The following is a 203,223-nucleotide window of genomic DNA, read 5'->3' as shown; positions in this document are numbered from 1 at the left end:
TCATACACTGAGTGCCGGCCTTATTCAGTCAAAGCGGGTACCGCATTCAAAAAGCAAAGAACCTGTCCAACATTGCAACATTAAGAAAAACAAGTTCACATATCTGGCAAGAAAAGGTGTATTTTTCATTTGTTATGCTGATATGGTAAATTGGATTTAACAGTTTCTCCTACTTTCTCTCTCTCTCTCACTGCGCAATCAAAGTAGCTCCCCCCCCCCCCCCCCCCCCTTTTTTAGCAGTTTGGTTCGTCTGGCAAAAACAGATCCTCGCTGAATGCTAGTGAAGAGTAAACACACCAAATTAGACACCGATTACATCATATTTTTTAAAATGGGGGCTACAATGGCATCGTGTGAAGTTTTATGAATGCTGTCAGTTGCCTTAGGAAAAAAAACAGTCACCATGACAATTATGTTTACTTTAAGAAAACATTTCGCTGTTAAATGCACAATTCCTTAAGTGCTTAGCAACTCTGCACAGATGCTTGTACTGTAAACATAGTGAGTATTAGAATGGCATGAACCCAGATATGAAGAAAGGTCTGCAGCCACTTACCACCTACACTACTTTGCTTTTTTTATTTGTAGTATCTAAGATTTACAGTGAAGCTAATTTTGCTCCATTTTAATGTGTTCCCCTTGGCAGATTTGACATACACCATATGTTCCCCGATTGAAAGATAGATATATGCAGCATTTCTTGTATTGCATGGCGACACAGGCAGGCATGATGGAGACATAGGCTTGGAGTGATAGCATCTCTGAAAGGCAGCTCCCCTGCGTTAATGGGGGAGTTATCCTATTAGAGCCCCTCCTGTGCTCCACTCCTTTTCTGCAGGAGAGCACCCATCACTGCCTGGTCTGTCCTGCACAGGGGAAGAGGCTAATGGCCTCAGCTGCACACAGTGCTGCCCTCTCCTCCCTCTCTTTATCAGCCTCTGTCTCTCTCATTGTTTCTTCATCTCTTCTTCCTCACTCATAATTCCCAGGATCAATAACTCTCGACCGGTGCCCTTACACTTCCCTCTCAACATGTTGGTCCATAAATCACCCCTCGCTCTTCTCCGGCAGGAAGGATGCCTCGGCTAGAAAGCATCTCAGGCAAGCTCGGGTCAGGTGAAGAGGTGAGGACAGCTTAACGGACTGTCCCCAATAACACGCCGTCTTCTATTGTTTTCACAAAAGAGTTTTTTTTCCCCATTTGGTCCTGAGCCACAGGATGGGTGGGGAAATAAATTAGGACGCCATACTAAGGTGTTACCCAAGACTTTGAACACATACTGACTTTTCACAGAAAGACATGTGAGCTATTTGTGCAGCTTTAATGCACGCTTCAGACATAAACAGCCTGAAGTAAAACTGATGTGGGTTATTTTTTAATAAGGTATGTTGATTTTTTGTTGTACAAAAAGAAAATTTACCTTAATGACCTGAGAAAATAATTAATTAAAATGTAATTTTTTTAAAAAAAAAACTGTATGCAGCAGCTACAGTGTTGTAAAAAAAAAAAATTTGCCCCTTTCTTGATTCTTTGCAAATTTAGATCATCAAACAAATTTGATATTAGACAAAGATAACCTGCTAAAATACAAAACACAGTTTTTAAATGATGATTTTATTTATTAAGTGAAACAAGCTATCCAAATCTACCTGGTCCTGTGTGGAAAAAGTAATTGCACCCTAAGCATAATAACTGGTTGTGCCACCCTTGGCAGCGAGAACTGCAATCAAGCATTTCCAGTAAATGGCAATGAGTCTTTCACATCACTGTGGAGGAATTTTGGCCCCCTCCTCTGTGCAGAATTGTTTTAATTCAGATACATTGGAGGGTTTTCGAGCATGGACGGACTGTTTAAGGTCATCCCAGAGGATTTAATTTGGGTTTAAGTCCATTCTTTGACTAGGCCACTCCAAAAACTCTCGTTTTGTTTTTTATTGGCCATTCAGAGATGGACTTGCTGGTGGTCCTGCTGCATAACCCGGGTGTGCTTGAGCTTTACCATCAATTACAACAAGTCGTCCAAATCCTGAAGCAGCAAAACAGCCCCAGATCATCATATTACCAACACCATGTTTGATTGCTGGTATGCGCTCTTTATGAAATGTTCTGTTAGTTGTGTGCCAGATGGGACTCAAACGCTCCACAAAATACAACATTTGTCTAATCAGTCCACAGAATGTTTTTCCAGAAGTCTTGGGGATCATCAGGACTTAATTTATAGCAAATAAAATCTCTTTTGTATTGTTGAATCATGAACTCTGACCCTAAACTGACACAAGTGAAGCCTGCAGTTCTTTAGGTAATGCTCTGAGTTATTTTGTGACCTCCTGGATGAGATGTTTCTGCACTCTTGGAGAACCTTTGGTGGGCTGGCCATTCCTGGGAAGGTTCTCTGCTGTTAAAATATCCTCCATTTGTGGATAATGGCTGTCAGTGTGGTTCACTGGAGTCCCAAAGCTTTAGAAATGGCTATGTGATCCTTTCCAGACTAATACATGTCAAATACTTTGATTCTCTGCTGTTTCTTTAGATTGTAGCATGATGTGTTGCTTTTTGAGATCTTTTAGCCCACTTCACTTTGTAAGACAGGTTCTATTTAAGCGATTTCTTGATTCAACTGGCCTGGCAGTAATCAGGCCTCTGTGGCTTGTAAAAGTGTTCCAAAGAATCTGGTAAATCACCCTTAATTCATGATTTATCAAGAGTGGCAATCACTTTTTCACACAGAGCCAGGCAGGTTTAGATATCTTTTTTCACTTAATAAATGAAATTATCTTGTAAAACCTGCAAAACACGGGTTAACTTTGTCTAATATTAACATTTATTTGATCTACAAAAATGCAAGTGTAAAAAATATGAAATAAAAAACAAAACAAAACTAAGCAATCAGGCAGAGGCAATTACTTTTGCAGCTGTTCCCTTACTCACAAGAAGCTGCCACAGCAGGTAGCTCCACATGGCACGGCAGGGTTTTTACACTAGTTGCCCTTCCTGATGCAACCCCAAAGGGATTTGTGGCTCCATCTAGAACTGAAGCAGAGTTCTTTCATCTATTAGGTGAACATGGAAACCACTACTCTATGGAGCTTTGTGTATATAGCTCTGCTTATAAATACACATTTTGTGGTGACACACATGATTAATAGAGGATCAACGACTTTCGGTACCACCTCGTAAGGGGCAACCTCCACTATGGGTTTAAATACCTGGGACCCTCCACCATTTGGTTTTAGAACTGAAGCTTCTTCTTCAATGGTAGATAAATCATAATCAAAATAAATAAATAAATACAAAAACAAAACTTGTAGAAGTCTGGTCACCTTCTTTTCAAGCTCTTTAAACATTAGTACACGAAAAGCAGCTTCTATGGAGACTGTGATAAGAAACAACAAAACTGCCCTACTTTAAAATCACCTCTTGTGCTTTCCATGAGATATATACACAAACATAACGATCATTTAAACATTACCGTGGTTTAAAGGTAAAATATTCTCACCGTGCTCTTTTTTTAAAAGTGAAAATCAAAGGAAAAAAATAAATCTTTAAAAATGTCAGGAGTCTGCATCTTTGCTCCTCAGACTATTCACTTCCTTTAGCAGAGCTGCCTGCTGTTTTTTTTTTTTTTTCTTCTTCCCCGAAAGGCAGCAGAAAGACATTGACCTGGGCCTCTCTTATAAGCCCCTTGTTGCCCATCTAGTCTTTTAGGGTACATCTTCAACATAATTGAGGACTGAGGCGCATGACATTTTTATGCAATTGAGGCATATCAGCGGGGGTACCCTGAGATATTACGGAAGTGCAGGGGGAAAAAAGAAAACATAAAAACATAGAGCGCGATCAACTGGGGCCTGCCTGAGGCTGCGCCAAAGCTTGGTTCAACAGTGATTACAAATTGTACTCCAGTATCTCATGACATCAAAGGGGAGGGGTGTGGGGAAGGTGACACAAGCTCAGTGGGAAAGGTTGATGATATATGGTGTGAGAAGACAGGCAGTATGAGCCTCATTGAGGGGCTCATGCGGAAACATTTTGGACAAACTCTCGCTGGAATGTGTTTGCCCTTGTGACCCATATGTTCCAAGCAACATTCAGTCAAGAAAGAAAGAAAGATGTTGTTGCTTTTCCTCACAAAAGATGCTCAGAAGCTGTAGTCGGAACAAAGTCAGGAAATAGCAGTGGGCTTAGTTTATGCTGTAACCATGAGGGATTAAAAAAAGAAAAAAGAGACAGAGATCACATTCATCTTTAAGTCTTTCACTGTTTTTACCACATGTTTAAAAAGTTAGTATGTTCAATGGGCCGTTGCACGAGTTCTTGGGTCTCAAATCAACCTCTGTGCTTCTTTTGTTTCTATAGGAGCTGAATGGTGGCAGAGTGGAGCCAAAAATACACAAACAGTTCAAAGAAAGTAAAGTTTGATGGGCTTTTTGTGCCAACAATTTATGATTTTAAGTCAAAGGTATTTCTAGAAGAGGCCAATGTTTTTTCCTACCAGACTATAACTGCGCTGATTTACACCAGCAGCTACAGACACATTAAATTTCACCTCCTCCCTTTTGCACTAAACTTTGTCCTTTACCGCAGCACAGGTAGACCATTATTCCCTTTGCATTACGATAAAGAATAGATAAGTGGAGACTCATAGCAGACAAAGGCTTTTCTATTGCAAGTGTGGGTAATCGTCTTGGGGAAGGAGGCACAGTGTTTTGGCAAATTGCACCAGATTCATCTGGCTATAGGCATCCCCTTTCCTGCTCTCTCCTCAGGTTTCCTCCACCCCATCACAGTGCGAGGGCCTTATCACACTGCCCACTCTCAATAGGCAGGGCCGACACTAAGATTTCAGATGCAAGCCAACCTCTCTGAGGAAACAGGTGTCCCCTCTGTCTGCCTGCGGTTGAGGTCCTGCGGTGGAAGCATGGGAAAGGGCAGCCACCGCAGAGGTTCTACCCCAGCGGACAGGTAACAGTGCGCCTTTCAATTCAGCCCGATTTCAGCTAAATTGGCATCCTTTTAGGAACTTGGGGAAGCAGTTGGAAGTAGAAAATAAAGAGCGGAAATTCGCCCAGTGATTCCCAGCTGACTTGAGGAGTACGGTGTTCTCACAATGGGAAAGGAAAGAAACTATTTTGATGTGTAAATGAGATAAGAAATAGAGGAGGACTTAGCAGGGATTGTTTTACTTTGTTGCATACTGTGGAAGAGACCTGGCTAATTAATGTATTCATTGCATTCAAAAACAAAAAACATTTTTGATTCATGTGTGGTCTCTGTGTGGGCAAATTAGTGAACAGAGATTTCATCACTGAGTGTCATTTCCCGAGGACAAACTCTTATTTTTAGGCCAACGTGAGTCAAGAGGGCTTTCTAACCTTGTGGTGAGCAGGTCATTTTGAAGAGATCAAAAGAGCTGCAGCAAGAGCAGCCCTGAAGCATCCAGCTCATCACCCTGACCTTTGAGCAACGATGCAGGTGTGCAAATTTAACTGATGTTTTTATTACCACTTCAATTCTTCTTCTTCTTCTTCTGCTTAAGATTATTATTACTATTAGACCACAATCTAATTAGCTATTTAAAAAAAACCCTAATATATTATTACTCAGTAATTAAGGGAAATCACATTGCTAATGTTTACCCTCACTGACAGCCACACTCACACATCACTCATAAATTTAGCATGCCATAAACAGTTAGATCATCAAAGTCAAGCCTAGCCTCAAGCACCATCTGGGGTTGAAGGTACAAAGACATTTGCACATGTCATTTAAGGACCTATACGCCCAAATTGTGCAGAGTGATAATATATCGATGGGAACGCCATTAAAAACAGTTTCAGGCTCCTCCTGGATTCATTTGCACTGACCCAGAATGCAGTATTTTCTTAACACAAGCAGCAGGCTGCTTTGATGTTATCTCCCTATCCAAACAGTGGAGGGCCGGCTGCCCCTGCCCCGCCTGTGGCAGCGAAGGACGGCCTCGATTAATCACGGTGAAGCCTGCGAGAGCGCGCTCATAAATCGCCTCGGCGCTCCTTAAACAGGAGAGTCCCAGGGCGCCGCGCCGTCATTTATCAACACTCTCCCCTCCGGATGAGGAGTAAATAAAACTCTGAATATGTAACGGAGGGGAAATGGAGGGAAGAAGAAGTGGGGAGGGTTACCCGGGATGTTGAGCATACGTATTGGTGTAATGGTAAATAAAGAAGTAGCTAAACTATGACCTCACAGCAGTCATCAGTTTATTTTGTTTATTTGTTGAGTGTTTGCTCCTAAATCACGTCCTTCCTGGTTACTTTTACGTGACTGTATGGTAAATTAACGTCATTCTTTTGCCACTTCAATAAAGCCCATACTGTGTGACGGCCCTGATCAAAGAGGTACATGAGAGAACTAACAATCGTTTGACTGGTTTTAATGGCTTTCTGGGGCCCATTTCAATACATTTCTTACAAACAACATTTTTTTGTATTTTTTGTAGTTGAAATGTGACTAGTTCACCTGTCAGCTATTAAATGATTAATAAATAAATGAATTTGTTAACTGAGATAATAATTGCCAGACAAACCAGAATTGCTTCATATAAAACTTTACAAAGCTCTTTCCTCTTCACCTGGGTTTTTATTCTGTGGTGTTATGTAGAGAGAGAGAGAGAAAAAAATAGGCGCCAAGGCTGAATCATGTTTCTCTCAGTTGGAAATTAAGAAAATTGCATTATCCTGGTAAAGCACATTACAGCTTGTGTTTCTGATGCTGTGTTATTTTAGTACCTGTATACAAGTGTTATGGAAAGGCAATGGCTTAGAAAGCTTGTGAGGCAGAGCTTGATTTTGTTTTTTTACTTTCTTAAAAGAGAAAAACTCACAGAAACCAGATTAGGCCATCTTAACAAGTAAAATGCCATCTAATGATACTTACTGTATAAAGCCTGAGGTGACCCAAAATCAACTTTAATCCATTATTTAAAATCTAAATGTGCAAACTTGTGAATCCATCCTTTGGATGAACGTCAGCATTTAGACTTATCCCTTACAACATTAGAAGATTGAAGACAATTCAGACACTTTCCCAGGATTTCTCTTTGGTCCTGGCTGGGAGTGTACACATAGCTCCTTGTGTCCAGCAACACTGGAGTCCTGGGAGAATCTGGGAGAAGCAGCAGCAGAAAGAACTATCTCCATCATCGGAGCTCACCAGGCCTGTCCTCACACTGGCAAGCCCACAAAGCCTGCCCGGAGACAGATGACAGGGCCACAAAGACAACACAGGTGGCTGGCTGCAGACCACCTGGAGCAGGAAGGCCCAGCCACGCTAAGAACTCTGGGAGACACCACAGAGGGGGGAGTGTGGAAACAGGGGAAAGAGAAAATACTGAGGGAGACTTTGCAGAGTGAGAGATGAAGAAGTCCATTACTCTGAATGAGATAAAAGGAGTAGACACAACTGGCGGGTGACACTAAACGATTTCACCTTTTCCTATTGTGGGCTTTTAAAATACTCAGCACATTTTTGTACCATTTACTTGCTTGAGCGTCCTCTCAAGACTTGATAAGAGAAATAAAACCAGGTAGCCGCCAGTTGGCTAAGATTAGTAGAAAGAGATAAACCACTAACGTTATTTGAAGGCAGCAAATTCTCCCAGCAGCAGGTATCACAACCTCTTTGAATCACAGTAGCTGTATACATCGTTTTATATGGAATAAAACAGTGTGAGTGCTGAAACAAACAACTTTGGCCAGAGCTAAGTAACACCCTTTGTCGCCTTTTCAGTCTTTGTGCTGAGCTATAAATCAGTTGGTGGACTGTGAGAAAATGTGAGAGTGATGTTAATTCTCTCATTTAACTCTCAGCAACTCCTTTCAGGTAAATTGCACACAATCATAGATAAAGACAAAAAGAAATAAGTTGTGTGCCAAAATGTTTAATTGTTATGGCGTATTGAGGGAAATCCCGCTATAATAAAATAGCAATATTGACCTAAAAAATGTTTTTAGACCTTTCATCTCACCCTTTTAGAAAGCAATATCACATAAATTATATAAAATACCTCCTTCCCCCCAAATGACATCAACTTTCATGTTGTTTTTTCTAATGATTGATAGGCTCATCAAAGCTAAACCTAAATCTATCACCAGCATCTGTGACGGGCTCGTATCAAATGTCACAATAAAGTGACTTACATCAAAATTGACCCCTTTCTCCTATTTCCTTTAACAATACCGTTTAATAACGATATGGTCCGTCACGCCCCATAGTGCAATTACATGCCCTGCTTTCAAGAGGTTTTCTCCTAACCAAGATGAATCTCTCTCCTGGACTCTCGTTCACGCGCACCTTTGAACTGAAGGAGATACTTTAATGCCATGACCTCAATCCATCCCCCCCTTGGAGAGCACGGGGAACTTTTATCCAGACAGCACAATCCCCTCGATTAAAACCTTCACCATGCTGGAGAGTTTGTTGGGCCATCATTCCTTCAAAGCAACGCTGGGTTTCCAGAGCGTTAGAGTGGACTTTGTAGCCTTTTTTAAGCATATTAAGGGTGGACGTGCCAGAGATAGAAAGGGAAAATAAGGGACAGCATAAAAAAATCAATCCCAGAGCAAGCAGGGTTGATTAGAAACAAGCACTGAATTCATTTTAAAATTGTGACCTGCCGATGTTGTTAGTTTTAAATGGTGGGAATAGCACACTACTTAGACTTTACTGGCTGCTGAAAGAGCAGTTTTGTAAGTTCATCTCAACAGATTGATAAGCCTCAATTATGTTGGTGCATTGAAAGCCAAAAGGAAGTTAGAAAGGAGGTTTTCTTTAAATAAATACCAAGCCAAAGGTCTGCTATTCTTCTAAAATCTATATTGGCTTTGGAAAATAACAGTAACCCTACCATGTATACTAATGTCTTTGAAATCCTACTTATATTATCTTAATATCTTCTTAATATCTTCCTATCTGTCTTTGCTATGTTTTCTACCACTTGTGAGCTTTAATCTTCCGCCTCTCAGACTTCATTTTCAGCCTCTTTATCTCAATACTCTCCTGCTTTTTATGCTCCACTCTCACTTCATCAGTAGCGCTTCGCTGTGTGCAGCCTCCTGTGTATCTGCATGTCTTACATCTGGGTCCAAGCCTCCATGCCGGGAGCCCTTCACCTCCAGCGTAAGGGCCTGCCTGTCTGCAAGTCTCCTCAACAGCTGTCATGAAAACCAAACAGACACTCTTAATTGGTGTTCCAGACTCAAGGAAACTGGACTAAAATATTTGCATAATTTTGCTGCGAATGGAGGAAATTGTTAAAACGTGTGAGTCAAGGCCCTGGTTGTTGCAATCCTACCCCTCGGGCCGAGCAGCTCTTGGGTGCCACCCAGCGCCAGTGGTGCCAAGAGGGAATGGAGCGAGGGGGGGGGGGGGATGAGGAGAGGAGAGGAGTGAAAAGGTCATTCGAGCTGATCCTATCAGAGTGTCTCAACTTCTCGCACTGCTCAGAGCCAGAGAATCCTGACCCAGTCCGCCCGCAGTATCACATGAACACAGCTCTGGCTAGTTTTTGTACGGGCAAATTATATTATTTTATACAATGTTGAATTATGGGAATAACCTCTTGGAATAACCCAAGATTAAATTTAAACTCGGTCAAATCAGAATTTATATCTCGTTGCTGGTCACAAGGCAAAGCTTTTTATTACTGCACATCACTGAAGATGAGTATTAACAAATAAACAGTTAAAAAAAGTAAAAAATGTTTTCATGTTGGGGTGAAAAGATCTAAAAAAGAATAAGTACCCTGTGCGCATCTCTGCCAACAGTAAAACTTACATATTTAGATCATAGTGACACCCCCCCCCCCCCCCCCCCCCCCCAATTGTAGTGGGCTGTAGAGTGTCAGATTTTGTTATGGGGCTGGGAGAATTCATGAATGGCATAGTTGTCGTTTTTCTTTTTTTGTGGGAGAATCAAGAATAAGAGTGGGAACTTCTTTTGAAGTATAGTTAAAACATAGAGTGATTTAATGTAACTCAGTAAGAACTGTTTAAATCAATAATAATACTAGAATAATAATTATATTAGAAGATAAAAATCTAAGTACTTGTCCATCAAGGTGCCAATGGAAGAGATATAAAGGGGGGGGACGACCCTGTAAAGTGTCTTAGTAAAGTGTTGAGCCACCTTCACATTGATTCTCGGAGTCTCTGGAAGTCTGCTGGGGAGAAGTCTGCTCACTTCTCTTGCTGTGAAGGCTGTACTAAATTATCTACGTCATTTTTAAGCTCATCAAATTATCCAGTAACCCCTTGTGATCTCCAGATTGCAACACTGGCATGCCACAAGAGAGCACTCCCTTGAGGATAGAAATCATCCCATGTGTTGGTTTTTTTGTGTTGGTTGTGCAGTTATTGTTTCATCAAACAGAACAAGTGGAAAAAATGCCCCCCAAAGACCATAGCCACAGCCACCGGATTCCTTCATTGCAGTGATCAACTTGTGGATTTCCTTTTATTAGTCACCTGTTTTAGTGTGCACACTATATGCCTGTATGTTAACGTACTATATCACTGTATTATATACAGACCCTGTCCACCTCCGTTCTAGTTCCCACACAGTCAGACAGAGGGGTGGGCGTGCAACAGTTACAGCTGAGGCAAAGCTGAGTAATTAAACTAGTCTGGGCCATGTGGAAAAGACATAGAGCTTTAAATGCCCTCGCTGGAGATAACATGAGCACCGTGCAGATAGATCGCATGGGAGCTCCCTGTTAACTGGAGATGCCAGCTGCACAGAGACACTGCAGCGAGCTTTGTCACCTTGTAAATGAAAAAGGAGAGACAGAGAAGCGCGAGGGAGTCGGCGAGCGGCGTTGCGGTGTGTCTTTTTGTTGCACACCAGAGGGTGAGGAAACCGGGAGGGGAACACGGTGATCTGAAATTGCAGGGTGCTTAATAAAAACGTGGAGGAGGCTGGTTTGAGACGCATGGAGTAGCTCAAACAAGCATCAGGTGTCTCTGGGATTTCAAAGGAAATTTCATGCTACAAAACTGTATTTTATGGTCCTCAGCTATGAGAGATTGTGAAATTCAAGCCTATGATTGTTGACATTAGATATTATTAAGTTTTCTCATTTGCAATATAGATGCAAATGAGCCATCACTGTTTGTACATTTCAATGCGTAAAAAAGGCCAATTACAAATCCACCAGAGCCGCAAGTAATTATTATTAAAAAAACAAAACAAAAGAACTACTCTCTGTTTCTGAGGTGTTATTAGATCTAATCAAGTGAGGATGAAGTGAGTAAACACATCATTAAACATTCAGTCCTTATGAATACAACATAATTATTAAATGATTATGGTGATTACACACCCACCAGGGTTTGTGACGTGTCGTCATTATCGCACAGATTAATCAAAGCCACGGGCTGAGGCAGCAGGCCTTTTGCTTGGCTTTCTTTCCAAAATATCAGCATTCAGTCATAAATAATAATGTATTAGTTTAGATACAGCATAATCACTTTCAGGGAACTGTGTTTTAATATTGCTGAGCTGCATCTACACTCTGAGCTTTGATATAAATGAGAGAATTAAAATATGACACATCAGAAAATGATAAAAACAGGTTCCCTAATATTAGCTGTGTGTCTGTTATTAGGCACCAATTAATCAGAGTGACAGGCCCAGAATATAAAGAAAGACGCCTACATGTGCAAAGAGAAAGCTGAGATACAGAATGTGCGTGAGCGTCTGAGTGGGTGTCTTTCCGTTGTTGCGAGGGAGGAAGAGATAGTGAGAGAAACACTGATTGTGTGTCTTTTCAAGTCTGCGACTATGTCTCTATATGACGACAGAACAAACGGGCTCCTCTGTCATGCATGGCCTTGAAAAACCTCTATGGATTTAGGGCTCCATCAGTCTGTCCTTGAAGCTGCCTGTTTGCCTCTTTCCACACCACCGACTAGCCAAACAGCAGGATCCTCCACCTCTCCCACGGGTCAGGTCCCTCTCAACTCCCGGGGTCTTTGATCTGACCGACAGAAGAAGGGGGTCTGAGAGGGCTTTGGGAACTATAAGCTCTGTCTATGAGTGTGATGGGGTAGTAGACTGAAAGCCAGGGGGATGGTTAGGGTCAGGTGGGGTCAAAGGCCAGTGCCCATCTCCACTGTCCTCCTGTTTGTTGGCTGTGGACTGCTCTCGCACACACTCAAGCGCACAGACAAACACGTGCTTACAAATATGTAAAGACAAACAAGTATTTTTGATCAATAATTTTTATAATTTTTTAGATTTATGCTGAAAAAACATAGAAAGAACGATCACCTGTTTCCAGGTGCTCTCCACAGCATCTTTCAAATTGCTACTTTGGTTTTCCAGCCTTTAATTGTGTTAATTTATACCGTTATCATCATATTTACCCACAGAAGCCCATCTCTAAAGCACTCTCAAACAAACTCAGTGTCTACCTGGTGAATATAGCAGAGTGTTTAAAATTTACACATTGCATGTATTCTTTATTGGTAGGTGTGGCAACCAAAACACATTTAAAAGCAGAATAATTCACTTTTGATCCAAAATTAGTTGGGTAGTAGAGGAAGTACTACAAATAACAATTGCTGATGTTCAGATGTGTAAAGAGCTGCCACTTTACACGTCATATGTGCCAGCACAAGCTGTATTGCATACATTTCTGAAACTGCCACCACTCAATTCAATTTCCAAAAGACACAACATAGCGGGGAGAGAAAGAGTGGCAGTTTTTCACATCTGTCTTCTCATTATGATAACCTCACTGCTCACCTGTGCAAGCACTCACCCATCTGTGTGATCCGGGGGGATACACATGTAGATCTCCACATGTGCCCCTCATCTCTACACCTTTTCCCTACAGGCAGCCTCTCCTGACCACCGCACAGCCATCAGTCCTCTACTCACTTCTACCCAGGACAGCCCCCTTTTGAAGGCTGAGTAATTAACGTGCCATCTGATACACCATCCGGCCATAGAGGCTCTCTTGGGGAGGGAGGGGGTTTGCAGACACGCACGCATTCACATAGACACACGTGCATCTCATACACTCACAGACAACCCTGCATGCGCACTTGCAAGCCTACAGGTAATCAATCACACAGTGTTAACTGGCCAAGTGTCACTGTCAGCTGTGTCTTATGTATGACGGTGACCCCAGGGTTCGCCCAAAGAGATCATTTTGTGCAGTAATGATAATCCCCACTCCAGCAATTTGGCTCTGGATGTATCATAAAAAATGATCCCAAATGTATGGTGATGATGAAGATCTCTGGCACTTATACAATGTGAATAATTTGGTTACAGGGAACTATTTGACGTTCCAGTTCAGAGTCAAACTGAGTTTCCTTTGAAAAACTTTCCAATTTGAATCAATTTTCAAGTTAAAAAATGAAAAGACGCTATTATTTTGAAAAAAAAAAAAAAGCTTCAGCAAAATTTAAATGAGTGTAAAAACTTTTTAAAAAATCCCTCAAAACTGAGTAACACTTGGCTGATGATGGGAAACAATTTGACCAACATTTAAAGTACAAAGCGAGACAACTTTATCACTGCTCTGTGTTAATGTACTTCTACTGTAACACAAAATTCAGATATTAATCTCTCTCTAAAAAAAAACTAAAACTTTTGTGTTGCACCTGTGCAGACTAAGCCCTCCTCAGAGGCATTAAGGAAGAAAATATTACAATAAATGTTTCTCTTCCACTTTTTTTTTTTTTTTAAGACATCACGTTCCACATGATAACCGTGCAAACGCTTTGATTTCTGATGTGGTCATGGAAAGTTCAAGGCTCTTAGGAAAAAAGGTTGGATTTGGGATTTAGTTGCTGGGATGTGGCAGTCAGAGACCCTTGACAGAATATTTTCTCCTTAAGGTTAAAGGTGATGCAGGGATGTCAAAATAAGACTGATGCCTGAAAAAGATAGCCTTCCTGACATTTATTTGATCTTGTGAAAACACTCAGGGCACGTAAATGATTTCATTAGAGCAATTTTGTGAAACAATATAAATGATTTCAAAAATTGTATAGATACGTATCTTCCAAAATATTTATTTTCTCTTTTTGAAATTGCACTTTAAAACCTCTGCCTGTATTCCCCACTATTCCTTCGTGAATTAAGGATTTTGGGGGTTGTTTTTTTGGCATCTTAAAGATGCCTTTTGATGTGGACAGCACAGCCACGGGCAAAGTGCCCGGAAAGAAGAAAAAAAGAAAGAAAAGACAAGAGAAAACAAGAGGAGAAGAATGTGGAAAAAAGTTCTAATCCACAGTTGCAGGTGTGTTACATTTTTGTTGCCCCAGCAAAGGTTCACAACAGAGTTGATGACAAAGGGTCGGGCCCCATGCAGCCTATTGTGGCCTCGAGAACAATATGGAGGCTGTGAATGGCTAATCCCTCTGGACCGCTGACAGGTTAGCCCTTTAAGCAACCTGGGGACTCATTTCTCCACTGGGCTGGGCTGCTGTCTGACAGGGATGGGAAAACCCGGGCTACTTACTGAGCCCTCGCCCTGAGCAGATAGTGGGAGCCATTGTAAAGGAAAATATTATCTCCATTGTCAGGTTGTGGCCATCTTTGTAACATCAGAAGATGAACTCAGGGAGAATATGCCACCGGAGGGCGAACTGGAATGACGATGGTACCAGCTTAGAAAGTGTGAAAGCTATTCGGTCTAGTGGCGAGGATTTTAGTGTAAATCCTTGTTTTAAATAAAAAAAATTCTGACCTCATTAGGGTTATGTGTTAATGCCAAAGGAGTCATCTTTTTAAAACATGTTTTTGTGTCATTTATATTCCATTTAATAATGAATTTATGGATTTTCTTTTCAACCTAAAAAGAGTGTTTCGGTAAAACTTTGCATTTGGGATTTCTTTCATTCTTTTTTTAATGTGCACCTACTACTGGGCACAAATGGCGTGATTCATAGCTTGTTTATTGCAACACAGTAATTTACATATCTGCAGAACCAAAACCAGCAGGAACTCAGAGACAATGGGTGAAAATGTGCAGTCAGTGTGAACATAAAGCAAGCATAGTGGGGGGAAAAAACCTGTTGGTGTGAATCTCTTTGTGAGAGAGAAAGAAAGGTGAGGACAAGATAATAAGCCCGAGGGGCACCGCCCAATCCTTGTAAACATGGCTTGGACTGTTTCACATGCCCTGAGAGCAAACGCAAATATCTGTTTCTTCTCTGGCTCCTGTTTGCAGGAACACTGGAACCAGGACGCCACCCAAGAAGCTCAGCAGCTTACCCAGTCAACAGACAGCCGTGCAAGGCTGATACTCCTGTCCTGTCCTGTCACCCAGTTAGGGAGACAATGGCAAATGAGGCCAAGCAAGGGCCTGGAGGCTTGCGTGGATGTTGTTTTTATTTTTTGTCAATCCGCCTCACCTTCAGCTCTCTTCGCCCCTCCTTGTTTGTGCATCTTCTCTGCCATGTTCTTCTGCTCTTTTATTATTCACTTGCGTCTGCCTTCCCTTTCAGCGCGTCCACCTCGTCTTGCCACAAAGAGCCTGAATCCTCTCCTGAGAGGAGTCTACCAGCCCTGCGCTGTAACCCAATCATCTGACAGAAGAGTGTGTCATCTCCACAGAGTAACAGGAAGTCTTGTGCACCAGACAGATCGCCTCGCTGCGTCTGCCCCTATCTCTCACACTCACGCACCAGAGAAAACAGATACACTTTTTTTCTCCCTCACTTTAGAGACTACCTTAAAAAAGGAAGTTGCTGAGATCACATCCGTATTCATAGAGATGTAGGCACATATAGGCATACCATCAAAGCTAATGAGAATACAGCAAGTTATCTTAAGAACTAATTACCGATAATACAAAATACTACTTTTATTTTTTTTTATTACAGAAATCACCTCAACTAATCAATTGTAGGTTTGTTTTTTAAATTAAGCTTGGACACAGGAGGGGAACTAATCTCCCCATGGAGAAGCAGGTACATTAGCATGATTTAAACAGTTGGGGATTAGCATATGCCTTTTCTCATTAGCAGTATTGGCGTACTTGATTCTGAACAACAAACATGCTGACTGTGGTTATGAAAAGGTCAAAGCATGTAGGCTGGATTCCTGCAGTCTGCAGGCCTAAAGTCAGTGTTTTTGGGGTAGTTACAACGGCAGCCTTCCTGAACCCCCCGATGTTGGCTTTGGACCTACACTTCCTTCCTGTTCATGGAAATTCTTCTACAAATAATAAAAAAAAAATTTCAGATGTACAAAAAAAAGGGAAAAAAAGAAGAAAAAAACTCGATGGTGCTGAGCCTTGATGGCTGATTAGGTAATTTTATATCAAAACAGCGTGTTCATTCTAAAGAATTATAAATTAAATAAAAAATATATATAAGACAAAGAAGAAATACATATTTCAGTGTAGAATGGAAACGAGAACCAAGAGAGGAAATGAGCTGCTGGTGTATTCTCATTTAAATTATTGTTAAAAATAAATAAATAAATAACCAATAAAGGAAAAATCACTGAAAATCAATGTAATATCAATTTAACATCATTCTAAATACGCTGTACAATTTTAGGAGGGTAGTCAGACTTTCAGTCTGGCCTTACCCTGATGACTTACGTGAAGATGTGCTGACCTCTGCTGGTGATAAATATTCAAACATTTTGTTTACAATAAATGCATTTAAAAGTCTCTGATTGACAGTAGACTCATTTCATTTCTGATTCAGCTGACCTTACAGCTCAACATTTGGATTTTTAACCCTTTATCAGATGAGGAACCGTTTAGGGTTTCCTGCTTTGCAATAAGAAAAGAAAAGAAACGACTGAAAAAAAAAAAAACTATAAAAGCAAAGGACTTCCGAGAACACTCTAGGATTGAAAGTATTGTCACTTTAACTGTTTCTAGGATGTTTTATTAAATTAGGGGTGATTGAAATTGAGGTCTTTTTTTGTTGTTTTTTGTTTTTTTAATTGACTTCTACACACTTGGATTTAGTACAAACAAGTACAAACTACCTCTTCTAACTTCTTCTTCTGACTCCATTAGAATAGATAGAACAGAATTGATTCAGTATTAACTGTGGCTTTTTAAAGCCCAAGTGCCCACATGAACACAACGCAGAGGCAGCTAAAGCCAGTCACTATTGTTATAACTGACAGCTCTAGTTTTACACCAAAAAATGTTCCCTGATGTCTCTGCTTTTGTTACCTGGACCCAGTGCAGGTGGTGGGAGACAGAAGGACTCTGGCCAAAATAACGTCTCTGATAGACAGTCTCCCACCCCATGCATGTAAATGCTGCTGAACTGCAGAGCTCCTTCAGTGACAAACTGCTGCATCCTCGATGCATGAAGGAGCGTTTCCGCAGGTCCTTCCTTCCTGCAGCTGTCAGACTGTACAATCAAAACTGCTCCCAACAAACATACATGTTTACATCAGCACTGTAACTTGCACTATTTTATCAACCGATTCACACTACAACCTGGGTTTGCCTCTTATCTGTATTAAATTTTTATTAATTTTAATAACTGTACAGTACTCTGTTTTTGGTAACTAATTTCCTTGATGTAAATATGTAATATTGTGTATGTTTCTGTTCTGTGTCCTGTTTGTTTGTATATGTGTTTTTCTTGCTGCTGTTACAACCAAATTTCCCCTTGTGGGACAATTAAAGGATTATTCTATTCTATTCTATTCTATTCTATTCTATTCTATTCTCCAATACTAGATGACATGGCTTTAATAAAGAGTTGCTTTTCTTAAAATACGTACAAATCCTGTATGCTGAGATGAAATCATTTCACTTCTTTTAACAATATTAAACCAGAAGAAGCAAACTGACATTGTCCATTTACTTAGAAATGACTGTCACTGTGTGCGTGTATGGTTGTAAATTTAAATCAACAATAGAAGAAGCATTTTTACCTGGAAACTGTGGACTTTCTTTTTCTAAAAGAGTCTTTCATACCCAATCTACAAAGTTATGGAAATTTAAATATACATTTAAATATTTTTCTTCTCATAAATGCGATTAAATTAAACGTCTGCGTGTTTTGTTCACAGTCCTCACCACTAGATGCCACTCATGCAACATTTACAAAATGCATGAGCTCTAAAACACAGCTTAAGTCTCATTAGGCGTCTTCATTTGCTCTGGCCAGTGTTGACATAAACCGAGACAAATTGTTTGGTTTGTGAAAAAACACACAAAAAAACCCAAAAAACCTTCAGTCCTTCAGGAACTTCAGGAAAGGAATCAGCTCACTGCCCAAATATCATCATTCTGTTGACGTGCCACGCTTTGATTAATGGCACCTCATTTGCAGTGTAGTCAAGTTGCACATCAGACATTTACAAGATGCTGTCCCTCAGTGCCACATTTTTAAGTAGATGGTACGACAACAGGCGGAGTGAGTGTGAGAAGGCAGCTCATTAGCTGTCCGGGTCCAAGAGAGTGGCCAGTTTCTCCCAGGAGAGCAGTTCAGAGTTCTGGGAAACTCACCAACGCAGCAACAGCTGCAGCTCTACATGAACCTGATGAAAACTCATCCTCTCCCCTCTCTCTTTCTCTTTCATTTAAACCGTTTTGTCAGTCTGTCCCACCAGACTGCCCGGGCTTGGATCTCAGCCCATCTGTACTCACATCATTTTGGGGGGTTTAACTGGATAAAATGACTCCCAGATCAAGAGATCACCGTTATCCATTCTCTCTGCCAACTAAGCATGGAGTTGGATGAGTCTGTGTGCTCCCGCAAGAGGGATATGCAATGTACGGAGGGGTGCAGAAGGTTACTGAGGAATTCTACCAGTGACCTTTGATTTTTTTCGCTGAACTTTTCACCACTCTTATATGAATGTGAATATTATCACTGTGTGGTGTGGTGTTCAAGATTTCCAACCTCCTGCTGCCAAAAATGAGAAGTCATGTGTGGCAGCTCCAAGCAGCTGATATGAGGACTTAGAAGAATTTCTTTAACCTTGTGACCACCACAAATTTAGCATTTTGATTTGGTTGAGCCACTTATTTGGGCCTTTTGTGACAACGCTGGAGATTTTGTCACATTTAGAGTTCATTACAGAGCCTGTATGTGTGTGACGGGTCCAATATTTGCCCTGGCTTTATAGTTTCAGTGCATCTATCAAGAATGTGTACACACTGATAATTAAAATGTTTTCATGTCTTTCTAAAACATGTTTTGTTTACGCAAGTAGCACAGATATTCAACATTTCTAATTTGCTTTTTATCGTGTGAGCGCTTTCTGATGTTCATCTCCTGCAGATGTGCCGAATTATCCAGCAGTTCTCAATGCATGGATACATGCATATGGCTAAATGGTGAACTTCTATGGAAACAATAAATGCAGACAGATTCTCACATTGTCTCAAATGCAAAGACTTTAAAACACAAATACAATAAATAGATCTACAATACAGGTGAATTATTGTGGTTACTGTCATAGTGTCAAGCCAAACTAGCAAAAAGCAGAAAGTATTTTAAGTTGTGAGGTCTTTTGTTTTTTTTAAAAATTCGCTCATAGAGCAGAATGAAAGAATCAAACTGCAACTGGACATCATGCACAGGCCGAGCTGCCGAAACTGTTTAATGTATCAAAAGTGTGTTCAGCCATATAACAGTTTATGCTGTGCACAGACTGATGGGGTGAAAGATATTAAAGACGTTTGCTAAATCCAAATTTTACACACAAAAAAAATCAAGCATAAATGAAGATTAGATGTTACACTCAGTGTAAATGTGACATAATACTGATTTCAGCAAACATGCACACAGTAAAACATAATAGTTTTAAATTCACAGTCATTGTTTAGGGCATGTGGTTAAAACGGGGTCAAACTGATGCCCCTCCTTTTTGTTTTTATTGTTGTTGTTGTTTTCAGGTTTTAGCCGAAGAGCTTGAGCTTGGTGGGTGAAGACGTGTCGCCTAAGCTGTTGCTCCACAAAGTCTCATAGATGATGAGATGTCTTCCTCTGACCTTCCTGTCATCATAAATGGCCAGGTCTGTTGGAGAAGAATACAAATTCATTTGCTCAGAATGACAATGGTTAATTCAGAATTGCTTTCATTTTGGAAAAATCGTGCATTCTGTCATGTCAGCAAAGATGACAATAGGGTTCATACTGAAAGCCAGAAGCAGAGGACAGTTAGTTTTATAGTTGCTGAAGCAATGTGTAAAAGTATAAAAGCAAAAGTTGATTTCTGTCATGGCTGTAAAAGTTTGGCATTCATACCAGACTGACAGGGTGTGCAAATCTGCTCTCGAATCGGTCATCCTGCAGAAGCTGCCTAAGGTGGGAAATGTAGCTAGAAGCGAGACGAAGGGTGTCCAGTTTGGAAAGTTTGGTGTCCGCTGGGACCCAGGGCAGGCTGGTTTTCAGTCTGGAGAAAGCTTTGCTCAGCACTCTCATCCTCGCCCTCTCCCTGGCGTTAGCCGCGTTCCTCTGCGACTGTCGCGTTTCCCTCTGGTGCGCTTTGGAAAGTCTGTGCTCCTGCTTGATCCTCCCCTCAACACCTTCGTCTTCCAACTCCTCCTCCGAGTACCGGCTGGGATTATAGCAGGTGACTTTCCGCGCGGTGGCCTCCAAGGCAGCGGTAGTCCTTTTGTGGCGTGTCTCGTCGTCCTCGGCATCACTTGCAGCAGAGCCAGTGGACATGGCTGCTCCACCTGCGCCTGGGGAAACAGACCGGAGTGGCACTGTGGACGACAGACAACAGTGAAGTAAATGACGAGAGGCTGCAAGTCAGCACCTCCTTTTTAAGTTTCCATTTGGTAACCCTGGAACTTATTTCCCACAGAAGCGCTAAAACGTCAACCCTTGATTCACTACAGTACCATCTGCACGAACTAAAGACAGCTCTGTCTAAAGAGACATGGCCTAGCTATCCCTCTAATTTAAGTGTCACGGACTTGGCATCTGCACAGTTTTTTTGCTGAGCATTTCTCCTCCCCCTTTTTTGTCCGAGCGACCATGACCTCAGTGGGACCACAACTCCATCTCGTTGTGTAAACTGTTAAAGACACATGTTGCTCATTTGCATCTTAATTTTTTTTTAAAAAAGTTAAGTCCTGTCAACTATTTGCCCTCAGAGATAGTTAAAGCAAAAGATGCAATGAAGTTCATCCAAAGCTGTTTGTGCAATAATTTTACCCTTTTTTCTTTTTTTTTTGCAAATTCCTTAAACATTCTAAATTTATTGGAGAGCATGAATTCCCTGATTTAGGTTCAGTCCATTGCAACAATTACAACTACATTATATTCAGTAAAAAGTCCTCCGGTTTGTGGTCTCACAGATGTGTTTTGGTCTCGAGGACCTTATCAAAAGTGTTTAATCCTTCGCTGCGTTCACAGAGGGATTGGGTTTCTGCAGATGGAGCAGCGCTTCACACGCAGCCTGTGTGTACCAGCCCCAGCTGTTATTGGTTCCCATGACATCTGGAGCGTTGGCATGACATGGGTGTGACAGAGGCAAGGAGGCACCATCTTCATTCTTGTAGTATCACAAATATTTTTACTGGGTGTCTCGGCCATATTTGCATTTCTTTTGTGCTTTGGTTTGGTGGTTTAACCAGTGATATGAGGACTGAGCTGTAGAGCAGAGGGGAAGAGGGACAGAAGTGTCTCTGCTGAGATCCCATGGGAAGCTGACTTTTGTGCAACACTAAGAAGACCACTCGTGTTCCAGTGTGATGCCAACACTTTTCAAAAATGCAAACAAATATTTGGAAGAAACTTGAATGGCCACACTTTCTCTTCAAGTTTTGATTCATACTTTCTCTGCTCGCGCCGTCTCTTTGTCTGTCAAGAAAGATATTCCCAGAAAATCCCAGGTCCCTGTTTGCTATTACGCCACGCAATATGTGTGAAATTTTATATTTTTTATGACAATAGCCAGGCATTGCCAAGGATTACTTAACAGCAGCTGAGATGTATGCTTGATTTTGGCCAAGCATACATCTCAGCCCCTGCAGCCACGCAGGGGCCATGAGAGAAAATAAGGAAATTACTGTATGGCACTGGGCCCGATGCCGCCTTGTACCCCGACAGTTAAGCTTTATTCCAGCATGTTGACTTCAAGTCACACCTTTCTGAACAACTAAAAACCTCAATTGTAATATGATTGATTGTTACCAGTTCCAACAATTTTCCTCTGTCATAGAAGAAGAATAATGCAAGAATGTTTCCTTAATCCAAGGACACATTCCTCTGCTTCCTGTAATCCTGCTTTTCCAAGCAATTTTCACAAAAGCAGAGCTCAGCTGCTGCTTTGAGGGATCCCTCTGCTCAGCACACCCTTGGATATGTCACGACTCTGAAATATTAGGTTCTACTTGTGCTGGTAAGACAGTCAGAGCTTCAGGCATGCTGCCAACTCGTCCTCCATCACTGCATCCGTCAGCAAGGTGAGTGACACTCTTGAAGGTGCGAGTTATAGGATCCTGCTGACTGATTTAATTTTCTTTTTACAGTGTTTCTCTTTAAAAAAAAAAAAAAAAAAACTAACAGTGAAAGATATTGGCTGTATGACACATATTTCACATTGCTGCTTCATTCACTGTCACCGAGAAACAGGTTGAGATAAAACTTTGCTCGTTTGTCATTTTGTGCATATTGTGCTTCAATAAAAAGAAAGAAAGCGAGAAGAAGAAGAAGAAGAAGAAGAACATATTGTCCAAAAAATAAGTGGCTACATGGTTATTGTATTTGCCTTGGGAATAATTAGATTCAGGGCCAGCGATAATAAATAACACTGAAAACTTGACTTGAAGGGAGAGCAAGCATCTGTCCGTCAGCAAAGACTTTCAGGGGTCTTGACCTCTATCACAGCCCTAAGCTGGGAAAACCAGAGAGACAGGTGCGGGCTCATGATGTCACAGGCCTGACTCAGTTTCCCTCCCAGCCACTTATGATTCCCATGATTGCCTTTGAAGAAGCCTGCAGCACATTAAGCTGCTGAGTGAAAAGCGCACAAATCAGAGACTACAACCATCAACTTCTATAACCTTTTTAATTTATGTATTTATTATTGTTTTATGCTATTTAGTAAGTTGTGCCCAACAGTGTGCTGGAATTTTATGACAAAATATACGATGTAGGCTTCTGTTGATGTCATGATGTTTATTTGTGTACCATTTTACAAGAGCAGATGTGACAAAGCGCATCATAATAATGACAGAAACAAGCCAAAGAAGATGGCGCAACAGCACACATTTCAGATGGACGATACATAGATGCAAACGCACTGTTATTGTAGCTACAAATTCTATGTTTATTATGTCAATCTAATGAAAAACTAGATTTAAATTAGGTTTGATGAACCTTCTTATCTATAGAGTAAAAGAACAGGAGTTGGACTTCAAGCCACTTTACAAAAAGTGTGTAATAGAAATATGCCAGTACTGCTTGCACACTATAAAAATCATTTATCAGTAGCTCACTGGTATAACTTAAAAGTAGCCTACAGGACAAGAAATGTTATTTTTTTACCCAACAATGAAGGATTTTGCAATAATACCATTAATATTATCGTTTTAAGTATTTAATGTCTCAAGAACCACATATAAGTTAGGACAAGTCTATTAATAACAATATAATTAACTGTTATTACTGTTACAACATGGAAATAGTGAACGCTGCTGTTAAATTGGAATATAAGTGATTACATTTATACCTATTTAATATCTTTTTATGCCATATAGATCTAGTCTTTTGAGACAATTCACTTTGCAGTGAGTTTAGTTGTCACTTTGTGTTGTTTCATCGTCTTCATTTTCGCCTGGCCTCGATGGCCTTCATCAGTGGGACCCACCGAGATGTAGTCTCTCTGCTTGGTTTAGCCTGACCTAAAGCGGGCCACATGCTCCCTCTGACGTTCACGGGGCCGTCATATTCGTCAGCCTCAGAGGCGATCTCCATTTTCTGGATGATGAGCTTTACGAGGCAGTGCTGCTTCTCTAGCAGGCATGACATCTCTTTCATTCTGCAGGGAAAAAGAAAAACAAAGACAAAACAATCAATTCATGTCACTTAGTGACAGACTTCATTCGCTCTTGCCTAGATTTATAATGAGACTGCTGGAAGGTCAGACTCCTGGGTGACTTGATGCGCTTACTATAGAAACAGAGATACAGAGTGGGATCTGTAGGGGTCGCTCATGCATCAAAAACTACTTTTCCTTAATTCCCACTTTAGCTTTCAGCATGCACAGTCTAGATCATTGTACCTGTAATACTCATCCATTACCTCAATAATAAGCTTGCACACTTTTATGATTTTAGAAACATGAAAACTGACTTTCATGAGCATGCATTACCTGGTCTTCTGCTTTTTGAGCTCATTCTCGATCAAAGTGCATGTCTTTGATTTGGCTTGCAGATGATTCCAGACTTCATTGGTTTCCTCTTCACCATAGAAAAATTTCTTCAGAAAGTGCTGCAATCAAAAATGTGAAGGTTTAATAAAGGAGAAAACTTTTGCTGCTATAAGTTATAGACATAAATCATCATGTTGCACATCATCTGTTTCTTCTTCTTTTTTTAGCTTACCCTGGAACACCTGTGATTGGGATAGATGGTAATGGAGTTTTTGTCAACTCGTTTCATAAACCAATAAGGGAGCTTATCTTCCAGAGCGGTGTGCAGATCAATCTGGGGTCAGAAGGGCTGGTATTTAGTCAAAGGTTCGATTTTGGGCGAGGAATATATCATTGATATCATATATATCATCTTGTTATGTGTCAGTGCTCCATGCATTTTGTTAAAATGGCTCAAGAGCAAAACACCACAACATCAAAAAAAGAACAAGGCAAATTAAAAAAAAAAATCCAAAGTATTTTTTATGCTAAAAAAAAATAACCTGGTTTAATACAAACCTGCATGGCTATCCGTTTCAGCGCAGCATTTCTTTGAACTTCAGCAATGTCTCCAACTGCTAAACCAATCTACAACACAATCAAAGAATCTTTGGTTAGGACCTTTGAAAATACAAAGCTTATGACAAGAGCATGATTAGATAAAATTGCTGTCAAAGCACTAGAACAGAAATTATTATAGTAACATACAAGCCAAATGTATAGCCACATAAACTACTTTAAGATGCAGCTGGGGATCAGGGTGTGCTTACCATCAGGTTCACGAGCAGGATTGGCATGAACAGAACAAAGACCACAAAAATGAAGTATGTCAGGATACCAAAAGGTAGTCGATGATTCAGATACTCATCCAGGAAGTTGTTCTGGTAGTTCAGTTCCCCGACCATCATCACAAAGGTTTGTACCACAGAGAGCGGCACGCTGTTAAACTCCCTCTAATGATACAAAAAGAACGTGTGATTGCATGTTAGCAACAAACACTTTATTATAACAGACATCCAGATGGCCTAGGTTTTAATCATCTCTGTACCCAGCGTGGACACTAAAGAATTGTTCTATCCCCACAAGTGTTTTGTGCAGGCCTAAACTTTGAACAACAGTGAAGTTTTAAAGTTAGGTGACTTTAGCAGCCATGTCAATAAAATATGCAGTGGTGCATGAACACAGCGTTCTGGTGGCTTTCTAAGGTGTGTGTGATGGTACAAGAAAGGGTGAGGGGAATGTTCTTACAAAAATTGTGACCTGATGTTATTAAAAAGGTCTGCGTGTTACTGAAGGAATCCTCTGGAGATCATTGATATACATGCAAAATTTTGAAAATCTGATGATACCCTTTCATCCTGCAGGAATTGTATGGTTATATGCATCACTGCGTTCTTTTAATACCTGATTGAGCATCAGGGCATGGAAGGCCAAACTGAAAGCCAACATCAGGTAGAAGAACAGCAATACAATACGGACCAGTGTCTTCATAATCTCCCCGAACATCACAACATAGATGCCAACTCCCTCAAACCTGAGGAAACAGGAGAATAAATAGGTTGGTGACCTCAACTTTATGAGAAAGTGGAGGATTTAAGTCAGAGTGAATAGTACCTCTGGAGATAAAGGAGAAATCCAACCCAGGAATTTAAAACTGCTATGGCCCCCGCTTGCCAGTGTAAAGAACCCTCTGCATTGATGATGAGGGGGACGACGAACAGTATAGAGAAGATGGCTGAAATCCAGTCGCTCTGGTTGGAGTAATCCGTGAAGTATTTCCAGCGCTTTGAAGCAACGAGATGAATAAAGTCAGGGTTTTTTTTTTTTTTTCAAATTTAACAGCTAAGCTTAAGCATGGAGGTGACATTCTGACTTTTTGCTATTCAGTAGGGGCTGTAAATCTAAATCTGGGGGCACGCATTCATCACACTTGATTGCCTGTGTGTCCACACAGACCTGGTGCTGCACAGATTTATGGGCACATGTTTTATGTGAGGTAATGACACTTCCATAAGAGGACAGTACCTGCTGTGATATCTGCACCACTTCCTTTCCTATCGAGTAGATATTCATAACCAAGACCATCACCATGCAGAAGGACAAGGACACACATTGCTGTGAAACAAATGTTGAGACGTACTTTGAATGGCACATTTGTAAAGATGCATTTTTCTAGTAATTTGAACGACAGATCATTTGTTTTCAATCACAATTTCCTCATAGTGCTGTCAGAGTCATTATTACTCATCACAACAGCCATTAGTACCTCTGTGAAAGATACGGGAACCATGATGATATTGTGCTCGCCCGTGTCACTAGTGTTCACGGAGGGTCTCAGAGTCACTATAAGGTGAGTTAAGGGCAGCAAGCCCAACAGATAGAGAAACATGTTGAGCACGTGAGCTATGCTCCCATAAGCAACCCTGTGGACAAAACAGAGGACACCATGGACCAACGTTCAAGGTAAAATGTTAACTGGAGCTGGACTAGGGTGAATAAATCTGTAAAAATAAATATGGGTCATGGGTCAAGTCCTCCTGAATACTCACCACTTCATTGCCAGATACTTTTTGCAGACGGGATGGTTGAGGAGCTCGATGCGGTTGTACTGCACCATCGCCTGCAGGAGGTGTAACAGAATAATGACCCACAGTCAGTACACACAGCACATTTTGCACAAGCAGTGGTACTCACTGCAGAACCAAAGGGGTTGCGCTGGAAATAGTCCAGCTTCACCGCTCTGTTGTTTGGGTTTAGGGCGGAGACAGTGAGAAACTCGACTCTTGACCCTGACTGTTCTTTATTGACAACAAGTTATCGACGGCCTAACAAACGATAACATCAGCAGGAGTAAACTGGTGCTGTATTTTTTTAAAACATTTACAGAAAGATGTTGTAATTTTCCAAATAGTGCGAAGCTATCGAGAAAAGAAGGGGTGGCTGCTGTGCGGAGGACTGGAGGAAAGATTGCACAATGTATCTTGGCCTCAGTGATTTGCCACAAGCTGTTATTAGGTCTCGGTAGACTTGGCCACTCACCAAATTTGTGAACATTTGCATGCAGATTAAACCCCGCTTGAACTACCCTCTGCTGGCAATTTAGGTAGCACAACGAGCTGAAATTGATGCAGATGTAACACTGTAATAATATGTCCAACCTTTATGGAGGTGGCAATTTTCTGTTTCCTGATGAAAATGTTTTGCAGAGGTGAACTGTTTTTTGGCCATTTTAGAGGCTACAGCTAGTGTTTCTCTTGACCTGTTCTCTTGTAACATACTCAAAAGCTTTTAGTTCACAATATTTATATCGATAAGGGTGGGCTGAATGTCTGTAACGGTGAAACCATGTAAACAACACATGGAGGTTGTAGCAAGAACAGAGGAGAAGCCTATTATTTGTTTGCCAACAACCAATCAGACAAGTTTGATTCCTGATGAGTGCTAAGGGCAGAGTGCTGGTGGCAGGAAGAGAGTGGGAAAAAAGGCACAATGAACGTCGTTATAAAAGTGTCATCGTCACTAAACTATGTAGAGAAATTAAAAACATTTCTGAATAGGCCACACACTGCGACTATGCTGTTGTCATTGTCACTTTCCAATAATTAATAGAGGAAGTGTCATCACTGCCCCTGAGGAGGGACAGGCCAATCCTGATCCCATAAGTTATCCAGGCAAGCGGTGAAGTCTACAGAGCCTCATTAGATGCTGATGCATGACAGAAATAGAGCTTGAGTGCTTGTGAATCATGTGGAAGTACAACATTTGGATTCTGAAGCTGTTAAAAGAGTAAAAAAAAGGTTTGCTTACGTTGAGAGCGGCCAGTGGCTGAACCTTATTCCCATTGTAAATCTGCCCTTTCACTTCAATCGGAGCTTGGAGCCATTTGAAGTCATATTCAATCTAGGCCACAAAAAGAGTTGTTTAATCTTTTTCCCGATCAGTGTTTCAAACAATATGTTTAATGCGTGTTTTGTGTGATTACGTGGTAATCGGGGCTGTTGTGGTCATCATCAGATTCCCTCACACTGCGGTCCAAAAGATGCTGTTGACAGAAGCGGCACAGTGACGAGGAATTAAATCTTTAGTAAGTAACAACAGACCACACAATACAAAAATGCTGAAAGATGTGAGTTATGATGACCGTATACAGTGATTTATGACATGGATTTTATTTTATTTTATTATTTCTTTATTTTGCCAGCAGCAAACCTTGTAAGTTTCAGGCAGAAACTCAATCATGTCTAGTATGGGGCATCGCTGACTACTTTCGGGATTGAACAGACTTACAGCTTCAGCACACCTGCAAGAAAAAATAATAAGATTACAGACACGACTATAACCACTGGATTGTAGAGTCACTTTAATATTTCTCAGTGGCACATTGCAGGCAGCTGCAGATAGCAATTCACACTACTACCCACATTTTATTGTGTGGCATGGCATGACTCCTAATAGTGATTGATGATTGTGAGTTTGTCACTTGAGGATTAAATGCTCCCTTATAGCTTGAGAAATCTATCCTACCTCTTTCACTAATTAGATTGGGCTATCTGAAAAAATTCATTGTCACAAACCCACTAATCAGTAGCTGACATTTGGGAGATTCATAGTTTTTACAGATCCAAGAAAGAGCTAAATATTGCACGGATAAATTAAAAAATTATTTAAGCTTTTTGCTCTTTAATATGCTCTGTTTGTTTTTTTATTGACAAAATACCTTTCACAGTCAATTACAGCATTGACCACGTCTTTTCTCCCATTTTGCAAAGCCTCGTGGAGGAATGAAGTGTGGTTCTTGTTTAAGATGATCTCCGCCCCCCTGGCCAGCAACAGCCTGACCGCAGCCACGTGTCCACCTCTCGCTGCGATGTGGAGTGCCGAGTTCTGTCAGTACAACAGAACACACCTTCTCAGATTCATTACAGTGTGGGGCGGATGACTTATTCGGAATGTATCACAGATCACAGTGAAATTTTTTTGGAGTAACAAGAAGCAATACCCCATCCTCATCTGTTTTATCCAGCAGCTTGAGATTGGCTGCCAGTAGGATATCCATCGTTTGTGTGTATCCTTCAGAAGCAGCGTGGTGCAGACAAGTCCAGCCCTTGTAATCACTGTCAACAGGACATTTCTCTACAGGTTAGTATACTGTAAAAAACGATCACTCAAACCATCACGTTCCTTTAATGTTTTTGAGCAGTGTACTTTTTATGCTTGCACGTGTACATGTTTCTGTGCACACGACGTGTGTTTGGCTTTACCTGTGGAAGAGAGCTCCTTTGCGCAGCAACAGTTGCACCACTTTTGTGTGTCCCTCTTTTGAGGCCAGATGGAGTGGAGTCAGGCCACGCTCATCGCCTTCATTTAGCAGACGAGAGTCAGTAATGGACTCTAATAATCGGTGACATGTATTGATGCGGCCATACCTTTAAAAAAAAGAGTAAAATCATTGTATTGTCGAGAAATGGTAGAGCTCCATACCTCTAGACAATTTTATTGTAAGACACCCATGGCAACTGTTGCAGGTTTGAATCTGTAGGCTGTAGGCTAGGTAGCAATAAAGGCTTAAAATGCTAGGAGCGGTAAGAAGAACAAAGTAGAAGTGACATATTTAGTTGGGAGATTATGTTTTGTTGTCTCTGAACCTTTTAAGCAGGTCAGCAGTATTGTCTGTACAGTAGAGAATGAGGCTTCTGTAAGAGTTAAGGTATGATATCATAGCATGGCCTTCATCTGCCCTCTAGTTCTAATGAAATGGGTGTTCATGATAGAAAAATCTATAATAATAATGTTGAAAATCCACCCATTAAACACTGTGAGTAACATTTTGTTCACATGTGCCTCACTAATTAAATGCTGTTCCTGTGACAGCTCCTTTGGGTCACTACATAATATTTAAGGTATGTTACTTGAATTAATCTTCTAAAAGCTTTTAGGGGCATGAATGCATTGAGGTTTTATACAGCTGAACAGTAAGGAATGATGTTTTATTATCCGTCTGTCCATTTGATTGACTACAAATCAAATGGACATACAGTACAGTGCCAACAAGAATTTCCATCCTTCCAAATTTCTTAGTTTTTTTGCTTATTTTTAGTTCCAGATCATAAGACAAATGTAAATATTAGAGAATGATAACCTGAATAAATACAAAATGCACTTTTTAAATGATAATTTCAATTATTAGGTGGGGGGGGAGTTATCCAAACCAAACTGGCCCTGTGTGGAAAGAGTAATTGTCCTAACTACACACAGGAGGACTGATTATTGCCAGAACTACTGAATCAAATCATCACTTAAAGAGAGCCTGTCTGACAAAGTGATCTCAAAAAGCAACACATCATGCTACGATCCAAGGAAACTCAAGAACAGACAAGAAACAAAGTCACTGACTTCTTCAGTTTGGAAAGGAATACAAAGCCAATCAAATGGAGAAAACCTGGAACACTGGGTGATCTTCCCAGGAGTGCCTAGCCTAATAGAATTACTCCAAGGGTGCACTGATTACTCATCCAGGAGGTCAGATAAGAATCCAAAACAACAACTAAAGAACTGAAGATCTCACTTGCCTAAGTTAGGGTCAGAGTTCATGATTCAACAATAAGATTGAGCAAAAGGTTTCAAAGGTGAAAACCACTGCTAACCAAAAATAACACAAACGCTCGTCTCACATTTGCCAAAAAACATCTTGGTGATCCCCCAGACTTTTGGGAAATATTCGAGGACTGACGAGAGAGAAGATGAACTTCTTGGAAAGTTTTTGTCCCATATGTAAAATGAACACTGCACTTCATAAAAAGAACATCATACCTACAGTTAAACGAGGCGCTGGTAGTGTCCAATGCGACTGAATTAAAAAAGGTCTGTAAAAAAGAGTGATCCAAAATTCCTCCACAGTGATGTGAAAGACAGTTCTTGCAGTTCTTGCACATCCAGTTATTAGTCAAAGGAGCTTGCAAAGAAAAGCGTCTGGACTTCTTTAAGTTGCTTGAAGACGTTTCACCTCTCATCCGAGAAGCTTCTTCAGTTCTAAGGTCAAATGGTGGGGAGTCCCAGATTTAAACCTAGTGGGAGTATCCACCCCCCCCAACATTGGCATCCTCGAAAGAGTGACCTTTGTCCTTTAGATGCAGATGGACTGCTGAGTCTTGTCCTGTGGAGGTGGCTCTTCTATGTTGTGCCATGCGCTTGTGAAGTGGCTGAAGAAGCTTCTCGGATGAGAGGTGAAACGTCTTCAAGCAACTTAAAGAAGTCCAGACGCTTTTCTTTGCAAGCTCCTTTGACTACGATGACCTGGATGACTGAGAACCTTCACAGACATCCAGTTATTAGGTTTCAAGGAAAATTACTTTTTCACAGCACAGGTTTGGATACCTTTTTTCTTTCCCTTAATAAAAAAATCATTATTTAAAAACTGCATTTTGTATTTACTCAAATGATCTTTGTCTAGTATTAAAATTTGCTTGATGACCTGAAACATGTAAGCGTGACAAATATGCAAAACACTAAGAAAGCAAGAAAGAGGCAAATACTTGTTTATACATGCATGGACGGATGGATGGATAGCTACCTTTGAAATTCTGTGTGGATGTAACAGCTACATATAGTGTTTTACAATAACACTGGAGTTACACTGGCACACAGCACTAGGTGATATTACAGCTAAAAATTGTACTTGAAATTAACAAACAGAAACGATTTATATGCTACACATCATCCATCATACAGTGGTCAATATCATCTGATTAATTTCAACAACCATGACTTTGCATTTGTTTGAACAAATCCATTTCCAAAGTTTGTGTAACTGAGTGAAAATCTATGCTATGTTAAGTCTTACTGAGCAGCGAAGTGCAGGGCAGACTTCTTGTCCTTGGACTTGCATGCGAGGCCAAGTTGCCCCGAGAGGCCCAGCATGTTCTTCACTGAGTCGTGGATTCCCAGTCTGCAGGCGTAGTGGAGTGGGGTGCAGCCATCATTATCCTCACAGCTTAAAAGTGCCTTCACACTGTTGAGCTAAAATCCAATGCATTATGAACACATCTACTTCATTCTTACTGTACAATCACAGGCGACCACTTAGGTACACCTGTTCAACTGCTTATTATTCGACATATCTAATCAGCCAACCACATAGCAACAACTCAGCGCATTCAGTCATGTAGACATGACCAAGGTAACCTGCTGAAGTTCAAACTAAGCATCAGAAATGGGGAAGAAATGTGATTTAAGTGATTTTGAATGAGTTTTTCGGTGCCAGGCGGGCTGGTTTGAGTGTTTCAGAGACAGATGAACTACTGGGATTTTCCCCGCACAAGCATCTCTAGGTTTTACAGAGAAGAGAGAAAATATCTGGTGAATGACAGTTCTCTGAGAGAAAATGCCATGTTGATGGCAGAGGTCAGAGGAAAATAGCTAGACTGCTTTGAGATGATAGGAAGGTGACAATAACTCAAATAATCATTTGTTACAAGTGAGGTATGTTTGTGTTGAGCCTTCAAGCAGGTGAGCTACAGCAGCAGAGGACCACATCGGGTCCTACTCCTGTCAGCTAAGCACAGGAAACTGAGGATATAATTTACACAGGCTCAACAAAAATTGGACAAGAGAAGAGTGAAAAAACATCTAATGAATATCAATTTCTTCTGCAGTATTTTGATGGTAGAGTCGAGAATTTGTGAGAGGAAGGGAGCAGATCTGCGGAAACTGTGTAATGCTGTCATGTCAATATGGACCCAAATCTCTGACGAATGTTTCCAGCACCTTGTTGAATCTAGAAACTGTACCTAACAAAGTGGCCAACAAGTGCATACTAAGCAATGCAAAAAATTGAAATGCTATATTTTATGCACATGACAAAATTGACAGTTATCCATACTCGAACAGAAACTACAAAATTATTGTGATCTGCTATTCTCACACTGTCTGTCTTTGTGTATCATTTTGAAAGCTGTAACAGTGATGTAGCTTCAGTAAAAAGCTCACAGTGTATATAGGACTATATGGCTTTGGCGAGAGTGTAATGAACTTCGATCAGCTGGCTTTGAAAGCACGCAACTTTTGAAGGCTCCAGGCAAGCTGATCAAGGACAGTGCAGTAATTAGATTCCAGCCACTTAATGACATTTTTGTTTAAGCAGCATTCAGTGCATTTAATAAGCTACCGACTGTTTGGCAGTACCTGCAGTACTTCTTCCCGGAGGTTTTTCAGGCCCTTTGGCTGCAGAATGGCCAGGTGGAGAAAGTTACAGCCACATTTGTCTCTCACGTTAACGTTGGCTCCTAAAAAAATCATTAACATTTGCATAAGTGTTTACAACCTGTATTATCAGGCAAATTATATGAGCACTACTGGTGGAGAAGTCATTTACTTTAGCTCACCTTTTGACAGCAGCAGAGCCACAGTTTTCCATGCTCCACAGCTCGTAGCCAGCAGCAAAGGAGAGTTTCCCTTGCAGTCGGTGCTGTTAATGTCTGCACCCTGAAGATAGAATGCATTACAGCTTTAAAGTTACCTCTTTAATGTTAGCACACAAATGAAAAGCATTGTGTGCACATTAGCAATGAATACACCTCCACAGTATTCTCAGTTTTAAGAGGATCAGCGAACACATTTAAAAGTCCTTTTAAACAAATTTCATTAACTTAGCTTCACCAAATCAGACCAACAGGTGATATTTTGTAATGATAGCAGAAGAAGTAAACAGTGGGGAAACAATTTGATCCCATGCTGAATTTTAAGTGAACTAAATTACAAAGAAATGATGGTAGTCTCATTTTAATGGAGAGAGGCAAACTATCAATCAAAACTCAAGAACAAACAAGTAACATAAAAGATATAAATTGATTTGAATCTAACTGAGTGAAATAAGATTGGCTGTGTGCCACCCATCTGGCACAAAAACAACAATAAATCAATCCAGCAATCCAACAATTACGGATACTCCTGAATATGTTATGTATATAGAGCACAACTCTCCACAGAATTACTTTCTTCCATTTCAGCTTCTCCACCAACATAGACAAGACCAAACAGCTGCCAAAGGACATCAGGGACAAGATTGTAGACCTGCACAAGGCTGAATGGGCCACAAAACCATCAGTGAGAACTGGTGCAATTATTCAGAAAAGGGAGAAATATACAGTGGGGCAAAAAAGTATTTAGTCAGCCACCGATTGTGCAAGTTCCCCCACCTAAAATGATGACAGAGGTCAGTAATTTGCACCAGAGGTACACTTCAACTGTGAGAGACAGAATGTGAAAAAAAAAATCCATGAATCCACATGGTAGGATTTGTAAAGAATTTATTCGTGAATCAGGGTAGAAAATAAGTATTTGGTCAATAACAAAAATACAACTCAATACTTTGTAACATAACCTTTGTTGGCAATAACAGAGGTCAAACATTTACTATAGGTCTTTACCAGGTTTGCACACACAGTAGCTGGTATTTTGGCCCATTCCTCCATGCAGATCTTCTCGAGAGCAGTGATGTTTTGGGGCTGTCGCCGAGCAACACGGACTTTCAACTCCCGCCACAGATTTTCTATGGGGTTGAGGTCTGGAGACTGGCTAGGCCAGTCCAGGACTTTCAAATGCTTCTTATGGAGCCACTCCTTTGTTGCCCGGGCGGTGTGTTTTGGATCATTGTCATGTTGGAAGACCCAGCCTCGTTTCATCTTCAAAGGTCTCACTGATGGAAGGAGGTTTTGGCTCAAAATCTCACGATACATGGCCCCATTCATTCTGTCCTTAACACGGATCAGTCGTCCTGTCCCCTTGGCAGAAAAACAGCCCCATAGCATGATGTTTCCACCCCCATGCTTCACAGTAGGTATGGTGTTCTTGGGATGCAACTCAGTATTCTTCGTCCTCCAAACACGACGAGTTGAGTTTATACCAAAAAGTTCTACTTTGGTTTCATCTGACCACATGACATTCTCCCAACCCTCTGCTGTATCATCCATGTGCTCTCTGGCAAACTTCAGACGGGCCTGGACATGCACTGGCTTCAGCAGCGGAACACGTCTGGCACTGCGGGATTTGATTCCCTGCCGTTGTAGTGTGTTACTGATGGTGACCTTTGTTACTTTGGTCCCAGCTCTCTGCAGGTCATTCACCAGGTCCCCCCGTGTGGTTCTGGGATCTTTGCTCACCGTTCTCATGATCATTTTGACCCCACGGGATGAGATCTTGCGTGGAGCCCCAGATCGTGGGAGATTATCAGTGGTCTTGTATGTCTTCCATTTTCTGATGATTGCTCCCACAGTTGATTTTTTCACACCAAGCTGCTTGCCTATTGTAGATTCACTCTTCCCAGTCTGGTGCAGGTCTACAATACTTTTCCTGGTGTCCTTCGAAAGCTCTTTGGTCTTGGCCATGGCGGAGTTTGGAGTCTGACTGTTTGAGGCTGTGGACAGGTGTCTTTTATACAGATGATGAGTTCAAACAGGTGCCATTCATACAGGTAACGAGTGGGGGACAGAAAAGCGTCTTACAGAAGACGTTACAGGTCTGTGAGAGCCAGAGATTTTCCTTGTTTGAGGTGACCAAATACTTATTTTCCACCCTAATTTACGAATAAATTCTTTACAAATCCTACCATGTGAATTCATGGATTTTTTTTTCACATTCTGTCTCTCACAGTTGAAGTGTACCTCTGGTGCAAATTACTGACCTCTGTCATCATTTTAAGTGGGGGAACTTGCACAATCGGTGGCTGACTAAAAACTTTTTTGCCCCACTGTAAAATAACCATCAGTCACCCTTGGTCTGTAACTGCATGCAAGATCTTGCCTTGTGGGGTGAGGATGATCACGAGAAAGGTGCTGGATCAGGGACTGGTTAATGATCTAAAGGGAGCTGGGACCACAGTCACCAAAAACATCATCGGTAACACACTACCTGCAAGGCCCCCTGCTCGAGAAGCTACATGAATGGCCTCGTTTTAAGTTTTCTAGTGATTGAAAGTGGTGTTGTCAGATGAAAACAAATTCGAGCTCTATGCCATCAACTATAAACGCCATGTTTGGAGGAGGAGAAATGCTGAGCATGACCCAAAGAACATCACAGTCAAGCACGGAGGTGGAAGCATTATGCTTTGGTTTTTCTGCTAAGGGTACAGGACAATTTAACTGCATTGACGGACAAATGGACCGGGCCATGAACCTCCGTCCCTCAGCCAGAACACCAAAGATGGATTGATGATAGGTCATCAACCCATCAAACAAACGACCAAACAACAAAGGAGTGGCTTAAGAAGAATAAGGCCATGGAGAGTTTCTATAAAGAGGAGTGGGCCAAAATGCCTCCTGAGATGTGTGCAAACCTGGCAGCCAGTCTTTCCATACTATGTCATGTTTTGTTTGGCGGTCAATGCTGACATCCAAATCAGTTCATAACGTTTATGTAATGTGTGTTTTGGATTTCTGGCTGATACTAGTAGTATCATTCCAGAGTAGAATGAAACTACCATAAAAATTAGACATGGTTCATTTCTTTGGAAGTGAGCAAACTTACAAATTGAGCAGGGCTCTATAGTTAGGGTAAACACGAGAACCTGCTTTTGCACACCTCTATCTGAGATTTCCACAAATATATGCACATGTGCCATAGCGAGAAGAACGTTTTTAGACGGGGAACTAAAATAGCACCTAAACGAAATAAACATTTCATGAACCACACATCTTTGTGTTAAGATTTGATGTTCTCCTGGCACCTGCAAGGTGAAATCACCCCGTGCAGACCACTGTTTTATAGTTTTATAGTTTTTGAGATAAACACACTCAGGTTCATCTACTGCTTGCCGCATCTAAAAGAGTAGACTTGAAATAAACTTGGACTACGCTTCCTACCTAGCAACACCATTCTATTAGAACCATCAAAGTGCTTTTTTTTTTTTCATTTTTCCTTTTTTTTTTTTTTTTTTTTTTTTTTTTCTGCTCATTCTGTTGGTTTTTGTCTTTTGCCCTTCTCCCCCGTCCCTCTTCTCAGCTGTTTCTCTTTCCCTCTTTCTTTCTCCCCTTCTTTCCCCCAGTCAAGTCTGTCCCGTATTCAGTAAGTGAAAATAAAATAAACAATAAAAGGTGAATCAAATGGACCATTACGGCAAGGCTGGGATGGTCAATTTGGTAAAGTAAATCCGTTGGGCATCTTTCTTTGCCTTTAGACAACAATTCTGATGGCAAAAGAGCCAAACGGGACAGTCACAAAAAAAAAAAAAAAAAAAAAAAAAAAAAAAAAGAACCATCAAAGTGCAACAGATGGTGACAGGTGGTCCACAAGCAATGGGCAGCACCTGTAATATTTACTCAGGAGTGTATTTAAAATAGCAAATATTGTTTGATTGTAGCAATGGGAACAAACATAGTCGAGTGGAAGATTTTACTAATTGAAATCCAACCTGCAGTGAATAGAGATTCATATCAGAGATTCACAGTTTATTTGCCTTTTAGATTTCAGCATATGTGGGGGGGGACTGCTGTTTTTATAATGTTTGTGTCGGTTTGATGCATCGAAGGATAAAAAATCAATCAGAAAATATCTGATAATAAAACCGGACATGTCATGTGTATAACAGCTGCGTGACGTTTGTGTGTATTCATGTGTGTCTTATTTACCAGAGAAATTAGGTACTCCGCCAGCTCCGTGTGATCAAATATTGTCGCCCTGGAAAAGTAAACACAGTTGTTGTAAACCAGCCGTTCAGCGCACTACTTTGTGAGTCAAGGTCTTACTCATGCTGTCAGATAAGCAGTGAGGATGATTTAGTTCTCATTCGGCAACATAATAGCCAGATTTCCCTTTATTGTCACACTTTTATCTTCAGGGTTGTACGGCTTCCCTTTGTTGACACACTTTAATGGCTTAGTGTTTGTGTTCTCCATTAAGAAAGAGACTTATGTGGATGATTTCCCCCACAACTAAATGATGGACTGAAGTATACTTGATCATCCAGATACCAGACGACATATTTCTATTGTGCTTAAAAGGCCTTTTGTGGTATTTTTTCACTCCACATCACAGCAATGGCGTCCAAATAAGAATGAAAACACAGAGGGAGGACCTTTGTCCTTTGTTCTGCTACTGTCAGTGCCAACACAAATAGCTTTTAGATAAAATCTATGTGGATGGGAAGCAAATCTTTATTATGTAATTATATCATTATTGCTTTCCTCAGGCTCGTCATTGCCAAGCATAAGGAGTTTATATCTAATTATCTTGTTTGCAGATGTGTTTTACTGTTGATATGATGCAGATAAAGTGGTCTTTATATAGCATGAGCAAGCAAACTAGTAGCAATTGCAATATTGCATATCTACACAACTTCATTGGTATCGCAACAAAGATCATTTTAATTAAAACAATGTCCACCAATAAAATTATGAACTAGAGTTAGGAAATAGTGGAAACTTGCCCTTTTGTGCTCTCGTTCACTGACTGTTCATCACAAGGAACAGAATATATATGTGCTCTTGTCTATGAAGATTAATTTAAAATTGGATGCTGAGATACAGTTAATAAGATATTGTTTATTTTCCATTCTGGAGTCTCAGCAACTCTCTGCTCTCTCACGGGTCAGCATGGTCAGGGTGCTTTGCATTTTGTCAACAATGAAATCTGCATTTCAAAAAGGCACCAATTTTAAATTCTACAGAAAAGCAATTTGCAAAGAAGTTGCTGTCACAGTCTTCTGGCCGAGCGCCTTTGGTTTCTCCCCCTCACTTATGACCAAAACCATGATAGAGAAGCTTATATGCTCCAGGTTTCAAAACAAGACTATAAACCACTGAGTGTGGTTATGATGCCTATGCCCATCTTTGACAGTTTGTGATGGCTACTATCAGCCTACAAAGTCTACATAACCACATGCAGCTGCATTATTAAGTTTTATCAACACACTCAAAAAATATTTATGCCCCAAATGCTGACTTTAAATAATCTGAATCGATTTAAGTGTTCTATGTAATTTTGTTACATAAGTACAATGTAAAACATTAGACTTAAAGAATCTGGTCAAATGAAATTTACTTGATCAGTATTGATTTAGTTTATACTGAGTATATTCTCCTTAATGATTAATTATTTGATTAAATACACTGGGTTTTGTTGTTTTTTTTGGGGGGGGGGTTGATCCGTGCACTAATTTCCGCATCGGAAATGAATGACAAGGAGAGACCCACCTGTGTAGAGGGGTCTGACATGCACCATCAGTGAGATTGATGATATCTTCAACTCGCTCAACAGAAGACAGCATCAGTTTGATGACCTCAAGAGCACCCTGGGTGCAGGCCAAATGAAGCGGTGTAGACCTGTCGTTCTAGAGTCACATGGATACATTACAAGTGATGAATGCGGAATATGATGCAAATTTACAAGTTCATCACACACAGTTATGTCTGCTGCATACAGAAAGCCTGTGGAGATTTTTATAAACCTGCAGCGATGTAAACTGGCACAAACAGAATATGAATAAGTATACTCATGCGTGATTCACACAAAGAAATCCTGCAAGTTTCCTCTGTGTAACATTAGCAAAGTAAGTCCCAGACTTCTTGGCTGAACACTGGGGACTGTAACACAAACCTTTAATGAGATAACCAGGACTGGCAGGAGGAGGCCAGTGATCACTCCACTCAGCTTCACAGTGTAAGTGGATGTAATTTGTATCAATTTGGCCAACCGAAGCTATTACTGTACTCGCTACTGCTGATGTAGCTCTGGCCACTAGCCCAGGGCAAGACATAACGATCACTCCCAGATGGGTGTGATAAGACTGACGGGTTCTAACAGTACAAAGAAGGCGACCCACTGGTGACAACGTGTTTTACAAGTGTTGGAATCCAGGTTTGTTTAAAAAGAAATGCAAATCTGGCAGAGTAGGGGTGAAAACCAAAATGTGTGATCTGGCTATGGCATTCTGAGTAGTAGGTAAAAACAGTGGTGAAAATCAAATGAATGTATGCCCAGTCTTTTTGAGACGGTTTATGAAAAGGCCACGTAGTGATTTACATCTTGTTGTCTTTTATAATAGAAGTACCTGTTGCTGGTCAACTTTGGCTCCAGTAGCAATGCAGAGGCGGATGGTCTCGATATTCCCACCACGTACAGCCAGATGCAGGGGGCTGCTCTTGGTCTTGTCTAAATAGTTCATGTGGCACACAGCCGAGTGGCCTAACTCCTCTCCTGTCAGGACAGAATTCAATAAATTGTTTTTATATCTTGAACGTGAAATGCAGTGAAAATGTCCATAATGGCAGTTTCTTATGACCATCTCCGTCTTTGACTTTTAGTGGCTTTCTTGTTTTGTTTTTAGCAGGCAGATGTAATGAGTAATGTGTATATTTAACATGGGCTGTGCAAAAAAAAAAAAAAGACAGCACACAAATGTCCTAAATATTTTAAGGTCTTACTAAACTTTGTCCAAAAGCACCAAAGTTACCAAACAGACCTCCCACTGTGGATAAACATACTATCATTTGTGATGTCTAGCCTACAGAAAATACCCCAAGTGCTTATCTGGAAGGGGGGGGGGGGGGGGGGGGTAATCTACCAGCTTAATATGCTGCTTGGCCTTGTAAAAAACATTTTCATTGCTGTCAGCACTTTGAGTTTTTGATGATAGCATTTTTCTTTCATCATACCAGCCTTGAGAATGACTTCCATGGCTTTCTTCGCACCTGCGAAGGCAGCAGCGTGCATGGCGAAATGGCCAAGCTTGTTCTGTTGGCAAAGCTTCGCTCCATGCTTTAACTTTGATGGATATATGAATGGATGAGAAGGCAAAACAAAGAGACATGGTCTTTTGTCAGAAGCAAAGCTGCAGCAAAAGGAAGCTACATGATGAGTTCACAGTTATCATTTGCAGTAAGGTGTAGGTACGCGGTACAACGTGGAGCCTCGTACATACCAACATGCTAAGAGCCTCACAGTTATTAAGGGAACAAGCCAGCATCAGTGGGGTGTTTCCAAGGTCTCCCTTTAGATTGCAGTCTGTACTGCTGTAGGACAACAGCACCTTCATGAAAGAGATATAAAATCAGTAACTAATTTTAAGTACAGCATAAGTAAAAACGGGCAATTGAATAATAGAAAATCCATCAAGCACATCAACGTAATAAAGATTAAATAAAGACACAAAAAGACAAGGTTTAGCCATTCCACAATGCCCCAAAAAGTACAGTACATACGATGTAATGTGGGAAAATATTGTTTGTTATTTGACTAAATTACCAGCTAATTTTTTTTTAATTTGTTTATACTGTAATTAAAATTGTCACACTATTTAAATTTACTTTAATTCCTGCAAAAAAACAACAAAAAATTGTTTTTTTTTACCATTTATTGTAGTTTACCTACCTTTAACTATTTGCATCTAAATATAATAACATACACAGAAATTACATTTAATCACATCACAGGGGATTTACACCCTTAGTTGAGTGCTGTATAATAAAGTGCTAGAATGCTCTGCGTTGACCTTGTTAACTACAGGAATTCAAGAGAAAAACACACTTCCTGTCCTTTAAATTATTACATCAACTGTGCCGTATCAGCCTTCTCACCCCCACCAGGTTGCTGTGTCCATGGCTGACAGCCAAGTGCAGGGGGGACAGGAGGGCAGTGTTGAGGATGTTGGGGTTAGCCCCCAGGTCCAAAAGAGCCTTGCAGCTCTCTGCCTTGTTCCTCTCCACTGCCCAGTGAAGGGGCACATTGCCCTGCTCATCACAGCTGTTCAGGACTAAGAGACGATACAAGAGCATATGCAGAAAGGTTCGTATGCGTATGTATCAGATATAATATGCAAAAATAATGTCCCTCTTCCATGCAGTAACTTTAGAAATGGAATTACGCCGAGTCACAAAACATGTTGCGTTGCGTCTTGTGATCGATGACTTAGGTGCACTTACCCTGTGCATCTGTGACAGTGGAGATGAATTGAATGAGGGTGATGTGTCCCCCTGCGGCAGCGTGATGAAGGGGACTGGCTCCACATTCATCTTTTTCACTGAGGACCTCTGGGCTCTTCTTCACTAGGTTCTCCAGGAGAGCTAGGTCACCCTTCTCAGCCAACTAGATGATATTATATAGAGTAATATAACACAAAGAATACAGAATAGAATTTTTCTGCTTTCCAGTTTGTTCAAAGTGTGTTTTACCAAAGAACACACTATGCTAGAAGGCATTTCAAACTATTCTTGTGTGCCTTCTGATATAATCACTGGAGTATGATATAACGGCCATTTGTTAGTTTTGTATAAAAACAGACTTTACAATCCAATTCGTTGAAAACTCATGTAATATTATTATTATGTAATACTAGAATTGTTTAGGCCTCCTTAACCTCCTCCTTAAGGATACACTGGGCTGGGATTAATCCGAGTTACATAAACCTTCTCATATTGTGAATACTTGTGGCAGAAATAAGTAAGTTTTTGAAAACGTTTTTTACAGACATGCATATTTTTTTCAGTAAGTTTTTTGCCCTCACCTCAAATATATTTTGATTTGCCAGGCCCGGATCGTCATCCTCTATCACATATGTATAACAACTGTTTTGCCGTGCCACATCCCTGCTGAAGTTCATCACTTAGCTGAGACTCTGTGGACATGAGCCCTAATAAAAACAAAGAAAGCAGTGACATGTGTGCATGTGAACCCCAGCGCTCACACCTGAGCAAACTGATGCACATGACAGCAGCAGATTGAAAACACAGATAGAAAGATGCCATCATTTCAATCAAGTCACAGATGAGCAAGCCTACTTAGCAAGCTAGAAGAACTTAGAGCGTAATGTGATAGATAGCGCAAATAAAACCTTAATGCACAGGCTTCTAATGTTTAGAGGGGACATGGGCACAGGACATTGTCTTTACCCAGAAGGGCATTCACATCCGTTGAGTCTTTGTGGCGGGGGTTGAAGCCCTGCACTTGAAGAAAGCAATTATGTCCTCCGCAGCTGCAGGTCAGCTTGTTTGAGCCAGTCCCAGGTGTCCTTGCGTGGTCCTGGGTAAGTGAGATTGAGATAGACCTTGTAATTTTATTGCCTTCAGTCCCATCGAAAGGCCAAACAATAAATGGCATTTTTTTTTCTGGTGAGCAAACTACTATTGAGAATCTTCACTGCAAATCTCCTTCACCTACGTTATTTGCCGTACGCTGATGTTGTTCCTCGGGTCAGAGCAGCAGCTACGTTTTACTGTTTGATTTGCACATTTTGTTGATGTTTTATACACACTGACTAATGCTCAGTCAGTAACAACCTGATCCAAAAGTTTAAGCACTAAAACATAAAGACACCACTTCAAATATCAGCAAGTCAAAAATGATCACTGAGTTAATTTTTATAGGTTATTTATAGGGTTTAATTTAATTTACAGCTTTTAGTTAGTATAGTTTGGTACACTAATAATGCCCTTAGTATGCTATTGATATATCATTAGAGCAATATAATAATAAATAAACACTTAAATCGCGTAGGCCTGTGATGGACTGGCCTCTTGCCCTTTGGCCGCTGGGATAGCTTCAAGCCGGACTAATGGGTGGATGAAAGGATGAGTGTCTAAGATGCTGTACTTAAGACACACTTAGCATATGTATGCATATTTAATCATATTTAATAATATGGTCTTCTATTCGTTACTTGCATTTGTTTTGTTTTTTTTATTATTCAAATATTTTTTAAAAAGCATGCATTCCAAAGCGCAAGCATATTTACATCACGGTAAAGGTTTAGTTTAAATTCTTTACATACATAAAAGTACTGTAAGTGCAACTGTTTCTGGAAAACATGTCACACCACCTGTGATGATTTTTTAAAACATGAGTATAATTTGTGTTTAACTAAAGCATAAATTAACATCGCATGCACTTAATCAATAAAAGATGCTACTAACATACTAAACTAGTCTCTTTATGAAAATGAAGGCTAATGAAGACTTTTTATTCTGGGGGTTGTAAAGTAATGCTCGAAACATCCAACACTTGGATTTGCATTTATTGGCAGATTTGCAGTTTGCATTATGAGTCATGATCGCCCATCAATATTTCAGCACTACCTTCACTGATCTGAATACTTGAGTCCATTACCTCTACCATACAAGTCATTGATATTTCATGTCTTGTGGTCTGTGGTCCTGATAAAACATCATATTACAGTTCAAGACGGCGTCACCTCATTTCCTTCTAATTTGGCGAATTAGATAACGACCCCACTGCATATCCCCCTCCCTGTCATTACCAGGCAACTGCGGTAAATAAGTGCCATTGGTTTCTCTAATTGATTTGCTTATTTAGTTTGCAGATGGTTTTCAGGAAGTGCACTAATAGGCACTGGTAAACACATTTTCCAAACAATCCGGAAACAAGCGGGAGGTATATTTAATTTTAACAAGGAGATCCTTGCATGAGTGCACATTGTTCACATTTAAACTGAATAGACTAGCATTCCCCTCACAAATTGTGTTTACTTCAGAGGGTGAATTTTTAACACCATCTTAAAAAATAACGAGTAGATTGGAGAGTGGAGAAATAACAAGTGGATTAAAAACAGCTTCTGTATGTTGCAGTATTAATTGTTACATAAATAATGAACTCTAATGGATGAAGAACATAATGAAGTGTGCAGGCTTGTGGGAAAGCTGACATTTCCATATCCGCTGCTAATAAAACCAGAGATCAAATATATATAGTCATATATTTAATCAACTGAAACAGCACTCTACATACTTTCCACAGAGTAAAATATTCCATATCTAATCGTCATTAAATGTTAAATTCGTCCCCACACAAACTCAAAACCTTAAAGACAACATCAAAGACATTACTTACTGTAACTGTGAGATACTGCTACTGAGCTGAGCAATCTGGACGTTCTCCTCACTACTGCCTGTGAAAGGGCTTTAAATAGTGTGGTGAGCTGGCTATTTCCCTGTCTATCTCCCAGTCTAATGCAGGCAAAATGCTGCCCCTTGTGACCGAATGGCTCGCGTGCTGTTTTCACAGAAGAGAAGAAAAGCCCGTGGTGTAACGTGATAGGATATTTAACTGGCAGCATTACATTAAACAGCAAACATGATACTTCACTCTCCTTCACAATAGGGTTTAATTAATGTGTCTAGATGTGAGTTGCTGATGCGTTTACGGATTTTGTCGTCTCTCTCGTCTTTTCCCACAAAAGTGATGACGAACTGAAGAAACCAAAGCTCGTGCTCATCTTTAAAACGGGGTTGAAAGTATGTAGGATTCTGCCTATTAGTAGCATCTGAAAGTCAAGGCTCCCCTCAGATGAAACTTGACCACCCAGCTCCACATGGCCCACCGTATACCATTTATCCAATCAGTGATTAGAATGGAAACAATAGCCTTTTATGTTTGTTTGTTTTTTGTGAAAGTCTTGTGCTTCTGCTCTGAAGTGACTCAGCAAGTGACTAAAGATGACCTTAAAGACCTCCTTGTTGAGGATTACTGAGTATTCCCAAGTGAATCTTTATCAGGCAGGATTATCAGATAAGGTGTATCATTAACTAAGGATTATACCAGCATTTCTATTCCACATTAATCAAGAGACTAAGTGTAGAGTTGTTCAGATCAATATGAAATGTGTATTAAAGTTTTGCTTGATGTTCCAATTATGGAATTAAGTTGGATATCATGTAAAAGAAAATCCTTTAACAACATCAAAAGAAACTGAAAACAGGCAAGCCATTCTTTTAAAAACTAATAGAATAAAAGGAAACTTAAAGACATTTTAGCCATTTCTTAAGCTCCAAGGGTTGCAATCTTCGCCTGCTGGGTGCTTGGATTACGACTTCCAAAAATATCCCAAAATAATACCTATTAAACAAATTACAAGGGAAACAAAGAGAGATTCATTTCACCAGTGTATGAATCATAACGACTTTTTAGATCATATTACTTATCGTCTAGTTCCGCTTCTCTTCTATCATATAAAAATGTCAGCGTCTGGAAACAACAACAGTTGTGTAGCACGGTTGAGGTTTCCTGACTTTTCCTCTAATGCCACCTTGTGGCATTTTTAAGTGAAGTGTCTCAACCACTGATGGATGGACTGCCATGCAATTTGGTGCAGATATTTATGAACTAACAACTGGTGTTATTAGATTAAAATTTCAGTTTGTCTAAGACAGAATCAGTGGAGAACGTGCAGTTTAAAACTGGCAGCCAGAAAACTTTTATGGCCCAATCAGTGACGATTTTGTCCTAGCGAGCAAATATTAAAAACACAAGCTATAGTTATGAAAGAACTGTTAAATATAGTTAGAGTTACCTCTTGAAACATCACCATTTTTCTGTGTATTTAGAAGTGTCTTAATATATGAATATCTGTATTATTATTATTATTATTATTATTGTAGCTGAAAACACACCTTTTCCTGAGTTCATTCATGACAATATACATGCAAAACTGATGGTATTTCACTCCTTCACTGCTGCACTTCTCGCATGGATGGATTAATAGGCCCAGATGCAGTGTAAGCCACTCAGACTTGCAGGTAATTTACCCCCAGTCACTGCTTGTGCTGCTACAATAAAAAGAAATCTCATGTACTTAAAAAAGTATTTTCCCCATGACAGGACATGTCCAGCCACAGAAAAGGTCAACTACTACTCTTTCTGCATGCATTTTTAATCCGTGGAAGTCTATATTTGTAAAAACGGTGTGCAGTGGGGTGCACAACGCACAAGTAAAACCAGCAGCCAGAAAACCTTCATGGCCTAACCAGTGACAATTCTGTCCTAGTGAGCAAATATTAACAACTAAAAAGATTAAAAAAGAACTGTAAAATATAGCTAGAGTTTCCTCTTGAAACATCACCATGTTTCTGTTTCTTTAGAAGCATTTTAATATATGGATATCTCTATTACTTTAGCTGAAAACAGCTGAACAGAAATGCCTAGATGTTTGAAATCTGTCTTTAAGAATGTGCAAAAACTTTATGAAACAACCAAATATTTATTGCAAACATCATGAAACTCTGAAAATGAGCTGTAATTCAAAACCTGACACAGCTTTGATTTATAGGCACCATTTTGTGATTTATGAAACAATTTAATGACAAAACATTTTTATTAGTTAATTAAAGATCCTTAAGGTCTGTTTTGCTGCACACCAACAAATAACAAACCGGTGTATTAAATGTCAGCAGGTATATTTTAACCACATCCTCCTCCTATAAGCCTCACAGAGCAAAACTAATATTTGTCCGGTTATTGTTCTTGCGAGGTTATCTTTGAAGTGTGTCGTTGTCCAAGGGGAAAGCCACACATGCAGCAGATGTGGAGTCACAAAGCATGTATTATCTCTCCAGCTGAGATTGATGACTTTCTAGGCTCACGTTGAATGCAGTATGTACAGTAAACACTATTGCGCAGCAATAAGTCCGTGTTTGTCTTGGAAATTTGCGGTGGGCGCGAGCGCACAAGTGATGAGGATGTGTGTGTTTTGACTAAGTTTGCTTTAGGAACAGCATTCACAAGTGTCCCTGTATGTGTGATGGTTATTTAATGGCAAACTAATTTGAATAGTATTTAGATGACAGGCAGGTGTATTTAGAGCGCAGCAACTTCTAAATGGCGAAGTTGGACTGTGTGCATCATATGACTTCAGGACAGGTGATGAGTCACACACTGGGCTCTAGTGCTGGAAGGGCACCTGTGGGCAGAATTGCTTCAGGGCATGCCAAGGGTGGAAAAATCGCCATTAAAAAAAACAAAAATTCATTTCATACATGTTTCCACATGCACAGTTATTTGATATCGCTATATTATTAAAACACTGAGAAGTTTATTAGCAATTTTGCACATCTGCATGGTTTTGTTAACTGTGATGCATGTGAAGGAGGTGTTTAAATTGCCACGGTTGCAGAACGAAAACCTCTTAGTTTACAAAGTGTAAAAAGGGAACGTTAACGTGGCTGAGAGCAGAGATATGCTGAGTGCATTAGCGCAGAGCCGTCCATCAGAAATTTGCAGTGTTGTTTGCGTGCGTCTTTATATGCGTGTGCAACTGTGTTGGTGTTTCCATCACTTATAAATGAGGTTACCTCTTAAGTGTGGCGGTGACCTCGGGCAGCAGACCTACGGCTGCCAGTCTGACTCCTGCTGAAAACCTATTGAGCGTGTCTGGTTTTTCGTGTGCCACCAGTGAGTGATCTGCAGTGAAAACAAATAGTCATTTCCCCATCCATTAAATCAACAGCGCAAACAAAACATTTTATGATGTTTCCAGTGATTTTCCTCTCTGAGAATGACTGGCTTGTCAGCCATTGTAAACGACTCTGAAATGAGGATGCAAATTTCAATAAAAATATGTTTGCACAGGAAATCTCTTTAGTCATACTGGGGATTAGATTCTTTCTAAGCATATAATTAAGAGCTCAAAGGATGCTTTTCAGGCTTAACTGAGATATGAAATTATGCCATGGAGACATATTGTTATACAGTCTGCTTTTGGAAGGAAGAAATGTATGGTGCTTGCATTGTCAGTGGCATTAAGGTGGAATACAACAGTGTTACGAAGGTTTTGGTGATCAGTATCATTGAAGCTGTGTGGAAAGCAGGTCTCTGTTGTAATTGAGACATTGAGTATTATTGGGACTACTGTATAAATAAAGGTTAAATTGATAAAATAAGCTGTTGTAGAGCTTTGTTAAAATACTAGTGTAGTTATTTTGAGTCTACATTGGGATATCTAGTTTGTAGTGTTAGTGAACTGTAGTACATTCAGTTGACTTGTGACGAGTCCTCAGTTGTTTTGTCATCTTTTTCTGCATCAGTGAGGGTAAATTCAATGCTGGAAAACTCTCTGTTATATTACCCTATATATTTTATTTCAATTTCTTTAGTTAAGTATATGAAAAATACCAAAAATAACACAGTTTGGCAATAATATTTTATCCCAACAAGGTGATTCCCAAAGAGCTATTAGTCAATAACTTGGCATATCTCATTCTGGTCTTGAGCCTTAAAATATCTGAGGAAATTGGACAAGTGGTGGCCACAAGAAAAAGCCAATAGTCTAAAAAACTGAGAGATGAAGCTGGCCTTTCAGTTGATCCATCTACTGTTCACTGAAACCTCATCAGAGATGGTCTCTGTGGAAGTGTGGCCATCAAGAAGCCATTCTTTGGGAAGGCAAACAGGGAGAAAATGAGTGGGAACAGTCTTGTGCGATCGTGGCTCAAGAGTTGGGAGTTCGCCTTGTAATCGGAAGGTTGCCGGTTCGAGCCCCGGCTTGGACAGTCTCGGTCGTTGTGTCCTTGGGCAAGACACTTCACCCGTTGCCTACTGGTGGTGGTCAGAGGGCCTGGTGGCGCCAGTGTCCGGCAGCCTCGCCTCTGTCAGTGCGCCCCAGGGTGGCTGTGGCTACAATGTAGCTTGCCATCACCAGTGTGTGAATGGGTGCATGACTGGATGTGTAAAGCGCTTTGGGGTCCTTAGGGACTAGTAAAGCACTATACATTGACCATTTACCATGGTCAGGAGATAGGTACCATAGTGAGTGTCTGCAGCCACCACAACCATGCAGATCTACTGGAAAGTGTCTCGCCGACAGCAGCTTCATTTTTCAGCATACTATTAGTCATGGATTGGCCTCCTCAGAGCCCCAACCCAACACTATTGAAGCAGTGGGAGTAGCTGGAGTTTTAACAATAAGTGCTTTTAATAGGGGCATTGTTTGGTAATTTTGCAGCCTGTTGTAGTTTGCCTCTGCTCTGTCAGCAATTCAAAAACATGTTAAAGTTATAGTGAATGGGAATCTGTGCAAGAGCAACTGAATCCCTTACAGCAGGCAACATGGAACTGCTGCAGTTCTCTTACTTCTATTGTCTTTCTTTTCTTTCACATCAAACCCCAGCTGCTCTGAGATGAGCTGAGGTGAGCTCAACTGCACTGTCTTGAGACTGCTGTGAGCATTATGAGTGCTGGAACCCCCTTGAGGTCTAAATCCTTGATCCTGGTGCTCGTGATTATCTGTGTTGATTCGCACCAGTCAAATTGGAAAAACAATCATGAGCTACACAGACTGCTGCTGTTGCTTGTCAAAAAAAGTATCATATTATTCCATCCAAGCTACACCATCTGTTCAGTTTGTAAGGCCTTGCCCTCACACACTTGGAGGGGAGTATTGTGTTTGGTGGCGGTCCCTTTTTGTTTCGTTTTCATTTTTTGGTTCAATTTCTTTTCTTTCTTTTTTTATTATTTGTATTACAGACGTACAGTTGATGACATTCTTTCCACATATCATCTGTGATTAAATACATTTATGCAAGAGATTATAGTAAAAATTGTCTCTCACCAAACAGACAGATCCACAACAAGACCAGATTAGGACTGAAGAAGAGAAGAATGTGTATTGCAGCTGTTTCTCTGCTGCACCCCGAGGACCACTTCTCCTGAGTCAACCTTTAATCCTCTTTAACAGTATTCTTCCATCTGTCATTGCTGTGTCCTGTGCATGTTGTTAACACTACAGTCGCACTTGAGTGACTGACCTGAAGAATCATTGCACCAACACAGGCAGCGACTGGAAACATTAGCTTCAATAACGAAAGGATACTCATGAAACTATATGCATCAAAGAACAGAAAATATGAACAATCTGAGAATGTAGTACCAACCATCATACAGTCCAGTAAAGTCACACTACATAGATTCAACAACTATTTTATTAAATATGCCTGTTCAGCTCCTTGTTAAGGCAAATACCTGTTTTATGTCAGCAACTCAAAGCATTTAGACGTGTAGGCATGGTGTAGCTCAGTGTTTCCCAACCTTTTGGAGCCACGGCACATTTTTCACATTAGAAAAATCACAAAAACAAAACAAAAATGTCACAAAAAGCATATTGATAACTTCTCCCTGCCCACCAGGCATAGCAGAATAGGTTTGGTTTGTCCCCAGTATACCTTTCTTGCTTTCTTCTGACCTCTACTCAAGCTAGGGCCTTCATCTGGGTCGGAATTTTCTCCAGGACCCAGGTCAGATTGACTACTTTTTCTTTTCAAATATTTGCCTATTGCTATTACACAATGCATGACTATTATGTAATTTCTTCTTTGTCTTCTTCTGTTTTACTGGCAGTTGGCAACCCATTTAATTAGAGCAGGTAGTTGTACTGCCCTCTAGTGGAAGAGAATGTAATTACTTAATTGTTACTAACGCCGGTCACTTAGAGTACTAATGAGGTGGAACCAGATCATCTTCCACGGCACGCCTGATCATTTCTCAGTGTTTGGGAAAGACTGGTGTAGCTGACCTGCTGAAGTTTAAACTGAGCATCAGAATTGGGAAGAAAGGTGGTGCCAGATTTGCTGGTCTGAGTATTTCAGAAACTGCTGATCTACTGGGATTTTCCCCACACAAACATGTCTGGGGTTTACAGAGAATGATCTGAAAAAAGAAGAAAATATCCAGTGAGCAGCAGATCGCTGGGTCAAAACGCCTTGTTGATGTCAGAGGTCAGAGGGGAATGGTCAGACTGCTTGTTACAATCAAGGTCTTCTTCAGTTTCTTTCTAGGCTTGACTTCAGTGGTTTTCCTGCTGTTTATGTTGGGGTGGTGTAGTTTTGGGTGTGTTTCTGCCTCATTTCATTCACTGCAGGGGTGACACACTCCTAACCTCAATGGTTGACTTTGTTTGTCAACTCTCGATTTAATCCACTGAATAATACATAAAGCCCGGCTTCAGATTCTCCTCCCATTGCTTTCACCTCATCTTCCACAACAATTTGCTTTTCTCTTTTTTTGCCTTATGGCCATTGCTCATTAAACTATCAACTAAACGTATTTAAGGGTGTATAAGCTACAAATGAGATGCTTCTACTTTTTTAGTGTCAGCAACATAAAAGGATCAAACTGTAGAATTATTCCAGATGAAAAATGTTTTTTGGGTGAATATAGCTGAGCTGAAGATGTTAAGATTTTCACTGGGAGTGACCAGAATAGACAGGATCAGAAATCAGTGCATCAGCAGGACATCTAAGGTTAAGTGGTTTGGAGACGAAGTTAGAGAGGCAAGGCAGAGAAGGTTTGGACATGTGCAGAGGAGGGATGGTGGAAATATTAGACAAAGGATGTTGACAAGGAAGGTGCCAGGCAGGAGGAGAAGAGGACGACTACAGAGAATATTCATGGATGTAGTCAAGGAGGACATGCAGAGGGTTGGTGCGACAGAAGAGGATGCTAGGGACAGGAGGAGATGGAGGCAGATGATTCTCTGTTGTGACCCCTGAAGGGAGCAAGAAGAAGAAAAAGAAGAAGAAAAGTTTCACATGTATTGTACACGTCTACCTTGCTTTTCTCGGTGACACTGTGTAAATTTCAAATGAATCCTTCACATTTCATTTTTGCATCTGAACACTTTATAAACATACATAGGCCTACATTTTTGTAGTACCTCAGTACTCAGGACTCTCCAAAACTAATAAGGTTTTAATAAAAGTACAAAGTGTCTGTCTTGAAATGGTAGTAAAGGGGTTTTTATTTATTGATTACAGAGTTGAAATGATGGACTGACTTGACATATGTGAAAAAGGTTTTGATTCTTTACTATTTTTTGCACACTTGAGTATGTGTTATAAGAAATACCTTTACTGTTTTGAGACAAGCATTGAGGGGGGTGAAAATTACACTCCTGGTATAAGGAAATAGACCAAAATGACTGAGAAAACTGCAAGTGTATCCTGTATCCACTGTCCATGAATTAGGGCAGCAGTTTCATATAAGTCATATAATGTATTTCTTTCATTAATTGTTGCTAGGGCTTTGTTGCTAGGCCGAACATACTATATACTTCCACCTCTTCAGCATATAACGATCAGATTTTCAGTATAAAAATGGCCAAAATCCTAGTAACATCTTCCGATTTGTGCCGGAGTTCATATAACCACAGAGATGTAGGCTGACAAACATTTAAAGCTCAGCTCATTCTTGCAAACTACAAATGCTGGTTGTGAATCAGTAAGCTGATCATGACTCATTGTTGAGTCTTACCTACTTGACACACGCAATGCTTGTTAACCCTGATGCCAAAGGGGGTTGTGCTTAAGTAACTTTAGCTGTGATCCTAGCTGGCCACTGGGGCAATGTGCCACTGGTAACAAAAGGGGATTACTCTAATTGCATTGCGTAATTAGCTAACATTTGCTTCTGCAAAAGTGCATGGAATTAGAAGGAAAAAAATACTCTTTAAGCTTTTCTTTTTCAAGTTTTGAGTACAACTGTGAGTCTGAATTGTTTTGGTTGGAAGGACGGCGAGAAACAGACACGAGAGTGAGCGCACCGCTCCAGGATGCTCTTATTTTCTTGCCCTTATTTCGTGACTACGGATGTGTGAGCTGGAAGACTGGCAGGCATTGTGGGTAATGAACTGCATCCACACCACTGCAACTATTATTTTTGAAGGTCAGTGCACGGGTCAAGGCAGCTACACCCTCCAAATTGTGGTAATGAGTGTTTGGCTTCACTGTCTCACTTTACTGAACTGCTCTCAGCGATGAAATGGTTTGCACAGACCCGCTTGGCATTTCACACTGCAGGATAACAAGGGCCCCACACAGACGGTTTTAACTGACTGTAATAAACAAAATAAATAAGCATGCATCAGAGTTAACTGCGGGCTTGATTTACACGGCTTTCCATTATTTCTATCAGATAGATTTGGGAATGGAAGCAGTAGCATCGCTCATGTGACATATCCACATCAGTGCAGGAGTCAGACTAGCTGACACAATGAGCTGCAACAGTGAGCTAATGAGCATGACACCACCTTGTGGAGACAACACAGATTAATGATTGGAACACTTATGCTGAGAGACAAATGGAAGGAGGTGTTTCTATATTTCAAACACGCCCTTCATAAATATTATGTGGTGCTTAAACACGCAGCCTGTGCCCTTTTTTTAACTGGAAAGGAAATGCTTATCTGACAAATGTGCAAATATGGCTTTGGAGTGCAGCACCGTCCACGAGAGCACGGCACCTGTGGCTGTTGTTTTTTTAATATTTTTTCCAGAACCGCTGCATGAAGGACATTACTTTTGAAAAGTGTTCCACTTTGCTGTTTAGGAGGCAACACCGAATCAAACAGATTCCTCGATTTTTTTTCTCCACCGCCAAAATCCAATCACGACTGATGAATTTTGAATTGATGGCAAATCTTTAGGCCCAGGCACTTACTCGAGTGATGCGGCTCCCTGGAAAATGAGAAATGGGCGGAAGAAGCATCGGAAGGAGAAACAGCAAGGTGGAGACGGCTCAAAGAGAGAGAGATGGAGAGAGGCGAGTGAGGATACAGTGGTAGATTTATGACTTCTTGTTTAGAGCATACTGCTGAAACAGACTCATAAATGTTTTTGATGGTCCACAAATAAATTATTCCCAGCATGTCGGCTCAGCACACAATAAATAATTCTAAAAAAAAAATTAAAAAAAATTTAATCATTCTCTAACCTTTCGATTTATTTTGGAGAAATTTATATGAGGCCATATATACTGTAAAATACATACAGCCAAGGCAGGGTCTTAAAATATGCTTCTTCTTACCTCATGTATCACCTTTAGATGTGTAAGATTTTTAATGAAGTTGTACATTAAAGTAAAAATGTTGTGCCAGCATTATTGTGAGAAAGCCCCAATGTGGAAATTTTAAAAAAGAGTTTTGTTATATTGAATGTAAAATTCTATCGGCTGCCTCCTTTGTGCAGTAATGTAAGAGTATTTGCTGGGAACCATTTTCACCCTTTAACCACCTCTTCTCTCACAGCAAACAGCTTCCCACATACACAGGTCAAGAGGCTTACTGTAAAGGTGCCCTTTGTATAACTCGATACTCATTATAACACACTGTTCTCTGAAGTTTTTGTTTTGTTTGGGGGGGGGGCACAAATGCATGCATGTGTACAAAAGTAGACAGAACTTGATGCAAGTGCGCGCGCCCGCTCTCATAAGATGCATTCCTGTGTAGGAAGATGTGAAATGTGTTGGTGGGGGTGCCTGCTATTGACCAGTGTGTGGGACTAGATTTAAAGTGTGTGTTTGTGGGTGAACTCATGTGAGTTGGCGGAGGTTTCCCTGGAGAAGGAGGGCAACAGAGCTGACCTTGCAGTTTAAAAAAAAAAAGGCAGATAATTTATTCATTGCCGTTGCACAAATTTCCCTCTATCTACTATTAGGTGTTCGGCTTTTATCTCAGCTGGTTTTAAATAGTCTCTTCCTGCATCCTGCAGATTATTGATTCCTCCAAACACTCTATCTTTGGTTTAGGACACACAAGATTGAGATCAGAATTTAAGACCTTATCAGTGTGTTTTCAGCGACTCCTCATTCATAGTTCGGAAACAGTTTTGTACCTCTTCCAGTCCGTGCTTACCGATCTCGCTTCATTGTGTATTTTTAAACCCTGAAGCTTAACCCCATTGTAAAAATGTCTCTTATCGGACAGAGTCCAGCTGGCAATGTCAAACAGATGGCTTTATACCCTCTAGGGTTTCTATTCAGAATAAATTAGTTCAATAAAATACCGGGAGGGCTTTTAGAGAACAGACAATTAAACACCTTGCATAGAACGCAGTCCAGCTGTATTTCAAATGACTGAAAGCTTATACTGATGAATGCAGTCATTAAAAAAGACAGGACTCAATACCGTTTCAATGGACAGTAAACACCCAGCCAAGCTTGTGGCAGAATGGGCTGGAAAAAAATTGTGTTGTGTACTTAAGGTTAAGCTGTCATACAGTGTGTTTTACTCAACAGCAAGAGAAGCGCAATGATGTTTAATGTTGATTTGAATAAATCATCCCATGACTTGCTGAAAGCTCTCAATTAAAGCTCCATTAATGCACGTGGGAAAAATGTGCCAACGATATGCTTAACAACAGAGTGGCTGCAATATATAAACATTTAAATCCACTAAAGTAATGGAACCCATCTATTGTCACAGCATGAGGGATGATGGCTTTTAAATTGGTTTGCTAAAATCAAACAGCTACAGTTTTAATTCTATGGGATGTGGGAGGATTAGCTTTAAAAAAAAAAGAATTAAATGTTAATGACTTTTATAATTATTAAAGAAAAAAGATATTTCTGGATGAGCTATCAAACTGATCACCTGCTCCTCTAAAGTGACTTTTGGCTCATATTAAATATCTGAACGTGCTGCCAGTTGGAGGTCCCATTTCAAGAATCCCATCCAAATATCTGTATTTCATGTACCGTTGGGTGGTCCAGCTGTCTCAGGCTCCAGCACTCCCATTAACTAGGGTTTACAATGAAACATTCATTGAATCCTACTCAACATAATTAAACTGTTTTAACTTAATTACACCTGCAGCAGTCGCGGTAATCAAAAGGCTAGAGTTTGGATAGCACACTAACCTCTGCTCTGTAACTTACACCTCGGGGATAACATTACCGTCTCTGCCAAAGGCCTGTCTGCCGTTTCCTTTCAGGGCTTTATTCCTTTTCTCTCTGTCTCCCTTAAGGGCTTTCTGCCACGGGAGCTCCCAGAGGCAGGTCTCTATCATATCAATGTCCTCCAAAAAACAGAAACTGTATTCTTAGAACAATGACCCAACTCCCTTGTGAAAGAAAGCTTGTGCCTGATCCCTTCACAGGAAGGTTAATGTGGGTGCAATGATCCAAGGACCGCCAACTGTCCTCAGGGGTCCTTCTTTATGATGACAGCAATAGCTCATTTTGATACTTCTCATTATGACTCCACGTTTGGACAAGGGCTTGGACCTGTGTGCTAGTTTAAAGGGCACGTTGAGTTGCTTGGGATTGCTAAGCCCTCTGCATGATGGATGAGGGGAAGGGGAGTCTTAGTATTGAGCTTTCCTTGTCAGTGGGGATTTGAAGTGTGGGACATGTGTCAGATTTATAATATACATTTTTTTAAAAAGAAATTGTTTCCCAAAATCAGTGCTAAAGCTTAATAGATTTATGTATACGTAGTAGAAATTAGAGCTTTACTTCAAATGTATTTTGAGAAATGGGTACTCCATTTCTCCACTTTTCACTGCAATCTCTTCACAGAGGAGATAAATATCTAGACTCCTTTCAGAAAAAAAAAATCTATACACCCGGGTCTTCCCCTGGCTCAGTTTGAAGGGTTGGTAGTTCCTAATGTAACTGATACAGACAGGACAGGGTATGTGAGAATGTGTGGGTAAGACGGAAAACACTCAGAGTATAGCCTGCCTTAGAATTACAGAGGTAGGAAAAACCTTATTGACTTCTCTTGATGGCTAAGTATATTGAAATACCAGGCAATAAAGAACTGCGTGTGCATGTGTGTGTGCGTGTATGACACAACATGCAACACACAAGCAGACCAACCTGAAAAAAACCACAACAAATGCTTATGTCAGCCTTTTAAGAAGTGCATTGGCATTATGAGCTGCACTCTGCGTACTGTATATAGACATGAGTCCAGATTTTTATTAGACCCACAGTGTCGTCTTTAGATCAGAATGAGCTACTGCAGTCTTTGTGGAACAACTGCCACCTTTAAAGGCAATTGGATGATATACTGCATTGCATTCTCTAAGAAATGAAAGAAATGAAGTCTCGTAACGTCACTTTCTGCAACGGCCCCATTCTGAATCACAACAGTGGCCTTCCAAACTAATGGACAGTGAAAATGCTTACACACAGTGTTCTGGTGAAATGAACCTGAGAGTCTCACTGTGTTTGTATAGTACTTGTGTCTTGCTGTATAGTCAGAGGAAGAAAGGGGGACAGAAATGGATGCATAGAGAGGGGAGGCACTGTTGCATTTTTCAGTTGAAATCAGAGGGATTACCTTAACTGTGGATATTTGCACAATATACATAGGTTGTGTGAAAGTAAAGAAGAGAAACCAGAGCTCTGTCTGGGTTAAAGCACTACGCAAGAGCAAACCTGCTGGTCAGCACTTCTGTTCACCGTATTTTCTGACCAGTGCACAGTTTATCTACAAGTAGAGTATTGGAAAAGTGCCTGGCCCCTAATGTGCAGTGGATAATTTAAATAAACCAATTATTTTTTTTGTTATCACCATTATGAAACCCTCATATTGTCAATGCATGTTATATTTTAATACTTCACATTCACAAACAAATGGTTAAATTGTCACAACCTGAAAAAGTATGAACCTGTTCCTATTCCCACTGCAGGAACTAGCAGCCTGTTGTAGAGCAGCCTGCACCTTTGTGCATGTTTCCTACTGTGTATAAGGCTCCTGTGGGACTCATTCAGGGCTGTTCAGGGGGGGAGAAAAACATTATTTTTATGGAGTAGGTGTTATGGTCTTGTTTGTCTGTTTCCTGTTTTATTTTAAAACAATCTTTTTATTTTATATCTTAAGTACAGATCCCTTAAATGGCCTAGCAACACATTCAACGCGTCACTTCCAGGGCAGTTTCTGAGTTGGTAGAGGTTTCACCTATTTCTGAGTCTGACCTGGGTCTTTAGTCCTGGTCCAGGGTCTTCCCAATCCCATATTAGCCAACGTTCTTCCTGCTCCTCAGTTAGATGGCATTCCTCACACTCCCTAGACTGACTCAGATTCTCCCTTCTTTCTTCTTTCTGAGTCCGAACCAGTCGATATCTTCTCTGTTCTTGAGTCTCAGTTGTCCAGTCTTTTCCCAAGTCAGTAGACAGTCGCTGAGCTGGCCGATACCACGTCTGTTCCCTAAGTTGGCCTATGACCTTAACAGCCCAAAATCAACCAGTGGCCTCCAGTCAGCTTTAGAGTTGGAAGGACGCCCTCTGCATAGTTGTCCTTTGCCACTGACCTCCATCTATCATCTGTCTGTGCTGTCTAATAGCTGTCTACTATTTAGATCTCAGCCTTCTGCATGTCTGTGCACGGTGCCCTAAACTCCAGCGTCTCTGCCACTAAGCACACACTGCTGCTCAATCCCCAGAAGATCCTTACTTTTGCTGCTGTTCCCTTGCTTGACCTCCAAAAGGGCTCCACCTTTCAAAGTTAGCCTCCTGAATGACTCTGCCTGCATAAATACAGTCCTCTTAGCCGCCCTGACTTCCAACTAAGTCTCCTGAGGAATGCCTTGAAGGTGCATACCTTTATAGGTGCACTTACTTAAAGCTGTCAAAAAATTACTTTACCTTGTGAGTCTACTTCTTTAAATATTTTATACCCACAAGTTCCTGCAGTGGAAAGGCTGTTAAGCAGTTTAACTGATGCTTGCTCCCCAGCTTCAAATGTTCCAGTCTTCTGTATATGACACTTCTCTGGGTCGCTGACTGTGTGACAAGTGCCAGGAATCACCTACTATCAAGGACAGAAAACAAGACGTAGACTAGCAACGATTTCAACAGACTGGCTTAAATGAAAGACACTTTCTCAGAGCATGTCCATCAAAAGCCTTCTAGCAGTTTGCATTATGCTTAAAGTTCAAAATGTGGAGCCCTGAATAAAAATCATATCATCTGTGGATGCTGATGGTGTAGTAATGTGTGATTATTTACAACAACTGCTCAGTTTTTATTGACTTGACAAATTACTTAATACCCATATTCAAGGTCATTACTCACTCCTACTCACACACACAGAGTCCTGTTGGAAGTGATGCTGAAGTGAGGGGAGATTGAATGTCAATGCAATGCCATCTTCATTAGTTAAACCCAGAAACAGCTCAGTGCTGAGTTCCCTCCTCAATATGACCGCAGATGCACGTCAACAGGTAAACCGCAGGAAACAAGATAAGACCACACCGTCTCACCCAGTTTGACCTACACACACACACGTGTTTGCCTGCATACATCGACACAGAGCATGTGTGGACATATATAGTTAGCTTATTATAGTCTGTATGTGTTTATCAACTTTTTAAAGCAGGAAACGCAAACAAATGCACAGCACATAAAGTACTGATAAAACATCATATTAATGAACGAAAAGTTATTACACAAAAAGAGAACGCATGAGCTGCTGCATGCAATAACATGTTGTGGCAGTTGCTCCTTTACCTGGTAGTCTATTAGGAGGATACTCATGGGGCTTTTAGGCTTGTTTTAGCCATAAAGGACATGATTCTCCCTCAAAAAGACAATTTTATTGGCCTTGCAACACATTAGCAGTTAACTACAGTATCAATAATACAATGGGCTATAACACCTCAGTCCAGTATGTGTGCTGGTGCTGTAGCAAACTCTCCTTTTGCTATACTTTTTAATGCTAGAAATATTTAACTAACATTGCTTTTTCACTGTGACTTTGGACTTTCTCACTTTGCTTTCTCTCCTCTGCGCTCATTTGTAAGCCGAGGAAAAGATTTGCCCATCACGGTATCCCTCCCAGGATTGGGAAAGTTTTGGTTTCCTGTCCAAATGATTAATCTTTCACATTATTTTGCAGAAAGAGTCATAACACCACAACACTACCTGTGGACCTAATTACACCACTGACAACTGTATCAATGCAACTCTCTGACTAGGGCAGTGCGAGCACAGGAGCCTCTGTCTTCGATCAGTATAAATTAAAAAGAAATCATCTAAATGGATTAGCGCAGCCCAGCATCAATATGAAATGCTGCTGCCGCTGATGATGATATAAAAGTTTGCTTTGTGTTTGTTTTGCTAAGTCTGTTGCACAAAACCAGCCTTTTATCATTAGAAACAGTTCACCTTTGTCCAGTGCAAATGAAATTTCCAACATCATTAGCATACCCATAAGTGTGTTTTTAACATACTAAAAGACATTATTAGAGAAATGTTAAGTCATCAGTATTTTTCTCAACATACAAAAGATGTGCCTAATCTTTCTCCGAATGCTGGTGTTCAAAGCATTTCTTCTTAACTTATGAAAGCTGGTGATACTGAAAAAGTTTTATTAAACATTAGCATCATATTATTAGACCTCCGATAATGTTGTCAAGCCAAAGGCTATTTTTTTCTCCAATTTCTAACACTGCACAGAGCGAGCAATTGCCATTCTGATCCACCCACTTAGGTGACACTGTTAAATGTGCTTTTCTGCTTCTTCAGATTCAGTATCCAGTTTCCAGTTTAAACTCCATTTGCTGAATTACTCCAATACAGCTTTTTACAGGGACTGTTGAAGATGAAGCAGTATGCTAGAGCTACAGGCAAGCCTCAGAGGGGTAGATGGGTCTCTCTGCCATTACACCAGCAAAACATTAGCTGGTGAGACGGATCAAACAACAGAAACTGTGGGGATCACAAAGAAATTGGAGTAGATATAAATATAGAACCACAAGCACTTTCCTGAAATTACTGAAAAGCAGCAAAGGGAGAAAACATTGTAACCAAATGCATCTATTGACAGATTATGAGAGCTCTGAAAATGGAAAACTTAAAAATGACATTCTCACAATGTAGCTAAATTTGGATTATAATCAAGGAGAGGAACTGGACCAAAGGACCAAAGGTTCAATGACATAGTCCCACTCGCTCAACTGAAACACGACAGACTGATATATGCTGCATTCCACTATCACTTTGAGAACAGTTTTTACAAGCACACCAAACTGTATGATTCGTTTACAAGAGCTTTTAATGACTTAGAAGTTTTTTTTCCAAGCTCTATAATTTATCACTACTCTTGAACTTGCTGTACCTTATTCCAGCAGTTTGAACTGTGTAGCTGTGGATGATCAATGAACAAATGACTGATCTGTCAAGTGAAAGGCTTAGACTGTTATTTCAGTTCAAGTCTAGAGTGTATCCCTGAAACTTTGCTTTGAACTGAGAGCTCGGCTCATGTAAAGTTCTTCAGCTCACCATATTCAACCTGAAAGTTTTGTTATTCTGAACGAATCATTTGCAACTCAGCCATCTGGGTGGAATAATTCTTTTTATAAATCATTGCACACATTGGCCACTTTATTAGGTACACCTTGCTAGTGTCTGGTTTGACACCCTTTTACCTTCAGAGCTGCCTTACTCTGTTTTCCTCTGGAATTTATATATTTTTTATGATTGTGATTCTGATTAATTGTTTGGGGCACAGATTTAACAAGAGGCTGGATACGTTCCTCAGAGATTTTGGTTTATATTGATATGATAGATCACACAGTTACTGCACATTCATTATGCAAATCTCTCATTCAACAATCCATCACAGTTCCACCACTTGTCAAACATGTTGTATTGGATTGAGATCTGGTAATTGTAGAAGTCATTTGAGTACAGTGAACTCGCTAGCAAACGGCTTTCAATAAACCAGTTTGAGATGATCTGAGCTTTGAGCATGTTATTCTCCTGTCAGTAGACATCAGAAGATGGCTTCACTGTGGTCATAAACGGATAGGCATGGTGAGCAACTATGTGGTGTTCAAACGATGCTCAGTTGGTACTAATAGGCCCAAAACGTGCTAAGAAAATATCCCCCACCCCATTACATCACCAGCAGCCTGAATCATTGATAAAAGCCAGGATGGATTCATGTTTTCATGTTGGTTACACCAGATTCTGACCCTATAATCAAAATAGTAGAAATCAATACTCATGAGACCAGACAGTGTTTTCCCTTTTTTTTAATGTCCAGTTTTCATGAGCTTGTGTGAACTGTAGCCTCAGTTTGCTGTTCTTAGATGACAGGAGGAGTGCCACCCGGTGTGCTCTTTTGATGCTGTAGCCCATCTGCTCCAAGGCTCAACATATTGTGCATCTAGAGATGCTCTTCTGCATAACTTAGTTGCAACCATTGCTTGAGTTACTGTTGCCTTCCCACCAGCTCACAGCAGTCTGACCATTCTCCTCTGTCCTCCGGCATCAACGAGACAAATATTTTCTCTTCTTCAGAGCATTCTCAAGTGATGGTTTCTTCAGGAAAATCCCAGTAGAGTTCAGTAGTTTCAGAAATACTCAAACCAGCTTCTCACACCAACAACCATGCCGTGTTCAAGGTCACTGAAATCCCCTTTCTTCCCCATTCTGATGCTTGGTTTGAACGTGTCTTCACCATTTCTACGTGCCTAAAGGACTGAGTAGCTGCCATGATAGATATTTGCAGTGTACAGTACCTAATTAAGTGGCTGGTGAGTGTCTTGCATTGCAAGTAAAAATAAAAGCAGTTTTCCTAATGGTCTTTTTACATGATATTATAAAGGCTGTGACAGAGCATTATGCCGATAGTCGATAGTTAAACGACACATGGAGCTCGGGTGCAGACTGAACATGCTGAATTGTCCATCGGAGCTTAATGTCTCTGGCAGCCACACCACTTCATTGCTATTCATTCCAAGGTCTCTCCTTCCTGTCTTTAACTTAAACGTACAACACGCAGTGATCACTGCTTTCACACCTGCCCTGATTGTAAAAAAAATGCTTACCCTTATAAGCTGTCTCTTGACAGTAGTAGCAGGTCAAATTGCCAGAGTGGGTGTTTTTGCAGCAATTATGCCAAGTACATTATATTCACATTATCCTGCTGCCACAAGCACTTTGGGTTAAGGTTGGACACTGAGCATCTTGTCTGCTCTGCAAGGCAGTGTTATTCACACCGATGAATGCAGATGAGTGTGGTGCAAAGTCCTGAAATTTGGAGAAGCTGTGCTGCACCGGATGTGGCATTCTGTGTTGGGAAAACAGTGATGCTGAGCTGTAACAAGACTCTAGGATCCATGTGTCTATGTGGCAGCGTGTATCCTCTGCTGTGCTGTGCTGGACACGACGATTTTTTTTAAGAGCAATTGACAGGCAGTTGCTGCAGAGATACCAATAATAATATAGAAAGAAAACAACACCCAGTCAATTAGTGATCCATGCCCCTGGATATATTATGCAAACATAACCAGCATCACAGAGGGGTGATCAATCATGTTTGTTTGTCCACAGCTAACATCGGCTCCAGAGAGAAAGCTGAGACCAGAGCACCATGGACATACACTTTGATAAATGCATTTTTTTAGGGTATTGTTTCTTTATTTTGATTGATGGCAGTGAGAAGTGACAATAAACATGGGGAGATGGAGAGGGAGATGACATATTGCACAAGTCCTTGGTTGGATTTGAACCAGGACTTAGTAGTTGGTACATACTTAGACTGCTAACCCCTGAGGGCAAGCCTACATAGCATACATGCAGTTTGTACAACCAAATACCAAAGCGTGTTCATTGTGTTGTGTGTATTTTTGACACATTAGGTGATGCTGGCAGCATCAGAGGTGAACAGGTGTGTTTTGTGGAATGAATGAAGACATGACATAGATTTATGATTCCAGTCTGCAGCTGACCGTTACACTGAAGGCCACTGCTGCCTACTGTGGGTGGGTGCTTGAGTGGACCTTGACATGACCAGAAGCTAAAAATAGCAAAAGAGAATAAACAGGCTGCTGCTATGGTGTGTTTCCTCCCTCTTATTGACAAACACACACACACAAACAAAACGAAGCACGCACCAGACGCTGTCGCACCCACACGCACAAGCACATTTGAGCACTGTGTCACGGCATGCTTACAAAGTCTCCGGGCTCACATTTTTGCAGCCTCACATCGAGCCATCCAAAAACCTTTCCAACTTTGAACTTTGCAGAATAATAAATGACAAAAATGGAAAATTACATTACATTCAAGCTGTCAAAGCAAGGATCAGGAAGCAGTAAAAAGGAGAAAGCAGATTTTTTTAACCTTATCCACCCATGTGGGGTTTTTTCTATCGCAAATATTCAAATCCATGACAGCTTCCTATAATAGAAAGGTGTTCCAAACTGATTGAATGCTTATTATTGTAATTTAAGTGGATTTGACTTTTGCTCTCCCACTCCTGCAGAAGCTGACAGTAAATTACAGCATCCATATTTCCTCTCTCTTTCACCATGCACACACACACACGCCTATTTAACATTTTCTTTTTTAAGATCAGCCCATGTGCTTCCTTCTTATGTGAAACACTCACACTTTCAGAACCCAGTACAGTAAAAGGAAGCTGAAAAATCATTGGTGTGGTGCTCCTCGGTGTATCTGTCTAATGAGTGTGTGACGAACGGGCGATGATGTGTCTCTCTTATGTGCTGACAGCGTCAGAGGCAGGAGTTGTGGGGTGCGAGTGTGTCCACGGTGTTGTTTGGATGATGGAGTGGACACATTTTATGACAAACTGAAAAGGGAAAATACAGCAGGCAGTGACAGCTCATGGATGAGACAGCCGGTGCAGTCAGTCAACTTCTCTTTGGTCGGAGATTGATAAGAATGTTACAGAGAGAGCAGGTAGGGGGGAAGGAGGCCAAGTACTTTCTTTTGAATTCTTCCATGAGCCCGCTATCACGCTCAAACTGTGCGAGGAAATCTGACGACTACAGACGCCCAAGGTTAATTGGCCAAACAAGTGATTCAATCAGTCAGCGGTAACAAAGCAGCAATGCTGGTTATCTAAATATCCAAGCCTATCTGGCTCTGTGGCCCAAAGTGTTTCTTCAGCATGATGCTACAATTTGGGTTGCTATGGCAACAGCCCACACAAGCACAAATGCCCACATAGTACACAGGAATGAGAAGAAGAAAACTGTCCAAAGAAAACAAAAATTTTATAGTCTTTGTAACCTGTTGGAAAGTTGGTAATTATAGATATCAAGCTGGTAACTAGAATTATTCCACCCACATGGTGGGATGGATGCAGGCTGCCTTCAACTCCCTGGAGTACCCGCGCATGCAGGTGGTGTTAGCACAGGGCTGGAAGCATCTACAGCAAGTACACATTACTGCACGCAACACAAATCACTGCTGTAGAAGCTGCACAATGTTGCCCTGTTGCGCTACCTCACATGGGATAACTGATTGGCTGTCAGTTTCGCAATAATTAATGAAAGGGGACACAGTCGATTACTCTTAATCATTATTCGGTACCCTCATTAACAACCTTTGTCATCAGCAGTTTTCTTGTCAACAGCAGAATATTTTACATCTGTCACTTAGGGGTCATAGTCATGCTTCACTGCAGCAGACCTGAGGCCTGTCATATTAATACACCCCTGATAACAAGGGGTTAAATGAATACATCTTTAAATCATTACCTGATTAAGTGGTAAACACTTTTATTGGGGTGTAAAATAATAGATTCTTTGCATTTGTAGACTCGCACAAATCCTGCAATCCTCTTGCCATCTTTTAAAAAAACAGTCCCAAAGCAAATGCAGCTTAGTCTATGCACTAGACCGCCAGATTGCTGAGGTCACATTCAAACAACTAATCGGGGTGATACGTGATTGCCATGAGTGTGCTGTGGGAATGTACAAATCTGTGAAGACCACCAAAACAATACTGACCTTCAAACATTGTGCCCACACAGTTAAGAAATAGTATAGGCTACATGCACACCAGGCTCTCTTTAGTCAGTGCAGCAGTATTGATCAATTGTCACTCGAAGGAAAGAACATGGCAGAGAAATTGATTACACATATGCAGCGTATAATCAAATTTCTGGAAAAGTGCTTAGCTAAGGGGGAAATGTTCAGTTGACACATGAGTAGACTCTATAAGAAAACATCACCGCAGCACTGGACAATATTCCTGTGCACCGAGAGAGCGAGAGATGGAGAAACGGGAGCAATCTGGTGTATAATGCCAAATACATGTGAGATTTTAGCTGTTTTCCTTACAATAGGTGGCGGCCATGCTAGCGTGTGAGTGACCGAAAGTAGTTTGGTAAAATGTAAAAACTGCTATCCTGAGAAATTTTGTTGAAGATTATTCACAGCAGATAATCCAACTTCAAATCTCCACCGAAACAGGAAATACAGCGCAATATTTACAGTCACACCTACGGCAAGGAGTGCACCTATCCTTTGCTACCAACACTTTACGCACAGCAACGATAGGCCAGTGGTGTATTATATACTCTATAGACGTATTGTAAAGATTTTGCTTTTGATTTGCCGTGCGTGACTGCTCTTGTAGGATAATATGATCCAGGATATCGCTCAGTAACTTTAAAAATCTCTGCTCTCCGTGATTAGAAATCGAACACTTACTGAACATTTTGTTCTATTTCAGAAAAATAATATTCCGCCCGCTTCTGATTTGGTTTCACCTCTAGGATGTGGTGCAGCCCATGTGCGCCCCTCTGCTCCTCCTTATGTAGTATACAGCGGGACACTCCGCAGTTCGCTTATCCCGTTCCTTCTCGTTGCCTTTTACGCGCTCTACGTCTGCAGTTACAGTGATTCAGAGCCCCTGTCTTCAAGCTTTTGGATGAAGGCGCAGGACTCATTTCCTCGGCGTTCCCATGGCGAAACGACACTGTCCGTTCTCCCGATGAACATTTTCAGAGGAAGACGTTGACGCTTTTTTCTTCTCTTTTCGACTCATTTTCACACAAAATGTGGGGCGCGCGTTCTCTGCGCGGCGGAGTGCTTCCTACAGCAATAGCCGCTTGACTGAAGGGGAGATCCCGACTCCCTTTTCGTCCTCTGCTCCCTCAGGAACAAGAGGAGTTTGCATGCAAAAGGTGGTTTGTCAAGGCAAGGTGAGACTCATTTTTACACCATATATTCTGCTGTTTTTCTTTTTTTTTCTTTTGTTTTTTTTTTTAACTCTACTTTGAAGTGAGTCGAAAACGAATGTGCGCTACCAGAGCAGCAGGGATTGTTAGACTGGTTTAGATTGAAGGTAGGTGGTGGACTGAACACAGATAAGAAAAAACAGCAGTGTAACAGGTATGCGATTATACTACAGTTATATTATCCGCGCGATTTCGCTGTGCATGCCCCTCTTATACACATCCATGTAGATCTTAAAATTGGCTTCCTAGTGGCAAATTCGTGATACAGATAATACGGCAGTTGGGGATGTAACTAAAAACTGTTGCATCCAGGAGTACTCCCATCATTCCCTGCCACATAGACTTATTTCTCATTATTTTTTATGTTTTTAATTTATTTTTTAAACCCTTGTGCGGCTAATTAGTAAAAGGGATATATTTACAACTTATAATTATAAAATATTGAATTATATACATATATATATAAATCCCAGTCAAAATAGTTTTCCTTAGTAGCTTTTTGTTTATGTGCAGGGAGTTAAATTTTACTGAAAAAATATGACTCTAATGATATATGATAATGAGAAGTTAAAAATTGTTGCCTCACATGCCTCCAGATTGGTGCATCTAAACAATAATGGCACATGACCCATTTGGGCCACAGAAAGTAACAGGAGTTCATTTCCTCACTACAACGCTGCTGGAGTGGAATGCAAAGCAAAGCAGCCATATTGACAAAATCATTGATTCTGCCTAACACCTTCATAGAAATGTGGGATCAATAACGCTGCACGGCTGATGCTATTTTTTGACAATATGAAGTAACAGGTGACTGTTCCCAACTGAAGAGATCGCATTTGTTTTCTAATTTTGGAGGTGAAATGTGTCTCTTTTGATGCTGCAATTGATTTAACTAATGTGCCATCAGTCACTCACTCATCTCACACCCTCTCTCTTTTGTTTTCTCAGCCATGGAGGGACTTGCCTAAAGACGAGCCAACATAACCGACATAAGAGCTTTAAATTATTTTCCCATATTTCGGGGGGGTGAGGAGGTCAGTTTAACATCTTCCCAGAAGTCTCCTTTTCCATCACCATGGCTGAGAAACTCGGACCAATCGGAGTTAAGCCCATCAACATCCGAACTGCTCCCTCGCTTCCCCCTGAGCCCATCGACATAATCCGCACCAAAGCCCGCTCCCGCAGAGTCCGCCTTAACGTCGGGGGTCTGAACCATGAAGTCCTGTGGCGGACCCTGGATCGGCTACCCAGGACCCGGCTTGGCAAGCTTCGAGAGTGCAACAGCCACGAGTCCCTGATGGAAATCTGTGACGACTACAGCCTGAACGAGAACGAATACTTCTTCGATCGGCACCCGGGGGCCTTCACCTCCATTTTGAACTTTTACCGCACAGGCAAGTTGCACATGATGGAGGAGATGTGCGCCCTGTCGTTTGGCCAGGAGTTAGACTACTGGGGTATTGATGAGATCTACCTGGAGTCTTGCTGCCAGGCCCGTTACCACCAGAAAAAAGAGCAGATGAATGAGGAACTGCGGAGGGAGGCAGAGACAATGAGGGAGAGGGAGGGAGAGGGAGAGTTTGATAACACCTGCTGCCCGGACAAGAGGAAGAAACTGTGGGATCTCCTGGAGAAACCCAACTCCTCAGTGGCTGCCAAGGTAGGAAACCCAAACTGGAAGTGCGATCACACCGTCTCACATTTCATGTTCACATTCAAAGCTGAACATGCTCCCTGGATCACAACACATTGCAGACATGGTTATCAAAGGCCAGATCTATCCTGTAAAAACAAAAATACTGATGAGTTCATCGGTTTGAAATGTAGTGAAAGCTGCTGTCTTTGGATAACAATTTGTACGGATGGAGGAAAAGCAGAATATAGGGATGAAAAATCATCCTTAAGTAAAAACGCACAGTTCTAGTATGAGTGGGAATCACTGGACTAGAAAGAGTTTGACTTCATTTGCTTTGATGAAATAATCGGTAGGAGTGTCAGCTTCTGGTCTGGCTTTCTTTGCCTGGATAAAATAGACCACATCTGTTCATGGCTTGTAAAACGGTACATTTCTTGGACAGAGCGGTACAAGTATATATTCTCATGTGGCTCTATTATGCGTAAGTCTTACTGATTAGATGTACTTCTTTCTCAGTCAGACTGTGAGTCAGGAAAATGTCATAAGGTGCTTGCATACGCATCGATAAATACAGTTTCTATAGCCCTTTTTTATAAATACTTGTATATAAATAAAGGCATCTTTATTTGGTGTGACTGAGGGCTGAGGTAGTCATCGGTGCAGCTGCTACCCACCTTTCCACATGTTTAGAAAAATGCTGCATCAGTCGCATACAGCCCCGTGTTCATTCATGCCCTGAATCAACATGATAAATACTACAGACATCAAGTGACTGTCTTGCCATGTTGTCATGGCTGCTCCTTGTAAAACGATGACATCTCCTCCTCCACCTTCTCATTCCACCCTCACTCAGTCCTCAATTAGGATGGTCAGCCTTGATGAAATCCAATCACTGGTAATTTAGTATCCTGATCCCATCATCAAGCAGTGCAGGCGGGGCAGGGCTCATCGGGATTATATTCCATGTCAGAGGATCATAAACACAGGGACCTGCGTGCGTGACCCAAGAAACATCATCCCCGTCTGATGTACTGTACAGTGCACGTTGGATGATGCATTGTTCTGAGCCCTTTTCCATTAAAGCAAAAGCTGTTTCACTTCGACTGGGACAGTTTGGAATTCGTGCTCGATTCAATTTTAGACCCCCGGTGCTAAAATTATGGTGCAATATTCAGCTTTGAAATGGCAAAAAATTGTAATGACTCTCAATGCATAAAGTTCAGCTCATTTTACAGGCTGCTATAGATGTTTTATTTTTTTCCTGCCTTCCTGTATTATATCCATATAGCTTGTTTACCCACACATCAACTAGTGATATGTGACTGACGAGGACCCCGCCTCACCTCGATGATTGATTTCATCCTCAACGGGGGAAGCTTTATATCACCTAAGTTAATTAAAGAGCTGGCAATATTTAATTTAAGGCAAACCTTGGTGATAGCAGTGTAGTAACTTGATATGTGTGTGGATTTTAAACTGATAAACTGTCCAAGTATAGTCCCTTAGTCTCCAGACACGTCTACGTATTGCTGACCTGTACACTATTGCATGGGGAAAGCCTGTGAAACCTGAAAGGGAAATTCCTCCCTAATTCAAATGGCACTGACGTTCTGCAGACTGCTTTGCAAGACGAGCTTGAATGTGACTCTAATGCCTCGGCTTTGTGATTTCACTAAGGTTATCTGCAGTTGAAAGTACATTTGGAAATAACCTGCCAGGGCTGCTGGACTGTCAGATGGCAGCTCCCTGAGGTCAGGGAAGCCTTTTATGGGGCACATATTGTACGTGCCTTGAAAGCCCTTTACCGGGGAAATGCCATTACAAGCCTGGTACACAGCAATGTGCTTTTATTCAAAGCAATATGAGCCCTTTGTCAAATGCAATCACAGAGTCTTACGGCATAGAATATACACCTTCCCTTCACTCTCTTTGTTTTTCTGTAAAGCAGGCTTTATGAGATTTACGAGGAACCCAGTCTGACACTTAATGCTACCGCTGGCCCGCTCTGCCCTTAAATAAAGGTAACGCATAAGAGGGCCGACCTTTTCAGAAGGGTCCATCAATTTAGGATTTCATTTTTTCAGGATTTCATTCATGCTTTGGGAGCACTGGCAGAGGAAGGGAAAAGGCAGAAGCCTAGCACACACTGCACCAAAACAGAAAAAAAAAGGTGCTTAGAGAGAGCCACAAGTGAAGGGAGAGCTGCGGTGGACAAGATAGTGGCAAAGGAAAGCCCTGAGAGAGAGAGAGTGATGTAAGAGATGAAGTCATGTAAGTTACGCCTCAGGATGCTGAGCTGGATCTTTGCAAATCTTTCTCAGTGAATTATGAATGGTCCAAAGAAAGAGAACACTCGGCAGTGCGGTGGCTTCTTAATGTTGCTGTGACTTTTGGTTTAGTGCCCTCTCGCGTGGGTGGGTGGGAGGGGAGGGCACTGTCGGGTGTTTGGCGTGCGAGAATTTCATGTAGAAGAAAAGATCTTCCAGGCTCGTGCACTGTAGTGCGAGTTGAATTAAATCACACATGTAAGGGACAGATTTCGTAAACGGTGTGTGAGCGCTCATAGTTGTGGTTAGCTTTATGGGGAGTTACAAAAAGTTGCGCTGTTTTCTAAACAGAGGTGCAGTCGGTACGTTTTAATATCAAGCGCAAAAAATTAAAAGAACCTGTTTGTAAACGTTAATATTGTTCAGTAAATCAGTATAGATGCAAATAATAGAGTTTCCACCTCTTACATAAAATGCTGTCACTGCACTCTCTTTGTAAATACAAACACAAACACACACGTATATACATTTTTTATATTATCTCTACTTGTCAATTAGATACTGTATATAATAATTTAGTGGCAGTTGTGCTCTGAAAAATAAAACCTAAGATGGTGTTTGCATCTTTTCCCTCCTTGAGGCTATAATTTCTTGTAATCCGGTAGAACGTGTCATCCTTGATATTGAGCCAGAAGGACTTAGTGCTGCCCCGACCTTTTTTGTTTATAATGAGTCATGGGTATAGTTCTACAGCAAATATTCTTAACACTAGCTTGCACAAGGAAGTCGTATTAAAATGGCTGGATTGCTTTGGGAAATATGAATTTATTTTTGCCTTGATGTTTCTCTGTGTAAATGCACTTTAACAGTCATGATGCCAAGATGGCAAATGTAACTTGTGCATGCAGTTTGTAACCTGCCTGTGTTTTTCCACTTGAAGTGTTTTTTGTCAGTGAGATGGAAAATGTGATTAGATGGCCCCAATGCATTTGTTTCTGTCTTCAAATAAACACAACGGTATGCAAAAAAAACCCCAAACCAAATCGTGTAGTAAGTATCACGATGTTAACGAACAGTTGCTACAGATCTTAGCGGTTTAGTCAGTATTAAAAATTATTGTTATTAGTCGTGACATGGGTGCATACAGTGCTCAGTTTTAATAGTGCAGTATGCAAGAGCAGCATCTTTTCTTAATCTTGATTTGTTTCATGCAGTGCTTGCAGTTAAACCTTTCAGAATATTAATAATGTAATGCACAGTATTAGAGCTTTAATACACCAGTGACTCTAAAAGAGAAAGTCTATATGGGCAGCCCCGGAAAAATAATAGCAGAGGATTCAGAGCATTTTAAAGAGATCAGTGTTTCTTTCTGTTCCCCCACCCTCCCTACCCAGCCAGCCAGCCAGCCACCCACCCACACACACACACACACACACACACAGGCCATGTCCAGCCCTATGCTTGCTCCTAATGTGGATGTGCAACATTACTCTCCCCTTTATCTAATAAGCTAGTCTAGCTAGTGGAAATGGTAAGCAGTGGGACTGCATGGGCGCAGCCTTGTGCTGTTTGGTCCTCCCACGCTTGGAAGCAGCCAAAGTCGGTCCACTGTTGATGATGATGATGATGACACCGTATAAGGAAGCTGTAACAAAATACCTTACTGTAACACGCATCCTAAATGTCACTGTGTGAATGTCAGTGTTGTCATAATCATCCGTCTCAATGTGGTGCGGTAAATCCACGGTACACACTGCCCGTTTGGCTTTGTTGGCTCATTTATAGAATCGCATATAGAACGGGACATGTGAGACGGCAGAAGTGACAATATTAATGCGTAGCTTTGGATGTGATAGGAGCAAATTCAATTAGCATACTGTTGTGGCACGACTCCACGGCGTTTGATGCCGCCCGTTGTTTCACATCAGCGCAGACAGCCCCTTCCCGTCCATCCATCTGTTTCCTTCCAGGCTTTTATAGCACTGAAGTGAGCATTTGGCCTTGTGTGTACATCGATGGAGTTTCTGATATTGCCTGACTCAAAGATGAGTGGAGATGGGGAAAGGAAAAATGAGCGTGGCCTTTCGTCAGCATTAAGTCAAACGTTCTCTGTGTCAGATTCAAGCAGCAGGTGGACCCGCTAATCTGTCTTTCATAATCATTCTTTCATCTCTGCCTGACTCGTGGTCTGTTCTCAGAAGTTTAAATATATAAGTGCTGGCATATTATTGACAAAAACTCAGCTTGTTGGGGAAATATGTGCGTTGTAGCTACTTTTTACCTATGTTGTGAAAAGCCTCTCCGATTGCTACCGACCTTGACTTTGCAAATACTATTTTTGTCTCCAAGTTTGTTTGTTTTTTCAAGCAATGCACCCATGTACACTAAGTAATGGTAACTCAAATCTATGGGAGTTATCGTGTTACATTTGAAGAAGTTATCAGCATAGCCGGAGCGAGTTTGTCATTTGGGCAGAGCGCACCTTCTCTCCTCGTGTAGTCTCCTCGTTGCATAAGCCTTCCATCAGGCCTCTAATCAGTACAGCCTAGCATTTAGACACCAGCACCTAAATCCTCTTTACCCAGCATTCATAATCAGATAAGAAAGAACCTGCTAGATTATAGGTGGCATGAGTTCTTATAGTCCCGCCATGAGAAGAGGCAGAAGCATTTGTCATCAGGATGTTCCAGGAAAAACTTTACCCCATCCACCGCTGCCTTTCTTCTCTCTCTATGTCACCTGCAACAAAATATAATTTTTGAGATGATCTTTGGCTGCGATCACTTGTGCAGTGATCAAATATTGTTTTGGGGATAACAAGAACTTTGCAAGAGCCCTGACAATAACAAGCAATGGTTTTTCATTCCCTCAAAATATACTCTGGATCAGTTTCATCTATAAAAAGAAGTGCTTATGTTCCTTCATTTAAAGCGTTTTTTGATGGTGTCTTCTATTGTTTTCTTTGAGAAGTGGCTGATTTGTTGTATGCGCATTGAATACTCACCAGTTTGTTCTGCTATTTAATCACTCTAAACATGAATTTCCACACATGGACAACAAATGGCACTAGCGCTGTAAGCAGTAGAGTACTTTCCACTGTCCTTTGTTTTGTTAGTGCTGTCTGAATTTATAGTTATGTTACCAAGCAGCAAATATCAACTTTCCTAACAAAAGCATTCCACGTTGATGAGTACTATGACATCTGTTGACAGGGTCATTTCACGTGGCTCTGTAGGATTAAAATTGCATTAAAACTTCTGAAATCCTGCTTTGCAGCTCGAATGTAATACTGCATTTATTTATAAGGGTTTACACTCATGCCTTAGGTGTGTTTGATTTTCTCAGATTGCTGTAATCGACCGCTACATGAACAAAAATAGTGGTAAGTGTGGCATAAAATACACACAGATAACATTACACTGACATTTCATTATGCAAAAGCAATTTTTAATTTGAAATACCCCGAAAATTGAGCTTGTGTCAGATTATCCTGCACTGCTAAGAGGCAGACTGGATCTCATGTGGATTTTACAGCAGAGGTATCCCAGGGTCATATTTAAAATGAGGGGGAGGTTAGGACACTGCAGTTCTTTATTGATCCAAACAAAGCCTTGTATCTGCGAGGGAACGTGTATAGTGATGCAAAAGAGGTTGGGGAAGACAAATAGGGGGACGGCACATAAAGTTCATCTGTCTCAGTACTAAATTGTTGCTGTATATTTTATTTCAAAAATTCCCCTCCATCAGTGTATGCGTTTATTGTGACACACACTTCTGTGACAACCCGGTGCTGCTTTCTTTAGTTATGATCACCAGTGGGATTTTGCGTGCCGAGGAATTACAGTTTGAATGCAGCTCAGTGGCCATGGCATCCCAAAAGAGCCCAGGGGCCTGTCTTACGGCTAATTGCAGTTGACCATGCGTGTAGTGATTCATGAATGAAGACATCATTAAGTGAAACTCGTGAGGCACGTCTAATCCTCACTATGTTAGCCACACAATTTAACTAATACAGAAAAGGAGATCAACAAGCAAATCCTCTTTTTTTAAGCATTGGTCTAAAGCATAAACAACAAGGTCAATACAAACCAAAGCTAATGAGTGGCCAGATGGTGTGAGAGGATAGCTGAAGTCTATTAAGTAACTGTGCTATTATACCCTCAGTTTACTACCTCACCTACAACTGAGCAAGCTTGGTACGGCTATACTGTTCTTCCATTATTTTTATATTTAATAAATTAACTTATAAATTACCCTGTATAGTGATAGTAAAATATATTAGAGGGAGTGGTCAATTAATTTTCCCTAATGTTATACTTTAATTGCAGAATAATAAAATTATTACCACTTGGACGCTGGCCCCCCCCCCCCCCCCTCCCAAAAAAAAATAGAATTTTTTTTTTTTACTTTAAATCAAAAAAAAAATTGGAGCAATAGCTGTCCTTTGAACAATGAAGAAAAATTTATTTAGACAATGACCTAATTGATTTATCAACAGGCCAATACTATTAGTCGGTAGCTACTTTCCAGTCTATCAGTATCAGCTTTTATAATAACCGATATATTAATATTTAAAAAGTAACGAAGAGACGGAAGAAACACCCTTCAACCATATCACGAGTGTTAATGTTGCATAGTTTTTCCACCAGAGGGCACACTGCAACTTTCCCATTTGAAAACCATGTTTGGAACACAACAGACAGCGGATCTGAGCAAAGTCGGGCGTCGTGTAAGCAAGTAAATAAATAACTTGTTGTAAGAACCCGACACGCACACTGGATTTCATGCACTAAAGGTTTGTTTTTATTTTCGCTTAAGCAACTGTATTTTGATGTTCTAGCACCAGTCGCACAGGAGCAGCTACTTCCTCCTCCTCCTCTCCGTCGCTGCCGTCACTATTTAAACATACAGAGAAGAAGAAGAGGATCACCTAGAGCGGTCACACCTGCCCTCTCTCTTCCACACCACGGCACTGCCCTGAGAGCTCACTGTAACGCCCCTCCACTGCAACAGGCCAGACCACACCCCTGCCACATAACTGTTTTGTGTGTCTGAAAGAAAAAAAATGGAATATTGGAAAATTACTGGAGTACCAAAAATAAAAAAGTATTTGTATCAGTCCTAAAAACACTGTATTGATTGGGCTCTAATTAAATTTTTCTGTGTGTCATAATAAATCTAACTTTTTACTACCCTTTTGCTTCATTTTTGGTCTCTACCAGCTGCTGTGGAAACTATTTGGCTCTCTGGCTGCCAAATGTTTCACATCATTAGCATTTCCTTCTTGCCTTTTTGTACATGACAGGTGGTGCGCAACAGTGGGTAAGAGTCTGTATGCCAAAAACAGCTGCCTTCTCCTGCAAAGCTTTGTAAAGCTCTGCAATAAACAATTTCTTCCATATATTCCACGTTGCACAGGGCATACCTCAGATCTGACTGCCATCAAATTCCTACATAAACCCCACTGAAATGCTGGGAGTGGCTGCATATGGACCACCAACGAGGGCTAGCGCTGCCCAGTGCTGGCAGCTCGAGTGACGCCCAGAGTAAGAGGTTAATATGTTCCTTCCTCCTCCTGCCTTCCTCATCTCCTCCCCGTTTCCTCCACTGCTGTCTCTCAGGGAAGTTTGCTCACCTTGTCTGTTGTTCTTTTTTCTTGTCCCAGTAGAGATCAGGAATAGGGAGAGATGGAGAGACGACAGGTGCGAGAAGAGAGTCATCATTCTAAATGCTATGAGCATCGGGTCTCTTTTACGTGCTCCAGTAGTCCCCCCTGCACAGACACACACACATTGTGTATGCTGAGCTCACAGCCAGTCTTCCAAATCTCTGCACATACATTGAATAAGACACGCATTTTGCCCTCAGTAAACACACAAGCAGACACGTCTATGTGCAATACACACACACACACACACACAATAACACACCTCTTCATCTGAAAACCTTCAAATGCTGCTGAGCCAGCTTTCTATGGGCTTCACAACACAGCGAGTGAGATGCTGTTGTCTCCATACCATTTAATAGTCTCCCCACCCTCTTCATAGCCTCCCTTTACATTTCTTTTTATCACCTTCACCTTACAATCATCCATTTCCTCCTATATACCTCCCGCGCCCTTTCCTCTCTCTGCTCTGTTTTTCCATTCTTTCCACATTTCTGTCATTACTTCCCTGCAGCGTGAAAGCTGAATTGTGATCCTTCTTGCTGTTCCATCTTGGGAGCATTGACATGGGAGTGCATTAGTATTCATTGTGGTGTTTATATTTGGCTCTCAGTCCTTCATGTGTGTGACTGACTACCAGTCATCAGAGAAGTGCATCCTGAGTGCAGGACAGTATGCTGCTGGTTCTACCTAGAAAACAGATGTATGGTATAAATTAAGACATCACCCACTGTTTGTTTGAAATCCAGCTGTGACTCTTAGATATTATTAAGTGACCCCAGGCACGTTATTTTGGACAGCATTTAGATGAGAGGGTGGGATCCAGAGTTGTCAGCTAACTTTAGCAAGAATGGCTAGCAAGGTTCATCCATAGATTGTATGGTGCTACGTAACATAAAAGTAAAAACTATTTTACTCTGCATAACCAAAGAATGAATTGAATACATTATTATTATAAGAACTTCACAACAGCCTATAACGCTTCATAAAATCAAACACACAGAAACGCACGAAAACACTGCAAACAGTACACATGGCTCAAAGTTAGAGCTAGTTCACTCCTAGTTCAGTACGTCTGTACTGTAAATACTCAACTTCTACAGCTGGGATATTTTTGGGCACTTGTGTATAGGAACAGATTTGTGGAATTACTTTGGTCCCTGAAACTATTTTAGCTTTTTAGTTTTTCTGTTTGGCAAAAATGTTTCCAAGTACTGCATTTTTATTTGGTAGAATCTGCTAGAGTTGCTCAGTGACCTGATGAGACATTTCACAATGTTTTACAAGTGAGGCTTGATAACAGAGGAAGTATTAACACAATTTAAAAACAAAAAAACCCCAGAAAAACCAACGTGGGTGAGATTAGTTAGAGGTTCTGAGTGTCGCTTTTGATTACATTTGATTTGATTTAATTGTCCTGATCTACGCAGCGTACTGGATACAGTCACTCAAAGCAACAGTACCCCTATGCATAACTTTAAGCCTTAACACCATTTAAATAATTAGCTCAGTTCAGCGGTTATGAAGGGAAAATTTGTTATAGATAGATATGTTGGGATTGGCTTGGCTTTTGAGAACAGCCTCAGGTGGCTGCTTCAGGAACTGCAGTTGTGCATTGTCTTAGTATTTTTTTGGATATCTGAGGTGCCATAAAAGCAGAATCGCTGCTTTTAAAAAAACAAAAACATTGAATATGCATTGAAAATCCTGACAATAAGAGGGGATTTCCTAAGGAGGAAGAGTCCTTTCAGTCAGAAAGAAGTGTGTAATCAACTTCATTTTACTTGTTTCCTCAGAAATGCTGTGTTTGCATTGTTTCCATGGTGACCATGGTGTGCCATGGTGACTTATCGACACCCAGGGAGCAATTCATCTCTATACAGGCTGTGTGTGAGGCAGAGCAGCTGGTACCTCAGCCCCCACAGCCAACCCCTGATGCAAATTTAAGGGAAACGCTTCTGCTCTACATTTTCAGCACGGTTCACGTCTCACTGATTAAAACTTGCCTTCAAAATACTTTTCCCCCCCAATGGGATCATTTTCTTTTTTCCAATTAGGTGTCTTCCTTAATTTTCTGCTTGTATCATTTATAACAGATGTTTTAACAATTCTCGCTGACACTAATATTATTTCCTATTTTGCAGTGCAGCATTTAAATGAGTTCACATTTTCACATATTCAGGGAAAACACTGCCTTTCAATTATGCTGAGATTTAAAAATGAGTTATCTTCTGCTCAAAACTTAGTAAAGCAGTGAAATTGGCTTTTGTGAAAGTCCTGTCTAGGGCAATCACAGGGTCTCCAGAGCATCAGTAACAAAAGAGGGGCTTGATTTTGCAAGACAGGGGAGATGTATTGGAAATCTCTGCTCTATGAAGGAGCCTCTGAAGACTTGATAGAAAAAAAGGAAACCGACAGAGCGAGGCTGAAGCAACCTGGTAGCCTTCGTTGCCTCATGGATACTGGCTTGATGAAGCAGAAGCGATTGTGACCGGGCAAACGGGTTTCCCTCTCATCTCCACCATCTCCTCCTTTCTCCAGTCTTAAGCTTTTTTTCGGTCTTTTTCCTGTTTTAGCTCCTCTGTTGGACCGCCTTCATTTTCATATCCGTCTTTCCCTCTTTTTATCACTTTTTTTTTCTTGTGTCATCATGCCGTTGGCGTCTCTGTGGGAAGTGCTGCCAGCTGTTTGCTGTCTCCCCGCACTCCAGGAAGTGACAGAAGAAATGATTATATTGCGTGCTCGACGCAAGCCTCCCACATCTTTTGCCTCACCACCAGAGCGCCTTATTGCTGACCACAGTAACTTTCCTTTGCTTTACATGCTTGGATGCTTAAATTTCATCTTACTGAGAAAGTTAATCTAAATACTTTATTTCCATTTTCTGTCACAACAAGATACAGTAAGCGCAGCATGACTCTATAAGTTACAAAGAGGGATGGCGAGGTTTTGTTCATCCGCCACTTCCTATGTAATTCCCAGGCCATTCATGGAAGCAATAAGTCATTCACACAAATCACTAATGTGCCCTCAGCAGGAATGGACAGTTTGTATCTAGTGAGGCAAAGTGACAAGAGGCCTTGATACAGCTCTTTGGCTCCCTAGTGTGATTGTAATCAACTTAGTGCCAATGAAGAGAGTGACCCCGGCTGGTCAGAGTGCACACAGGGACGATGACACACACACACTACACACAGACCACGTGACCTATGTCACATTTAACAGTATCCCTGTGTGTAGGTGCAGATGCCTGCTCTCCACTGTCAGCAGGCAAACATTTAAAAGAGGTCTGCATTCATCTTAAAGTCTAAAAGCCCAATAAATCTGTGCCTTATCTGAAGTGCTGTCGGAGACATAACAGCACAATTTTTCTTGGTGTTTTTATGTGCTGCTGCCAGCTCAGGAAGGATCTGTTCTCCATCTGCATGATCTGGAAAGACTTTTGGTCTTTTGGGTGTTGACATTTGCCAGCACCTTGCCAATCGATAGGGTGACTCTCAGGTATTGACCGGTGTGCTGAAAGGTCCACCAGTCTCATTTTATTTAAACAATGCAACGTCAGTGGCCAATGAAATACAGTGCTGCTTCTAGACTTGTGTGCCTTTCTGATGTTTGCCGGTTCTCTCCCTCAGCTGCGACCAATGTTGTGTATTTTATGTCTAGATCCCTTTGTTTATTTTTCCGAACTCGGTGCTACTTTTACAGCATCTCAGCTCCTTCCTTCATGCGATTCGCCTTCAGTGGCTCACCATTAAGTTGACTCTCGTTACGGCCTCCTTTGATTATCCATATCTCTTGTGTAAAATATACTTGTTTGCCTCTTTTTCTCTGCCCTGCATCATACTTTAGTGTCCTGCAATCATTCACCCTTGCTCCCAAATCACTTGTTTCCTTTAAAGTGCGGGAAGGAAAACAAAAAAAAATAAGATATCAGATGGATTAGGGTGATGGTGGGATCCCGCCTGTGCTGTAAAACTACAAAATTTGTACACACCATCTTTCAGAGTTATTAGAAACATTACTGCTTCTGCATAGAGAGCAAGCAGGAAGCTTTAGCACCCAGTACTGTTAGAGTGCAAATTCTCTAACATTTTGCTGGAATTCCCTCTCTCTGAATTGAAAGTGAAGATTAACATTTAGATCTGATTATATTGTGTTATATCTCTTTTAAAACATGAACATCGTGAAAATAAGCAAGGTTATATACATGCAACAATGGCTTCAACAGGGGTGGCTCTTTTGGGTTATTTTTTTCTACTACTTACATATAAGTATGAATTATGAGCTAAAATAGCCCCTGAATCTTTTTTGAAGACACTCACATACACACAATAGCGTTGTGAGGTCTGTCAGCAGTGGCACAGCCTCTCCTCCTCTCATCTTTTCTGGTGCCGTGTGCATGCAGGCAGGTTGATAATCACGGAGGAGCCAGAAGGCAAAAGCAGGTGGTGGGTTGATATTATTAGATTTATCTCACAAAGTCTTAAAACCTAGTAAGTTACACTTGTGTTTTTTGGAGTTTAAGTTGTTTTTTTGTTTTTTTTTTCTGAAACTGTGTTGGGGTGTTCATAAATTACCCCAAACAAGCAAACGTGTGAGACGTGTTTTGATTGTGCATAACACTTTAAACATGAGCAGAAGATTGCACGTGAGCTATTCAAGTCCCCGGATTTATAAAGTAATAATAATGACTTGAGTAGGTGCCGCGTGCAAATAAAAGAGGTCAGGTTCCCCAAAGAGTAAATGAAGTCTGTTTGTGCTGACTCAGCAGAAAGAATATTTGAGGAGAAAAGATGCATATTTCTCGCTTATGTTTTGAAATGTCACCTTGTAGCCATTTTTTCCCCTTTGCCTTTCATTGTACTTGCCACATATTCTGTTAGGATAAGCCAAACCTGCTGTAAATCTTTAATCTGCCTCGCACCCACACTTACTGGCGTTGGCCACTGTTCCCTGGCACTGGCCCAAATAAAGATTTTTAAAGTATACTTGTTTTGCAATAAATCCCCCTTAAGTAGCATGACAGTATCTAAAGGCCACCTAAGACTCTGAAGCATTTTTAGCTTTGCCTCCTATTACAAGGTAATGAATAAGGTGTCTAAAAGCAAATAACAATACTAATGTTGATGGATGACTGGTGATACGAGGCAAAGGAGCAGCCGCCTTTGTCCCGTTCCGAGTCTCGCTATTCTCACGTTTTCTGTCTTCTTGCGTTCCCCAACTATACCATCAAGCGCTTTGGGTGCCTTGAAAAGCGCTATATAAATCCAATCCATTATCATTATTATTATTATTATTATTATTATTATAACAGTTCTGCCCTTTTTGAGTGACACTAACCTCCTAAAAGCTGCATTAAAATGAATTCCACGCAACAGATGGACATCATAAAGCTCTGTATTAAAATTCTTTACATTTTGCCGCTATTAGAGGCAGAAGTAAGGAGAAGCTTATCTCTAAAAAATGCCAACAAAACTGCCAGGTCACCACATTACGACACATGGAGGAGTACAGATCCGTTTGTAATCATGCACACACTAAAACCTTGATTTTCTCTTCACTAGTTGGAAATACAGGGAAAGATTAAGAGGTCTCATTTAAACATATAGCTGCAGTATGAAAGGGCAAAGGCTAATGCGGATTATAATGTGAAGCATTAGATCAAGTAAGGTATTGATTCGTCCACATTTGGATGCATGACTCATATCTGTTATTGTTTCAGTACGCACTCATTCTCGTTCTTCACATGTCACAGCCGATGAAACCGTGCCCTTTAAACATAATTTCAGCAGAGGCAATGTAATTTACAAAGTGATGCACTTGAAGGTTTACCTTTTGGCTGTATATGTATAAGAGCATACTGTAGAGGCATTTAGATATCTTATGTATGCATGTATAGATTTGTTTGTCTGTGTGTGTATTCCTCTGATCAAATTCAAGGCCATCCAGTGTTTCCTTGGTGAAATAACTAAAGCTTGCATTTAAGAACCTGAACAGCTGATTTGTTGGGAAGCTCTTTTTTGTGTGCAGTATTGTCCTGTTTCATGTGACTTTTTCTGTAGATGCAGATGGTCAAAAATTAGTACAAACGTGTGAGACGTGTTTTGATTAGTACATTGTGAATTGAATTAATATAAATCCAAATTTAATTTTTCAGGACCTGGGGACCAGAATTTCACTTGCATTTCTTTGATTTTTGCAGACTAATACTTATTTTTAGTTGTTAAGCACAGATCCATGTGCACATACTCTCACTAGCCACTGCACCTGTTGAACTTCTCGTTAGAACAAATATTTAATCAGCCAATCACATGGCAGCAATCAAGGTATGCATTCAAGAACCTGAGTGTGTCAAGATGACCTGCTCAAGATCAAACAGTGCATCAGAATGGGGAAGAAAGGTGAAATAGATGATTTTGGATGTGGCATCGTTGTTGGTGCCAGGTGGACCAGTCTGAGTGTTTCAGAAACTGCTGATCTACTGGGATTTTTCCACACACGCATCTCTTGGATTTACAGAGAAAAGAGAAAATATCCAGTGAACAGCAGTTCTCTTGATGAAAATGCCTTGTTGATGTCAGAGGTCAGAAGAGAATGGCCAGACTGCTTTGTGCATATAAGAAAGGACCAGTAACTCAAATACTGACTCATTACAACCAAGGTATGTGGTACACATCGAACTTTGAAGTAGATACTCTACAGCAAAGACCACACTGGGTGTCACCCCTATCAGATATAAAAAGAAATTAACATGGTTTACCAAAAATGGACAACAGAAAGCTGGAAAAACATTTCCAATGGAGTGTATATCCCACATAGCAGACAGGTCTGGCTCGGATGTGATGTCAAGCCAGCACTGCTGGCTGACTTCTGGCATGGTAAGTGGTATATCATCCAGATATGGGCCAGGTCTGGCATAGATGGCACTGCTTATGTGATGGCATGCCATATCTGGCCCGATTGTGGTTTGGTTTATGTGGCCCAGGCTCATAGAAAACAGGTCTGGCCTGGATCCAGCATCAAGCTGGTACTTCTGACTGACTGGTGTCATGGCAGAGTGTATGTCAACCAGATGTGGGCCAGGTCTGGCAATGATGGCACTATTTATGTTCCTAGATTCCTATTTTAGTTAGAAGACTCAAATGCCATGTTGCAATACTATACTGCTATGGTAGTCAACGTTTCAAATGCAGTGTACACTTTATCCAAAACCTAGTGAGGGTTTACTCATGTTTACCACCGGGTAGCTGTAGCTCAGGAAGTAGAGCAGGTCACCTACTGATTGGAAGGTTAGTGGTTTGATCCTTGGCTCCTCCAGTCTGTATGTCAGGAGTGTGAATGTGTATGAATGTAGTTTGGAAGCGCTCAGTTTAGAGAAAGTGTGTGAGTGTTGTATAGAGCACTTTGAGTAATCCAGGAGAGTAGAAAAAACGTAAGAATCCGCCCATTTACTGTCTGAATAAAGTTTCACATGTTCCTTTTGCACTATTATGTTCCGACACATGTTGTTATTACATGGCTTGATTAAGGTACACATTAGGCTGACATCTGGGGCCAGAGCTTAAACTGTTCTGGGCCAGCACAGGGCCAGCAGTGTGTCTGCAACTGGCCCTGTGCTGGCCCATGTGTGGGCCACCTCTGGCAAACCAGATCTGGGCCACCAAATCGCTATCATTCTTTGCGGTATGTGGGCCATGTGTAAGCACATTGTGTGGGCCAGATCCGGGCCAGACCAGTTTTGCTATGTGGGATGAAGGCACTTCTGACTGAGGACAATTTAATCCAATCAAAAAGAAGAAAAAAACATAAAATTTTTCCAGTTTCATTTCAATTTTCTCTACCACTTTAGATTTATCTCAGGATTCTACAAAGATTGAAGCATACACATTCAAATTTGCATGCTGATATATTTTACATCAAAAATTTGTTTGATTTTTTTTGTTATTGTTTGCATTTTGGCTTGCTTTAGCACTGCTTCATTTCTCTTCTTGAGATGAGTAACCCTCTCATTTACAGGTTTATACAGCCGATGGATCTCCTCCGAGTTAGAGGAATGTGTCTGGAGAAGCAAACACACTTTGCCAGTGGAAAGTTGTGCCAGAGGAATGTTGTTTATGCTTAACAGTTTAAAAGTTTAATAAATATTAATTTAAAAATGTTTACCATTTTGCCTTGTGTAAGAGTCACACTGATTTAATCATAGTGGTGTAATTTGTCTTACTGAACACAAAAAAATTCCACAAATTACTCTTTTCTAATTGAAAGCCAAAGTCTGTGTTTTTGCAAGGATTAAGTCTGGCGTGGCGAGGTATAAATCCAGCCTCGTGTGTGTCTGTCTGACGAGCACACACACCACCAACCTGATGTGCCGCTGCCTTAATCCTCTGTGACGGCACAGCAAAGTCTAAGGGCAGAAATTAAAAGCCCTGTTCCGTAGTATCAGCTGCCACGTCCCAGTCGCCTGCTTGTCACAACAATCACACGCTCGTGATGGCAAGGAATCAATTAGCATCACTAACATAAATCTGATTAAGTCCAAATAGGCCATAGGTGGGCTCATTAAAACGATTGCCTGTGTGGCCTGGCTGGGAAAGGCTTAATGGGGAAGGGTTGGAGTCACGTAGGGACGGTATGGGTTGCTGAGGTTGACAATCTAATCTGGAGGAAACTTTTCTGTCTCTGTAGAAAAATTCAGCAAGGGGAGAGGTTAAAAGTGGACTTAAAGAAGGAATTGGTTTGTATGTTAATGTTAACAGTGGGTCGGATGACTTACATAAGTCATCTGAAAACAGTAATTTGTAGTGTCAAACCCCACATGCAAACATCAATCAGCTATTTACCTTTCATCATTCATTTTGCACAACTTTCTAGCATCAGTTTGATTTTATAGTAACTGTAAAAGTAAAACAGAGCTTATCTACATGCAATATATAACATACTTTGCATATCTGATAAGACTTGCACATCTCATTTTATGGTTTATTCATAAAAGTGGCTTTTTCGCTTGATGTAGGTAAATACTGATGCAAGTATATACTGTGTAGTGGGAGTTTGTGTGTTCCCCCTGGGTTCTCCAGCTTCCTCCCACAATCCAGAGACATCCATGTTAGATTAACCAGTGGTTCTAAATTGGCCAAAGGTGTGAATGCGAACGTGAAAGTTTTTCTTGCCTGTCTCAGTGCTTCAGTAGACTGGCAGCCTGTCTGGGGTGTACCCCACCTCTTGCCCAGTGGAAGTGGAAGCTGGGGTCAGTTCCAGTGCCCCTGCGACCCTGAATTGAATAAGAAGATGGATGGTTGGATGGATGGGATGTAACAGCCTTCTAAACTGATGTTAATGTTGAATCTAGAATAGAGGTAAAATATTTACTAACACAATGGACATTTTTTTGAGTTGGCTGATTTTCCGAGTCGTTGGCATGTTGAATCATATCTTATTTTCTATGACCATAGTTTTTCCTTTATGTGCATTCTGTGGTTGACTATTGAAGAAACTGTGGATTTTGCATCATTGTAAAAGGTTCTTCGGACATACAGTCATTTGAAAATAAATATATTGGGTCCATTTCTTTTTATGCTTTTGCAGTGTGTTTTTCCATGCATGCGTGGTCATATCTCTGCCTGTATTCAGCAGGCGTAGCTCACTTACTTGCTGTAATAGACGATGTATAAGAGCATTCCTATTGGCCCCCGCAGGGGCCTGTGCCAAACGACACAGTGTACAGAGCCTGCAGATTACATTAGCGCACACTGCTTGCATGTACGTATAGCGTGTTTGCATGCCTGCCTGACTGTGTAGGAGTGCAAATGTGGCACTCTGCAGCCAGTCATGTAGAACATTGCATGGGCAGCATCATTTGAAGCACATTGCAATTCAAGTGTTCTGCAGAAAGTGTGAGCTCCATTCACAAGAACACATTAAATACCATCTAACTAGTAAATGTCAAACAAATTTCCCTTCAGTTCCTTTGTTCTTTAACATGGACTCTAGATGAGTTCCAGTTCTGCTGAGACAGGTTTTTTTTCGTCTGAACTTAAATAGTGTAATCATGAAGTCTCCAACCTTGTTAGCTAGACATATCTGCTTTGTGCTTTGAGAACACATTTGTGTCTGGCAGCTACACTGAAGTCTTATTCTAAAGAAGTTAGTAAGAAGGATGCACTTTGATATAAAATATTGATGGACACGACATTTACTTGAATTGCAACAAAGTGCTAGCAGACATAAATGGGAAGTTTGGGGTAAGAGGGGAAAAAATGAAATACGGCGCCACAACAGGGAACTACCACAGCCACAGAGCGAGAGGTGAGCTACACTGTGTCACAGTAACAGACTGCAGCAGTTGGAGGGATAAAAGCCTATTATGAAGAAGTGGAGTCGACACAGCTTCACAGCGACGGCGCTGTGGCTGAGGTTGTGACTCTGTGCCCGTAACAGGAGGCTATCTCCTATTTGTGAGATGATACTGATAACTTCAGGGCTCCTCTCCTCTAATGCTGCTGCCTTCAGCTGGAGACTGCCTCACACAGTGTTCATTGTGAGGCCACATAGTAGACTGACTGTGGAAGAAAAACACAATTTTGAAAATCAATAGCTCCTAAATAATTTCCTAACTCAGTTTACTTGATGTTCGGCTCAATCTAAAAGTTTCATCAATATTGCTGTCAAATGAATTAATATTATATTTGGCAATGCTGCTGGTGACTTCCCCCTTCCTTGGCCACTGGAAAATGAGCTAAATGTTTAATGACCCTGTGTGTTCAGCCTGTGCATTGAAGTGTGGCACTTTTTTTTTTTTTTTTTGCAGAGCATATGTTCTTTTGGTGGAAAAGCTTCCCCCATCAGCTATCAATGAACTGACACAAATCTCCCATCACAGAGGTCTCTCTGCTTTGTGCGAACACTTTTTCACCTGACTTGAGTCTCGTATTATGAAGTTCAGAGTTTATGTTGTTCATATAAATATATCTATACATGAGGGGACATGTTTCGTTTTAGCCGACTGAGCAGAAACTGTGACAGAGCATAATGTACAGTAGGTACAAGCACAAACAAGGCCAAGTAAGCGTGTCAGGTCTGGTTTGGGATGCTACACATATTGGGAAGTTTGTGATCTGGAATGTGTTGATGAGGTTTAAAATTGTTAGCTAAAAACGGATATTTCTCCCCATTTTTATTCTCATTTCACCTCTTTCTAACCTCTTACTTTATCTGACTTTCTCCTTTCCCCCTCGATGACAGTCGCTTTTTCTGGCATCCACCCACACGCCTGCCCCCTATCTCTTGTTCTTTTACCCAGCAGGGAAATCAGCCTTGTGTTTTACCTATCCCTTGGGAAGGAGACCACATATAACCTGTCAGCCCAAATTGTATGCTATTTTATGTATTCTAACTTCTTACAGTTGAACATAACCGGTGCTTGAAATATATATATATATAAATGTGGCCTTTTTTCTGCTTGTATCCTCTGGGAAGACTCTAAATGGCAAACTCACCGTGGCAGTAGTGCAAGTCATCACACCGGCTAATCTGATGCCACCTCACAAGGCAAATTAGGCAAATTAGCAAGTGAGCCGTGCATGCGCTAGTACTAATCTGGCATAAACACAGACAGGGCTATTTAAAGTTCAATCTCCACTGCAACAGGTTAAATTTAGCGCAGCTACAGAAGTGTATGAATATCACTTTATCATCCTGATAACTTAATCCCTCCTTTGTGCGGTCATGCAGCAGGCAGAAATTGAAGGGATGGAGCGAGCAGTCGGACGGGTGTAAGTACGTAATAATAAGCTGATGCCTGAAACTGAACTACGGGAAAATACTGCATACTTTTGGAGATACTGGAAGGTGGAGAGACAGTGGAGAGGGAATGACCACAACTGACTTTGAAAGTGATGGAGAGCAACTTGTGTTTTATGCTTGTGGTTAAAGCTAAAGTTTTTGTGTGTGTGTTTGTTCAGAGAGAATATGAAAGTTGAAGCAGCTTCAAAGGAAGCAGCAGGAGTGCTCGACTCAGATAGTGGGGTGTTTAAACACAACACACTCCCACACAACTGCTTCCAAGAAGCTGAACAACCCGGGGAGAGTGATGTTTACTTTATTCCAAAATACACTTGCAGACTATGGAGGATATGTGTGTGAGCTTCTTTCTCGGTCTGAGTGTGTGCTACACATTGCTACAAGCCCTATCACTGCTCACAGTGCCACTGATTAGTATTTAATCAAGACTTTTTGCTGCAGTTTCCATTTGACTTTAATGCAATTACGTTTATATTCTCATGCAGGGCCGCATCTTTGATGGGTGGAGCACATTTATCGGATTGGGTTGGGGTGCAACAAGCTGATGAGCTGTAGCATGAAAAACAAAATGTAAATGTGGACGTAAAGGATATAAAAGAGCAGAGCGGCATGTATGGAGAGAGAGCAGCAGGAAGTGAAATAGTGAAATAGAAATGGGATGAAGAAACAAGAGATTGAAGGATGGAGGGTGGGGTACTAATGTGTCCTTCATGGGGTAGGGCTGGACAGAAATGGCTCAGCATGAAGCTAAATTGACTCCATTACAAGAGCAGTGCACCGGAAAGCATCAGTGACATCACCCAGCCATCCCAGACAGGCAGTTAAAACTCTCAGAGGAAAGGATGGGAGCAGCCAGTATGACACAGCCACAGCTTGTGGGTTAGGTGTGCTTTACCGCTCCTTTGCATGTTTTTACATGTAACACAGAGAGAAGAGCATGTGAGATATTTTATTCGACATGCTTGTAAGTTAGAAAATCCTACAGTAGAAATCAGGAGTAATACCTGTTGAGGAGTGTCCACACAAACACATTTTCACTCTTCTACGCACAGATGTAGTTTCACCTGTGGGGGAAACCAAGATGAGACCTTAAGACGTACAAATACTTTAGAGCGTCGTCGAATGGACTGAATCACAATGTCCCAGAGGTATTCCACTGGATTTAATTCAGGCGAGCATCAATTCAAAGTCAGTTGTATCAATTCCTTCATCCTATAGAAACCTGCATACTCACGTCACATGAGGCTGAACTCTATGGTGCACCAGGAGGAATCTAGGTAAAAATGTAGCTAGACCTACCTAATGGTAGTCAGGGTGCCATTGCCTACCCTGTAGAGGTCTGTGCATCCCTCCATGGATATACCTCCCTAGACTATCACTGACCCACCACCAAACTGATCAGGCTGATTAATGTTACAGGCAGCATAACATTCTCCATGGCTTCCCTCTCGGTGAACCTGCTCTCATAAAGGAGCAGATACTGGACCTGCTGCTGGGTTAAGGGCCTTTTACAGTCCTGCCCAGCTCTCCTAGAGTAACTGCCCGTCTCCTGGAATCACCTTCATGCTCTTGAGACTGGGAAAGCCCCGGGAACACCGCAAACCTTTTGGCAATACAACATATTGACGTGCCATCCTGGAGAAGTTGGATTACCTGTGCAGCCTCTACAAGGTCCAGGCATCGTCTCGTAATATCAGTAGTGACACTGACAATAGCCAAATAAAAACTAGTGAAAAAACAGTCAGAAAAGATGAGGAGGGAAATGTTGATTATCAACCCCCTCTGCTCAATATCCCAGACGTTTTACTGACTTGATGCTGCAGTAGTAAGTCTTCTTTTACTCTTTTTTATCAGAGTATCATTGAAATTGGGGCACACTGTACCAACTGTGTTAATTGTGCCTTGAAAAGTTGTGTAAATTTTCAGAAATCTTCAAAAAGCTCTCTGTGCACAGTCGCCTCTATGTGTCACCTTGTCATCTTAAATGTACTGTATCTTGACCCACACACTGTATATAACTGGTGCAAACTGCTATAACGTTCTATGAGTTTCAGAGAAAACAGGTGCGACACATGCAACCATCAACACCTCCACTAAAAACAGAGCATCTAAATACAAATTGCAGTTAAAATTCTGGGCTAAATCCTACCTGCCAGCCGGGATCAGCAGCAACACACTGGAATCCACGTCGGCTCTGTTCCAGTGTGAGATTGCTCTTACGCAGGCTTAAGAGAAGGTCATGCTACCACAAGCATGGGAATCACGAGCCATTGTGTTGTGTTGCTTTGTGTATTAGTCTGCTGATACGCACACGAGGGTAATGTTCATTAACATGGCCTGATTATTGATATACTGACAGATTGTGTGGTTCAAGTTAATCTCCCGTGTCCACCTCACTTCCTAATCCTAATACCCATTGTAAGGCTGCATTCACTTTTCCTTGTTTCCAGTGTGATTTTTAACACTTTGTCATTATCTTTTCCTACTTGGTGCCTAACTCTGTGTTCCAACTGTTGACTCATATCACTGGGGGCTTCCTTTGAGTTCATACCCCTTAGAGTTATTTATAGAGAAAGAAAAGACAAGACGGAAGATGTAACCAAGACAACAGTGGATACTTTCACACTTCCCACTGGATTGGGCTGAATGTAAAAGAAAGCATGCAATTATGTCTCTTTCCTTACTGTGATACAGCTGCATGATTATAGAGACAAAACATGCACAAGCTGGTGAATACATCCAAACAGAAGCGACCGGGGAACACAGCGTGCAGCTTGTAACCCACTCAGACAATAACTCTTGTGATTGTGTCGGTCTTTGTTCTTCCTGCGTTTAAGGTTTGTGCCAAAGTAGCGCTGACATTCACTTAGCCCGCACTCCCCATTGTGCAAAAGAGTCAACCTTGCATTGTCTGTTGGCTTTGCTCTGAGTATGAGCAACACCCAGGTAATGAACAATGAACAAGGGCAGAAAAATATGGTATGCACCAGCGAGCGACTGATTAGGGGAGGTTAGAGGAGTAATTATGCAGCTGTATGGAGTAGTTAATTAAAAGGAGCACTTGGCAGATCAAGCGCGTTAGACACGCTGAGCACAAGATGGAGGCGCCTCGCCGCAGCTCTGGCCAGGACAGTGGCAATTGTGCAGCTGCGTACTTTCTGGCCACTGGCCCAGGCCTTGGTTCGTGCCCACGATCTCTCCTCCACTTCCCCCCCCCCCCGATCAATCCCTGGCCTTTCTACAGAGCCAGAGCACCTGCTGTCTGTTTTTACCCGGATTGATTTCCATCTGTTCTTTTTTGAATCTCCTATGAAAAGTAACCTAGGGGAAAAACAAAGGGGGAAGAGCCTCACATGGTTTATGCTGCAGAACTATGTTGTTTAACCTACTAGTCTCGTCACCTTGTTCCTTTTTATTAAGTGTGGCTTTCCCCAGAGGAATGGCATGATGTTATCAGCCAGCTGGTCTTGATCTGTGAGTGACAGTAAAACACGATAGAGGAAAGGTGTGGACAACAGGTCCAACTATCCTTCACAGCAGAAGACACTGCATGTCCTTCATATTGTGTTTTAAATTTCATCTGGGCTTGAGTGAAATCATCATTTGAATCTGTTATTCTTCTGTGGCATTCGATCTCCTCAAGATAGATCCTAATTCTCCAGACTGTAATCTTTTTTGTTGCAAAGAGCAACAGCAACAAGGATTATCATATGGGTCTGTTGAGTTGTAATTAGTACATCAGAAGAATACGAAAGGACATTTTGGTCTTTAGAATTCACTTAACCCCGGTTATCTGCACTGATTTGATCTGCTTCCCCTCTTACTCTCATTAACAGGGTAATTATCAAACAAAGCCCCAAGCCACAGAACTGGTAGCACAACATTTGGTACAGTAGGATAGCTAAGTTATCATGCCTACATTAATTACACACAGCCTTTGTTAAACGCTCTAATGGTTTCTAAGTAAGTGTCCTGTAGGCGACTAATGGCACCTGCATTTCTGTACGTGTTCGTGATCAGTGCCACCGTTTCCCAACATTTGCTAGCAACACAGTGACCCTTCTGCAACTGTGATCCCTGTGGCCCCAATCATCACAGGGTAGCGCTCCATTACCACAATTAAAGCTTTATGTTTCAGGTTGACAGGTCTCCCACTTCAGAGGAGGTGAAATGAAAGACACAAAGAGGCTCATGGGAAAGCAAGCACTGGGGGAGAAATGGGCAGAATGTGGGTTTGCTCTGAAGGGTAAGGGGGGGGGGGATTATCTGTCCTTGCATTTATGCTAATAAAAATGCTTCTACTTCTCAGTATTTGAGTGGGGAGGGGATTTTATTTCATCAAGGGGGAGAAAAAAGGACTTCTTGATAATAGGAAACAGGAAAAAAAGAAAAGTTAGTCCTTTGAAAATAGCAAGGGAGGGAATAAAGGCGCAAGAGTGGCAGCGAAAGGCAAAGTAAAGGACAGAGTTCTTTTGATGAGTTGGTTTGGTTCGTGTGACAGGACCACCTTTACTGTTCAGGTGCACTTTGCCCAGACGTGAAACAAGCTGACTAGGACAGCTCTTTGGAGTTCTGTGGCGCTTATTTCCCTCATCAAAGGCCACTGCATTTTAGAAAGCATGACTGCAATGTTGGCTGACTTTGTGAGTGATGGTTAGGAGAAAAAATGGGCGTCTTGCACATTTCCATTCACGTCATAGCAATCGTGGACCACCAGAAGCTGCTTTCGCTGTTTTATTAACTTGCCAGTAAATCCATGTTGCTGCTCTTTGTTTGCATTTGAAAAACTGACTTCACAAATAATTAATTTGTACTATTGGTTATCCTCTTTTCACGTCAATAGCCACTATACAGGAAGTATTCTGAATAATGCCCATATTGTTGTTTTCATACTGGTGGCAGCAGACTCTAGCATGGTGTAGGGTTACCTCATTAAGATCAGCCTCTCTGTTTACTGTATGCCTGCTTTACATATAGCAAGAGGTGGATTAAGTTACAGCTAGTGCACCCAAACATATCCTACTGCTGCTACTTTGCAAGTTTGGCTGCAGAGACTTTAAAAACATGTCTACAGATCCAAGCAACATTATGTATTTTTGATTTGTTTAAATGCAAATGTTTAAATATGACAGGAAGTAACGATGAAGAGAAGCGGTCCGATAAAGAACTTCACGCTGCAGGCTGCAGACGTCCAGCTTCATGTTGGCTTTGAAATCTTTATGAATATAAAGTTACTGATTTTGAGAAAAGCTTATAATTTTCATGTCTGCGCTGTTTTAGTTGATTTATGTCTTATTAAACTTTTGACAGGCTTGTATTTTTGTATTTTTGACTTGGTTTGTTTCTTCAGTCATTCACAGTTTAAGGCAGAAATATGTGGAGAAATATGAACAAGACCATTTAGTCTAAATATATCCAGTTGGAGGTGTATTCTAAGGTGGAAACAGACAAGGGGGTCCCTGTGGGAACGCTGTCCCAGGGTTTATTTCTGTCTCGACAGCAGGACTAACTTCACTGTGCTCTACCTGTCCTATGAATGTGGCAGACTCCCCCTCATCCTTCTGTGATTCCACCCACACAACAGCAAGCCAACATGACCGTTGGCAAAGTTAGCCTTTCCACATCACAAGAGAATGCACACACACACACACACACACACACACACACACACACACACACACACACACACACACACACACACACACACACACACAAGAAGAGGGAGGGAGGAAGAGAAAAGAAGACAGGATGTGAAATGAACAACATGGACCATAACCTAGGAGATTAATAAAAGAGGGAGATAAATGGAAGAAAGAAGGGAAAGAAAAGTGGCTGGACAGAGATGCAAGAGAACGACAGAAGGAAAAGGAAGGAAGAGATGAGATGATAGAATACAGTAGAGACAGCTGAGTCACTTGGCTGCTGTCTGAATAATCAGATATTGTTATTCATGTGGATCATGCTGCTCCATACTGCCACGGGCCATGTGCAAAAGCTGAATGACTATAAAGAAAGCGAATGACAAGCTAATGGACTTCTGTGGGAGTGCAAGGAAGCACTCAGAGGGAATCTGTGTGGATGTCCACACTGTTTACTTGGTGACATTTACAACATCATAATATCATTGGCTCATCATTGGCTCGTTTTCACACTTTTTTTTTCTTCTTTTTTTTTGATGGGGGGGAGTCTGTTGAGATATGGGAAGACAAATTGAGCAGAGAATCAGAAAAGGGAGTTTTTCTTGTCTTTGAACTCTACCTGACTGAGAGGATAAACCTGTTTTCTGTGAGATGATGCTGGTGGTTTCAAAGGCAATCTCTCTTGGATTATTCCCTTCTTTTATATTTACTTTGCAGAGAACAACAGCTATATTGCATTGCCAGAACAAACACACACGGATATGCACAGATGTACAGTATGTACACCCACACCTCCATGCAGAAAAATATGCAACACAGAGACTTATTATGATAAATATATACTTTAAACATCATCTAATCATACTCATTGAATAAATACAAATTTGATATTTCTCTTTTATGTTCATACATCGAGGCTAGCAGTCACACAAGGGCCCCCCTTACCTCATCAAACTTCATAACATCCATTTCATGTGAAACCCCCAGATGAAGGGCAGAACCCTGAGCTGAGAACCATGTGTGAGGCTACAGTAATATCTTTTATTTCCTCATCCAATACAAAATTCAATGTGAAACTGTTTCTCTCCTCACCTCTCTGTGGTGTTAGCACAGTCCAAACACACTGTGTGTATCGTCCTCATACTTTAAGCAAGCAATAACGCAATATTGTATTCTCCCCTTTGAGTCCCACAGTGCTGCAGACCATCAATTATGAACAAATGCAGGGGTTTGATGGGGTGCTGTGCAGCTGGATATGGTACGTGATGAGGAAAATCTGCAAATTTATTCTTTCGGGCGGTGTGGAGGAATTGCTCCTCTGCATATAGTTTCGCCACATGCAGGAACTCGTGGGCAATGTAAAGAATGTGAATTTAACTGTGGAATCAGGAAAAAAATCATCATCTAAAATCATCGTATTCTGTCAATCAAATTGGATGCTAAGGATATTCGTCCTTTTTAAAATGTTGCTTTAGGAATACACATAAACAAATAAATGATTAAATATCATCACAGCATTGCCTGCTGAGCAACATCTGCCATCTCTATGCAACTTACCCTTGTTGTTAAATAAAATACAATTTTTTTGTTCCCAGAGTTTCTGCAATTTTCTTTTTTAAGGTTCAAAATCCTGCTAGCTTGTTAGCTCATATCCTTTTCTGTTTAGACCAACTCGCCACTGTAACATTGCATGAACAAGGCTGTTATTTACTTTATTTTGCACCAAGCACACAACAAGCTGTTATGGTAAAACTTTGCTTTTGTATATCTATGTTTCATGGTTGATTTCGATAACCTTATCACCACTATCTGCATGCATTTCACATGCACCGTGGCTATGCTGGTAACACACTTACTCAGACGATAAGCTTGTTTGCATATCGTTGAGCAAGGGATGCAATTTTTGGTGAGCTTTCTATTTTTTAGGAATTTAACCATGCAATTCAGTTATTCTTTTATATATGGGTTGCTTTAATTTTTTTATTATTTAATAGGATTCATTTAGGGTTACTTGGTAAGCACTTGCTTCTGATGACTAGTTTGCTTTTAAAAAACAGCAACATACTCTTATAACTAAGAGAAAATAGGCACTAAAATAACAAGTTATGTAACTCAAATCCAGCTAATTTGGCTCTGTATCACTTCATGTATGAACTAACTGTGAATTGACATCCCTTAACTGATGATCTATCAAGTGTGAACAGTAATGTAAAGTGATAGTGACTTAATCAGTTCTTCAGGGTGATCACGGGTCTGTGATTAACCCTGCATTCATGCATTAAATCATCATTACTGAGGTTTGTGTGTTTTATATAAAGTGTTACCCAGATATTATATAAATAAAACAACTTTGGAGTTGGTGAAAACTCACTTTTTGTCTATTTTTTCCCGTTCAGTAAAAGCTAACTACCCCACACCGAAGACCGAATTAATAAAAAACAACCTTAAACTGCTGATGAAAAAAGCCCCCTCAAAACATTGAAAGATGTTTCCATTACTGGGATTAATAAATGCAATTTCAGCTTCAAAGAGTAATACCTTGCAGTGGTCGTTACTAAAGAAACAAACAAGCACAGCAACATTTGGCAAACTAATGTGTTACTGCCTGCCTCTGCGTGAATGATATACAACCGTGCACGCATGTGGCTCGAGTTCAGACGTGACATGAATGTCAAAGCATTGTTTAAAATGATATGATTGAATTAGATCACAAAAATGCACTTTTCACTGTTAACCTTAGAGTTAAGGCTCAAAGGTTATATAAATCATCAGCTGGGTAGTCTTCACGTGCTGTTACGTCTTCCTCAGATTCAGACTGAGTGCTTCAAAGTAAGCAAACCTCACGTTGGTGTAGATTTTTTTTGGTTGTTTCTAGCCCAAGGCCATAACATCATTAATGCTGAAATCCACTGTGTATCTCGTGAGACCTCTCACAACTCAGCGAATTGCAATGAAATGAAGTACAACCTGCCTCTTTGCTATAATAGCCTCATGTCACAGCCCTCTCTGGAAAAGTTGAGGCGATGAGCAATTTGTTATCATCAGTGTGCTCGTCAATTTGCCTGCATTTGGGGAGTAATGCAGTCGTTGATCAAGGCTGAAAATTGATGGGGAAAAAAACCAAACTACTAAATTAATTTTTAAATTCTTTTGCACGTGTTTAGTAGTTGCTTAATCCATGAAGATAGGCTGATGTGGCAAATGGAGTCGTGCAGGCACTCAGGACGCTGGTATTAATTTGATATCCAGATATAGACGAAGAATGTGGGAATCGTTACAATGTGAGGGCCATTCTATCCCATATTTTCCTCGTCACGGAAACCATTATTCTGTTTCATTTGTCACGAGGCGTGCAGGACAGCCCTTTGATTAATGGGGCCTTTGTGTGGGTGTGCAGATCTCCTTCTTTTCTTCCTTCCATTCCTGTCTTCATTCCATCCCTCTCCTCTCCCCGTTTTCCATATCTCCTCATTCAATTTTTTATGCTTGTTCTATCTGACAGAAACAGTCGAGCATGTGGTGAATGATTTGTGTCACTGCCTCTTTTTGGATGACACATAATGGGCATAATGCCGGAAACATTTGTGATTGATGGGAATTAGGAGTGGGTGTGAGCAGACGGCTGTCAGTCACCTTGAAAAGGGAAGGATAGATAGATGGGAATGATCAGTGTAATTTACTAGTGTAATTCAGCTTTGTGGTAACGACGTGTTTGCCTCAGGTTTGACAAAATCTAATTACAAATTATTGTTATTGTCACACTGACCAGGACTGATCATCGCTGCAGTGTTATGAGATGATCTTCCTACTCTGAAGACGGCAGCCTTTGACTTGTTTTTTGGAAGATCCTTCTTTGGAGGAGTTACACTGACTAACTCTCCCAAACCTCTCTGTGACCTCTCATCTCCGGGGCATGAAAGGATGACAGTAATTAGCCAGCCTGTTGAGATTGGGGTGACATTAGCCTTGGTCTAATTTAACGCGAGCTGCTTCTATGACACTCTGACGCACCTGAAGGGTTTCATCAGCGGATAAAAGAACGTGAGCAGAATTTTTTTGTTGAGCCAGCCCGGTTTTATTGAAAGCACTGATGCACTCTTTTATCACAAAAGCCCGTAAACAGTTTCTCCAGTCCAGCGCTATTAGCAATTCTGTCAGCGAACAACAGGTGAAGAGATGTAACGAGGATCAATGTGGAGCTTGAAATAACCAAGACATTATGGAACGTTCCACACACTCACATACCACCAAGTTGCTGGCTATTACGAGACGTGCTGTTTCTCTGTGATGGCAGCTAAATATGTGTGATGTGCGTTAGGCAGGCTTACTAATGGTCAAAAACACCTGCAGTGATCTTCTGTTACAGTTGCATGTTCTAATTTGCAAGGGCTCCACATGAAAGCCATCATTAACAGCTCAGTGATGTTGCTGACTGCAGGAAGCGGTGCGGGATCAGTTTAAGGCTTTTTATAGATTCACGTGCAAATACAGAACACGCACCATATGTTCATTAGGTCGCTGTCATGCCCGATTATAACGTTAGACAGACAGACGCACGATCAATATATTACTGATTGCAGAGATAAGCGTGTTAGTACATAGTGAGGCACATCTCCGTCCTAAAAGTGTGCCACAGGAAATATTCACTTTATTACTGCACCATTGACATCTCCACCCACTGATAACCATCAGCTGTATCAGCTGCTGGTCTCAAGCAGGTCTCACTTCATTAACAAAGCCATTATCTCTGACGATGCTTATCAGGATGGGACGGACACTGAGCACAGATGTGCGTGTGTGGGTGTGTGTGACGGTCTATTTTTTTGCAAGTGTCAAGGACTTGATGACTTTCCTTTTTGTTTCTTCTGGTCATGGTTTGACATATAGGATGCACCGGCCCGTTCAGCGCACAGTGCAGCAGGTGTGGCATTGCATGAAAGGCTGTGTTAACTGAGACAGAGAGTTTGTCCATGCTCTCTGATGAGACTCATTTCAGCAACTTAGAGAAGAAAGCCATCATCCTAATGTCCGTCGCGCTGGCAATTTGCAGATCCAGTCTAGTAGCCACCACCAGCACATGACTCAGTGCTAGCCAGCTGCGATTTATCCATGGCTTTTGCCATGTGAAAATGATTCATGGCTCTACTTTATCCTTACCCATGCAGCAAGCATAGAGTCTGGCACACTCCCTGTAACTGCCTGCATTCATAAATCATGTATCATATGTATTGATTTGCTTTTATGCTATTGTTTATACCTCTTGCCATTTACTGTTGCATCGTTCCCCTGTTTTTGACATACTACATTTTAATGTATCTTATCTTAGATGTTACTGTTAGGACTCATCTTAAAGAAATGTGTGCATTTAGATCTGTAATTTGTTGCACAAAGTGGATTATAAAGCAAGTTTTCCAAAAATATTGCATAAACTGTTTATGGATTACAGCCATTTTTATACATAGTCCTCCATTTTCAGAGGCTCAACAGTAATAGTTCAGACTTGCATCATTTTAAATATAAGCATTGTTTTTAATATTTGAATAAAAACAATTTGCAGTCAGTGAGTGCCTGAAGCTTAAAACCCATGGACAACACCAAATGCTGTGTTTCCTCCCTTGAAATGCTCTGCTGGCCGTTAGGAAAGAACTTTTCCTTCAGTTGCTTCTTGTTTTTTTTTGTATCTCTCTTCAATAACTGTAAACTGTACTCTCTTCTCCAAAAGTTGATTCTGTTCATCTGGACCTAGCGTTTTGTGGGAGAAACGTTTCGTCACTCATCCAAGTGACTTCTTCAGTCTCAGCTGACTGCAGGTTTCCCCAATCTTATAAACAGTACATTTGCATAATGACTGAAACCAGCCCACTGAAGGAACAATGGGCTGGGAGGTCAGTTCCTTAATCTTAATTATGCAAATTCTCATAACCATTGATCAACAACCACTGACCAAAACCCACTGATCAATGGCCATGAGTACCATGGGTGGCTGTAGCTCAGGTGGCAGAGCAGGTCAGCCACTAATCAGAAGGTCGGTGGTTCGATCCCAGGCTGCCTCCTGGCTGCATGCCAAATATCCTTGGGCAAGATACTAACCCCATATTTGCCCCCTACTGGTGGTGGTCAGAGGGCCCGGTGGCGCCTGTGTCCGGCAGCCTCGCCTCTGTCAGTGCGCCCCAGGGCAGCTGTGGGTACAATGTAGCTTGCCATCGCCAGTGTGTGAATGTGTGTGTGAATGGGTGAATGACTGAATGTAGTGTGAAGCGCTTTGGGGTCCTTAAGGACTAGAAAAGCGCTATACAAATGCAGGCCATTTACCATTCACAGAGAGTTGGGGAATGGCTGCAATCACAGCATTGTAAGATGGCGAAAGATGTACCCTTAGGCCCCCCTTCTCTCCTGGATCGGCTGGAGCTTTCTTTTGGCGCCTTCCCAGCTTTGACAAAAGTCCAGCTGGGATAACCACATTTACTCAGGGCCTTCTTGATGTGCTGTTCTTCTGCCTCCCTGGCCGCTGTATCAGTGGGGATGGTGTTCGCTCTGTGTTGTAGCGTCCTGATGACACCCAGTTTGTGCTCCAGTGGATGATGACAGTGAAACCTTAGATACTGATCCGTATGTGTAGGTTTACGGTGCACGTGAGCTTTTAGATGTCCCCCATTACTGATGGAAATCTCACAGTCTAAGAAGGCTAACCTGCCACTTTTCATATCCTCCCTGGTGAATTTGATGTGTCGGTCCACCGAGTTAATGTGACCCGTGAAATGTGGTACGTCCTGAGATTTGATTTTCACCCAGGTGTCATCCACATATCTGAACCAATGGCTTGGTGGTGTTCCAGGGTAGAACAGCAAAGCCCTCTTTTCCACTTCTTCCATGTACAAATTGGCCACGATGGGTGAAACTGGGGAGCCCATGGCACACCCATGTTTCTGCCGGTAGAACTGACCTTTGTATGTGAAGTAGGTGGAATGAAGACACAGTTCCAAAAGCACACTTGGTCGATGCTGAGAGTGGTCCTGTTGCTGAGGTTGGGGTCATCCTGTAATATCTTAGGGACTACATCCAATGTTTCCGTGACTGGGATGCAAGTGAAGAGAGATGTAACGTCGTACGAGACCATGGTTCCATCTGCCTCCATAATGACATCTCTCACGTTCTCAACAAAATCCAGGGTGTTCTGGATGTGATGTTCAGAGCTGCCTACCAGCGGGTTGAGGATCAAAGCCAGAAACTTGGAGATGTAATAGGTGACCGAGTTGATCATACAGACAATCGGTCTTAAAGGTGCACCATGTTTATGTTCCGATTAGATCAGGTAACTGACTTGGCCGCTGAAAAATATCCCATTTCCTTTCCTTGAGAAACTCTTTGGTTGCTTTCGGAGTATTTTTTGGATCATTATCCATTTGTATTGTGTCTGATTTGTTTTGCAGCATTTGGCTTAATCTGAGGAGAGAGCAGAGAGTATAGGCTGGTAAACTTCACAATTCACCCTGCTACCTCCTGTTGACTGCCGATTTCGGCAGTGGAAGGTATAACCTGCAGTGGAAGTTCACAACTTTGAACTTGAGATATTATGTCTGCTTAATTTGTCATGAAATAACAAGAAAATAGGCCTCAGCTGGCCATGAAACCGCTTGTCAGTCAATTGCTCATTCATATTTTAGGCTTTGAAAATGGTTGACTCTGTATAGAAATGGTTATAATCAGCATTTAATGCAGCATTTTTGTAAAACTCCTTAAAGCTGAAAGTCTTCAGTTCAATCACATGCTGGCTGCTTGAGTAAAAAAGGCAAAACTGCAAAAACTGTGTCTCTGTCCAACAAATTATAGATCTAACTTTATATACTTTTAATTGGGAATACAAAAAATTTATTGAAAATGCAGATACAGCTGTCCTTTTTTTTTTTCAGACAGTCCCCTTTTAAGGATGTACATTAGGGTAAAACAAGCATTAGCATCACAATATTCACATTAGCTGTCCTTTGTGGTCCTTAATGTTAAACTGTGGGAGGATGCCACTAATTGTTGGATACTGAAACATCTATAAAGTGTATTATGGGAAATAGAGATGGTAAAAGCCCTTAGATATTACTGCCATTACCAGGGAAGGCTTTCTTACCACAAAGGGCCATCCTCAGTCCCTAGCGTGTTCTTGAGTCAGAAAGCTAAATACACTTGTTGGAAGAGAGCCTGTTGAGCTCAATAGATGCGGAACATTACACATTTTAAAACTATACCATTAGCTGTACCCACTTTATATTTTAATGGGTTGCAAAGTGGAACTAGGCATGCCCTGGTTGGTTGTAATACAACACCCATACAGCAATTAAAGAGGCCGATAATGATAAGAACTGTATGTAGTGGGTATTTAGTGTCTCTCTCGTAAGCACTTGTTGTCACTGAGCAAGGATTTTACTCTTTACACCAAAAAACGTCACAGGTGCACAGAGCAGTGTTGTTGCTGAGATAAAGCACTGTTTGTTTTTTTGTTTTGTTTTTTTCCAAGTTACATAAATATGGGATTCAGAGATTCAAAGTAAACTCAAAATAAGTGTTAAATTAATTCAATTCAAGTCACTTTAAAGAGCTACAATATATAAACCCCAACAAGTCAGTGATCCTGTATGACTAAAAACTTGGCGATGGTGGGGAGGAAGAACTCCCTTTTAACAGGAAGTGATCTACAGCACAACCATGAAATAGGTGTGAATGAAATATAAGAGTAGTGTTTCTGGAGGTCTGGACCTGATGATGTTCGATTACAGACTGACTTTTTTTTCCATCCACATCCTCCAGGTAGAATCACCTGCTCGTATCTCCCATTTGTCTCAATTCACGTCGCTAGGATCGATGGTTATTTCCTTGGTGTAACTGCTCTCGATTATAATGTATGGTCTTACTATTTGGTTATCAACTCATGTTAAATTGAAAGCTCTATGAAGTGGTGTTCTTTTCACTTTATTGATGCTCTCAACAGTTTATAAAAATGTCACAGCGTTCGTTTTAGACTCAACTGCTGAGGCAGGGTCAGTGAAGAGTGCTGTCTTCAAGTTCATCATGTCTTTTATGTGTACTGTCAGAGTGCCCTCCTGGAAAACACAACAATGACAGTAAATAATTGGATGGATGTTGGCATCCAGCCTACCTATCACTTTACTGAGCGACACCTAACACTGTTAGGTGCACAGTGTGCAACAAAGTCACCCAAATGCATTCTGTGCAGTGTTTAGTGTGCCGACACACGAGCTGAGGTACACCAATATGTAAGTTACACTTGTGCATGCAGTAAAGCGTCAACCAAAATAAAGATGTAGACTTTCTAAAGAACTGTCTCGCTTCATCGAATATGACACCACAGCTGGCTTGCATAAGATTTTCCACCTATAGATTTCAGCGCAGGACATCCATAATTCATAACATTGTGACATATATACAAGACACTCACTTTGGTTTCTCTGCATGTGCGTTTGTTTGCATTTGGCAGGGAGACGGTTGGATCGTGTTTAACAAGCAGTATGTTCAGAGATGTTCTTTTTGACTCAGTGTTCACCGAGTGTTTGACAGAGGGTAATCTAGTTAAAAGGGATGGGAGAAAGTGTATGTGTCAAATATATATATACGTGCTAATATATATATATATATATATACACATATATATGTGCTATGTCCTATGTGCTATGTGCTATGCCAGTGTGCATCCGTGTCTTGTAGAAAAGAAACACCAGTTAAATGTTAGTCACATAAAGGTGTTTGCAGCAGACAACGACAAACAGGCCATAAGCCTAGTGCTTTATTCGTGAATTTTGAATATTGTTGGGATTAAACAATTTGCAGAAGAAGCATCTTATGATCAAAAGTTATCATTAAAAAATGACTAGAAGACAGCATAGCTGACTTATGTTTTGAGAAACACTCTGACCTAATGAGTGTTTTTTTGTGTGTGTTTCTTTGTTTGTTTGTTTGAGGAACCATTTATACACGACAAGTAACCGGTGAAGTGTGTAATTGGATACTCTTATGTTTTTCATCACATAATAAAGGAATCTCTCTGGTTTGCTATCAGCAACTTCATCCATTAAAAAGTTTTGTGCCCGCTTCCATGGAAGGTACAGCAACTAGGAGTAAAGTGTCCCCAGTTACAGAAACCAAAGTGGAGGGGAGCTGAGCTCAGTTATCCCCTGAACCTCATCATGGAAGATATGCTTTGTAGTTACACAGCAGTGCAGTTTTTGGCACCAGTTTTGATATCCGACCGCTTCTTCTAGGTTTTCACAACGCTTCAGCTCAGTGAGCTGGAAGTGTCAGTGATGCTGTGACATTTTGCCACCCAATAAACCTTCTCTAATGACAGCCAAATATGACCTGTGCTCTATGAACTATCAAGCAAACAAGGACGACCTTGGTTCCTCTCTAGCAACCAACCTCTGTTTCACACTGACCTCTTGATACTCTGCTACAAACACCTGAATGATATACTGATTTAAATATATATGAGTCAGATGAATCCACCATAAATTCGCAGTCTGCCTTAAAATTTGGAACGCAGTCGGCAACGATGACAAATTGCTTAAAGTTATTCAAATGAAATGAACATTAATACAAATGTGTGTAGCGGAACAGCTTTCTTCTTGTTTTCTTATCCATTAATCAACTCAGGAGCCTTAAATTTATCTTGTGGCTTTGTAGAGCACACCCAAACCTCTACTTTGGGAAATACCAAAGTATAGAAACAGCTCCTCTTTATGGAGCTACAATAACTTTTTGTTGTCATTTTTATGTAATCATTTAAGTATTAAATGTAGGACTACATTTTCCTGTTATGTTATATTCAAGTTTTCTCATTTTTTTTATTTTTAAAATCCACTAGAGCAGCTTTGCATGATTTACAGTTCAAAAAATTTTTTAATTATACAATGGATAATTTATACAATCCATTTTAGCTCTTCTCTCTTTAACGACAACCTTCTGTTTAGCCAACGTTCTTCTGATTGGCTGCCGATTGTAAACAGAAGTTGTGAACAGTAGGTGCATTTGGCTGTTGTGCTCACACTCTGAAATGTCCCTCTCTTGATGTGTTACCAATCCTAGAGAATAAAAACTGTCTGAAAAGCAACATTCAAAGCAGTCTGGCTCACTGAAATTGCTTCTACATAGGTCTGAGCTCATTATTTAAAACTTTGGCCATGTTTAATATCCATCAGCATCCACTAATGTGACACTAAAGGCACAGAATAACGAAAAGCATAATAGGTCCACTTTAAATAAATGATCTGACTGCTTCTTCTATTACAGCTGCAGACCGTAATGGACACAAAGAAGTTGGATGATTGTGTGGATATGTGATTTATGCAGGAGAAATAAGAGTGAGAGAAGAGTCATCATGACCTTTCATCAGTGCTAGAACACAGTTGCTTCTGTTTCTCCTTAAGCTTGGAGCTTTTTCTCAATGTCTGTATTTTCTCTTTCTTTCTCTTCTCACGCCTTAGAGCCCATCCTACACAGCCTTGATCTAAATGAGACACAATCTCAGACTTTAACCCCAGCATCTTCGTGATGCCTCAGCAAGTAGCAGCATGCACATTACGTCTATATGCTTTATTCACACAGCCCTGTAAGGCAGTAACACAATTCAATTAAAGAACAATTGAAGCCATAATTGTGTTCTAATTGCCATTGCATTATTGGCTTGTTGGCAGAGTCACTAAGATGTCTTGGTGTGTTTTCCGGAAAGCTGCTCGCCCACATAACAAGAAGCGATTGTACCGGAAGTTTTGAGTGGAAAGAGAAAAACCCACTCGGATTGAATTACTTTGCCATTACTGACCACTTAACAGTGGAGACTTTGGCATTCCCTCACACAGTAACATCTAGGTTATGAAAGTCTTGATGGTAGGCACTCTATTTCACTTCCTGGAGACTGAGGTCTGAAACAGGAAACTTAGAAAAACACATCCAGCTGCCAAAGTCTACTGTTGGGACTTGAAACTCTCTAATGTAGCATAAAAGTCAGAAATGCAGTAAACATTTCAATGAATTATGGAGGTTTGATTCATTTTCTAAATCAACTGACCTTGAAGAAGGTCCATAGGAAGCATCAGAGCTAAAGCTATGGTGGGTACCGAAGCCACAATATCATACATTTGGAATTTGGTGCCAGTACTGTTGGAATAAACTTCAATGCTAAAACAATGTCTTTAAGTGAGCACTTGGCAACAGTGGGAAGAAAAAACTCCCCGTTAAAAGGAAGAAACCCCTGATAGAACCAGGCTCAGGGAGGGGCAGCCATCTGTTGTCCCCGCTTGAAGTGAGGAGAGGGAGACAGGACAAAAGACACACTGTGAAAGAGAGCCAGAAATGACTAATAACCAGAGATGGGCAGTAACGTGTTAGTTGTAACGCGTTACTGTAATCTGATTACTTTTTTCAAGTAACGAGTAAAGTAAGGGATTACTATTGCAAAAACGTAATTAGATTACCGTTACTTTCCCGTAGGAACGCTGCGTTACTGTGTTACTAAAACCGTGATTTTTTTGCGAGAGTGTCTCATGACAATGACGTAAGCGAGTGCGACGTTCGTGACAACAGCTGTGTGCAGATCAACAATGGATAATATATCGAGTGCGGGAGAGAGTGTGAGCGTGCAGCGTTTAAAGCGTGGAAGTACTGACCTTACTTTGAGTTTGATTCCATAAAAAGTGACAAAAACATTAGCGTCCATTGTGCGTGGGAAGAAAACTTCTTTTTACACCGAAAAAAACCCCTAAACAAGCTCCGAGTGTGCAATGACGTAATGGGAAATTCACAGAGAAACTCGCGGATTCTTCAACTGACCGCTGCGGCTAGGGATGGGTATCGTTTAGGTTTTATCCGATACCGGTGCCAAACCGGTACTTTTGAAACGGTGCCGGTGCTTAAACGGTGCTCAAACCGTTGCCTAAAGTATGGAGAACACAAAATTGATCCTAAAACCTCTCATGTTCAGCTGTTTTTTTGTAAAAAGATAACAATGTTAGCCTTTTCTGCAGCTATGGGGCATATATGGTATCACTCTTGGCTGGAAGCAGTGCTTAAACAATGGAAAAAACACAAACTTTGTCCAAAAACCTCTCATGTTTAACTGTTTTCCACTTTTTCTTTGGTCATTTTAGCCTTTTTGGCCAGGGTGAAGGGAGCATCTGCCATCAAACAAGAAGACAGCCGCATGTAACTATGACGGAGTTTGCTAGTTCACCTTACATGCATTAATTTAATAACGTGGTTAGCCTACTCAACGTAAATTACACACGAACAACATTAAGCTACTCACTCAGAGAAGAACGGCCACTGCTGCTGCTGCTGTCATCATCATCCGTCATCATTTCTGCTACACTGGCAGGGCTAGGGGCCAGGACTCTCCTCTTCGGGTTTTTGGGGGATATTGCTAACTCCAGGTCCGATAACAGGCACCACACCCGCAGTAGATGCGCTCGGTGTGAGGTCTGGCAGCAAGCTATCAAATACGGCGCATTTTTCGGCTTTTAAAAAAAACGCTATGCGTCGCCAGGTGTTTCATTAGATTCGAGGTGTTACCTCCTTTGACAGTATCACAGTATCAGCTTAAAGCACTTGTTGCAGGCTGCTGAGTTTGCATATTTTGCTGTGAAGTACAGCCAGACTTTTGACCACTTTGCTTTGGGCATTTTTAATCTGTAGCTCTGCTCTAAAAGAACGTACGTACCTGGACCCGCCTACTATCCTCGGAAACGTAAAATGATTGGCTAGAAATCAAAGTGTATCACAGCTCAGGAAAAAAAAGCACCGAAATAAAGCACCGAAATGTGCGCTGCTTTTCGGTCTGGTTACTACCGTTTATGTCAGAACCGGTGCCATGATGGCACCGGATACCGGTACCCATCCCTAGCTGCGGCACACCTGCACCAGAGCACACCTCCGCCTACCCCACTCCTACTTTACAGGTGAAAATAGAGCAACAGGACCGCTAGTCTTTGATTTTATTTATTTTCTGCTGTGTTTTACTTGCATCTATTTGAAAGACTGAGTGTAAACACAAAAAATATTTTTATTTTATGTGCTGGAATGGGCAGAAAATAGGTTTAAATGTTAAACTAATTTCTTCAAGTCAGAGAATGGTGCATATAATTTAATTTTTGCTTGATGCATAAAGTTAAAAGATTAAAACTGATAAAACAAGTTTAAAATAGAGAGACTTTTCCATTTGATTACATTTTGTATGATGGATTATGCAGAAAAAGTAGAATTGGGCTGAAAGATCTATCGCTTTATCACCTGTTCAGGTTGTAAATCGTGTTTTTAAAAAGTAACTAAGTAACTAAGTAATTAATTACTTTTGAAAGTAAGTAATCAGTAAAGTAACGGGATTACTTTTTTGGGGAAGTAATCAGTAATTAGTTACTGATTACTTTTTTCAAGTAACTTGACCAACACTGCTAATAACTAGTGATTAAATGCAAACACATGGAGAGTGATAAAAGGGGAGTGAAGAAGAAACATAGTGGGAATCTAACAGCAAGTTGGGAATATTGAAGTGTAGCTAAGGGAGGCTTTAAGGTCACCTGATCCAGCCATAACTAAATGTTTTATCAAACAGGAAAGTTTTAAGTCTAATCTTAAAACTAGAGAGCGTGTCCGCTGATTCCAAACTGGGAGCTGATTCCACGGAAGAGGGGCCTAAAAGGCGAAGATCAGAAACCAGAAGAATCATTGACATCAATACCCTTTAAACATACCGTACTTGTGATTTTTAATTAGCAAGAAGCTGGTAGGAAAAGTGTGTTTAGTATGATTTAATTACATGCTGTCATGTGCAGCCAGGCCTCTCCTGTCCTGGGTTAGTGTTCTTCTGCTGAGATGGCATCGCGTAGCGGTCAAATGCTTGAAAAGAAAACCTGACAAAAAACAACCCTAAAAAAACCAAGGCATTCGATGGTGTCTGCTGATAAGGCTAGTTACCATGGTGACAACATTTAATGGCCCTTGAGTTGTAAAGACTGAATCCTTGATGAGTCCTGCCCTTGGTGTAATTATTGGGATGGTGATAAGATTGAATCAGGGATGGTTCGATACTTTCAAAGAGGTGAATGGGTCTCTATGAGCTTCAGAGCCCATCCAAACCAGGACTCACTGTTTTTAAGCCGGCCGACTTCCTGGTAGCTCACATGGATCAGGTAAGTGTCCATTTTCTGGAAAGAAAATTACTGGACTTCTTTGAATTAAATTAACGCCTTTTAAATTTAAGATGTCCTGTCACTTTCTTTCCAAGCTCCTTAGATTACCATGAGAACCTCCACAGACGTGTTACCACACGTCTGTCCTGATGTTACTGCTAAGATTGGATAAATTCTGTGGCGTGTACTTCAAGTTTCAATGCCCTGTTGGACTACTTCACCAGATGTCAAGGCGCTGTGTGCGGGCAGGCGGAGGTGAGGATCCAAACGCAGGACTCGTGAAGCCAAATTTCAACAGAAAACCACAGCTTTATTGCTGGCAACGAACAAAACATGACTAGAACAATGAATACTGGAACCGGAAACACACAGGCAGAATCTGATGGTACGACGCAACACTGATAAAGGGCAAACACAGGGCTAATATACACAGGGAAGTAATCAGGGAATGGAAGACAGGAGGGAGACACAGCTGGGAGAGATCAGGGCTAACGAGACAGGGGAGCAGTAAAACTGAACATACTCACATGAGACACAGACCTTCACAATAAAACAGGAAACATGAATCACTGCACAAAAACACAGACTCAACACTGAGAGGCAGACAGAAAATAATACATGGAACTCAAACTATACATGAGACAACAAATCCTTCACCACGAATAAACAGAAACATGAAACTCTCATAATAATCACCATCACCAACACAAGCACTACAAGAGAATAAGAAAACAATCCATAATGCAAAAAACACACCTAACATAACTCAAAACACTGGGTCAAACTGACCCAGAACCGTGACAGAAGAAGTGTTTTACACTCCAGCACAGGTGTAACAACTCTGTGATCGGCCCCCGGGGCAGAGGTTTTTTTGTACTGGAGCAAAAACAACTTCTCACATATTCTCTCTCTCACACAAACACACACTCTAAGTGCAAAATGTATAGCAATAATTAATAATAATTCATAATCAGCAAAACTGCAGTCAGAGATCAGGGGGAATAGACACATTTATTTAAGTTTATGATACAAACTCACGCCATCTTCTTTAACTAGGCAACTGCAAGTTCAAAATAGATTCAGCCTTGCTAAAATAACTTATTATTGTGACTACTATAATGTCTGTTGGCAAGGAATAAAGGAAAAAAGGTCCACGTAGACTGACTTGATGGGTCACTCATTTATAGATTTCGTCATTCAACAATGAGTTCCAGCAGACCAGCTTTTAGATGTATCATTTACACGTACTACATATTTTCAACATGTGCGAGGTGACAGTGTTTCAGTCCTTTACAAAGATACACACTAGTCACCCATCAGAACGTCACCCATTCAGGCCTCGTGCTCAGCAAAGTCATTGACAACACATTCTCATCCCGCTCTCGTCTCCTGTCTTTTCCAAGCGCCACCCTTTTGCTTTGGTTTGCTAAACATAATTCAAAATGCCGCTGCGCTGATGAACTGCTCTATAAGAAAAATGAATTGTTGTATAGGTGACGTCAACAGGTTGGGGATCATTTTGCACAAATGCCAAGAAGCAAGGTCAGGAAGTACAAGTAATATATTTCCCAGCCATCAAAACTTTTGAGAAAAGTTTGAATCAGTGGGATGTAGAATGACTGAGTTAACATTTGCAGAGCTAAAGCTCAATTCATAAGGAAAATATGTACTGAATGTGATAGACGCATGACTTCACTTCACTGTAACACTGGGTAAAGTATAAGAGGATGCCCTTTTCTAGGTCTAAATTCCACCTTGTCTGGTCTGTTCTTTTAAAATAAGCCAATTTGAGCCGTAATTGTTAAACATTTCCTAATGTAGCAAAGAAAAAATGTTAGACAATGATGTAAGTGTATTAAAATTTGCTGTATAAGTGCTTTCGGCACACAGTGCATTTGTAGAGTCGCATTAGCTTCTAGGTTTTGAGTTCATAACAGAAAGCACATTTGCCTCTAATGTAAGAGCAAATAACTCTCTAATCTCTGCGTCCTTATCATTTATTTAGAGCTGTTTTGCTCCCGTAATTATTAAAAGCAACCCATTTTTTCGGCTTCATAAACGGCGCCTCCTGCTTTTCCTCTGAAATTATCCATTTGTTAATTAGCAGCAACAGAGCACTCTGCAGGCAAAGGTTGTTAGCTGCTGCACAAGAATATCCTCTGCTCTGAGTGGGCCCGTGCTGCTGACCCTTTGTTTGCTGCACGGTTGATTGTTTGCTCCTCGCTCGGTGTAACACATTGTTCTGCTCAGTCAGGTCAGCTCGGAGACGCACTTGTTGTATCGGTTATATAAGTGCCGGTTTTGGAGAATGAATATTTGATTGGAGCCCTTAATGCAGAGTGAGCGTTCAGATGAGGAGGCGGTCAGTAGGCGGAGAGCAGCGAGCTGCATCTCTGTCCAGGGGCTGGCAGGATGCCAACCAAAGGAGAGCTTTTACTGTACCCACTCTACTCCTCTAACTACTCTCCAATGTTCTTTTACACTTCTCTCTTCCTCTCGTCTCCTCTCTGTCCTTCATTTCTTGGCCCCATCGTCGTCCTTTTCATTTTGGCTGTCAGTTTTTCCTCCTCTTTGCCTTCAGATTCCTCTTTATTGCTGATTTGCGTCTTCGTTATTCACTCTCAAACTCAAACAGAGTCAACACAAAAGTCAGGGGGCATTTGAGCGGTTTCCAAATCGCTGAAGAGAATTCAAATTCCTTGGCTGGAAAGGATGTGAAATCTGTATAGTGGGATGTGTGCACATGGCTAGGCAAGTGCTCATGTTTATGTATATGAATGCATGTGCCTCACAGCTTATTAAAGACATAGGGGGATTGAGTCACATGTATGATTACTGATTTTTTACACATGCTGTTTAAGGTTATTGGTTGGTTGAGTTGATTATAATATGTAAATGTGATGAGTTATGTAATCATTGATAAGAGCGTAATGGGCTAATATCAGAAATCAATCAGTGCTAAACTTGTAATACTGAGGAGAATTAAAACAGCAGTAGAGGACGATCCCTGTGGATCATATCCTCCCAACTGAAAGAAAAGCAAGGTGATAAGGAAAGCTTTCTGCTGAAATTATCTTTAGATGTTGCTCAAATTCTGCCCTAATAATAGAGGGGTGAGTCGTGCAGAGAAGGAAAATGAGCCCCAGGGCCACGTTCGGTTGTAGAATAGTAAGTAGTTCCTCTCACCACACTATATTTTCAGTTATTTAAGCTTTAGCTTCAGTGCTAATTGCGACAATTAGTCATGGCCATTTTTGTTTATAAATAGGTCGCGTAGCACTCCGGCATGCTGCAACACGTATCTCGATGCGCAGTCCACAACATCAATTAGAAAGCATACATTTGGAATCATTCAAGGCTGATTTCATTAAGAAAAGAAAAAATTACATATATTAAAAATGAGCCTTTAAGCAGGAAAATAAAGGTAAATAGTGCATATCAAAACAGCAGAACAAAAATGGCACGTGTTATTATCAGATGAGGATATTGGCATGTTAACTCACAGTTTCCAGGTCTGTGATTGTTCTGAAGTTTTGGGTGTGTTGGGACCTGCCCCTTTATTATTTTCAAACAGTGCTGGGATGCATTTTACCCTGAAATCTGGCATCTAGGTAGTTTGTAACCTGGTGCAAATCATGCAGGTTTTACAGCTCAGTGCATTTAATCCATTAGGTGTCCAGAAAGCACCTCACATTAACCTGGGCAACCGACTTAAGCCTTGTTTTATGACTACTTCAACACTGTGATTGTAGCTATTTTTTCCAGTGTTCTCCATATATATTGTTTTCACACTGGTATCATTCTAAGAATGAATGAAGTCTATAATTAGACTATAACTAGCACTGAAGAATAAGGTCAAAGGAAGTATTTGCACTGATTTCATCTTATCTTTTATTTTATTTTCTGTCATTTAGGATCATGCCAAAGCTATGCTGCCATAACAGATCTAAACAACACTAAAAATGATTCAACTGTAAGCCTGGGGGGCGAGGCTGCGGTCAGCTTTGTTGCAGCTGGTGTACTCACAGATGGGGGGAGGTCAGATAGACTGAGGCTGCTGTAACTTATTTCATCCCTTAACTTGCTAACCTTCCACAGTTGGATAAACACAAAGTCATGACTTATCCTCAACTGTTCCAGCCAGCTTCTCGTCCTGTTCGTCTGGATGTCTTTTTAGAGGGTAGAGCCTTTGAGGAACTGGTGCAGCCGTGCGCTGGCGGTTTTACAGCTCGCCTCCCTCCATTTTTCCCCATGGGGGAGGTCATGGAGGGAGGGTTGGCTCACCACTCTAATGCCTCCCTAATTGTCGCTCCCAGGTGGGTGAGCAAATGATAGAAAAGTGGAGAGGAGAGCGGGGTAAGAAGGCGGGGGAAAGAGAGAGTTCTCTTGGAAAGGCGCTGGCGCTAATGATAGCACCGCAGACACACAAGGAGAGCCAGGTACACGGATGTGTCCCCACCTAGTCTCCTCGCACCGGTGCACATCGGGACACAATCCACAGTCACATGGAGCATCCCACTGAGTAGAAAGCCATAAGGAAACAGCAGAGCAATGGCAATACACACACTGACAAGAAAGATGCAGGAAGAGAGAGGGTATAAGGGAAAGAAGGGCAGAGAAAGAGACAGATGGTTAAAGGTCAACAAGGAAGGATTGATGTTTTTCCTCACATTATCAGCTGAAGTTTAGCTGCGGTGTCACCACAGCGTAGTATGCATTCAGCACAATAGTGTGTTCTTGAAAAAATCCTAGTGGCATCTCACTTTAACCTAAAACGCTGACGAGATCTCCCAAACCGATGTTCTCACATTCCAAATGTTAAACACGGCTAAGAAGGAAACAGCTGTTTGTTTTATTTCCCCTGAGATATTTTATTTGAATATTCTTTTGACATTTACTTGTTGGATCTGTGTGTAAGGTCCCAGTGGGTAAAATGTGCTCCACTTGTGCTGTGGCATTTAGCTGTTGCCATGGCCGAGCACTGTATTTACTGACTGCAGGACACAGTGACTCCTTGACAGCTGTGTTTAAGTCCAGAGTTTCATGGGCTTGTCTGCCGCTCATCTTCAATTCCGAATGGCACACAAACAATTTGAGAGGCTTTAATTCAAGATTGCCGCTTTTGATTTTTTTTTATGAGGCCAGAATTTTCATCTATAAAGAAACCGCCTGCATAAAGAATGATGTTTACATTAAAAAAGGGGGGGTTGAATTACGTTCTGATATCATAATTAGAAGTGATTGATTCCCTGCACAATTGTTATTAATTTTGTTGTGAAGGGATCATTATGTAAATTGAAAGGACCGCATCGCATTAAAATGAACGGTGCGTATGAGAGCAGGGACTCATTAACTGGATCTACAAAGGTTTTCTTGTGAATGATTTTCTTCTAGCCTTTGCTCCAAAATCAAGTTATTCTTAGCTTTGGTAGCTCCAGGCAACTGTTGCCATGCTTGGTGGCGCAGGCTTTTTTTTTCTAGCGGCAGGGAGGGGCAGCAGTAAGGAGGGTGAAAAGAAGGTGATTGGTGAAATGAACCCAGAGGACCATTGATTTCCGAACATGGGAGATGCTGTGCAGCAGTTTGTTTCCACAGTGGAGTAGGCAACCATGAAATGCTCATTGTTAAACAGTAATGCTTGCATTGTCGGAGTGTTGATCGAGAGGGTTGTCTCGTGGTGTGAGAAAGCATGAGGTAAATTGATGTGTAAATTTATTATTTGTGGGCTGTGCAAGTGGTAGGTTTCACAAGCATTTACCTGTGCTTGCGTACCCACTGACCTGCACGCAAGCATTTGCGTACTGAATGTGAATGCATAAAGCAAAAGCTTAGTCCTTCCTCCTGGCCCGGTGTGGGCAGATGTCTGTGGAAAACTTCCCAGAAAGGATGGATTTCTCATGTAAACATTTCAGTGTTGTGTTAAGCTTCTTATAGACTTAAATGTCATGGATTTAATTTACTTTGATTCATCTGCCGTTGCGAAACTCTATAGTCTTTGTGACTTTTACATCATATCAGTGGGAAATGAGGTTTAAAGATGCCTGTGATGGAGAGGATATAATAGATGATTTAGTTCTTTTAATAGACTGTGGTTCGAATAATCAGCTCACTTCCTGTTCAGTCTGAACCTGAACTCTGACACTGATCACTTGACAGAGAAGGTTGTGAGTCTTTTCACACAACTTCGGGTTATTGTTTTTCAGGAACCAAATTAGAATTGCTTATTTTTGTCTTGATCGTGTGCATTTAAGGGTTAATATTTTCAACATTCCCAGAGCGGCCGAGTGACTTTATGATTCACTTCAGTAGTCTAAAACTCCTCAGCTGACTGCTTGTACTCTTGCAGGAGCAAATCGATGTTGGACTTGTTGACTTCTGACAACATGGCACTTACATAAGACCCCGCTATGCAGCTGACCTGAAGTGTGCTTGAACTGCTGTCTTGAAAAATAAAAGGCAGGCGCGTTATTTTCTCTCTTTTTTTTCCTTCCTCTTTTTACTCTCGCTCTCTTCTTAGCTTCAGCTACAACTCTCCCTCTCTAAACTCTGGTATTATAATTACAATTAGGTGAAGCGATGTAGAGTGGTGTTTTCTCCTTATTATGCCATGTCTAAATGCATTCAGATCTGTTTTAGGTACTTGTTTGGGTTGGCTGCTACCTCTCCATCATCATCGCCAATGTGGACGTGATGGATGGAAGCTGTATCAGCTAAATTCTACAGTGTCCAGTGATCGCAAATGAAACAGGCAGGAGTGTGAAGCCGGCGTTAGCCTTAGCAGCAAAGGTTAGGACAACAGATTGAATTTCCTCAGCTTTGCTTCATCTATTCATGGATTTATCCCAAGTGAGCTTTAAGCTGGCATTCTTACCTCATTAATTCTGGTCTGAAAGTTTGTGTGTGTCTGTCTGTGTGTGTGCAAATGTACTTGGGTGTGTAGTAGTGCTTGCTGACAGCGTGATATTCCCGCTGCTTCTTCACGTCACAGCACAGTGGCAGTGTTATTAGAAGGTGGCAGTTTGGGAAGCCAGGGTAACTTGTCTCTGCCAGCTTCTAAACTCACTGATTGGATCTTAAGCGGTTTAATTGTTTATTTGTCAATTTTATGGAGAAAAAGCACAAAATAATTTCTTTTATGTGTTTCTGTTCATACCCTGCACCATTAAAAAGTACAAAAAGGTAAACATGAGATGTCTAAAATTATATTCAGACCTCAGAAAAAAATCAGTGTGACATGATCACAGTCCTGCCGTCATTCAGAGGCAGAGGAAAATGTTTGCCTTTGCTCGATTTCCGAGAAATTGTTGTTCCCTCACACAAAGAGAGACACAAAAGCTAGGCACCCTCTGGTTATTAGGTCAAAGTCTCATAAGCTGCCATGTGAAGTTCAGAGGAAACAAAGCTTAAGTGACAGTAGCTCTTAATTTAATCTCATACATGAGAGATAATGTAACCACATAACGGTTGGGTTATGGTTGAGGGAATCTGCTGTGTGTCCCAGCAGATTATGGTTTGTTCGTAGGTGCTCTCTGGACATGCATTTTACAGTTTACGGAGTTTCTTAACAAAGAGAACAAGAGATAATACTTTAACTTAAATAAACATTTGTCAAAGAGGAATTCAGCTTGAAAGCTACAGAAATTGTGTTGCAAGCTCATTCAACCTGAATCACATCAATTGCTTGCTGACTTCCCAGAGATGACCTTTGAGGGGAACTGAGAGCCGGGAGAGCTCCAAATGAAGCAAGTTATCAGAGCTGTTAGCCACGTTACACTGTTCGGTGTTATTTAATGTAATTTCTCACAGTAACTGCTCCACACAAGCATACAGACAGCTATGAAAAAGGAGATGATAGTGTAAATATGTATTTTGAAAGAGCTATGCAATCTTGTTTTTCTGTATATAGCAGACATTAGCAGGATGAGGCACTTCCTTCTATTACTTCTGCAAAATTAGCTATTAAAAAAATGAGGAAACTGGACAAATGGAGGACAAATAAAGAAACGGCAGGCTTAAAAACTATCTGCAACAGATGAACACTATCTGAAAGTCATGTTATTAAGAAATAGGGAAAAGGAAAGACCGGACACAGGACCTGAGAGATGCATCTAAACCAATATTTACCATTAAGGGAATTTTATTATGTTTTACATATTTATTTGGTTTTCTTTGTTCTTTTAAAATGTAATTTAAGTTTGTAGTGCAGTAAAAATAAAACATTTTGGGCTGAGGTTGAAAGAAATGAAATGAAATGTAAAAGTGACATCAGAGATCAAATGTGATATTTGGATGCAAACTATATTGTAATATATTTAGAATCTCCATATACCAGTATCGCTTCCTAAATTTTATCAATGCAAACAAAGGCAATAGAAATGTAAGCATAGTTTTAAAGACAAAGGAGTGAAAGTTATGAAAGTTTGACCTTTTTGACCTTTAAGAAGAGATAAGAGGTCCAAAGTAACATGTTATTTACATATATGTCACCTTAATGGTGTCAATGGCAGTAGGAAACATAGTTCTGAACAGCTCTTTTTAGCATTGTTGTCCAATTTAATCTTCAGATCAATCTTTTGACCTTGAAGGAGAGGTCAGAGGTCAATTGTGACATGACATTTTAAGTCTTTACATGGTGCTTTCTATATGTTACAATATATAACACACCTGTAAAAGTCTCAGCTTCTAAGTTCTAAGTTTGCCTTTAAAACCTTGGTGGATGTAAGCCGAGTTTTAATGGTCCCACTCTACACGCCTACAAAGCTGTGTCAGAATTCAATTCGATTACGGGGGATATCCTACAGCTTATTTACAATAAAGCTCTCTCCAGCAACCTGGGACACTTTATTTGCTGTAGTGAAAGCAGAATGCCAGCAGAAATATAACAAAATCCAATAGTCGGTGTGAACATTAAGTGAAAAGTAATAATAATGCATTTTATTTATAAGCACCTTGAAAGACCTTCAATGTCACCTTACATTAGTACAGCAAAATAAAAACATACTCAGTTAAATAAAGAAAACAAATAAAATCCCAACTATAAAACTAATCCAGGTAACAATAGACTAAGACCAAATTAGAGTCTCGAAAAGTCACAAAATGAATCAATTATAGTTAGAAAGAAAATCAGAAACACCCAAAAGGAGGAACAGTTCAGACTTCTAAAACACAGAAACTGGGATTGGCCTCTCCACACAGTTTTGGTCTGCTGCCACTTTTCCTCTGTTCAGGGTAACATTTAAGTCCCACTCTTTATGTGTGTTAAATCAGTGTGGGTGCAGTACTCCTCTAGGTAATCAAATTTCTGCATCAGCCAAGCGAACAAAACTGACTTTACTCCATTTCCACTCTAATTTTCGTTCACGTGAACGGTGACAATGTGATTAAAAAACAGTTGGGTACAAACACACTCTTGACAATGCTTCTCAAACCAAATAGTTTATGTGAACATGTTCGAAAGAATTCCCCCCGACACCTTCTGGTGTGTTTTGGAAAGGAAAGGAAAGGAAAGGTAAGGAAAGGAAAAGGGGCAGTGTGACTCAACCCTTTCTTTTTATAATATTTCACTTTGGGTGTAGTATCTTCTCTTTTCCCACATATTCTCCCTTTTCTCTTCACCTCCACTCTGTTGTAACCCTTAACTAAAGATACCCAACCAGCATGGCTGAAGTCATCTAAATCCCATTTCCATATTGCTGACTGTTTCTTCTTAATCACTACCTTGCAGTTGTGCCCCTGACAGTCTGACCTGCCTCGACCTCCCAAACTGTCACGTACTCCTTGGCCTGAGGGTTGATTTCACCTCTGAGATTCTTTGCCACCAACTCTGTCTCCTTCCTTATCTTCCTCTGTCACCGACTGTTTTTCCACAGGCATCTGTGAAAATATGCTTTTGAGTAACAGCAGCAGAGCATACGCACTCCTTTTTACAAGTATCAGAAAGCTGCAGCACTCAGGAAAGCCACCAGCAGTCATTTTATTTTTTAACACCTGCAAAGTTTAAAAAGAAAGCCAAGTCACCCCTGTTTCTTTTATCGATCCAACTTCAGCTCGAATTCTGTTTTCCTCACTTAAATCTCCTTCTCATGTTTCAAGCTGCGTTTAACAAGCATATCATCGTTAAGCAAGACTGTTTTATTCAGCAAATCAGGTTAGCACGAGGGGGTCATAGCTGTGCCTTCTCATTATATTTATGCTATTTATAAAACCAGTTCTGCGTGTAATATTTATAACCCATCACTTTTGATTTAAACTGAAACATCACCGTGCCAAGTGGAGAAATCCAATGTTACGTAATTCAGAAAATCCTTTGAGTATAAACAAGCTCACTTTGAGTGCTTTGTTTTGCCTTATGGTGCCTCATGAGTTAAACACTGATCAAGATACAGTATACTGTGAGCAGGATATAAAAATATGAGGGAGTAGGGCTACAAATCTGTATTTATGACTGTTATCGCTACAATATAGTGTTATGACGGGCTGGGCCTTGAGTTGAGGATTGAGCTCTGTTTGTCTGTCCATCTGCTCTCATGTTGACAGAACCTGGGGGCACGATGTATCTTGGCAGCGATTTCTGATATTTAAAGCCGCATTAAGCTGTATTTTCTGAATTAAGACTGAGTCCAATGACTCCCTGTAAAAATCAACAAAGCAAGTTGGTGCCAGTTCCTATAAAGTTCAGGGCAGCCACTCACAGGGCAGACGCTCACATAAACTGGATGGACGCTAAGCTGATGGTGTGTATAAGGGTTATTTCAGGGAGTGTTGTAGTCTTTATGACCATAGTCTTTAGAAAATTGCTTAATAATGTTTAAACAGCATGCTTGACAGACTAATGAGGTAAAACAAAAAATGGCCAGACTTTAAGACTCACTACTTTTTGGTACTTTTATCAGTCTGTTACCAAAACGGATGCAGTATTATAGCTAAATAGCTTAATTTAGCATTTCCATATGTTATAGCTGTCTTATTGCATTATGACACAAGTTGCCAGTTTAATGGCACCAGGAAAACAGCAGCTACAGGGCACTACGTATCTTAGTACTTCCAACAAGTGTGGAGACTAACAGGAAGTAGTTTTTCCACAAGGAATTGTTAAACTCTTAAGAAGTAAGCAGAAAGTCTCAGCTCACACTGGATCTTAAATTTTGTTAGGCTTTAACAAAATACTTTGTCAGTGTGTGCAGTTTGTAACTTCTTAAAGCCAGATAAGTCTCATGATTAAAAACTTTCCGCAGAGCCACTTCCAGATTTTTCACAGGTTGGCCAGATGAATGAACTTTGCTGTATTTTTGGCAGAAAAATAACCATTCCAAGATCATTTTTTTAAATTTTATTTTTTACATTTTTTCACTTGATGTAAAAATATCTTTTTTGACCTATTCTTTGGTCCACCAGCTGCACTCTTAAAAGAGATTAATAATTTTCTCCGTAACGGCATTTTCCATAATTTCTTTTTAAACACCTTATCCAGCTCTGCCGGCTATCACAGAACCAGCCGATACAGTCTTCTCCCATTTTACAGCGGGGCATTTGTGGGCAAGTTTATTGCAGTTACATATTGTGGATATGGTAAAATTATGACATGTCTTTTAAATCACCGTGGCAGGTTTCATCTGCTATGATCTTATTAGCAAGGTTTACTGCGTTGCTTCTAGGATTCATGTTTCACATCACATTTTATGTTGCATATTGCATATTATACTATGTTCAATCAATATTACACTGCAGAACAGAGGATACGGTGTCCTTCTTGTGGATTAAAGTAAAATGTAATATATATAGGAGATAAAGCTCAGTGGGCCAAGTGAAATTGAGGGCTACCACACCCTGAGAAATGAGCAAACACTCCAAGAGCCCATAAAGGAGATTGTCCCACTCAGCCCAAAAGACACATTGAAGCGGAGTTGGCGCATTTTACTTCTGTTAAAATGAGAAGAGGTAAAAGTATGGAGGGAAGAAAAGCACCTAATCTTAAAGCCCAGCAGAGTAGATTGCTTCATAGTCACACATACCTTGCCATCAGCACAATATAGGAGGAAAAAGCAATAGAAAGTTGACTATATAAAGAAATATGACTGCCATAGCCAATATTCCTGATACTTGGTCATCCTTACAGGCTGTAATGTCTGTCTATGGCCACCAGTTCATAAAATACAATAGATTATGCTGCTAGGCTATGGTCACCTTATCCATCCTCTCATACTGTGGGATGTAGAAAATCATAACATTGGTCACCTCATTAAAGGAGAAGAGGAAGAGCAATCATGGTAAAAGAGACAGCATTAAAGCGCTACAAAATACTCACATACTCACCCATAAACACCTACACACTCACAAGCACTCTAAGAGGTCATAAATGACTCCCATAGTATTAAATGTGAGTTATTTTAAGTAAGCGGTTAAACATATTGAAAGTAGTGGTGTTACCGCCGTGTCACATTTGGTCAGGCATATTTTACGCATATCAATTGGATGCTTTTTAACGAGTATATTATATATATTATATATATTATCATAAGCAGGGCGATCATCTCCTACCACGGCGTGGCGTTTTTCAAAGCATATAAAAAGAAAAGTTTTGTTAAAATGTTCTCGGGAATGACTTTTTGTTTCAGGAAAAGTATCATCTCTCTTGATTCAAAATGTGGAAAATTCAATACACCCACTTTGTCATTGTTCCTGGAATAGCTGTGGCAGTATTGATTATGGTACTCTTTGGTTTTTGGCAAGGAGCACCAGTTTCTTATTCTGGAGGACAGAGCACTTAGAAAGTGTTTCCCCAATATGCCATCCTTCGGCCTTCATCATCGTTCCTGAAAAGGAGCCTGCAGTTTCATCATCATTTAGTTTGTTTCTATTAGAAATGGATATATATATCGTATTATTGAAATAATTTTAGCATCATTGTAAACATCTGTATGAGGACTACACCAATCGAGTGTCAGCTTGGTGTGAAAGCTGCAGATGATACACATTGAGGTCGTAGGTGATTGATGTATGTTAATGTGAACTTGTGGCTTCTTTGAGGGATGCAACATTATATGAGCCTGCTCCCCAGTTGTTCCACAGTTACTCTACAACTAATAAATAATTGAATGGCTTTTGGAAATGAAGATGGATGAAGGTTGAAGAAATGTCTATATTTCTCACCAACGTTAGGATAGATTAAAGTTTAATTAACCCCTCTGGGCAAATAGGGAAGCAGAAAACTTTGCAACTTTATTTTTGCTGAAGAAAATTGCTGCTGAGTAGAAAACTACTAAGAGGTTCGCCCAGTATGTGTCAGTGCATTTTAACCATGTTATCAATGGAAAGGCAATATAATTTCTATTTGGACATCTTCGTTATCTTTAGCACACAGTAGCGTGTGTTATCACTTATTTTTTTAGTTAAAGAATTTCATGCTCATATTGTATAAAACAGTGATAATGCTAGTAGCTTCCTTGCTGAGATTTCCAGGAAAACTACTGCTCAAAAAGTAAATAAAATAATAAGGGAACACTACAACCACACATCAGAGCTCAGATTTTCAATGAAATTTTTAAGTTGGAAATATGTACATCCATTACATTGTTAATTTTGCATAGAACAGGCATAGAAACCTAAATCATCAACCTTACGAGTGATTGATTCAAAATCACACCAGAAGTCAAACTGTATAAATGTACAAATACTTCTATTTCTATCTGTTTGTGTTTAATACGGTGATAGAGCAAGAAGCTGTTTAAGCATAGGTCAGAATAAAATCTGGAAATGATTAAAATACACTTTATGGACAAAAGTTCTGGGTTACCAACACGTTACACTTACAGGAGCTGTGTGAAGCTCCCAGTGCACAATTTATGTACTGATGTTAATGCTAGAGGACGTTTGGATCTCTGCAGATAATTGGAGACTTTATACATTATGAGCCTGAGCGACACCACTCTGTAACTTGTAACCGGTCCTAAGTGCTTCCAGTTTGCAGTAATACCGCTTACAGACAGTAGGTAAGAAATTTCACTTACTGATTTCTTCTGATGGTAGCATCCTATTACAATACCATGCTCAAGTTTATGAGCTCTTAAGAACAACCAATGTTTGTAAAGGCAGACTGCATGCTTTAATTTTATCCACCTGTGGCAACGGGACTGAAAACACCTGAATTCAGAGAGTACTTTTGTCCGTATAGTGTAGCTGCTGTGGCTCTATCCAAAGTAGTGATTTCATAAAGTTGGTTATATTCAGTGTTAGGCAGGCTGCGTTTCTCTCATTTGTGGCTTTTAACTAAGATAAGGCAACTAATCACTGGTTGATAGCCTTACTGTGTAAAGAGATTTGTCATCTCTGTAAAAGTCATCTCAAAAGTTTTCATATTTAAAGCTGAAAATCCCCAAATCGTAGAGTGAACCCCGACAGCGCAACAAAAGAAAAGAAGACAATAGAGAGATGAGAATGAACGAACAAACAATTAACTTTCAAAACTACAGCAGTTGTTTTCTCAATTCAAAAGTGTTTATTTGGTGTCTTTAAAACAGAAATGCAACTTTTCTTCTATCCCATTTATTTTAAAAGTCGTGAAAACAAATTCAAATGAGCACTTAAAAAAAACCTTGTAGAATTTAAACTTTACCCCTATTTGATGTAGTATCTTTGTTCTACTTTCAATTATATGTCAGATTTAAATTATTTACAAATTCTTTACATTTTACAAATTGTGTCATTTAAAAAAAAAAAGAGAGAGCTGTTCAATGTATAAAATCACTCCAAACTTCCTTTGGCAGCACAAGCGTTTTATCACACTGCAATAAAATGTTGTTTCCTGATGACCCTTCAGATTTGTCATCTCCCGAGGACGGATTATAAAGTGATGCACTTCCAAACTCCTGTCAGAGCACAGGGTCAAGGAGAGAGATACATTTCTCCTCCCTGTATTTTCTTTCATCTATGGGCTGCGTCCGTTACTAGATATTCAGCGATAAATGACACAGGGAGGATTATATGTCTATCTAAGATTCCTTTTTTCTCACTTCTCTGCTGCCTGACATTGAATGTATTTGTCTCTCTCACACACACACACACACACACACACACACACGCATGCACACACAGCAACAATTTGAGAGAGAAGTTCAATAACTAGAAAAAGCTTGTACCTCACAGTGTGGAAGAGGACTGGGATTGCTTTGCTGGTGTGATAAATACAAAATATATACAGTACATAAATATGCATAAGCCATATGGTTATTTAGAAATACAAGAATGGAAGCAAAAGTGTTCAGCCCTCCTGCAGTCGCAAGCTAATGATTCTGCTTTATGCTGTTTGTTGTGTGGACAAGCTGTTCAGCCCAGTCTGTGCACGACTGAAGGGCAGGAATGCTGCTGTGCTGGGATTATGCTGGATGTTCAAAACCGTATGTGTACAATAAATTCCTTGTGCGCAATGGTTCACTGCTGCTTGCAAAATCACTGCAGGCAAGTAAAAATATAATAATTTTTTAAAGGAAAAAATGAGTCCTAAAAAATGGAAGGATATACAGACTTATTAAAGCTTGTTTTTTTTTGTTTTAGTTTTACTTGAACCTTCGTTATTCAGATTTTTGCCATTCTTATTAGGCTTCGGCTAAAAATAGGTAAATCTGCATTAAATGATCAGGCTTCTTGGTAATCATCTAACTTTTTATTATAATTGGCCTGTTGTTTACTGACATTTCTTATTGGGCTTGTGAAAATGCTCTGACGCACTTTACATGTGCACATAAATTGCATGCACAGAGAAACCCGGGAACACACAGTTATCTCTCCATCGATGCTGGTGGATGCTGGAACCACGAGGCAGTAAAGTGAAGGTCACCTTGTTTTTGGCCCCTGCTGATAAGCTGTAATGTTGTCTTTTATGTGATGCCATGCTCTCCAAGGACCCTCTTACCACAGATGATCAATACTCTAAATCAGACAGTCGCATTATGGCACTCTTGAGAATCTGTGTTTTTGTCTGGGTCTGTCCGTGTGTGGCCAGCGGGATTAAAATTTAGTGCAGGATGTAGTTTATTATATAAGAGAGCTTTTCATTCATGTTAGTCAAGCTCTGTGAGTTTGTGTGTGTGTTTCGTGTGCGCGCGTGTGTGTACATTAAGTACATGTTTATACCTATCTTTAGTAATGCAATTATTTGCTCAGTCATTAGCTCGTGCAAACCATAGTCCTATCTAATTAAGGCACTCTAAGGTACCTAAGCTGGATTTGTCTCAGTTGACATTTCAAGACATTCAGTGCTGTTAATATGGTATGAAATTGGGGTTTTCAGGCAAAATGTCATTTTTATAAGCCGTAACATCTGACATTTTTTCAAATTGGTCTTCAGTTCATCAGCAAATTTCAGGTTTAAGCACTTTCAAGTTTAATGCTAAATGAATGACAATCAGTTGACTCGGAAACAAGCAAGCAACTTGACCTTTTCATGGAAAACAGGAGGTCTGGGGGGTTTGGGGGGAGTTATCATGTGTGCACATGTACAGGTTGGAAGAATCAAGTGCCCACAGCGTGTAATAGCCACCTTGAAGGTTCACCTTCAAAACTCCTGATTACGACTCGTACCTACTGCTTTCTCTCTCCTGATTTCCTCCACTCTCTTTATTCCCCTGTTCCCCAATTTCTCCATCTACCTCTGCTGTAATTCATGTATGTCCTCAAAACCCATCACCTCGCTGTCTGGGAATATCACATCATCGAAAGCAGGAATTGCTCCTAGGAATTGCATCTTTCGGTCTCAGTAAATGTGTGTATGTCACATACCAGAGAATGGTGTCTTTTTGGGGGGGCAACCCCAGTACCCCTTCTGTGTAACAGGATAAGTAATACTGCTGCATAAAATCTCATTAGCACATCAGCAAATGTGGAAACCTACATGAGGATTGATCATAACTTTATGTCCCTGTCGACTGATATTTTTTATTTAGCTCATTGTGTCCTCATCTCACACACAGGCCTGTAATTTCTGCTGCCAGCTTGTTTTTTATCTCCTCCATAAACGATAAGCATAACTCACCACTCTCCTCGCAAAGCAGAAGAGGGCTTCCGAAACTGCAGCCGGATATGTTGCTATAAACAATCCTGTGACATTATTTTTGTCTTTCTTCATCTCAACCTGAGAAGTGATACGTGGTAGCTGAGGGAGGCGGCGGGCGGGGAGGACTGCGTGAGAAAAGGTTGAGCGATTTTGAGCAGGATAGTTGTGAGTGTGTGTGTGTGTGTGTGTTGTGTGGTGTGTGTGTGTGTGTGTGTGTGTGTGTGTGTGTGTGTGTGTGTGTGTGCCGGGAAGGAGAGTCTCAGAGTGAGGCAAGCTAAATGAAGAGAAATCCAAATCTTTCAATTAATCTGCTTAGCTCCCCGGTGGGCAGATGTTGTGGAGAGACAGCAGCAGGGCCCAGGTCAGAGCAATAAATAGACAAGAGGAATAAAGAGTGAAAAAAACAGAAATGAGAACTTCATCGCAACAGACCTCTACGTAATCTTTTCTGCCCTTCCAGCCACCTTGTCTTGTCTGTTTCTTCCGTCTCCCAACCATCTGGTTTTAGGGGTTACAAATAACTAACAGTGATGCGGCTACTACTCAGAGTCTGTTTGGGGCTTATCCTTGACACCTTACAGTCAGCGTGCATCATGAGATCAGCTTGTTGTTTAATCATATAAAGAGCTTGACAATAAGTCAATATAACATAATTTTTCATAACAATAGTTTTTAAGGTGCATTTTGGTTTAGATATATATGATAAGCTTATATTATATAGATATATGATGTCTATATAAGATATATAGGCTGAAAGTCTTCCTGTGTTAACCTTATGGTTATTCCAGTCGTAAATTTAAGTGTTGCATCCTGTGCTTTAGTTCATGCCAATCTAAGCCCAGACAATTTCATTTATAAAGCACTTTGAAAACACAGCCACTGACCTAAGTGCTGAACACTGAAATAATGTCTTATTTTCTATTAGTACTAGTTCAGGTTGCCTCAGTGTATCTGTTCCTCCCCCTGTCTCATCTTTCTGTGTTAATGTTTTTGTCCTCCAGTGTTCCCTTAATCTGTGTTTATGTTTAATGTGAGTCTTCTTTGCGCCAAGTTCACCATGTGTTACAATTTATGCCTTTATCACTTTGGTTATTTCCTGTTTTACTTTGAAGGTTTGTTTTATTTTCATCTCCTACATTAGCTTTGTGTTCTGTTTCCCCCTGATTGTCTTCGCCAGTGTTTCATTATCCTCCTTCTTAATCAGTCCTCTGTGTATATATAAGGGCATTTTCATCTACTCTGGTCCAAATCAGTTCATTCATTTCACAGTAAGTTACTGACTTTGCACATCTGTAGTGCCTTGCTGCATCCCAGAATACAACTGATGCGTAGCTAAAGTTTTTTTTTAGCTCAAACTTGCAATGTTCACATGTTAGTAGAGTCGGATCACGGTCGGATCACATTAACGCCATAAACGAACCGCTCTGGAATTCATTTAGAACCGCACCGATACCAACTCCTCCAAAGGGTCTCGGTGCTGTTGCTTTTGTCCACACCTGAGTGCAGTCATTGTGTTCACGCCTGCACAAATTAACCACACCGAGGGGGGGGAACAGAGTTCGATTTAAATGGACTAAACACTCAATGTAATTTATAATTCCATATTGTCCGTAAAGTTCCCTGTGTCCATGCCTGTGTTTTTCTTTTCCTTTTCTTGTTTTTCTTGTGTCTTTTTTTTTTTTTACTTCTGTTTGTAACCTACATTAAGAGCCTGCTTTTTCTTGTTGAAGTCTGCCTCCCCCACCCTTTCACTCCAGACACTGACAGTTTCAGCTTTTAATATCAACAGTGGTCCTTATCTTACTTCCACCAAGTGCTTTGATTTGCCTAAACATAAATGTTTAGTTTCGGGAACAGCTGGGGTGAAACAGATGAGTCCATGTTTAGCAGATGTTGAGTGTGAGCCATTTATATAAATAAAAAATAAGAGAGAGAGAAAGAAAAAAAGAGGTTTCTCTTGTAAATGTACTAAGGTCCAGTCAGATTGTATATACCATAATAGGAGATTTAATCCCCCCCATTTTCAATGTCTTTGCTTTTATATAATATGTATTCCATTTATAGTAGACACAACATTTTTTTCAGCATCTGTTGCTGATAGCAGATAGATTAAAAACAGAGTGCACTCTGTGCTCTAACTTAAACTGATTAACTTAACAGTACGTGCATTTGCTTTACCTTTCCCAACAAAAAGAGGCTTCTTCTCTTTTTAGATGCTTAAGTGCTCAGCCTTCCAATTAAACACAAAGGAAGCACAGGCAAAGCAGCACAGTCCATTTCCTCACCTAGCCAAGATTATCTCAGACTTTAATCAGTAAGAGGAAAAAATGTTGTAATGATAAATAGCTGATGATGAGTCACACTGCGTGTGTAAAAGTAGGAAGCTTCTATCCTCATTATATTCTGACATGAAGTGTAATTTAACAAACAGCAGAAGTCTCTTATATTTTGGGGTCCCTGTTCTTCTTTGGCAGGGAGTCTTGCTATAATATATAGCTCAATTTGCGTTCTTAAAAAATAGAGATTGTTCAGCAGCGCTTTAATCAACACTGGCATGCTGTCCACTATCTGATAAACAGGCTTACTTTATTTCTGGTTGACAGTCTTGACAGGGACATCAGATAGGGAGGCAAGGACAGGAGCCAGAGGTGGGTGGAATAAAGAGAAGCAAAGGGAATAGACAATCAAATCTAATATTCAGTGGGCTTATACAGTTTGAGGAACTGCCTGAATCCCCTGTTACTTACTTTGATGGGCCCTGTGAACTACAGTAATTGAGTTGCTTTAACCAATACGCTGAGCCCTGTTTTGAAGAATCGTTCCCCATATTGGAGTTTATATTCTCACTTATGAATTACATTCATCTCCTAAACAACAAGGTGAATTGAGCTGCACCAACACTCTTGCTCTTTCTCTGAGCTCACAGGAGCTTATCTAATACCTCAGTCTACAATAAAGGATTTTAGTTCTTCAGTTATTAGCAATAAAATTCTGATAGGCATATATCTGCTGAGAGCATACCGTGTATGGATTATCTCTGTCTGAATATATTGGAGTAATACCCTGTTTGATAACATGCTTCTGTGAGACAGCCTAGGTGTTGCATTGGTATTCTGAGATCTAGTTCCTCGGCGAACAAGCTCTACTGAGGGGTGAGGAGTATCTTAAGCAGAAAGAACCGGTAGCTCTTAAGAGAGATAGATTAATCCAGAATTTTTGTACCCATTGCAAATGGGTATGATTGATTTGGCTATTATATCCTACAGGAAATGAAATTATGTTTTCTGCCCCAGTCTGTAGGAAAATTCCTCCTTTTAGGGTTTCCATTAGTGTTGCGTGGTTCAGCTAGCCTTTGTGTTCTCATTTTGGATCATTTTATGGATTAGAGATTATCTCAGTGTACATAAATCTTTTCATCAAGGCTTTCTTTGCTGTGCCACAGTATAATCTTAGATCAAGTAAATCAGCAATATTATTGCGTCATCCTGTGGATTCATTGTTATTTTTATTTCTTATTCGCTGTTCTGTGGTGCCTCTTTGGGGTTTCAATCATATTATGGTTGATAAGATTGTTGCGTTGCACATTTTTTTGTCAAATTTGAATGAAAGAATAGCTCTGTGTACTTTGGCACCACATACCTGTAAATACACTTTGTTTAGTTGAGCTGCTGTAGGTTTGTGTTATATGAGAAAACTGGATTTTTTTATCACAATACGAAAAGTCTGCAGCAGGGAAAAGGTTAAAGCTAAGGTTAACAGTCATTGCATTGGGTATTTTCTCAAGAGTTTCTTAGATTTTGGTTGTTTTCCAGTTTTATTTTGAAAGTATTACCTGCCTTGTTTGCCTTCAGTTCCTTTGCTTCCTGTCTACCTTCTATTGGTTTCACCTGGTCCTCGTTAGGCAGCTGCACCTTTTCTCATATTCCCTCTGTCTCTGTCTTTGTTCTTTACCACTTTTCCTCATGTTGTTTCCTCTAAATTTTCTCCCTGCATGTTGCATGTTTCTTATAAAGTGCAGGCGCCATGCGTTTGTGTCATCTGTGATCATAACACAAACATCAGTCAGGCTGATTTTTAGTGGACACAGTGTTTACATCGTTCATTGTCTCTGTTGTAACGTGTTCACACTTTTTAGTTGGCATGAGATTAAAAGTTAAGCCAAATCTGATGGAAATGAATAAAGCGTGATAGGTAAAAAGTTGGGGATCACCAAAGTTGATGAGGTTCATTCTTACTTGTATTTATAAAATTTCACAACAATCCCTCCAGTAATTAAGCATTTTTGGACAAAATCATAAATGTGAACCCTATGGTAGAGCTATCAGGGGAAATCTCCAGAGTGGATTAGTGTGTTACTTCACCTGAATACAATGACTACCTTTATAAAACTGTGTATGATAATCTTGTGGATGCTAATAGATTTCAGTGAATGAAAGAAAAATGTGGCTTGCCGATGAAACGAAGAGACATTCGTGGTGCTCAAACTTTCTTGAGCACCATGAAAGTCAGCGTTGCATCCACTATTTCTTGAACTATTTCAGTATTCACCAAATAACCAACAAAAACACCAGGAGACCAACACTGGCACATTTACAGCCACACTTTTCTAGCTTAGATAGAAGATGCCAGGCGCTTCCTCCAATTCCAGCTCTCCAGCCTACTTATTTGTCAGCCAACAGCAGATACATCTGGTCCCTCCACTCTGTGTGTTGCCATGTTGCGCTTGCTAGCACCACAGCTTGGAGCCTTATTAGCACCAACAAATTTGTTCTTGACACTAATTACAGCTTCACAGTAAGCACTGCAATGGGCTAGACAAATGAAAGGCACCAATCTACCCATCACCGAGGCCTTTTTGTTCACACAAACAGTGACAGGTGTGGCGGAAGAGGGAGGAAAACAATGGATCCTCTTTTGCTGTTGGGTTAAAGGTGGTCTCTTAAAGAAAAGAAGAGGAGGAGTCTGGGATGGGTAACAGAAATAATAAGAGGATTTCTTTTTGTCTTCATTCAGGCCCGAGGGAAGTTAATAGAAGGTTTCCTCTGCCTTAGTATCCCATGTTTCACAGAAGACTCGTCTGTGTCTGTGTCTGTGTCGGAATCTGTCCTTTGCTGTTGTAGGTTCATCTTTCATCTCGTGTTTTCCACCTAACCGGATGCTATAACGCAAGGCAGAAGTAGCCGTCTGTGGATGTTTTTCATTGCTGCTGTGTGAGATAAGTCTTGGAGTTCCTGTTACAGGTTTCAGTTCCTGCCTGCATAGGTGCATCCCCTTGTGAAATAATCCTTTATGAAAAGCAGCAATGGCCTGTGACTATGCAAGTGTCTAAAAATGGAACAGTTCCCCCGATGTCAAGTTACTCTCAGCCCTCCAAACATCCACTGTGAAGGCTTATGGTGGCAAAATGTTGGCATCGGTAATGGACTCACTCACAGGACTTACTACTTTAGAGGAGTCAGGATGCAACTGATGATGTGGAAGGTGTGTAGGCGGCCCCACCAACGCTGCTGCAGATCAGTGGAGAGAGGCAGGAGAAACTGCCACACACTTGCACAAATACAGATTGTGCTCCTACACTCAGCTATTGCTCTGAAGTGAAAGCAGTGAGGGACAGAGAGATGGGTGTATGTGGGTGTGGATATGTGTGTGTGTGTCTTGAGGAGTGTAGATTATCAAGGGGATACCAAAGATTGTGCTTGTTTTCTGGTCAGGGATCATAAGCCAGGGTGCATGATGCCTGGGGTGTTTTACAAAGTAGCTCTTTCAGGGGGGCCGGCATGCTTGGACTAGCCTCTTATTTACAGCTGAAGGTGGCTTTGGTGTAGTTTGTTAAATGGGTTAGAATTCTCACAGACGTACCCAGCACTGACTTGAGTTGCAAAAACTATTTCAAAGCCAATTCATTAAACTTTTCTGTGAACAACAGCATCTGGCGCATCTTTATAGTGCTGATAGCATAAATGCCAACCTTTGGGCAGTACAAGCAAGATAAAACAAACACTAAAAATTATTTGGAAAGGCTTTTTATCCTAGGTCCACAGGATGTACACACTGTGCTTGAAACTTGGCTTGACTGACAGTGAAACGGAGAAGCACCAAATATGGCATGGATGCAGCAAAGACTCTTGGGGAGATTCCTTGGTCCTCCCACATCTACTTCCATCTGAAGTATTTTGTGTCAATGTGCCTGACTCCCATCTCCTCCCAACCAACACACACACACACACATACACACACTGTGTCTACGTGAATGCATGCACATAGACAGGACAAGCAGAACAGTAAAATTAAGCTAATCTTTCATATCTACTGGAGAGCTCTTGTATATGCAGATTTTTTTGGCCCTGTAGCTGAATTCTCAGGAATTTACAAAGGAAATGAATCTAAAAATGAAAGAGGAAAAAAGCTGTAATAAAGAAAGAAATAAATTACTAGCCCCTAGTTTGAAAGTGTGTGTGAATGCAGCTCATTAGTCATGAAGGAGGCAGCGGTAAAGGATATTTTTACCCAGTTCCTCAGATAGTCAGACACGTGACCTTGTTTCCTTTGTTCTTCCCTTCTCTTTTATTACGTCCTTCTCTGATTCATTTTGTTGATTCTCTGTTTTTTCCACCCATTTCGTTTTTATCACAAGAACATTCAAAGGTTACTTGTTTTTCATTCCACAGCTGCTATATCAGGTACACGTTCTGCTGCTTTTTAATACAAGATCTAACATGGTCAACATGACCTGCTGAAGTTCAAACTGAGTATCAAAATGTGGCAAGAAAGGTGATTAAAGTGACTTTGAATGTGGCGTGGTTATTGGTGCCAGACGAGCTGATCTGGGTATTTCAGAAACTTCTATTTGCTATTTTTGCACACGACTATCTCTGGGGTTTACAGAGAATGATCTGAAAAGGAGTTCTCTGTGAAAATGATTTGCTGATGTCAGATGAAAACAGCCAGACTTTTTTGAGCTGATAGGAAGACAACGGTAACTCAAATAACTGCTTGTTACAACCAAGTTATGCAGAAGAGCATCTTTGAAAGCAGAACATAAGGAACTTTGAAACAGAAGACCACAGCAGTTTCCACTCCTGAGAGCTAAGCACAAGAAGTTGAGGCTACAGTTCACATGGGTTCACCAAAGTTGGACAATAGAAAATGATTTGAAAAAGATTGCCTGGTCTGATGAGTCTAGGTTTCTGCTGGAATGATACGATCGGAATTTGATGTAAATAAAATCGAATATGGATCGATCCTGCTTGGTATCAACCGCTCAGGCTGATGATGATGGCGTAATTGTGTGGGGGATATTATCTTGGCACACTTTGAACCACTCATTACCAAATGGAGCATTGTTTAAATACAACTGCTGATTATTGCAGCTGTCTCAATCCAATAGAGCACCTTAGGTATGTGGTGGAACAAAGTACTAAGGCAACCTGGTATTAGAAAAGTGTACCTAATAAAGTGTCTGATAAGTGTATTTCATTCATAGATGAGTGTACTCTTGCTTATAAACACCCACCCAATAACTAAATAAGTGAAATGCAAATATTCCCATATATTCCTTTTTAAGCATTTCACTATTGCAGTTTTTTCTGTGGAAATTTTATGGCCAGTTTCCCCCCAAAACACTCACCTGATCCATCCTCTACAGCCTCCCTTTTGGGACCCATGAAAAGTCTTTGAACATTTACACTCCTTTAAATAGCCTACCTGCCCAAAGTGCTGACCCAGAACAGGCAGCTCCAAATAAAGATAAAGTAAATGGAGGGCATTTGTAACAATTCTTTACAGACAGATCAGCATTATGTGTCGGCAGATCCATTAAGATCAAAGCAATGGCACACTTGGGAAACAAAGAGAGAAAGATACAGATTAATTATTAAGAGAGATTGATTCAGCAAGAAATGCCTCGCCGGGCCGTGTCATGTATTGTGGTCATTTGTCTCTAATGGTCAGTGTCTGAGCCTCTAAAGGTCCACAGGGGTTAACCCTTTAATTCTATAAGCCTCATTATGTGCAAGAGGGGGGTTAAAAAATAAGTTTAACTAATTAAATGAATACAACAGATTAAATTAACGTTTAAGCATATTTGGTGTCCATACAAATAACATTTGTGTATAATTGCTCCCGCATGTGGTCTGTAGGCATTCAAGAGCATAAAATTTGCCCTAAAGGCATACACATGTTCTGTGTGTTCCCAAAACAGCCTCAAACATCATCGCACAGACATAAGAGAAAAATATTGTTTGTTTATCCAGCAGCCCACAGTGAAGCCGCATGCTCCAGCGCAACGCAGCATACGAGTGGGTGCCGCTTGCTATCATCAATATCTGCCTGCTTTGTGGTTATAAACTTGACTGTGGCACACAGAATCATATGGGAGTTTGCTTGTCGGGCATGATTACTCCTAATCCTCCAACAGATGGCTTCAGCAACTTGTCTCTTTTCTCTCCCTGAACAGAGACATTAGAGAAAACAAAGACCGCGTCACACTGCGCTGATTCTCCATCCAGTCATTCACTCACAAGTGACGATGTGTTAGATGGGTGCAAGACACCGCTCTCAGGATTTGTGCTGAAATAAGGAGATGAATTGAGAGGAAAGAAAGGAGGAGAAGAGCCAGAGGCAATGAAGGCAAATATCAATATTAATAGGGGTGGGCATTACGTGACAACCAAAGCATGGCTGTAATAAGCTTATTACAGTTGCCTTGGTGGAATTAAAACAGATCAGACCGAGTTGGATCAAGTCTGCTCCAGATGACGCCAGTTGGTCAGGAAAGTAAATTGTAGTGTGTGTGTGGTGTCGAGTGATTCTCATTGTACGCTCTCTGATGCTGCAGATTGTTCTTAGGATTATTTTTAGAAGTGCAACAAGGACTCTCGACATTGTCAAAGCAGGGGTGGTTTGTCACTGTGGCGCTGTATATAAATGATAGCTGTAGCCACCTGTTATTCGAAGAAGCCACACCTTGATCATGCATAACTTTTAAGCAGAGTTGAAGTTGCTTCCTACATGGGTGTCACAAAGTCCTGTGTAGAGACTGTTTTATGTATGTAGCTGTAAACATAGCTGTCCAAAAATTAGGTCTTTTCAGCAAGTCTGTGGGGATTGACACCCTCAACTGGTGACTCTAAGAAGTTTTTGATCCCTTTTATTTTCTGCTTTCATAATTGCCACTTGATGTTACGCAGGGTTTTGCAAAGGCTCCCAATAACCACATTGTTATCTAACCATAGGATTTCAATTTCCACCATATTGAAATATAAATTTGCAAAGCAAGGTCACAGATTCCTGCAAGACTTCAAAGGCTCATCTAAGCTGTAGTGCTGTCTCTGCATGTTACTGGGTATTTACTTAGCGTGTGATTCTTTCTGACAATAGACATATATGGATCTGGAGGTCTTAATTTTATCTGGGATTTCCACAGTTCCACAGCAGAAACACTAAAGCGTGGGGCGGGCGGAGAAAGTGAGGGGATAGTCGGAGGGGAATGCAGTCATGGAAAGCAATGTAATCTAGGTGCCAAGGTTAAAGCCACTGATGTTCACGTGGCAACTGGTCTGAGACCACCGGTGACATCAGAGTGTGGTCTGCTGTCCCCAAGCCTAATTTAGCCACAACTGCTGGCAGCCACGATAGCCACTGTTCCTGTTTGTCAAGCAGAAACTACTGATGCCAGCGATGATATCATCATTCAGATGCACCGGAAAGCTTTTAAACCCAAGACAATGCACACACACGTTACACAAAGACCAGCAGACAGCGGTTCAGGAATATCGTCTTTATGTGCTGCAAGCGGAGACAATATCTACGGAAGACTACGTAGATGCAAAAGGAGAAAAAGGAGAAGAATTAAATTCGATTTGTTGAGGACAAAGAAATCTGACTTGCTGCACCACTAATCCCTTTGGTCCATCCGAGCGCTCATACCTCTCAATCCATTATTACAAACATACCTCCCAGTTTATGCGAGCTCATTTCCCTGCAAAGCCCTCCCCATTAATTCTGATGAAAATTTCAAACAGGCTTTTCAAAGTAAAAGCCCCACACTGGGAGGCCGTGTGACCTGAATTAATGAAAGAGAATCAATATTTGACATTGATTGCGGGATTTTCTGAGAGCACAGGGTACCTCAGCAGTCCGTTTTAGTGCCATAAATTTTGAAGCACGAGGCCGAATGTTGATGGGAGGTCAACACGGAAAGTTAGAGGCTTCTAATGCTCCTCATTACATTGTCTGCTAATGGGCCAGTCACTAAGAGCTGCATGATTTACCGCAGGTTTCTTCCTGTCAGTCACATTTATACCCTAACAGAACAGCAGCGAACATTTCTCTTCCCACTTGACAGTGATGATACTGTGCATTTAACTCTACATGATCATCCTGTGAAAATTATACAGTATTGTCAGATCCTACAAGAAGTGCCCTGCAATTGTATTTGTTGCACTATAATGTGTTGCTATGCTAGTTTTCCTAATAGTATGTAAAGGTATTCGACCTTGAAAGCCAGGAGCGGCGATTAACACTTGTTATATTCTACATTAGCCTAGTCATCTTTCTATGTGTGTGTGCAAGAGAGCCTGCATTTCCTAAGTCTTGCCCCAAGCATATCAATCGTGTTAAGCAGTGTTGTGGAGAGTGGTTATGTTTGTTTGCTCAGCGAAGAATCACTTTGCCTGGTGTTAGCTCGACGTGCATCACTAGCAGGGTGAGACAGAAGGGACTTATGTTCTTGTACCCTTGCTTAAATTATGTAGAGGAAGAGCTCCCCTGCCGTTTGGGGAAACTTAACTGTAATAAATTGTTTACCTGCTGCCACACAGCAGAGTCAACATAGCAGAACAAGGGAAAGGGATCAGTGACACCGTAAGAGATACAGCCAATTATTTTGACCTCAACTTCCTCCAGCATAGGCAGCTGGAGCAGGCATCACAGTGGGAAGTGTTGTTCAAACGTTTTCTTACTCAGTTTTGCAGAGCTGGGGTAAATAAATAGGAAATAAAAGTTCAAAAAGCAGGGCAATTTCTGAAAGCCTGCAAACTCTTACTAATAATTCTCAAACTTTTTCACATGCTCAGTAAGAACTAAAATCTAAAGTTATGAATTATAAATGCAGGTTCGCTAAACTTGACCATTAAAGCTTTCATGAGAGCACAAAGATTTCTTTTGTCAACTCTGGTCATACAACACTGTGATTCGGCTTTTGTAGAATACAGCCTATCCGTTTGTTTTCCAAGTTACATCAAGAAAACCATAAATAAACCAAACAAAGACATCGTTCTTTGATGACATCTGCAAAATCAGACTGCTTACACACAGAGATTTACTCTTTAGCTTCTTTTCCACTGGGCTTTTATTAGAGGGAATAACTTAACTCTGATGTTTGAGAAGGAAAGACCCTTACATCAAAGAAAGAAAAATGGGAAGATTAGGTCATCGGAGAACATCTCTGTTTTATAACCTTTATGTAACCATAGACGAAATACGTCTGGCTCCTTCTTAATCAAGATATAATTTGCCGGTTTTATTGTGTTTTCTCCTTGTGCTACATGGGAATTATTAGGCTTTTAAAAATGTAGCCTGTGACAGTGTTTGCTTTTTATTACTCTGTAATAACAGTGATTAATGGACACTTAGAACCTTTGCAGCTACAACTAAATATATTAGCATCTCCAGACACTCATAGATAGATAGATAGATAGATAGATAGATAGATAGATAGATAGATAGATAGATAGATAGATAGATAGATAGATAGATAGATAGATAGATAGATAGATAGACAGACAGATAGATAGATAGACAGATAGACAGATAGATAGATAGATAGATAGATAGATAGATAGATAGATAGACTTGAAAAAAACCTCAGATTAAAGTTCACAGGTTAGCTGTGTTAGAAGTAGCCTGAACAGAGCTCATTTCTTGTGAGTACATTGTGTCTTTTCTGCCTAACTTTGTCTTGTCTCCTTTCTCTTAAAGACAAACAGTACTGTGGAGCCAATTTTATTAATTAAGGAAATAAATTCATGATCTTTCAGCGTGTGCACAATTTTAATAGGATTATATACAAGTCAAGGTTTAATTGTTTATTCGCTCTTTACAGGATTTTGGTATGAGGACAATATAACTTTTATCCTTCCTCTTTGTCACTCCAGCATCATTATCACCCTCTTACTTGTTTCATTTTGTCTTGCTTGGGTAAATCCTGTATTCTGCTGTGGCTAAATAAGAGCATGCTTGTCACATAAAATTTAGCAAGGGTGCAGTAATAAAGGTTTTCTATTCATCATTACAGATTTATACCCAAAATTACTCTATTTAAGAATTTGTAGGCCGACGTTTGAAAATAGTAAATACGCCTGTCAATTTTTTGAAAGGCCAGGGAGTCATTCATGTGTTTGATGAATCCTATTTTCAATCATATGAAATCATATAAATGTGAGAAAGTAGCAACTCTTCAGCTAATGAGGTGCAACCTGCCTGTATTATGGTATAATGTTTTTGGTTTCTTTTATTATTTTAAACATTTCAGAATTTCAGTATTTTAGCGAGCAGTAACACATCGCTGCTCCGCTTTGCTCAGTTTAAAGATTTTTAAAGTGTTACAGCACTTAAGCCGGTTTGTTATTATGCTGCGTGTATTATACTGTGGACGTCGAATTATGTTTGCACTATTAATACTGACAGCACTCTTCTAAACAGGGAGTTCAAAGGTCACCTTCATCCGCAGAGCTTGTGCTTTGCACATTCAGCGTGGCAAATTCTTGCCAGCGTGCTGGTTAAAAATGGCTCTTCCGCTTGAAGTGCAGCATTTCTTCTGACTAAACCGTTTCATGGCCCACATGTAGATTTTTTTATGCGTTTGGATTTGTGCATCTACAAGCCTCCTGGGGGCTGTTAACAATATTATCGTCTTCAAGTTTTTGCCTTTAATTTTTGCCTCTTCCTGCGTCTCCTCGTGTATCTTCAACCCTCTAATTCTCTCGTCTCTCATCATAATCCCACACACTGGGCTGTAAAAACTGTGCTGTGGTGCACTTAACCTATGTACTGCAAAGGTACCATCAAAATATTCAGGATTCACCGTCTGTGTGGTCGTGCAACACCAGAAGTTCCCCTTTTTGTGCCTCCTCATCCTCCCGCAGGGGCTTGCAGTTTGGGTTTTTGAATCTGCATGAGCATTAACATCATTCTGTCTGTGTATGATTCAGAATAATTGTAATAGGATTTGAAGTCTATCTTTGGTAAGGATCTAAAGAGGCTGTAAGCAGTTACCTTTTCCCCCATGTGAGGAATAATAGAAAAACAATCTGGTAGGCGTCCAGCTTCTTTTGGCTGTGGGACTATTGTGGAAGCTTATCGTCTTACCGATTTGATAATCCCATACCTGTTCCAATGCAGCTGTGGCGATCAACTGATTTGACTGGACCATAAACTGGATGGTCACACTGACTCATTTACTTCTGTACAAGCGACCTACACAGAATACACACAAAACTCTACACAGAAAAGGCGCTACTTCGAAAGTTAAGTAAAGTTCAAAGTTAAGTAAATGGACTGGTTCTTATATAGCACTTTTCTTCCTGCATTATGCAGCACACCTCACCAATCCTTCATTCTGTCTAACATTCAGACTCTGATCTGAGGGGTTATTATCTTGCCCAAGGATATTTGGCATGCAGACTGGATAAGCCAGGGATCGAACCACCAACCTTACAATTAGTAGATGACTTGCTCTACCTCCTGAGCTAAAACCAATTATTAGTTATACCGCTGCAGGCAAGATGTTAAGTGTTTATGGTTTTCAGATGAGGCATCCTATCCAAAGGATTAAAAATGCTTTTCTAATCCAAAAAAAAAGCAAAAGTGTGATTTGTACCTGATGTTTACGCTATATTTGGTAGTAATTAGCTTGATAAAAACATCACACACAAGATTTTACTGTGAACATGTTGACAACTCAAAGCAGTACACTGTCTAAGTATATCCTCACAACTCAGATGGCTGTAAACTTTTATCTGTGCTAATAAATACAACATAAAATGTAATTACTTTATTCTAGCTTGGGACTTTTTGAATAACATCTGTTAAAAATTTGCTCTTTCTCTCTCCTACACTTTCATTGTTTCACTGCTCGCAGTCATCTGTGTGCGCCTGCATTTGTGTGTGTGTGTGTATGTGTGTGCGCGCGCGAGTGTGTCCTCATTTGGATTAATTAAAGGAAATCTCCCATGAAGAGCGGGGGCGTCCCAATCTGGCTTTTCTCAAGGACAAGCAACTTATCAATAATACCCAGGCCTCCACCCCAACCTACGCTACCACCCACTCAGATGTACACACACTCATTTTAACGCCATGGAAACAGTCACCCAGTGCCGCTCCCAAGCCTGGCGATCATCACTCTCATTTGCTGTGGAACAAAGGCTGGTAAACGTCTGACTGCTATTACAGCTCCCTTATCAGTGCCCCCTGCTTGTCTCAGCCATGAAGCTGAGCTCAATTGCTCAGTCATTCATACCACTTTTTTTTTCAATATCACATTTCTATTGTGGTCTGTTGGCTGTTCTTTTGTTGCTGACAACCACTGACTATGATCCAGTATGAGTCATTACCAAAGCAAACATCATGGGAAACTGCAAGGGAGAGAGCAGCATGTGTTGCTCTTCGTAAAAGGGGTTGCCCCGGCTTAGACAATTGCAGAAATCGCTCTAAGGTGTGTATTTGTGTACTCATATGTGCAGATGTAGGTTTGAGTTATAGACTTTCATTTGCAAAGCAAGACATCAAAGCACAAAATCTCCACTAATATTTCCATTATTTTCTTGTGAAAACAGCTACATTACACACATGAGAACCACAGATCCCATTCACAAGTTTCTATGGTTACAGAGACAAGCGTCAATATGTTATTGACACCATGGTTGCTAAGCTTCTCTATTTCCCCAGAAGCAGACAGCAAAGTCAAGGTGTTATATGGTGACTGGGCCAAACTGAAATTATAGTATAAACCAGAACTTTGGTGAAAAGATCAACTAGGGCAGCAAAGCAGCGAAGATAAGTCAATGCAGAAGTTCATATAGTCACATAAGGCTTGTCTCTGTCTTTAAATTTGGTGCACGGGAGTTAAGAGTAACAAGTAGATGCCAACTAGCCCAGTGGCTCCATACTAGGTGTCACCTCTGCAGATTCAACCCTTACTGTGATGTTGGTGCCGTCTGGAGCACTTTCTATGAAATCATCTGACAAATAATATCACCTGCTGCATGCTTAATTGTAAAAAAAAAAAAAGGCGTGCCAGGGTTTTAATGATTAGAATTTTAGTGATATTTATGTGTTACACAAGTATCTGTGTCTGTATGCAGTCAACAATCTGTCGTCTGATCTAAGGATGATCCCTTTGTGCTCCAAAAATGTTGCACCTCCCAGTTTAGAGGTCAGACAGATGGCCTCACACCTGACTCTAAAATACTTTTGTATACAGAGAAGTCATGGTGAACTCAATGACTGCAAGGTTTCCAGGTGTTTTACAGTCACGAGGTGTTGTTGTGGCAGGAAAACCCAAAGCAAAGCCCAAATCACCACCTTTCCACCTCCTTTACAGTTGGCAGGACGTGTTTGTGCCGATATGTCGTGTTTGGTTTTCATCAAACATGGAGCTGTGCATTATGGCCAAGCATCTCCACTTTGGTCTCATTTGTCTTGAGGACATTGTTCCAAGTCAAGTCAAAGTTTATTTATATAGCACATTTAAAAGACTAGTGTGCATCAAAGTGCTTCACAATAAAACTGCAGTGCGGGCAGAACAAATAGTACAATTATTCTTAAAATTGCATTTACATGGTGTAGTGCAGGCCGAATGAAAGTCAAACTAATTTGTTTCAAAAGTTAAACAAGTGTGTTTTGAAACGGGATTTGAACGATTGAATTGATTACGAAGTACGAATTTCAACTGGGAGATTATTAAACAAGACCCTGGTTGCATTAGGGGCAGTTGGCTGGAGGATCTTAGTGCTCTCTTCGGGTTGTACGGATAGAGGAGATCAGTTAAGTAGCTAGGGGCCAGGTTATTTAGAATTTTAAAAGTTCAAGAAATCTTTTGATCTGTTCAGATGCAAACCTAATCCATGTTCTTTTTAGAGGCTTTCTGCTTGCAACCCTTTCAAACAAGCCATACTTGTTTAGTCTTTTTCTAATTCTAATGTCATAAATTTTAACATTTAAGATGCTAACTGAGGCCTGTAGAGTCTGAGATGTAGCTCTTTGGTCTTTTTTTGTTCTTTGGCATTTCAGAGTCTGACCTTGAAGTGAATTTGCTGGGATGGTCACTCCGGGTGCCATAAAGGTTTTCCACTGATTAATCATCTTTAGAATGATGGACTTAAAACGGTTTTGGAAATATCCATATAACCCTGCAGACCAGCAAACTGCCATAACGTCTGCTTTTGTAGAGGTCCTGATGATCAGTTAATTAAGTGCATCTCATTATGAGCACCTGGCTGCTACTTACCCTCTTAATTTTCTATGGAAGCAGTAATGGTGTACTTAGTTTGTCACATACAGTTTCAGCATTTTGGCTTCAGTTTTGTCAAATATATCATGATACAGTGTAATATGCCACGTGTTGCTATTGTTCCTCATTTTAACACCTGCTAAGGACCAGATGATTTTTTAAGCTGATACATAAAACAAGTATTCTGTAATTTCATCAAATTTCAAGCTTTTTTTTAAATTAGTTTTTATTGGCTTTAGCGTTTGTTGCTCTTGCTGTCTGTTGTTTGAGTTTTTATTTACTTATTCACTTACTTGGCTGCTCTTGTGCCTGTCTTGTTTCCCCGCGTCAGCCTCACTCATGAATAAATTCATGCAAACATCATCAGGGTGCATCTCATTAGAAAGAAAACCCATGTTGTCAGTTGACTTGTGGTAAACAGAATTTGGTTTATATTTATTGCAGACTCCCAGCAGAAAGACAGAAAAAGACATTCCAAAAAATGAGGCAAAAATATAGGCTGTGTGCTGAGGCTCGCCTCCAGAATTGTTTTTTTGTGTGTGTGTGGTATATAAGTTAAGAATATTTTAGTGCTGAAGACAAATGTGAAGGCACTGGCCTGTCTTTGCAGGTGAAGCTGTGAAACAATAAGTCAACAAGGTAGAGTGAAGCAGTGTGGTTTTGCAGTGTCAGGGTATAACTTGAAAGAGACTTTGCAAGAGCAACAACTTCAATTGGCATAAAGTGCAGATCTGAAGCCAGTAGACACATACTAGTCCACATTTTGAAATGATGGTGTTTAGGTGGATGCTGATGTTGAGGGGAATATAAAAGAAGGGGAGTGCCACTTAGGGCTCAGCATTGTGCTTTCTTCTTTCTTCCTCCTTACACTTGACTGGGATTAGCTGGCTCCTCGGTGACCGCTAGACTTTCTGCAGTCCCATGTGAAAAACAGACACAAAGTGTGTGAAGGATGGAGAGGATAGCTATGGATTATCACAACTCGCTCTTTTGGCATTAAAATTAAGCTTGAAACTTTCTAACCCAACTCCAATGAACCTCCTTGCAGCAAAAAAGACAAAGCTGTAAACATTTTCTCCTCCTTAATTCAGCTCATGATGGTGAAAAATCTCTCTCTTATGGGCAGAGTCACTCTTGAGTTGACTAAAACAACAGCAAATGACCAGTGGACTAGTAATCCCAGGTGTCAGGGTTCTTTCCAGTTTGAAATATCCTAAAAATGTCCTTAAAGCACCTCCACTTTAAACAAAAAGTTTCCCCCAAACTGCTAATGTTATCTATATATATATTGTTGGCATTCACCATAGCATTTGTACAGGCTGTCAGAATTTTTTGCTTTGAATTACAATGCGCCAAGTAACCTCTCCTTACCCTGAGATCTGTCTCTGTCAACCTGCTGCTCAAAGGGCTTCTGCAGAGCGCTCAGAATGGTAAAGAGGCTCAGCATCACAGAAAAAACTATGTTTAAGTCACAAAGCTGCTTTCTACTCGACTTGCGTTAGTAGTGCTCGGAGATATCTCCATGGTTACACAGTTTGACTCAGACAGCAGGGTGACGCGTAGTCATTGAGGATAACAGACAGAGGTACGAGAGGGAGAAGGAGGAGGGGGAGAGAAAGGGAGGGATTTTCTTTTTAACCCTCTCAGGCTCAAATTAAACTTTTTGTTGCTAATGCACAACCAAGTCCTGCAGTGGTACTTCTGAGTAAAAAAAACTCATAAAATATGTATGTGTATATATGTATAGTTTTTAACTGTTGCAAATCTGCAACGCCTGCCTTGAGAGGGTTAATAAGAGGGCGTTGTCTCTAAACCATAAGAGCTGGCTCAGTGTGACACTGTGCGTCTTTTTAAGAGAGGTGGCGGCGTTGGCCAGTGTGCATATGCGTGTGGGAGGTGTGTGGAAGAGTGAGTTTTTGCTGCGAGGTTTTCCCAGTCTTATCTGTGAAGGAGAAGCACCCGGGAGAGGTGACAGGAGAGAAAGCACCACACGCGCACACACTTATGCATCTTCTCCACCGCCGCCCCGCCTTTCCCTCCTCCCGCAGCCTCCACACTCAGATGGATGATGTTATCAGGAGACTCGGGGGGAGAGGAAGATGGGAGCTTGTAAGAGATCCTTCCGTGTTGTTATCTGCATATATACAGGCAAGCTCCCCTGCAAGTTATTTGCAGCACTCAGCGCATCATGAATATTAACTGTTACATGGTCCAAGTGTTTGTTTCTGCTTCCTCCCTCTGGTCTATACCTCGAGGAAGTGTTGATTATGGTGCCTTGCCCTATGTGATTAACACACTGATCACTACACAGGCACAGGGGCTAGCACACTTAGCGGTAATTATACTTAGCCCTGCTGACTGCTCTCTCCAGCCTTGGCTCTGTAACCCCCTGAAGAGACAGAGCTGAGGGAAAGCAGGACACATGGCTGAACATTATTAAAAACGTAAGAAAGTAATCTGTTGTTGTTGTTGTTTTTTTCTTTAAAGAAAGAAAAACCGTCATATGCTCCTACAGATAAGATGAAAATTATGACGTATAAAGTAAATGTGTGTATGTGTGTTGTGGTAGGTACTGGCTTTATCTGTGGACTGCCTTCTGCTCTCTTCTCTCGGGGGGAGGATGTCAGAGGCACAGAGGTTAATAATGCTGTCATGCCATAAGGGCCTAAGGCTTGTTCATCGTAGAAATGCACACACACACAAAATTGCCATAGCAGCAACAAAGTAATGATAACAGGAGACAAAAGGCATAAAAACATGCAGACTTTCAGCTCTGCCTGTCTCGTAGCTCATGGCAAGTTCTTACATGTTTTACGAGTAGTGGAATTAATTTTATAGGATTTTTCTCCTGATAGAAGTAGTATATTTTGTTTATTACTGCAGGTTTTAAAATTGTGAGGATTTGGCATAATTGCATAAGTTGATTCTGCTATATTTGTAATTTCCACTGTGTAATAGGAAATACAACTTTATGTCAGCCTCACAGTCAGTACAGCCTGCACTTTGCCCGCCTTCTCGCTCTCGCTCTCTCTCTCTCCTTCGCTCTCTGTCTCTTTTTCTTCCTGACATTTGTCTTGTGAAAGTCATGGGCCGTGTTTGGCTGCAAAGTGGCTAAGAGGGCAGCAGTGTTGGACTGATTACAGAGGAAGGACAGAGAGAGCCAGACGAAAAGTCCAAGAAAGATTGGTGTGATTTTGAAGTTTGCCAGAACTGAGAAAGCTGAAAGCGTTGATCTCTCTAAGACATTGACCTGAAACTCAGTTTGTTCTTTACGTTAAAGTCTTTGTGGTGCTTTCTGCATGTCTTTCCTCGCTGCCCTTCCTGGGAGGCCCGGTCTCTGCGGGAAACACTTTTGCAGCCAACTATTAATTTGCCAAACTGCTGAGTCGACGACCAAAATAGCACCACGCTATGGGACATCTTTTTTTAATGGACTCGTGAAGCATTGTTCAAGTGCAATCATATCTCTCCTAAAGACTGTACTGGACGTAGAGATCAGATAACTTAGGTAGATGACTGTGTTACAGGATGGAATATGCGTTAGGGATCTATTTCAGTCAGCAGATAGCGCAAGGATGCTATCAGAGCTTTGAATAAATCCATCTCAGGCCCTAACTGAAGAGTTACAAAGTTTCTCTCAAAGTTGGGAGAGAAACATGACCTAGCTGTCCTAGCTGACTCATGATGTCTCATGATCTTAAGGTGGTGCTACTGTAAGTGTGCAAATGTATTTAGTGGCAGCTCACTCATAAATGTTGAATTTTACCTGAGTGCTGTGCTGCATTGTGACCTAGTGAAGGTACATCGGTCAGCTTTGCTGTAATAGGCTTCCCTGTTTACTTATTAATAAAATATAATGTTTATTAACTCAGTATTAACTTGATAGCATTAGTTGAAAATGACATTTCATTGTCAAAAGCACAAGCTACATGTTAGCATTCTCAGCTAATTAATTTAGCATCTACAGCAGTAACCTATCAGTACTTTACAATGATGCCAACAGTAAATAATTTTCTAACCATAGAAATTTCGATCATTGAAAACATCTTGATTGTTTAGCAGAGTCAGAGAAAGCCTGTTATATCCGCAGTGTGGAAAAATCATCTTTTGGCCTAAAGTTGAAAGTAGGCTGCACTTACCATTAGCCAAATGCTATGCTCTTTCCTCTGGGGACAGCAATCCACAAATCATCCATCCCATCAGAACTGTATGCTGCCAAGCTAATCAAATTGAGCATAACATTAGTTCAGGCACCCCTCGAAGTCAGGCTCATCTGCAATCCCAGTAGAGCAGCTGAAACCACATAAGCTGATGGCTCAGATACCCGTCTACAAGTCTAATTGGCTGTCTCATATAGGACAAACTTTTTAAGCTGCTTCAGCTCTCCTATACTTGCAGCACAAGTGCAAGCTGCTCTGCAACCCACCTTCACTTTTTACATTGTATTTGGTTTAGTTAATGTCACTGAGGTCATGGAAGGACAAGAAGGTCCCAGAAGAGAGCCATGCTGGCGAATATAAATTACAGCAGACTGAAATGCAGTGAAATACAGTGATCATGACTGAATTTGTCTTATCATTGTTGGTATGCTTTTGAGATCGTTTGGCATTGCAAAGCAGTGATTCAAACTCATGTCAGTTGGAGATTTTGCACACCTGAGTTACATGCAGGCCTATTTTCTGCTCTGTTTATGCACTGCATTAGGGTTCAGAGATAATAAAACAGCCACGCTCATATTGGAAAATTTATGGCGGCCTACTTTTTTGCTCATGAATGATTAAAGAAGTGATTTATAAAAGAATTGGACCTATAAGCAGAATCAATAATGGCACTGGTTTCAGTGAAAGCTTATCAATATCCATCCCTCCGCATATCCATGCCTCCGGAGTGCAACACGGCAAAAAGATGACTCTGGTGCACTTCTCTCTTATTGCTGTTGTTTAATTGAATTAGTAAAAGTCTTAATGAGCTTCGCCTAATGTGTCGTTTGAACAAACACCAAAGGAGGAATTGTCAGCACATTGTGTCAGCTAATGCGTGAATTTCTATGTATGATCTTTCAAACTGCTAATCATGGGCATGTCACTCAGTCCAAATTGCCTCTAAGCTGTAATCGAGCACCACATGCTGACACACCATAACTGTGTTGCCTTTTCTGTGCAGGCGTGTTTGTGCGACTATTGGATGAATGTACTCTATAAATATTTCATACTAGCCCACTTCCCTCCCTGCTTCATCAAAAAAGGGAAAAAAGAAAGAAACACACAAACAAATATCCCTCCGGTATAAATAAAGCCTGGACAGAAGTGAAAGGGCTTTGAGGGGGAGTGTGAAAAGCTTGCGCAGAAGAGTGTGTTTTACAAGACGAAAGCAGGAAACAGTGAAGTTTAGCAAAGAGATCAGACACTGCAGCCAGTGGGTTTTAGTGGGTCTTTCAATATTTTTTCACCTGTCATATTTTGCCTAAAAGTTGGGTAACAAAACGTGCAGATGGCCTACAAGCAGATGAGTCCTGGTTATTGATTAAGGTTTCTTCTCATACACTGTCAGGCCCACTTGAGCATTATTTGTGCTGCTGAATGAACCCAGCACAGTTTCAACATAAACACTGGCTGGAACCTTCTGGTTTCTTCGTGCTGCATGCCTCCAGCAAGGATAATATGAAGGTGACAGCGAGTTCTGCATCTCCTGTTGATGTTGCCGTGCTTTGCAAAGTAATCAACAAGATAAAATGTTTACATGCAGAGATCGTCTCTCACACTGATTGTAAGACACCTCACTGAGATTGACCCTGAAGACGTGACTTAAATCACAACGTGACTTCTGGCGAAAGCTCCCGAGCACAGTTGGGGCACATAATATATTCTAGCTGACTGATAACAAATTAAATTGTAAGTGACACAGAGCGGTGATCCTGCATTATGCTTAGACACATTGGTCATATCCACTGCAATTATTGACTGCACTTTGAGCTGTCAAAAGTTTATGAATAGCTCAGTAGATTTCAGAAAATAATCAGTATTCATTATCACGCATCCAACTCTGGAGTCTCTAAAAACTGTAGACCAGACGGACACTGAACTGGTTTATTTTTCTCATTTTGTTGCAAATTGTAACAAAGCAGTTTTGGACACATGAAGTATTGTACCAGTTTCAAGAAATTCATTTGGATCAGATTCATCGTTTTTTTTTTTGTCCCCAGTGCTTTATGAACTCGGTAATTTTGTCTGCAGACTAATGGCTTTAGAATTGAGGCTGAAATCGTAATGGCTGGGCAGTTCTCCAAACCTCTCTGAACCTCGGAGGATCTACGGAACAAAACATTTGATGGCCAACAAATATCACCATCTCTTTCTGTTTCTCTCTTGCTCTCCCTTTCTTGGTGAATGCCTTGGAAACTGGCCATAGTAAAGGCACTCAACCAGACAGAATGGTGTAGGAAGGGTGGGGACCCCCCCTGCTTTGCTGCTGATTTATATTTGGTCTCTCTAAGGGTGTGTGTATTTAAGTAATATTCCAGCTATGTGTCTTCTCATGTTTGTTCACTGCTTCCATTACTTGTTGTCAATTGCTAATTAGCAGAATTTATGCACAAAGGGGATTATACCTACATCCTGCATGTGCATCTAATAATGAAAATAATAGCGCAGTGGGCACGTGTAAACTTAATAAAGTAATTCATTACGTTAGCAAAGTAGACTTTGCACAAAGCCAAGTTGTCATGTGCCATCCAACATCTTATGGGGTCATAACACTCGAAGAGATACAGACCAAGAAGATTAAATACCACACAACTCCTGAAATCAATCCACATTACCATAGCCATAATCATCTGGATTGATTCTGCAGCAAAAAATTATCATACCTGAGGAAAGGCTCAATTTGTCAAGCGCAAATTGATGAACCAAGTGGGGGAGGTTTGGCCAGTGGGGACTTGTGGGGTGGATCTTAGTCCATAAGAGCTTCGGGCAGGGTTATCAATAGGTTCTTGCTGGACTTGGCTCAGTGTCCATAATTTGATGTGTACACAATCAATAGCCTCCACCTAGCTGGCAGGTGGGCCACTGGTGTGGTGCAGAATATTTTTCATCCTCACAAGAGCTTTCCCCTCTCAAAGTCAGGAACGATGCGAATGCAGGCAGAGGAGGTGACGCAATAAAAGGGACGTAGTTGTGCAATCACGAGCTGCCACTGATGACAGGACACTTATAGAAGAGTTAGTGCCTCTATTGACGACCTCTTGAGGAGGATGTAGAAAGGTGATTCTTGCAATTTCAGGAGAAGTGGTTGAGATGACAGATGGCTGAAGATAAAGCTCAAGAGAGGCACAGAAAAGCGACTCAAGAGGGCTCTTAATGCCATGACTCCTGCATGTTTTCTCCTCTGGATCAACTTCACTCCCCATTCTCTGTCCACCCAGGATATCTTCAATTACTTTTAAGGATCTGCGGAATTAAATCATGAGGAGAGTGTGTTTGCTACGGCTAAAGAGCATTTGCTTATTTTAGGTTTTTTTGGTGACAGTACCTGTTCCAAATGTAACCTCTTGACATCGTCATCTGATTGTTGGGTTTTTCTCTGTGTTGTTGTCGGGTCTTTACCTTACAAAATAAAGTGCCTTCATGTGACTGTTGTGATTTGACGCTTTATAAAAAATATTGCACTGAATTGATCTGAACCACCTTCTGCTCAGTTGTTATGCATTCTCTGCTACATGTGGAGCCAACAGTGCTACAGTTGGAGCTGCTTTGTTGTGAAAAACCACATGACGGCTTCATGTTTCAATTATCCCAAACATCTTTTTATGTATTAACTTTTCATATAAGGAAATAGTTTATCTCCAAATACCAGGAAAACTGTGATAGTCCTACCATGTATCGGTTGAGCTCCAAAAGTAAGACATGACACTCAGAACTTTATTTTGTTAGTCGTCTCCCTCATTGTAAATCTCAAAGTGAACCAGCTTCCCAGTGCAGTCATGCTAAGCTGTCTGCTTTTTTTTTTTTTGTGGGTGATCTGCTAAAAATGCTTAAATGTATGAATGCAAGACAGCTACCAAGAGCAGTGCACATTAGGTGATCCAAGATGAGCACACCTCATGGGCGTGAGCTCATCACATAACATCCTAACCAAAATAATGCAATGTAAAAATGCAGGTATTATTCAAATGTTTCTTTCTGGGAGCAACATGACAACTCAGATCAAAGGGAGAGAGCTCAAGGAAAATCGATGTTGTGACATCAGGCCAAACTCCTCTCCTGTGAAGTGATTGACTCTATGAGGTTTTAAAGAATAAGCAAATCTTCTCTGCATACATCTGAAAGTCCATGTGATGCACAGAGAAGAAATCCTTCATTACAACAAAAGTCTGCCATACAGACCCACTCGTGTGTACGATTTGGCCTGATTGTGCTCTTATTATTCAGAGCACAATAAGCTGTCTGCTACTATACGTAGAGCCAGTGGAGAGGGAGTACAGCAGCCTGATTGGTCACAGGCAGCTAAAGTATGTCAAACACCAGCTAATCATCTCCATGCATTGACCGCCCGTCTAAGCCAATCAGGAGCAGCAAATATATTTTGATAGATGAGTATAAAATTTATGTATATAATAAAGTTATAATTACCAGTAGTTTGATATTTAACTTTCTTAATTTCTTTTAAATGAAATTGCTTCATTTTAACACAACAAGCATTCACCGTTTTGCCAAGGTGCGTGCAGGCACATCGGTCAGTGGTGGAATTGACAGATAGTTTAATCTCAGTTATCTAACAGTTCAGAGAGAAGCTCCACAGATTAGAAAGTGGCCGCATCTGTGAAAAATCTTCTTTCACTTCCTGCGTCTGTTAGCCTTCGTCCTCACAGTCACGTCTAGGTCAACCGGCTTTACTGTGCTTTCTTTTTTTTTATTTTGTTCTTTGTTTTTTAATCCACCACTCACGACATTTGATGCTATACTTAATGCAACCGCGGATGCAAATCATGAGAAAAGAGGAGTCCAAGTAATTGATCTTCTTAACTACTCCCACTCAATAACAGTAGGTTAATGCAAGCCACCTCAGCGCTTCTTATCCCCGAGCTTACACGGCATTTACCGAACACAGGTTGCTTGGGTGTGTGAAAGTGAGACAGCGGGGCTATGGGTCAATGAAAACATTAATCAGTTTGTCTCTGTCTGTGTGTTTGTGTCCGTGCCCGCATGTCCATTCTTTCAGCTGTTCATAGTGTAGCTTTTGAAGTGTGGAACAGCAGAAGATTAACTGTGTCCTCTGAGGCAGTTAATGTAAAATCTAAATAAAGAATCGACCTCTGAAGAATGACTTACCTCTTGCCTGCATGTCAGTAAATCTTATTTACATATACTCCGCTCCATACTGTAACACATCAGAAAATCATCTGTGTAAGACACAGTATACCCCCAAAATTATTATCTCGTGCTCTTATCTGCTCTTCTACCTTGTTGCTGTTCAGAAACAAGAGTACAAGCAAAGGTCTTCCGATCAAATTGTTTGGCAGCAGGGAGTGAGCCTGAAATGCGCTTGCCAAAAAGTTGAGGGGTATGGAAGCAATCTGCGTCCTTACTATGACTCCACAGCTCAGTGCCAAGCTTGCCCTGAGTTGCCTCACTTAGCTGCTAATAGGTTTAACCTAATCAGTACCAGCATTCATTTAGCGATAACACTTCCTCTGCTGAGCCAGGACACCACCTTCTTTATTCTGCTTTATGATTCCATTTTTCCTCTGCATTAGTAGAAGAGATCCTGCTTTATTTAAAAACAGCAACAACAAAAAAAATGCATTTATATATGTTTGCTTCAGGAAATGCCACTAGCCTTCTGACCACTTTTTCCAGCTTGTCATTGTTAGCCACAGGCTAATGGATGGACTACAGAAGTGGTTGACCCCTAACCACTGCAAGAAAGAAAAAAAAGTATTGCCAATATGTAATATTCGCTAAATTAATGAAGTCTCTGCGGAGATACTGTGAGCGTCTCCAGACTACACATTGTAAATTTATGTAAGATCATCAATGTGTTCTGCAACTTAATGTGATTTGTGATTAGTATTCAGCGTGCCTTGTTTTCCTATTTGACTGAGTCACTTCAATCTCTCTTCATTACATTTTAATAGGCTTTATATTGCTCGAGTCACAGAGGGCTTTGCACAAAAGAATGCTAATTTTTCACATGTCCTGGATTTCAGTCAATGTTGTGATGCAGGGTTGCACCGAGTGTAGTGCAGAGATGCTTCACCTGTGTGGGAAGAGACGCTCAGCTGAGCAGAGTTGAACTGGAGAGGAATAAAAAGAGGACATCAGCTAACCCCAGCAGCATTGTAAAGAGTTTTATGTGTAGTTGCAGCGCAAGAGGGAAGATATTCAGCTCATCACGTAACATAATGTCTTCGCCATATATAGATGACACACTTGTTTTATAAATATTCAATCGTAGTCAGTGCATCTAAGGCCAGATTTAATCAATCTGTTTCAATAAATCCTCATCGAGATAAAGAGCTGCAGCTAAAACTCAGCTTTATGCTGTGCTGACCTCATGGCATTATACAAGATTATTATTATACCCATCCCCTCACTGTTCAAATGAGCATACAGGAAACAATATTTTCACTGTATGTTTCATAAGAAGAAACAATATTTGTAAAGCTTTGTGCATTTTTTAAAGTGAAAGTAATGAATGAAAGGGGAAGTTTTAGACATTTGCCAACAGATGGCGCCAAAATCCTTTCATTCTTTCATGTGGTGTAGATGGGACTACACACACACACACACATACACTCACGTGCGCGCTCACAGTTATTGTCTAAACAGATTTCTGGCCTACTTACTACCCTTATTTAAATGACTTCTCAGTCAGTAAGCTCCGCAATGCTTCATTCATTTAATCACTCATTGGTTCCTTGTGTCATTTTCCATTATCTTGCTGACCTATCCTTATGTAATACTCTAGCATATTCTATATTCTTTATATGGATAATGGAGCTCTGATATTAATGAGCACGCCCACAGTGCCTTTGAACCAAAGACAGACCCTCCATTAGATTCATATCATATACTGGAGACCTTTATTTATACATCTTTTAAAATCCTTAATGCAAATCAGGCAGCCCTGATTATTCAGAGTGTGTCCTCTACCAGTGTTAAACTAATACTTTCTTCATTTCTGTCTCTCTTTTCAGATTCTAGCCATCATATCAATACTGTTTATCGTCCTCTCCACCATCGCACTTTCCCTCAACACTTTACCAGAGCTCCAGCACAAAGATGAGTTTGGCCATTTCAATGATAACCCCAACCTGGCCCATGTGGAGGCCGTGTGTATTGCCTGGTTCACCATGGAGTACCTCCTTCGCTTCCTGTCTTCTCCGAATAAGTGGAAATTCTTCAAAGGCCCACTTAATGTTATTGACTTGCTGGCCATTTTGCCCTACTATGTCACCATATTCCTAACAGAGTCGAATAGGAGTGTGCTGCAGTTCCAAAATGTGCGTCGTGTGGTGCAGATATTCAGAATCATGAGAATACTGAGGATCCTGAAGTTGGCCAGGCACTCCACGGGGCTCCAGTCTTTAGGATTTACTTTGAGAAGGAGCTACAATGAACTGGGGCTACTTATCTTATTTCTTGCCATGGGCATCATGATATTTTCCAGCTTGGTCTTCTTTGCTGAAAAAGATGAAGATGCCACCAAATTCACCAGTATTCCTGCCTCATTCTGGTGGGCCACCATTACAATGACTACAGTGGGCTACGGTGACATTTACCCACAGACGTTGCTTGGAAAGATTGTAGGTGGACTGTGTTGCATTGCAGGTGTGCTTGTCATTGCCCTACCAATCCCCATCATTGTAAACAACTTCTCTGAGTTCTACAAAGAGCAGAAGAGGCAGGAGAAAGCCATCAAGAGAAGGGAGGCTCTGGAGAGAGCCAGAAGGAATGGTAGCATTGTGTCAATGAACCTAAAAGAGGCCTTTGCTCGTAGTACGGAAATGATAGATGTAGCGGTAGATAAAGGAGAAAACAAGACGCCTCTTGAGAACCATCTGTCGCCTAGCCGCTGGGGCAGCCATACCAGGCATGCCTCTTCTGAAACCCATCTGAAATCACCTGACAAAAGAAACCCAGAGTTTCTACCGGAAAGTTCTCCCCATCACATAACCATCACCACAACTGGAAGTCCACAGCGGACAAGCAGGACCCCACAGCACCTTAGTGCTCAAACACTGGAGGAGATGTACAGTCAAATAACCAAGTCACAGTCCTTCAGCAATCTCAACACTACAAGCTCCATGAGCACTCTGAGCACAACTATGACTGCCCCGGCATCACCGAAGAAATCCCAGAGCCCTGAATTTGCATTAAAAGAGGAGGTGGGGATGGAGATGAAGGAAGTCCAGCCCTCCTTGCCAGAAAACTTTGGAAGCTGTTCAGCTGGCATCGAAAAACAGAGCTCAAACTCAGGCAAGGAGGATGCTAGATCATGTCATATCAGACACCCCAGGGCCCCGCCACCTCTGAATCTTAGCTTACTGAGGCCAAGTGATGACCAGAGGTTTCTTAAAGATGGTCTCTATGAGTCTGTCAACCCAAGTGATGGATCAGAGCTCTACATAGACGAAGGGGAAAGCTTTAACAGTGCTGTGGAGAATATCCAGGGCTCTCCAAGACGGATTAATCCTCTAAAAATAAAAGGGTTGAAGGTCAATTACACAAAGACCTCTGCTGAAGGCCCTCTGACACCACCCAGTACTACTTCTCCTGGAGACATCAGCTCCAGCATCCTGGAAGATGAGTCTCCAGTGGGAGAGACATCACCACTCATCCCTAGTTCAGAGGGGCTTCTTCCAGTCACAATGGAAGATGTCTGCCCTCTGGCCCCTAAGAGGCTGGTGGTGGACACCCCACCAGGGGATGAAGATTCACAATCCACAGAGAATCATGAGGAGAAGCACCTGATGGAGGTGGCGGGAGCAGCGGTTGCACCATTGTCACCCAAGACAGCAGCACAAAATAGCACCCAAGGTGTGGTTGGGGCAGGCGAGGAGGTTAAGCCTGACAGCAACCAAAGTGGACACAAAGTAGAGAACCACATGTTTACATCCGATATCCACCTGATACCCGGGGATGGCAGCCTCTCTCCAACATGTGAAACCAGCATGTGAATGTAAGGGACATTTGAGGGACAACAGACGTAGTACAACCTCAGCCTGAAGTTTGGGAGAGCAGGGAGGAAAGTCAAGGGTGCAGCGGTGGCGAAAGATCTTTTTGCATGGCATGACAAGTCTCTTATACTTGTGTTGTTGTTGAATTGCAGAAAAAGAAACTGCAGTGCTTTGTGCAGATCCTGGGAAAACAGTGGGCTCAAAGAGGACACGTTTGAGAAACAGAGAATTCATCAAATCACGTACACGCAGGTCCTCCAGATGTACATAATGTCTCCTTTTCTAGCAAAAGAAGGAAATGCACAGAGGAACTGTAAAAGCATGCTTTTTTTAAAAAAATCAAAGGACAGATATTTTACGGTGCTTAGTTTGCGGAAAGCGCTCCACTGTAAATACTAGGACATCTAAGGCAATGACAATGCACAAGATGGCAAGGGAAGACAGTCACTGAGGGTACTAATATTTGTAATGTGAAAAAGAAGGGGTAGGGGTTTGGATAGACAGCCCTCAGATTGGGTGTTGCATCGTAGCGACCTATAAAAAAAAGAAACATATCATTACCTTTTGTGGCAATGCAAAGTGTTCTCATGATGGCCCTGTTTCTTTGTTTTGTTTCGTTTTTGTTTTGTTTGGTTGTTTTTTTTCTCGTGAATAACAGATGAAACTGTAACGTTGAGATTAATATATTTGTTTTTCATAGAAGCTGTTGAACTTTCAGTTTGAGCATCTTCGGATTCATGAATGTGGGAAAGAAAGATAAAAACACCTTGAATTCTCTCTAAAAACAAAAAAAAACCACCAAAAAAAAACCACCTGTAGTTGCCAAGTATTTATCAAACCAGTAAGAAGATGAACTATCAGACACTAAAGCTACTGACAATATTTATCACGAGATTTAAGATGCTCCTCGTTCAGCCTTTTGATTCCATCCAAATCAGAGGAAATGATCTTATTTACTCTCTAACATCAATTATATAAATAAATATATCTATCTATCTAAAAGTAGTTTTAAAAATGAAACGTGATAAGTAGGGCTAGATTGGTTGTAGGAAAAGTCTACAATATGTAGGTGAGACTCCATTTAAAAAAACAAAAAAAAGAGGTAAGACTTATTATTCACCAAGGTAGATTTGGTCATTAACACAGATATATGCGTTACACTATCATTATCTATTTTGGCTTTTTAAAAGGGGTAGATTACAACAACAAAAAATGACAGTATTCCTTCTGATATCAATGGACCAAATCAAGCACACTGGCAAGCTTTCTTCTATCTCGAATGCATTATAACATATATGGTAATAACATGTATTTTGACAGTAGGTATGCTTTTGGAGTTTTTTTTTCATTATAGTTTGTTTACCTGCATTGTGTTCATTGGCCCATCCTCAGCACCCTCATGTCAATGTTGACCTTTGTTCCATACTACTGCAACTTTACCCAATCCTGCTGATAAGTTTAAGGCATTTTTTTGTATATCTGTGGTGTCTCGGACTGTAATTTATCGTGTTTTATTGTGAACAATTTTCAGTCAAACTTAAACCCAAAGGATTTTTTTTCTCTCTCGTCGTCTCTCTTGCTTTTGTTTTACACTGACTGAAAATATATCTGTTCTGCGTTGCCTTTGATTCCAATTTATTGCTGGAATATTTGTTTATTTCTTTCGGCGTGACACATGTCGGCGTAGACTAGCGAGGGGTTTGTGAAAGCCACACAAACCGGAATGGCAGTGATAGGAAGGAACGTGGGTGAACTATTTTGTTGTTTTCTTTCTTGTTATCATTCTTTTTCGCTAATCATATTTTGGTTGTTTGTTTGTTTGTTTTACTGAAAGGTGTGGAATGTGCAATATCGCATACTGCAATCTATGCAGGCCAAGAATTGTGGCACTTTATTTTATGTCTATGGGAATTTGTAAGTGTACAGGCAAAATTTACTTGTATTTTTCAGATGTTATATCTTTAATATGAGGCAAAAAGAGTATTACGACTACTAGGATCTCACAAACAATGCAAATGAGAATCTGACTTTTACTTTTTCATATTGCGTGACTGGCAAAATGCTGTTGAGCACCTTAAAGCCAGGTATTAATGGACCTCAAATTTGATTATCTGTCGGAATAAGAATCCAAATTGACCACCAGGGCCTTTTATACTCCTGTTAGATTTACATAAAAAAAATCTAGCAAATGTGTGGAAGATATTAACATTATCTAATTTTAATGGCCACAAACAAACAATTTTCTGTTTTTTGTGAATTATCGTGGAGAATGAGTCTATTTTTTCTAAACCAAAATGGAGCACGACCACAATTTCCTGCCATATGGTGGTTGAAATGATGCGTGCCTTTTCATAACACGGCTGTTTATGAGAAGGTAGCGAGTCATTTTGCTTTGTTCATATAGCACTGTACAGAAAAAAAAATTCTAATTTTATAGGAAAAATCAGGTCTTTATGTAATAGAAACAAGTAATGATATTGAGTTCTCAGGTTTTCTATAACTCTCTGATGTTCTGATTGGATAGATTATCTGTTTTGTTTTGTTTTTCTTGAACAGCTAATGTCAGCTAGCTGCTTCTGTACTTTTTGAGAAGTGTTGTTGTCAAAATCCACTTCGATGTCTTGGCTTCCAGAACAGGGAGCTGCAATATTTCTCCCTTCTTCTGAGTAATGTGTGTACCACATTCAGTATCCACTCCCATCAGTCTTCGGAGAGGCAGGAAGAAGTACAAACAAAGGGATGGGCATCTGACCATTAAGGGAGGCGAAGAGGGAGCGCAGCTACAGCCAGGAAGAGATCCCTGCTGTCTCTGAGCTGATCCATCTGATTATTTCCCATGCTGACACCAGTGAGTGCTCCGGGCCCTCCGGCTTCAGAAGCTCTAACCCCATGGCATGCCCTCAGGAATAGCTACGAGTGGGTAAAAACAAGGCGAGGACAAGAAAAGAAATGGTTCTCCCAAATGGTTACATTGTGTCAGTTGTGGTCCATATTTTCTTTCTTTTGTCTGTGTACATACGATTTGCCCAAAGTAGCATATTCTGACTCAGTGTTCAGAGATTCATGTGAGACCTCATGGAGTTACCTTTGTGATATTACCGATCCCTCATCAGAAACTCAGATTCTTTGGTACTCTCTGAAGTAAAATGCGGAGTCAGCGGTGGTCTTCGTTTGAATTTTCATCTCTTTTTTTTTCTTTATAATAAAGGGAGGTTAGATCATAACCTTCTTGTTTGTAAGCTTGTACTTTTTTTCTGTACTCCAATTAATCCTTCATCCCTTGTTTGTAGTAATCATGTCTCTGTGTTAGCCTCGAGTAATCTTTCATTTTGACAGGTAGGGTAGAGAAACAAGGGATTTGGATTGATCAGCTGTATCCCCTCCGGATAAAGTTTGTGTGGATACTGCAGCTAATTCTGTGAACTGACAGCAAAAAGGACTGTGCTCTGTCTTACTGTCTCATGATGGCGTATTCATCTGTGATGCTGTACAGAGTGGAAACGTCGTGTCTTTACCCTCTCTGAGAGAATGGGTATTGTCCGTGTCACTCATACCTGCTTACCTTGCTCCTTAAAATGCAAACAGCATCATTGTTCGTCCTTATATCTCTGTATATTCTGCCTCCTCCATTGTTTTTTCTGTTCAGCTTTGAGAAAGCATTATCATCAAGACACATCCTGACCTACAGACTGTTTCTGTACAAAGCAACATCTTTGTATGCATGTAGTAGTCTGAACAATTATGTGACCACAGAACACTTTGTTATGGTACGTATGTCAACATTTGTGTAGAGCATTGTTCCTCATTACGTCTATTAGCATATGCAGAATAACAAATAAATGTATAACTCCTGCGTTTGTGTGTTTGGTGTTCCCTGCTCTGCATGTGAGATGATGATTGTAGGCCAGGAAAGTAAAAAAGAGGGGGGAGGAAAGTTCGAATCAGGACACCAATTAAAATAATATGTTGCATTTGCTGCAAGAAAGCAAAGTTGTTTTCGATATACAGAAGTGTGGACAACTCAGCAGTTTGGCTGGTTGATAAATGATTTATTACAGAGCGGAAATGCGTTTCGTTCGATGCAATTAATGTAAATGTGCATTTCCAGGCATGTTCCAATGCAACTAAACAACATTTACAGTGTGTTTAGAGGGAAATGCATTCTCTGTCCAATAATAATTTGCAATGTAAAAACCAGTTAAGCCCAAATAAGGCTCGTGGTGTGGTGGCAGAGGCATTCACATAGTTTCTTCGCTTCTAGTGTGGCAACAATTTTACTTAGTTTTATATTTTTTCTGTCTTTAACTTTATCTTTATGGCCATTTTTGGTTAGTTTAGGAATATAATTATTGGGTTAGGTTAAATAGTTACACTTTAGGTTTCTGTTAGGTTTAGGGGAAAAGGTCATTTCTGATAAAAACATACTTACAATGTTAACTGCATGTGAAGGTTCTCATTCAATTCAATTTTATTTATATAGCACCAAATATAGCACCTTAAAGTGCTTTACATTTTAAGGTAAAGACCCTGCAATGATACAGAGAAAATCCTAACAAGCATATGACCCCTGTGAGCAAGCATTTTGGTGACAGAGGGAAGAGAAAAGTCTCTTTTAACAGGAAGAACCAGGCTTAGGGAGGGGTAGCCATGTACCCCTTGGCTTGTTAGGGGTGAGGGGAGGAAGATAAGTCACTGATTTGCTGGATTACCAGGTGGATAAGTTAAGATAATATAATTACATATTTGGAAAATTCTGAATTTATGACTCATTGCCTAAAATGGGTCAGAAATGAGAAAGAAATAACACAAATGGCAACAAAATATTTATTACAAATGTATTTTTATTTACAAAAAACACACACAAACACATTTTTGTTGCTACAATCAGTTCTTCCAGACCTGCTTCCAAGTTCCATGAAGGGTCCTAATGAAAGAACTGATACAATCAGAAAAGTAAACAAAGTTAAGGATGTTATAACTATTATAACTGTTATGCTCAGCTGATTTCACCTGATACCCTGCACAACCTGTATGGTTCACAGTGAATGATCCAATAAAAAGAAAATATTCCCAAGGCATCCCACCCCCCAAAAAAATTGTCAATGCCAGAGGTCAGAGGGAAACGGCTTGATGGACTGCAGCAGAAGAAGACCACATCAGGTGCCACTCCTGTCAGCTAAGAGGCTACTTCAGCAGGGCAACATGGCAAGTCATAAACCTCAAATCTTAAACATGACAGTGAGTTTTCTGTACTCAAATGTTCTCCACAATACAAAAGGCAAGTTTTCAAAGTTTGACTGCATAAAAGGTTGAGAATTGCTTTATACCTAAAAAATTAAATACTACCCTACGAGTCTACAAGTTATATCTGAAACTTAATGCAGTGAACAACTTCTTCAACTTGCAGTTGCCTCAAGTTGTTTTGGCACGATCTGAACAAGGTGATATTGATATTTAGTTACTCCTCCTGAACGCCAGAGGGCGCTGCAGTCCGATTAGCGAATTCAAACTGGCTGGTAAATGGTGAGCGCGCGGGTGTTTTTAAAAGAAAAACAGGAATACACATAAACATGGCGGCTGAAAATAATAACAGAACCGCTTCAGATGTAAATAACATCGAAGAAGGTGTCAGTTTTTCTCACATTACCGCCGTAGCTACAGGATGGATGTCGGACTTCATGTTTCTAAGTTTGTGTCGGCGTTTTAAGGAGAGCAAACGTGATGAATTCAACGAAACGCTCTCAGCTTTCCAGAGTGAGTGAGGCACCTAGGTTACGTATATTTATGCTTAATTTATGATTATTCCAGTGGTGTTAGATTAGCTTCCTAAGTTTACCATTAGTTAAAGTTTAAAAGTTGGTAAAGACAAACATAAAAGAACCAAATATCACGTAAAATATGACAGATATAAAGGTGAGATATGTTTAAGGAGTAGACGCCAAAACAGCGTCCGAGGTGAAACTCTTTAAGCCAGGTCTATTTTTATGTATTTTTTCATTTTTTTGTTAAGACCTGTCATGTTGTTGTTAAATGCAACTGGCACCTTTACTCAGAAAAGCGAGAGGAAGAACCTCTCGTTGGTAACTTTAATGTAAATATACGTGTACGTATAAGTCTTCACAAAGTTTCTGAAAATGTTGTGCCTAACACAATTTTTTTTTTTCATTTATTCTTTTTTTCCCCAGCCATTCAGAAATTATCTCCTAAGAGAAATGAGAAAGCAAAGATCTGTGACTTCCTGGCAAGAGTCATGCATGGAAAGCTGCTGGGTAAGAAAACATGATGCCACAGTTTTTAAATACACATTAAAAACTATTAAAATGGCCTGCATTTGTATAGCGCTTTTCTAGTCCCTAAGGACCCCAAAGCGCTTCACACTACATTCAGTCATTCACCCATTCACACACACATTCACACACTGGCGATGGCAAGCTACATTAAAAACTATTAAAGATGAGAAAGGGGTTGGAAATCACTGACTAAAAATGTATATACCCACCTGTCTCTTCATCAGTGATGCATTAACTTTCCGTGGCCTAGAATTGTGGTTATTTGTCAGCATGATCTAAATCTCCCGTTACATCCACATCCCATCTTGACAGTGTCTACCTGCATTGAGTTTCTGCCATGTACTTACTACTTACTTACTAGATATTTACGTTAACAAGGAGCTGAGTAGTTGTACCTAATAAAGTGGTCGCTGGGGGTATACTGTTTTACTAAAAAAAACAAAAAAAAAACAGCAGCAGACTCTTTCTGTCCTTCATCCTAGTTGGCTTCCTGTTTCCTTGTCCTGTAAAACACTGTTTTTCTTCAGATGTGCAATTTGAAGATGATGCCTCTGTGATGCCTCTGATGTCGGCTGCCAGACTCTGGTCAGACCTCAAAAACACTGTGGCAGACGAAAGTTTGTTTAAAAACGTTGCCATCCTTTTGATTGTACAGGTAATAAACTTTTGTTTTGTTTTTCCTGCCTCAGTATGGGCCTTTGGGGGATTACTTCACTTGTAATTGAGCTACAAACAATATAGGGAAAGAGTTTGTTTCACCTCATGCATTTTTCAATTTTGAGAGCACAAAGGAGCGTCATGCTTGAGTAAAAGAAACGGTGATTAACAAAACTAGTTAAAACACGATCCATTGTAGTGCTGGTGGTTTTCCTTTAGCTCTCTTTGAGGGAACTAAACATTTTACTATGTGGGGGGAAAACACAACACCAGTGCTGAAACTATACAGATGTTTGATTATGAAATGAGCAGGGTTTAAGTCCTGATGTTGGCTGCGTGTATTGATTTTGAGTCTAATGTCATACATTTACCCTGTGCCTAGTCTGTTGCTGTCTGCTTGGAGAAGGGTGAAAGGTCTTCTGCCTCCTCTGCCCTCAGGTGGTTTGAGAATAACCTTGAACTTCCACAGGTCTGTATGGCAGTTATTCTCCCTTTCCTTTTCAAAATAAAGGTCAATTTTGGAACGTTTTAATTATTCAGTAACAGATTTTAAGCGATTTTAACAACTAATGTGTTTTAACAGGGTTTGAGAGTTAAGCTTTCGAAAATAGTTGCACAGGCTGAGACTTACCACCCATTCCTCATGAGCTTCAGCTTCAGTCGCCTGCTAGAGACAGTCCAGTCCTACTTGGATGCCTATTTGGAGAAGAATCCTTCTGACTACCTTCTCAAGGTACAGCACCTGCAGAACCTGTGTTTTATGTCACAGCCAGTATCAGAATGAGATTGGAACACAGGTCTGCTCAACTGTGTGAAAAATCACACTCACTACTATCATTGTCAATATTGAGATCACAATTCTGAGAATTTTGAGAATAACCTTTAAAACCTACAGGTTCGTGTCTCAGTTATTTAAAGTCCCTACTAGGTCACTTTAAAATCAAGGCCAACATGATGTCCATCCCAACCTTAGTTCACAAGTTGTTTGTCAGGCCTACATACTGAGTTTCTACAAGTCATACGGCACTGTGTTCACAGAGTAAATTAAAATATTTGTTTAAAAAACTAGACTAGATATATTTATACGTATTATGTTTCAGGTTCTGGGCTGAATATTTTATTTCCTAAGTTGTAAGTTTAAAATTCACTTTAAACTCTTAGAAATGTTTTGGGTTTTTTTGCAAAAAGTATTGTCGACTTTTTTTGGATTTCTGCTTTAGGGGCACCACAGCGGATCATCTCACCCTTTCTTTAGCATCGTCTTTTGTCACACCAACCTTCTGCATATGCTCTTTCACTACATACCTCCATCTCTGCACATGTCGAAACCATCTCAGCCTTGTCTCTCCAAACTTATGTCCAAGCCAAAATGTATAAAAACCCCTTTGCACTCTTAGTGAGATGGAAGGTTTTTTGGGTAAATACAGCGATCAGTGGACACTTGTCATCATGGGACTCTGGGGCTGCATAACAGTTACAGTTTGGCCATCATCATAAAATCCACAGATCTGTGCTCACCCACTTTTTTCTGCTTTTGACACGTGGACTTCAAGCTCTGACTGTTCACTTGCTGCCTGATATATCGCACCTCTGGATTGTTGTGAAGAGATAATCACAGCACCGGTTTTAATGCTGTGGCTTGCTGATGGGTGTACATGAGGTGTCCAAAGTTTCTCGGTACTTAACAGGCAATGCTTACACAAATTTTTGCAGATATTAATGTCTCCTCCTCTTGTTTTCTCCTTTTGTGCTGAAACTACGCTCTTATCCTCCTGAGTAATGGCGCTCAGACCAACTGAAGGTGCTGATGTGACGTTATCAGTCATAGCTAATTGACAATTTGTCATCAAATTAGTTGGAAGGGCAAACTGCTGCATTCTGTAGAGTCGTCCTCAGGGCCTAACAGACTCGCTTATTCAGGAAAGTTTTATGAATGATTTACGCAAGCCAATGACCTCTTGATGGCTGTACTTGGAAGGGTATGCTAATGACTGCCCTCATTAATTTTGCTTTTCATTACAGCAGTACTTAGACCAGAAAGTTAGTTGTTTTTAGAAGTTTATGAAAGGGTCATATTTATATGCATAAATTAGCAGAGCTAAATGTCTGTGTTATGTCTACCTCTCCGATCATCAGGCAGCTTCAAAGATGGTGCAGTCCTCACACAAAACTGAAGGTTTGGAGGACGAGGGCCCTCGGGACAGCTCTCTTTCAAAGAAGGCCAGTGATGTCACGGAGGACAGAAAGTAAGTCGTAGTATTTTTGAAAAGCCCCATTTATTTAAACTCTGCTTCTCCTTCATGCTAAATATTCAGCTTTATTTATGTCCTAACAGGAAAGGAAACACCACATGTCACAGGTCAGTAAGAATATGTTTAACACTCACCAGACACATTATTAGGTACACCTCGCTAGTACTGTATTGGAGCCCATTTGCTTTTTTTGCTTTCCAAACCGCTTTGATGCTTCATGGCACAGATTCAACAAGGTGCTCGAAACATTCCTCAGCTATTTTGGTCTATATTGAAATGATAGCATCACACAGTTGCTGCAGATTTGTCAACTGCACATCCATGATATGAATCTCCTGTTCCACCACATCCCAAAGCTGCCCTCTTTGATTGAGATCTGGTGACTGTGGAGGCCATTTCAGTACAGTGAACTCATGTTGTGTTCAAGAAACGAGTTTGAGATGGTCTGAGCTTTGTGGCATGGCACACAGCCATCAGAACATGGGTGTACTGTGGCCATAAAGGGATGGACATATGGCAATATTCAGGCAGCCTGTGGCATTGTAACAATGCTTGCTTGGTACTAATGGCTGATTCAGACTTTTGTAGCCAATGCCTTTGCCGGCATTCACACTTGTGCACTACGCGTTACAGTTATGTCCCGATCTTTTATATCCTCTGCCAGCCTAAATGATTCTAGGACGTCTTCTCTTCCTAGGTCCCCTTTTTCCAGTTTCTTTTGGGGTTTTTTGTTTAGTTTTGTTTTCTCCCCAGAGGCTAAAAAAAATGTGTCCTTGGTGAAGTTTTTCCACTTCTTTTTACATCCCCTCACATCAGTCCTGATAGTTTAAGGAATCTCCCTCGAGGAATTCAATCTGAGAGTCCATATGTTGACGCAGGGATTGATGTTCTCTCAATGATTAATTCGAAAGAAGCAGGAAATGCACAGGAGGAATCAAGAGGCCACTCAAAGTAGTTGGGGTGTGAGTTTCAGAGGGGTTTCTGATTAGGTACCTGTGACATAGATTTCACATAGAAGCATAAATCCTATTTCGGGGACAGGTGTGCCAAGAAAATATTCCCTACAGCACCAGCCTGAACCGTGTTTTCATATTGTTTGTGCCAAATTCTGACCCCCACCATCAGGATGTGCAGTGTGCCCTTCTGCTGCTGTCGCGCATCTTCTTTGACGTTTGATGCGCATTCAGAGTTGCTGTCCTGCAGCATATTTTCCCACCAGCTCAAAGCCATGTTTCCATTCTCCCCTAACATCAACAAGGGATTTTCACCCAGAGAACTGTGGCTCACTGGACATTTTCTCTTTTGGGACCATTCTCTAGAGATGGTTGTGAAAATCCCAGTAAATCTGCAGTGTCTGAAGTACTGCCACGTCACATTCAGGGTCACTTAAATTACACATGTAGGTTAAGGAAATAATTGTGTCGCACTGTATTACTCTTCCACAGACCAAAACGGAAACTACTCTCAACCATAAATACAGATGTGTGGAAGCCTGATACATGCAAGAAGCGTCATTTTTCTCTACGTCGAATCTCCAGTAATGGTGGGTTTTAATTTTCTTGTGGCTTTGATTGGTTTCTAAATTTTTCTTTTGAAATTTATTTACCAGCACATCATATTTGAGCCTGAATACAAGTAAATTAATTTCAAACCTTACAGCATCAGAGTTATCCCAGATGACAGAAAATTCACCAGACACAAAAAAGGCACAAAAAACAAGAAAACCCCCTCAAGTAAGTAGAACCAATTAATCCACAAATCAGTTTAAGGAGTTATAAATATTCCTTTAAGCATAGAAAGCAGGAGTTTATGTTTTTTCCTTTTTATCTAGAAATGGACCTCCCAGCTGGACAAGTACCTCAAGGATGGTGTTAAACGTCACGGGCAGGGGAAGTGGTCTCGTATCTTAATGGATTATGACTTTGAAGGACGCACCGGCACCATGCTCAAAGACCGCTGGAGAGTTCTAACGAGGGCACATGAAGTGGGATAAAGACACACAGAGCTTCTCTAATTCGTACAATGTAGCATTTGACCTGTAAATAAAATCACCTGATTTTTCTATTGATTTTTTTTTAATGGTTTTAGTTGCATGCTCTGCTATGTTTGCACTGAAACAATTTACCACCAGAGGGTGCTCAAGCACAGAACAGTGATCTGGGTAAGTTGGTCTGCTGTGACTGGGTAAATTTGACGATGTGTAACAATGTGACAATGTGTCAGTAAAACATAATTGTATATTTCACTCATTTAGTCTTTTTTAGCTGACCAGCTAAAGCTGAGTTAGTTCCTTAACCGTGTCAGTGTATGTGCTTTGCTGCTGCTGTGTGCACCCAGTCATACCACCAGAGAGCAATCACAGGAAACGATGTAAAAGTTTTTAGTTTTTTATATTTAAGGCCACGTTTTTGTTTTTTTTAGATAAATAAAGTGTAAGACAAGACATTTGGAAAAGAGTACAATAGCATTGTTTTATAACCAAAATAAAAGGAAGTGTGCTTAATGTGTGTGAGGAAAAGGTGGAATGCTGTACAAGTGTCTTTCTATTTTAATGTGTATGAAAATCTGCTATTTAAAAATACTTTACACTGATCTGGACCATATTAAAAGACATATCTGCAAAATTAGGCCTCTTAGTGTTGATAGAGAGACGATGTGTTGAGGCATCTGGCTGCCCACTGATGATTGGTTTTTAGATGTTCACGTGAAATCCATATCAGATGAAGACAAAACTGTGTTGTGGAGGACAGGCGCACCGCTGAGTTTTCTGGATCTTCTTCCAAGTCCCGCTGCACTGCGGGTTCCCCACCGCCTGCCAGTGGAGCACAGTCTCCCTGCAGCACAGTTAAACCACTGGTTTCATACCACTTTATGCACATGGTTTCACATAGTAATTTCATCTCAGCACTGCTTAGCTTAAGGCAAGGGCACATTAAGTGTTGAAGCAGAAGGTGGACTAATTTTGTAGCTGTTTTAAGTTTTATGAACTGATTTAGATTTTTATGTGAAATCGTGCAGTTAGGGCTTTGTAGACAGAAACACAATTTCCATAACTTTGGCTCTGTACGGTAGTGCAATAGATTAAAGTGCAATGCAATTTCAATGCAGACTTTCAGCTTTAATTCAGCTCCTTTCAGGGGCTCAAACTGGATAAGTGAGCATAATCATAACCAAAATGTTTACCTTTTAGGATTTTGTTAGTTATGGTTGACAGACTGACTGAAAGCCATGCACATTGATGAGTTTCCTCCTTCCTGATGGTTTTCCAGGCCTTTAGTTTTTTTGCCATTTAGTTTGCTCTTCGGGAATTGAAGTGCATGCTCGATTGGCTTGTGTTCCCTTCTCATTCTGTCTTCCATCTTGCAAGTATTGCTGTGTGCTTCAAATAACGAAACATACATATTATACTTTCATTAGTCCAAACAAATGCTGTTTCACAACTTGTCTGGTATTTTTAGATGTTTAAATTTGTTTTTTCTGCCCCTGGGCAATGTTCACCACTTGGTTAGGTGTTATGAGGGGTGTTCTTTTACCATGAAACGGGTCATCTAATCATCTACAATTATCTAATTATCAATGGAAAATCGTGCCTTTTTACTTTGCTTAGCACACCATTGAGTTATTATCTCTTTGTTAAACATTCACCACTTCTAAAGTTCCACCTCTCTCACAGGTTTTCAAATCTCATTGAGATTAAAAATCTCATTTCCAAGAGAGACCTGGCATCGTGGCAACAAAAGTCACATACCACATAGGTAGAAATCCACTGAAATCTGGAAGTTGTGGGTTCAAACCCACAGTTTTCAAATGCAAATGGTACACTTGGAATTTTTCCAGATGTTTTACGTTCAAAATTGCTCAAAAAATAAGCCGAGAAGCCCACATCTGTCCATGAAGCAGCTTTTCAGTCAGATATTTTGGTCCCTAAAGAAAAAGGGGGCTACATAATAAATAACCACCATTCCTAAATGTTCCTTCAGTTTGTAAAAAAAAAATAAGAATAAAAGCTGAGAGTCTGCCCTTTTAGACCACATTCAGCTGTAAATTAAATGTGTTTTGGTAAACAGCCAAACAGTTTAAATATATCTGGACTGGAGGAAAAACACATGTAAAATGGCCGATAACTGCATACTTGTCTGATTCCTGACCGTCTCCCTGGCAGCTGCTGGTATTGTTTCGCATGGCAGGAGGTTCACATGCCACACACACGTTAAAGCCCTCTGTTATGTAGCGCATCCACAGTGTGTGGGGCCGGTTCTCCACAGTGCAGTGGGGCGTCCGTGACTCTAGCTTGAATTCCACACAAAACCTAAAGGGCGACAGGATTAGAGTAATGAAGGTGAACAAATAAATCCTGGAATACTGAGACAGTAGAATTCAAACAAAATAAACCCTTAACGCACAGGAGAGCGACATCGAGGCATCATCACTTGGTTAGGCGATATTGGGAATTACTGATCAGTAAAAAGGAAAAACCCACTTTATCCCCAGTAGCAGGGACACAGCTCTAATGAAAGGAATAACAATAATTAAGCATATAGATGCTTTGAACTGCTCGCAATACCGCACCTACTGTCATCCCAACCTTTTGTGTATGCGCTTTTCATGTGACAGCCTTGAGTATTTAATTTCAAAGGATTGTTGGCAGTCTTTCAGCATCGCTAAGTTTAATGGTCTGTAGACAGAAGGCCAGGTGGGCAAACACCTACAGGTAGCGCGTTGGTTGGAAAACGTTGAGCTGTTATCTCCTTTCAATTTCATTTGTGATACAAAGCACAAAAAAAGAGGTTTTTCCCCTGAAAGCATTCATGAACCTTTCAACTCTTGAATTTAAAGATTCTTGAGGTCTGTGCAGTTTCAGAGAGCGTCTGCAGGCTTTATAGCACCATGATATGAAACCTACCCAGGGTTTAGGGGGTTTCCGTAGCTGTCGTGCTTGGGCCTTCCCTTGGCAAACGCCATGCTGGTGATGAATGCAGGACCTGATAAGAGAAAACAGATCATCTATGAATTACAAAACAGGCTCAAATGCAAGAAAATATGCATGCAACTTCACACACACACACACAAAAATGCAGATACAGTAAAACCAGAGAGTGTTCATCTGGTTGTATACCTGAATTGAAGCCACAGTGTCTACCCAGGTGGTCTCTGTATTCCCTGCAGCCAGCTCGTTGCTCAAGGCCGGGGCAGGGCTGGCCACTGTTGTGGGGCTGCTGCTCTATGTGACGAACACGGATTCGCACCGAAGGCTGGCAGGGTTTGGCACAGCCGCTCCAAAAGCTCCAGTCGCTCACAACACAGTCCTGAGCTGGATGTTGGCACCAGTATCAAGAGAGAAACGTTATTAGAGGAAATCCTCTGTTGCAGCGAACAATTAAACTGCATTTAAACCAAAGACTCACTCCCTAAGATCTTAGCTTTTGTGCCAGGATTACAATTCCCATCGACAGTAAGATATACCATTGTTCTTTAAGGGATGAATAATTATAATATTCCGGTGGAAGAGTGGAATGTGACTCAATATCCAGGAAATAACTTTGGATTAATGAAGCATCGATTGTGACTTGTGGAATTAGTGCTTCCTGCTCTGCTACAAGTATTCTGACAGTGCGCCAAGTGCGCCGCTCAATCAGTGACTGAGTCCTGTGATTTATTTTCTTTGTGCCTGCTCTATGATTCCTCTTTGATGCATTAAACGTTCAGATTTAGTCACTACTGGCCCATAACACATATTAAATGTGCCTAGCTTGTTTGACTGTAGCTGTTATCGCTACAACTGATTGACAGAACCACATTCTTAAAATATTTGTACTAATTCCATTATGTGGGCCAGCCAGCCCACTGAAATGAGGTTAGGCTCAGAGCTACTGGGGTTATTTGGTGTGCTGATTATTTTTTGTAATGCGGCAGGTGAGACACATGCAAGAAACACAAAATCAGAGATTATGTGGGGTTTGCGCCATGTTTGAAGCTGAAGAAAACAACAAAAGACACAGAAGAGTTGGAAAGGACTGAAGTTAAATGCACACAATTTGACATGTATGGGAAAATGTGGAACGCACCCACCCATGCCACTTCTCTCATTAGAGGTGTGTTGTGTGATAAGCAGCCCACTAATGACCAGATAGTGGGGATAATTTGTCTTGTTTTATCTTCTGCACAACAGATTTAGAAGATAGCAAGAGGTCGGGTATCATAAAGTTAAGGTGCGCACCAAAAAATAAACAGTTCCATCCATTCATCACTCACCTGGACACTCTGTGAAGTAGTCAAAGCAGCAGTCTTTAGTTCTGACGCAGCCTTCATCACAGTAGCATGTGCCGTGCACACGGTCCATCCTCCAGTCAGTGGTCAAACAGTTTGTGTCTCTGCCTCTGCAGCACTTCCCTGAACAACCTCCACTCACCAGGTGGTTCTCACCTAGAGCAAAAACTACCAGCAACCAGCAGGCAAACTGAACAGAGAATCCCATCATGATGGAGTGAGGCCAGAAGTCAACCTCTGAAGTAAGATGCCAGCCTCTTGGTTTCCCCCCAGACTGTGCTCACACACGTCTCTACCTGTGTTTACTCCTGCTCTGGTTCTGCTTCTTTCATGCTCGTGACCGTGAGAGGGAGAGGTTGGAATACCAGCCCAGCCCAACTCAGCCAGGACTGAGCTCTGCCACAGGAGCCCTTGTGACCTGGAATTCCTGTGTCCGTCTCCTGTGTCCAGCCCTTCAGTTTCCCTCCAGAAACAGGTCTGCAATGCAACCTACAGTACAAAACACCCAATTCCAGCACTGGCTTTCGTGTTGTGTGTGCCTGCCTTTCCTCAAAGCTGGTGTCTCTCTCCCTGTTCCCAGCTGAGCACCTCCCTCCAGTCGATCACACTCGGGAGGAGACGATGAGGACAAGGGAGGGGTGAGCTGGTGATGCATGCTTTACCATCCCGCCTCTGTTCTTTCTTTTTTGCCTCTTTCTTACCTGCCTTATTCTTGTTTACCTTTTTTCTGACCCTCTTTCTTCAGAATACCTGTGACCATCTGCCACCCCAGGTTTCCGAGTCCCAAAAGAAAGGGAGGAATGTGAGAATTTGGCAGGTCTCCAATCAATTGTTCTACTGTATAACACCGTCCCCTTCTCACCTCTCTCCCTTTTTTCTCTTTCCCTTTCAAGTTCCTGTAATCCAGCAGAAATCCAAACCGTTCGGGTATGATTTTGTCTGTGTGCTTGTTTTGCTTGTGAGGTTTATGTAGACTAAAGATTAGCTTCACTGGGTCAGAGGCTGTCAAAAAAAATCTACATATCAGCTTCCCCTGAGCTCAGCCATAAATAAGGTAATTGTTTTATGCGTGCAGTTGTTTCCTGCAATTCTGAACATGTGTGCTGTTTGTTTTAAACAAAAACAAAGGACTTTTAATGCACTACTCAATTCCTAAATGCTGGAAGCTAATTCCTTCTTGACTTTGTTTCCAGTTTTATGCTTATCTAAAATAACCATCTACTGGTTGTAGGTCATATTATGAAGGCAAACAAGAAAGTGGTATCAGTCTTATCAAGGAAACAAAGAATCATATTTCCCAAAATATCTCCTTTTACCAATCACTGATAACCTGTTATATACTGTTATAAACTGCATACAACATGGAAACCCATTTAAATACAATGCTAAGAAAACATTATCTGCCCCCTTCCTGATTTCTTATTTTTTTCCGTATTTGTAACACTTAAATGTTTCTGTTCATCACACTAATTATAATATAAGTAAAAAAAATAACCTGAGTAAATACAAAATGCAGTTTTTAACTGATTATTTTATTTATTAATAAGGAAAACAACCTATCCAAACCTACTTGGGCATGTATGACAAAGTAGTTGCACCTCTTCTAAATCATAAATGAATTGTCATTAACCACATATTTTGATTTACAAAGACTTTTCTAAGGATTTGGGGCTCCAGCAAACCACAGTGAGAAAATGTAGAACAGTGGTGAACCTTCACATGAGCCTACCAAAATCACTCCAAGAACACATCCATGACTCATCCAGGAGCTTCCAAAAGAACCCAGAACAACATGAAAAGAACTTCACTCACTTGCCTCAGTCAAGGTCAGAGTTCACGATTCAACAATAATAAAGAGATAAAATCTCCTCCATGGGAGAGTTCCCAGTAGGAAACCACGGCTGATCAAAAAGGATAAAAAGACTCATCTCACATTTGCCAAAAAACATCTTGAAGATCCCCAAGACTTGTGAGAAAATATTCTGTGGTATGACGAGACATTTCGAGCCTTTTATAAAAAGAATATATGATGGTCTCGGGCTGCTCTGCTTTTTCAAAGTCTGGAAGACTTGTTATAATAGATGGAACCATGAATTCTGCTCTTTACCAGATGATCATGAAGGAGAAATCAGTCCATGCCCTAAAGCTCAAGAGCCCTCAGCTTAAGCAGCAGGACAATGATCCAAAACACACCTGCAGGTCCATCTCTGAATGGCCCAACAAAACAAAAAGAGGGTTTGCAGTGGCCTAGTCAAAGTCCAGCCATAATTCAAGTTGAAGTGCTTTGGTATGACCTCAAACAACCCCCAAATGTAGATAGATTAAAACGATTCTGCAAAGACAAGTGGGTCAAAAATTCCTCCACAGTGATGCAAAAGACTCACTGCTAGTTATCGCAAACGCAAAACTGAAACTCCTCAATGTGAAATGAAAGACTATCAACTTTATAATGCAGGACAAGCCCAGTCGTGCCCTCTTTAATGGCATGATGGAGGGCTACACAATATATGGCAAGGATTTCTAATGCTGCTGCTGATTGATGATGACAAATTGGAGAGGGCAGACAAAAACCATTTTTTACTTATATGCTCCAGGGGGCCTGACTGTTACTGTTGCTGAAGAAGCTCAGCCTCTTCCACATTATTACGGCCAACAAATGGGGCCTCTGCAGGGAGCATCAGCAGGAAATGAGGCCTCCTCACGCCTCCTGCTATTGAAGAGGTAGACACTAGTAATAACTGGATACTTCGCTGTCTTGAAAAATAATCTTTCACAAGGGGGTCTGGCTGGGTCCTTTGATTATTCTTCATGCTATGGAGCAGGTAGGTCAAGCGACAGTAATAGCCTTCATCTCCACCACAATCATCAGCAGAGGCATCGCTAAGAAGCAAGTGTCTGAATCAGTGAAAGTTAAGTTAAAGTTAAAGTACGTTAAAGTTAAATCTACAAATATTAAACACAATAAATAATCCCAGCTGTGAAGTCTCTTACTTTTTAACCGTTTTAACCAACTATAGTGCTGATTTGATCTGTCCACTGATGCAAGACGTTCAGCAGCATCAGCCTCAGCATGAAGGAAGCGCACATCAAAGCATGTGTGTTTTCCATGTGACAGGCTCCCAGCCATGGACCTCCTGCCCTTACTGCTCATTTGTCGGAGACAATCAGCCTTACAGCAACACACCCAGTCATCTTAGTGTACATCGGTTAATGTTTCACAAGACGGGGAGCAGTAATAGAGCATATTTATGATCTCCAAACAGTGTCGCAAGTTGCTGCGTCATCCATCCCCTTCATTTGGGGCAAGAGTAGAGATAGAAGGAGATACAAAGAAAGATCGATTTAGTAATAAATGAAAGTCTCCTGTCCTCCCCTTCTTGCAGTGGGAAGGTAGAAGGGTCAGCCCTAGCTTCATCTCATCTATATGGGGAATGTAAACTGGCTCTCCTCAAGGGAAGACTTGACCTGGGTTTCCATAGTTTCAAAAAGTTTCTTGACATCAAAAGCTCTGGTTGACAAATACTAGAATTTACCTTTACAAGATGGCATGTGTTGTAAAGATGATGTCATCCATGACTAAGAAAACGCTTTCTCTGTGCTGCACAGAAACTTTATTTTTAAGCCTTTCTATTGAAAAAACAAAAAAGCAACATCAAAGCGAAAACAGACCCAAATGTTTGTTCTTAGAGAATATTTGATTAGAGCTGGTCGAAGTAATTAGTTCGAGTTTCTTTCTTCCTGATGAGTACAGTCAGTTCCTCCCACATGAATGGAAGCCTTTGTCTATTATCTACTCAATTTATAGCACATTCTTTCACGTCTACATTTGTACATTTGGGTGGTTTTCCAAGTGCGGGAGTGTTTTGCACCGTCTGTTCTTATTATCTGTTCTTATGTAACTGAGTTTCAGTAGTTTCCTTCATTGTAACTTGAGTTCATCCATGCACGGGCATTTTATCCTATTTCTTGTGGATTACGTATGCATCTATGCCACACAGTGGCATGAGTTATTATTTAATGAGTTGAGAAGTTTGGTGTTTGACTTAGTGCGAGTCACCAAATCACACTTTTAAAAGTTCTTAAAAGGGTGTATTCACAGTGCAAACACTCAGTGAGCCTTGCTCTTCATGTCGCACTTACAACAGCATCTATTATGGCAAGACGTTTTGTACGTCCTTCTAATGATACTCCATTCATTACAGGTCATTACTGCTGGATAGTTTACGGATCCAGCGGTAGGTCCCGGAGAGGACTGATGACACTCTAGCAATGGCTCTACAAGCTGGCTGGCCTTGGAGAGCTGCCAGTGTAATGACATTGATGAAAGTTTTTCTCCTGCCTGATCCTGACATCGTCACTGATAATTGTCCCCTCATGAGTCACCTCACCTGGCATATGGATCCATATGTATGTAAATCAATGCGGACATTAGCAGCAGCCGGCAGATGAGTCAAGATGTGTGGGTTGGGAGTGAAACCGAACCCTGCCCCTGAGAGAGATGACGCTTCGAGTAATGATAATGGCTAGGTGGCAGGGTGGAGCTATCGGGGTAGATTTCATAAATCACATCGTTAAATGTCACACAGCAGTGGAGAGGTTAGGGCCTCGGGCTAGTGCGCATGCATGCGTGCGTTTCTCTGTCAAGGACAAAGTGTGTAAATATATATATATCTTTACCAAACCTCAAATTTCACTGATGCCTGTGAATAACAGATCACTCTGGTAGGATAGATTGATGACATGAAAATAAATAAATGTCACCTGACTTGTGTGCAAACATTTTGAAATGATAAAATTACAATTGTTGTTGTTTTGGTTTTTTATACGATGTTCTGAAAAAGACAAAAAAAAAGATTTGACCTCTTTTTTTATCACTGTATAACTGTCTTTTAGGATCCTTAAACATAATTTTTAGACCACTGACAAACTACAGACTACCAGACATGTTTCCTTTTTTATGCTAATCCAGACACACGGGGTACAGAGTATACAAACGAAGTGATAATTGTTGTGCACGGAAACTGCATATGATCAACACTTTCAATATAGAAAAGCGCTGTGCTTGTCCACAGACTCGAGCTGGCTCTTTTCATCTCATACCTAATAGCGATGTTAGCACAGGGTTTCTTCCTCTCTGTCAGAAAAGCCTAAATTGCTCAAACTAAAGGACTCTGTTCAGCATGAAGAGTGGCCTTGGAGCCTATCTTTGGTGCCCGTCTATCTCGGTGGCCTCAAAGTCTTTTTCTGGCATCTGTCTATGTTATACCGAGCCGAGACTGCAGCATCGTGAAGGACAAAAAGCTGAGTTGTAAGCAAAAATTAAAAATGCACCACATCTGAACGAATAAAAGGAACGAGCACGAGTTTTTCTCTAGTATAAAAATGCACATAGTTTAAGGACAAAACCAGAAGTGGGAAGATAAAATGATCAGCAAGAACACGTGTTATCAAGTCAGCCACAGTGAATAATAATAAAAACTTACATCTGAGTCTCCTGAACTGTTTCGAGGAAACCTTGTCTCATCAAAATTTATATAGCAGCACAGCATATTTGGGAGATTTTTGATCTGAGGTGTTGGCACACAGGCTACATTCTCTGATCCTTGCTGATAGAGTCACCCGGCACAATGTCAAGTCAGGTGAAACAGTAACACAACCTGGCTTTTTTTTTCAGTTCATAAAACGTGTTTCTGATGCTTTCATGCCTTTTGTGAGATAAAATGAATTGGCGTTTTCGTCATTATCGGATCCTTGACTTAAGTGACAGTTGAACTTTTAATTCAGCACTGTCTCGTTTGTTCAAGGTTCCCGTGGAACTACAGTGAAACGATAAACCACTTGTGGGCAGGCCCCAGAACAGCTCCTATTAAAGACCTCATTGTTGACTGTTTGTTCCAGGTCATTTTGTTTCACTACACTTGAAAGGGACGCTAAAAACCCTGCAAGAAGAGGGAGCCCCGGCCTCCATTTGGGCATTCATGCACCCCCTTCCCTTGGTATGAATAAGGGGATGGCTCTGTGTTTCTAGGTCACTGTGTGCCCCTGAAATGCACACCTCACAATCCCGGCGGAGGGAGGGACGCAAACAGAGCCTGACGTTTGACAACATCTCAGTGCTATTTAATAGGGAGCTTAGGCACACACTCCCTGAAATTAAACACAGTTGACAGTTGAGTTTCAGAGCGCGCATACTGACTGATATCCTTGATGATGGCTTCTTCTCCTCTCCCTTGCTGCTTTGTTTAATCCAGCAGAAATGCCAAAAAGAGAAAAAAAAACAATAACTGAAACAAAAACTCTCTTAAAATGTATATCAGACTACGTAGAAGCCTTCATCTGTCACTTTCAGCACTAAATGATCTCAGCGACAGAACTTCATCTCAGCTGTTTCCCCTGCGTCTTTCTGATTGGCACAGGGTGACGCAGAGGAGAGCTGTAGCAGCGTGATAACACGCATCAGCAATTAGTGGAAAAACGATTTCAGCCATTAATTCTTTCTTTTCTTGTTCCATCTTTATTTACACACAGAGCCAAGTAAATTTAATCTTATTAAATTTTAAAGGGTTGTAAAGAAACTTTAAAATGACGTCAGATGTGATATTTTCACAACCTTTACTTCCACCAAAGGGACAAAACTTATAAATAGTTCAAGTAATGAATTAACGGTTCAAATATGTAGCCAAATACTGCACAATTATCCAGTATAGATGGCTGTAGAAAGTAGCATAAGGACCAGTTCTTTTTATATCTATTCAAAAAAGACTCATATTCACAAAAATAGACAGTTGCATGGCTGCTGTCAAATACAATGAACAAGAGTATTCAGCAGCAAAACGCTGCGTTGTGTGGGACAGCACCACATTCTCGGATCTGGGGGCACAGTTTTGTGTCTGTTTCGTAAATATGGAATGCATATTTTGCTAATTGTAGTGGTCTATATGTAGTGTTTGCACCAAAAAGTGGTGTGACGGTCCACATATGTGGTGAAAAAAAAGCTATACACATGAAGGAAGGTCCTCAAAATAACAAAAATAAATTTATTTAATTTCAGGAAGACAGTTAACAAGGCACAATAATGGCTTTGCTAAACTATTTACTATATATGTCAATATTTCACTTACTTAACAAAGCTTAGATATGCTGTATGTCTGAAACACTGTGGTAACAATGAGGCCAAAGATGGACACCATATGAAATATGATACAGATGATACAGAAAGAAATATGGCCGTATTATACAAGAGCCATTAGAAAGCTAAATTAAATATCCTGCATGCAGGTGCTGGGTGGAAAACTGCTGACAGCTGTGCGTCAGACTGGAAAATGTTTACCTAATATTCATCACCGGCATTTATTGTTGCAGCAAGTCCGTACTACATGTAATTAAGAATCCCAGAATGTAACCACCAGCCATACCAAGCAGCAAACTAATATCACAGAGGACAAACAAGCAGTCAGAACGAGCCACTGAAATGAACATGGCGCCCTAAGTGGTTTATTCTGTTCCGTCGTTGGCACAGACTCGAATGTTTTTAACCTCGACCAGTGTGACTGGGAAGGAGGTGATTGTCAGGATGGAGTCTTTCGAGGTTTTCTCATTTTCTTGAGCTTTTCCTGCCTCACCGTCTCGCCCTCCAGAGAGGACAGTTCAGATATCCTGTGGATGTAAGAGCGAGAGGCTCCAGCTATTGGGTCCGGATAGGACTGGCCTGTGTGGCGAGAGAAATGGAAAGAGATGGAGAGAAGCACAGGGTATATTTAATCTCTAAATATCCTGCACACATTTCCCTGTCATTAAGTAATAATAATCTTAATTAGAGATAAACTCTTGAATAATATGCCGCATGTTACATAAAAACACAAAAAACTGTTTGCTGTTTGTTTTTTCACTTCAAAGCTAAGTGTGCTGTAAAGGCAGTACATGTGGACCTGATGTGTTAAGGCTGAGAATGAAGTCAAAGCAGGAAGTGAACTCACTTTTCTGATTGTTTTTAACAGTCATTACGTTGAAGGGTGGATATTTCACCTTGGGCCTGCAGACGACACAAGCACAACAGAGGTGGCTGCATTGAGAATTAACTGAAAACACTGGCTTGGTCACATTTTGTTTAGAAAGCCAAAATACCTGCCAAGCTTGCAGTTCTCAACCGAAAAGGTGTTTCTGCCACTGAGGACTAAAGCTGAGGGAATGAGGACGGCTGGATTTGTGTTCAGTTTATAGCTTTCAGGGTACCTGGGAGACGCAAGTAAAAACATTAAGGAGTATAATGAACGCAGAGCTGACATTTTACAAAGCTTCAGACCAACAAACCCCACTTTTCCCATAAATAGAAGATTGAGAATAATTTGTTATTGAGATAATATTTTTGTGCAGCATAATGATTTTCAGTTCTAGCTAGAATCGCCCTTGAACTGCCAGAAAATTAAACATTAAAAGCTACTCGAGCTTTTCTTTTTTTCTGACAGATAATGCATGCGTGTCAAAACAATACTTTTATCTGGCTGCTGTTTCTCTTTCTTCACGTTATCTGTCATACCCTGCATGAGACTGTGACTCAGTATAATAACTAATATCTGTGCAGCTGTCTCATGAAATATGCTTTTTTTTAAAAAGAAATTCCAGCTACAATAAGCTGCCCAAAAGATGTTAATCCAAAGGTTACCCCAGGGTGAAGGGTCGCCCTGTGTGGCTGTGGGAAAGCTCCTTAGAGAGGCTGAAGGATGGGAGGTTACCAGGTCTGTGCACATGGTAGTCTCTTGGCAGTGGAGGAATCACAGTTTTGGTCCTCTCTAACATCACACCTTAAAAAGGGAATAAGAAAATTGCTCTGCATTAATTCCACTGTCAGGTTATATCTGTAAGTTTCCCGCAAGTATCTAATGTCCCACTTTGGAGTCAATGGAAAGGGACCTAAAGAAACTATGTAAGACAACAGCTCCACCTGTTGGCAGTCAGTTCACACAAACCCCATGCCACAAATTTAAATTCGCCCCATTTTGAGTGGGGAAGTAAGAAGAAACTCCTTAGTTTCCTCTCAGTTTTATTAACATAAGGCTGTCTCCTGTTCTGCAGTTCTTACATTTTCTATCTAACAGAAAGCGCCTCCCGCTGAGATCCCTCTCTGGGTTGGTGTTTTGCAACTCCAGCTTGTCATCTTTGGTTAAAGTAGGCGTCCTAGAAAAATTGGAGAAAAATATATCAGCACACGTGGATTCTATATTTTAGATAGTTGAATACCACCTAGAAAAAAACAAAAACATGTCGTGGCACCAGCAAATGTCAAAGTTTTATAAAGAAATACTTTTTTATTTTTACATTAAATCAAATAAAAATGGTTTCAGTAACAATCTTTATGATTAATCATCATGAATTACTTACGATTCACTGATAATTTTCCATTACTGATTTGTAATGGAAAGTCAGCGGAGGCGTAGCGGAGGCCCAACTTCAGCAATCATTACTTCCACTGTCGAGTGGCATGCTGTGTTCCCTAGTGGAGTTTTATCATGTTAAAATGCTGAATGGTGATTAGAAATCCCCCTTTTTCAATAATTATGTTAGCACTGTGCTAAAGCTGAGCGTCTGCTTTGTGGGTTCAACTGTAGTCTCAATATGAATTTTAAAAAACAATCTTCCCTCTGAAACTTGTCACAGTATTTTTGTGATTTCCCGTATGGAAAATTGTCAAACAAAACAATATTTCATACAATAGTTTGTGATACTCTCATACCACTAACTCGCTCAACAGCACCAGCTAACACCAACCTCAATAAAAAAATATGTGAGAGACCCCTTCAAATGACTAAGAAAGAAGGCCAGTGTATGAGTCTCTAGTGTCAGAAGCAGGGATGCCTCATGGGTCCTGAACTGGATAATGGTCAAGAGGTGACTCGTGAATATGGTCTTCTGGGCAGAAGTGCAAAGAAAAGGCTAAATCTGAGACTAGCCAATAAAATAAACAGATTAGAAAGGGGGGAAAGAGCACATTGGACAAAGGGAGGACTGGAAAATGTACTGTGGGCAGATCAAGGTAGTTAGATTTGAAAGTTAGAACAATTGTAAATGTAGTAGAAAGGAAAATATGCTGGAGGAGTCCATACACTGCCCTTCAAGCAGGTACAGTAAAAGATTTCTACAGAACAAAAGGGATCTTGAACAAGGATGTGCAAAATACTATTACTACATTTTGCATATCGTTAGCTTCATAGCATAAGTGCCTAAGTCATTTTTTTGTGTTTTCGGAAAACAAGAAAAAGGATGATGCAGCAGTGGTAGGGGAGTAAAGTTAGGCAAAAATCTCAATTTGACCAAAAAATGACTTAGGCACTTATGCTATGAAGCTAACGATATGCATAATGCCATATGCTTTGGACACAACTTAATCAGAGCTAATTTCATTTTTCAGCAGTACAATGAACCAAAGCACAGTTTCACTGCAGGGAACTATCTAGAGAGGAAGCAGCCAGCTGGTATTCTGTGTCTAATAGAGTAGCCGGCACAGTCACTGCATCTCAGTCCTGGAGAGATGATGTAGGAACACGCTGGCCATATGCTACGTATGAAATACAGATCAAACCAGTCCGGCTTATACAGTAAGTAATTCAGGAAGCACGGGGTGAAAAGTTTCCAGATTAAAAAACTGACAGCTGAAATCTGCAGCTCTGTGATTTCTGCACATGGGCAATTCTTTTACAATAAAGTTTCATTAGCAAATCATTATTTTTGCAATGTCTTGACAGTATTTCCTATTCGGTATGCAAAAAAGTATGGATTTTCATTTAAAAATATGACATTTTCTTGGTGTTATTGAGCATTATATTCAGGGCGACCTTGTCTCAGGGAGTGGGTCATCTACCAATCAGAAGGTCGGTGGTTCACTTCTCTGCTCTTCCAGTCTGCAAGTCCTGCAAGGATCCTTACCCTTAGGCAAAATACTGAACTCCAAGTTACCCCCCAATGCATCCATCAGGGTGTGAATGTTAGACAAGGTCCTTAGTGCTTGTATGAATGTGAGTGTGATTATTATGTATATTATTATGTAATGAGGCTTGAGTCAAAGAGTGTTCAGTTATATAAGTACCAGTCCGTTTATGTATAATTCTTGGATCTTTTATCATGTAAAATACCTTAATATACTTATACTCACCCTAAAACAGGGCTCTATAAAGGAAATAAGTGGTTCATGTTGTTGGCTGGATATGGAACCCAGGAAGGAATTATTTATGGTTATCTATGTAGCACTAAAAATGCCATAATCAAAATTAAATGACTGAATAAATATATTGATATGCAATTAATTGCACAAATATTCAAAAATGCGTTTTATTCATACAGTATGAGATAAATTGAAATGCATTGGTGTTTTCGTTTTCCTTTGTATTTATTTGCATCTCCATGCAATTTTTTACATTTGTTTTTACGGAACTTCCGTATTAATTTGTCTTATTTTATGTTTGCAATCCTATCTTTATGTGTTTTTGAGCAAGCCTGATGATGTGGAGTAGCCAATAAGTAGGTGCCAGCCTCCCTTACTTGCATAATAGGTAAAAATAAAATTAAATAAATAAAACAGGCAGACATTAGTCTAGTGTTAATTACGTTGGATTACAGTAGTTCGGGTCTTCCATATAAGCCTGGCACGGAAACAGTAACGCTATCCACTCTCTTTCAGTCTGTACTAGCATAGTGGTTAAAAACAACGAGTGTGAAACACTGTGAGAACATCTCTTTTATTATATTTGTGGCGTAGCGTTTTTATAGCTTCCAAAATATTCACATAGCTTACCCTCCAATTATGAAGCCAGTCAGCTGAGGTTTCGCGTCCCTGGACTCTACAACACAGACAGCGCTCAGCATTTTACGGACCGTTAGGCTAGCTTCTTTGAATGAATCTGGCACATTTATGGAGCACGCTTACTCACTGCTCAAAGGTTGTATAACAGGAAATTTCCTTGGTTGACTTTGCCTTAAAGACGCTTGCCCTCCACCTGCTCCCATCCTCAAGTTCCTGTATGTCGGATATCCAACCGCATCAGGGCCGCGCTGCCCGCAGTTCGAGCTTTCCCGGGATATTAGCCCCTTTACGGTGATTATCGACGGGTCTAACTGGCAAGTTATCATGATGGAGCAGCCGCACGAACATCTACTTCAGACATTACCTTAGTGCTACACACAGCTAACGGTACATGGGTTAAAACCGGTTATCCCCGAGCAGCAGTGCTAGGCTGCAGCTCACTCTGGTACAACGCTAACGAGTCATCACGTCACCATGGAAACAGGCTTCAAAATTCGCCTGCATTGGTTTTTTTTATATTTAGCTTTCTGTGTTTCCTAACCAGGTTAGGTAATAAAAATGTACCCAAATACTATGTCCTATAATACCTAAAAAATATATATATGTATTTTATCCATTATCCATACAGGCTACAGCTAGCCCACAATTATTTGATAAATGCAGTAAATTGCCTTCAAATATAGTTTTTAGTAAATTTTTACAAGTTAAAAGTGTGTGTCCTTGAGAACTACCCAATTTATGTAGTTAACTCCCTGGGTGGATATTATATTAATGCTGGCTAACGCTGGATATTATATTACTAATATATCAAGTAGTAATGTACACAACCACACCCACACGTAAATACCAAACAACCTGCGTGATTCATGACACATTTACACATTAATGACAGGACCAGGAAGGTTTTTTTTCCTCCAAATTTTTATTGTACATTTTGAGTCCTTTTGAAAACCTGGGGGAAGAAAATAAGACAATGAGGTAAGAATTCTGATGTTATATAAAGTCTCAGCAACACATCTGTAATAAAAATAGATAGCATTCAACATGTATCCATGTTTGGATTTAAATAGATTTTCAAAGAGAAAGATCTCCCAGTCGGTGATTTAAAGCTCAATGACTAAAGATGTGGTTTCAGACAATGTTGGCTTATTAACAAGTGGTTTTCACCATAGTCGATAAGATGGGGAAAAAAGAATATGCATCATTAACCACATTGAATCAGTCTACTTTCAAAACCTGCAAAATATCACTGAAACTCACCACGACTTTAGTTCATCCTCCTGATCAGTCTGTTGATCTGATCCTCCCTGTTGCCGGCATCTCCTCCCTCCACGAAGTGTGTGGTCTTCTTGTTCATGCCACCGCGTGGGGACGACAGCTTGAAGGGCCACATGAAGTTGTTGGCGGGCTTGAAGTTCTTTCCAACTGTGTAAATCTCATGGATGAGGTCCTCAACACAGATGATGCCATATTTGCCTACAGATAAAAAGTGTTTAATAAATTGAACTGCGTGCCAGCTTTAGCATTTAAGTGTTTCATTTCAAAATTTTAAAAGCGAAGGGCTGATTAAACCAATAGAGGTAATCCAAGAATGAAACTGCTTGGAGCAACTCTGCCTTTTCTTCTTTTAATTTAGACAACAAGACTCATTTCCAGATGTGCTTGCTGCCATTTGAAGCGCTGATGTTTTCAATCTTTTCAGGCACAAAGTAAAACTCTTCGAGCTTGATAAGCAAGCCTCATCTTTCCATTTCATGTTCCCAAACATCTGACCAACAAATACAGTACAAGCCAAGAATTATCAACTACAAATCTCTCTTTGGTAAAGTCCTGTTAGGTTGGCATGTGGCTTCAGACTTAACTGGCAAAGTTTTCAACCTTTTTTTCACCAAAGTCGATAAGACGGGGAAAAAAGTGTACATCATTAACCACATCAACCGCCAACCATTTACCTAAAAGGTATACTACAAACATTTTCAACAGCACTGTAACGTTTCCATACCGAGGGACTTCTCCACCAAAGCGTTGTCTGTGAGGGCAATGCGCTGTTTCCTGATCTTGCCGTACCCACGTTTGTAGACGAGCTCGCGCACAGACTTCAGGTTAGGGTATCTGGGGGGGGGGGGGGGGGGGGGGGGGGAGCAAAGGTTACAGTTTTGAAAGAAGCACAAATCAATGATGTTAACGTGTGTTAATTTATAAAGAAATAGGATTATAAATACTCATTTTTCTTTTATTTAGCTCAAAAGGTACTTTAAATTTCAAGCATACCTGAAAAGCATTTGTTTTGTAAATCTAAGTCATTTGAGTTCTTCTAATGAGTTTAATTTAAGAGGCATTTACAAAATATTAAAATATGAACCCCAAAACATTAAGAGCTCAGATTTCATCTCTCCAAACCTGGCACTTTCATGTCTAAGCAGTGGTGGGTAATTTGCCAAAAGAAGATTATGTACATCATTGTTTTGGGGAAGAAGCATGATCTACAATCTGAATGGCAATTCTCCCCACAGATTTAGTAAAACTCATTGCATTAACATTACAGATTGCCTGGATACTAAACCTGACAGTTCAAATTTAGGCTCAAGACTCAACTGACCAATCTGAGGATCCTGTTTTAATCTAATTGGTATGATTGAATGGTAACAATTCAAATTTCTGCAGCTTTGATGCTTCTTTCAGGATATTGTTCCACTGTGTAATGCATCTATAGGGTTGTTCTGTGTTATAACCAATCCTGCTTTGCTAAGATCTTATGAAGGAAAAAGTTTAGGTTTTAAATATTAAATCTACACAATTCCTCCCAAATGCAGATGTGCCAAATTAACACAGTCAACAACATGCAAAAAATGTTAAGTCAGTTAAATACAAAGTTAAATACAGTTAAATACAAAGCATTACACAGTGGCAGATGATGGTGTTTCTTGGACTCCATCATAGTATAAAGAAATATCAGTAACCTAGTACAACATTGGGAACAATATTGCATCTACCAATACAGATCAAGTTATCTGCATCAAAAGTGTCACTTAGACACATCCAAACAAGACTGACATAAATGACCGGACAGGAGTAACCCCAACCAACTATATCAATATCAAAAATGGAAGTATTAAGGTGACCAAAAGCAAACACTACAAGTCTAACCTACAGTGTACTCCTGTGCCAAGTAACACACACTTCCACAGGGCTGTTGTAGTGAAGATCAGGTAAATTCTTCCATTACAGCAGCACACAGCAATGTCAAACACACAGAGCACAAACATTTCCATTGGGTCTTTAACATCAAGACATTAAAGCTTTGTGAAATATAGCCAAGCATTTACTGTGTTTAGTTTGACACTGGCTTATTTTTCTATAAACTGTTTAACAGTGCTTTAATGTGTTGATTTCAAGTGTCAGTGAATGACCACTGTAGTAAATGCCAGGTTACAAAAGTTTCTGGCTGCATCATTACAGCATGAAGCCAACACACTCACATTTGTCAACACACTGGCACGTACCACTATGGAATGTGGTTTCAGACAAAACTGGCTTAGTTTCAGTCAGTAATCACCATGGTCGATAAGACGGGGAAAAAAGTTCAGCATCATTAACCACATTCCAAGTGTATCACCTATTTAGAGATGTGCTAATACCCCCCACCATCGCTTCTTATTTCTGAACAGCAGGTTTCAGAGTGACACAGTCCTTACCCCCAAGCGATGTAAGGCTCTGCAATTCTGAGCATGTTGATTGAAGCCTTGTTCAGCTTGACAAAGACACCATTGAAGATCTGGCGCAGACGGAGCAGCTGCAGAACTTTGCGGACCTTGGGGCTCACACCGTTGATGCTGAAAAAACAAACAAACAAAAAATGTTGTGATTACTGTTTGGACTTACCATCAAAGTACAACTTCCTAATTAAGCTGCTTAGAGTGGTTTCAGAACATTATTGGCTTTTTATTACAAATGTGTATCAGCAGAGTCGATAAGTCGGGGAAAGAGCATGCATCATTAACCACTCAACTGTATTTATCCACAAGGACTGGCTTAATCATTCAATAAAAATGACTTTTCAATAGCAACTGAATTAACACGCAACTGAGCAGCTAAACACAAAGTAGTAATGTATGAGGCTCAGCTGCTGGACATCCTCTCATGTGGCACTGCCTGCACAACACCTTACAACTGATTGTGCAGTTCTTTTAAGCCAGATACAGAGGAATCCCAAGCAGTGCGCATCACTCACCCTCTGATCCTGATGACAAAGGCCAGTTTGGGCTCAGCAGGCACATAGAAGTTTCCCACTTTGCGAGCCATACGGCCCATTCGTATCTCACGCCTGTACATCTGCCTGTACTCCTTGTGGTACTTCTCAGCCCTCTTGTAGATCAGTTTCCTGGTCACCTTGCGGACCTGAATGCAAAAGGGAAAACACGTCGAAGCAGTTCAAAGCTCTATCCGATATCTCCATCCATACGGGAATACTTGTCTGCACAAAGCTTCACTTTACCTTTTTCTCAGCCAGCAGCTTCTTGACACGCATGGCCTTCATGGCCGCGTAGGCCTTTCGCCTTTTCAAAAGGCTCTCAGGGACCGCCGGAACCTTTTTTCTGTTTAAACGTTAAAAAAATATGTTGTAAGGAAAAAATCCGAAGCGAGGTGGTGGACAAGATACGTGAACACATGTACATCGCTCAACAGAAACGATGACTGAATCATGGGGGCTGCTAGCTTGCCAGTCACTTGCCGGCTTCCACACAGGTAAATACTACTTCATACAATAGCTCGAGACTAGAGAGGTTTTACAGCAGCATAAACTCAAAGGTTGCTGAAATAGCTGACTATTATTTTAGTTCTAATTTTTTAACCACAAGAACTGGACACTTGTAAAATCCACAGATGCTAAAGAGACAGCCATGTTGAACTCGGCTATATGGACTCAGTTATTATAAAGTACCCTTAACAACAGTAATAATCACCATCTGTAACAATACTGCTATTATTCTATCGTACATGAACTAAATAGCTCATTCGCATTGTAAAATTAACAGCAGAGACTAGTTTAATGCTGGATGTGATTAGATTTTAACACAGAGGGAAACACTCACTCTGCGTCCGCCATTGCGATCACCGAGAAAGAGGCTTTTTCATTTGCGCATGTGCGGGATAAAAGCGTTAGGACCTCTGCGGAGCGTCCTTCCGACTGCCTGATGGATAAATTATAGCGATGTATTCAAAACTAAAGTTAAGCAAAACCCGCTGTAATAATGCTCTTGGATAAATGCTCCCTTAAATTTATAGGTTAATATATCAACAACTATTTTCTATGACTGCTGCAAGGAATATTATTGTAATAACAAACGCTTTAAAGGTAAGACAACGCTATAATACGTATTCTGGTGTAGACCTACCTGGCCTTATTTTGATACATTATTTTATATTGTTTCTTTTTTTTTCTTTTCGTTTTTTAATTAATCTAAACGCTACTTTGCCCGACTTCCGTGCTACAGGTGGCGTTATGCAGCCATCTGACCAGCAGAGGGCACGAACACTTCATTTTGCAAAGCACGATCAGAGAGCGCCTGTAGTGTTGAACCTCCCGCCCAGCACTTTGCTTCAGGCTGTATAACAGACACTGTTCTGTCCCAGGAGGTTATGAAAAAAAATCATAAAATGATATAGACTCGATTGAAGGCCACTTATTTGTTCATTTATTTATTTTTATTTTACAGGCAAAATGCAAGACACAAGTTTTAATTTAATTGTGAAACGTCGCCCAAATAGAGCTTTGCCATTGGTCAGCTTCTCAATTTGACTGTTCCAGTGCAGGTAGTTTTATATTAAAAATGTTGCCTTGTATTAAACGAGCCAGCGTTAAAGCCCATCAATCATTTAATACTCTTGAAAAAGCAGAGTGCCTTTTTTATCTGTAATTTTCTTGCCTTTTTGGGCACATTGTTACATTTGGAGAGGACATTTCCCCGGAGGTGTTTTTCACGTATTTGTTTTATCCTTAGAATCTACAAAGGATTCTTCCATCAGCTGTTTGTTCCTCAGACACGCCCACAAAACAAGCACAAGTGAGAGGCTGCTGGCAAAGGTTGCACAACCTGGAAGAGGTGTAAACAATAGCCTGAGGTGTGGGGTGAGCTGCAAAGCGGCAATGAACGTGTTCACAATGGAGACGATTCGTGTGCGCCTGTTTTGTTTATTATTATTATTGTAATTAAAGGGTAATTAGGCTATATTAATTAGGAAGAAACGTGATCGCGTAACGATTTGCGCGTGGAAGTATCACTTTTCTGGCCGGGTGCGTGGCTTACCTAACCGACCGACTTCACTTTCCTCCGTGGGGATCTCAGGGAATCATTGCAGGCAAAGCTGGGATATGTCTTGAGCTGGCTTATAACTTTAAGTGTAGTTTCTGATTAACAGAAAAAATAATGTGTAACATATAATAATAACGTAAAGTGGGAATACTTTGTAAACATGATATTTTAGTTTGCTCCACGTATGGCTGGACATTGACCTGGACTTACAGGTCCAGTGCGGCCTGATCGGTGGCTCGTGGCTTTCTGAGTTTAAGCTGTTAAGATTAATTATATCTTTAAACAACTTGTTATCAAACTTTACATTGTTGGGATTTTCCTAAAACGCGCAAACACGCACGCAGAGACGCACAAGTAAGCAGTCTTTTCAAACAGGAGGGAAGCTTAATGTCTAATCTTCCTTGAGGATACAAAAAAAGTCCGAGATTCGTGTTAAAATCTTTCAGGTTACATCACCTTCATTCTGACAGGCGCTCAAGTCCCTCTCCTATTGGGTCCAGCGTTGATGGCTGAACAGCATAAATAGCGCCTGAGGTGCGCTCCAGAGTGAGATGAGTGGAGAGGCAGCAGAGGAAGTAGGAGGCTCACTTGATAGTAGCTGCTCATAACTCACTGCAACTGTGCGTTATAGTGGCAACTGGACTCTTACCGAGCAGCATCTGAACTCGCACTCCACTCATACATCTGTCCTGCATGCGCCTAAGTTTCTTTCGTATTTTTTGTGTCTTTTAAACCATATTTCTATAGGCCGTTATTCCTGTGATCCAAGTTTGTCGGTGTTTCCCTGATCCTGTCTGCTGCAAACAGGTTGCAAGAAGGAAACAGTCCCCTGCGCGTCTTCCGCCGCTTATTTGAATTGATAGAAAGCTTTGGCCAAGATGATGATAATAATTGCGGAGTTCTTCGTAGTTATTCTGAAGGTGCTCTGGGCTTTTTTAACTGCCGGAGCCAAGTGGATTGTGCGGCCAAAGGAGAAAAGCGTGGCGGGACAGGTGTGCTTGATCACCGGCGCTGGAAGCGGCCTCGGGCGGCTGTTCGCCAAGGAGTTCGCCCGGAGACGAGCGATACTGGTCTTATGGGACATAAACAGCCAAAGCAACGAGGAGACGGCGGAGATGGTGCGCCAGATTTACCACGAACTGGACACTCCAGTAACCAAAGACGGTAAGAGTGTTTTCTTTGAAGCTTTAAGGCTGGCAGCCGGCTTTCTGGACGGTGGAGTGTTATTTAAAGAACACACACTGCAGTCCTGATCAGTGTAAGAATGAATAAACTAAAGTGTGTCAGAGGGAGTCAGTTAAACTGGACACAGCCTCAGATTTTCAAAAGTTTCATTTTAAATAACCAAACAGTGGAATGATATTTCCATATGGAGACAGAACGTTTTTAAACAGTTTCACCTAATTTCGCTGTATTAACTTTGATAATCTTAATCTTTCCCTGTCTTTTATCCCCCCCTTCTCTCTGCAGGACCTGTTGGAGGGGTAGAGGAAGTCCCACCTTTCCAGCCGCAGGTCTACACCTATGTGTGTGATGTAGGGAAGCGCGAGAGTGTGTATTCCACAGCGGAGAAGGTGCGCCGGGAGGTGGGAGAGGTGGACATACTCATCAACAACGCCGGCGTCGTCTCTGGCCATCACCTCCTGGAGTGTCCCGACGAGCTGATCGAGCGGACCATGGTGGTCAACTGTCACGCACACTTCTGGGTGAGCCGATGTAGAAGCTGTTGTAATAAGGCGACTCTGAGGTTATTGTGAAGTTATAATGTGTGTGCCCAAGTTTCAGTGAGAACAGTGTTGCTGAATGTGTTGACTGTGATGCCAGGTTCACAGGAATGTCTCCGCTCTGACTCGTATGCCTGTTCATAATCTTATCCTTCTCTGTGCCAAACTGAAGAATCAAAGGTGTGTGTGTGTGTGCCTCCAGGCCTAAGAAACTATGACCATAAATAGTTGCCTTGCATGTTCAGATTTCAGCTCCACTTGCTTTCATTCTGCCAGAGGAAAGTCACGGGTTTGGCTTTTTAAAATCTTTGCCTTTGCTCCGCTTTGGCAGCCACAGCCGATGATGATCCCAGAGGTATGTCAGCGGCTCCGTCTCATCTCCTCAGCTGCACAGATCTGCACAAACCGACTGTGCGTGATGGAAACTGGGTTCTGTACGTAGGTTGGATCTGTCTTAGATCAGCTCACCACATTTTGCTGGCAGTTGGTGATTTGTTGCATATCAGATTTTTACTCTGGCTCCGTTCCTCGAGCCTTTCAGTGTGACTACTTATCTGAGAGGCTACGTGGACTTGATAGAGTGAATATGCTCCGCTTTAGATAAGCATAAGCTGTAGCGTGTAACCAGTTAAGCGCTATCACAGGTTTTTTTGTGTGTCTGTGTGTTTTTGGGGTGTGGGAAGACTGTGGTTGCAGACTCCCAAAGCTATTAGAAATTTAATAAAGAGCTTTATTCATTTTAAAGATGGATGTTTACTCTTTTGGAGCCTTTAGACCAACCTTATGAGAATCGATTGCATTTCTTCACTATAGCCACCCCCTGTGGAACAGCAGCAACGACTGTGTAAATTTGGCTTATAAGCTTTGTTTGGAGTAAACCGCATGGATTGAGAATAAGTCTTTCACCTGGCAGACTGGTTCTGAATTCACCACTTCATGCGTGAATTTAGTTGTCACAACATATTGTCAAGTGATCCAGAATATCTTCATTTTTGAGGCTTTGGCCCCAGGCTCTTGTCTTTTTATTTTATTTGTTGTTTACAGAGAACGGCATTCTCAGTCATGCCATGAAACCACAGTGACTTCAAGCTTCCTAATCGAGCATGAAAAATCTCTTGTGGCATCGCTCACGTAGGTTGTGCGGATTTCCTCTTTAATGGATGCCCCATTCAAGCATTCTGCTGGATATCTCAGTGCTCTTTAAATCCAGGATTTGGAGTCAGGGTCCAGTGATTTGGTAGTAGATTTTTTTTTTTAAATAGATGTTTGTGTTTTCCTGTATTCTATGGTGAACGTGGTTTCTTTAGAGGTGTGTGTGTGCGGAGGGGGGGAGCAGATGAAAGAAGGACTTAATGAATGGTGACAGCCAGAATGGAGGATGTGGTTCATTAATGACACAAGCTAGATGAATAGAGATTAAACTAACAGGGGCACTGTCCACTTTCCTTTCAAACTCACTGCAGTTAGTCACTGCATGCAGGTGGCAGGTATTATATAAACCTTTTGATTTTTGATTTTTTTTTCTCCCCTTTTTTTCTGAACAACAGGTACCTCCAACGGCTTACTTGTGGTTTTTGACTCAACAAATGACTTCAGTCTATGTCCGCCTCGTGAAAGGCTTTTAGGCCGGCTTTAAAAACCTGTTAAGGCACGTGTTTTCACATGTTTTACAAAATGCTATCCCTAAAGGTATGTTATAGGAGAATTTGTATTTGAAAAGTGCAAGAACAGCTATTATGATCAGTTTACAGAAGCAGGTTTCCAAGTGTGCTTGTCATTTTTTCCCACACTGACAAGCTTCTCTTTTCTTTTTTTAAAAATATATTTTGATGTCTCAGCAGTGCGCGTAAAAAGGCCTGGTGTGTGTTTTCTTTAGGCACGTATCGTACTCTGCTTTTTCTGTGTCACTGTTTGGCAAAACACTGTAATGGCAATGTCAAGCCCTCCAAACCTAGCTTCCTCCTCTCCATAATCCCGGACGGTTTTTAAACAGCCACGATTTCAACTGCAAATGGCTGCAAGTTCAAAGCATTTCCCACAAATGGCACAGCTGGGTGTAAAAATAAGCAAGTCCTCATTTGTTGGACAGAGTATTGGAATAAGGCAGGGATGGAGTTGTGAGCAGGAAGCGGATGGTAATCGTAGTGTCGCGTGGGTGTCTGCCAAACAGGCCCGGCTCAGACCCCACACTTCTTCTGTCTTCCTTCCACAGGCCCCTCTGACTCCTCCCAACATGATTTGGAGGCAGTGGGTGCAGCTGCATGGGAGTCACGGAGGCCAGCGCTGTTCATCCGGCTCTGCCACACACACGCTAACCGCTATGATTCAGTCCCTTCCTCCCTTTAGGTTTTTTATGAGAAGGGGGGGGGGGGTCATCACTTTGAATTTGTCTGACGATGCTTTGATTAGTCCAGCTGGCAATTTGTGATGTTTGCAACTCGGTTCTTAGTCATGCTGGGAAAGGGGCTGTGCAGTCATTCCACCAGTGTCACCAGAGTTTGTTTTTGAGGATTAGCGTGTGTGTTTAGTGGAATGACATGAGAGGAAATGATCCTCAGCATCTTGAGCTGGTTATCCAACAGGTGGCTCGTGAACAATAAGCGGCTATCCGCCCTCTCGTGGAAATCCTACACCTCTTGTGCGACAGCACGAACTCACCGAGCGCTCGGGAGCGACACGGCGGGAAAAGAGCAGGGGAAAGAAAAGGGGAAGGAAGGCACTGCCGTCCCATCCACAGGCGAGAGGGTAATGGTAAGCTGCTGCTGACCCACTTTATCTGACAATTGGTTTCTTGTCTGTGGATCAGCTTGACAAGATGCCAGGCGACAGGAGCCAAGTTCCGCAGGCCGCATTCCTGCTGTAGCCAGAGAAAGGAGGCAGCCAGGCAGAAGGGTCCTACTTGACTGGTTTTATATGGGCCCCTCCTCAAGCCCAGTGCACCTGTACCCCACAGTGAAGCTAGCCATGGCCGTGTCACTGTTCTCCTCCCGTACATACCTGTTCATGGGCTGTAGATAATTATATTTTTCTAGTGTTTTGGTCTGAAGATTACCCCCGTCCATTTAGCAGTTTAGTTCTTAAAATGACTGCGAAAGAGTGTTCATTATGATTGTTTGTTTTTTTGGGAGCTTTTTTTTATTTTTTAACTCTTTTAAATTCCTTGTTCTGTCCAAAGATTTTATAAGATGGTACTAAAGAATCTTTTTCCTTTCATTACAAAAACAAAAACTTGACTGATTCTTTGAAAAAGTTGTTTTTCAGTTCAAATAGAATTAAACTAATAAAGTGGATACTAAGAAAAGCAAAGGGATAAAGAACAAAAATAGATCATGAGATTCTGTGAATCATCACTCTGAGCAGCTATTGTGACATTAATGGTTCTCATACAATATTCATTACTTTTTTATAGAAACTTATAAAAAAAACATAAAACATTTTTATAGGAAAATGTTAATAGACTGGTGCTTATATAGTGCTTTAATATTCTCGAAGCACTTTATACAACTTACCTCATTCACTCAGTCATATAATCACTTTCTCTCTCTGCGTAAGTGCTTTCTATACAACTTGGGGATCAGTATCTCACCCAAGGTTACTTTGGCGTTGGACTGGAGCAATCAAGGATCAAACCACCAACTTTGCGATTGGTAGATGACCTCTACCTCCTGAACCACCACAAAAGCAGAATTAAAATTATGATTTCATTATTCAGATAAAGCCCGTGGCTTAAAACGTGACTATAAAACAATTATAATTCCTTATCCAGCTCCTAATTTGTCCAGAAAATCAAATTGACCAGTCATAAAACACCATACCTGGGGAAAACCTGAGCCTACAGATGAGCTTTGAGGTTATGTTTGTGCACTGATGTTTTCTAGAGAGCAGTTCTCCAAACTGAGAGTTTGAGCTGTACGCAGGGGATGGCTACCACTTGGTATGGTCAATACAACATAAACAATCTGCATCAGTCATCCCCGATGACCACTAATGTCAGCCCAGCCCACTCAGATTTCATGATCTACTACAGGATCGGACAAGCTCCGGAGCTCAGGCATTTTTTTTTTTCTCCCTCCCAACTTGGTTCTCTCGTCCAGGGAGAAGTCAGCCCAATTAAATGGCCATCTGGTCCTACGCAAAGGCCAATATTTTGTTCATATTCCTGTTGGTCAGGCGCTAGCACTAATGCAGCCTGACACCCCAGCTGCAAGAAGCTTTGTGTGGCTTAAATGCTCCTGGGGGCACGCACCAATTAGGGGGTGCAGCGGGCAGGGCACCCCCACATAGGCCAAGGAGGCCCGGCTGTGTCAGCGGGTAATTTAGCGGAACAAGGGAGCGTTGAGACCCAATTACGGCAGCTCTGATGTAAGACACGAGCCCCCGGTTGCCTTCACACATTTTGTGTCTGAGAGGTCAGTGGGGGTCATACCCACATGCCAGGATTGCCATGAGAAGCAGGGCGGGTGGGGAGAGATGGGACGGTCGGTCACATTTAGACCCGTCCTCGATCAGAGGAAATCATCCTTTCCTCTCAGTTCCCCTCAGACCACTCAGCAGAATTGTCCAATTGAATTTGTGTATTGGCTTTGCTAGTAATGTATGTGCCAGATCGAGTCATTCCCCACTCTCTAAAAGTTGCTGTGGGAGTGGGGTGGGGGGGACGCTGGCTCAAATCAGCTACGGGCATATCTTAAGTTAATGCTTCATTTGCACGCAACTCCCTCCCTCTTTCACTGCCATTCTGGCTCGCAGAGGTCTTTCTCAGCTTTTGCCCGGGCTTCATGTTCTCTAACTCCCTCTCTTTAGGCCCCATCATTCAATGAGTTGAATATTGCAGCAATTTATGTCCTGGAAAAGTGCAGATGTTTGGAACGGAGTTAGATCAGTTATACCTGACTGTAGAATAAACTCCGAAGCGATGAAGTCACCTTCCTTTAAACCACTCTGTAAACGTGAGTTATTGCTTCCAATTTTATTTACCTCACTAAACAAGGAGAGGGACCTCTAAACGCAAATGTCAAGCTTAACGGAGATTACGCTTCAGGTCAGTAGGGCCGATGCAGTTAATCTCTGGGTGCAGTTTTAATGAGGCTCGTCCTCCCCCTACCAGAGGTTTCACGGCTGTACTACCTGGTACCGCGCTCTCTCGTCTCGCTGGCTCTGCGTCCGATCCAGGAAAATGTTTATAAAGGAGGCTGAATCGTTTCTCTACAGTGCTAACCAATATAACAGCAACCACAGAAAACAGCTTTCTTTCCCAAAGATGTCTTGGAAAGGTCCAGTTTTTGGGCTGAAAAGCAATACATACTGCAGGCTGTAGCTGTAGCCCTTGTGATGATCATTATTTATTAATTACTAGGGTAGTTGAAGTCTCAGTCTAGTGTGTGTGTGTGTGTGTGTGTGTGTGTGTGTGTGTCTTGCCTCAGTAACATTTTAACAGTCCTCAAGGACGCGTGCATTGTTCTTCACTATGGCAGCACACATCTGACTGGAATAGATTTAGCTCTGCTCCCAACAAAAGGCCTGATGGTTGTTTTTGTAGACCTCCTAGTGGGAGAGTGATTGGTCAGTTCCTATCATTGCCGTCACATGTCACACCTGCTGATTGGCTCACGCTGTGTCCAGGGCAACTCCAAAGTCAGCTGACGGGCAGAATGAGGAATGAATCCATAGGTTAATCAAGTGTAACGGCTAACTCTGTGTGTGCTGCTCCTCTCACCGCCCTCGCTAGCGCCACCGGACTCACCAGTGGAACCGCTCCAGTTAGAAACGCTTTCATCTCGTAGACTGTTCTGCTGGCTGGCGCTCCGGCCGTGCGCGAGGCCGTGTAGGTAGATGAGAAGCCGGACTGTATTGTTGGAAGTGTTGAGTGAACGGAGGCCCGTGATTGGTGTTGTCACCAGCTCTTTAGTGCAGGGCCCAACGGCGGGCACCAGATCTGTGTGGGAAAAGCACAGACTGTACGGAGAGGGCGACATTTCATCTTTCCCCTCTTCAGTAACTGACTCGGAAAGGATAGAAGTTCTATGTTTATATTTTCAAATGCTGCACCTCCAGCGCTCGGTCTGTTTTTATGCATGTTATGAATTCTCATTCAGACGCCTCTCTCTGCATCACCATGGAGAAGGGAGAGAAACAGAGGAGGGGGGGATGAGAGGGAAGGCAGAGAGGATCAAAGGGCTCTGGCACAGACAAACTGCACAAGTGAACTAACCTTCCTCTTTTTTCTCTTTGCCCTTCTGTCTCTTCTGTCCTTCCCCCCTTTAGACCACCAAGGCGTTTCTCCCCAAGATGCTGGAGCTGAATCATGGCCACATTGTGACGGTTGCCAGCTCCCTGGGTTTATTTAGCACAGCTGGAGTGGAGGTTAGTATCATACACAACAACACATGCACATCCCATCTTTCCCACCATCCAAAACCAGTGCTGTTCCCCAAAGGCGTCCGTGCCAGCTAGCACACTGAGACGGGGGGAGGTTAGGCCCCCTTTCTCTAGTTGTCCCTCCACCCGTTAAATTTAGGAACACAGATGAGCATTGGGAGCCTCTTATAGATTCCTCTATCTTCAGCAGTGGGGGTGTGGGGCCCCTATTGGGCTCTGGCCCCAGGGCCAGAATGAGCTGACAGCTCCCCCGAGGGACAGAGACATCTTCATCACTGCTTTGTGAACAACTTGGTGCTCACTCAGTATTCAGTTCACAGCAGCTTCCAATGGATATGGTTTTGGTTTTCCTTCCTATAGTTTTTTTTTTTTTTTAAATGCATAATAAAATATTTACTGGGGGGTCATTTAACCGGTGGTCCTCCTAGAATGTTTCATTTTCATATGTCAGGGAACAGAGCTCTCATTTATCCCCTTAGCTGAGAACAGTATCCATTTCTAACAGTCTGTAGGGATAACATTTGACTTTTGTTTAAGCATTTATCCGTAAAAATTAAGCCTACTCTTTTTTTGGTCACGCTTTTACGGTTCCTGGAAATGCCTGAAATGTCATTTCAGACGTGCAAGTTAGAACCAAAGCCATCGCCTGTCATGTGGGCACAGACCAATCCCTTTGTCCTCTTTCTGTTTATCGACATGCATCTGTGTTTGCCCAGGTCTTTTTCTTTAAAAAAAATAGATTATTTCCACAGTGAACCACATCAAAACCTTCCCGCCAAGCAGCGCAGTCTCCTGAAGCATTGGAGAAGAATGCTAATGAAACCGTAGAACAGCGGACTCACTCTGGGTTTTTTTTTTTTTTTGTTCTTGTTGTTTTTTGTGCGTGGAGGATGTATCATTAACAGCAAAGAGAGACCTCTGTGGCCACGGGGCATGTTTCATAGTGTTCTGTAGTCCCTGGGTGCAGGCAGGGGGTTTACGGAGCTAACCCGTTCTCTCTCCCTCTCTTCTTTCCCTCAGGATTACTGTGCCAGCAAGTTCGGTGCCATCGGGTTCCACGAGTCGCTGAGCCACGAGCTGAAGGCCTCAGAGAAGGACGGCATCAGTATGACTCTGGTGTGCCCGTACCTGGTCGACACAGGAATGTTTAAAGGCTGCAGGATAAGGTTAGCAGCCAGTGTGTCCTCTTTAATAAGCTTTCGTGCACCTACAGTGAGTTTGTCACCTGTAATCTCCACTTCATTAAACGGCCTCAAACACCCATTTTTAAAACTTCAAAGCGGCAGCTGACAATCTGTGGTGTTACAGTTATTATAAAGTGAGTGGTATTCCTTAGGTCAACACTGCTTAAACAAAGAGGGCTACTTTGTTTTCCCAGGGGAAAACCTCACCAACAGGTGCACCTGGGCTAGCCTCCTCTCCCCTCCGCCCTCCGTGCTGCTCTAATAGTCCTCACTTTGTTTGATGGGTGCAGTCAGCAGCTGGCATGTGCTCTGTCTTTATTGCCCCACCATTTTGGAGCAATCCTTAGTACCAGTATCAATTATGTTCATGGATTTCCTGAAGTTTGTCAGCACTCCTTGAAGTGTTCTCAGACTTCCTCTCATGTTTCCATCCACGTTAATTTACTGAATGACTTCAATCATCCCTAATCGTATTTCCTCATAAATTTAATTAGTTTAACTAAATTTGACGCACATTTTCCCTGAATTCCTTTCTCAATGGTGACCGTGATTTCTTTCCCTTCAGGAAGGAAATCGAACCCTTTCTCCCTCCTCTGAAGCCAGAGTTCTGCGTGAAACAAGCCATGAGGGCCATCCTCACCGACCAGCCCATGATCTGCACGCCTCGCATCGTCTACATGGTCAACTTCATGAAAAGGTGAGCTGCCTCTTTTTTGTTTTAACCCTCCACCCCCACCCTCCCGGCCCACTCCATCGGCCTTCAGTGTACTGCGCAGGGGTATCCAGTGTCCCTCGCTAATCTTATCTCCGTCCTGTCTCCACAGCATCCTGCCCTTCGAGGCCATTGTGTGCATGTACCGGTTCCTAGGCGCCGACAAGTGCATGTACCCCTTCCTAGCTCAGAGAAAGGAGGCCATGAACAACAATGAGGCAAAGAATGGGATCTAGGGGGTGCTGTTTGCAATATGAACAGGGGAATTTAAACCTGCAAGTATGAGGAAACAACCACTGAGGACGGAGATGGAAGGAAAAAAAGAAAAAGAAAAAAAGACTGAATCTAGACTGGTGCACTTGCATTGAGCAAATGCAAAGGTTTACCATATTGTTCCTCTGGAACAAAGAAAGCTGTGTACTACAAAGGATTTATTTTTTGTCTTTTTTTTTTTAAGTTTGTTTAAAGAAACCAACATCTATATACTGTGTCACTAGTTTTGAAATCATACAGAAAAAGATATCCAGTAATTAACTATTTACGTAATGTAGTCACCAGCCTTATCTAGTGTCATTGTGGAAATATACAGTATGTTACTGTACAAACAGTAATCTTTTTTTCACTTATTTTATTTTTGTAGACATGCACTGTAATTTCTGATGGTTTTTGTCTATCTTCTTCTGATTTTTCTACACTGCCAGCATTCTCCGTGTAGAAAGGATTAACACAGCGTTTCCGTCTACCCCACACAGAGGCTCTTTTTCAGTCAGGAAACAAGTTTCTCCGGCTCTGATTTTTAGCTCGTGCCATCAAAAGTAAAGTAACAGGAAAGAAAAAAAAATCCCACCATTTAAGTTAACTATACTCCTTTTTTTTTTTCTTGTGTTCAATACTTGCATTAGATGCATATAGCGTATATTAATATCAATCCAAATGAAACGTTGCAATAGCCAGATTGTAGCGGATTGTAATCTTCACAGCATTTCCAATCTAATGGGATTCAGCAGTGTCCCTCGGCGGTCCTGTCACTGCAGGAAAAGCGCACGAGGGAGTAGCGTCCTGGGCTGAATTGGCATGCGCGACACATTCAGAATGTACTGCTTAGGGAGAAATCCAGTTGATGATTTTAATTTCTTTTTTTAATGCGTTCATAATGTAAATTTGTTACCTATTGTTGTATTTTTTTTTCTTTTTAAAAAAAGCTCCACTTTAAACTGCTGTTTCAACACTGATGTGATTGAGGGAAATGTATTAAAGACAGCTTTTCATTATTATTTTTTTCCCCTAAAGTTAACACCTGCCCAGTGTCCACCTCGTCCAGTTAAAGTGTATATGTTTAAATATTGTGAATTACCCCAGTGTCCCCAACTAACTGTGTCCACCATATTTGATAAATGACTGTTTTATATACCCTTTTTATCATTATTATTATTATTTCCCTGAATTTCAACTACATTCCAATAGGCATCATTCCTTCAGTCACAGTGATGAGCCTAAATTCTCTACCTCTTATTTTTTGCCTTTTTTTTTTTTTTTTGACAGTATGACATAAGCCTCTTTTTGTAATTTTTCTGAAGACTGCTCCATAGAAGAGCAAATGTGGTTCCAATGTTTAGTGTCTCTACCTAACTTAAATTAATAAAGTGATTTAGATTATTACACGGTGTCTTCTTAGCCGCCAGTCAGCACGCAACTGTCCGTTTGACTTATACTGACATACCACATGAGTGCAACATCCAGCCTGCAGCTGTCATTCCACTCCTGTTTTCCCACACTTCATCTCTGCATCTAATAAAGGCACAAATGCTCTAAATCTAAATATAATCAAAAGGGAAAACTCGCATCCTGACCTCCAGCGAAGTGTTTACACCCACATTCCTGCCTCTAAGTCTGGTGACCTGAGCTGCAGTCATAAATTGCACAGCGATGACTGTAGTTATCCACTCTAACTTCAGATCAAACCATTATTCAGCACAGAGCACAATGAAATTATTTTGAATTCAGTGAATTACTGCAGTGAGTGACAGGAAAGAGGATCTTCTGCAATGCTGATGAATTTCTTGGGTGCAGTTTCCATTGTTGCAGCGACACCCACCCAGCCCTTTTCTTCTCTTTTCGACTAGTATCGGTATCACTGCCCTCAAACGGTGACTCAGGCACCCTTTAGACATGGGTGTTGGCTAAAGATGGTAAGAATCATTTGTCTTTGTAAGTAAATATACTCTTATATGCAGCACACGCAAGCATGTGATTTTTTTTTTTTGTTTGTGCTTACCCAACAGTCTGAAATAGTCAATCAAGGTCACAGAAAGTCAGGCGTGTCACGCTGAACCACTAAAAAGGAAAGAGGACCTAAAAGTTACAAATGACAGAAAAGGCATCAGAAGGTCAGAATAAGAACAATAAGGACCCATCGGTGCCACAAAAACTCTACCGCTTCTGTCGGAGCTGTTTATGTATCTGACCCTGACCTTTTTCTTACCCAGAGGAGGGGAAAATCAAATTTCCTAATTGGTGTCAACAAAGCATCACATTATCATGAGCTGCATTTGGATTCACATGTTCAAATTGCTGAGTTGTTTGTGCCAGGCTTGGAGTTGCCTTTGAGGTCACATTCTTGGTATTTGACAACAACTCGGGGGATTTTAGTGAGAGACAGTGCAGTTTATTACAGAAAGTCGGACACCAGCATGGAAAAACTGACTGCTTTCATTTATAAAATTGTGTAAATCTATTGTAGAACATTACCAGTTCCGAATTATGTCAGTGAATTAACTGAAACTTGAGGAAAACACTGATAAGACAAAGACAATTTTAGAAACCGACTGTGCTGTAAGCCCTGGCATTTCTTGCAGTTATCTTGTAGACGTGGCTTGCACACT

At 41.0% G+C, this 203,223-nt stretch overlaps 8 protein-coding genes, 2 long non-coding RNA genes and 3 other non-coding genes across 13 annotated transcripts; 5 read left to right on the top strand and 8 right to left on the bottom strand.

Annotated features, from left to right (window-relative positions):
• Nucleotides 1-19,511: 19,511 nt before the first annotated feature.
• On the bottom strand, nucleotides 19,512-21,015 carry LOC120741073 (musculin). Its single transcript, XM_040043714.1, has 2 exons — nucleotides 20,236-21,015; nucleotides 19,512-20,005 (listed from the first exon to the last, which is right to left on the bottom strand). The coding sequence occupies exons 1-2, from the start codon at nucleotides 20,656-20,658 to the stop codon at nucleotides 19,928-19,930; spliced, it is 501 nt and encodes a 166-aa protein (XP_039899648.1). The 5' UTR covers nucleotides 20,659-21,015; the 3' UTR covers nucleotides 19,512-19,927.
• A 2,077-nt stretch (nucleotides 21,016-23,092) lies between these two features.
• Nucleotides 23,093-45,428, bottom strand: trpa1b (transient receptor potential cation channel, subfamily A, member 1b). The gene is made up of 29 exons (XM_040044393.1): nucleotides 45,185-45,428; nucleotides 43,231-43,360; nucleotides 42,846-42,971; nucleotides 42,265-42,427; nucleotides 41,920-42,095; nucleotides 41,265-41,372; nucleotides 40,999-41,107; nucleotides 40,395-40,540; nucleotides 39,538-39,674; nucleotides 37,975-38,023; nucleotides 33,736-33,835; nucleotides 33,536-33,636; nucleotides 32,196-32,371; nucleotides 29,617-29,781; nucleotides 29,355-29,469; nucleotides 29,073-29,239; nucleotides 28,565-28,655; nucleotides 28,338-28,397; nucleotides 28,163-28,255; nucleotides 26,905-26,975; nucleotides 26,622-26,778; nucleotides 26,381-26,470; nucleotides 25,970-26,139; nucleotides 25,760-25,889; nucleotides 25,126-25,308; nucleotides 24,875-24,943; nucleotides 24,549-24,650; nucleotides 24,317-24,435; nucleotides 23,093-23,983 (listed from the first exon to the last, which is right to left on the bottom strand). The coding sequence occupies exons 3-29, from the start codon at nucleotides 42,939-42,941 to the stop codon at nucleotides 23,770-23,772; spliced, it is 3,357 nt and encodes a 1,118-aa protein (XP_039900327.1). The 5' UTR covers nucleotides 42,942-42,971; nucleotides 43,231-43,360; nucleotides 45,185-45,428; the 3' UTR covers nucleotides 23,093-23,769.
• Nucleotides 32,367-42,125, top strand: LOC120741460. The gene is made up of 3 exons (XR_005697629.1): nucleotides 32,367-32,828; nucleotides 35,122-35,123; nucleotides 42,113-42,125. It is a non-coding gene; the product is annotated as an uncharacterized LOC120741460 (long non-coding RNA).
• Nucleotides 45,429-65,631: 20,203 nt separating the features above from the next.
• kcnb2b (potassium voltage-gated channel subfamily B member 2b) lies at nucleotides 65,632-160,620 on the top strand. Its single transcript, XM_040043896.1, has 3 exons — nucleotides 65,632-67,808; nucleotides 68,793-69,504; nucleotides 154,787-160,620. Exons 2-3 carry the CDS (start codon nucleotides 68,920-68,922, stop codon nucleotides 156,767-156,769), a joined length of 2,568 nt encoding a protein of 855 aa, XP_039899830.1. The 5' UTR covers nucleotides 65,632-67,808; nucleotides 68,793-68,919; the 3' UTR covers nucleotides 156,770-160,620.
• Nucleotides 160,621-162,298: 1,678 nt separating this feature from the next.
• terf1 (telomeric repeat binding factor (NIMA-interacting) 1) lies at nucleotides 162,299-168,493 on the top strand. Its single transcript, XM_040043898.1, has 10 exons — nucleotides 162,299-162,523; nucleotides 162,955-163,038; nucleotides 163,587-163,714; nucleotides 164,099-164,185; nucleotides 164,300-164,449; nucleotides 165,853-165,962; nucleotides 166,052-166,075; nucleotides 167,414-167,511; nucleotides 167,628-167,701; nucleotides 167,800-168,493. The coding sequence occupies exons 1-10, from the start codon at nucleotides 162,340-162,342 to the stop codon at nucleotides 167,959-167,961; spliced, it is 1,101 nt and encodes a 366-aa protein (XP_039899832.1). The 5' UTR covers nucleotides 162,299-162,339; the 3' UTR covers nucleotides 167,962-168,493.
• On the bottom strand, nucleotides 168,380-173,019 carry LOC120741179 (somatomedin-B and thrombospondin type-1 domain-containing protein). Its single transcript, XM_040043899.1, has 5 exons — nucleotides 172,221-173,019; nucleotides 171,085-171,279; nucleotides 170,872-170,950; nucleotides 170,101-170,277; nucleotides 168,380-168,802 (listed from the first exon to the last, which is right to left on the bottom strand). The coding sequence occupies exons 1-5, from the start codon at nucleotides 172,444-172,446 to the stop codon at nucleotides 168,685-168,687; spliced, it is 795 nt and encodes a 264-aa protein (XP_039899833.1). The 5' UTR covers nucleotides 172,447-173,019; the 3' UTR covers nucleotides 168,380-168,684.
• On the top strand, nucleotides 172,601-173,393 carry LOC120741180. The gene is made up of 3 exons (XR_005697568.1): nucleotides 172,601-172,710; nucleotides 172,816-172,873; nucleotides 172,981-173,393. It is a non-coding gene; the product is annotated as an uncharacterized LOC120741180 (long non-coding RNA).
• Nucleotides 173,394-179,033: 5,640 nt separating this feature from the next.
• On the bottom strand, nucleotides 179,034-184,802 carry si:ch211-171b20.3. The gene is made up of 7 exons (XM_040044349.1): nucleotides 184,157-184,802; nucleotides 184,021-184,066; nucleotides 181,315-181,409; nucleotides 180,898-181,036; nucleotides 180,360-180,467; nucleotides 180,212-180,267; nucleotides 179,034-179,943 (listed from the first exon to the last, which is right to left on the bottom strand). The coding sequence occupies exons 1-7, from the start codon at nucleotides 184,353-184,355 to the stop codon at nucleotides 179,804-179,806; spliced, it is 783 nt and encodes a 260-aa protein (XP_039900283.1). The 5' UTR covers nucleotides 184,356-184,802; the 3' UTR covers nucleotides 179,034-179,803.
• A 129-nt stretch (nucleotides 184,803-184,931) lies between these two features.
• Nucleotides 184,932-189,136, bottom strand: rpl7 (ribosomal protein L7). Its single transcript, XM_040044350.1, has 7 exons — nucleotides 189,123-189,136; nucleotides 188,525-188,624; nucleotides 188,261-188,427; nucleotides 187,725-187,862; nucleotides 186,032-186,141; nucleotides 185,290-185,505; nucleotides 184,932-184,981 (listed from the first exon to the last, which is right to left on the bottom strand). The coding sequence occupies exons 1-6, from the start codon at nucleotides 189,134-189,136 to the stop codon at nucleotides 185,297-185,299; spliced, it is 738 nt and encodes a 245-aa protein (XP_039900284.1). The 3' UTR covers nucleotides 184,932-184,981; nucleotides 185,290-185,296.
• On the bottom strand, nucleotides 185,152-185,244 carry LOC120741569. The gene has a single exon (XR_005697642.1). It is a non-coding gene; the product is annotated as a small nucleolar SNORD12/SNORD106 (small nucleolar RNA).
• On the bottom strand, nucleotides 185,872-185,964 carry LOC120741570. Its single transcript, XR_005697643.1, has one exon. It is a non-coding gene; the product is annotated as a small nucleolar SNORD12/SNORD106 (small nucleolar RNA).
• LOC120741568 lies at nucleotides 187,541-187,632 on the bottom strand. The gene has a single exon (XR_005697641.1). It is a non-coding gene; the product is annotated as a small nucleolar SNORD12/SNORD106 (small nucleolar RNA).
• A 1,694-nt stretch (nucleotides 189,137-190,830) lies between the features above and the next one.
• On the top strand, nucleotides 190,831-202,000 carry rdh10a (retinol dehydrogenase 10a). Its single transcript, XM_040044348.1, has 6 exons — nucleotides 190,831-191,507; nucleotides 191,814-192,049; nucleotides 198,332-198,430; nucleotides 199,466-199,611; nucleotides 200,195-200,326; nucleotides 200,454-202,000. Exons 1-6 carry the CDS (start codon nucleotides 191,222-191,224, stop codon nucleotides 200,575-200,577), a joined length of 1,023 nt encoding a protein of 340 aa, XP_039900282.1. The 5' UTR covers nucleotides 190,831-191,221; the 3' UTR covers nucleotides 200,578-202,000.
• The last annotated feature ends 1,223 nt before the right edge of the window (nucleotides 202,001-203,223 follow it).

Source organism: Simochromis diagramma, unplaced genomic scaffold, assembly GCF_900408965.1.
Source record: "Simochromis diagramma unplaced genomic scaffold, fSimDia1.1 OVJJ01000602.1, whole genome shotgun sequence".
Classification (NCBI taxonomy): domain Eukaryota; kingdom Metazoa; phylum Chordata; class Actinopteri; order Cichliformes; family Cichlidae; genus Simochromis; species Simochromis diagramma.
The sequence above is the reverse complement of the archived record's forward strand: the minus strand, read 5'-3'. Positions and strand labels throughout refer to the sequence as shown.

Bases quoted from the DNA above. Each gene is read 5' to 3' on its own strand.
- trpa1b (XM_040044393.1), bottom strand. From the start codon at position 42,941: ATGAACTTCAGCAGGGATGTGGCACGGCAAAACAGTTGTTATACATAT. The intron at 33,637-33,735 runs GTGAGCTAAAGT...TGATTTTTTTAG, and splicing joins GGCTCTGCTGCTGTCAAAAG to GAGCCAACGTTAACGTGAGA. The intron at 28,256-28,337 runs GTAATCACACAA...TTTGTGGCCTAG, and splicing joins ACAACAGCCCCGATTACCAC to ATTGAATATGACTTCAAATG.
- LOC120741179 (XM_040043899.1), bottom strand. From the start codon at position 172,446: ATGATGGGATTCTCTGTTCAGTTTGCCTGCTGGTTGCTGGTAGTTTTT. The intron at 171,280-172,220 runs GTGAGTGATGAA...GCCAACATCCAG, and splicing joins CTACTTCACAGAGTGTCCAG to CTCAGGACTGTGTTGTGAGC. The intron at 170,951-171,084 runs GTATACAACCAG...TTCTCTTATCAG, and splicing joins ACACTGTGGCTTCAATTCAG to GTCCTGCATTCATCACCAGC.
- kcnb2b (XM_040043896.1), top strand. From the start codon at position 68,920: ATGGCTGAGAAACTCGGACCAATCGGAGTTAAGCCCATCAACATCCGA. The intron at 69,505-154,786 runs GTAGGAAACCCA...CTCTCTTTTCAG, and splicing joins ACTCCTCAGTGGCTGCCAAG to ATTCTAGCCATCATATCAAT.
- LOC120741073 (XM_040043714.1), bottom strand. From the start codon at position 20,658: ATGTCCACTGGCTCTGCTGCAAGTGATGCCGAGGACGACGAGACACGC. The intron at 20,006-20,235 runs GTATGAATGCCA...CTTCTCCAACAG, and splicing joins TTGCACACCCTGTCAGTCTG to ACCTGGCCATTTATGATGAC.
- rpl7 (XM_040044350.1), bottom strand. The intron at 188,428-188,524 runs GTAAAGTGAAGC...TTTTGCATTCAG, and splicing joins AGCTGCTGGCTGAGAAAAAG to GTCCGCAAGGTGACCAGGAA. The intron at 185,506-186,031 runs GTATGGAAACGT...TTTTATCTGTAG, and splicing joins TTTGGTGGAGAAGTCCCTCG to GCAAATATGGCATCATCTGT.
- si:ch211-171b20.3 (XM_040044349.1), bottom strand. From the start codon at position 184,355: ATGATAACTTGCCAGTTAGACCCGTCGATAATCACCGTAAAGGGGCTA. The intron at 181,410-184,020 runs GTAAGCTATGTG...CAATTTTTCTAG, and splicing joins ACTGGCTTCATAATTGGAGG to GACGCCTACTTTAACCAAAG. The intron at 179,944-180,211 runs GTGAGTTCACTT...CTCGCCACACAG, and splicing joins TGTTAAAAACAATCAGAAAA to GCCAGTCCTATCCGGACCCA.
- rdh10a (XM_040044348.1), top strand. From the start codon at position 191,222: ATGATGATAATAATTGCGGAGTTCTTCGTAGTTATTCTGAAGGTGCTC. The intron at 199,612-200,194 runs GTTAGCAGCCAG...CTTTCCCTTCAG, and splicing joins TTTAAAGGCTGCAGGATAAG to GAAGGAAATCGAACCCTTTC. The intron at 200,327-200,453 runs GTGAGCTGCCTC...CTGTCTCCACAG, and splicing joins ATGGTCAACTTCATGAAAAG to CATCCTGCCCTTCGAGGCCA.
- terf1 (XM_040043898.1), top strand. From the start codon at position 162,340: ATGGCGGCTGAAAATAATAACAGAACCGCTTCAGATGTAAATAACATC. The intron at 163,715-164,098 runs GTAATAAACTTT...CCCTGTGCCTAG, and splicing joins CCATCCTTTTGATTGTACAG to TCTGTTGCTGTCTGCTTGGA. The intron at 164,450-165,852 runs GTACAGCACCTG...TCCGATCATCAG, and splicing joins CTTCTGACTACCTTCTCAAG to GCAGCTTCAAAGATGGTGCA.